The sequence below is a fragment of the Lissotriton helveticus genome, chromosome 4_1, assembly GCF_964261635.1.
Source record: "Lissotriton helveticus chromosome 4_1, aLisHel1.1, whole genome shotgun sequence".
Lineage (NCBI taxonomy): Eukaryota > Metazoa > Chordata > Amphibia > Caudata > Salamandridae > Lissotriton > Lissotriton helveticus.
In genome coordinates this window covers 339830731-340119088 of record NC_136063.1, presented here as the reverse complement: position 1 = coordinate 340119088, position 288358 = coordinate 339830731, and positions in this window count along the sequence as shown.

Genomic DNA, 288358 nt, shown 5'->3' with positions numbered 1-288358 from the left:
GTTTTAAAACAAGGCAATTCATCTGTATCACCAGAGGGGACCAAATTTTGACTGGAGGGCACAAAGACTCTGGGATAGCCCAGAATGTATCTTCTTCAGAGAGGCTGTCCTTATGCAAGCCATCTAGTGGCTCGAACTGGCAATTAAAATCCCCTCCGATGATCATCATATGACTGTATGCAATGGTAGCTAGAAATGACATAAGTTCCTCAAGTGTTTTTGACTCCTGGCCCAGGCTAACTGGTCTCGAGTACACATTTAAGAGGGCAATAGAGATTTTGGCAGATAAGTGCAGAAGGACATACAGAATATCATTTGAAGGTGATTCAATCCATTCTGCCGAGCAGCCTAGGTGAACTGCCAACCTCCTGAGTGTCTGCCTTTCCCACCTGATGATGCTGGAATGTTGAATGTGGCATAGCCCGATTTTAAAACGTCCCCTCTTGTCCATGTCTCCTGGAACATGCAGATCTCATGTTGGTCAATAAAGTGGCCGCATTCCGGGTCGTCAATCTTGCTGTTCAGACCTGCTAGGTTCCAGGATAAAATGTGTAAATTTAGGTGATCTCGAAAGTTGATTTTTTGGGAAACTAACGAAGTGAGCTGCAGGGGAGACCCGCAAAGACCAGGGTCACCTTTTTATTGTAGTAGTCACGTTAGACCATGGGGGTAACTCATTACAAATCAGGGTCATGTTTGGGCCTTCAACAGTGTTCCCTGGTGAGCCGCGCATGCTCACACAGGTTTCCCCTTCCCCTGACATCGTGCGATGCCCTACGTCATTATCACGGGACTCAGTTACCAGCAGCATTTCGCCCTGCTGCACTTCGGGGCTAATGGTTTTGGCCTTACGTTAATCAACTCCTTCTAGGCTACTAAATCTGTTTGCTGTAGGAATATTGTATATTTGTTGCCTGGGCCAATGACGATCTATGGCAACTTTATTGAGGCTATAATTTTTGTGTCTCCAATCCCACCCATGGTGCCTTGTGTCTTGATGGACCCGCTCAGGGGGATAAAAAATAACCCAGTGGGAGGGCTAGACTAGAGTCCATTTGTATCTCAGCCTCTCTGATTACTATGCAGTCACCTTCCTTGTCTTATGACCTCCACCCTAGCCATCCCACTCTGCGTGTAGTTAAAATTTCTTCTGCATCTTCGTACCTAAAATATTTGTGATTCACTAGCCAATACATACATTTATTTATGTGGCTCATGTTGACCCCTTCTCAACTCGGGTATACCAGTCAAAATGAGAACATATGGGATTGCGGCCGGTGGCAGGTTTATGACTGCGGGAGGTATTTTCCCTGGGAGCTTCCGAGCATGTTGGTAAATCTACCACTACCCTTTGGTTATTCAGCAGCCTGGCCCTGGTAGGTTGTTTAAGCAGGGGTGGGGGGGGGCTTGGTCTACTAGTGGTGGCAATAGGTGCCCTCTATATGTTGGCTCTAGTGGGAACTAGTAGTTGTCTCTCTGGATTTAATACTTGGGTGGCTGAGCCAGCATTATGTTTAGGGGTGGATTGGCCATAATAGAGTTCACAATTGCCTGATCTCGAGGACTGTTGTCCTTTCCAACAGTCCCGTCCGCTGCCCCCCTATTGCTTGTCCAGTTGTTAATGAGCAAGGTCAATTTGTCAACCCTTCCTATGAGTGATTTAAACTTGTCCTTACTATGTCCCTCACTTGCGTTGGATTTTAAAGCGCCTCCGGGCGCGCCAATTAGCTGTGAGTGATTAGCCAACTGGTGCCTCCTGCCGCAAAGGAACGTGGATCTTATGGTGCCCCTACCAGAGAGCACCGAAAGCAGGAACGGAGTATTGCAGGACCCGCGCTGTGGGAGCCCGCGTTGGATTTTAAAGCACCTCCGGGTGCACCAATTAGCTGAGAGTGATTAGACAGCTGGCGGCTCCTGCCGTGAAGGAACGTGGATCTTGTGGTGCCCCCACCACAGAGCACCAAGAGCATTTCCTGGGTGGTTCATCCCCATCTCTGCCGGCTCTGGGCAAACTGCTCTCCCCACCCAATCCCAGTGCAGCTTTTTGGACTCTAGGTTGGCAAGGTGTGTCTCCTATAACAGGGTTACATCCAGCAGTTTTGCCTTTAGATACGACAACATCTTCTTAGGTTTTATGTTGTGCGTTAGCCCTTTGACCTTCCATGAGCTGACACACAAAGGGGGCTGCGCCAACTACTGGCAAAGCCATAGTATCAGGGTGCAGGTCTTGCTGGTGGCACGGATGTCAGGTTGCAGGTCTTGCTGGTGGCACGGATGTCAAAAGTTCCGAGCGGGGGGACAAGGAGGTGGGGTATGGCTTGGGAGTGAGAGGGTACTGGGGGAGGTAGAGAGAGAGTGGTAGGGGAAAAGAGTGAGAAGGAGAAGAAGGAGGGGGAGGTGAAGAGGGGTGAGCGGAGTGCGAGAAAGTGTGAGGCAGCAGACAGGCACACAGGCCTCTTGGACATGTCCCAGGGTGGGCTGCTAAATGTGCCAAAAAAGGGAGGGGGTAGTTTGGGGCTATGACGAGGAGACATTAACTAGCTGGTGCTAAACCAAGTTCAGGGCTGGGGTCTGTAGGCCATGAGTTTAGGCCTGTGGCACATGCATAATGTGGTGGCTCTGCTGGAAGGGGCAGGGCAGAAAGAGGATAGAGATGACAAGTGTGCAGGTAGAGCGACAGTGTGGTTCCATGGGCCTGTGGTTCTGGGCATCCTCCCATGGTCCAGACAGCAGTCAAGGGTGCATTCCAGGGATGAGGAAGCCTGGAGTTCTGGATGTATCAGCCATTTCTGGGTGGGGAGATGCTTGCAGGACAGCTCTGCTGATTCTCGGGGGTAAAAGTAAGAGTTCCCAAGGGGTAAGTTAGGGGATGATGATACCAGTAGTGGTGAGCCATTAGCTCAGGGACTCACTACCACTGGCTTAGCTGCTGGCTAGCAGGCCAAACAGGCCCAACAGAGGGGAGCATAATAATACATCAAAACTGAGTCCAAATGCATCAAAGCCCACTGCTCCACAACATGGAGCAGGGATCTGCTGGTGCACATCAAGCAAGGCAACAAATAAATAATAAAACATAGTGCAGCCACACAAAACTATTGTCCTCTGGCTGTGCATTTCTCTTAGTGTAAAGGAGAAAAAGTACAGTCATGCAACATGGCACTCATCCATCTGCCAATGGAGGGTCACTGCCCCAGCTCATCAGCGCCCAAGGCATGGGGGTGCTGTGTTTGGAGGTTTGCTGAGCATCTCAGCCATCGGGGTGGAAGGGCTTCGATGGTAACTGGTATTTGTCTCGGCCATGGTCTTACGTGAAGGCCACCGCTTTCTTGGACAGATTCCTGTCGTCCCAGGAGCGAGCCACCCTCTCTGGAACTCTCCCCTTGTCACGTTTCCTGCTGTTGGGCCATCGGCTGCCTAAGGGGATGGGGGAGGCAGTGTCGTTGGGGAGCAAGGACCAGTGTGTGACTCCTGGGGGGTCGGGTTCATGGCATGAAAAGGCGCAGAGCTTTCGGGTCAAACACGTGTCTGGACCTGCCCTCTTTCCTTATCCACATTTATACTGGCTCAAATAGTCAATACTTAATGTCATCTTGGCAGAGCTGGGGCCAGAGGGCTAGAAACTCTTTCAAATGTCATTGGTCCCTTGTGAAAAATCTGCAGCTATACGGATTTCGTATGCGTGGTGAAGGAGAAGACAGTTGGGGGTTGAGGTGCCGGCCTGGTTTCCTTTTGGCCATGCAGCAACCCCAAGATACTTCTCTCACTGTCAACTGTTCTGGTTGCGAAGCTCCTCCCTGCTTTCACTGCTGGCTCCTCTGTCCTATTTCAAGGTGGCTGCTGGGCTCTTCCCCTCATTGCCCTCAGCCCCAACATGTTTACTTGTGCACAGAAATGGCAGGCCCAACCAGTCCCAGGTTGCCTTCCAGTGGTGTGCTCTGAAATGGGGCATCTCAAAATGGCAGTCCATTCCTGTTGCTTGTCTTCTTCCTGTGATGAGCACCAGTCACTGTGGCTCCTGCACGCCACGTAGGAATGAGAGGTTATGTCCAAGGCCTGGAACCGGTGTCTGAGTAAATGTGCTGCCCCTCTTCTCATCTCATTGTGGGGCTGCTCCAGGCACACTTGGGTGTAGTGCCCCTCTGCATCTCTCTTTGGTATGAGGGTGGGGGTCATTGGTGAGCCCCACCTCTCGTATCTGCAACTAAAGGTGAGGGGGATTGTCCCCCAGTTCTATGCCAGTCCTCAGTGTGGCCTTCCTGCCTATTGGCAAGATGAAGGCCTGCTCACCCTCCCCCGCTTGGCCAGCATCTGTGCCTTTGCTGAGGGGGTGCAGGTTCAATGGAAACTTGCCCTCCGATGCCTGCTGCTGGGGTTGTGATGGGTCACCCCATTGTTATATGCCAGTCTTGTTTGGACCTTTCGGGCCTGTTGTCAAAATGGCAGCCAGCACAATTTCCTTACCTCAGCGTGCCTCCTCGTGGTGATTATCAGGGGTAGGGGATGCTGCTTCCCTTCTCCACTGGGGGAGACATGGGCCCTTTAACCATGTGGGCTAGGAGGTGTCATTGGTTGGGCCCCATTGAGTGTACCCCGTGTACCTGCAGGAAACAGCATTTACAACGCTGGTAGTACCACGGGGGTTGATAACAACGCGGACCCTTACATCGTCTGCGTTATTACCACACATGGCATTACATAGTAGGTCCTTTCAACGACTTGTGCAAGATGGCATGCAACACCAGGGAATGTGTTGGATTTTAAGACTAACACATTTCCTGCTGTTTCACTAACTGGAGTAGGAATAGTAATGTATACTATTTCTAAGTCCAGCGTGCCATCTAGCGCAAGTCGTAGAAATTACTTGTGATGTAATACCATGCATTGTAACAACGTGGGCGATGTAACATCCACGTTGTAACCTACCGTCTGCTATGTGCTGGTGGTGTAACGTCATATATTCGTACCTACAGTGAGGTGAGGGTGGGGCTGTCCGTCCTGGCTAGCAACATTCCAGACGTGATGCAAGGAGAGTCATGCCAGTTCCTACTCTAGACTGATGCTTCACGCCTCTCTGTAGACCCTCCTCACCGTGAATAGCCCTGGCTGCTGCTCTTCTGTTTTCATGGGTGCTGCCGTGGTGACAGGCCCTCCAGCCTGATGCCCGTTCAGGACAGCATTACACAGAACCCTCTGGTACCCACTGTGGCATACAAATGCCACCCACCTCCTTATAAGTCCCACTGGTGCGCCAAGCTCAGACTTGAGCAGCCATCTTCTCTCGTTGCCAGACCACTCCCGCCAACCGTGTCTTAGCAAACATTCTAGAAACTATGTTATGGTATTAAAACTTATTTAGCATGCTTATTCCCGTAGTTGTCTTGGCGCTTTCAAACTCAAACATACTGCACCAAGAAAGCCAGACTCTAATAAGCCACGTCTTAAGTTGTTTTCTGAAATCGAGGAGGGTAGGTATCGTCCTGAGGTATAATGGGAGGGAGTTCCACTGCTTGATGGTATTATAGCTGAAGCTTCTACCACCCCAGCTCGTCTATTTAACTCTAGCAGTGGTCACCAAGTTGCACTTAGACGATTGAAGAGGTCTAATTTGAGAGTACCAGCTGAAAATATTCCAAATAAATTTAGGACCTTCTCTATGCAGTGCTTTGTGAGCAATGCAGAGTGCCCTAAATTTAACACACTGGCAGACAGATAGCCAATGAAGGTGCTGGATACCTGTCCTAACAGACTGATATTTAAGAATGTCCAGGATTAATTTAGCGGTTGCATTTTGTACCGTCTGCAACTGCCTAAGCAGTCTGGCTGTTGTAACAAGTTTAGAACAGGTGGTAGGGGTGTCTCCAAAGTGAAAACTGGACAGTGGTAGACTTGGGAAAGCCATGGACATTAACATTACCCCTTACTGGTTGAGGCACTTTATCTAACCACAGTACAATTCCTTCCCTTACTGGAGGGGCTGGTTTTCAAACCCTTCACATCCGCACATAGCCTAAATGTCTCCTACAGCTATGCATCATATTCATGTCATGAAACCATCTCAGATTCGGTTAGCTTCCACTGAGAACCAAAAAGGTTTGAGGTTTTCATTAATCAGTGTGTGTTACATTTCTTGTGTAAACCAGAGACGTTCCCTGACAAGTATTGTCTTGTATTGTCTTACCTTGGAGAAAATGTTGCCAATTGGTAAATTTTACTGATAGAAAGTGATGACCGCCATACCATATAATTTTGCCACTTTTTGCAGTGAAATTTGGGAATATTTTGATCGAAAACCTTATCAACTATCCCTAGACAGGGACATAATCACCCTAAGGCTGTGGCCTTAAGATTGATTAATGCATATCACTACCTTTAATAGACTAGTTGTTGAGACGGAATGTCCAGTACCAAACGAGCCATCAAAATGTATCAGGGTCTCAGGAGTGAGCTCAAAGATGTCTCAGAACAAGTCGTCAATCTCCCATGTAACTGCGGGTCTGCGAGTCTCAGATGAGGGAGAAGCACAGAATACAGCAAAACACATGCAAGTCAATGAAATCTGAAGCTTGTTAAACCCAGAAGAAAGAGATAAGAGGAGGAAATTGAAATTGTGCATGTAATATCGAGTGGGCACTTTATAAAATATTGCAGAGTTAGGAGTACATTAACTGAAAATCAAACTCTAAGTACTAATTCTTTGGTAGTGATATTTTTGTTTGGCAACGGAATGGATCTAGAAAACTATCTCTTGGTTAAGATTAGGGTTGCTTGTTCGAGTAAGGCTGTTACAGAGACCTCATTCGTTGTGGCCAATACCCTGTAAAGTTCAGTAGCTCATATAATTATTCATCTGCTGATACAGTTACTGGACGCGTTCCGTTAGGAATTCCTGAGTTATTGGACTCCGCAGCCACTGGTAATTTATTTGCTCAACATTTGGCCTCGGAATTAAAGATTCCTTGTATCAAAAAAGAGATCAATGAACCAGTGAAAGCCATAGACAGTACCACATTAATGACCGGACCAGTTTGGGGTGAAGCGTTTAAAACAAACAAGATTTAATATCATTGATGCACCACTTTTTTGTGCTGAAGGGAACTAGTGGTAGCTGACTCTTACTATGTCCTGGGCTCTGCAAGTCTTTGTTAAACACAAACATATACATTGAGGTAAATTTATAATTGGCATGACCTACCCTATAATCCCTAGTACATAATAGGGTATGACAGCCTTTGTTACACTTGCATGTGTGCACTGCTGAGAGCCTAAGGTCATTTTAAAAGCAGCTCTGTTTTGCAGCAATGCTTTTAAAAGTAAAATTCCCATAGAAAGGACTACAGTATCACCCAACGTAAATCGGGAAAATGTTGGGAGTTCTAGAAACCTAAAACATACCTGTAAACAATCTGATTATTTTTCCAGGTGGCGACTATCCACCTCAAGGAATAGTCACAACTCTTGTCAGGGTGTACCCTTAAAGTCACTAACCTAACCGTAGCTTGAACACCTGGTAGCAATTGCATGAAGCAGGTAGGCTTGTGCAAAGTATTTATGCAGTACCAAAACAGTAAGAAAGTCAAAACGTCAGGCAATAAAAATCTAAAACCTAGTGAGTGAAATGTAATGAACAAAATGGCACATAAATTACAAAAATCCATTAAGTGCAACCAGAGACAAGAATTATTTATGAGAATATTAAAAATGTAAATGGAAATAATACCACAAAGCAGAACGTACCAATGGTAGTTGTAGGACATTGGCTTACTGGTTGAAGGGGGTGAAACCCTACCCAAGGAGCAATCACAATTCTTCTCAGGGTGAAATACAAATAAACTCCAATTTAACTTGTGCTCAACCCTCTGGTAGCTTGGCACAAAGCAGTCAGGCTTGACTGAGAACCCTTGTGTAAATTATTTATGCAGCACTTCAAACTGTAATAAAGTGAAACCACAACACAAGAAACTCTGACACCAATTTAGAAAATAAAGTAAATTTTAATAGCAATAAATTATTTGACATCAAAATTACAAAAATCTATTCCACGCCTCCATATGTTAGAAAATGTGGCTGAATGGTCTGGGGCTGGAACAAATAACATTTGTTTCTTCACACAATGCGACTATCATAAGGTTGCATTCACTGAACTGAATATGCTGTCCAAAAAACTGTAGGTTCATCTGGGTGAACAAAGACATTCCGCAAATAAGTCTAAATTGTGGTTGTTGGAAGGTGGGCTATAGAGAGTGGTAGATAGGCACCTAACACTAGCCACAAGGCCACCACCATGGAACTGGGTCCTAAATAGGTTCTATGTAAATTAGTCTCTTGCTCAATCCGGGGTAGTTGACAGCAAGCAACAAGGTTTACTTTAGGAGGCCAGCATGTAAAGCATTTAAAAACACCAATACAGTGAATAAGTAAGACACAATATACAATGAAAATTCCACACCAATTTATAAACATAGGAAATATTTTTATATTTGAAATGACACCAAAACCATCAAAACCCAAAGTAGGGGAACAGAGATATGATTTTTTAAAGAATGAACACTCTCTAGTACTTAGAATCCAATAATGCCACTTCTGGACATCTGGTCACGCTTGACCAGGACAAAGTCAAAGTTTGAGGCCAACCATGATGAAGCCCTACTCAGATACTTCACGCCTGGGTCAAAATGTTACCTTCACATTTAGAAACTTTTCTGGAGCTTTTCCTGCCGGTGTTGTTGAAAAGTAGTTAATGCTGGATGTGAACAGGTCAGGTACTGCACTGACTGTTTCTTGTTTAGTTTGAATACTGCAGTTACCCATCATATTATCTTTCTTAGTTCCATTTCTTACTGACCAATATCCTTTCCCAAGTTGATGACCTCGATCCAACTGCTTTGGGACTACAAGAAGGTCTGGGGTGTCTTCCCCTATTATGTCCCTCATAAAAGGAGGGGGCAGAAAGGTTGTGAGTGGAGGCTGTTTTCCCATTTTCTTCCTGAATCATCTGGTGTTTGAGAGGAGGTAAACTCCTGATTTAATAACTACTTGGATGAGGAAGGGTAATTGGTGTAATGAAGATTACCAGTAAGTAATTAGCTCATTAGCAAAAAATCATACATCATATTCTACAAAAGCTAAGAGTTTTACTGTAGCTGTGGCACACCAGAGAGAGACTGGCACATGGAGAAAATCCCTGATAAGCCCCTACAGCCTGGGTAGCATTTGTCACTTGTCAGGTGAAGCTTAAATTGTGTCGGATCCACCAACAGCTTCCTTGCATCTGACAGAGTCTGTCGGACTCAGTACTAACCGTTTTTGAAAAAGCTTTGTCATTTGCATTGCCCTAGATCTACTGGCATTATAAAAGAGGGATTTTACTGACCTTGTCAGTAAATTGCTTCCCTCACCGCACAGCTACGCCTGGTAGCTGTTGCCGAGGCCTTGATCCCTGGTGGTCCAGTGGGGAGCATCTCTGCTGCTGCTCTCTGTTTTTCTGATTTCTGTCTTTTTGCTTCCTTGCTCTTTTTCTCCTTTCTTTTAATCTAGTTGTTGCGTTTCTAACCTATTATTGCTTATTACCATTTCTCTTATTTCTCTTCTTTTTGCACATTTTACTTTTCCGTGCCCTCCCCGACCCTTTGCCCACCTCCAGCGACGTTTTTCCGCTTCCTGCTTCCCGCCTCCCAGCTGTCCAGCCCTCCCCAACACTACTTAATGTCAGCTGCTGCATGGGTGCACCAAAGGCAAGACCGTCATCACCAATCCATGCCTGGACTGTGCCCTGCGCTATGGACCCTGGTCCTCGGACCATCCACTGTTACCACTCCAGCACCCTCCACACTCTCCACCTTGTGCTGCTGTACAACACCCAAGGCCCATTCACCTGCTTTAACTGCATCTTTGCCTGCCTCCACATACCAGAGTCACCAACCACTCAATCCTCAAGAACCAGACCCGAACACCTCAGATGGAATCTACTCAACACCGGCTCCCTCGAAAAACACGCCTTGGAGATCTTATACCCGCTTGACTTCATATCCCCTGATGTCAACTTCTTAACTGAACCCTGGAAAAACCCCATCTTGGCCCAGGACATCGCAACCACCATCCCCGACAGATACAAAATTATCCACAAGGACCGCGTCAACCTTCCAGGAGGAGGTATTACCATTGTACACAGAACCACCCACGGCCTCACAACCAGCTCTGATGACCACTCACCCCACTTTGAGCAACTCCACTTCCAGATCCAGACCAACCCTAATGCCACCCTATGCGGCACCCTCATCTACATATCTCCCAGGTCCCCACCCCACTTCAGAGAAGCCATAGCCAACTTAATAGCTGTTAGAAATGGGGGTTTCTAGTTGGCAGAAGTAGGTACCTTTGTCCAAATTTAGACCCCTGCTTCTAGTCAGGGTAAGGGGGATGCACATAATCTCTGCTCACCCCCTGGGTAGCTTGGCATGAGCAGAGAGACTTATCCCAGAGGCAATGTGTAAAGTATTTGTACTCAATCACATAGTAATACAGTGATAACACCACAGATGGACATCACACCAGTTTAGAAAATAAAGGGGCATATTTACAACAGAATGGAGAAGCGTGGTGTTAAGCAAACATTGCTAATGCAACACGTTTCCATTCGGAAAACACAGGGATGTGCCGTATTCACAAGAATGTGGCGCACCCCTGCGTTTCCCCTAGCGCTGGCTCTGAGCTCAGCTACCAAGTGCCAATGCAGAAGCAAGGGTGGCTGCATTGGAGGAAATTATTGTTTATGTGCAGGAAGATCTCCCTTCCTGCACATAAACAATCATTCATGGCGTTTTTAAACTTCTATGTCTGCTGCTTAGTGCAGCACACATAGAAGTTGCAAAACATAATTTTTTTATTGTTTATGTGCAGGATGGGTCACCTTCCTGCACATAAACAATCATAGGCAATTTGCTGTTTCCATGTGTGCTGCACAAGGCAGCACAAATGGAAACAGCAAAAAAGAGGAGAAATAAATCATTGTTCCTCGTTTCACCTGTTTCAGACCAGGTTTTTCCTGTTCTTAATTTTGGCACTGCCTCCTATTAACGCTACCCTTGTAAATAGGGGGCAGCGTCAAAATCAATGGGGTGTTGCAATGAAATGCCCACATCATCACCCTTTGCCCTCCCCTTTCACGATAAGCACTGCATGAAAGGATGCCTTATTTACCAAGCAGCGTTAAGCCACGTTACATGGCTTATGCTGCCTTTTAGATAAGGCAAATCCCCTATCGCCAACACAACATCAGTAAAAGTGATGGTGTGGTGGCGATAGGGGCTTGTAAATATGCCCCTAAGTATCTTTATCTAAACTCACCAAGACAAAAATGACAAAAATCCAACATACATGTGATAAGAATATGACTTTAAAAAGGTTTCAAGCAACTTGGTCCTTAGAAAACTATGGATGCGTGATTCTACACAAAGTACCTGTTGATGCATCAAAATTCACAAGGCCAAACAGCCTAGAGAAACAAAGAGATGCGTCAGTTCTTGAGTCCTTGGGGAGGCGATGCAACAGGCAGGAGAAGTGGTGTGTCGAATCCGGACTGTAGGGGGAAGTGATGCGTCGACTCCAAGACGGTTCTAGTCTGCGGGTGATGCATCAGGAAAACTTGCCACATAGGTGCAATGCACAGAAATCAAGGATGCGCTGGTGATCGATGCAGTGGCGGCAGGTAGTGGTACGTTGGTTTCTTCAGCCACGATCCCACGATGCATTGGGTCTTGCAACTGCATGGAGATTCTTCTTGCCCGTCAGTGCTGCATCAGGAAAAACAGCAGCAAGAAGGGTGATACGTCGATTTTCTCAACTCTTCAGGTTTCTTCCAGCTCCCCACAGCAGGAGCAACCTCCAGTGGCCCAAAACTGGAGTAGGCACCTCCTGGCAGGTCAGACCTCCCAGAAGCAGGGTTCAGGGGTGCTGGGGTGAAGTCTTTGCGTCCTGAGACTTCAGAATAGGAGGCCAGCACACACAGACCCTTGGAGATTCTTCAGCAAGCAGGTTAACAGCAAAGTTCCAGTCTTTGTCCTTTCCTTGGCAGTAACAGAAACTGCAGGCCGACCCCACACAGCACACTGAAAAAGGGCAGTACTCCTCCTCACAGCTCTTCAACTCTTCTCCTTGGCAAAGGTTCTGGGGTTTAAAGTCTACTACTTATATCCCATTTTGTCTTTGTTCTCTTTGTGCAAGGGTCTCTGAGCCCAGTCAAAACCAGTTCTGTCCTCACTGGTGCAGTATGACAACAGGGGTTAGAGACCGCATTGGGCAAGGGAGACATGCACTTTTGAGGTACAAGGAAATCTCGTTCCACTACTCTAAATGCAGCCAAGCCCCAGTCAGCTCATCTCTGAATCATACAGGGAGGGCCAGGCCACATCAGCCCCCTCAGCTGCTGTCTACAGTGAATGCTCATCTCCAGCCCCTGTCATCCCAAAACCAGACAGTCAATCCACAAACAGGCAGAGGCACAGAGAATGGTTAAACATGAAAATTCCTACTTTCTAAAAGTAAAAACAAGGAGATGTGATGGACAGAGCCCTGAAACTTTTCAGACACTCAAGCCCAGTCACAGATCTGGGTAGCATCCATAATCGTATTTTAGCTAACTTCGCCACCCAAGCCATATGCAAATCAGTCTTGACCCTATGTCTCATGGGAATAGTCCAGCCTGAACTGCCAAGCCTGGTTTCCCCTGGACCGTAAACAAGCATCCTGGGACCTTTTTCGAGGTAACACCCCTCATCAGCCAGGCTAGCTTGAATCCAGTGGCAAAGTGAGGGTTTGTCTGGGCATACCCTGCCAACTTAGGGTGAACAAAGTGCTTTGAAGATCCCAAGGTCAGCCTCTCTCGCTCAAGTAAGGTTAGAATTTGCCCTAGTAAAACAATCCCTATTGAGGCAAGGGGCCTTCGTGAAGTGCTGCCATCGACTGCTGGGTGCCCTCGGAAGAATTGCTGGCAGTATTAGTTTGGGCAGAAATAAACCAAACGAGGGAAAGGTCAGTTTGTCAAATACCTGCAGGAAGGTATACAGAATCTTAATATCCATGATCTATGAGAAGTGGGCACGAGTGGCTACACTTTTAAACAATCATTACAATGCACTAGGTCTTGCATTCACGCGAGTTTGAGCTATTGGCATCCCAGAGCTGGCTTTTGATGGAACAGTCAAACATCGCTTTAAAGTCCACAAAACACATTAAAGGCGGCGTCCTGGTATTGCATGCTATTTTCATTATCAGGCCCATGGCCTTGAAATTGGTGGTGGTTCCTTGTTTTTTAGTGAATCCTGTTTGGTTCGTTGGCATCTGTTTTGCCTTCATTGTCCACTCCTGTAGATCTTTCAAAAGTAGCGAAATATTTGAGGTACACATTGAGCAGTGATATCACGCCTTTGAAGATGGAGTGGATCACTGAGGCCCTTCAGCTTCCCGGTATACTTTTGTAAGCAAGATTTGCTTGAACACTAGGTTAAAAAAAACCTGCCCAGGTTCTGGTGCTGATCTTTGGAAGAGAAGTTGGTATTCCATTAGGGCCGGGTGTACAGCTGGAACGCAGGTTCTCAATTATTTTTGTTAAAGCCTCCATTGGAACATCTAGAGGATCCATTGAGTCATCATTACTATTAGTTGTCTGGGCCACCCGCTTATGTGGACTTGTGCTGTAATCTTTTAAATAAGAAGACACACTGGGGCCTGGGGCAGAAAGGGGGGAACATCCTTTACAACGCGGATGTTACACCGCAGTTCCCTTACGATGCAACTTTTACAACGCAAGTTGTAACAGCGAATTGCGCTGGGGGCTCTCCAGAATAGTAAATAGTTTAATTTACTATCCAACTCCTTCCCTACTATCCATGGGGACCGGAGTTGGAATAGTAATTTAAACTATTCACTATCCAGCCTCCAACAACGCAAGTCGTGGTAACGACTTGCGTTGTAAAACATGCGCCGTAAAGTACTGCGATGTAAAACATCGCGTTGTAACGACGTACATCCGCAGAAAGGTCATCTGTATTCCCTTTGTAATGTGGATATTTGAACTATTCTTCCCCGCTTATGTTAACATTAATTGCGATCTAGGACCCTTGCCAAGTTCATTGACCAGTTTCCAAAAACATCTGTGATCATTCCTCTTGGAGGAGTAGAGTAGCTTTGCCCTCAGTGCTTCGGATCTCTAAATTGTTAGAGTCTTGCGCTCCATTGTCAAGCATTTTAATTTTAACAAATCATGTGGAGAGCGCCACAGCTGGCTGAGTAACTTTTTGATCTGCTCACAATTTTAAAGCCGACTACTCCACTAAACAGGAGTGCTCACCATAGTGTAATCAAGGTAGGGGATTGTCTTACATGAGTGCCCTGTCTAGGCAGGTGACATTTTCCCTGGGAGGCATCCATTGAGTCTTACCAGACAAGCTGCTTCACAAGCCTTCAAGTGCCCTTTCCCAAGATTATTGGGGCGTCTATGTGGGGGGGAGCTTGTATACCGGCAGCACCTGTAACACCTAGTCAGCAGCCTTAGGTGTATCTTGGGAAAGATTCAGATTAAAATCTCCTGTCATTTTGAGGTTTGCCATCTGTTTATCCCCTTTCCACTCCAGGAGCAACTTGACCAATTTCTCCTTAATCTTGGATTTTTCTCTCAGGTTGATATAAATATTAACCAGAACCAGTAGAGACTGCTTGTCTCATCCCTCCAAAGGTAGAGTTAGTAACCAAGGTTCCTCTATATCCAGTGGTGTTACATTAACAGTTAGTTTGAGGTCATATCGATCTCTAGCCCCCCTTTTGCTCTTTGGTGGGTGCTGGTTTTGCGTACCAATCTGTGGAATTCAATTAAACCAATTAACAGAGTTCTGGTTTGCTCCCAGGTCTCTTGCACTGCAGTTATGCCAAACTTCTCGAGGTATTCCATCATTGTGGCACTTCCAACTTTTATGGCGAGACCTCCCAAATTCCAGGCGCAGACATTTGGCTTATTTGTTTTGTGTGATACCTCTGGTGATTAGCAATTCAGGCTTCAAAACACCCCCACTGATAGGGCCGGTAGTAGCCAGCTCCAGTTATCCAATTCACCCTGGATAACTCATCTAGACCACAAACCTTCCTATGATTGCATGTTTGCTGCTTGAACTTCCAACCCCAAGACCCTGGTGGACAGGGGCCAACCTCCTGCACCTTTCAGGACTGTGGTTACCTGTTGATTCTGACCCTTGTGTTGCCCCACAAGTGGTGACATGTGGCTTCCATAATGTTTGGCGGATGGTTTTCTGGCAGGGATGGATAACACCCCACCTGAAAATACACTATTTGTATGCCCCAGCTTTTTTGCAGCTCCTTACAGGCCATAACATTACCTTGAATCTCTGGGCAGTTGAACGTAACACACGTTAATTCAGATACTTGCATTATTCAGAGTGCCAGGAATTTAATAGAAAAAATGTCCTGGGATTTGGCCTTCACCAAGTCCGGCAGGCCCTTCATTGGTGTTAGTATGTTTGAGTGGTTTAGGATATCATGAGGTCCTCTGGATCTATAATCAAGGATCAAAGGCATACTTGCGTAGACAGCAAGGGTCAATATTCTCAAAAACATTTCTGGGTGGGCTTCTATCCTGATCTTTTATTCCTTCCCCGTGGGTGTTTAAAGTCACTTCATGAGGCATCGTCCTTGGACTGGGACAAAATCGCAGGCACAGTCCTGTTGAGAGCTGACATCCTTCCTTTCTGGACTGCAGGCATTGTTCCGTTCGTTCAAGCCTCCTGTTCTGGTAGGGGTATTACTATTCTGTGCCTGCCTGTGGAAGTAGATTCTAATTAATTTCCCTTTCCCAAAATTCCTTGCCTGACATCCATTGTAGGGTGGCCATCAATCTCATTGCCATATTCTACTGGGGCTTGCTACATGCAGGATCTTGCAGGCTGGGCTCAATGTCTGCCTTTCCTTGCTCGTTTTCTTTCCCGCTTCATCATACGTGGTGGTGCCGGGTTATTGGGAGGCAGCTCAATGGCCTCTGGCACTTGCACTTAATTTTGTTCAAGAGGGAACCTCTCAGTGAGGATCATCCTGCCCCTTGCCTGTTAATCCTGTTTTTTTTTTTTTTTCATTGCATGAGTTGATCAAGGTAATTGAAGTGGCTAACTCCGGCGTCTGCTCTGTCTCTGCTGGGCACTTCTCCGAAGCATAAAGCTCTTTACTCTCACCTCCTGTGTTGCGTGCATCATCTATTTGTGCTGCAGTCTGTTTAGTTTCACATGGCACTTTCCCTGCTTCTCCAAGTATTTCTTTCAGAAGCACTGGTAGTTGTACCAGCTCATCTTTACGCCTGGGCAGTGAACTCCGCTCTGTTTGCAGAGTCTCCAGAGTTTTCTGCACTCCGCGGAGTGCAGGAAACTCAGTAGAGCATAATGCAGTGGAGTTTATTTCGTGCTTGCCAATGGTAAGTTGGCGAGCATGAGCTGCCGCTCGGGTGGAATTTTTACTCGAGCACCAAAAAGATCAGTGCAATGGCAGTTCGAGCTGCTCTCTGGCACTTGATGAATCCATGGAGTTTTTTTGTCTCTATGCGGAGTTCACTCTGCAAACTCCAACCAGGCATACTCATCAATTACCTCCTTGCAGGTGCACAATGTATATTCATCATCCATTCTTGATTGAACTTTCGGAATCAGATTATTTAAATTCTCCAGCTTCCCATCTATACCTGACACGAAGCCAGCCAACGGGTTTAACAGGTCAACTTGTATATCCATTTTGTTAAAGTGATAATTCAATGCTTCCACTGTCACTTGCATTTTATTCAGTACAGCCTCCCCAAGAGCTGTTGGTAACCATTTTAGACTCTTGGCCCTCCTTGACTGCTCTGACCCTAGGTTTTCTACATATGAGGTAGCCAATGACTCTTTCCATTTCCGTTTATGTAATCAGAGTTTAGTGCTACCTCACTTGTGCTTTTGCGGTGCTGCTTGTGCTGGAGCACTGCCTCCCTTCCGGCAAGTAAATGCAGCTGATGTGCCTCAATGTTAGCCTTAAAGATTGGAAATGCACAAAACGTTGAAGTAAATCTACATGAAGAGCCTCCGCTAATTCAGTTTCCGAGGTGCATCTATAGCGTCCGGGGAGGTGATATTTACAGGGATAACTTCTGCTCCAGGGAGCACTGTTCCCTGCAGTCTGGAGAGATCATGTGACAATCCCTCCCCTGGAGATGTTATTATTGTTAGACTCGCCACCAGTACTTGCACTGCTGCTTCTGTTAAATTGGCCCTTTTTTCGGGATAGTAATTGCTGGAGTTGGGACTGGGGTAATAGTAGTAATTGCAGTAATAATTGTCCTCTGCCCATGTCTGCAGAGCTATCAATTAGGGATTCCTAATCCTGGTCCTGGTCTATTGATCTGGACACTCCTTACCCTTCACGGCCCTTCTTCTTCTTCTTTTATTTTGGCCTAGGGAAAAAAGTCAGAGATCAGACGCTTGCAGCTCTTATATGTTTCTGTATCACATGATCCTCTACACTCCCTGCTCATCTCAGTAATTTCACCAGCTTCATCGGTGGTTGATTTGGCCCGACTTGGGGACTACCACCTCTCCAGGGAAGGCCAAATAGAATTGAGAGGGAGGTAGGCTGCATGGCCTTCTCCCAAGGCCATTTATGGTCCTGGGGACCCCCACCTCTTGGGGCTTGGTCAATATAGGAAAGGGGGGGCCAAGCATACCCCCTTCTTATGCTGATTAGGGCCCTCGGGACCACCACCTTCATGGAGCCAATGTCAGGATTGAGCAGGTACTAGAACAACAAAGGAGGGGGCCAGCTTCCTATGTCCTGAGGAGCCCATCCTAGGGACATATTTGTTTGCTGTCACTTGGAAGGAGCTTTGAGAGCTCCCGCGAAGCAAGAGCAAACAGTAAGTCTACTCGCAGCAGGAAAACTGCTGCCACTCTGTGGGAGTGGACTTTTCATTTGTTTTCCTGCCTGATGTGTAGGAGTTAGGAAAATTGACAAAACATTTTCTCCCACATGAATGGAGAAGGTTTTTTTGCTGTTCCCTGCATGCAGTAGCAATGCTGGCTCCATATGGAGGGGGGAGCTGACAGGGACGACAGAGGCATCGGGCCTCACCCCGCAGTCCCCAACAGATCACACTGGGTGTCATTCATGTGGCCAGGGCACCCATCATCAAGTGGCCGGGCCATGGGAGGGAGGCAAAATGGCCCCCTTCCCCTAACAATTCTTAGTTGTGACCTGAGGGGTGAGGTCCTTGGGAATGAAATTGGCCTGGGGAGGGTAGGCGCTGCTCCTCCCCTTCTGTAAAGGAAACATGATCAGAACTTCTTGGACTTCGCTAAGGCAAAGTTAATATGTATTCATTGTAATTCCACAGTTAAAAAAGATCTGAAATCCTTGCTAGAAGTGAATGCATCGTTGAGTTCATGGTTACCACTTTCAATTATTACCAGTATGCAAATGCACAAAATCGCCTGGAAGCCTGACTCATTTGGCCACACCCCGTCCACCTTAGTAGTATGTGAAGTTCTTCCCTCCTTTTGGCAGGATGATAGACAGCTTATCAATAGGCCCACTGTGTGTTTTCTGCAGATTTTGGTGACCCATTCTTGATGTCAAAGAATATGATGACATTGCCACCAGACAAAGAAGCACTTGCTTTATATAGTTAAGAGGAAGTACCCTTGTTTGATGGAAATTCACCTCTTTGTAGTCTCGTCATCGTCTCTATAGGAGAATAATGTTATCTTGAAGAAGAATCTTGAGGAACAATCACAGTGCTGAAATTAAATGCACAGAAGGTCACTGGAGACATTTCCTACTGGTCCATTCCACAGCTGTATTGTAGAATATGCACTAGACACTTACCTGACGAGTTATCATGCACTAATTAACCAGTAGAATGTATTCCAGTTGGGTAGCGATTCTGTGCAAAACTGTGGACTCTTGTTGGATAAAGGGGCAGGTGAGGTTCAGTTCTGTCCTAGTCACTCACACATATTCTGACACAGTCACTCAGATACCCACTGAAACACCTATTCAGCCACTCTCCCATCTACTCATAGACCCACACAGCTACTCACACATCCATACAGTCACTCAAATACCCTTTCATACATACACAAAACCACTGACACACTTAGTCACACCCCACATAACCATTCACACACCCAATCACACACCCATACAGCTACTCATACACCCTCAAAATCACTTGTACCTGAACTCACCAACCAATATAGCCTCTCCCACACCCACTTATAGACCCATACAGCCACTCATATACCCACTCACAGACCCATACAGCTATGAAAAAAACAACTCAAAAACCCACACAGCTACTCACACACCCTCTCACAGACCCACAAAAGCACTCACACACTCAAAGCCATTCACATACCACTCATACACCCATGCAGACACTCACACATCTACTCACAGACCCATGCAGCCACTCACACTCCCAGATACTGACCCATACAGCTACCAACTCACGCACTCACAGAACCATACCGCCACTCACACACCCACTCACTGATCCCGTGTCACTCACACCCACTCACACACCCATACAGTCACTCACATAACCACAAAACCACTCACAGACCCACTCACAGACCAATGCAGCCACTCACATACCCACTCCCAGATCCATACAGCCACTGACACACCCACTCACCGACCTATATAGCCGTTCACACTCCCACTTTCAATGGGTACTGGGTACAGTTAATAAATAAAATGCACAAAACTTCAAAATTCACTAAAAACAAAAGTTACAAGGGCATTATAGGTAGGAAATTACATTAAAAACGTCGAAATTCGCTGAAAAATGCAAAGGTTACAGGATTGTTCTTCTTAAAACTTTCCCCCAAAATATAACATCCACTTTAGCTCTTTCCTTGATAGTTTCACGGTCATCTGTCAAGCAGGGTCTCAGAAAAAAAGAAGTGGGGGGTCATAAAATGAAAAAACTGCTGAACTGAATCACACCAAATTCGGCAGAAAGTTAGATCTTGGTCAGTAGATTGTGCTTTTCGTAATTTGATGTAAATCAGTTGAGTAGTTTTTGAGATATTGAGGATCAAATGTAATTGTATTTTTTAGCAGTTGGGCTCACAAGAGTACAGCGGGTGCCCTGTGAGAGCGTGATATAAAAAATGGAGCCTCTTAATTGGTCCAGAGGCCCATTTTTCCCATGAGCCTTCATGCTTTCATGGGCCTGAGAGGCTCCTACAAGTCCCATGAGAGTGCACAATGATTGGCTGGCTGTTAGAATTTTACAAATGAAATGGCCACCATTGGTGTTTACCTTGAAAAATTGCAGGTGTTGTGGAAATTAAGTAAAAAAACTATATTTCACTGAAAAGTAAGACGTTCACGGCCCTGGTGGCACCAACATCCGGGACATAGCTGTTTGCTTTGGCTTGGCTGGAGCTGACAATCTCTGCCAACCTAAAACAGCTGGTACCAGCAGGTAGGAGCTTCCAACGTGCTCCCACCCACTGGAAGCAGGTGTTTCATCTCTTATCCTGCCCTTACCCATACAGCCACTCACACACTCACTCATTCACCCATACAGCTACTCAGACACCAACTCCCACACTGATACAAAGGGTCACAGTGCCACTCAGACGTCATATTTTAGAAACAGTATCACACATTAGTACAAAAGGAATAGTAATTTAACTCATACAGCATCTTAGTATATATCTTTAACTCTCAGAAACATTTATTTATAAAGTGTTATATAGCGCAAACTAGATCCCGAAGGATATCAGAGCGCTTTACAAGTGAGGCCAAGAGTGTAATGACAACAACACATTAGCAAAAGATGGGGATCATACAACACACAAAAGAAAGCAGGCCATGAGGGGGCAATAATATGCATAGTAAAAAACGGGGATCATATAGTAAACAGAAGTAAGCGGGCCATGAGGGGGGGAGTAATATACATAGATCTGTGTCAAATGAAGGTACCATCGTAATAATAACAAAAGTCACCCGATCCCGTGAGTCTAACCCACTAGGGTACGAATGTGTTCATTAGGCATCTTTTGGTTTCCAGTTTGAACGCCGTTGTCGAGGTGAGTTAGTGTAGTTTCGGTGGTAGAGAGTTCCAAATCTTAGGGGCAGCACCTCAGAAAGCTTGGAGACAAGTTTGCTTTTTGCTAAAGATACCAGGTTTCAAGAGGAAAGTAGAGACGCTTTTTGATGCTCTCTCCCCACAGGATAGTTCAAGTTTTTGTGTCAGGTACATGGGAGTATTGAAGTGAAGGACTTTGTGTGCTAGCACTGCAATCTTCATCTGAATTCATGCTTCATAAGGTAGCCAGTTGAGACATTTAAGGACTGGTGAAATGTGCTCGTTTCGTTTGGTGCCAGTAACTAGTCTTGTCGCTGAGTTCAGTGAGGCCCTTAGTGAAGTCAAGGCGTATTTGGGAAGGCCGCAGAGAATAGCACTGCCATAGTCTAACCTTGGCAGGACAAGCGCTTGTACCACCTGCTTGAAGTCATTTTGTGACAGGAAAGGTTTGATATTTCTAGGAGTCCTTATCAAGTGGTTTGTACCTTTACAAACTTTGCTGATGTGATTATGTTATTAATATTTATTATTATTTATGCATTTTTGTAAAGCACGGAGTTTACCTGAAGGTGTCAGAGTGCTGTACAATAGAACCAGTTATGTTACATGAGAGAAATGTTACAAAAATAGAACATACAAAAATATCAAAACACAGATTTGAACACAACAGGCAAGAGGAACACACTATTAAACACAGCAAGCAAGGAATGTACAAAAATAGATAAATCTTACAAATTTACAATGACTAACGAACTTCCTGGTGGGGTCTGAGAATGAAGGAATTAGTTCTGAAAGTGTCTTTTGAATAGAAGAGATTTGAGGTCTGCTTTGAAGATCCGGATGGAGGTGGTGACACGGAGCAATGGTGGAAGCGAGTTCCAGATTCCAACCGCATTACCTGAGAACCATTAAGCTATCAATTTTTCCTTTTTGAAGGAGGGGGACTCAAGCAGAAATTATTTCAGCATTCCGAGAAGATCTCAAGCCTCCAGACAATTTTCAGTTAATTCACCAGATAGCGAAGGGAGGAAGAGTGCAAGGCTTTGTGGGTGATGCAAGCCATTTTGTAAACAGCTCTAGCCTCGATTGGAAGCCATCGGAGAGAATACAGGATAGGAGTGATGTGGTCACTTCGTTTAGACCCTGAAATGAAATGAACTGCTGAATGGAGGATGGATTTGAGGGGTGAGAGGTGAGATTTGGGAAGGCCAGTCAGAAGAGAATTACAATAATCCAGTCTAGAGAGAACTAGCGATTGGACCAAGGTTTTTAGGTCTTTCTCCAGAAAGAACCGACGAATCCCCCATGGAAGGCGCAGCTGATAACGTGTGTTCTTGGCAATGGAGTTGATGTGTGAGAATAGGTTGAGTCTTTTGTCAAGTATGCCACCTAGGGATCTAGCGCAGTCAACAGTGATGGGTTTACTGTTGAGTAGATTCTGCTGATCCAACCAGGATTAAACAGGCGGCCGGGAGAGAGAGGTTAATAGGAGGAGGAATTCAGTTTTGGAGGGATTGAGAATAAATTGGTGAACTAACATCCAGTTGTGAATAGAGTCAAGAGTAGAGTTGAGTAGTGAGAGATCTTGTGAGGAAAACACCTTGTGGTAGATTTGAGTGTCATCCGCGTAGAGATGGTAGAGTATTCCAGATTTGCTTAGGAGGTTCCCTAATGGTTCCAGGTAGAGATTAAATAGAGTATTAAATAGACGAGAGACTGTTCGCAATCTTGATCATTTGGGGTCTGTCCGAGAGGAATGAGGCAAACCATTTAAGCACTGTGCCTTCCACGTCCATTCTCTGTTGAAGAGTGTTAAGGAGGGTGTTGTGATTAACAGTGTCAAAGGCTGCAGAGAGGTCAAGAAGAATCAGCAGGCAGGATTCCCCCGAATCGAGTATATGCATTGCGTCATCGATCACTTGCAGCAGGGCTGTTTCAGTGCTGCAATTTTGAATAAAGCCAGACTGGAACATGTCAAGGAGATTATTGTCCATAATGTGTTGTGAAAGTTGTTCTGCAACACATTTTTCTGTGATCTTTGAAAGAAAAGGGAAAAGGGAGATTGATGATGGGGTGGAAATTATTGAGGTTGTTCGCATCTGCTGAGGTTTTTTTTAGAAGGGAGGTAACCTGTCCTGTTTTGAGGACAGCTGGGAGGGATCCTGGACTGAGGATGAGATTAACTAGCCTGGTCCAATAAGAGAAGGTATTGGTATAGAAATCAATGGCGATGCCACTAGGTATGGGGTCGGAAGAATGGTTGGAGGGTTTGGTTTCGAAGGATGCATTTGAGGAGGTCATCTTCCGAGATGATGGCAAAGTTCTGCCAAGTGACTAAGGATTTTCGGTCCTCAATGGGGGTGGGGTGGGTGACTTGATCCACCATTGATTTGACCTTTTCATCAAAGTATAGAGCAAATTCAGTTGCTTTCTTTGAAGCATCCTCAGGTTTGATGGTTTGGGTAGAACAGTTTGGGTTTTTGATGAGGTCGAAAAGTTTTTTGAGTCTGTTTTTAGCTGAGTCGAGGAGGGATCTGAAATGAGATGCTTTTTCTTGGAAGATGTGCTTGTGGTATTTGGATGTTGCTGAACGTAAAAGAGAGAAATTGGAGGTAGATGGAGATTGTCTCCAATGTTTTTCCAAGATTCTAAGGTTTTTCCTGTCGTCATAGAGAGCTTTATTGAACCAAGGTGTTGAGGGGGTGGGTCTTTTCCTTTTGCTTTGGAGTGGAGCGACCTTGTCTATTTCGACTGCAAGAATTGAGAGGCAACGGGGGGTGAGATCGTTGACATCTGTGTTAGGGTATAGACTAGGAAGTGTACACATAGCAGAATCACACAGAGTCTCAAGATCAATGTTTTTAGTGTTGCGGAACCAGGTAGAATCCCTTTTAGGTTGGCCGAGAGTTATAATGTGCGAGAGGTGAAAACAGAAGGGAATGAGGAAATGGTCTGGCCAGTCTACAAGAATAGGGGGAGAAATGGTAAGCTGGTCTGATTTAGAAATAACAGGGTCCAGAATTGAGCTCTTGTTCATATTCAGGTGCTTGTCCATAGTGATTCTGAGTAAGTATGGGCGGATTTTGCGAATCTGGCGTACGCGAACTTGCGTATTTACGGATTTGCGTATTTTTGTGTTTTTTTGTGTTCGCAAGGGTTTCTGCCAGTTCGCAAGGTTTGTGTACCAGTTCGCAATTGCGAACTTACTTGTCGGCTCGCAACGGCCGCGACTATGTTGTTTCTACGTCTGGTTCATCATCACAGGTTCACAGCACCCTCTGTTTCACCACTGCCACCCTCTGGTACACCCATGCCACCCTCTGGTACATCACTGCCACCCTCTGGTTGGTTTATCACTGTAGATTATGGGGGTGAAAAAAAACCAGGACACCTGCCCTGCTTCAACTGCCATGAATTAATTTGGGGTTGATTAATGTGTCACTGATTTTTAAAATTCCAGTCTGGCTGGCACCTGCTTCCTTCCTTATCTGTAATTTGCTTTCTGTTGCAGTGCAATTTTTTTTCACAGGACCATTATGGCCTACTTGTAGCTATTCTATGAGCCTGCTGTGAGGGTCAGAGCAGGGTCATAGAATAGTTGCAAATAGGCAACTGAACTCTGGAGGGGCCCCTCAGGAAGCACTAGAGTGAATGGTTACTAATGCTAAGATTGAACTTTTGCACCTGCTGAGTGCTTTAGGTTTTGCAAAAATCGTTTTCTGCAATTTTGCGCGATTTGCGGGGCGCGAATCCGTGCGAGATCGATTTCGGAAGCCGCGAATTCGTGCGAATACACGCTTTGTTTTTTTGCGGCGTGTTTGTTCGCGTGATTTTTTGCGTGTTCGCAAGCCGCTTGTAGCGCAACGTTTGCGAAGTTACCCTAGCGGTCGTACATGGGCGCGGCCATCTTGTTTGCGTGACGTAATTCCGTTTCCGGGCGCTATGTGTAATCTCGCAAAGTGTGTGGCTCGCTAGTACAATTTCGCGTGTGATCGCGAGGAAAATCTCACGCGAACTTACCCACGCGGTCGTGAACGGGCGCGGCCATCTTGTTTATCATTCATTGCTATGGTTCTGGGCATGCTCTCTGTATCCTCTGTGAATCTCTGCCATCCTTTGCTTGTTTGAAGTTTTTTTTAATCTATTTTACTTATTATCTATCCCTCTATTTTTCTAGCTCTATATTTTTGTGTTTTCTGCTACTTTTTGTTAATTTTAAACTACTTTTTTAAACGCTTTTATTTTCTTCTTCCCTGTTCTATTTCTTCTTTATTATTTTGCTTCCTTTCTGCCCAGACCATGGCAAAGGGAGCCGGGAAGAAGCCCGCGAAGGGGAAGGGGAAGGGTCCTGCACCCCGTGCCCGGCTCCCGTGCGGGCGTTTGAGGGGGGAGACAGTTATAGCTCGGGAGATTTTTAGTGCGGAGGAGGTGGCCGCACTAGTCTTTCACGTCCAGCGCCGCCTCCCCAAGACCATCATGGGAAGCGGCAAGATTGCTACCGGCTACGGGATCCGGGAGCACCGGATGCGGTGGGAGAAGGTGTGTCGGGCCATGTTTGAACACTCTGGGGTCCGGCGCACCTATAACCAGGCCACCCACCGCTGGACGGATCTCATGGACCAGGAATGCGACTTGCTGGACGTGCTCGGCGTAGAGATCCCCGGGCTTGGTGAGTAGTAGTAGCTATTTCTAGCTATTTCATCACTACTCTGTTTTCTCCCGCTCTGTGTGTTATTATATTGCAAATTTTTGTTTTTTACCAAGAGCAATAAACTTGCGCCGGAACGCCCCCTGATGGCGCAGGGCTTTACAACGTGATGCATCTCCCATATGCGTCACGTTTTTAATATACGCCGCACCAAGGCGCCTCTTTTGTTTTGCCGCTGCGTCACAAAAGTCACGCAACAATGGAGCAAAAGAGCCGCAAGGGGCTTCTAAATCAGCCCCTACAGACTCAAGTCCAGTCCTTCCTTTGTACACATGGCGATAAGAAGACATAGTGGTGGTGGATTGATAGTTTGAGTATTCACTGATCTGCAATCACGATGGACTTTGTCTGTCACTTCGCGTGCTGCGGACTGCTGCCTGCCAGGCCTAGGTGAACCTTTTTAGTAGTTTGTTTAGTGAGTTACATAAGAACTTTCCCAGTCGACGGTCCGCAAATCAAGCAATACTAATAACGTAGTAGACCACATGAGATCGGTCAATATATCCGTGGAATAGTTGTCTATTTGCTATTTCGCCAAAATATTTTGTTATTGTTCTTTTGAAATGTTTGATTTGGTTGATGAATATCATCCATGTTTTCTGGTCTTTCTTTCTTTCATGTTGTACATCAGCTCACCCCAGGGGCAAGAGGGCATTGGAGGAGGCTGCTGCTGCTGCTGTAGAAGGCCAGGATTGGCCAGGCGAGGGCAGTGGCCCCAGTAAGTTTTCATTTTAATATAGAGTACGTATTTTTTCCTAGCGTTCCTCATTCGATTTTTTATAAATTGTCTTTGATCTTCTTCTAGACTGTATCTAAATTCTTATCCTGCCTCGACTATGACTCCCTGTGGTATTACTAGATTATTCTCATTAGTCTGTCTGTGTAGCTAACTAAGATTGCACATTTGGCAATTCCATTGGACTCCCATTCTAGTCAGCAATAGCTCTATGCAATGAGCCTTCCCTGGAAAAAGGAAAATTTTTACTTTAGATTAGACAGTCACAAATTATTACATTGTTTTCTGTTTTTTTCACATTTCTTTATTCCTAGACCAAATATTATATAGTAGTGAGTGGTGTATTCTAACATTCTTAAATGTACTTTGTAGGTGGAACATCTGGTGGCGGGGCCAGTGCGGAGGTGGTGGTGGTGGATGAGTACTCGGAGGACATTTCTGGGGAGGAGGCGGTGCAAGTGCCGGACGACACCAATGTGCCTGTGAGGGTTCACACGGTGGTGGCGGGCAGAGGTAAGCTATATATTCCTTACTTATTGAGATTGAAGACTGCAGAGTGTGCTTTCTGCACGGGTGTATCAACCAGGTAGTAGCCTCCTCTAAATGTACTTCGACTTAGCTGTGAAGTTTTTGGCGAGAAGAATCCCAATCAGATCTGAGATGAACTTGATGGATGGGATGAACGAAAAGCAGTATTTTATGTGCATATGTCTGTGGTTACTGCTTTTGTCACAGAGATTCTTTTGTTAGTGTGCACATAAAGAAACGAAAAGCGAAAGAAGGGTGTAAGTAAGTGTGGAAGGACGAGAAATGTAATTCTGACTGGCAAAGAAGAATGATATGTGTTTGCTTGGTCCCCAAGGTGGCTGAGAAGAATATGGTATGGTGCATGGCTGGGTGAATGATGAAGCAAGAATGGGTGGAAGGAGAACAGCCTTGGTGGGTGAAACAGAAACTGTATGTGTGCATATACTTTGAATGGATGGATGCCTGGATCATGGTACTATCTGACTCTTAGATAGCATATGTGTATCTAGAGAGAGTAGACGGTCACTGGATGAACTAAGTCAGGGGTCTCCAAACCGGTCCTGGAGGGCCGGATACATGCCAGATTTTTAAAATAACTACATGTATCTCAATGGGGATATCCAAAAAATCTGGCATGGATCCGGCCCTCCAGGACCGGTTTGGAGACCCCTGAACTAAGTGTTACTTTGAAGAGCATGTAACACCGCACCCGCACGTCCGTTCCAGTGTAGTAAAGGCAAGGAAAAGAAGTTGTAATTTTGTCCAAATACTACCATGAATAGTAGCAGTAGTTTGTATGCAACTGCAAGCACAGCATATATCCGGTTATTACGGTGGACCCTCCCTACCTCTCTTAATATTTTAGTTTAGTAGTAGTACGTCATTCATGTGTGGGTGTATCACTGTTCACTCAAAAAAGCAAAGCACCTAAAGTCATCCCATATGTAATCAAATACATCCCATGTGAAGTGATAGATTATCAGATTATTTAGTTTCTTCTTTTTCCTTCTCTAGTACTCATTTGCACTGTAGGGTGAAAGTTAAATTAATTAAGCAGTAGCCCTTTTAACAAAGTATTCTCAGTGCCACCTGTAATGGAAAAATATGAGCTTCACCACCTGCATGTACTGTACCGGTACAGTAACGCAATTCTGTCTCACTCATCATGGTGTGCGTCTGTTTTTCTCGGGTGCAAGTTCACTGTGCTGGCATTATGCCGGCTTGCAGAAGATAACGTACCAATTTTCATAAACAAGAGAGAAGAAGAAGAATAAGACTGGTGTACTACTGTCATAAACGACTGTAATGGAAGTCCATAGTGCTCGTAGAATTTGTTCCTTAAACTCACACCAATGTTAGAGCAAGCCAAGGATGAAGAAGTGGGAGGTTAGATAGATACTGGCCTCAATAGTTATGTACTGTGCTTTCAAGTTGCTACTTGTACTGTGACACAACTTTCTGCTCAATCATTTTGTGTTAATCTTAAGAGCATTGGTTACAGACTATGGGGGTCATTAGGATGGTGGATTTCCCGCATACTCCGGGCCGGCGGAAGCCACCGCCGGCCCGGAGTATGCGGGAAATCCGCCGAGGAGGCCTGAAAGACCCACCGCCAAATCAGGATGGCTGGTGGGTCTCCCAATCCGTCCGCCGCTTTTCCGCCGCGGTCGGAAGGCGACCACGGCGGAAAAGCAATAACATGGCTGGCGGTGTCTATCAGACACCGCCAGCCATATTAGGATGCAGGGTGAGTCATGCTTTTCCGCGGCGGCTTTTCCGCCGTGGAAAAGCATACGGACAGTCACTTTGGGGGCCCGTTGCGGGCCCCCTGGGTGAAGGTTGCGTGGGGGGTGCACATGGGGGGTACCTATGGTACCCCCCTGCCCTTGCGTGCACGAAGCGGCAGGCACCGCGCGGTGCCTGCCGCTTTGTGCATGCAAATGCACACCTTTCGTTTTTTGCATTGCGGCGGATGCTGCTTCAAGCAGCATCCGCCGCAATGTAAAACATACAGGATGTGACCGCCAGGGTGGCGGTCACATCCTAATTGCTATGGAGGGACCGCCGCTGCCCATGCGGACGGTCCCTCCAACTCAGCGTCCGTCCGCCATCCTAATCGGCCCCTATGTCTTTCTTTCTTTATATAGTTGCTCCTTCCAAATCCAACAAACCATCAAGGAAGGAGCAGGCTCGAATGGCCCGGCAACGGAGGCTGGATGCCACTGTTGCAGAATATCGGCGGCTGCTGGCCATGGAGGAGGAGGACACGCAGTCTACTAGTACATCTACTGCGACAGCTGCATCCTCCTCCGGGCCCACACGGGCTGCCAGCCAGCGCAGTGCTCCAGCGGTACGGAGCCGGGCTACCAAAGCCAACCGCCACCGCCGAGCAGCAAAGACATCAGCTGCCCCCCACAGGAGTTGCAAGGCACGCCAGCGCCGCTTATCCCTCAGAGTGTCCTACCTGCAGCAGGAGGTCTTAACCTATAAGAACTTGGTGGAGGGCCTCCGCTTCGACCATGCCATCCTCCGCAAGGAGTATGATGCCCTGGCCGCTACAGTGAACAGCATCCTGCCGTAGTGTCCCTTGCCCCTTTTTTAGAGACTTTTGGGGGGTGGGATTTGGGAGTTGGGTTCTTTTTGGGACTTTTGAAAGACAATCGTTGGGGTTAGGGAGAGTCTTGAGGGAGATTATTTTGTTAGGGCTATACAAATATACTTTTTGAAACTTTATCTGAGCATACCTGTTTTTTACTGCTTTTGAGTCTGGTGGGTGGTGGTTTAACAGTAAGTTTGTTTTCCTGAAACTTAAGTCTGTGTCATTTTCTTCCTTTAAGTGTAAATGGCTAAATGTTTTCAACACTAAGTAAGTGATCCCCTCTTTCCCACCATGGATTTTCTTCAAATCACTTGCAACAAAAATTACACATTCCCACGAGTGCTCTAAAACCCCAGAACTCAGTTGCAAAAATCAAGAACACCCCGAAACACATGCAATCCTGCTGCCAGGGCTAACCCTAACGAACCCTAAGTATCAAAAAGTGCCAAAACCTTTTTCCTCATGGATGTTGTTTAACCACTTGGATGCTAAGGTACCTGATATTCCTCCATGTAATTTCCATTGAAATCAATGGAAACTCCATGACAAGCTGGGCTCGTCATGAGCGTCGAAGGGGTTAAACCAGTTTTATCCGGTATTAGACCTTCCCAGCAATGGCCCCAGAGCCGTCAACCCAGGCGAAAACAAGTAGAAGACCCCCAAACAGCCAAAAAGCAAAAGTACAAAAATGTGGACTTAGTCACTTTTCTGAAAATTTCCAAAATCACTCAGCGCGCGCTCTGCAGCTAGGCCCTAACTCCCCTCTGCCTCCATGGATTTCCTTCAAACCTCTTGCTATCTAAACTATCCATACCCAGTAGTGCTCCCAGACCCCGAAACACACCCACAAACACCAGGAAGCCCCCCAAACAGGCCCCCGAAAACGCTACATTGAGCGAAAAGTCAGAAAATGCAAAACCTTTTTCCTCATGGATGTTGTTTAAACCAGTTTTATCCGGTATTAGACCTTCCCAGCAATGGCCTCAGAGCCGTCAACCCAGGCGAAAACAAGTAGAAGACCCCCAAACAGCCAAAAAGCAAAAGTACAGGTGATTAAAGTTTTAATTATATTAACTTGTGCAAAACAAAGAAAGACAGAAACACAGGAATAAAAGTGAATAAGTACGAAAAAGAAAATTTCTGAATTCATTGGCTCATTTTCAGGGCTCGGTGTCAGGAAAGAAGAGTTCGTCCTCATACTCTGCAAATTCAGAGAGGATTAGGTCAGTGTCACCTAACACAGAAGAAATTCCCTCATCTAAGTTGCTGTCCTCCTCGTCTTCTTCCGTCGTGCAATCTGGTACTTTGAAATCTGGTGGTATGAGGTGCTCATTCATCTTGATCATTGTCAATATCTCCACATTTTTGGGCGAGAGGCGGGTCTGTTTGCAAGTTACAATGCCACCAGCCGCACTGAAAACACGTTCAGAAGACACGCTTGCGAGTGGGCAAGACAAGTAATGTATAGCCAGGCGGGTGATCTCTGGCCACAATTCTTTTTTCCCATGCCAATACGCCAATGGGTCAGCATTAACATAGACCTCTGTTGAGTCATTCAGATAGTCCTGCACCATCGACTCAAAGTTCTCCACGGTTCCTCCACTTTGCTGAATTTTTGCTCGGACCTTTTGAGAACCATAACCAATCTCAGCTAGCCAATCCTCTTCATCACCCGATATTTCTGTTGTGTCTGGTGCAGATGATGCGGTTGCCGGTGTCTTTAACGGCTGAGAGGTCACTTCTGCCACAGCCACAGGTGCAGAAGTGGAGTCTTTTGACTGAGGATGGCCTGCTGATGCTGATGTACTGCCTTTTCCTTCAATTTGCTTCCGTTCTCTTTCAAACCTGATGGCTGACAAGGCTAGCCAACGTTTGTACTTTGTAACATCTTCATCACTAAAAGGAAATAATGCACAGCCTGCCAGCGCCTTTTTGTAGCGTGGATGCAGAATAGTAGCACAAATGTAATGCTGTTCTGAGTGGATCTTTTGAAGACGTTCATCGCCAAGTAGGCGCTCTAATAATTTCTCCGCCAAAACAAAAGTTCTTGCTTTTCTTCATCTTTTTGAAACTTTGAAGACACCGCCTTCAGTTTGTGCTCCAGCATGCGCAACAATGGGATAGCTTTTCCCAAATTACAGTCCTCCCTGCTGACTGCACGCGTGAAGACCTCAAAAGGACGAAGCATGTCTGTCAGGCTTTTAACTAGCTCCCATTCCGCCGCATTTAACCTCAGGTCCTCCTTCACAGCTGTACGCAGTGTTAAGAAATATTGATCGAGTACCGTAAACTGCTCATACAGATGCTCAAGCATGTAGAAGGTTGAGTTCCAACGTGTTGGCACCTCCTGGATGAGTGCTTTCACTGGCATTCGACGTTCATGTAGCAGGCGCCTCAGATGCTTCCGGGCCTTAAAAGAATGGCTGAAATGGTTGCACATTTTTCGGCAGGTGACCACTAACTGGCACGCTGGACTGTCTTTATCCAATAATTTTTTAACAACCAGGTTTATACAGTGCGCCAAACACGGCACTGTGAAATAGTCACCCAGTTCCATGGCCTTAACTACATTGGCACCATTATCCGTGGAAACATAACCAATGCCGCGTTTTTTTGGAGACAGCCAGTGAAAGACCTTTGTGTTGAACTCATTCAAAATGTTTTGTGCTGTATGACGTTTCTCCAAGCCAAACATGGCTAGTGTTGCATGTTTCCGAGCAGCTTTAAAAACTTGGTCCAGGTCAGCACCTGCGTTTAGCTTTGCTTTAAACCCTGAAAAAGAGACCCAGTGGGCAGTGGATGCACATGTAATCAGTGCCTGCGCCACTGGTCCACATGTCTGTTGTCAGATGTATAGTGTGAACAGTACTCTTCTGCAAAGCTGCCCCAATCACCTCCAGCACATCTTCATGTAGTGCTGGAACCGCAACTCGGGCAAAATAGTACTGGCTGCGAACCTTCCATTTAGGGCAGAGCGCTGCCACTAGTTCTAGAAAACCAACCCCTTCTACAAAAGAAAAAGGGAGAAGATCCAGCGCTAGCATTTTAGCCAGCTTAGTGTTATACAGACGCACCATTGGGTGGTTGTGGTCATATGGCGCGTCTGAAAACAACATTGTTTTAATGTTGCCCTGGACCATTTTACTGGATGATGATGATGACTTCTTTGACCCAGTTACGCTCGCTGATGAACTTTTTCGCATGGTGTCTCCCTCTGTCCCACACTCTTAGTGTGGCTCACAGGGGGTATGCTGACAGGGGTACTGGGTGTAAGTGAAGTGTGTGACACTTCTTCCTCCTCGTCATCATCAGATGGAACATCAACGTTTTCTCGACTTGCAATTCGGGCTTCCTTGATCTCCTTTAGGTGCGCCAACCATTGGACAGTGTGCTGTCTCTTAAGATGACCTCTCTGGCCTCCAGTCCCATAGTTGGTACCAAGCTTACCACGACTAACTGCAAGCTTACAAATGCTACAAATGGCTATGTTTTCCCTTTTTGGGCAAACACTAAAGAAGTCCCAAACTGCGGACTTCAAATGTCTGTGGGGGCCGGAGGAGGCGATACTGGTGGTGGTCGTGCTGCTAATGCCAGATGAAGTGGAGGATGTGTATTGCTGAACTTTACTACGTTGTGCACTTTCACCACCACTAATTGAGGTCGAGGTGGATGGAGGTCCCTTCTGGCGAGTAAGAAATATGGAAGCGGTAGGTTGTGGTGTACTAGTTAACATCAATGATTGTGGTGTTCCCATTGCCTCCTCGTCGACTTCATCATCACGCTCAGCAGCTTGTCGGGCTAGGGTCAAAATGTCTGTTTGCTGCATGCCCGCTGGGGCTTCAGTGACGTTAGTGATGATGACTGCGTCGTCGTCGTGAGAGTCTTCAGCAGCAGGAGTATACGCCACTTCTTGTTGAGCGTCATCACACTCCATAACTATGAGAGTTTCGACGACCTTCCTTTTACGCTTAGCTACCTTTGTCAGATCATGGTGTGCCTCCTCAACCTCACTCTCAGACGGCAGTGGTGCTGGTTCCCAAATAAGATCCATATCATCAGAAGGAGGTGGGCTTGAAGAAGATGTAGACACCAACACCCTTGATCTTTTCCTTGCTCGGGATGTGGAAGACAATGAATGATCATCAGGAGGAGTGGCTTCCTCGACTGATACCTCGGCTTGATTGTCTATTTCCAGATGTGCCCCTACTTCTGGAGGAACAACTATTGTGGCCACTTGTTGTGCCCCTCCATGCAACTCTGCTTGCTCCTCTCCTTGCGCCGCCTCTCCTTCCACATGTACTTGGGCTTGTACTTGCACATGTGATTGTTGTTGCGGCTGTGGTTGTTCAACAATCGTCAGATGAGTTACAACAACCTGTGTTGATTGAGGGACATTGCTGCTACTTTCTTGCGATGAGCCAACATCACTGGTCGATGGTGATTGAACAACTATACTGGCTGCCTCTGCAGTACTCAAGGGCTTGGACCTAAGTTGGCGTGGTGGTGGTGGCACTGAGCCCAATGGAGCGGGGGTGCTGCTCCCAGCTTGGTCCCCAGCAGATCCTGCTGCTGCTGCAGGCGTACTTTTTTTTTATTCCCAAAAAATGTGGCAGGCGGCACACCAGTCTGCTTGGTAACTTGCTTCTTCTGCTCCTTTCTGGCATCTTTCTTGCTAGAGGAGCTACGGGGAACTTATTTTGGGGCCATCTTCTTCAGATGTCACTCTGAACAGCAGGCCGCAGTTGCACAAGTTGCAGAGTTGTCTGTGGCCACACGTGACGTGGTGCTGCACACACTGCAGCAGGACTTCTTCCTGGCACTGGTGGTTCTCTTGTGCACCTACAAGCAATGGAAGACAGAGGAACATCAGTTATACACCCCAAAAAGTCGAAAAAACACACAAAATTCTGCACAATCCCAGCCCATCCATGGCCTCAATGGTGTTTAAATTCAAGAAGACACCCCACAGAAAGACTAGGCCCATGCACCACTCACTAACCCTGGGCAAAAGGCCCCACCAGCAGCCCCAAAAAAATCGTCAAAAACCACAAAATTCAGCACAATCCCAGCCCATCCATGGCCTCAATGGTGTTTAAAATCAAGAAGACACCCCACAGAAAGACTAGGCCCATGCACCACTCACTACCCCTGGGCATAATGGATGAAAGCTAGGCAAAATGGGTGCAGGCCTCAGACACTGCCTCTCTTCAAAATGGCCCCTTGAACCCCAAGCACATGTTGCCTGTACCAGCACTCAAGATGGCCACCACCACCACCCACATGGCCAGTCCACATCAACAGTACACCCCCCCAAAAAAACCACACAAAAATCACCACAATCCAATGCCATCCAGGATGTTTACATTAAAGAGAGTGAGACCCCACAGGCAGACTCAGTCCATGCACCACTACCCCTGGGCAAAAGGCCCCACCAGCAGCCCCAAAAAAACGACAAAAACCACAAAATTCAGCGCAATCCCAGCCCATCCATGGCCTCAATGGTGTTTAAAATCAAGAAGACACCCCACAGAAAGACTAGGCCCATGCACCACTCACTACCCCTGGACAAAAGGCCCCACCAGCAGCCCCAAAAAAACGACAAAAAACACACAAAAGTCTGCACAATTCCAGCCCATCCATGGCCTCAATGGTGTTTAAATTCAAGAAGACACCCCACAGAAAGACTAGGCCCATGCACCACTCACTACCCCTGGGCATAATGGATGAAAGCTAGGCAAAATGGGTGCAGGCCCGAGACACTGCCTCTCTTCAAAATGGCCCCTTGAACCCCAAGCACATGTTGCCTGTACCAGCACTCAAGATGGCCAGCACCACCACCCACATGGCCAGTCCACATCAACAGTACACCCCAAAAAAAAAAACGAAAAACACACAAAAATCACCACAATCCAATGCCATCCAGGATGTTTACATTAAAGAGAGTGAGACCCCACAGGCAGACTCAGTCCATGCACCACTACCCCTGGGCAAAAGGCCCCACCAGCAGCCCCAAAAAAATTGACAAAAACCACAAAATTCAGCACAATCCCAGCCCATCCATGGCCTCAATGGTGTTTAAAATCAAGAAGACACCCCACAGAAAGACTAGGCCCATGCACCACTCACTACCCCTGGGCAAAAGGCCCCACCAGCAGCTCCAAAAAAACGACAAAAACACACAAATGTCTGCACAATCCCAGCCCATCCATGGCCTCAATGGTGTTTAAATTCAAGAAGACACCCCACAGAAAGACTAGGCCCATGCACCACTCATTACCCCTGGGCATAATGGATGAAAGCTAGGCAAAATGGGTGCAGGCCTCAGACACTGCCTCTCTTCAAAATGGCCCCTTGAACCCCAAGCACATGTTGCCTGTACCAGCACTCAAGATGGCCACCACCACCACCCACATGGCCAGTCCACATCAACAGTACACCCCGAAAAAAAAACGAAAAACACACAAAAATCACCACAATCCAATGCCATCCAGGATGTTTACATTAAAGAGAGTGAGACCCCACAGGCAGACTCAGTCCATGCACCACTACCCCTGGGCAAAAGGCCCCACCAGCAGCCCCAAAAAAATCGACAAAAACCACAAAATTCAGCACAATCCCAGCCCATCCATGGCCTCAATGGTGTTTAAAATCAAGAAGACACCCCACAGAAAGACTAGGCCCATGCACCACTCACTACCCCTGGGCAAAAGGCCCCACCAGCAGCCCCAAAAAAACGACAAAAAACACACAAAATTCTGCACAATCCCAGCCCATCCATGGCCTCAATGGTGTTTACATTTAAGAAGACACCCCACAGAAAGACTAGGCCCATGCACCACTCACTACCCCTGGGCATAATGGATGAAAGCTAGGCAAAATGGGTGCAGGCCTCAGACACTGCCTCTCTTCAAAATGGCCCCTTGAACCCCAAGCACATGTTGCCTGTACCAGCACTCAAGATGGCCACCACCACCACCCACATGGCCAGTCCACATCAACAGTACACCCCAAAAAAAACCCTAAAAACACACAAAAATCACCACAATCCAATGCCATCCAGGATGTTTACATTAAAGAGAGTGAGACCCCACAGGCCGACTCAGTCCATGCACCACTACCCATGGGCAAAAGGCCCCACCAGCAGCCCCAAAACAATCGACAAAAACCACAAAATTCAGCACAATCCCAGCCCATCCATGGCCTCAATGGTGTTTAACATCAAGAAGATACCCCACAGAAAGACTAGGCCCATGCACCACTCACTACCCCTGGGCAAAAGGCCCCACCAGCAGCTCCATAAAAACGACAAAAAACACACAAAATTCTGCACAATCCCAGCCCATCCATGGCCTCAATGGTGTTTAAATTCAAGAAGACACCCCACAGAAAGACTAGGCCCATGCACCACTCACTACCCCTGGGCATAATGGGTGAAAGCTAGGCTAAATGGGTGCAGGCCTCAGACACAGACTCTCTTCAAAATGGCCCCTTGAACCCCAAGCACATGTTGCCTGTACCAGCACTCAAGATGGCCACCACCACCACCCACATGGCCAGTCCACATCAACAGTACACCCCAAAAAAAACGAAAAACACACAAAAATCACCACAATCCAATGCCATCCAGGATGTTTACATTAAAGAGAGTGAGACCCCACAGGCAGACTCAGTCCATGCACCACTACCCCTGGGCAAAAGGCCCCACCAGCAGCCCCAAAAAAATCTACAAAAAACACAAATTTAAGCACAATCCCAGCCCATCCATGGCCTCAATGGTGTTTAAAATCAAAAAGACACCCCACAGAAAGACTAGGCCCATGCACCACTCACTACCCCTGGGCAAAAGGCCCCACCAGCAGCCCCAAAAAAATGACAAAAACACAAAATTCTGCACAATCCCAGCCCATCCATGGCCTCAATGGTGTTTAAATTCAAGAAGACACCCCACAGAAAGACTAGGCCCATGCACCACTCACTACCCCTGGGCAAAAGGCCCAACCAGCAGCCCAAAAAAACCGACAAAAAACACAAAAGTCTGCACAATCCCAGCCCATCCATGGCCTCAATGGTGTTTAAATTCAAGAAGACACCCCACAGAAAGACTAGGCCCATGCACCACTCACTACCCCTGGGCAAAAGGCCCCACCAGCAGCCCCAAAAAAACGACAAAAAACACTCAAACTTCTGCACAATCCCAGCCCATCCATGGCCTCAATGGTGTTTACATTCAAGAAGACACCCCACAGAAAGACTAGACCCATGCACCACTCACTACCCCTGGGCATAATGGATGAAAGCTAGGCAAAATGGGTGCAGGCCTCAGACACTGCCTCTCTTCAAAATGGCCCCTTGAACCCCAAGCACATGTTGCCTGTACCAGCACTCAAGATGGCCACCACCACCACCCACATGGCCAGTCCACATCAACAGTACACCCCAAAAAAACGAAAAACACACAAAAATCACCACAATCCAATGCCATCCAGGATGTTTACATTAAAGAGAGTGAGACCCCACAGGCAGACTCAGTCCATGCACCACTACACCTGGGCAAAAGGCCCCAACAGCAGCCCCCAAAAATCGACAAAAAACACAAAAATCAGCACAATCCCAGCCCATCCATGGCCTCAATGATGTTTAAATTCAACAAAACAGTTGTATCATGCACCCATAACCAACCCTGGTCCTACTGGATACTGTGGCTACCCACAATATATTTTATTTAATGTTCTGAAAAAGTTCCAAAATTGTAGTTGCAGCAACTGTAATGCCCCAAACAAACTTACTTGTGAAAGTTGATTTCTAATCCAAATGTTCTCCGGTGTTGTTGTTGTCGTACTCCCTGAGCCCGCCCCGCCTCCCAGCTGAGCCGCCCTCCCACTACCTATTTCAGCGCCCCCTGACCTCGTAGCGCTGTGACTCCTCGTCGCTCCTGCCCTGAGTGGTCGCTCCCTGGTCTGCCTGTCTGCTGAAACGCGGTATTGGTGATCAGCGCTGCATAGCAAGCAACTGTAGTATTGCAATTTTACTTGAAAACGTATTCCTTTCATCATCGCTAGGTTGAAACATTTGTGCCTGCATTAGCATTATTTGCGCGATATCCCCCGGCGCCCTGCTCTGCTCCCCCCTCCATTTTGTCTCCGGTGTTGTTGTTGTCGTACTCCCTGAGCCCGCCCCGCCTCCCAGCTGAGCCGCCCTCCCACTATCTATTTCAGCGCCCCCTGACCTCGTAGCGCTGTGACTCCTCGTCGCTCCTGCCCCGAGTGGTCGCTCCCTGGTCTGCCTGTCTGCTGAAACGCGGTATTGGTGATCAGCGCTGCATAGCAAGCAACTGTAGTATTGCAATTTTACTTGAAAACGTATTCGTTTCATCATCGCTAGGTTGAAACATTTGTGCCTGCATTAGCATTATTTGCGCGATATCCCCCGGCGCCCTGCTCTGCTCCCCCCTCCATTTTGTCTCCGGTGTTGTTGTTGTCGTACTCCCTGAGCCCGCCCCGCCTCCCAGCTGAGCCGCCCTCCCACTACCTATTTCAGCGCCCCCTGACCTCGTAGCGCTGTGACTCCTCGTCGCTCCTGCCCCGAGTGGTCGCTCCCTGGTCTGCCTGTCTGCTGAAACGCGGTATTGGTGATCAGCGCTGCATAGCAAGCAACTGTAGTATTGCAATTTTACTTGAAAACGTATTCGTTTCATCATCGCTAGGTTGAAACATTTGTGCCTGCATTAGCATTATTTGCGCGATATCCCCCGGCGCCCTGCTCTGCTCCCCCCTCCATTTTGTCTCCGGTGTTGTTGTTGTCGTACTCCCTGAGCCCGCCCCGCCTCCCAGCTGAGCCGCCCTCGCCCCTCCCCCCCCACTATCCATATATGACAGTAGTTCCCGCGCGCAGCATTTACGCGCAGCGTTCGCGCCCAATCCGCGCCGAAGGTGCGCCAAAGGTAAGCCCGTCTACGCCCGTCCGCGCCTGGACCGCGCCCAGCGCCAGACCCCCTGCCCCTCGCGCTCCCCAGCCCTCCCGCATTACCTACGATGCCGCCACCCTCCTAGCCCTTAACCCCGGTCGCGCCCCCAACTGCGTCCATGCCGCTCCTGGACACACCCATGGACCTTTCTCCTGCTACTCCTGCAAATTCAGCGGCACCGTCAACATCTCCGCTACGACCACACCACAGATCCCCGACCCCAATCACCTACAATGCATCCTTCTCAACACCCGATCAGTCCACAGGCACGCCATTGACCTATGGAATCTACTAGACACCATTTCTCCGGACATCGCCTTCCTTACGGAAACATGGATGAACGCTTCCTCCGCACCAGACATCACCATTGCCATCCCTGAAGACTATAAGATCACTCGCAAAGACCGTACCTGCCACACAGGAGGAGGGATCGCTATCGTCCATAAGAAATCAATCCGCATCTCAACCAGCTCTGACGCCAACCTCGCCAACTCCGAACACCTTCACTTCCAGATCCACATCGACCCCAAAACCACACTCAGAGGCACCCTCCTCTACAGACCACCAGGACCCCGCGCAAAATTCAGTGAAGACATCACGGACTTCATCACTCCACACGCGCTCCCCTCCAAAGACTACATCCTTCTGGGAGACCTCAACTTTCACCTTGAAAAGATCAACGACCGCAACACCGCCACCCTCGTGGACAACCTCGCCAACCTCGGACTTAAACAACTAGTCACTTCCCCCACCCACATCGCAGGTCACACACTCGACCCAATCTTCACCTCCAGCAACCATATCTCCTTCAGCCACACCACGGACCTCCTCTGGACCGACCACAGCTGCGTTCACTTCACCTACAACAAACCAAAACCCAACATCCACCTCCAACCTACCCTGCAAAGAAACTGGAACAAAATCACCACGGACCAAATCTCCGCATCGCTCCTCCGAAACTCCCCAGCCCTCTCTTCTAACGCCAACGAAGCCGCCGCCAACCTCACCCTATGGTTATCCAACACCGCTGACACCTTAGCACCACTGAAAAAACGTCAAAGCAAACCTGGCAGCAAGAAGGCCTCATGGTTCAACGATGATCTCAAGAAGTCCAAGAAACTCTGCCGCTCCCTTGAAAAGGCCTGGAAAAAAGACCCAACCACCAGCACCAAGGACGCCTTCAAAAACGCCACCCGCACTCACCACCAATTGATCCGAAAAGCCAAGAAAACAGCATTCAAGGATCGACTTGACAACAACGCCCACAACAGCAAGGAACTTTTCAACATCGTCAAGGAATTTTCCAATCCCTCGGCCAACTCCAACGACATCACCCCCTCTCAAATCCTCTGCGACTCCCTAGCCTCATTTTTCCACAACAAGATTGCAGACATCCACAACAGCTTCGACAACCAACCCGGAAACCAACCCACCCCACCATTTGCTGATCATCTTCCCCCCGTGAACACCCTTAACGACTGGAACCCAATCTCCACTGAGGACACCATCCGCCTAATGAATTCCATCCACTCAGGATCCCCCACAGACCCATGTTCTCACCACATCTTCAACAAAGCAGACTCCGTCATAGCACCGCACCTCCGAGACGTCATCAACTGCTCCCTCAACTCCGCCACCTTCCCGGAAGACTGGAAACACGCTGAACTCACCGCCCTTCTGAAAAAACCAACAGCAGACCCCACCGAACTCAAAAATTACCGCCCCATCTCGCTTCTTCCATTCCCGGCCAAAGTCATCGAGAAAGCTGTCAACAACCAGCTCGCCGCCTTCCTCGAAGCCAACAAATCCCTCGACCCCTCACAATCTGGCTTCCGAGCAAAACACAGCACTGAGACCGCCCTCATCGCAGCAACAGACGACATCCGAACTCTACTGGACAATGGAGACACAGTCGCCCTCATCCTCCTTGACCTCTCTGCAGCTTTCGACACAGTCTGCCACAGCACCCTTTTACAACGCCTCAATAACATCGGAATCCAAGGAAAAGCACTTGGATGGATCACCTCGTTCCTCACCGGAAGAACCCAGAGAGTCCGCCTACCTCCATTCAAGTCCGAGGCCTCTGAAGTCATCTGCGGCGTACCACAAGGATCCTCACTCAGTCCCACCCTCTTCAACGTATACATGAGCCCCCTCGCGGCCATCGCACGCCAACACAACCTCAACATCATCTCTTACGCGGACGACACTCAACTGATCCTTTCTCTCACCAATGACCCCAGCACCGCCAAAACTAACCTACACGAAGGAATGAAAGAAGTTGCCGAATGGATGAAACAAAGCCGTCTGAAACTGAACTCGGACAAAACAGAAGTCCTCATCTTAGGTACATCCCCCTCTGCATGGGACGACTCCTGGTGGCCAGAAGCCCTCGGAAAAGCACCCATCCCGACAGACCACGCACGTAACCTAGGCGTCATCCTGGATTCTTCACTCTCAATGAACAGACAAGTCAGCGCCGTATCCTCTTCCTGCTTCAACATTCTTCGCATGCTCAGAAAAACATTTCGCTGGATCCCCTCCGAAACTAGGAAAACAGTCACCCATGCTCTGGTCACGAGCCGACTGGACTACGGAAACACCCTCTATGCAGGTACTACCGCAAAACTCCAGAAGAAACTCCTATGAATCCAAAACGCCTCAGCCAGGCTCATATTAGACATCCCACGCAACGAACACATCTCTGGTCACCTTAAAGACCTCCACTGGCTACCCGTCAATAAGAGGATCACCTTCCGTCTGCTTACCCACGCACACAAATCACTCTACGACATCGGACCAGATTGCCTCAACTCACGACTGTCCTTCTACACCCCCTCCCGCCAACTACGTTCTTCCAGCCAAGCCCTCGCCACTGTACCTCGCATCAACAAGACCACCATGGGAGGCAGATCCTTTTCATACCTAGCTGCTAAAACATGGAACTCACTCCCCGCTTACCTTCGCCTTACCCAGAACCACCTAGCATTCAGAAAGCAACTTAAAACGTGGATATTTGACAAGTAATCCTCCTCCCCTTCCTAAGCGCCTTGAAACCCTCTGGGTATGTAGTGCGCTATACAAATTCTATGACTTGACTTGACTTGACTTGATCCAAAGAAAGTCTAAAAGGCCTCAAATCCAAATATCCAGCAGCACCCAGAAAAAGTAATCCTTCCAGGTCAAGGTCCAAATGAAAGTGACCAGCACATGAAGAAAGCACTGGGAGGAGCCTGCTCGACAGGAACAGGAAGCTGGAGACTTGGGGCACTTCCCCCCCCCCCCCCAAATAATGGACTCCTTGCAAAAAAAAGTGCAGGCAAATGTCAACCTGAGGAGTGATTCTGATAAAAATCATCATTTTCTGAAGGTTTATGCTGTTTGCTGGTGGATTTCTTGTGCAGAATTGCAAAATCTCTATTTCGTGAGTGCGAGATTGTTCCTGACCGCCGCACCTACATGTTCGCAATTGCGAACTCTCGCGATGCGTGCTGTGCAAGGTGGTGGCAAGCCGCGATTACGTATTCGCGGGCGCCAATCTCCCACGGGATTCCGCAGCAAGATCCAAAATGGCGCAGCACTCGCAAAATATCGAGAAAAACAACTCGGCAAACGCTGAATGACGGAAAGTGAAAGCCGCGCGCCACGCCGCGCGCCGCAATATTGTATCACCAAGCAAAAAAATCTGCCGCGTGCGGATTTGCGGATTTGTCGAAAATCCGCAAAATCCGCAAGCGGAACGGATTTTACGCCCATGCTTAATTCGGACCGATTTGGCTGAGTCTATGATAATCGGAGTGCAGTTGAAGGCAGTGAAGTGAGTCAACCATAGAACTAGCTTGGGATGTGTTTCGGAGGGGAGATGAGCAGGATTTCCGTTTTGGCGGAGTTGAGCAGGAGATGGTTCTTGGTTAACCAATTTTGAGCAGATGTTATGATAGTATTGAGCGAGATGAGATTTTCTGGGGATGAGATTTTCAGGTAGAGTTGTGTGTTGTCTGCATACATGTGGAAGAAAATGTTTGTGGAGTTTAGTGTGTTAGCTAGTGGTTCCAAGAAGAGGTTGAAGAGGATCGGAGTAAGGCGGATCCTTGGGGAACCCCCATAAATACTGGAGAAGGCTGGGAGACGGAGTGGTTTGCCTTGAATCTTTGTGATCGGTGCTGGAGGAATCATGAGAACCATTGCAGCACCATCACTCCCATGATGTCATCAGTGATCTCATTAATGATATCAGCAATAATATCATTGGTGATGTCACTGACCATGTCATGAGTGAGTGTATTCCAGGGGTGTGAGTTATAGTTAGCTCAGGTAACTATAACTGCTGAATTTCAAAGGATTTGCATGAATGAACCCTGAGCCTACCTATAATGTCCCTGTTGCTTTTGTTTTTTTCAGTGAATTTCCAAGTTTTAAAAAAATTCTATTTCCTGACTATAACGTCCCTGTAACCTTTGATATTTTCAGGAAAAAAAACAAAGGTTACAGGAATGTTATTGTTAGGAAATGGAATTTAAAAAAAACTAGAAATTCACTGAAAAACCAAATTTGGCAGAGATGTTATAATTAGGTTAAGGGTTCACTAGTACAAAATCAGTAAAATTCAGCAGTTATAGTTAGTTGAGCCACCTATAACTTACACCCACCTAATGCACTGCTTATGACCTGAAATATCACATCACTCATTACATGTTACCACTCCCGCCAAGCCATAGCAAACTCTGGTCTGCTTCATGCAAGCGAGAGCATGTAAAATGCTCTTGCTTCATTGAAATGGAGCTGTATTGCTTTTGGACAGAGGGAACTGCATGTTAGCAGCTCCCTCTGCCCAAAAGCAATGCAGGCTCCTGTAGGAGGAGGGGAGGCAGCAGGGACCACCTTTTAGTCTCCCAAGAGGTCCTTAACAAGAGGCCATGCTCAGGGGATGCGGTCCCCGGAACAATATGTGCCCGGGGAGGGGGAGGCGTGCCGTCCCCCTCCCCATTTTTTAAAAGTGCTGAAGCCAGGTTCTCGTGGGGATAGGTTCCTCCTGGGCTGAGATAACCCCTTCATTTACATAAAAAAAGGAAAGGCATGGCACTGGGAGATTGAATCCCTGGGGCAAACATTGGCCCAGAGAAGGGGTTGGCAATAATAATAATAATAATACATTTATTCTCACATGGTAGGAGTCGTGACTCCATCCTGGTGCTCAGCACGGCCCCCCAGTGAAACAGCGCAGTAGAGTCACAGATCTACCTTAAATAAATAGATTAGAATTAAAAAATTACACAGCCACTCTTACAGTTTTGAGGTTTATTATAGAGATACTAAGAGTGAAGAACATACTTATGTTCAAATTGACAGAGTAAGAAAGCATTTTAAAATTCATAAATTAAAAAATATACTTAAAAAGGTGAAATGTGTCATGGTTCATTGAATTTGGCCTTTTGTTTGTGGATTCGCAATGGGTTTCCAAATCTGGCAAAATATTTATAAAGACAAAATGTTTTCAAAAATATATACCATTCACTGTTGGGTTACAGGGTGGCTCTAAGAAGAGTTGGTGTGATCATTGTGACTTTTTTGCAGTTACATGTAAGTGCGGATGCACACCTTGAAGTTGTTGAGAAACACCTTGTTCCCTTTATCTGTAAAGTGAACCTCACCTCTTCTGTAAATGTCATGCATAAAAACGTAGATTGTTGTTATAAATAGAGCCCAAGTTATGGTCTCTGAGGTAAGCAGAAACTGTTTTATTAACATGCTTCCTGGCTTTGTCAATCTGTGGACAGAATTGCTTTGACCACTTCTGTTTCTGTCTTTGACATATATTAGTGTATACAAAGTCTTTGACATATATTAGTGTATACAAAGATAGTGTGAGGGAAAAGCAACATCGGTTGAGCAAAGGATTTCCAAAACTACCCCAGTCAGTGTGCCTAGGACATTGTCAACACCTTCCACTATTATGAGGTCAAAGGCAGCAATTGGTACCACTTTAATCCTCTCTGTGCAAATAATTTTATATTCATATTGTGCAAACCCAGGTCTTTGTCAACACCTCTGTCTTCAGCATACTTTTGCCCCAGAAAATATTGCTGTGCCCTACAATCCATACTGTAAGCATTTTGAAGGGATGTGTGCAAGATGTCTATAGCTGAATAAGTCAGTTGGTATGAGAGGTTTCTAAAATGTTGTTTACCATAAAGCAGATAAGTCATTGTCTGTTCATAAACATTGTGTACTTAAAATAGGTTGCATGTTACTTTGGAAAACAAGTATCTTTCTGATTGGTTATGGAGAAATGTTTGAAAGGTACAGTAGACTGGATAAGCTAACATTTAGCAAAAGTCAACCACACCTAAAAATTTGGATTTGGAAGCCAGTGTGCTGCATTTAAAAATATGGTGAACGTCTGGCCCACTGCTACAGTTGAATGTTTCAGAAACTGTTACTATGGAAACTGAGATGAAGTACTATGGAGGAAGGGTTTAAAGTAAACTGTGCTTTTAAAATATAAAATGGATTGTTATTTATATGTTAGATATTTGTAAATTAAGTTTTCCCAAATCAGTACTATGTTTAGAAGTGGTAAGTTCTTAAAAACGAATACTAGTATTAATGAAATCGGTTTTTGAACTCCCGTAAGGGTTGCGACCACATCGCGATGTTACACTGCAGCAACACAGTGGGATCTTGACTCCATAAGTTACAGAACCAGATTAGGATCTTTAAGAAGAGAGTAATATAGGGTTAATTTGAGTATCCATTAGAAAGTTGTTAGAGATTTTGAAAAAAAAGAAGGGATTAGTTGCTTATGTTCGTTTCTGTGGAAAAGGAAAGGGAACATTTGCCATTATTGTTTTTTCCTTATTGAGAGTGGTACATCACATGTATTGTGAAGGAAAGTAAATGATTTAAGAGTTACTGATATTTTCATATTCTACAACAGGATTTCAGAGATAAGTTACACATGTTTAAGGTATGTAGTGTATGGTGTAGAGTGCTTCAGTTATTGTAATTAAATTTTTAACTCTGAGATGCAGTATTTATAAAAGTTTAGAAGCATTGGAGAAATGTGAGGTTTAAAACATGTTACCATATGTTGGAACCTGTATTGTACTCTATATACAATTGTACAGAAATGAAGATTGCAAATATGTTATATATGCTGATATTTGAGCTTGAAACTAAAAGTGTATTTTGTAAAATTTGAATGCTTGACTGGTATCATGTCTCAGGTTTGTTTGTAGTTTTCTGTGATATTTGACACATGTCATTCAGGTACTGATCATAAGTTTACAAAAATGTTATCTATCATCCTCCTACAGAAATATTGTCAGATCTACTTTAGGATTTCGTTTCACAAGCAAAGATCAGTTAGGTAGACGGGGTTTGTGAAACCAGTTTAACACTAAGTTTCATCTCTGACTGCTCGGTATAGTAAGTAAAACAAGAGATCCATGCAGTTTCTTCTACACACACATTTGCACACCACAAGGTGTGAAGTAAAGGTAATATTCTATGTATACTATACTTTGCATGTGTTATCTCACACCTAAAAGGCATTGAGACAATTATTGGCGCGTCTAGAAACATGGTAACACTAATACGACTCCCATGGGACAGATGCTTTATTCATTCTATTAGCTAGGCAAGACATAATCAAATCAGTTGAACACACATGTTTATGCCTGAGAGACCTGTGTAATCAGCAGAAAGTGATTCATGCAGGTTCTTCTATATATATTTAGAAATAATGTGGTGTCAAACAGGGGTAGTCTAGTATATATTGGCTTGTTTGAATGTATTCCCTTGTCTCTAAAATGGCACTTGCACAGTCATTGAGGTCTGTAGAAAGATGCAGACATTCACAAGAGTGACGTGACAGGAGTCAGCCTTTCATTTTGTCTTAGGCCTAGCATTGCGACTTCTCTCTCTGTTATGAAACTGGTATACAAAAGTGACACTTAAATCATGTTTCCAGATGCTATATTCTAGTCCATATAAGTCTCGTCATAGTTAAGCTAAGAGTAGTCCATAGATAGTGAGTTCTGTGCTTTAAACTGAAAGCGTACTCTGTCAAGTTTGAATTTCTGACCAGTACCATGTCTCAGGTATGTCTACATTTGAATATTTACTCTGACATGTGTGGTATAGCTAATGAGCCTAACTTAAAAACTATGCAGTCTATCATATTCCTGGACAAATCTTGTGAGACCTACTTCAGCATTGAGTCCCAAAAGCACAGCTTGTCTTGGCTTGGCTGGCATCATGAAATTAGTTGACCACATACCTTCATACCTGGCTGCTCTCTGTAATGAGTAGAAATTGATTCATGCAGTCTTTCGTACAGATATTTAGAAAGCATGCATTGTGAAAGTGAGGTAGTGTTTCACCTATAATCTTTACATATGTAGTCTCATCTCTAAAAGGTAAACACACACTTATTAAGGTGTTTAGAAAGAAGTTGATGCAACAAGAGTGGCATGACACGAGTTGCCATGCAATTTTGGCTTAGGCGTGGTATTGCCAGCTCCCACTCTTTAAAGAATGTAGTAGAGAAAAGTAAGGTTTAAAACATGTCGGCCGATGTATTAACATGTATTGCCGTCCATATAAGTCTGTCCAAAGGTACACTTGAAGTACGTCGTACAGAGTGAGGTGAGTGATTTAAATTATTAGTGTACTCTCTCAAGTGCACTTCTATGTGTATTCTGATGTGTGTGGTGCTGCTGATCAGCCTAATTTAAGGACTATCATACCCCGGCACAAATCTTGTCATAGCTTCTTCAGCATTTAGTCCCAGAAACACATATGTCTTAGCTAAGCCGGTATCATGCAGGCAATACCGGTTGAAGTACTGAGCCTTGAACAAGAGATTTTCAAAGAAGTGGAGTCATTAAACACAAAGACAAAAAAAATTAATGAATATCACAAAGAAAGAACAACAGGCAATGAGGGAATTACAACAAAAGAAAGATCTGATTATCAAACCGGCAGATAAAGGAGGAGGCATTGTATTCCTTTCAACATCAGCTTACCATATACAATGTACAGATCTACTAGGAGAAGTAAGAGACTACAGAATCATCTCTCAGGACCCAACAGAAAGACTGAAAAGAACTATTAACATCATGACAGAAGAGGTGGAGACCAACAGGTGGATCACAAAAAATGAGGCAGATTTTCTAAGATTCACAAAGCCACGGATACCCTATTTCTATTCCCTACCAAAGACCCACAAGAACAGGAACCCACCTCCAGGGAGGCCGATAGTATCAGGGATAGGCTCCATGTTAGAACCCCTGTAAAAATTTGCAGACTACTACCTGAGACCTCTAGTACAATGACAACCCACTTACTTCAAAGACACACAGGATCTTCTGAATCTCTTGAAAGGTGATTCATACTGACAAGGCAGTTCCAGTCTAGTTGGCCTAGACATAGAGAGCTTATATACAAGCCTCCCTCAAGAAGCCACGTTACAAACTATTGAAGAAATAATATTTAGAGAAAACTGGTCACATAAGACACCAAGACATTCCATCCTGTGGTGCCACGTAGATTTAATGGAGATTTAATTTAAATGTATATTTAATGGAGAACTATTTTGAATATGAGAGAACCCTATGCCTCCAAACGCAAAGGACCTCTATGGGCAGTACATTCGCCCACAGGCTGGCAAGCCTCTCTGTGAGAGAATTTGAAGAAAAATACATTCTGGATGAAAATAATCTCTTCAAGACCAAGATCCTTTGTTTGGAAAAGGTATATGGATGGTGTTCTTATGATCTGGGGAGATAAAACAGAAACCTTACCAGAATTCCATACATAGATCAATACCAGAGACTACTTTCCCAGTTTCACTTACACCGCAGATGAAAATACACTGGATTTCCTAGACATTACCCTCTACACGGAAAACACAAAATTATTGTGAGAAAGTGGCTCTATATATACTGGACTAGAAGGAAGTACAGTGTGTATAGAGTCCACCAACCCCAGAGGTATAACAGAGGTTAAAGTCAGAACTGACCTTACTCTCGAGCAGTAAGGCAGCACCAGAGGAGAGTGTAAAGCATTTGTTGTACACACTCAGTCAGAAAAAGGTTTCACACACTCAAGAACTGAACTCCAGGCCAATGGTTGTTATATCCTCAGATATTGTTGTTTTATTTTTAGAACCACCAGTAATAAAAATATACTTTTCAAGGTACGAGTGCTCTCATGTAAATACTTTGCAGAGGAGCAATAAGTTTGTACACACAATAATTACAGGATAGATAATAAGCAACACAGGGGCATATTACCAAGCAATAGCGATAATTATCGCTATTGCTTGGTTAGAGACAAAATTTTACCGCTGAGCTGCGGCGATTTTTACCGCAGATAAACCTTGGTATTACGAAGGTTTATCGCAAATGCGATAAAAAATGTCCGCATTGCATGAATATCGCTGAAAAGTCAGCGATATTCATGCATTTCCGAGCTAATGCTCTTAGCCATGTTATCCACCTCCCATTGGATAACATGGCTAAGAACTGCTCTGGGGCAGGTGTTAGCTTTTGGAGATATTCGCGCTTAGCGCGAATATCTCCAAAAGTTGGTAATAGGAGATAGCGATGTTAGCGACTGTTTCCAGTCGCTAACATCTTGGCACGCTCACTTTGCATGTCATTAGTGATAAATATCACTGACATGCAAAGTGGGGCCCAAGATGGTCGCTATCTCCTACTAGCTGTCGCTAACTGGTGTTAGCGACAGCTAGGTAATAGGGAGATAATTTTATCTCCGCTTTCTTGGCTTTTAAAGCCAAAAAAGCGGAGGTAAACCACCTTGATAATATGCCCCACAGTTCTTAAACACACTCTAGCATTGAGCTCAATGGGTTTTTCATAGGAAGGTACAGTTGATTACTTCATGGATTACTTTGGTAGTTCCAGGACTAGATCTTAGATTCAGTCCTGGGGTCTAAGCTGAAACCAAATTAGCAAAAACGTTATAGTTACTGTGATGAATTTTCCTGAATATAAAGCTGTTTTAAAAGTTCACACTTAGAAACTTTTTAAGGTGATTCTGACAATGTTATCCAATGGGAGGAAATTCAAGTTACAGGTAAAGTACGTTCGCGCTACTTTTGTTACCCAGCACTAGTCTCCTAGGGCCAGCACTGGGGGCTTAACTCAAAACAGGTAGGTAATTGCATTTCAGTATTTCGTACGATTTTTAAAGAATATTTGCAGTTTTCAAAAGTAGACACAGAAGAAATTTCATAGAAAAGCAAACAATAGGTTCCTATGGAGAAAATACCGGTTACTAGTAAACCCGCTAGGGATTACTTTTGCGGTTCAGTACTGGGCTGAAAGGTAGAGTACTGGCTTCTCTCCTGATCACAGGCGAGTATTTTCGAATTCGGACTTTGACTGATTTTATAGGAATATTTTCAGTTTTCAAAACTTTACACTTAGAAAATTTTCGAGTCAAAATGGGTCAATGTTATCCAAAGGCAGGTAAGTGAATTACCGGTTTCCAGGTGAGTACTTGGTTGGTGAAGTTAGGGTTCTGGACTTAGACTCAGGGGTCCCCCAGGGTCAGGTGAGTACAGTTAGTTCAGTCCCAGCGGCACAGGGGCGGCCGGGTGCAGAGGTAGGTAGGCCCAATGTTATCCAATGAAGGAAAGGGGGCCCTCGGTTGGTGGCTGCTGGCTAGCAGGCCACGCGGCTCTGGGAGCTGGGCTCCTGGTCACTTACTCTGGGCGGAAGTAGGATAGGGCAAAGAGGTCGCAACCAGCGGCACTCGGGCGGCTGGGTGCAGGGTGCTTTTGAGCCGTCGGGCCCTCAATGTTATCCAATGAGGATCTTGAAAAAGGAACAAAGGCTGCAGGCTCGGGGACGGTGACTTTCCAGGGGTGACCAGCACTTCGAGAGGTAAGTTGGGATGTTGGAGCACAGGTAGGTACCCCAAAGGGAGGCACAGAGGGCCGCGGGCGCCGGGTGCAGGGGTGTCTTTCGGGGTCGGAAAAGCTTACCCTCGGCTGGTCCCGGTTGGGGTGGCTCCTGGTTCTGAGTCTGCAGGCGTCGGCTGGTTCGTCAAGGAGGGTCTTTGGGCACTGGACTTCGGGTCCCAGTTGCCAGGGAGACGTCCTTGTGGTCTTGGTTCGGGTTGGCCCGGCCTGGGCTCGTCTGGTGCAGAGTGGGATGGTCTGGAGCTTCCTGGTGGGCACCAGGAGGGTTGTTGCAGCAGAGCCTCTGCTGATGGGAGTCCCAATCATCGAGAGGGTCAAGGCAGGCAGGTCCTCTGGGTGTCCCAAGGTCGCCGGGCTTAGGCAGGAGCAGGTTCCTGGATCAAGAGGCCGGTAGGGCTGTGGCCAAGTAAGTTATTGTTGTCCTGTTGCTAGCAGCTGCACGGCAGGTCTTCTTCTTCTTGATCTTCTTTCTTCTTTTTGATATCGGGATCTGTGGATGGAAGGTTCAGGGAGCCCCTAAATCCTAAATATAGGGGCGGCACAGGTAGGGCCAGGGCAGGGACCAATGGGTCCCTGTCCTGGGGTGAGTACACCCCCTAGCCTGCTCTCTTCCTGTGGGAGGGGGGCAGGGGCCTAGCTGGGATCTGGCAGGACTCCCCATCTACAAGATGGCCGGAGCCCGGGGTCGTGCTTCACCGTGCCTCCTCCACCTGAGGGGTGGAGTTGGCACAGGTTGGCACCCCCCCCTTCCTGACGTAGTTTTTCCCGCCAAAGTGGGGGTAGGACTGGTGGGGGGCTGGTTGCTGGGTACAGCAAATGGTCTGGAGAAGCTCTCAGAGGCGGTATGCCTTTGAAGCTTCCCCCTGTCCATCCTGGGGGAGGAGACATAGCCCCTCGCCCAGCATGTGCTTTGTTGCAGACCCTGGAGAGCAGTGTGCTCTCCACCCAGGGGTCCAGCAACATGTCTGCAGTGTGGCAGCCTTTGCAGCCACTCAGCCAGAAGTGGATTGTAGGTTAGGTTTTCAGTGGGGCATCTCTAAGATGCCCTCTGGTGCATTTTACATTAAATCTCACACTGGCATCATTGTGGGTTTAATGTGCTGAGAAGTTTGGTACCAAACTTGTCAGTCTTCAGTGTAGCTATTATGGTGCTGTGGAGTTCGTAATGACAACCTCCCAGCATCATATACTCTTAATGGCATCACTGCACTTACAGTGTCCTGGAATGGCCCTGGGTACTGTAGGGGCACAGGGCTCATGCACCTGTGCCCACACCACTGGCATAGGGCACCCAGCTAGAGAGGTGACTGATATATGGAAGGGCAGTGGGTTTGCAGACATGGCACACAGGGATGTGTGCCACGTCGACTCTTTGCTTAGTTCTGTACCTATGCACTCACCCTGCAAGGGCAGTGCGTGGGTACCAAGGTACAGTGCCCCTAAGGGTGGCACAATAAGTGCTGCAGCCCTTAGGGGTCTTCTCTGGTCACCATGCCCTGGGTACCTAGGGTACTATTTACTAGGGGCTGATAGGTGGCCAGAGATGCCAATTGGGTTTTGTTTCAACACAGTTTTTAGGGAAGGAACACAAGCCCTGGGTACCTGATTGGCAGTGACCCAGGGCACTCTCAGTCAAGCACATCAGCAGTTCAGAAAAAAGTGGGGGCATACCAAGGCAAGAAAGATGGCACCTATTCACAATTATCTACTATAAATCCACTTCCAAAAACAATCTCCTCTCATTTAATAGCTTCCATCCAAGATCACCAAGCGAAAACCTACTGTACAGTCAATTCCTGAGTATAAGGCGGAACTGTAGCAATATAGAGGTATAAAAACAACAGGCAGGTGAGTTAAGCATAAAACTAAAGGATAGACAATATCCCAAGACCATCATTAACAAATGCCAGAAAAGAGCAAGAAACCAAAACTGCAAAAACCTTCTTGAGGTGTCACCCAAAACACTGGATAAAGATATCCTCAGGGGGCATGATGGCCGCTAGTAGGCCGAAAGGAGTAGTCGCACTCTCGTCTCTCCCGAAAGGAATGATGTTTGTAGCTGCCACTGTGCTGATTCCTGGTCACTTGCGAGTTAAAATATAGAGTTGAAATACGGAGTGGTTACTGTTTCGACCAGATTTTGACTGCAGAAAATGATCTGAATAAAAGGCAGGCATTGAAAATATGCCCTGGATGCTTTGGATGCCAAATTGGGCTTTTTGGATATCGAAGCGTGTCACCTCAGAAGTCCCGCTTGCCTCGGTGGTCCTGACTGGGCAGGCTCGTGTTCTGCGGATCTTGGAAGAGATTTGTGGGGCTAGTAGGCGTTCCTGGCTGAATTGGAAACGAGCCATGGCGCTGAGAATTCAGAAAGCAGTGAAGGAGCTCAAAGAGCAAAAGGATGCCAAGGAGCAGAGAGAAAAGGAGAAAGCTGCGCCTAGCGAAGTAGGAGCCCCGGCAACAAACCTAAGGGTGAAAATATATCCCCGAAGGCTGGAGGAGAGAAATGCTTTGAAAGATGTCGAACACCCGGGTAGTGACGGAAAGGCGAAGGAGAAGAAGAAGAAGAAAAAAAGGAAAAAGCTACTGCAGAAAAAAAGACGACTATGGTCTCATGGAATGGTGAACAGGCAGCACTAAGGCAGCCTACCTTGTTGGAAGCTTTTTCCCCCATCGCAGTTCAGATCTTGCCGGGCGAGCAGCTTCCCGTGTCTACCCTTGCTGGGGGATCAGCTTATGAGACACACGATCAGCAAGAAGGAAGCGGTGATGGAAGCGGTGACGGCATGGATTCCCGAGACGCTGCTGGTCATGTTGTGGCAGCACGGGCTGCAGAGAAAGACTCCGAGCAACGGATTGTAGAAGCTACACCGCCGGTCATGGAGGCCACCTGTATACAGTCGGAGCCAGCACAGCGGTTAAGGTCAGCGGGGAAATCTCCGGAGTCCGCTCTAATGTGCATACTGTCTCAGCCCCAGCCTCAGCCGATACAACCATCACAGGCTCTACAGACGGTTACATCTACGGAGGTGAGCAATATCGAAGTCTCAGCTAGGGCTGACCCAGAGACACAGAGCTTGTCTATATTACTCATTAATGCCCTAAACATAAATGATCGAGGTGCTGGGGGGGGGGACAATAGATCCCCTGAGGGAGTCTTTTAACATAGGGGTTACATCTGAAACTGCAATCGAAGCTCTTGATACTGCCTCCTTAGTTCCGGGCTCACCTAGTGAGGATTGCTTCTTTTCCCTCAATGATGGAGAGGGCGAGGAGGACGAGGAGGGAGAGGAGGAAAACGGAGAGGAGGACAAGGGCTCTCAAACAGGCTCACCTCCATCAGAGACAGATAGTAACATGGCGTCTTCTGGAACAGACTCAGGCACTTCAGAGGTAGAAGGGGATACAGTGCACAAGCCCTCCCCTCGTCGGAGGTCGAGACATACCATGAGTAGGCTCCGAAATAGATCAAGAACTGCAGCAAGCCCTTTGCATCCAGAGGTGGTAAAGAGATTGGACTGGGACTACTCGGCTACCTCTCAGTTATATCAGGAGGGTGGAGGGGCTTATCCTTCACAAGTGCATCCACAGAGTCAAGGGCAGGCCTCTGGATTTGATATACTGTTCTCAACTTTGAAACAGATGCAAGGAGAAGCCAGGACAGAGAGCCGCAGAACTAGGCAGGCAAACAAGAAGATACAGGGGTCTCTGAGGAAAATGAATAAACTATACGCAGATTTAGTGGGCAGAGTTTCAGAAGTAGAGGAAAGAACTGGAAAGCTGGAGGACGAAGCCGCAAAATGGCAGGAGTTTAAACAAGATCAAGAAAAGACAACGTCGGATGTTTTATGGAAGCTCAAGGATTTCGAGAATCGCCAGAGGAGGAACAATATAAGACTTTTGGGGGTGGCAGAGGGGAAGGAAGGGGAGGATGTCTGAGCCTATGCTATTGAATTACTCAGAGGAGCACTGCCAGAGATAATTGGGTGGGACTGGGAGACTGAAATCCAGCGTGCCCACAGATTTCCTCTGGCTCAAAGAAGGGGCACCAATACAGAGAAACCAAGGGCGATCCTGATTTATGTGGGGAATTATCTCCTGAGAGAAGAAATTATGGCTAAAGCCAAACCACAGGCTAAATTTCATAATAAAGATGTGGTGTTTTTCGCGAGGCCAGGTTTTTGCCACACCACAGTGGAAAGAAGGTGGCGGTTGAGGGGATTAATTACACCGTTTCATAACTTAGGATGTGAGGCTTACTTAATGTTACCCAGTCGCCTCAAGGTGGTGAGAAATGGGCAGTTTAAAATATTTTATTCAGAGATTAAGGCTCAAGAATATTTGGTATTGTTAAAAGAGAATAAAGGGCAGTCCGGTATGATGGCTCTGGCGACTAAGCCTTAAGCTATGGCTAACTGGTATAAGTAGTGGCAGCACTGAAATGAGGAAAGTAGAAGCATAAGGGAGAGGAAGGGGGCGCGACAAATCCGGGGTCTCAGCTGTCACATATAGGTCAGGATTGACCTATTTGCCAGTAGGGGGGGGGCACGTCAGGGCGGGCTTGCAGGGGAGGGGGAGGGGAAAGGGGGAGGGCACAGGGCACTGCACATGGGCACAATATGTAAAACACAATGTACAAAGACGAGAATACAGTAAGCAAGTACAGAACGCACACTTTTTAATTGAACAATTACCAGAAGTATTTTAATGGGTACCCAAATTTTGACTTGGAATGTATGTGGTTTGAATGAGAGACAGAAGAGACAAAAGGTTTCCATTCTATTGAAAAATACGAGGGTGGACTCCTTGCTTCTCCAGGAGACACATATTATGGCAATGGAAATGTACCTTTTGGATCAGCTAGGGTTTGTTGTACTAGCATTCTCAAGACAGGGTTCTAGAAATAGGGGAGTGGCTATACTGTCTAGGTGTAGGGATGTTGTCACAAGGAAAAAATTGGAGGACAAATGGGGTAGGTGGGCTTTAGTAGAGTGTTTAATTAATGGGGAGTGGATCACTCTTGGGTCAGTTTATGGTTCAACGGGGGACGACCAGGAAATATTTGAATTTTTAGATATTGAATTAGCTACCTGGGCCTCTCGTATTGTCCTCGCAGGGGGTTTCAATATCAATGGGGCAGATGGGTTAGGGTTAGGATTAGGATCAGGGTCCCAACCTATTTATAAAGGAAGGAAAAGGAGGGTTTGTCAAGCAATTTGCGCCCTTGCGAGAAATAATGCATTAATAGATGTGTGGAACACTCTGAAGCCACGAGAGAAGGGATTTACATACTACTCGGCGCCACATAGGGTGTGTGTATGATTAGACTATTTTCTGGCCTCTAGTGCTTTTTCTTCTATATCTGAAATCGAGAGGTTACCTCGTATACTTTCGGATCATAACCCCCTGATTTTAAGATTGTCCTTTGGAGTAGTTAATAGAGGGGCGAGAGCTTGGACCTTTGAGAGAGGGCTCTTGGAAGATAATAACTATGTACAGCATATGACGCAGTGGATTGACGTATTTCTGGAGATCAATAGGGGCAGCGCTGCAGCTGGTATTGTTTGGGACAGTTTTAAGGCGGGAGTACGGGGGGAGACCCTAAGATATAATACTAATAAAAGAAAGCAAGAACACCTGAGAAATCTGGTATTAAATAAGGCATTACTGGAGGCTGAAGAGGAGTTGGCTGAAGGGGTTTTAGCAGGCAGTGCGCAGGAGCATGCTCTTAATAAAGTAGCGAAGGCAAAATTGGATACGGAATAACATATAGCTAACAAAGCGGCTAAGATATATATGGCAAGTAGGGAAAAATGTCATGAGGCTAGTGAGACAGTGGGACGCACGTTAGCGGTACGGGCAAGACAAAAGGCGGCGATAGGAGAGGTGAGGGCTATTAAGGATAATTTAGGGAATTTAATCTCAGACTCCCAGGCGGTTAGGGAAGTATTCAGGCAATTTTATGCAGATTTATATGATGATCAGCAAGGAAAGGACCCTGAGGAAATAGCAGCATACCTACAAGATATCCCAGTGGTGACTTTAGGAGAGCAGGATCGTCAGAGATTAGAAACTCCTTTAGAACCGGAGGAGATACAAACGGCTATGATGAGTCTTCCATCCGGAAAGGCAGCAGGGCCAGATCAAATACCATTAGAATTCTTTAAGGTATTTTGGAAAACATTAGGTAAGGACATGATTAATACAATACAACAACTGCAGATAGGGGCATCTATACCGAGATCATGGGCCGGGGCAAATATTGTTGTTATTTTAAAGAAGGGGAAGCCGTCGAATGAACCTGGGTCATACAGACCAATAACTTTAATGAATGCCGATACAAAGGTGTATTCTAAGGCACGTGCAATAAGGTTAGAAAGTATAATAGATACATTAGTAAGCTGCAATCATCATGGTTTTATTCCAGGGAGGGGCACTACCCATCATACTCGAAAAATGATTACTTTATTCAACACCATGGAAGTCACAGGGGACCCGATGGCAGTAATCCTGCTAGACGCTGAGAAAGCATTTGATCGGGTCTCCTGGGGTTATTTATGGTATACTTTAATTAGGGCAGGGTTGGGAGAGGGTTTCGTTACGGCATTAAGATCACTCTACAGAGACCCAGTAGCCTGTATTAGGGTAAACGGGGCGTTAACTTTGCCATTACAAATTAAGGGAGGAACAAGGCAGGGGTGCCCGTGCTCCCCGTTATTATTTGCCATGTATTTGGACCCGTTCATTCGTAGGATGGGTACAAAGGAGGATATTGCTCCATTAATCACACATAGGGGGGAGTGTAAGATATTAGCATATGCCGATGATGTGGCGATTCTTACACCAAACCCCACAGAGGCCATAGCATCTGTGGAGTTGGAGGCACATAATTTTGGCAAAGTCTCAGGCTACTTACTAAATACCTCCAAGTCACAAATAATTATGAATCAAAATGTGGTGTGTCATGATCATCGGGTGGTGCAGCTAGGTACATATCTATGGATTACTATCAGTTCAGAACTGGATAAATTGGTTGAACTAAATATAGTCCCTATAATTAATAAAGTGAGAAATAATCTAGATAGGCTCCACAATCTGCACTTATCCATAGTAGGACGTACTAATATTGTAAAGATGCTGATATTGCCGAAGTTTTTGTATATTTTTAGGGCAGTACCGTTGTTTTTCGAAAATAGCTGGTTTAAGATTTTAGATTCTATGATCAATAGATTCATTTGGCCAAGGGTAAAACTAGAAGGGCATTACAATGGATGGCACTCCCAAGGGATAGGGGAGGCTGGGCACTACCAGAACTAAAATTATACTATTGGGCAGCAGCCCTTCATTATATGGTAGGGCTGTTAGGTGGGGCAGAGGCAGAAGGGGAGGACGATTTAGGATCAAAAGCAATATATGCTCTGCCGTTGGGGGATGAGGTGGACAATGTCCTGCTTAAACAATTTGATTCAAGCTACTTCAAGAGAACTCGTTTTAGGACGATTATAGCCACACATAATATATGGAAGGCTTTCAGCAAGAGATATGGCCTAGGGAAATATAATAGATACACTAGAATGATTAACAACTCTCCATTTCCTCAATATATTTTTGCGGATGTAGTCTTTAAAGAATGGAATAGGAAGGGGATTACAAAGATTGGTGATCTCATGGATGCCCAGGGAATGATGCAATTCTCTGAGATTCAGTTAAAATATGGAATAGACCCAAGACAGTTGTTTAAATACTTGCAAGTAAGGAGCTTTTTAGTCAATAAAACAGGTGGTCGAGCAGGATTTGATAAAAACTCAATTATGGAGGTGGTACAGGGAGGGGCAGACTGCACAGTTAAGAGATTTTATTTTGAATTAATACAAAGTAAGCAAGATGACTTGGAGAAATGGGGGGACATGTGGGCTTATAAGTTAGAGGTAGAAAAAGACTGCTTCAAAATGTCTTTGGATATGGGCCAGAAGGTTCTTTGCTCTGCAGCCCTCCAGGCACAGCATTATAAAACGTTGTTTCGGCTGTATTATACACCGGCAAGAATTGCGCAATGGGGGGGTTAACGGGTATTAATTGCCCAAGATGTGGAAGCCTGCAGGCAGACATTGTGCACGTTTTTCCAACATGTCCCTATTTGTCTGCGATACTGAAGGAGATTGAGGTATTTATACAAAGGTTATTAGCAACACAGATTATTTTAACACCTCCATTAATAATGCTGGGAGTTAACGCGGATGGCATTCAGAGGGAAGGCGGGTACTTTATTTTTGTAGCAATGGCAGTATTGAGGTTATGCATTGCTACAGCATGGCTTGATCCATAACCACCAACATTTCAACAATGGTTAGCTGGGACACTCAGTATATATAATTTGGAAAAAGCAATATATGCAAGAAAAGGAAAGAATGGAAGGAAATTGGGATTGAAAATCTGGGAACCGATAAGTAGATGGAGGGATGAGTAATAATATTGTTTTAAACATTAAATGTAAGATTCAAGATAAGTTAGTATGTATTAGAACTATAGTTGTCGAAATGTGTATGAACAATGTTGCTTTATATATCTTTTATGTTGAATTTTGGCGCATTGTGCCTTGTACTCATAAAGGGGAAAAATCATTAATAAAATATATATTTTTTTAAACAGGATAAAGATATCCTCACATGTGTAACTACGTACAACATAGCTTCAAACCAGGTAAAGAAGTTAATTAACAAAAACTGGTACATCCTCATGTCAGGAAACCTACAATGGCCCAAACCCAGATTTGCCAACAAGAGAACAAAGAACATTCAGGACATTCTTGTCCTCACAAGACCAGGACTAAATCAGAGGGAGTCTAACCTGATACTGTGGATGACTCAAGCTATAAAAGGACCACACCCTTATGACCACTGTTCAGTGTGTCACCTGACCAAAAAGACCAACCCTTTACAGTTGACTGATGATATGATTTGGTCACTCAAACAACACACAAATTGCAATACGACAGATGTGATATACATGATCACATCTCCTTGCCAAATGAGATATAGGCATGACATGTCGTAAAGTAAAACAACGAATTTTGAGCACAGCAGTAACATAAAGTGTAAAGGATCAACCACATGCATGAGCACCATTTTATGAACGTGAACCACACCATGAAGCACATGCACATTGTCATTGAAACTCTTGATAACAAAGAAGACCCAAACGCAGAAAGAATCCTCTTCGAGAAGGAACAACGTTTGGGAATACAGTTTACAGAAATATGACAAAGAATTAAATGACAATACTCCTTTGTTGGAGGTACGAAAAAGAGGGAGAAGGAGGAGTTGGAGACTAGGTCGTCCTCCAAAAAGCTTAGTGCATAAGTAGGAATCCTCTATATTGGATACCGGGACCTAGCTCACGTGTAGGTAACTGACCCTATTTGTTCAGTGTAACCATTAGAGAAAGAAACATTTCTTTCTAGTGTCCCCTCACTCACCGGGGTTGCCCCACGGTGACATGCTTTATCATTGGGGCCATCTCAGTTCTCTATGAAAAGGGGCGTGCTACGACTCATGAGCTACGTAGGAGCACTTAAAGGTGAAATACTATGTGTAGTGCAATGAAGTAGTGGAGTGGATGTGAGTGAATAAAAAATACCGTGCTTAGTGGGCCTCAACAAATTTATTTCGCTCCTAGGCAGGTATATTAAAAGTGGGGTGAATATCACTGTAAACCAACCTATAATGGGGCTTGGTTCAGTGAAAAAGGAAGGTCAACATGTTTCATGCTACCCCTAGCATTTCTTCAGGACCATGCCTGGACCAGCCCTGCATTTGCCACTCCTATATCCTTGATTAAGTGTTTTAAAAAACAAAAACTCAATAATCAAAGCATGCGTTCACACTGGAAATACATACGTTTGTATCAGTTGTTGATGCTGTAAAAAGATTGTTCCTTTTCAGTTTCCATACCGCATCATCACTGTAAATGTGCACTTCCTCCCTGACCGCAGGTGATGACTTCCAGGTCACGGTAAGAAGCTACAACAAGGATATGCAAGTAGCATTCCAGAGGAAACTGAGAAAGAAATGACACCAACAGCCCAAGGTAATGTGAGCAAAGAAATTACCACCGTCATGCCTGTTTCCATTTCTTATTGTAGAGCTCCCGCAGCACCTGATGGAGTTTAATTAAACTCCCATAAAAGTACCATTAAGTTTATTTACGTTTGCATGCTTTCCTTTTGAATTACAAAGCCCCAAATATAAAACGATATGAACTTTAAAGTTAAAGTAATACTTTTTGTACAGTATGATTTTCTTTCCTTCTCTCCCCTTCAATATATTAAGATGGGTGAGAATTTTTCAAAAACTATATCAACATGGTGATAATCTTTCTAGACAGGTTTATTGGACATGTTCAATGCAGGCTCTTGTGGTGTAGAGTATGAGTAAAATTATTGATATGCTTTATGCTAACTTAACAATGACAAAATAGTCATAGACTTTCTTTCTTACCAAAGACAAATCACTGCATTATTACGTCCTTTTGTAAGCCTTTGAATGCCAACATGGCATTCCTTCTTAATATCGATCCCTGATTGATTATTAACGCTTTACTATAATTTGTAATGAGAAACTACATGAGTACAGCAGACAAATTGTATCACATTTGCAAGTAGCATTACACATCCAAGCACCTAATTGGGCAACACTATATGAAATCTATATAAAGCAAAAATTTGCATGTTTTTCTTTTTTTCCTTTTTCTTTTCCCAAGTTATAGGTAGAACCACAACATATGCACCCGTCAATTACATGAAATAATGACGGAGATGAGTAAGTTACATTAACTTACCCAGTGTGTCAAAGTGATCTATCAAGTTATCTCTATGACTAAGGTCCTGATGAAAGTCCACCGATCTTTAGAGACATCCATGGACTGGAACATGTCGACCACTTAAATCATCATTATAAATTTGCGGTGGACCACTTACACATCCACCAGAGCACCACACACTATTTTCAATCTTAACCCATCCTGACGAATAAAATAAGAGTTCAGGATAGGAGGTATTTTTAATTTATCGCTTTTTTTCCATTCACACTATTGAAATCATGACGGTCAAAGAACCAGATGATCTCCCTCCAGGTGGAGTAGGTGGACTGCTTGCAGAACAGGAAACTCAGGTAGAAATTGACTCAATTGTAAAACCAATCACCTAACCTTATCAAGAGGAAAACCAAGATATACCGCTGCACATGTGTTAGGGTGTATGAGGGCCTTTGTCCAACACTTAAAACCCTGGTTGATTCAAGACATGTGGTTAATTCTCTTTCATTATAAACTATTAAGCATGGAAGCAGAATGAATCACTGCTTCTTCTGGTGTGGGGATTCTGGACATACACAGAACAATGCGCAGAAAAATAGAACCTCAGTGTGTAGGGGGGTAAGCCTTCCTACTACCTCAGTACCCAAAATCCCAGAACCGACTAGCTATAGTGTCTCATTCATTCTCCTACATAATCACAAAGTTACACATGATTAGACAACCAGAACACAAGACTCCTGACTCTCACAGGAATTGAGATAGGAAGACGTACCTTTTTGCCCACTCATTCATACTTGTCCACAATAGGAATAGACAGAGTTATAGTTCAAAATTTTTATTTTTATCTATTGTGCTCTATAATGCTGCATACGAGCTACTACCAGCAGCAAAACACATAAACCTAAAATAGTTAGCATTGTAGCAAGTCCATAGACTATGAAAGGGGATATCAAATTATACATTCACTGGATAAAGATCTATAAGCCCCAGCCACCCTCCACTTGGCCAGAAGAGGTTTTATTATATAAAGGAAGATCTCTGGGCTTTGTCAGCAGACCCTATACCTTAGTACCTATATTGTAGTTTTTACATCATCGGAACAGCATAACTCTTCTTCCTGGAAAGGTCCCTCCCCAAGTGTGTGTTAAGCCAACATGCAATCCCATAATATCAAATCAGGGGTTTCCAGCAGGTGCAGCTGTGTAGCATGTTTGGTCTAAGTGCTGGGGACTGACCAGAACAGAATAACAAGGGGCATTGTTTATCGACCTTACACATCGTGTTCAGACTAATCTCCAGGAACAGGCACGGAACGCAGAAAGCAGACAGTTTTCATGTGAAAGGCACAAGTAGAATCTTGCACAATAAAGCCATGTAGTGATGTGCGCAAAAGCAGCATCATGGCTGCAGAGCACATGCTAACCTAGCAATTTCGACAATGTCCCCAATGGCAATAAGACACCCTCCCCCTGGCCAGGTGGTAGCATATAGATAAAAGGACCCAAACAGAGTTCAAAGTTAAGCAAAGTCAAGAAGGGCTTAAAGAAAAACAAATTTAGAAAAGGTAAAAAAAACATTTTTTTTTTCATTATAATTATAATTTTGTCATTCATTGAGAACGGGATTAATTTAGAGTTGGAACATTTATCAAATTACATGATCCCAAGAATGCAATTCGATATATAAGGTCATCCCTTTTGTTTGTAGCAACAAGGGATGGCATCCAATCAAGCAGCTTGAGGGAACACACATGTTCCTCATAATACAATGAAACTCTGTTGCAAGAGGTGCTGTGCAGCCGCACAGGTATCCCATTCAGCCAGCACTACAAGCGCAGCTGCACGTGCCATGCGGCCATCCCATGAACAGGCCTGGTCATGGGCCACTAAGGGACCCATTAACAGATCATAATCTGGGTCAGTGCGTGACGTATTGGAAAGACATAAATGCAAAGCCCAGTAGAAAGGGCATCGCTGACAGTGAAACACAAGTTGCACGTAAGTGAAGTAGGCAAAGCGAAAAGTTAATCCATAACTTACCCTGAGCATTGCCAAGGTCAAGCATCCAAAAAGCTGCTGTATTCAGTCATGGTACAGTTGCAATTGGATGGGTCTGTGCAGCACCCCGAGATGGGCAGCCATTGCATAAGAGAAGTATAAATACCAGCACACCAGCTACCTGAGCCAGTATTAAGGGAAAGCCTCTGAAGGCACTGGAAAAAATAGAATGTATAAAGGCTGGTATTACTCCAAAAAACGTCTGAAAAAAAGTCACAAGGCCGGATCCTACAACTTTAAAAAAATGAGCAAGGCCTTCTGTATCAGACACATTAAATATACTGGGGCAGATTTATGATGGGAATGCGCCACGTTTGCGTCACGAAACTGCGGCGTAAACGTGGCACATCCCTACGACCCATTTACAACGTGACGCATCTAGGCAATTCAAAGATCTCTCGAGCCGAAGTAAGAGCCACTTCTTGTTGAAACAATAGCTCTTCAAGCCTGCTTAATTTATTGAAATCTGTATTCAAAGTAGGAATGTAAGGCAAATGGAACAATCTACCGCCTCATGCGGGAGTGGAAAAAGCACATTGCTACAACAAGTAACACAGTGGGAAACTGTTACTATATACAGAATGCCAGCCTGCAAGCCACAGCAGTCGTTGTTCAAAATAAGGTAACTGCCGTTAGAAAGTAATGTGAGGATGGGAATTATTGCTGGAACAGGCTTTCCTTTAAAAAAACAAGCCCTATTAGGTGCAGACACATTACAAGCGCTGTGCAACTTAACTTGTTTGCAAACTAGGGAGTGTCTCACTGTGGAATTGCATTCCTCCCCTGTTAGGAAAACTTCTGTATCCTCCCATTGACATCTGTAAGTAAATTGAAGGGACCATAATTCATGTAGGAAACCACTACCCAAGGGTTCAAAACAGCCAATTGGGAAATGTTTCATGCACGATTGAAATTGAAACAGCGAAAAAAGCAGAGAGATAACACCATGAATCAACCATTCTGCAGAATTGGTTTCTGCCACAGAAAATGTCAAGTACCACAATTGTTCAATGTGTAACAGTGTGTATTTAGCATCTTTCATGGACATGGCTTTCATGGACATGGATCTCTGTTTCTAAGTTAGATTAAATGGTAAAAACAAAGCAGAAGCCTTCAAATAATCCCATGATACTTTTCCCATTTTGAGTGTCTGTAACGTCCGAGCACATTGAATTACAGATTGCATTTGATTTTGACCATGATATAACACGGAAACATTATTTTGAAAAATATCAATAACAGATGAAACAATATTGTCAAAGGGAAAAATGCATGAAGACAGGGTATTTATGCTGTCATCTACTAATGCAAGAACTTTTTCCAAATTAGCTTTTTCAATTTGGCGCATGCGGGTTGCTGCTTCAATTTGAGAACGTTTCCATAATTCATTGTATGTTGCATAGATAAATCTTTTTGATCTAGGAGATTTTGGACCCAAGAGAGAATCAGAGAAGTTTATTTCACTTGACAAGAGAGACAGATGTTGTTTCACAGATGACAGAGGGAAATGGTCTAACCACTGTTGATAGAATTTTCTCACTGAATATGTGGTGACCGAGTGTGAATGTGGGTACCGAGATCAGGGTCAACATCAGAGATAGTGAAACTGTCATTTTGAAACAGAGCCTGTAGGACATCTATTGTACAATTGGTGTGATAACTCACATTATCAAATTCAGTCAATGACGGAATAGAAGAAGTATTTAAATTGTTGGCAGTAGCCAGGCTAAAACAAGTAGGTTTGTGCACTGTGCCATTTAAAAACAATATTTGAGTCAGTATCAGACATGCAAAGCCTCAATTCCTTGCACCTGCCAAATCTTAGTATGGTATTTCTCCAGTGATCATAACCCTCGAAGGCCAAGTCAGTCCTAAAATTGTTTGAATATATTAACTTTGTTTGTGTCAAAATAAATTGAGATTGAGTCGGCAATTTCAATTTAAAGAAAAAGGCGTCTGGATTAGACGTGTTATAATAAGTGAAGTAAGAGAATTTATTTTTAAGTGCTCTTGAACTACCCCGTAAAGGAGTTGGACAATATTCCCACTGCATGTAATTAAATGTAGGTCTTACTGTGTTTGTCTTGTGCAAGAAATGGTGGCCATAATGTTAATAACAGAATAAATCAGCATTATTGGCAGTATTTAACAACAAATCTTCAGCATCAAAAGCAGCATAATAATTCAAATCAGAAAACAATGAATGCACTGCCTGTACATCCAGAACATCTGAATGTATGTCCTGTGTTACCACATCTACTAAGGAGATGCAAAACACGTATGGTATCTTGAGGACCTACGTCGGGCCATGAATTTGGAATGCCACTTTATTTCAAATGATGCCATCTGCAACTGGGAAAGCCAAATGTTCACATGGGCTTGATCAAGTTTCATGATATGGGGCGATGTGTGGGGAGCCACAATATCATCTAGCAACTTTACTGCAGAGTATTCTGGCAAATAATGACTATTGATGAACCAGAACACTGTCATAAATCCAATCACCATAAAAAGAAAAACAAGGATAAGCACCAACCAGATGTAGGTCCAGGGTGGGACTAGATAAGTCTTTTTAAACCAAGAGATAAAACACTTGTCTTTGATGGTGGGGATGTCACAGAAGAAGATGAAGAAGAGTCATATGAGAAACTTGTGCGGTCCTCAAAATAACCGCTTTCACCTGCATTCAGCAACAGTGGTAGCGCAGCATCAGATTCATGTTGTAAAGGGATGTCCGATTCCTCAATATGGCACTCATCAGCAGGATAAACATACTCAATGTCAGAGTTGGAAAGCACTGTGGATGAAGGCACTGCAGGCAAAAGACTTGCTGGACTTTCCATCTCACCATCAACAACACGAGAATTAGTTGAAGATGCAGATGTCACCAGATTCAAAGGAAGAGCATTACAGGAAATACTCAGAGTCACGCTTTTCAGAATCGGCCAGATGGTTTAGCTTGAAATGTATCGATTGTCTTTGCGACCAAGCAAAGGTGGCAGTATCACTGCACGAGTACCCTTCAATCCAAGAACTGGGACAGCGGCACTATTAGAGGGACTAAATTCTTTTTTGTTCTCCAGCTTTTCTCGTACCAGGTCGCCAATCTTAGGAAGCCAGCAGGTGACAGGAATCAGCATTGCTGTGTCAGTGGAAGAAGGTATATGTTCAGTTGCTGTCACTGGTCTATTGAAGGTACTGTAACATAGTAGAATGGTTATCTATGTCTAATGTGGCAGCCGCAGCCACCACCACGTCTAGACCATCAAGGTCAGGCACAAACATTTTGATGCCACAGAGCATTTCGTATGGGGTCCGACCACCGAGAGATCTTGGTAGGAGATTATTAAGTGCACGTTAGTGGATAGTGGAGAAGTGTGGCTCACTGGTTAGAGGAGGCAGACCCTGATGCAGAGGTCAGGCCGGGACCAGGGTTCAATTCCCGACGCGGCAGGGTCTTGAGCCCAAAATGTCCACAGACTCGATAATTCTCGCCTCGGTGCCTACTCGAATCATGGGTTCACACTCTGCAGCTCTGGGCAATAGCTTGCTTAATCTCCACTACGGCCCCCCCGCGGCGGGATGCCTGGTCTTCACCTTGGGGATACCCAGTAGGGGTAATCTCGCAGGGAAAGCCAGGACGGGTTCCCAAAGCAAGCGCTAAGAGACCTGTCGGTGATTTGGCGCTATATAAATCGAAATTAACATAACATAACATAACGTTGTACCCCATACAAAGGGGCCAGCTAGTTTCTGCCAGTACCTAAGACTCTAGCTGTCAAAGATTGTTGTAAGTCACTGTTCATTCACTCCACTATAGAATTGCCTTCAGGCCTGTATGGAGACAAAAACTTCATCGCGTCCTTGTACCCCTTAGAGGCGAACTCTAGACCCTGGTCCAAATGGAAGATGCCACAGGCAAACATTCCAACAATGACACACACATCTGTAATGACATTTCGAGTGTCAGCACTGCCTTGTGGGCAAACCAAGAGGAATCTAGTGCAGGAATCATCGGCAACAAAAAAATATATATATATAGTATCCGCATTAAATGGACCACAGCGATCAAGATATATACAGCTGACTGGCTGATTTGATATATATAGCTGTGTCTGCGGTGGACGTGAAACCGTACATGGTTTGATTTGTTGACAAATGTCACAAGAAAGCAAATAACTACGAGTTTGTTTATAAAAACCACACCACCAATAACGCTGTTGTAGAATAGACACTGTCGCAGACCCCCAGCATGTACAGAAGCCATGCCTTCACGTGCTGCTGTGATCAATGGAAGTCTGCGGTCCATGTTGGGAATCAGCAGATCCCCAACCGACGGATATGACGCATAAGGAACTTGTTCGGGAGATAAATTATGAGAATATTTAGATGGGAAGCCCTGTGGGGAAGCAGTTCCATCTTTTGTGGCAGCAGTAGCTGCCAGAATCTCATTATCTATCTTAGTCATGGACCTTGTAACTCCTGCAATGGAACACGTGGCTTCTGCAGATTTGTCTGCCTCTTCAGCCAAAGAATTACCAACAGCATGTGCTCCCAGAAGCTGATGGCCAAGAATATGAATATTGTGTGTGAGTGGCGGAAGGTTATATGCTCCGCCACTTGAACCCATAGCATTTTATGCTTTTTTGTGCTACCCTTAGAGTCTCGATAATCATTTTGAGACCAAAAGTATAAGTTGTCAGACTGGGCACATTAGTAAAAATCGCACACAATAAGAATATTCACATTAGGATCAGCAAACTCGAGAGCAGGAAGAGCAAGAAGCACTGCCAATTGTGCCGTACAGTCTCCAAGTGCTTGCATATGCACAATGAAAGATTTTAATTTACAATTTACAACCAAACCAGCAATAATAGAGTAAGCCACGGAATAAGCAGGTTTGGACCCGATGGCCGTTTGAGCCGAACCGTCGGTGTAAATGATACAACTGTACTCTTCCAAAGAAGGCAAAGACAACAGAGGGGGATGAACATGTTCATAATGTAAAAACTCCTGTGTCTGGAGAGCAGGACCAAAGATAAACCTGACATCAGCCGATCTCAAAGAAGTAGTCCATTGGATCCACTGGGTATGTAAAGCTTCAGAGTTTGGAATATTTGTCACCGCTTCTAAAGCAGGGATAGGCAAAACCATTAAAATGCATTTCCCCTGCACCAACAAGCACTCTTTCAGAATCGCCATTTGGCATGCCTCAAAAAAATGTCAACATTGAAACACCACATTTCCGCTGCTGTGTACAGATGAGATTTGTGTGCAATAGGTACTGTGTCCCCTTTGTTAAACATTAGGTATGTGGTATGTGAAACCCACCCCCCTTGTACAATACGTATGACTGGGTTCGTAGAATTATCATGTGTCAACAAGAAGTTAGTCTCTAGCAGATCAGACTGCAAAGATCGTAGAATAGAGGTGTGTTCCGGAAACCAGCAGGCAGAAGTAAATGTAGGTTGTATCAATGCATAGAGCGGTTTGATACGCTCAGGAATGTATGTCCTCCTGAAATTTAAAATCCCAGCAAAGACTGATGTTTCTTCAGTGGAGAAGGAGGTTGTAATTGTGCACATTTATCCAGAAAGTGGGGGGCTAACCCCCTACCTGTATTGTTGAGTTTGTAGCCTAAGAAGAGCACCCATAAGCAAGCGATGTGTGATTTAGCAAAATTAAATTTGTATTCATAGTCGGCAACCAATAATATAATTCTGTCGACTCTGACTAGATGCAGCATCAGCTCGTCGTCTGTCAGATAAATATCATCAACGTACTAGAATGCATCAGGGTCTATGCTGTGTGATAAAGACACGACACGTGCAGCAAAAGCCCCAGGGCTGTTCTTATACTGTCGTGGCAGGCCTCAGCCAGACCCACTAGTTCAAAGGGGTTCGCCCTTCTCTGCATGAAGTCCTCAGACCAATAGAAAGAAGTTGGCACAGAAACTGGAATAGAAAACGTAATATTTATTACACCTCATGAGGTGGTGCTACGGTTCAAACAGTACCCTTCGGTATTGCAAGAAGTAGCACCACGAGCCAAGAAAGCATGGTTTATTTATACCCGCACAGGGGCTCAAAAGAAGGCGGTACAAAACACAAGAGCACAATTTATGTACATATAAGGTAATATCGAGAAGCACAATCGATCAGTGGGAGGAGCTATCAGTCTTGAACACATTCCTATCTGGAACTAATCACTACCAGATGTGAACCCTAACGGACAGCAGAAAAGTGGGGGATGCTAAATATAGCTTGTTGCTGGGCAGATTCAAGCACCATGAACAGGAAGATAGGACAAAGCACATGGTCCGCACGAGACAGCATGTAGCAGACAAAATGGCTGCCATGAATACAAAATGGAGTCCGCTAAATGTCAAAATAACGGCCAGAACGAAGATGTCTTCCGCTAATGCTCAATCTAATTGCTGTCAAATTACAACAATACCACATAGGCAAGCGTGTAAAGTTTTTCTGATTTCCGACGGCGGTAAATGCTGTCAAGTCACGGCTCTCAGGAGCCAAGTTGTGACTATAGAAACCATTGGATATATCCAGTGTTGTCTTATATGTTCACTAGCGCAGAGTTGTGGGTGTTCTGTACCGCAAATGTACGACAATGACTATTCAAATTTCGATAATCTAATACAATGCGATATGAACCGTCCAGTTTTGATACCGGAAAAAACTTTTGCGCCCTATGGTTTTATAAGCTTCACAATAATCTTTAGCAATTCGTGCTGTTTGTCTTCATCTGCAACAGCCTCCAAGCATTGCACCACTTGCAAGCTTACTGCATCACTCTTAACATTAGCAAGGATCATATCGCAAACAATATCGAACACTCCCACTAACTTCATACCCAACTCCAGGGCCACCGCGGCCCCATGTTCATCTTGAACACATTTAATCACGGAAGGGAGAACGGTCATTGAAGGGTGTGCCAAAACACATTGAATCAACGGCTCCAAACACTCTGCCCCAAGTGATACAATCAGCTAACTCGGGAACCAGACCTTTAGGTAGACTCACTGTCAGGATTCTGTGTTTCTCAACTGGTGTGGTATTTGGAAAAACAGCTTTGAGTTGTCCAAATTTTTCAGCAAGCCAATAATGAAGTTTGTCCTTATTTTGCGGTTGCTTGCGCATTACTGAATTAATCATGTCGGAACTGATGATTACGCCACCAGGTCCCAGTGCTTGTGCAGCAACAACTTGTGGTCATCCTGGAAGTTGCATGACATGAACTGAATAACAGCTCTATGTATAGATATTAATGAAGTGTGTAATACACGTAGCTCTGCGACTGGAACATTGAGGTAATATGGATGTGGGGTATACACAGCCAAAACGGTCCATGTGGCTCCCATAAATCGACATGGGGCATAAGCGGACCACAGTTACAGGGTGAGATATGGGGCCATTAAACTATATTGTATGTTGCCAAGCCATTAGTGGAACTTCAAGAGATCTATAAGGTCGCTAATTCTGCGGAAGGGTAGTGGCAGTATACTCGTGGAACAACTTATCTGTCCCATCGACTGCTGGAAAGGTGACCCAAAAATAAAATACCTCAAAGCGGTGAGATGCTTCCACTTCAACAACAAAAATAAGTGCAACACCAGCATCAGGGAGGTGCTATGGCAACCGCCATAATCAACAGTTGAAAATAACAACTTATATGTGCCAGCGCAATAATGGGTAAAAAGAAAGAGAAAGACCTTTTGAAATTCAAGCTTGAAAAACCTATAAAATATCACAATATAGGATGTTACACCCTCACAGTCGTCTCTGGAAACAAAAGTGATGTGTTTGTGGACAACACAAGCCCTACTCAGGCGTCTTGCAGATAAGTACCATACCAAACGTTGGCGGTGCGATGTTGCGGGTATCCTGCACATAAACAGAACTATGTGCTGGAAAACAGGACCTCAGTGTTTAAGGGGCTAAGCCTTCCTACCACCTCAGTACCCAAAATCCTAGAATTAACAAGCTATAGTGCCTCATTTGTTCTTTTACATAATCATGAAGTTACAAATCATTAGACAGAAAACTCCAGACTCTCTCAGGAATCGCGTTAGCAAGATGTACCCTTTTGCTCACTCACTCGTACTTGTCCACAATAAGAATAGACAGAGTCACTGTTATAGTACACAATGTTTATTTTTAACTATCATGCTTTATAATGAAGTATACAAGCCACTACCAGCAGCAAAATGCATACATATAAAATAGATAGCATTGTAGCAAGTCCATTGTCTATGAAAGGGGATATCATCTTACAGTCAGCAGATGAAGGTCTATAAGGCCTACCAACCCTCTCTTAGGCCAGAAGAAGTTTTATTATATAAAGGAGGAACTCTGGGCTTTGTCAGCAGACCCCATACCATAGTGTCAAGATGGTAGTTTTTACATCATAGGAACTGCACAGCTCTTCTCCCTGGAAAGGTCCCTCTCCAAGTGTGTGTTAAGCTATCATGCAATCCCATAATATCAAAGCACGGGTTTCCAGCAGCTGCAGCTGCATGTTTTGCCTAAGTGCTAGGGAATGACCACAACAGAATAACCAGTGGCCTTGTTTATCAACCTTGCACATCATGTTCAGACTAAACTCCAGGAACAGGCAGTGAATGCAGAAAGCAGAAAGTTCTCATGTGAAATGCACAAACACAGTCTTGCACAATAATTGTTGAAGTTTTCCATCTAATGATTTGATACACTTTTTTTTCTTTCTTAAGGCACTCCTAGATTTTTTTATTTTTGCAAATTTATTTTTCCATCCCCAATACAACTCAACATTTCCTCTGACAAATGTATTCTACTTTAATGTTCTGAAGAATTCATGTTTTACTTGCAACAACTTTGCCTTGAAATATACCAATAAAACCAAGCAAACTGGAAAATGTTCAGACATTAGTAGCTAGAAGCTAACCAAAATATTGTAAATTAATGAGAACATGGTTTAGGCATACATTTCTATATTTTCGTTGTTTGATTCGAGTTCAATTCAAGTTGTGTTTTTTGGTTTGGGTTCAGGAGCAATAGCAGAAACTGAAAGTCAGCGACACGTTAGTGACTATTTCCGTTACTGTGACAGAAACATGATTGTACACAAACTTCTTTCCCACAAGAAGCATTACATTTGGCCATTCTCTGTCTAGGCCAGTGAATACACAGACTTATTTTGTGTTATGTTTAAACACACAAGGACTAGATATTTGATGCCTTGTTTCAATGTCAAAATAAAGAGCTCAGTAAACTGGATGACTTTATACAAATACCTATGTTTTTGTAAAGTTTAGTACAGGTTGATGGACTACAAAAAGGGTGAGTTTCCTGCCTTTAAAAGACATTTAGGGGCAGATTTATGAGTTCTGGCGCTTCTCTGCAAATCGTTTAGGAAAAAGGGGACCCCTATATACTAATAATGTACTTGCTATACATAGGGAAAACTAATTCATTTGAAAACAGTCTAGAGCTAAGTGAAAAGCAAATTCCATATAAAAAGACCACCATGGGAGTGTGGAATAGTGTCATCCAATAATATGAAGACTCACCACCCAGATAGTAAGGATGGAAACAGCTTTTTTTGCTATAGACGGGCACCTGAGGAAGGCCATTTGGCCGAAACGCGCGTAGTGAACTACCCTGCCGCATTGCCTCCATCATCTGTCATGTCTAGTGCAAATTGTTTCTTAGTTTTGTGATTTTAAGAGTTTAACTATATGAATTGTTAACTACCCTTAATAGAACAAAGAAGTATACAAATGGAACAAGATAAGAAAATGTTATAATAAGATATAATACTTATACTATTTATGAATAATAAAATTGAATAATTGACTTACTATCTGGGTGGTGAGTCTTCATATTATTGGATGACACTATTCCACACTCCCATGGTGGTCTTTTTATATGGAATTTGCTTTTCACTTAACTATAGACTATTTTCAAATTAATTAGCTTCTCTGCAAATCAGCATGCCTTATTATTGTGGTAGATTGTGGTTCTTGTGGTTATTTCCGCCATTACCTGGTTTCCATTGCCTGTGCCTTAGTCTGTTATTGTTGTCCATTCTCGCCCATATGTGGTTTTCCCTGCCTGTTTTTGCCACTGTTCCCGCCCCCCCCTCCCAGCTGCACGCCCCTCCCCCTACTTAATGGCGGCTTCTGCGCAGTCGTGCCACTGGAACCCTAAGGCAAGCCCGTCTGTGCCCGTCTGCGACCCGACCCTGGCCAACGCCAGGACCCCTAGACTTTCGAGCCCCTGCCGATACGACTCCGCCGCCCTCCATGCACTCAACCCCGGAAGACACACAGACTGCCAGAGATCCACAGCCAACACCACCCATGGACAGTTCTCCTAAAGAACTGCTGATGATCCTTCACCATCAACAGTACCCCTGCGACCGCAGAGGTCTCGCTGGACGCCCGCACAAATGAAGCCCTGACTTGCATCCTCCTAAACGTGTGCTCCCCACACAGACACGCCATAGAGTTCTGGAACCTTCTTTACAGAAATCTGGACCAACGCCACCTCCAACCCCGACATCGCCACCGCCATCCCAGATGGATGTAAGATCTAGAGAAATGACCGCCCCCACCACCCAGGAGGAGGACTCACCATCGCACACAAGACCTCACTCCGACTCACCACCTCCAGCACGAGTGACCCAGTCTCCAGCTTCAAACACCTCCACTTCCAGATCCAGACCAGCCCAAGGACCACGCTGCACTGCACCCTCGCCTATAGACCCCCTGGACGGTGCACCCAGTCTGCATCCACTATTGCCGACCTCGTCACACTCTAAGCTATCACTTCTATGGACTACATCCTACTTGGGGACCTGGACTTCCAACTCGACAACTGCAGCGACCCCGACTCCATCACCTGTCTTGACAACCTCTCCAACATCGGAATGAACCAGCTTGTCACCACCCCCACTCACAGAGCAGGACACACCCTCGACCCCATCTTCACAGGAGGGACAAGTGTCCACTTCAGCCACACCACCCAGCACCTCTGGACAGACCACCACTGCATACACTACACCTTCAACACCACCACCGCACCCGAACATGCCCCACGCCTGCCTCAAAGGAACTGGAGCAAGAGCACAGAGGAACTCCCTAACAGCACCCTCCTCCTAGCCCCCCTGCACCACAACCGGTGCCAACTCCACAGGCAAAGAACACCTGCGCTGGATCTCCAGCTGCGCTGACAAGCTTGCACCCCTTCACCACACCATCAAACAACGCCCCGTGAAGGCCGCCTAGTTCACCACCAAACTCCAAGAAGCCAGACGCTCCTGCAGACGACTAGAGAAAGACTGGCAAAACCGGAAAACCACAGACGACCTGAACAGCTACAGGAGCGCCCTGAAGGAATACCACCAGCACATAAGAGACACCAAGCGGACTTTCATCAAAAACAAAATCCACACCAAAGCTACTAATGCCAAAGAAGTTTTCAGCATCGTACAACAATTAACCAAACTCCCCAGTGAAGCCACGGATGTCACACCATCTCAGGAACTCTGCAACAAGCTCAGATCCTACTTCCATTTGAAAATCAAGGCCCTCTAGGACAACTTCAGCAAACATAGACCGGACAGCATCACTCCCACCACCAACCATAAACCAACCATCATGACCTTGAATCCCACCAAAGTAAAACACACCTCTGCAACTATGAAGAACGCCCACCCAGGAGCTGCCACGGACCCCTGCCCCCCACACTTCTACCACAGGGCCACCTCCGCCATCGCACCTGTTGCGGGGATTCTGCTCATGCACAGAACTATGCACAGGAAACCAGGACCTCAGTGAATTGTGGTGTACCGAAAAACTCACCTCAGTACCCAGAACCCCTATCCGACTAGCATCGGTGTCTCATTCGTTCTCCGTACTACAGCAAAGCTACTAATTATTAGACAATCCAGAACAAGTGACTTAGGGTACTCTCAGGAAGGGTTGGAATCAATAACACTCTTTCGTTTTTATAATCATACCAGTCCACAACGTGAGTAATCAGAGACACGGACAAGTTTAAAATGTTTATTTTTAACTACATGCTCTAAGATGCAGTATTTTGGCTAACATAAGCAGGCATATGATTAGAAATAAAACAATCAGCATTGTTACAATTCCATAAAACACAAAGGGAGAAATCATGTTACAATGATAGTGGAAACAGGTTGTACAGCGCCTTGTGAACTACCCTCCCCTGGCTAGGAGCTAGGTTTTATAATATTAGAAGGTCTCTAGGCTTAAATGGGGAACCCCAAACCTCCAAGATCAGCTGAAGTGAATCACATCACAGGATCAGCAATGATTCCTGTGTGGAAAGGTTTTTTTTCTCCAAGTGCCCAAATCATGCATGCAGTGCAGTATTAAAGTCACTCGAATGTCCGTTAGCTGCAGCTGTGTGCATGTTGTGTCCAGAGCATGGGCTGATCAAACTGAATCAACAGCATACATTGTAATTATGACCTTGAAGATTTCTGCACACAGTGTACACACTAAGGTTGTGGTGTAAGTCTAGGGATATGAAAAACAGACCGTTCTCATGTGAAGAAAAGCAAGCAGTTTAAATTACGACAACAGTTACATGTAGTGTCGTGTGCAACAGCAGCAAAGTGGCAACATGGTGTTTAAACTTCTAATATGCTTATGCTAACATAGCAATGTGTGCACGCAGAACCCTGTCTTCATTAAACCCTCCCCTGATCGGACCACAAACAAAAAGGGGAGCAAAATAGAAACACGAAGTACATTGGGGACATTAATAACCTCTGTTGGGCCATGAATTTGACATTTTACTGCCTCCCATACAATCTCATCTAACACAGGCCAGGCAGTGTTGTTGACAAAAGTCTGCTCCCTCTTCATGATGTGTGATGAGGAGTGGGTGCTAAAGTTCCATCAATTAATCTAATTGCAGATTTTTCGGTAAGATGTCCATTTACTGGATGAAAAAATACAACCACAAATCCAATCGACATTAACAGAAAAATGGAGACGAGAACTACCCAGATGTAAGTCCAAGGGGGAATTAAAAAATGTCTTTTAAACCACACAGCAAAAATAGAAATTTTCGATGGGGCACTCAATGTTGTAGAGTTAGTGTCAAATGAAAAATGTGACTGGTCAACTGCACTTGTGTGCCCACCAGGCAATGACACATCTGTGGGATAGGTATACTCAGTATCTTCATGGGGACCACCAGCCAGTGGATTCAACAATGGATTAGTAACTGTATGCATCCCGATGGCAATGTCCGGCCTTTTCGTATTTGCCAAGGCCAAAAATTAATTTCTCAGCATTGCTGGACAAGAGACCGCTGGAGCCAAACTAAGAAGAATTGGCCACTCGTTGTAATTTGACATTGTCAATGGAGATGTGCCTGTTATCCTTGCGACCAGGAAGTGGAGGTAAAATGAGTGTTCTTGTACCCTGCACGCCAAGCACTGGAACAGGTACACGATAAGAGGGGCCAAACTCCTTCTTGTTCTCCACCTTCTAACGGACCATATCACCGACTTGAGTAGCCAGCGAACTACCGGAATCTGAAGTGCAGCATTAGGTATGGAGGGCAAGTGTTCCTTTGCAAGACTGTCTCGAGTCTCTTGTAGATTCTGTAATACAAAAGAATTATCATGTACTTATAAGGGTGGGGCTGACTCTGCTATGTCTAGACCCTCAAGTTCCAAGACAAACATTTTTATGCCAAAGAGTATTTCGTATGAGGTCCGCCTACCCAGAGACATTCTAAGGAGATTATTGGGGAGAGGAGTTGGCCTAATGGCTAAGGCGCTCAACCTCGGACCTGGGGATCTGGGTTCGAGTCTCGGTAACGACACCAAAACCTCCTGTGATTCTGGGCAAATCACTTAATCTCCCCGTGCCTAAAAATGAAAGTGTGTGTCCTCATGTAACAAAAAAAAACGTACCTTGTGCTATGTAAAGTGCTCTGATACCTGAATGAAAGTATGTGTCCTCATGTTAAAAAAAAAGAAAAAAAACGTAACTTGTGCTATGTAAAGCGCTCTGATACCTGATTCGGTTCGGGTCTAGTTCGCGCTATATAAAACTACAAAAACAAAAACAAAACAAAAAACTTTAAGTGCACATTGAAAGCTATACAAATGGGCAAACCAGTTTCTGCCAGTACCTAAAACCTAGCTGTCAAGGATTGCTTTAAGTCACGGTTCATCCGCTCCACAGCAGAATTGCCCTCAGACCGGTATGGAGACAAAAAGTTGACCTGCACCCCCAAAGATCTCATGACTTCTTTGTACGCCTCAGAGGCGAACGCCGGACCCTGGTCAGAATGGAGGGTGCCACACGCAAAAATTCCAACAAAGGCACGCAAATCCCTGATGACAGTTCAAGCATCAGCACTGCGTTGTGGCCAAACCCATAGAAAGTGTGTGCACAAATACACTGCAACTAAGATGAACTTATACGCAGTATCAGAGGAGAAAGGACCGCAGTGATCTAAATAAACACACCCAAGTGGTTTATTAGATATGTACAGCTGTGTTAGTGGTGGACGCGCAGCAGTCGACGGTTTAATCTGCTGGCAAATGTCACAAGTAAGAGCAAAATCACAAGTCTGTTTGTACAATCCACTCCACCAGTAGCGTTGCTGCAAGGTAGTGATAGTCGCTGACACGCCGCATGGGTCGAGGCCATGCCTTCGTGAGCAGCTGTTATCAAGGATTAGCCTGCAGTCCACATTGGGAATCAATCTGTCTCCAATGTTGTTAATTCTCACATAGGGAAATTTATCAGGACTTACATGATAAGAGTATTCAGAAGGGAAACCTCTAGGGTAATTATCTCCCTTCTCTGTTGCAGCTACAGCTGCCAAGATGTCATCATCAATGTTACTTTTGGATCTTGTAACTGCCGCTACTAAATATGTTGTCACTGCTGTCTTCGCTGCTTCATCAGCTAGACTGTTACCAACAACGTGTACTCCAATGCGCTGGTGACCAAAAGTATGAATTACATTCACAAGAGGCAGACGTTCTTTAACTTCTGCGACTCAAACCCATAGCATTTTATGTTTGATTGTGCTACCTTTGGAATCATGATATTCATTCTGAGTCCAAAAGAATAAATTGTCGTTGAAAGACTGAACACAGTAGTAAGAGCCACTTACAATAAGAGTAGTCACGCTTGGATCAGCAAACTCCAGTGCAAGCACCAGAGCATGTAGCTCTGCCAACTGGGCGGTACAGTCCCCTAATGTCTGCGTACGCACGACATCGGACTTGAATTCGCCATTCGCCATGGTAAAAACCACTATTGCGCAGGCCGCTGATTAAGCATGCTTAGATCTCGTCCCGGTTGCGCCGAATCGTCAGTGTATATGATACAATGGTAATCCTCAAGGCGCAAAGACAAAGGAGCAGGAGGAACAAATTCATAGTGTAAAAACTCCTGAGTTTGCAATGAGGAATCAAAGATAAACGTGGCATCCGGAGGCGTCAAGGAAGTGGCCCATTGAATCCAACGTGGATGCAAAGCTTTAGAATTCGGTACACTGGCTTTCCTCACTGCCTCAAGGGCAGGATACGGTGTAAAAACCAACATGCATTTCCCCTGCGAAAGCGCTCTCTCTTTCAGAATCGCCACCTGCACAGCAGTTAAAACCTTTTCGACAGAGGAAAAGCGCATTTCCGCCGAAGTGTACCAGTGTGACTTGTAAGCAGTAGGGACTGTGTCTCCTTCATTAAACGTCAAGTACGTGAAACCCACTGCGCCTGGCACAATTCTTATTACCAGGTTTGTCTGGTTGTCAGGCGTCAGTAAGTATTTAGATTCAAGAAGATCAGACTGCAAAAATTGCAGTATAGCTGCATGTTCTGGAAGCCAGCAAGATTTGGTAAAACTAGGTTGTATCAAGGCATATAGCGGCTTGATACGCTGGGCATAATCAGAAATGTAAGTACGCCTGAAATTCAAAAAGCTAAGTAAAAAATGTAGTTTTGTCAGAGTTGTTGGAGCGTGCAAATATGCGCATTTCTCCAGGAAGTGAGGTGCTAAACCTCGACCTTCGTTGTTGAGCTCATAGCCCAGAAACAACACTGTATACTCAGCAATGTTTGATTTTGCAAAGTTACATTTGTAACCGAAGTCCGCAAACATGACAATGATGCGGTCAGCGCGACACAGATCCGGCCATAATTAATTGTCTGTGAGATAAATATCATCAACATACGAGTACGCATCAGGGTCAATTCTCTCTAACAGAGAGACAACACGTGTGGCAAAGTCGCCTGGACTCTTTTCATAGCCCATGGCCTAATCTTTTGAACTGTTTTTGTTTGCCGCCAGAAGTAAAGGCTGTCCATTGACTACTAATAGAGGACAGGTTATGACTAAAAAAGCCATTGGAAATGTCAAGTGTGGTCTTAAACCTTATTTTCACAAGACTATCAACCAGGGTATTCTGTAACACATGCGTCCGACAATCTGAGTTCAAATGCTGATAATCCCAAACTAGGTGGTATGAACCATCAGGTTTGGTTGCAGTGAATAGAGGATTATTCACGGTTGACACACGTTTCAATTACACCTTGATATTCCAATTGTTCAAGGATTTCTGCAATGGGAGCTTTCGCTTCTCGCCGCATGGGATATTGGGGTTGTGGCTGTGGCATTGCCGCAATGGAATCTCATGTCAGGGCGACAGTTAATCCCATACAACCTGAGTACGGTACAAAGCTGGTGCAAGCACCTGAGCCCACTCTTCTGCAAAATTCTGCGCCTGCTCCTTTGGCACAGTGTGTGCTATACTAGGGAGGATTACCTCCTCCCCTCTCGGAGCGGCCAAAACGAAAGGTGGGTTCTAGTCCGCCTCCGACAAAAAAAAATGTCATATGTAGAGGTCAGATTTTCCCCAAAAATCCCTTTTATTTTAAGTTTTATGTGACCTTCAATTAAAAGGACTATTTCATATAGTCTGTCAGGGGATGCCACTCTAGTATCAGCAGTTTGATGAACGTGTCAGTTGCTGCCGACTTCAGATACCGACGCAGGGCTTGCTGCACTACTGTAACTTCCGCTACACTGTCTAGCGGCATTAGCTTCCATGTCAGGTTCCGAAGCTGTGTTCTCAGTCTCCGTGGCATACCTTGAGGCTAACGCAGCAACCTTGTTTTTTTTAAACTGGGGCATTGACGTGGAAAGTCGACCTGCTTTCCTTTGCCATCAGCCGGACGGTGCTACTCACATCCTTGCGGGGAACCCTGACCTCTGCCACGTTCACCGGCTTCTGAGAACGATGTTTCCTGTGAAGAACGAGGAGAACGTTGGTCAGGAACCTGAAATCTATCAGGAGACCTAATTCTCACGCGGTCACGGAATTCATATGTGCGCTCACTAGACACTGGTATTGGTGGAGCAGGACGCGACCCTTGTTTCTATTGCTGCTTCCCCTGTTTTTTATTTTTCCAATTCTCTTTAGGAAAAACAGGACAGTCGTCTTTAATAGACTTAGCCATCTGTGTTTGCGGTTGAGCTGCTGTTTTAGCAAAAGGCTTAACACCCAAACTATTGTGGGCAATGGTCTTATAAACCTCTGCAATCATTTTCGGCAACTGCCGGGGTTTATCGGCATCAGCGGTGAGGCGCAAAGCATTAGGCACCTGAAAGTTAACCACATCTCCCTTGACGTTAGCAAGGATGAGATCAGCAACTACGTCAAACACTCCGATAAGCCTCATTCCCAACTCGACTGCCGCCTACAGACCATGCTCATCCTGAACACGCATGATCACGGAGGGCAGGACAGTCATAAACGGTGTGCTGAAGCACTTCGCAGAGACTGCTGCAAATACTTTACCCCAGTTCTCACAATCGGTCGCCTCAGGCACTAAGTCTTTATGCAAACTAATTGTTAGAATCCCGTGTTTTTCCACAGGAGTCGTATTAGGAAATACTGCTTCCAGCTGGTCAAATTTCTCTGAAAGCCAATAAGGCATATTGTCCTTATTCTGGGGGTGCTTGCCCATTACCGAATTAACCATAACGGGACTAATTGTCATCCCGGCCGGTCCAACTGGTTGGGCCGCAACCCCAGGTGCCCCCACCTGGACGTTGCGGGAAATGTATTATACTAAGGCCCTTGGTACCCCAACTAAAGAGGTATACAGCTGATGCAAGTAGTCAATTGGGACATTTAGATAACGTGGATGCGGTGTGTACCCGGCCAAGACTGGCCAAGTGGACCCAGGAATAGACAAGGGACCTAACCGAACCAGAGTTACAGTGTGGGGGAGGGTGCCATTAAACCAAATATGATGCCATACCAAAATTGGAATCTCTTGTGTCCAATATGGAGTATAGTTCATAGGTAATGCAGTGGGAGTGTATGTATGGAAAGTATCATCATCCCCATTAACTGCAGGAAACGTAACCCAAGAGCAGAAAAGCTCAAAGGGGAATGCTGCATCGGCACTCACCACAAATATTACTGACAAAACATCGCCAGGCACTTCAAACTGCGTCAGATGACGCTGGAGCGATGTGCGACTATGCGGAGCTATATCAATATCACCCATAAGGACACAGAGAAGAAAAATAATCTATATGAATTGTAGCACAAAAATGGTAGTAATTAACATACTACTACTAAAGTGTCTCGAATATAATACCAACGTTAGGTGTGCCATGTTTCGGGGATTCTGCTCATGCACATAACTATGCACACGAAACCAGGACCTCTTTGAATTGTGGTGTACCTAAAAACTTACCTCAGTACCCAGAACCCCTATCCGACTAGCATCAGTGTCTCATTTGTTCTCCGTACTACAGCGAAGCTACCAATGATTAAACAACCCAGAAAAAGCGACATAGGGTACTCTTAGGAATGGTGGGAATCTAGAACACTCTTTCGTTTTTATTCTCATACCAGTCCACAACGTGAGTAATCATGGACACCTAAAAGTTTAAAATGTTTATTTTTAACTACGTGCTCTAAGATGCAGTATTTTGGCTAACATAAGCAGGCACATGATTAGAAATAAAACAATCAGCATTGTTACAATTCCATAAAACACAAAGGGAGAAATCATGTTACAATGATAGTGGAAACAGATTGTATAGCGCCTTGTGAACCACCCTCCTCTTGCTAGGAGCTAGGTTTTATAATAATAGAAGGTCTCTAGGCTTAAACGGGGAACCCCATACCTCCAAGATTAGCTGAGGTGAATCACATCACATGATCAGCAATGCTCCCTGTCTGGAAAGGTTTTTTCTCCAAGTGCCTGAATCATGCATGCAGTGCAATATTAAAGGCACTCGTATTTCAGTTATCTGCAGCTGTGTGGATGTTGTGTCTAGAGCGTGGGCCAATCAAACTGAATCAACAGCATACATTGTTATTATGACTGTGAAGATTTCTGCACCCAGTGTACAGACTAAGGTTGCGGTGTAAGTCTCGGGATGTGCAAAACAGACTGTTCTCATGTGAAGAAAAGCAAGCAGTTTAACTTAGAACAACAGTTATATGTAGTGTTGTGTGCAAAAGCAGCAAAGTGGCAAAATGGTGTTTAAACTTCTAATACGCTTATGCTAACATAGAAATGTGTGCAAGCAGAACTCTGTCTTCACTACAACCCGAACTAGGACGAACCATCAACGCCTCCTTCAAATCCAGCATCATCCCAGATGACAGGAAATGGGCGGATATCAAATCCTTCCTCAAGAAACCCACTGCCAACCCAACGCACCTGAAAAAACTACCAGCCCATCTCCCATCTCCCCTTTGCGGCCAAAGTCACAGAGAGACTCGTAAATGCTCAGCTGACCATGTGCATCAAAGAGAATTTCATCCTAGACTCCTCCCAGTCTGGATTCCACAGCAACCGCAGCACTGAGCCTGCCCTCCTCACTGCCACTGACGACATACGCATGCTACTTGACCAGGGCCACACTGCGGCCCTCATCCTACTAGTCCTCTCTCCAGCTTTCGACACCGTCTCACATCGCACGCTCGCAGCCAGATTTCACGACGCAGGCATGCAAGGAACCATCCTCAACAGGATCAACAGGATCAAATCCTAACTCTCTGTCAGAGCCCAGAGGATCAGACTCCCCCATTCCTCTCTGAACCCACACAGACCAATTGTAGTGTACCCCCCTCAAGGATTGTCGCTCAGCCCCACGCTCTTCAACATTTACATGGTCCCCCTCGCCGCCATCGTCTGACAGCATGGGCTCAGCATAGTATCATAAGCCGACGACACCCAGGTCATCTTATCCCTCACAAAGAACCCCAGTGACACTAGACTCTGCTTCCATGAAGAAATGAGGGTTGTCGCAGCCTGGATGAAAATTAGCTGCCTAAAGCTCAACTTGGAGAAGATCGAGGTCCTCGTCCTTGGACCCTCCACTTCCGCATGGGACAAGACCTGGTGGCCCTCCGCCCTCAGAAGCCCACCCTCCCCCACTGACCACACACAGAACCTCGTCATCACCCTCGGCTCATCTCTCACCATGACCCGCCAGAGCAACTCTCTCGCCTCCACCGGCTTCAACTGCCTTCGCATCCTCCGTAAGACCCCCCAAATGCGCTGAAGGCAATAACCCACGCACTCATAAACAGCCAACTACACTACAGCAATGCCCTGTATGCTGGAATCAACAGAACTCTCCTGCACAAGCTCCAAACCATCCAGAATGCCGCAGCCAGACTCGTCCTCGGGACACCGTGGCACGAACACATGACCCAACACCTACAAACTCTCCACTCGCTCCCCATCGAAAATAAAGTAACTTTCAAACTGCTCACCCATGCCTACAAATCCCTCAACAACATCCGACCCAAGTACCTCAATGAGAGAGTCTCCTTCCCAAAAGGAACCTCCGCTCCACTGACCTCGCCCTTGCAGAGATCTCCCGCATCCGCATAAGCAGAGCAGGTGGAATAGCCTCCTCCTACATCGCAGCAAAGGTCTGCAACGAGCTCCCAGTCAACATCAGATGCTCCCCTACCCCGCATGCCTTCAGGAAGAACCTCAAGACCGGGCTCTTCGAGTGACCCGGAGCTGCCCCCCCCAGCACCTTGAAACCCTCACGGGTGAGTAGCGCACTTTATAAAAACACTGATTGATTGATAACACATGCAATTAGGCAGTGTTGCATAGGCAGCACCATGGGTAGTTGGTGGACTAGTCCTTATGGATATTGGTTGCATTGCCTCCAGTGCTATATCTACTCTCCAATACAGGTTAGAGCAGATGGATGGAAGTACATTTGAGGTGTGTTTGAAACATTTGAAATGTTTAACTAAGCCTGAATTGTGAGAGACTACAGAGAATGGAAAATGACCTAGTCACTGATTGGGACTGGTGGATTCTTTTATCCTGGTGGTTCATAAATAGTATGATCATTATGCTTTTGGTTTCATGACACTGAACATTTTTGTTAAAGGTAACCTCTGTATGTTCTCCCTTTCTGATGCCACTGCTGGAAGGTCAAGGATGAGGGGGTTGTATCTATGGAGACTGAAGGGGCTAGTGCTCTGGCAGATATCTAATGCCAAGATCCTTGCATAGTTCTGGAGTACCGCCCAATCACCTTCTCCTCCTTCCACAGTGTCTTCACAGTGGAATGTTTACCCTTTTTATTCTGTGTCTTCTTGGAATTCCCTTAAATATGGTAGATTTTTTATTTGTTGATTAATTAAAATCATTACAAAGAAGAAAACAAGAAAAGAAAAAAAAAAAGAAAAAACACACACAAGCATATATACACAAAACTATTGACATCCTAGGGAAGATCCACAAATTATGTGTAGATAAATTACATTTTTTTTACAGAATATTAAAAACTTTGTAAAAACAATGAATAATGCATTAAGCTTACTAAAGTGCCTTATGCTAGCAGCAAATAACATTATAGCAGCATCTAATTAAAGTGACATGTGTTAACAGCAACTAATATGATTGCAAATATCTTGCATTTATCCATTCATAGATGACAATAAAGTGCATTATTCTTAATAAATGTACTGGAACATTAATTAAAACTTATACAAACAACTTAAAATTACACTGACAATGCCTTATTACAACGTCCACTTTTCTGGGGCAATACTATGTACCATTTAAAATAAATAATATGATCTCCTTTTTTAAAAAAAATTGCCTAGGAATTCATTTGCTTTGACCATCAGTTATATGAGAAAAAAAAATGCCAATATTGATGAACTTAACAAAGAGATGAGTAAGTTTGATGTTGTCACCACTTAAACAGGTGATAATTGCATTCCTGCATGTTCTCACTCCCAATTCATTAAAAATCGGTTTAAGGATACACTTCCGAGCATCTGCCAGAGCAGGGCACAAGGTTACAATATGCATTAACGTTTCTACACTAAGCCCACAAAGACTGCAGATACTTGATGACCATTTATTCTCCCATTTCGGTAATCCATATTTTGTCGGATATCTTCCCAACCTTAAGTGCATACATTTGTTCTTAATCAAAGGTCTTAAATGATATGACAGATAGGGTTGGGGTGACAACCTACCAAAACAGTTCTTCTATTGTCCAAAAATGTTTTTTTTTTTCTCAAGTCCTCCTTATCCGCTATAATTGTTAGTAATGCAGCCATTTGATTCAGTTCTTTCTTAAAAACCATTTTACTCCTTATTTCATCTTCTATTTTTGAACAATCATACTTACATAAGCATTCATTTAAATATAAACGCCAATTTATTGAATATTTACCTTCTGAAATTTCATACCAACAAAGCCTTGCTAATGTTCCGTCCTCTGACCGAGCTAAGGATAATAAGGACTTTAAAAAAGTAGATTGACGTGCCAGTACTTGGTTCTTCAACCCAAATTCTAATCTTATATTGGCACGACTAATATATTTAGGAATCTTAAAAACCACTTTATATGTCCTAATTTCTATGTCCTCTAGTATTTTTGCATCTTTGCCCCTAAAGATGATCGAGCAATAGTCCAAATAGGGACCCAACGTTGCTCTCATCATCCTCAATAGGTGTTCGTAATTAGGGCATGATAATTTGTCTCTCACTTTTCTAAAGGCAAAGGCAAGAGAGGAACCCCTGGCTTCAAGATTATTAAAATGCTGCTTAAATATCAATCTATCATCAAAAGTAATGCCCAGGTATTTATATGATTTAACATTTTCAATTACCAGGCCATTGATATTTCATTCTTTTAATCTCGATTAGCCTTTTCCCATAGTCATTATCTTTGGGTTTTTTGTATTAATTGTTAACCCATTTTGTGTAACATAAGAGTTAAATGAGTCAATTAACCTTTTCAACCCTATAACTGTTTGGCTCATTAAAATGGTATCATCTGCATATTGCAGATACTTAATCTCTTTACCAGAAATTGAAGGCGAATGCGAGCTAACATCTTTAAAATGAGCTGGGAGATCGTCCATAAAAAGATTAAAAAGGCAAGGAGCCAAAACACAGCCTTGTTTCAATCCGACATTTGTAGCCAAATTACGGGTCGTATGTTTACCTTCGCCAATTTTGATCTGGACCCAAGTGTCAGAATATAATAATATAATCATTTTTAATAATGTTGCTTTTAAATCTATAAAACACACATTCAGTCTTTGATTCCTAGTTTTAGCTCTTTCGCCTAATAGTGTTAATAAAATCAAGTTGGTATGTGTTGATTCTCCCTTCCTAAAACCTGTTTGGAATGTGGGAATCAGTTCCTTTTTTTATGGCCCATGCCTCTAAGTCATCCAGCAGGCAACTAGCAAAGATCTTTGCATCCACATCTGTAAGTGTGATTAAGCGATAATTGGCCGGATTGTCCTGGGGGCCACATTTATATATTGGTTGAATGGTACTTCCGTGCCATGATACAGGAATACAGCCTGATCGAAGAACCTCATTAAACAGAAGTGTTAAAAGCTCCGGCCAATTCCTTAATTTAGCTTTAAATATGGCATTCGGAACACCATTTGGTCCGGGCGCTCCAATGGATCTAATCTTATTTATCGCTTTTTTTACTTTATTGAGCGACCAGGGCTCATTATCCACATTACCTTGATGTTTAGTATTGTCCTGTCTCTCTCCATTTACTGTACTATAACTACTAGTAGGACCATTAGTATTACCCTTGTCATACAATGGAATTCGCATATCAATTTTTTGTTTAAAAAAGTTCTCCCAACTTGCTTCATCTATATTAGCACTGTTGCTTCTATTATTTCCGTTCTCAAGGTTATTAATTATGCTCCAAAATAACCGCAGATCTTTGGATTTACAAGCATAATGAATCTTAGCCCATGTTGACTCATAATGAGCTTGTTTTGCCCTCCAAATGTCCTTCTTATAACCCTGTTTTAGTTCTTTCGTTTTAAGAGATATAATACAAAACGATAGCTTATTTTTATTCCTGTACAGTGATCTGATTGCTTTATTAAGCCTTCTGTTTGAATATAATATTTGTGTGGAATACCACCCTGGTTTTTTAGGTTTCAAAGCTAAACCCCTGGGTGAATTAACTCTAGCAAATCTAGCCAGCAGTTCGTCAAGTTCGTCACATAAACGTGACCATAATTCAACCATGGTTTTCCCTTCACCATAAGCAGACTCCACTTCTTGTATTAAACAGGAAAGAGCTCCCAAAATGCTTTCCTCCGTTCGTTCATTCCATATTAACCTTTAAAGGTTAAAAGCTGAGGGAGCTGTTTTAAAGATTCTAGTTTCTGGCAGGTAGTCAAGAGCTAAGTCAAAGAGAACCACTTGAGGATTGTGGTCTCTTTCAATCCTCGGTACTATTTGATAGCTTCTTACTAAATTGTATCATTTTTCAGACATTATTGTATAATTTACTACAGAAAGACTACCTGCTTTATTAAAGGTCGGTATATTTTCTGAGTCATGCATAATTTTTAGATTGTATTTTTTTAAACTCACAGTCTGTCCATTGAGTTAAACTTTTTGAATCACTTCTCCTTTTTTTGTAGCAACAAAATGCATATTAAAATCACCTGAAATAATAAATACCGAGTCTAAATGATCAAAATATAATGTTTTTACCATTCCCCATAACTGAATAATTTGTGTGGATCGAACCTTCTTTTTACAACTTAAATAAACGTTTAAAAAAATTATAGAATGACCAGCTATTAATTTAATACACTGCAGCCATTTTACTTGGAGATCAATTTCAAAATGTTCTACCTTAAGGTTCAAAGAAACATAAACAGATAAACCCCCACAAGGGCGACCCGAATAGGCTTCACGTTTTGCAACATTACCATATTCAAAATAATCAATTAAAGGTTCACTACACGTGCTCCAGATTTCTTGAAATATTAATATATTGAAAACCTTCAAAAAATCTATTACATTTGGGTCCTCAATTAGTGATTTTAGACCATTGGTATTCCAAGAACAAAGTTGCAGAGATGTTGAAACATCATTAGACAGAGGTCGGCATCAGCCCTTTTTCCCAGGATTTGCATTTGTTAATATTCCTGGGAGCCAGCTCCAATCGTCTAAAAGTTCTGGGGCTTTCTTTAGCGCCTCACATGTTCGAGAACCAGACTGACTACTTCTAATCTTAATACCATAAGATAAATGTAATTCTGTATATGGACCTGACGCCCCTTTTAATACTCTAACCTGTACTGGCATAACTATTTTTTTATCTTCCTTTTTATGAATCAGTGTGTCAGGTGACTTATTTGGGATCAGCAACATTGGGTAGCGCGGTCCTTGAGGTCTCCAAACTTTAATACCCCACTTCTCAAATGTTATGCCGTTTGCCATTATTTTATCAACAATTTCATTATTTAGCCAAGTTGTAATTGTTGACTCCCTATCAAGGTTATCCCCTTCTTTCCTAAATTCCACAACTTCTAGATCCTCGGTTACCACATATTTAAGATCTGTAATGGCATGTAACAATTTCAAAATGTTACCGCGATTTAAAATATCATAGGAACCTCATGTTATATATTGAGGACAGAAAGCTACTCTCCTCTTATCCAACCACAAGTTAGGGGTCTCTGTATACTTGTTATATATAACACTTGTAGGGCATCTATTCTCAATACAGGGCATCAGAACAATATCTGTCAGGGAATTAGCATCTTTAACTTTCTTTATTATTTGCTCTTGCGTTCCTGAATGGGCCACCTGTTGTGCCCTACTACAACCTTGCTGATAAAGGGAGATCTGGTCTCCTTGTTCAACCGCTACATCATTAACAGATTTCAAGCTTAATTCATACCCCTGATTATTTTTACTACTACCTAAATGATTAGTACAATCTACCATTTTATGGACGAAACTTAATCGGTCATCATGAGTACCCTCCCTTTCATTTATATGGTGTTCCAAATCCATTTTCCTTAATATATTAGAAAATTCCACTATAGGTCCTGTACTCCCTTTAGATGTATTCTGCCCCACCTTATTGATGTCACAATCCCGTATTTGTATTCCCTTTACATCTAATCCCGAATTTCTATTAGGACCAAAAATCTGAAAATATGGTTTCGTCTTAATTTCAAATTCTTCAGAATTTTTTAGGTCTTCACAGACATGCTTACTTGGTGATTGAGAGTCATGCATTTTCTTATTATGTGTCTTCCTTAACCTTTTTTTTGCCCTTTTTGAAAGAATCATTGGTTTCAGAGGAATACTTATATTCTGCGTTTGATTGGGGCATGACTTTTTCCGACTACTTGACTTTTGCATTAACTTCTTCAGACTGCTGGACTTTTTAATTGTCACTGGATGTGCACTAATTACATCACCTATAACCGAGCAATCTTTATGTATATCATAATCAAGGTAATTAAAGTTTCCTCATTAGATTGCATTTTACTTTCATCATTTTCAGGTTGTGTCTGATCACCATTAACTAAACTGCATATACTGTTTCTCCTGTATACATCTTCATGTTGAAAAATTGACTTCTCTTGCATCAATACCTCTGATCTAGTGGTGCTGCCAAGGATGTTTTTATTTCCAAACTGATCAATAGCTTCTTCATTACCTTGCCCTTTTCTGCCCGACAAAAGTTTTACTTCGTGCACCATTGAGCTTATTATTGAAGGTAAGTCAGAAATTTTATCAATCAGTTGTGCACATGTACATGTTATAAACGGGCTCTCTTTATCTGTTTGCACCTTCGTTATCAGGCTGGTTAATTGCAGGAGTTTTGTGTCAATACCCACTACATGAGATTCTGGTGTGTTTAAAATATCTACCTGAATATCTAATTTGTCAGAATGAAAGTTGAGCGCATTAGTGATTGAATCCATGGTATATAAAAGACAATCCCATAAGCCCCGTTCAGGACTAGCCGCACTTGTTTCTAAATCGCCTGGGTCTTCCCCTCAAGTTTAGTTAATGAAGATATATCGGCTGGGGTAAACTGGCCATTTAAATCTAAGCTGCATTGCTCATTTGTATCAATAGTCTTCTCAGTCCAGCCAACACCTGGAACTAACAATGATCTATTAGTAGTACTACTATTCTCCATAATTATACTGGGCTGATCCAGGTTAATTAGACTTGCATTATCAAGATTAAAAAAACAGTTATTTGGGCTGGAAAGCAAGTCCTCTACAACCAATATCGGTTCAATAAATCCATCTTTGTGAGCCGGATTTCCAACTCCAACTTCAGGATCTATCTTAATCACATCCTTATCTTCATTCAGTGTCCTACAAGAAGACATATCACACACTACATCCGCCCCTTTACTACACCCAACTGATGATTTATAACATGTCTCCTGACTAGTAATCTGAAGATCATTGAACAACTGTAACTCTAACTTACCGGTAGTAAAGGCGACAGAATGAATTTGTGCTTGGGTCTGTTGCCGCTCTATAACAAACAATGGCTGGGATGAAGATACCAGCACCTTCTCCACTAAATCACCTTCATCAGTATCCCACCCATCCTGTCTGACCTGGCTGTCCTCAACAGCATTCAATCTCTCAGACAAATTTGAATCAAGAGATTCACCAGAATAATTACTCTTTTCTTCGTTTTTACACAGTGATGACGACGGTACTAGTGAGGATAATACACTGTCATTAACATTCCCACTAAGATCTTTCTTTTCAGTGATATTTCTTTCATTACTGACAGACTGTTTTTGATGGTACTTGAAGAAGTAGCTCTTTATAGAAGGTTGCGCCACATATGGAGATTTCATACAGTCTTTGTTAAAGGATGCAGATAAGCCATCTCTTCTATTGGCTGACACAAATTCCCTTCTATGTTCGCACTGCCGCTGCCATTTTCCATATTCTCTCCATTTCCCATGCGCTTCTCCAGATGAGGCTGTGCGACTGCAGATTCTTCAGTCATTTTGTGATGTATTCCTATAGGTTCTGTATAGCTCCCCCTATTCCTGACCCTATTCTGGTTAACAAATTAACTAGCAGCCATCCCATGATGCAGAAACCGTTATCTGATTAAGCCAGACCACGGCACAGGAGCGCGTTATCTGATTAGGTCATAATGCTTGCCATCTAATTAGACAAGCAATATTCCTCCAGCCCCTGAAAGGCATACGGAGTTCTCAAAACAAATCAAACCTATGACAACCTGGGAAAATCCCTGCGGCCATTGTTTTGATTTCTCAAAGAACTTCAGTAAAAGAATGTGCTAACGACCAGCTCGTATGACATCCTTATTGACGTATCTATGTCCATCCTTACGTCAATCTCGGCACCTTACAGGTATAAATATTACCGACATTGCCTTAAGCAAACACACGCGGTGGTGACGAGATCGGAGCAGCGAGACTTGCCGAAGCCCAGCAGAGAGCGAAGCCCACTGGCACTGCCCCGCCTTCCTGATGCGCTGAGAACGAGACGCTGCCTTTCTCCTGCCGAGAAATCCAGCTCCGGCGCTTCCGAGCAGCCCTTTCAGGCAGCTTGGAATATCGAGACCACAGACGAGAGATACCATCCCTCAACCATCCTAGATCTCAGGTACAGAACTGAATAACCCCTTGCAGAGAATTCTTGAGTCAGTCACTTGGCAAAACAAACTTAACTCAAAACTGCTACTTTCTACTCCAGCCCACGTATTAGGCTTAGGTCAGGTACACCGGGGTAGGCGTGGTTAGAAGCACCAGTTAAGTACGATTAGTCGAATGTATATGTGTATGTACATATTTTATCCATTTTAAATAGCATATGGCTTAGAAACCATATCAATGCTTTTACAGTATTATTTCATAATTCTGCTTTTATTGTATGCACTTTACTTAACCATAAGTATTGCAATAATATCGATTCATTTCTCTTGTACGAGAAAAGAGACTGATCAATAAATAACATCTTTTATTGAACACGCCCGTCTCTTCCTTTTCTCTACAATCTGGTGAAACTAAGAATGCACGTGCTGACTGAGTAAAATAAGTTGTCTTTTGTTTTCACACGACTCTAGAGATACACTCTTGATTAGGGGAGAGCAAAGTTGTCATGTTCTATGGTTGTCAGAAACTAAATCCCTTCTTGTCTATCCAGGGAGGTTCAACTCCTCCTTGCCTATTCGAGAAAGTTTCTAGTGAACTCTGAGCTAGCTGGCAAACCCAAAACTTTAAGTCTAATATCAACAGTAGACGACCTAGTTAACGTCTCGTCTAGGTCTATACTATTGGAGGTATTATTCCAATGCGCAGAGCCTATTGGGATAATAGGAACTACACTACATGGCGCCCAACGTTTGGAAAGGCGATAAAACTAACGCAAGACTTTAGAGTAACTCAGTCGTGCTCTTTCACTCAGACCCTTTTTTCCCATAATACTCCAAAGACGTCTGGAGTGGGTGAGAGGTAAAATCCGCCAAACCTCGCAGGAGGGAACTCCTATGTATGGTTCTTGGTTAAATCAACGTTGAAGGATACACTGTTCCAAAATATTGTGCATCTAATCTTTGTTTCCATAGAAACCTGATCTGCAAACAAACAGAATAACCTTCCTGACAGTAAAATGTCAGAAAGTGATGATGAAAGAGAGAGAGTTAGATTAGCAGCTGAACTAATAGAAGCTGATAATACTATGCAAGAAGCAGACCCGGATATAATACTCATCCCGGTCAACATAAGAAGATCTATAACGTTAAAACTTATAGAAAATGGACTGACACCAAGAGGTGGTACAGTCATATTCGTAATTGAGGCACACGAATATCGGCAGACAGAGGTATTCTATTCATGGATAAACTTTCCAGCAGCTAATGCTGTAACAAAGGACTTCCACTATTATAAAATAGAGGAACCTCCTAATGAGTACACTCCTTTCGAGGAAGTGGAAGTACCACTCAAATTCCAAGAGCACCTGCTCTTGTTTAATGGCGCCCTAAAACACAACAATCACATCACCAGGCTCGGTCCACTAGGTAGACCAGGAGCAACGTGGCCGGTCCTAGCCGGATACACACCACATCCAGACATCGAAAGAATGTCTACAGTAGATCTTTTAGTACAACTAAAACAATTAATTAAAATATATAGACAATTAGTCCAATATGTAATGCGGACTTCAACTGTCCAACCAGTAATTAAAATTCCACAGCTGACCCCTCATCAGGGGAACACAAATAAAATTACACCACAGAACATACAGTCCTGCCTAGGTAAAGTACCAGCTAAACGGGAACAAATACCATTCTGGTTAGCACAAAAAATCACCCAAATAGAGGCGGTATTTCCAGATACCACCCCGGTAGAAAAACACAGGATTCTGACTATCTGTCTTCCAATGGGAATCGCACCACACGTGGAGGACTGTGACACTTGGGGTACAGTCTTTGCTTCCATTTACACAAAAACACATGGAGTTCCATCCATGTCAGTAATACCAGATGTGCTAAAACAAATTCAAGACGAATACGGTCCAGAACCCGCTTTAACTCTCGGTATGAAATTACTAAAAGACTTCAAGCAGGTCTCGGCAATATTACTAGCCAACATAAAAGGAGAAGCAGCGAATGTGACGATCCGCCAGAGGTTAAAAGAGACAGATATAGCAGACCAACCAGCTGAAATTGCCAGAATTATAGAAAAATCCTATGAAGAACTAGGTAGAGATAGTTTGGGTGGAATACCAGTGAAGCCCCAACTAATTGAAAGTCCTGAAAAAGTATTTATTAAAAATAATCTAAACAGTCAAAAGAAGAACTGGGATGGAAACAAACAATCCAATCCAAAAGAAAAAAGATTCCAGTCCAGAGGAAGGTCTCCTCGGCGGAGAGAAAGATCTCCGGACCAAGGACCCAAGTCTCCCCAAAGGGAGCCCTCTGTGAAAAGATACAACCTTAGAAATAGGGATAACATAAAGAAACCTGATAGATATCAAGATTTTGATACACGTCCCTCTCAATCTTTTCAGACTTCCTCGCAGAAATCGGAAAGAAGAGGACGATCGGAACCCAGGGAAGGGCACGTCAAGTCCAAAGACAAGGAACCTGCTCATCCAAATAAAAAATTACAGTTTCCAAAAAAGAAGGTAGCCAGTATTAAAGTATTCAACAATGCCGAGAATACTGAGGACACAGCTGAAAAACGGAGAGTGGGCTCAGACAATGCTAGACAGCGCAGCAGAAGTGAGCATAGCGCGCAAAGTCCTTATGAATCATCTGGAGACACTGGACACGAATGAATACATTCAAGTGGAAACTGCAGACACCAGAGTTAGCAAACCTCACAAAATATATGAAATAACTTTACGTATAGAAGGGGATAAGACTAGAAAAATAAGGGGCCTTTTTTGGGATAATCTCTCCAAGGGCTATGACATCCTTCTAGCTGAAAAAGATTGGCCACCAGAGTTTGTCAGGGAGTGCCCACATGGCGAAGAAATAATTATGCCTGCCTTCTCAAATCATATTCCAATTCATAAAAAATATACACTTGCAAGAAAGTGGGCAGTAGCTCAAGCTCCTGCTTTATATAAAAATCATGTGGGATGGGATGAGGAATCTCCTCCACACAAAATCCAGTTAAAATCACAACCTACTGCACAAAGGCAGTATCCAATCAAGCAAGAAGCTAAAAAACAGGCAAAAGAAATTCTAGATCAACTAGAATACCAGGGGGTGATTGAAACTTGCACCTCACAAATGAACAACCCTTTGTTTCCTGTCTCCAAACCAGACAATTCATATCGTCTAGTTTTGGATTACAGACACCTTAACTCATGTTGCAAAACTTTTGCAGTGCAAAACTCGCATAGTGCTGCACTAATGAATAACATAGTGCGCAAAAAATATAAAACAACATTAGACATCTCTAATGGATTCTTTTGTCAAAATATAGCACCAGAGAGCAGATACTTGTCAGCGTTCTCAATAAATGGCGCTCAAAAAGAATTCTGTCGGTTACCCCAGGGGTACAAGAACAGCCCAGGATTATTCTCAGCGAGAGTAACAGAGTTACTACAAACATATGATGACGAAGCATTATCTTATGTCGATGACATATACCCAACAGATGATGACTTGGATACTCACTTGAAGAGAGTGAACACCATAATACTTGGGTTCGCAGCAGAGGGTTACAAATTCAACTTTAAAAAATCTAGAATTGCCCATCTAACAGTCCTATTCTTAGGATATGAATTATCAAGTAAAGGCAAAAGCCTGGCTGACAATTTCCTAGAGAAATGTGCCGTACTCCAAGCACCTAGAACACTAAAAAACCTACAGTCAATTCTAGGCTTCCTAAATTTCGGAAGAACATACATTGCAAATTACGCAGAAAGGGTCAAACCCCTTTATGATCTAATAAAACCAGATTTTAAAAAAACCAATTGGACTCAAATACACACAGAAATTCTGAGATCCTTACAAACAGATATGTTACTTAAAACAAAATTAGAAACACGTGATAACACACGCAACCTTGTGATTCGAGTCATCCCAGGAAGATGCGGATTCACATACCTGACCTCTAACGAGGGAGAAAAGGTACCAATTGCATTCAAATCACACTTGTACACAGAAGCTGAAAAGAAATTCAGCATTAAAGAAAACATTGTTCATGCAGTTCAAACCGCAATAGCTAGAGAAAAAGATAAAGCTGACGGTAGACAAATCACAGTCAGAACAGCAGAATCAGCCTTTGAGGCATTAACAACCCCATGTAATTTACCAACAACAGCATTGAATCCGGAATGGATACAATGGGTAAATTCCATTACAATGGACAAACTAAAATACTACTTTGATCCAGAACTAAAGGAACTAAAATATCTAGAATATGAAAGAACTTTCCCTCTGCCAATCGACATTCTGCCATTACGACAGTACGCTTGTGTAATCTATACAGACGGACATGCTCAACCCTCCGTTTGGGGAGAACAAGCATACAACCCCACATGTGAGATTACAAAAGAAGTGTGGCGCGGAGGTATACTAAGACCTCTATTAACAAAGACACACTCAGTAGAAACTAATTCAGAACAACAGACTGAAATAATAGCATTGAAAATGGCGCTAGATAATGCAGATCGCGAATTCCCGACACTTATAGTGTCCGATTCATATTACTGCGTCAAATCATATAACAGCGATTTGCAGAAATGGATTCAAAACGGTTACAAAGATGACACAGGTGCAACAATAAAGCAAAAACTGCTTTGGGAACAAATAGTTCTGTTAAAAAGAGAACTACCAAAGACTCACGTGATACACTCACTGAGTCATCAGCGTGATGGCGTTCACGTTGCAGGGAATTCATTGGCTGAGAAAGCCACAACGGTAGCAACTGAATCGGCTTCCGTAGCTAGAAAAAAGCGTGCAGTAAAATACATTGACGGTGAAACAATGCTGGCGGTAGGAACGTCATCAAAAGGCGACTGCTCAGCGTTACCGATCAGTTACCCACTCAAATATACATACATAATCGATGCAAACTCCGTTCCTTTTGCTCGAATCCCTGGAGTGGGGGATAGAGTGATTCCAAACATGGATAGGAGAGGCTTGTTAATGGCAGACGCACATATGGGCGAGGGTCTCAGACACCTCAAACTAAAGGATTCTCTGGAGGAATTACAATCAGTGTACTGGTGGCCAGGCATGGGCCTGCATCATACCATTTTTGTAAAAAACTGCCCAAACTGTAACAGAGATCGCAGTGGTGAAAGAAACGGTATATTACCTTGGCGTTTCACACCAGAAAGGATCAACAATAAAAAATAATCCCAATATGAAAAATGCGTCGTATTAACCTACAGAGACTAGTTTTCACTTATAATGTAGACACCAACTTTCGGCTGACGCCAGAACTGTTATATCAAGATTTGCAAGTCTATAATGGCATATACGCTAGAAGCATGCTACGTACTGACCAATATCTTTCCATTACCTCTCGGGTTTGTGGGGAGTGCTTGGCCAGAATGAGCATTGCATTTGCGGGAATCTTCTCACTTCCTTCCTGAGGGATACGGGATGGTGTAAAGAAAAAACCAAAGGCAGAAAGCGATCTATAACAGCAAAGGTATTAGGTTCGGGAGCTGGGTGGGTCAAACATCTAATAAGTGTCCAACGTAGTCTAAACAACCTGCCAAGAAATTCTCTGAAGGGATTCAGTCCGTACGAATTATTGTTTGGGACTAGGATGTTAGTCTTAGATCTTGACAGTCAGACTTCAGTGGTGAAAGAAAAAAGCTTTGATATCAAAGATCGTTTGGCTATTTTGCAGGACTTAAACGAAACAAGAAAAGACCTGAGCAACATAAAGTTGAAACAACAGCCAACAATCACTGAATAAACACCGCCTGTCCCAGCAAGACCTGTCTGGATTCCAAAAATCGGGGATCTAGTCAGAGAAAAGATCGCGGTAAAGAAGGAATTTGGGCCTTCTTACAGAAAAGCAGTTCCTGTCTTGTCCATCAACGGGACAAGATCAGTTGTACTACCGCCGCTTGCTGGTAAAAAGGAGAACCGAGTTGTATCCATCGACCTGGTAAAACCACAATCATGTGGCCGATAACAAACAGTAGGCCAAGTGGACTCCCGATAAGTAGTAGAACACCGAGGTTTGCTACAAGTACAGAGGTGCTAACTAAAAGGCTAATCACATTCGAAACGCCTACAGAACAACAACAAGGACTATGCAACAATGCAATGGAACTCACACCTCTGAAAACCCAAATAAAAACGTTTAGTAGAGACACACCAACCTACAATGAAGTAACAAATGAATATGCAAGAAACAGTAATCCTGAAGCAATTGGAACAATTGATAGAACAGCATCCGGCTACTTCATAAACTTCAATGATTCCTCTGAAGACCTCAGTGAATCAAAGACACAGCCATCAACAAAAACCCTTAAATACAAAGCTAAGGAACTTTTGAAATAACTGAAAGAAACCTATCTGATTTCTCCATGGATTGAATTTTGGGTGTCCTTTGGTGTATTTATCCTCATAGTTTGGCTCATCATGGTACTATGCTTGGGACGCTTCATTGAGGGAAAATATGCAAAAATGGACACAGCAAGCCAGAAAATCAACTTGATCCTCAAACCACACACGTCTTCACACGTCGAGAAAAGAGAACTTTCTTCAGTCAACTTCACAGCCAATCCTATACCGGGTGGGGTAGCATGGGACAATACTGACTATGAAATTTATGGTCCGGTTGAAATCCTCAAATATCCACACCAAATCAAGATCTCGTTGAGTGACTTTGTAAAACCAAACTCATTTGCTGATGATTGGGACTTTGAAAGTATTAATGACATGATGTCTGACCTAGTGATGTCTGCTAAATTTACCAAACATGATTATTTGCAGGGTTCGTCTAATTATGATAGTATGTACTGCTACAACCACTATGGTAACCATTTTCTGCATAAATCTGCACAACCTAGAAATGTTTTAAATTATAATCAATGGGAACATTGTGCAACCCCTCCAAAAGGAAGCTCAAGAACCTTTTATGACAAATATTCATATTTTTCAGGGTTCAATACAAGTAAAGCTGAAACATTTTATTTTAAATTGTCAAATAAGACAGGAACAAAAACCATGCTTACAAACACGAAATTGATATATTCGGACTCATTTTTTTAACAAATGAATACATTTGGTTTTGATTATTGGGACAAAAATGTGGAAGTAAAAAGTGTTTGGGGTACAAGAGAATGGCAAGTTCAGGGTGTAGAATCATTGTTTAGAGCCTGCATGATCCCAGAACAAATTATATTCTTGAATGACACTATTCAACAAACTACCTGTCTTGGATTAGCCAAAATCAAAGACTTAAATAAACCGTCTATTCCAAAACCAACAATGAACAGCAATAACTCTGCAGATGAAGAGATAGACGTAAACTATGTATTAAACCAAAACAGAACAAATCCTGATTGGAAACAATGGTTAATCTGGCCCACAGATACTAATAACTGTCAAGACAGATTCCTGAACAAACCACAGGGGTTCACATTGACCAGGCCAGACCCTAGATATTCCCAAAGACAACACCCAGGGATAATCACCACCTACAGTGTGGGCAAACTCTGCCTTCAATGGCTACAAACTTCCACACTGACAGAAATTAAGCAACACCTAACTTTACTTACTGATGGTGCTGACTTGCGTGATTTCATTATGGGACCGCGCAAACAGCGTCAAAAACGCTTCATAGCAGCCTCTATATATGCAGCTTACAACGAGGCCTGGAAGATCACTCAAATTGAGACAGCAGAAAGTATACGGGAAATTGACCGTATTAATTTGGAAAAATCGCTTTCTGTAGTGGACAATGGGTTAATGACTCTGTCCTCCAGAATTTTTTCATTGGACAGCATTGTGTCTTCAGCAATCGACATAATATCGCAAGACTTACTGTTGTTACAACACGGCCAGTCGCAATTGCGTTCTATTATACAGCTTGGATGGACGTTACAAAATCTGCGTTCAGGCTATGTGCCTTGGCGTTTATTCAACACAACGTCACTATTCAATATCTTTAACCTTACTGATAAACAAATCAGTATGGCACAAACGGGTGCTGATTATACAATCCTGAGCATTGAGAAACTCGAGAGATTACCATTGACAATGTCAGAACGACCAGTCATTGAATGGATAATACATGGGATAATTAATATTCCGATATCTACTTTCAGGTTTCAATACTGCCAAAAATATATACAGGCTGGCATGTACGAAAAATTGGGAAAAGGGTACATTAAGTCAACATGGAACTTGCCCTATTCACATGCATGTGTCAGTAATAAAGGACAGAAAGTGTTCCTTAGTGGCAATAATTGTGCAATGTCACTAAGCGGTACACTTCTGTGTAATGGAATTAGTTTGCATGGAGCCTGTGAAGGGAACTCAAATAACCTTTCATGTCACCAGCTAGGCACACCTGCAACAGAGATAGAACCATTCTTTAAAAGACTCTATAACGGGAGTTACATCCTAATTGTGGATCGCAGATGTTGTAGTCTACAGCCCGGGGTTCCTTATCTCATAAGTACGACTGCGAAGGTCATGTGCTGTGGACGCTTATTGTTCCCCAGCTCCTTTCCAGACAGGGAGGCAAGGACATGGCCTAACTTGAAAATTACTTCTATTCGAATTGATACTTTAAGCAGAATGAAAACAGTGCTTCTTCAGACGCCGACCAGGCTCACGTCATCAAAAGAAACGTATGATCTCCTAGTCGCAAGGACGACTGCAGAGATTCACTCATTGTTATCAACTAATTCCCCCATACATTTCGCAGAAATCCTGAATGAAATCTTAAATATTTCTGATACCAGTGGAGTCTCAAATGTATTTAAGACATTGTTTTCAGGGGCATTAACACCATTCAAAGCCATACTGGGTATTTTTCCAGACCTCGTCCATTCAGTTTTTTGGAGGAGTTCCCCTCATTTTGGGACTAATTGCAGGAATCCTATTCTTGGTCCTTATATTTCGTTATGGCAAACCATGTCACAGACAAAACACCTGCGACAAGGGAAGAAACAATCCGAGCCATTGGATACCGGGACCGGATATCAAAAATCCTGGGACTAACCCGGCTTAGAAACCTGAACATGACTTGGTTTCTTTCATTTCGGCCGATATGGCAAAGATGTGTTTTACCTGTATTAAGGTGCATGCTGTGCGGAGAAGAATGCGTGTTGGACACCTGTCTGATGCTACAATCGGATGCGCCAATGGATGCAGAAACATTGTTGGGTCCGGTAACGGCTCATGCATTGTGCTGCCCTCAACGGCTGCTAATCCTGATGACGGCATTCGTGGAAACTTCACCACTACGATTGAGGGGTAGTGAAGATCAAGATGAAAGCAGCATCGATCAGGTACGACCTTCTGTCAGCAATACTACTCAAAACGTCAATGGAGACAATCATGCACATGAATGCATGGTTACATCTTATTCCGAGTTGGTGGAACTCTCACAGGAAGCTGTTGACAGCTTTTTCAGCAGTCTCAATGATATGATGTTCTCACCAGAGCAGAAATAACGACTCTTGAGCAAGCTAGCACACGGCGTTCCCGACACCTTGAATTTGGCCTTCAACTTTAATAATAAAGTAGCAAGAACAATTTTTTCCTCCAGTTCACGGACAGCAATTTTTTTAGCAGCCCCAAAATATTTTTATACATTTTTCGGGACACTTATCTTCTGCTTAAAGTAAGAACTATTCTTAGAGAACTAATTTCTATTTTTAGAAACTTCATAGACATTAGCTGCCCGCTGGTATGTTCATAAATGTTTTTGAACTGTGATGAAGTGGTCTCGAACCTTTCTTCTGTATTAAGAGCCATTTCATGTGTAATTCTCATATTCAATTACTAATAATGTATACATATGCGTGATTAATTTAGCATTATTCTACTGCTTGAGTGCATATAGTACATGTGACTATTTTTTTCCCGTATATTACATAATTTCAAAATGCATTATGTGTATTTTGGGGTGGTAAGGTATACACGATACTCTACAGTATGTTTTACTATGCCTAGATTCGTAAATATGGCCATAGTTAGCGTGGAGTGGGTGTGATGTATTCCTATAGGTTCTGTATAGATCCCCCTATTCCTGACCCTATTCTGGTTAACAAATTAACTAGCAGCCATCCCATGATGCAGAAACCGTTATCTGATTAAGCCAGACCACGGCACAGGAGCGCGTTATCTGATTAGGTCATAACGCTTGCCATCTAATTAGACAAGCAATATTCCTCCAGCCCCTGATAAGGCATACGGAGTTCTCAAAACAAATCAAACCTATGACAACCTGGGAAAATCCCTGCGGCCATTGTTTTGATTTCTCAAAGAACTTCAGTAAAAGAATGTGCTAACGACCAGCTCGTATGACATCCTTATTGACGTATCTATGTCCATCCTTACGTCAATCTCGGCACCTTACAGGTATAAATATTACCGACATTGCCTTAAGCAAACACACGCGGTGGTGACGAGATCGGAGCAGCGAGACTTGCCGAAGCCCAGCAGAGAGCGAAGCCCACTGGCGCTGCCCCGCCTTCCTGACTCGCTGAGAACGAGACGCTGCCTTTCTCCTGCCGAGAAATCCAGCTCCGGCGCTTCCGAGCAGCCCTTGCAGGCAGCTTGGAATATCGAGACCACAGACGAGAGATACCATCCCTCAACCATCCTAGATCTCAGGTACAGAACTGAATAACCCCTTGCAGAGAATTCTTGAGTCAGTCACTTGGCAAAACAAACTTAACTCAAAACTGCTACTTTCTACTCCAGCCCACGTATTAGGCTTAGGTCAGGTACACCGGGGTAGGCGTGGTTAGAAGCACCAGTTGAGTACGATTAGTCGAATGTATATGTGTATGTACATATTTTATCCATTTTAAATAGCATATGGCTTAGAAACCATATCAATGCTTTTACAGTATTATTTCATAATTCTGCTTTTATTGTATGCACTTTACTTAACCATAAGTATTGCAATGATATCGATTCATTTCTCTTGTACGAGAAAAGAGACTGATCAATAAATAACATCTTTTATTGAACACGCCCGTCTCTTCCTTTTCTCTACAATCTGGTGAAACTAAGAATGCACGTACTGACTGAGTAAAATAAGTTGTCTTTTGTTTTCACACGACTCTAGAGATACACTCTTGATTAGGGGAGAGCAAAGTTGTCATGTTCTATGGTTGTCAGAAACTAAATCCCTTCTTGTCTATCCAGGGAGGTTCAACTCCTCCTTGCCTATTCGAGAAAGTTTCTAGTGAACTCTGAGCTAGCTGGCAAACCCAAAACTTTAAGTCTAATATCGACAGTAGACGACCTAGTTAACGTCTGGTCTAGGTCTATACTATTGGAGGTAATATTCCAATGCACAGAGCCTATTGGGATAATAGGAACTACACTGTTTAGGCTTTGGTAGACCCCCGCGCTGTCTACCTGACCTCATCCTTATTCTTATTCACACTAATAATTGCCTGTATTTGATCAGGCAGCCCTATCTTTTGGTATCTTTCGTTTTGCTCTCTCCATACAACAGTTGCCACAGCACAGACACAGGTACAGGCACAGTCAAATCTGCCGCCCACCTTCCTCGCCCAAAACTCTACAAAATGGCAAGCGATGGGAGGATATCAGAAGTTGCACATTCAGGAACCAATGCAACCAATGTAACTCAGGTTGTAACTCAGGACCGCCTCCTTATGCTTCTTTTGCTTCTTATTACTTATTATTATGCTTTTAATATTTTGTCTTAATATTTTATATTATATTTACCTAACTCCTTCACCACACTGCTCCGGTTTGTCCCGCTACCATTAAAGGCAATAATAACAGCAATGAAAATGGCGACGGTGATAGTAATAACGATGGCTTATCAGCTCAGCTCAGGCAGGGGCCAGTAATCACTATGGAGGCAGCAATATCGATGTCTCACTTAGCTCCACTCCATCCACAAAACATAAACACAATCAAAGGTGCAAGCTAGATCAACTGCAGCGACACAGAGGTACAGAGGTACAGAGGCACAGAGGCACGGTGGCTCGGGGAAGACACAGACTGCAGTGCCTGTATCCACCCCCGGCTCCTTGCTCACCTACCACTAGCCACTAGCCTCCTAACTAACTCTCTGCTCTCTGCTCTTTGTATCCACGGGTCTCTGCCTCTCTAAGTTCGCCCGCTCTACTCACAAACAGGAATGCCCCTGGCAACAGTTATGTCCCCTGTTCGAACACAACCTCGAACTCACCGCAGCTCTCTGCTCTCGTGTGCTCCCGCGGACTTACAGAAGCACACAGCCCTGATTGCTGCTGCGGTTGCGCCGACGATTACAGCCCGGCACCTGCCAGCCTGCCGGCTCACCTGTGGCTGTGGCTCGTAGCGCCCTCGCTGCTCTCGTTGCTTGCAGCTCCTCTCACCCGGCACCATACGTGAGCCGCAGCTCCTGCGACTCTTACGGCTCGCCGGCTCAGTGGCTCCACGCGGCTTCAGCAGTTTCAGCGTTTTCAGCGGCTCAGCAGTTCACAAGTACGTGGTGTGGCAGGTGACTCGACGCCCTTCCCTCCTACTTGTGACCAAAAATAGAGCACAGCCCAAGGTCAGACACAGAACACTGCCGCCTCCAAGAATATTATTGCTCATGGAGATCTGCCTTCTTTTCAAAGTAGCATGTAGCTGAAAGAAATCAATCTACGGGAAGATTTTTTTTTTCATAGTTGGCCTAATTTGGACCCTCAGTTTGATGGGAAAAAGCTAGGTACCATTTGATCAGCGTTCAGTTTCAGAACTTCAACTTCCTATGAATGCTACTATTAAACATCTATTAAAGAGCGCCTTCTCGAGGAATAGTGAGGCAAGTTTGTACAAAAGCTAATTTGGGCTTCCTCAGTTGTATCTGGATCTCACAAACTCTAAACTGTCTGGCAGCACAACCCTGATAGCAAACAATGTCTTGATTTCAGACCAATGGGATTTTATGGATGTGTCATGTATATTTAGAACTCTCTTTGGTCATAAAGGCAGGGTATTATAGAGTGTACATGTACCAGTTGCAGGTCAAGGATTTTCATCACTGTCCTCTTGTCTATCGGATGGGGAAGAGTAGACACATTTCCTTCTAGACGTTTCCACTAAATAACTAAAGGGAGCGTTGCATCTCCAAAGAAGGGATTTCTTCTGATCCCTTAGGTTTTATGCTTTTCAGGGAGAACCTGTATGACTTTCACAATAGGTCTTTTCAGAGACAAAAATGTTAGAAGCTGTTTAAATATGTATCCATACTAAAGAAAAGGGCAGAATGCATTGCCACATACACTCGGCAACCAACCATGCTTCTCCACCTACCACACAGGTGGTGTGAGGGCCTGTGAATAATCTAGCCATAAGATGGGTATATTTAGTTGTGCAAATCTTGTCCTGCAATGCTGCATCTGTCTGTTTGTGGTTGTAGGACTTCTCTGCAGGTTCACCCCTGACTTTTTGCCTTCACCCCTCCTATATTTCTGAATTCATTTTTATTGGCATCAGAAATCTGTGCACTTTACAACTGCTACCTCTGCGAACGTGCTTGTGCTAACTCCCTGAAATGTGGTAAAACTGGCTTACACTGGATTGGCATGTTTAATTAAATTATAGTTCCCTAGTTAAATGCTATTCTCTATACACAAGAACCGTAAATAAATGCTGCTAGTGGGCCTGTAGCACTTATTGTGCCACTCACTTAAGTAGCTCCTTAAAAATGTCCCAGGCCTGCCACTGTCTCTTGTATGCAGTTTTAAACTGTTAATTCGATTTGGCAATATAGTTACACTGTCAAGCCTAAAAATCCCTTTCTATTACATATACATCACCCCTAAGGTAGAGCCTAAGCAGCCCATAGGGTTGGGTGCTTTTTAATTAGAAAGTTGCCCATGAACTTTTAAGATGACATGTCCTGAGAGTTAAACACTCTTAAATTATTTTACTGTGAGGCCAACCTCTCTGATAGGATAACATTGGGTTTCCTTCTTACATTTAATAAGTGCTAAATTTTGAGTGGGGGCAAGTAGGAAATGTATATGTGGTGTCTAAGAAATTGTAATTTAAAACTCTCTTTAATGGTAAAGTCAGATTTTAAATTACATTTTGAAAATGCCACTTTTAGAAAGTTGACAATATTCTGTCCTAAATATTTGGTGCCTGCAGGCTCTTCGCAGGATATATTTTAGGCTGTAGTTGGCAGCTGGACTGTGTATACTCCACCTAAGCAGCCACGCAATAGAGGGATTAAGTGTGCCTGGATGAGCCATAACTGGCAGGATGGGGAAGAACAGTGAAATACTCCACTGTCAAGTCAATAGGCTGTACCCTATCATCAATCAAAGGACTTCAAACCAACCCAATGTACCTGCAACCAGGTTAGAGCGTGGACAGGGGAGGCAGAAAAGTCCATGCATTTCAAATGGAACCTCTGAATACTTCTCCTACTTCAAAGAAAGCAGTAGGTAGTGAAATAGGACCCTCAGGTCTACCCTTAGGTGCACCTGTGGAAGACTCAGAAGAAGGAATGCTGTGTTGCTCTGCTGCAAGAAGGACTGCTACCCTGCTGCCCTGCTACTCTGTTGCCCTGTCGCCTGATTGAGAAGGACTATACCTGCATCTTTAACCCAGGGCCACCAGACTGGCTCCAAGAACCACTTTCTTGGCCTCCTGATCAGAGCTTTAGCAACAGAAAAGGCTCGAACTACCTTGAACCCTCCACCTTGACTCTGCCTCCTGTGCGTCTTGCCCCCCCTAAGTGGTGCCAAGCCAGTACTGGACACTTGGAAGGGGGCCTGAATGTGCTCTGGCAACCCGGCTGTGGTCATAGCAGAACCAACTGAGTGCAATCCATCGCCTCACAGCTTGCCATCTGAGCCACTGCTGCACGATGCAGGACCTCCCATTGCAGCTCCTCGAAACCACTGCTGCCTGACTCATCCTCAATGTAGGACCTCGCATGGCAAGCCGCAGCTCCTTCGAACTGCCACTGTGCAATGTATCCTCAGTGCAGAAACACGCTTCAGATCCCTCAGCTACTCGTAGCTGCCTCTGCACAATGCATTCATTGCAGGACCTCGCCAAGCTCTGCAACCAGGATTTAAAGTACTTTGTTCAGCGAGCCTAACTTGGTTCCTATATCCACCCCATGCTCCAACATGGCAACACTGAACTTGTGACTTTGTCCTGGTTCAGCACTGTCAGATAACCACAGATGGCGCTTAGTGCTTTTAGGCACTAATTTTAACTGAATCTTTAAAATTACATATCTTCAGTTCTACTGACTGGATTTTTGCTGTTCTGGTTTCTAATAATTTATTAAATTATACTCTATGTTTCTAAATTGGTGTGAAATTTTTAGTGGGTTGTTTTTTCACTTTATTTCTATTTGCATGCTCCATAAATACATACTTCGCACATTGCCTTTAAGTGAAGCCTTACTGCTTTTGAGCCAAGCTACCACAGGGTTAAGCGCAGGTTAATTTAGTAACTTTAATGGTTTACCTTGAAAGGGATTGTGATTGTTGCTTAAGCAGGGTTTCCACCCCATTCAACCATCAACCCAATTTCTCACAGTGGTGAATGTAGGTTGGGCTGATATGGCAGGAAGCCTTTTTGTCTTTTTCCTGATACCCCCTCCTTCCTTGCGAAGCCATGTGTTTGTTTGACACTTTGTCAAGCCAGTGTATGTTAGGCAGTCATTTTATTTTTGTCACCAGTGCCTCCTCTTTCCCTGCTAACTTATGTATTCATCCATCATTTTGTGAAGCGTGTGTGTGTATGTGAGTGTGTGAGTGAGAGTGTATATGTGTGTGTGTATGTGCGCATGCACACATATACCAGTCTGCTGTGCTCCGGCTGCCACTGCCAGCTGTGAAAATGCACAGAAGAGTTTCTGCAAAGCCATAATTTGATCTCCCCTCAAAACTGGTGGGACACCATCCAAAGGTCACTGCAGCTATCCCTGAAGACATGGTTGATGAAAGCCTATACCATCCAAGCTTCTGGGTAAATGAAATATGAAATAAAACCTGCAAAGACCTCATGCACTGTTGAGTGAGCCATAGCAGTACTCAATTCTGCATCAAAAGTTGGTAGGAACCGAGTCCTGCAACTTTATGCTATGGACCTCTATTCTTCTTCTCCACAATATGGCTGTCAAGAGTTCACTAATAATTGTAAATGACTAATGCCAGCCTTTGTCAAGGTCTTTGCAAAATGGACCCAGCAACTGAACATGTCCAAGCAGAGAAGAAATGCACTGTGCATTGCTGATTCATGCACATGACCCAGAGGGCAACCAGGGAGTGTATGAATTGGTCTGGAGTTTTCTTGCTGCTGCCACTGGATGCAACTAAATGTAATAGCTATCTCACTAGATGCTATCATAGGCAATGCATGTTGCCTATGTATACAATATTAGGGTCAGAGTTGGTTGGAACATGTTCTCCTGCTATCAATATCCAGAGGACATGACCTCAATGAGTAGACATACCACACTTGCATCTATCCCTGTGGGTGGTCCCCATGATATGGCTGACACATAGCATAGAGCATTTCCTCCTTTTTTGGGTCCCATCCAACTCGTGTTGAGAATGTAAGATGTTTTTATGATGTAAATGTACTGGGTATTTCATCTGTTACAATACAGTCAACCATTTTCTAGCACCACAAATTGCTTTCCTCTAGCTTGCCTGTTCACTTTCACTCTCCTCATACATGTCCCTCATTCACTGCCCTCATATGTGTCCATTAATTCTATAATGCTCTGTTCCTTACAGTGTACCATTCCTGAAATACAGAAATGTCTGTGGTGTGTATGTGTTCTGTAAAGTACTAGGCCTTCTAGATCATATTTGTTGCTAGTGGAGCATTAAGACAGTAATGTACTTAGATGTATGTGTAATCCAGGTTAGCATTGTTATCCAGCCGACAGGCCATGTTAGGAATAAACCATAAATCATATTTTGGTATATATAACATGAGCACCTTTGGAGTTTTCGTGGCTAAAGCATTCTGTGTGGTATACGTTGGAAGTAGGATGGTGGGTGAATTAGTGATGAAATAAATAGACGACTCTCCTTCACCTCCATGGCTTTCAGGGGTGGCAGGGCCTATCTCTGCAATTATATCATAAGATACACTCCCTCAAAGAAATTAGTGCATTACAGCTACTCAGCTCCACCCCACCTATTCTCACTTCATGAGTTCCTACTAGTCCCAGACAATCCTCCAATTTGTTCATGTTTGTGCACAAAATATTTAGATTCTTTATATTCCTTCCTGACAAAGCTAATTTCGTCTAATTCTAAACTAGCTCTAGCCAGTCAAACTCCCAGGCTACAATGAAGCTCAGCCCCAAGAGCAACATAAAACCAAGCCCACCTCTTGCCGTGATCACTGGTTCTCCCCTCCTTCCCCAGGAGACATAATGCTGTGCTCTTCTCCCTGTGAGTCGGGAAATCATGGGGGCTAACCATTGGTCCCCAAGGACCACAAAACCCAATCTATCATGCTTTGTGGTGCCCCTGCTCTTTGTGCATGCAAGTTAAAGCATCCCTAGCAGCTTTGCAGGCGATTGTTCACTCCAAGAGCTCATTTTACATAGACTTTTAAGCAACTGCCAGGGATGGGGATTTCTTTTTCTCATGTTTCCTTTCTACAGTAGCAGGCTTGTCTGACCCTCCATCAGAGAAACTATCCTCCCCACCTGTGTCCTGCAGGATAGCAAAGTTAGCGGGGTCCATGCAGCAGCATTATCAGAGCCACAATACCCTGTAGTCCTCTCTGCCACCTTGCACCCTCCTCTTGTTGTCGGCTGGGGTAACCACTGAGGTTCTCTTCACCCACCACTGTTCCTCCTAAGTGCAAATAGCAGAGAAGAGCATGGTCATGTGCCTGATGAACAGAGGAGCCCTCATTTTCACAGGGCCACTCAGCTCAGTCCAGGGCACTCCCTGGCAGGACAATATGCCCTGTCACAGTTCCCCACCTACATGAGTTGTCAAATTTAAAAGTAGTTTAGTTGATCTTCTGGTCAGCTGGGGGAGCTAGAACCATGCGCTCCCTTGGGGAATTTAATCATCTCAGCTGGAATTTCTTGAAGGAGATAGGTGACCCGACTGAAAGGCGTCAAAACAAGGCATATTTGAGCGGGTAGGTTTTTCTTAGATAACTCCAGTTTCTTTGGGCAAAAGGTATTGGAATTTGCTGATTTCTGCACTAAGCGGCATATTACATTCACCAGAATCACATCATAGGTGCATGCTAACCAAGGTATTAATTAATTAATTGAATTTTTTTTAATTAAAAATTTTATACCGCGCACGTACACCGAAACGGTTTCTTGGCGCTCATAACAGACATAGCAAGCCGGGGCAAGGGTATCATACTGAAGCCGCTTTGAAAAGAAAAGTTTTCAGGGTTTTTCTAAAGGACTTATAGGTAGGGCAGTGACGAAAAGAAGAGGGGAGGGAATTCCAAAAGAAGGGGCCAAGAGAAGAAAAACGCAGGCCGCCATGTTTTTTTCGGCGGTTGGATGGGATGCAGAGAAGATTATCAGCAGACGATCTAAGATTGCGGGTGGGAAGGTATCTTTTTAGTTTGGAGGAAACAAATTCAGGGGCGCGATTGTGGAGAGATTTGAACACAGTGCATCCGAGTTTGAAGGAGCACCGTTGGGCCACTGGGAGCCAATGAAGGCTCCTCAAAAGAGGGGAAACATGCTGGTGTTTAGGTTGGTGGAACACCAGACGGGCCGCCTGATTCTGGATTAACTGGAGTTTTTGAATCTGATAAGCAGGAATCCCCACATACAAGAGATTGGCAAAGTCAACCCTGGAGATGACCAAAGCCAGTATGACTAAAATGAGTGCCTCTCTGGTGAGAAAACGACAGATCTTGCGGATCCTGCGCAGTTGGAAAAAACAGGATGATGTCACAGCCGAGATCTGGGGTTTCATAGATAAATCCTCAGAGATGACCACTCCAAGGCTTTTCACAGTGCTGACCGGACGAGGAGGGGTGCCAAGAGAGGGAGGCCAGTAGTTGTCATCCCAGGGATTGGTTGGGCCACCCACCAGGACAAGTTCCGTCTTAGACGGATTCAACTTGAGCTGGCTGTGAGCCATCCAGTCGGAGATGAACAACATTGTGGTTTGAAAATTAAATCGGGAAGAAGGTGAAGTGTCCAAGGGAAAGACCAACTGAAGGTCATCTGCATAATTATATATAGTGGCAGGGGAGTGACGAAGGGAGACCAGAAGTGGTTGCATGTATAAATTAAAAAGAAGGGGAGAAAGGGCAGAACCCTGAGGGACACCACAAGTGAGGGGGATGAAGGGAGCAGTGAAGGTAGACAGGTGGACTGCTTGCGAGCGACCTTGCAGAAAGGACCGCACCCAATCCAGGGCGATGCCCTGGATGCCGGCGTTTCTGACACGGTCGATCAGAATAGTATGATCGACCGTGTCAAATGCCGCCGAGAGGTCCAACAATACCAGGGCTTGAGAGAGATTATTGTCAGCGCCAGCTCTGAGGGTGTCCATGACAGCCGCAATCACCATCTCGGTGGAGTGGAGAGGGCGAAACCCAGCCTGCTGGGGGTCCAAAAAAAGGGAGATCTCCACAAACGTGCTCAGGCACCTGGTGACATAAGTTTCTAGGATCTTTCCCAAAAACGGAAGGAGAGAAATGGGCCTGTAGTTACTCAGCACAAGTGGATCTGTGCCGGGTTTCTTTAAAATGGGTAGTACCACGGCCTGCTTAAAGGCCTCTGGGACAACTCCTGATGTTAAAGAGGAGTTGAGGAGGGCCAAGGCTGGACCGGGACAGGCTGTGAAAATTTCCTTCAGAATGTGTGGGGGACAGCAATCCCTAGGAGATCCAGAGCAGACCTTATGAAGAAGGCTGTGGAAATCAGGAATAGAAATAAGAGGAAAAGTAGAAAATTCCTGAGGGTTTGCAGGGGGAAGGGGAAAGGATTTAGACGGAGGGGGTGGAGGAATGTTAGTTTTGATAATGGAAATTTTATCTTGAAAAAAGGCATTGAGCTCATCGCACAGACCCTGGGTAGGCACCAAGGGAAGAATGATGCGGTCAGGGAGGGAGAGCTCATTGACAATTGAAAAAATGTCTTTGGTTTTTGAGGTATTAGTTGATCTCCATTTCTTGGCCTCTTGTGCTGATGGGCTCTCATTTTCTATACAGCTTCCTCTTGTAGGGCACACTTGCAGCACCCTCTCTCTGCAGTGAGTTTATCATCCTTCCTCGAGGCATATTCTGCTCCTACTGCACGGTTAGAAAATAAGTCCATTGCACAGTTCTTTAGTACACCGTCGGGTCTGGTGGATTAGTGGATGAATACTTCTACCGTAAGGTGCTGTGTTTGACCTCATGGTCACAGGTTAAAATGCCAGAGGTTCCACTCAGCCTTACCTCCTTCTGAGGTCGATAGAAGGAGTAACATTGAGTTGGGTAACAATAAACATCTGCAATTCAGTATCAAGATACCTCTGGGTGAAGGAGCACTATCCAAATACACACGTTTTGATACAGGTGGCTGAAGGACAAGTTGGTCTGTCTTCTGAGGTGCACTGAAAAAGCAATGCCTTATTTTACAGAAGGTAGTTTGTTCTTACTCCTGGCAGTCTTCAGCTTTTGTACAGGTTGACCCCTCTGGTAAGAAAGTCAACAATCAGAGATTCAGTAATTGACTTTCACAATGCTGGATGGGTCTTGACACTGGTCAGTAGGAATGCTGGCATCCCGACTAAGGATTCTACTCAGGATTTACCCCAATGAAGTAATCAACAATGTGGATGTAAAGCAGTTCCTACCATTTTTTTATTAGCCCAGACTGCTTGGACTAAAGTCTTTTTTACTCAACATTCAGCAGCAAGAGGGGAGAGTTCAGTATTTGCAGACAGGGAAAACGAAAACAAAGGTACAAAAAGGGAGATGCCTTGCCACTCAGCTAGTACATGAACCTCTCTGCAGTAACACTTCCTTAGAAGAAGATGCCAGCATCTTTCTCCCTCCTTTCTTTTAGAAAAGCCAAGTCTCCCTTAAAGGGCCTTGGGAGTGTTCTTCTTTTTACACCCCATTCTGGCAGGCTCTTTCCATTTGGTCTATCATTCACTCACAGGTTGTCCAAAATGTATTCTTGTCCATGCACTATAAAGTACTACAGATAGACTCGAAACCTAAAACAACCCACACATGCATGTTAATTGCAAACATTGCCTCCAATACATGTTTCTTGCAGACTATAGAGAGCCCCTTCCCCTTGCAGTCCAATGGCAGCAGGACTTACATTTTCAAAAGACGTACAGCAAAGTTTGCCTCTCATAAACTAATTGAAACAGAGTTTGAAGGGTCGTACACTGTACACTGCTCAAAATACAAGGGTCGGAAAGCCAAAAATGGTGGGGCAGATTTACAAGAAAATGACGCATCTGTAGAGATGCATCAGTTTCACTGCGCCTGCCGGCGACACCCTTGTGCCACCATGGATGCGGTGTGTTTACACAAAGGCGCACCATTGCTCAAGGATTGACAGTTGTGTCAGACATTCTGATGCATCTATTGGCCCAAAAGTCTTGCATTGCTGGGGTTGTGTCACAAGCACGACACAATGTGACGCAGGGATTTACAACGTGGTGCATCTACCTAGATGCATTACATTAGATCTTTGCCACATTGTTTACGGCGCTGCTGCGTCACAAAAGTGACACAACGGTGGCGTAATGTGTCTCAAGGGGCTTGAAATCTGCCCTGAAAGTTTTCATAGATTGGAACCCATTTTCCTAACACTGTTACTTTTTTGTTTTCGGAAATTATATTTTACTTTGTTTAATTTTTTTTCAGAATCGATTATGTCTGTTTTATTCTAAAATAATAACCAAGCAGTGCATTCCTTTTTTATTAAAAAAACACTGGAACAAGAAATATTGATGGATAATAAAACGGTGCTCATAAAGACCAGCATTTTATTTCTTAGTTTCACATGAAAGGAAGTCTAGTAATACAGAGTCATGCCAATGCGTCTAATCGAGTTGCCTCTTACCTAGTTGCCACCGATTGCATTTCTATTAACTTTATTTGTGTGCATCAAGAAAAAAGTCCTTGAATAGTTGTAAAGAAATTTTGCTGTCAAGGATTGATTGTAAAGGGAGAATGAGACAATCCCTATTATTTTTAATTATTGTTTCACAAGGCCTCTAATGAATCCATCAAGATGCCTTCTTTCAAAGTATGTGAGCTGTAAATAATGGATAGCAGGTGGGTTTAGAAGCAAGAAAGAGAATCCTCTCCAGGATTAGAGTGCCTTATTAATGTGCAGCACATTACTCTTCAACTTTATACTAACTCAAAATCACTAATTAAGTCACACATTTCTATGTAAGTACTTTCTAATTCATATCCATAGATATTTATTTTGACAACAAATTAAGTATGCTTCACTGGAGCAGCAAAACACAGAAAAGAATCCTTCACGAGTCGAGGCTACTAAATTTTCGTGCAACTTGTTCCAAATTAGATGCTCTCGCTATTATTACCTTTAAGCATATTCTTTTTTGTTATTGTATAAACTGGATCAGATTGACGAGAATGTTGTTTTCGTACACCTTATCAAAGGCTGGTGCCACAATATGACAACCGCGCTCAAGATATGGCGGTTTGCCTAATTTAGCTCGATTGAGTAAATGCCCTGCAATATGCACAATACAGTCCCGCCGTCGACCCCACCAAAATAAAACTACTGGTTTAATGACAGTGTGGTTCAGATGCATGTCTGAGGTCCTCACTTTGAGAGAACAATACATTTATTTTCTGTTGTCAGTGGGTGACGATGACATGAGCAGGGACCCCTATCTTTGGAGGCATACTATTCTTCATACAACACTATTCTCTATAGACATAAAAGAGTTTATTGATTTCTCAGGTTAATGTACATATATTTTGTTGGGCTTGTATAGTTTTTGCAGGAAAGGATAGCTGAAAAGTTTGCAGTTAAAGGTCTGCAATACACAAAACAGCATTCTGAAATGCATTTAGAAGATAATATTGTATTATTGTACATTTGGTGAAGAATGCATACATGAGAAAAGTCGTTTTCTGTGAAATTTCAAGAAATTCAATACACATATCTTCTAATTACGTTTAGAAAGCGATATGTGCTTTGCAAGTATCTCATACAACTTTTTTCAGGCAACCCCTCCTCGTCCACACCCGCCCCGTTCTATACATGTCAAATTAAGCCTTATCTGTAAGGTCTCACGATGGCTTTTAGTGGCTGAATTTGGAATTGAAGTCATGTTTCTGTCCTCCTTTTTGAGAAAACAATCGAATAACTGCAAATATCGAGTGCCTCAAATGTCAAAAAAATAGTAATAGAAATCAATGAAATGCATGCTATTATCCAAGCATCTCAGATCAAAAGACTAAAAAAAAACCAAACTAAAGTAGCCTGCTCACGTTTTGCCCTGAAATAATGCCAGTCATTGGCATTTGAACTAATAATCCTACACTGGCTTCTCATGGCAAATTGAATATATTTCAAGACCACCTGACTCGATGAATTCCTAGAAGAATCCACCACCACAAATATTTAGAAAAACAGTAAATAATTGCAACTACCTTGCCCCCTCCTCTCCACAGGAAACAAACTACAAGGCCCATCTAGAACTAAAAGCAGTAGAAGTGATACCTTGTGGTGTCACCATAGCTCAACGCTCCCATTAATATTTGCAAAAGTCCATTTTTCATACCCTTCATAGGCGATCCAAGAATCAAAGTATTTTTACACTAGCAGACACTACAACACCCGGCACTGTCACACAACCTGACTTCACAGAAGCAAATCCTAGGAGTGTCTTCTCTCTGGGATTCTGGCCCACCTACACCCACTGCCCCATCAATAACACCATCCCTTATTCATTTAGCCAAAGCCTAAAGAAAGCTCACTTGCCCAGATGCAGTTTGTCGTAGGCAACGACATAAAAAACCTTTTCATGCTACATCCGTAACTGCTGTATTTTTATAACCACAAATATGCTGTCCCAATGCACTTTGTAGAAAATACTTATTCTGCTGCAAATGCAACCAGTGTATCTTTAGCCACAATAGGGCCCCTGCCAGTGAAGAAATCAAGTTAAAGTTAAAGAGAAGTATTAGGTACACAGGTCAGACTAAAAAAAGACAACTCTACGGTAGGGGAAATGAAAAAAGATTGGGGGTTAGTAGTTGCTGGGGGAAAGCATGCGGTGATCTGAGTTTCCACATGTTTTCCTTGTCACTCCGAGACTTCTCTCCTTGTAGCTGAAGACATTTGAAAATGAAACAACAGGCAGCTGTAGAGTCCCTGTGAAATTTATAATTTCGATGGGAGTAGAAAAAGGGATTTCTTATCCCACCGACATTTTCCGGCCACTCGTAATGAGGGCGACAGTCTGCTAGACAGTGACTGGTGACAGAATTTCCATGAAGCAAGTTATACTGGCATGCATTTATGTGGTGCTATTCAGTAGGATATATTTCAATTAAGACATATATCATGTCCTCACAGTAAAGGAAGAGTGATTTTTGGAGCAGCCAAAGGACAGTCTAGAGTGACTGGTATAGCTTCAGGTGAGATGATGAAGATGAATCAGTACTTTTAGTGCTCATGTTGACAAAATGTATTTTGGCATCCCTTGCGACTTTTCAGTCAAGTTAAAAAAGGATTTGTGCACAATAACCCACTGAACTGCTAAGGAAGTCTTAGATTTAGATTAAGGCTCTAGTGGCTTTCGGTCAATTTGGATCTACGAGTCCGGAACAGAAAGTGAGGTTCAGAAAAGCGAGGGAATTATTTTATTACACAGGAATCAGAGTGCTCTGGTAGTAATTGCCTTAGTCAGATCCAACCAAGGGCGCTGTAATGTGTGTTTATTCAACTACTGCCTTGAGCATAAGAAGTTTTTTTCTACAAGTATCGTGGTAAGGAGACCCATGTACTTCCTGTGCCTAATCTGGGCTGTGGGTAATGTTGGGTTATTACCTTGAGCTCACACCTGAATGGTTACTATTTGGATGGAATGGCACATCATTGATTTGGGCTTGTACTTTCTTGTGAGGCCATGTATGACCTTAAGATGGAGGCTGGTAGGCAGGAAGAGCTCAGGAAAGGGTGGCAGAGAGGCCCCTTGTGGCCAGCATCAAAGAGCCCTTCCCCTGTGGACTTTTAACCTTTTTATGTGGACTACCCAATCTAGCAAGTTCTCTCACCTCCAAGCTCCCTTCTTGCATCAAGTGTTCTGGTCAATCGCACTCCTCAATACACTGACATCACATTGGCTCTTACCATGTGAGATTGAAGCCTACTCAGGCACACTCAATATCTCATTGCCTCAGTTCCTTTAGTCAGTTTCTTCATCTAGGAGGGGTGCAGGTGTGCCAGCACTCCCCTGTTTGATATTTTGGCCACAGTGGCACTTCAGCACTCAGGATGCAGATGGATAATGCTAGAGGGGCAAAGTGCTCTCAGGTCTTCTATCCTCTTGGCTGGCCATGACAACCCACCCATGACACATAGTCTATGATGTTAAGAACCATTGTTCTCTTTTCGTAACTGTTCATTGCTCATTAATCTTGTCATGTTATTTTCTAATTTGATCCAGAAAATAGCATCCTCTTTCCTAATGTAAACCAGAAAATGTGTAGAGTCTATTTTTAGTCCTTCTTCTTCTGTGATCACCAAGGATGGGTCTTGACTGGTATTTGTCACTAGATATCCATACCCATTTTGAGACAAGTCTTAAGACTTTCCAGTTCTTGGAACCAAGTTGGAATTGTATCACACAGGTGTAGTCATTAAAGAATTGTAACCATCTTAATGGTTGCAATGGCAACTCTGGAAAATCGGGTTTTCGGTTAAGGGGGGTGTGAGCCCTTTCCAAGCAACAGCCACAATCCCCATCAGGGTGACCCACGAAAGTCACTAAATTAGCCCGTGCTTAACCCTCTGGTAATTTGACACAAAATCAGTCAGGCTTAAATTAAAGGCAAAGTGTAGGGTATTTATGCAGCACACAAACAGCAATAAAGTCAAAACACATCACAAGAAAAATCCCAGATCAATTCAGAAACATAGAGTGCATTTTAATACATCATTTGATACCAAACAACAAGAGTCCAATTAGTAGAACCGGAGATATGCAATTTGGAAGGTTTAGGTAAAAAGAATACTTGTCTGCCTATTTGCACTGCTTGTTTAGACCAGTAGCACAGTCCGCTCTGAAAAATCGCTGCGCACAGCACCACGCAGTCTGCATGGGTGTGACCATTTTGTTATAACTGCTTTCTGTTCTCTGCATGGTGCTGGACCTGATTTTTCTATCCATTTGAAATCTATTCCAATTCTCCTTAATCAGTGTGTGTTTTTGGTTTGTGTTTTTCCAGAAAATGTTGTACTTTTTTTGTTTTGCCTTTCTACTTCATTTACTTCTTACTTTTTGCTTTATTTTCTTACTTCCTACACTTTTCCACCTCAGCACCATGTCGGAGGAGCAATAGGCAGACAATTGCTGCGCCAGTGCGGCTCCTACGAGCTGCACACCTTGTGGTTGCTCACTCCACCAAGGGGTAGCCGCACTTGCTTTTTATGTGCAGCACCACCTCCGTTCCATGCTGGCAGCAGGAGGCAGGTCTGGGAGGTACGTAAGAGTGTAGGCTGCTGGCGGGGAGAGTTCACCTGTGTGTGCACCGGAGCACTGGCGTTCAGTGTACAATGCAGCAGCACCTGCTTGACCTGCTGGGTTTTGCGGTTGTGAATAATTATTTATTTTTTGTTCTCTAAAGCACTAAATAATGTTTTGTGAATTAGTGTTCTCTGAGCCTTTCTTTATGTAGCTCATACATCTATGTATTGAAAAGGAGGAATGAGTTGGACCATCAAAGGGGGTTGAGAAGCAAACATTGTTCCCTGCAATGCATTAGTAGTTCCAAATGTAGGTTAGGTTTAAGAAATTAGGAATAGGTCAACTCAATGCTATAAGTATTGAATGTGATCTGATTCACATGAATACATTGCTACTGCATTTGCCTGACAAAAAATTTTTGGAACATTACCTGTACCACTAATCTCTTTTTTACCTTCTTTACTTCTTACATCAGCACCCAAGGGCAAAAAACCATCTATGGTGGGTGAAAGAGGGGCTGCCACAACCAGTGCCGCGGTGGGAGGAGCACTATGGACTATATTTCTGCTTTCCCCAGTCCTATTATTATTTTTATTATTATTTCCCTAAATTTTAACTCTCCCAACTATTAGAATAATTTGAATTTTGGCATGTTTATTTTTTTATACTGTCTCCTTTTTTCTCTACTCCTCTATCTAATGTTTGTTAAATTCTTGTCTTCCCTGCATTATCCTTTTTTCTACATTCAATGTTTTTGTGGCTGTTGTGTCCGGCCTGTACTGGTCTGTAGCTTTCTTCTGCTTTGTTAGTCAGTTTTCCCTGTCCCATTATATAGCTTGTGGTACTGTAAGACTAAGAAAACAGAATTTTTGGTACTCTACTGTGAAGATTACAGCCCCAGGTTAGCTACCATTCACCATTCATGTTTGTTGAGAAGGCTTCCTTTTTCTTGCTCAGGCTCAAACAGTAAAAACATCGTCATGGTGGACTCCCCCAATGTTGTGTTATCATTAAGCCTGGGCGGAGTTTATGGAGCGGTGCTACATGGAACTCAGCAAAGCGGTAAAAAAAATCTGCTGTGCAACATGGAGTTCTGCTTGCATGCGGAGTTGCTTGTTCCGCCTGTTCGCATGAAATTTTTGCCGTACAGCAATGCGCATTGGGTGTTCGGGTGGAAATATCATGCAAATTGCACCACGCGGTCATGCATGGGCGCGGCCATCTTGCTTTCTACTCTCTGTTATAGTGCTGGGGCCTACTTCTCAATCCTGCTTAATCTTTTCAATCCTTCTTCCTGGAAATGTTTTTATGATCTGTTTTATTTATTATCTTACCCTGTGTCTTCCTAAGTGTATATTTTGTGTTGTTTTCTACTTTTTGTGTGTATTTTTGTGCTTTTTGGACAATTTTTCTGTATTGCTTGCTTTCTAACTATTTTCACCTCCTTTCATCTTCTCCCTTAATTTTTTACTTTCTACCCTTACCACCCTCGTGCTCCCAGCATCATGGCAGAGAGTGTGACTTCGGCAAAGAGGAGCGGACTTCCATGCGTAAGGCGGCCTTGTTTTTGGAGGTGGAGATGGCAGCATGTGTTATTTTTTTTTTTTTGTACAGCGCCACCTTCCATCCACCCTGGCAGCAGGCAGAAGGCCAGGGTCCGAATACGGGATCCGGGAGCATCACAAGCAATGGGCGAGGGTGTGCCGGGCAGTATATCGCTGCTCTGCGGTCCAGCGCACCCAGAACCAATTGACGCACTCATGGTCCGATATCCTGGACCTGCTAGGTGTTGAGGTCGCGGGCTTAGTGAGTAGCTAATTATAATTATTTGTGTGTGTTCTATGTTATTGCAAATATTTTTTTTCACAAATAGCAAGAATGCTGCTGCTCACATGCAGGTAAGTTATGTTTACAAATCTTATGTCATGTGATCATTATTCTAGACAGGTGCTCATGCTCAGCTCTACCTAATCGTACTTTTGTTTGCAACTTTGCGCTCGCTTGAGCACATTATATAACAATATAAGTTAGGTAATGCAGACTAGAGAGACTCCTTTCCTTTGTCCTGTCATTAAGATAGAGGAAGTTAGTTAGTTACTTAGTAGTATTATTTGTAATTTAGCGGCCAGCGTACTCGCACTTAATAGAACCCTTTTTATTTTTGTAGTTCGAATAGTGACTAGCAAGTAGCAGCAACCAACCAATTTGGTGTATGTTAGTAAATGAGATCGGAACTTAGAAGCAGCCATAATTATTTTTGCAATTCATTCCTAAGTCTTTGGGATACATAGGTTAGGTAGGTGTATGATTCAGGAATAAGATTGTTTGTATGAAAGGTCAATGTTATTGCAATTGCTGTTTCCTGCCAAATAATCTTTTTGGAGCGATTTCATATTATCACCAATCACTTATTTTGTCTCTTTCATTATGTTTTACATGATCATCAGCATCCATGGGCAAGAGTGAGATGCAGATAAGGTCGTCCGAGGCGAGTGGAGGAGATGGAGGTGTCTCTTCGCAGGAACGCTCCTCCTCTGATGGCTCTGCTAGCCCTAATAAGTCCTCCTGTTGTGAATATATATATACTTAGGTGAAAAATAGTGAAAATAATAGTGTAAAATAATCATTTTGAGTGATTACATGTAGGGTAGCTCTGAAAAGAGCTTTTGGGTTCTGTGGCTGTTTTAGGTACCTACAAGTGTGTCCCACACACACCCACATGCACACAACCCCACACTCACACACCCACACACTCCTCACACACACTTCACACATGCACACTTCCACCCACAGTCAAACACCCCACACCCCCACATCGACACCTTACACATCCACAGCTACACCCACATCCCACACACCCACACTCAAACACACACCTCACCCCCCTTCCACCACACACACACACACATGCACATACACACAAATATCTCACAGACACACCACACACATCCCACACACACATCTCCCCCCAACACTCACAGAGACAACTCACAGACATATCCACACATCTCATACATACATACACATCCTAAACACATACCTCCCACACCCACACACACCCCACACACACCTCACACACCCACACTCCCACCTACACTCAAACACCCCACACACCCACACACACACCTTACATACCAATATCCCCACCCACATCCATATACCCCACACACCTATACACCTCATCCCCCCTAGACACACAGGCACACACATACACACCTCACAGACACCCCCCGCACATCCCCCACACACACCTCCCCCACCCCCACACATGGGGAAAACTCAGTGAAACACTAAAATAATAATTTAAAGTGCTTAGAGGTAGGGTATCTCTGAATAGAGTTGTTGTGTTGTGTGGGTGATTTAAGTACCAACATGTAGGTACCAATGCAGTCTTAAATTCAATGTACACCGTTTCCTCTGTAGATAATTGCATGTTGTTTTAGAAGTTATTGTGGTATGTATATGGAATCTATACCATAGTCTGTCAGGGAAGCAGAAACAACATGGAGGCAGGAGATGAAAAAGAGATGTCAAATACACATTGGAGATAATATAGTGGGAGAAAGGAAGTAACTATGAGCAAAATTACTATGTAACACAAATACGTTGCACAGTATACTATAAGTCTGACTTTATATTATAATCAATTTGGTACTAGTTTATGAATTACATATAATAATGAATAATGTCGCGAACAATTTTTGATTATTAAATATACATTTATTTTTCTGATTCTTTTTCAAAATTTAATAGAACATCTGACTGTCCGAAATGTTCTCTTGTTGAGTGAACATAACTTCCAACATTTGACTGTCAGAAACGTCCTCATATTGAATTAACAAATCCACAGATTCTACACATTGTAGAAGTTCATGGTCCTGTGATTCATCCATGAATTCCAAGTCAATGGGTTCAATGATTTCCTCATTGTTCATCTCTAGGACAATTTCAAAGGAAATGTTCTGTTCTCCTTCCATTTTTGTGCTGAAATTTACATTAAAAAAAATCAGTAGAAATATGGCACTGTTGGGTTTAAGTTCAGACAGGTAGTTTTGATTTTTTAATAGTGAAGTTAACTTTGGGCAATGTATGGTAACAGGCAGGAAGTAGAAATATTAAAAAGTGCCTGTGAAGTAGCGTAAGTAAATTCATAATTATAGCAGAGAAGCCTAAGTCAATTTATAAATATAACAGAGGAGCCTATCTCTATCTATAACTATAGCAGAGGGACAGTAAATAATTATCAGAAAACGTTTTTACAAATTAACTTAAAGTGCCCCTTACAAATTATCAACTTACTTTAGAGAGAGGTGGAGAAGAAAAAATGCGAAAATCCTTTCAAGATGTACCTCAGGTAGTTGTAGTCAAAATGGTCGTGTTTCCCTCTCATTTTTCATTTATATTCATGTACATAACCAATCAAATGTCAGGAAAAAAAAATAGAAAACGAAAGTAACATTTTAATTGGTTGTCAATTCTAACACTTCAGATGTGTTTTTGTTATGTAATTTACCTCAGGATATTTAGACAGGGCTACAGGCCAAATGGCTGAATGGAATTCCACCAAATTTGGGAAAATGGTAGGGACTGGTATGTAGTATTGCCTATTCTATATTTGGTGAAAGTGTCTCCAGTGGTTTTTATGTAAATTATCTTTTATTATTTTTTTTGGAGCGCTTCCCGGTGCGCGCCCCGGTACGCGTACCGGCAGCGCTACGGGAGTCCTCCATTTTGTGTTTCGGTAGATTTGAGTCAGAAAATGGCAGACAAACAACGTTGGGAATGGGTATAAGGGGGCACGGTTGGCAGTCTCTGACCCTCTAGGTTTTCTGAGGGGGTCTTAGGAGGCCCATATAGGACAAAAAAAAATATCTTTTCAAATTTTCGCGGGGGGAGCGCCCGGTACGCGCACCGGGAAGCGTACCTGGGAGCGTACTTTGGTGAAAAATTGTGAAAAAAGTTAGAAAAAGATAATCATTTGGAGTGATCAGAGATAGGGTAGCCCTGAAAAGAGCTTTTGGGTTCTGTGGCTGATTTAGGTACCTACAAGTAGGTACCAATGCACAGTCTTAAATTCAGGAGGAATATTCTATTCCCTTCATCTGAGAAGTGCACACCATCTCCTCTGTAAATATCTTGCATGTTGTAACGCAAGTTGTTGTTGTATATTGAACGCATTCCATAGTCTCTCATGTAAGCAGAAACAGATTTATTCACATGTTTCCGTGCTTTTTTAAATTGTGGACAAAATTGGTTGGACCACTTTCATTTCTGCCTTTGGCATATATTGGAATATACCAAGGCAGTTTGTGGAAAAAGTGCCATCAATTGATCAAAGGTGTCCTTTAAAAGCATTTCCAGACCTACACCAGTCACAGTGCCCAAGTCATTTCCTCCACAGTGCAGAATTAACAGGTCAGGGTGTGGCAAATGCAAAAAGGTTTTCACCAATGGAATCAATTGGTGACATTTTAATCCTCTGTGGCCAATCCATTTTATGTTCACGTTTGATAAATCAAGGTTGTGTAAATTTCTGGTACTAGCATACCTTTGAGCCCAGTGGATATAACTATGTCCAATAATCCAGACAGAATACATGGTCAGAGGAGATTCTGGTGCAGTTAGATGAAGTGTGGAAAAGAAATGGCAGTTGGAATAATAGGAGTTTGCAAAAAAAAACTGTGGAGTTTCAGTGCTCTTGAATCACAAGCAATGATTGGTAGAATGAGATAGGTGAAAACTGAAAGTTAGGGTGCATGGTTGTGTTCTGTGTAAGAAGTAATTTGAATGGTTAAAAAAAAGTTATTTAAAGAAACCTTACACCAGATAAGCTGGTGTATTTGCAGGTCAAACATCCTTGCAGAGGTGATTTGCAACATTGTAGAATAAACTTTTAACCCTGGCAGCTCAGTGAGGAGGGAGTTGCTATGGTAACAGGTAGATAGGGCTGATGGGGGAAGGGTGTTGGTTTGAATATAGAGAGGGAAGAGTTTTAATTGGTTAACAAAAAGGGATATCTGCGTAGAATTAGAGGTTTTCTGTGCCTTTATGGTTTGCAGTGGTTGGAGAACATACCTTTTGCTCTGCTAAAGAAATATTGGTGTGTGTATCTGACACTGTTGTGAATGTCCTAAAGCATTTGTAAAGATGAGTTATGATTCATTTAATATACATAGAGACTTGTATACTCTATGGAGAAGTTTTGGAAGAAAATTGGGGTCTTTACATGTTGCTTTGTGTCATGCTTTTTGATAATGCTTGGTAAAAAGTTTTTACTGCATAGAGTAATTGTATTTTGTAAAATTGTGAATTTTTTGTCGTGACATGGAATGCTTCTACGTAGGACTTGTGCTGTGTTTTGTAAATGTGATGTAAAAAACGATTTTGGGGGGAAAAATAGTTTTTACATTTTTTAAAAGGAATAAAAAATGTGTGCATGTTTAATAGAAATACATTTGACTCTTTACAATGATGTTACCTGTGTTAACTCAGTGTAGGAAACATATTGAGTTTGTTTGCATAGAGGAATTGTAATTTGTAAAATTGTGAAGCTTCATGTGAAAGCTTTTGCCTTAGTCTTATCATTGCTGTGAGGCAGATGGTTGTACATAGGATCTGTGCTGTGTTTCCTAAATGTGATGTTAAAAACGATTTTGGGGAAATGAATGTTTTTTACATATTTGAGTATATTGTGGCACAGAGGTTTAAAAAGTGACGCATCTAATTACATGTGTCTCTTTTTAAATATGGTGCAAAAAAGTACATGTTTGGGCTTTCCTGGGGAGCGTAGGTGGTGAGGCTTGTGTCTAAGAGTGCAGTGGACTAGACTTCATGAAGCCTATCCCTGACTGCACTGTTAGACACAGGTGTGAATTTGACTCTTTACAATGATGTTACATGTGTTAACTCAGTGTAGGAAGCATATAGAGTTTGTTTGCATAGAGGAATTGTAAGTTGTAAAATTGTGAAGCTTCATGTGAAAGCTTTTGCCTTAGTCTTATCCCTGCTGTGAGGCAGATGGTTGTACATAGGATCTGTGCTGTGCTTCCTAAATGTGATTTCAAAATCGATTTTGAGGAAATGAATGTTTTTTTACATATTTCAGTATATTGTGACGCAGAGGTTTAAAACGTGACGCATCTAATTACATGTGTCTCTTTTTAAATATGGTGCAAAAAAGTACATGTTTGGGCTTTCCTGGGGAGCGTAGGTGGTGAGGCTTGTGTCTAAGAGAGCAGTGGACTAGACTTCATGAAGCCTATCCCTGACTGCACTGTTAGACACAGGTGTGAATTTGACTCTTTACAATGATGTTACATGTGTTAACTCAGTGTAGGAAACATATTGAGTTTGTTTGCATAGAGGAATTTTATTTTGTAAAATTGTGAAGCTTCATGTGAAAGCTTTTGCCTTAGTCTTATCCCTGCTGTGAGGCAGATGGTTGTACATAGGATCTGTGCTGTGTTTCCTAAATGTGATTTCAAAATCGATTTTGAGGAAATGAATGTTTTTTACATATTTCAGTATATTGTGACGCAGAGGTTTAAAACGTGACGCATCTAATTACATGTGTCTCTTTTTAAATATGGTGCAAAAAAGTACATGTTTGGGCTTTCCTGGGGAGCGTAGGTGGTGAGGCTTGTGTCTAAGAGTGCAGTGGACTAGACTTCATGAAGCCTATCCCTGACTGCACTGTTAGACACAGGTGTGAATTTGACTCTTTACAATGATGTTACATGTGTTAACTCAGTGTAGGAAGCATATAGAGTTTGTTTGCATAGAGGAATTGTAATTTGTAAAATTGTGAAGCTTCATGTGAAAGCTTTTGCCTTAGTCTTATCCCTGCTGTGAGGCAGATGGTTGTACATAGGATCTGTGCTGTGTTTCCTAAATGTGATGTCAAAAACGATTTTGGGGAAATGATTTTTTTTACATATTTGAGTATATTGTGGCGCAGAGGTTTAAGACGTGACACATCTAATTACATGTCTCACTTTTTAAAATATGGTGCAAAAAGGTACATGTTTGGGCTTTCCTGGGGAGCGTAGGTAGTGAGGCTTGTGTCTAAAAATGCAGTGGACTAGGCTTCATGAAGCATAAAAATAGTTTTTACATTTTTTAAAAGGAATAAAGAATGTGTGCATGTTTAATAGAAATACATTTGACTCTTTAGAATGATGTTAGCTGTGTTAACTCCGTGTAGGAAGCATATTGAGTTTGTTTGCATAGAGGAATTGTATTTTGTAAAATTGTGAAGCTTCATGTGCAAGATTATGCCTCAGTCTTATCCCTGCTGTGAGGCAGATGGTTGTAAATATGATCTGTGCTGTGTTTCCTAAATGTGATGTCAAAAACGATTTTGGGGAAAATAAATGGATTTTACATTTTTGAGTATAATGTGGCGCAAAGGTTTAAAAAATGACGCATACATGCGTCACTTTTTAAATATGGGGAAAAAAGGTACATGTTTGGGCTTTCCTGGGGAGCCTAGGTGGTGAGGATTGTATCTAAGTGTGCAGTGGACTAGGCTTCATGAAGCATATCCCTGTCTGCATTCTTAGACACAGGTGTCAATTTGACTCTTCACAATGATGTTAGCTGTGTTTTAAAACAGTGTAGGAAGGTTATTGAGTTTGTTTGCATAGAGGAATTGTATTTTGTAAAATTGTGAAGCTCCATGAGAAATTTTTTGCCTCACTCTTATTCCTGTTGTGAGGCAGGTACAAGATTTTGCCTCAGTCTTATCACTGCTGTGAAGCAGATGATTGTAAATAGGATCTGTGCTGTGTTTCCTAAATGTAATGTCAAAAACGATTTTGGGGAAAATAAATGGTTTTTACATTTTTGAATATAATGTGGCACAGAGGTTTAAAAAGTGACGCATCTACCTACATGTGTCATTTTTTAAATATGGGGCAAAAAAAGGTACTTGTTTGGGCTTTCCTGGGGAGCATAGGTGTTGAGGCTTGTGTCTAAGAGTGCAGTGGATTAGGCTTTATATAGCCTATCTCTGCTGCATTCTTAGACACAGGTGTTTTGAGGCAAAATCTTGCACTTGTCTCACAACAGGAATAAGAGTGAGGCAAACGCTTTCTCATGGAGCTTCACAATTTTACAAAATACAATTCCTCTATGTAAACAAACTCAATATGCTTCCTACACTGATTTAAAACACAGGTAACATCATTGTAAAGAGTCAAATTGACACCTGTCTCTAAGAATGCAGACAGGGATATGCTTCATGAAGCCTAGTCCACTGCACACTTAGATACAATCCTCACCACCTAGGCTCACCAGGAAAACCCAAACATGTACCTTTTTCCCCCATATTTAAAAAGTGACGCATGTATGCGTAATTTTTTAAACCTTTGTGCCACATTATACTCAAAAATGTAAAATACATTTATTTTCCCCAAAATTGTTTTTGATATCAAATTTAGGAAACACAGCACAGATCATATTTACAATCATTTGCCTCACAACAGGGATAAGACTGAGGCAAAATCTTGCACCTGCCTCACAACAGGAATAAGACTGAGGCAAACGCTTTCACATGGAGCTTCACAATTTTACAAAATACAATTCCTCTATGCAAACAAACTCAATATGATTCCTACACTGATTTAAAACACAGGTAACATCACTGAAAAGAGTCAAATTGACACCTGCGTCTAAGAATGCAGACAGGTATATGCTTCATGAAGCCTAGTCCACTGCACTCTTAGACACAAGCTTCACCAACTACGCTCCCCAGGAAAACCCAAACAAGTACCTTTTTGCTGTATATTTAAAAATTGATGCATGTAGGTAGATGCGTCACTTTTTAAACCTCTGCGCCACATTATAATCAAAAATGTAAAAAACAATCATTTTCTCCAAAATCGTTTTTGACATCACATTTAGGAAACACAGCACAGATCCTATTTACAATCATCTGCATCACAGCAGGGATAAGACTGAGGCAAAATCTTGCACCTGCCTCACAACAGGAATAAGACTGAGGCAAACGCTTTCTCATGGAGCTTCACAATTGTATAAAATACAATTTTATATAACTATATAACTCAATATTTTCTTGGGAAGCATAGGTGGTGAAGCCTGTGTATAAGAGTGCAGTGGAGTTAGACATAGGTCTGATCTTCTTTGTAGTTGTGGACAGAGCTGTCTTCCACTATATTTTTCAATACACTCCTCACCTTTTGTGCACCACTGGAGAATCCTCACCTGATCTGAAACCCTGTATTGATCGTTTGCTTTTTGTCATTGCTTTGTTGTTTGGTAATAGTGGTCTATAATGTGGTACTGTTTTTCTTTAACACAGATTGAAATCGTTATTTGAAGAAAAAGCAAAGATGCCCACAAAGGAAAGGACAAAGAAAGAACGCAACCGGGAAAAATCAAAAATAGCAACGGAATTACAGCATTCTTCCACAACAGATACTTCAAAAAACAGGAACAAAGCTCCTGGTAAGACAACTAAGTCTTTTTTACGCAACATATGCACATCCAGAAAAAATAATGGACACCATGTACAAAAAGAAAATGAGAGAGTAAAATTGAAAAGGAAGGAGAGAAATTCAAAGAATCCTAAAACTGGAGCAGGAGAGAATAATATGTATAGGAATAGAAGGCAGAATCAGTTTAGAGACATTCGTAGACGAATGTTTCGCAATAGGGTGGTTTTAAATTTGTTAAAAAACATTAGGAAAGGTAAACAGAGAGCTGCTTTTTATAAGAAAAAGAAAAGTGTAGAGAAGATTGTTGATCATGCTTTTGAAGTTAAGAAAAAAATATTTATTTTAATAATCAATAGAATTAGGACACTTAACAAGACAATTGATGTTTTCAAATCAAACAGTAGATGGACAAGAGTAATTAATCGGACTAATTTTTGTAAAGTTTTTTCTGGAGAATGGATGCACAGTTCAAGTTGTGAGCCATTTTTTAATGAGGAGAGTTACTTCCAGGAGAATGATTTAGTGCATGCAGTTGACACCAGTGGTCGAGCGTATGAAGTGAAAGACGGTTGTCCGATTGAAAAAGAGAAACTTGTGCCTAGAGAACTAGAAGAGGTGTTATCTGATGGAGTTTTAGGGAGACGTACTAGGGGTCCTGTGTACACTTGGAAGTGTAGTAGTATTTGTAGTGTGCGACAGGAATCAATTGATTTGTTTTGTAATTTCTTACGTACATATAGTAAGAAAAGTCTAAAGCTGAAAATGAAGTTGTTGCAAGACTTAGATCCTTGCAGAGTGAGAGGAATCACAGGTTTGCAAGGCCATTCACTGGCTTGTCTTTCTAGAAAAGTCTGTCAGAGTGTTTTTCATCATTTTAGGATGTTAGCAGTGCATCATACCAAAATGAGGAAATTAGTGAGAATGTTGTATTATGCAAAAACTCCAGCACTTAAGCTTAAACAATTAAACAGTGCTCTTTTGCATGGAACAGAATTAGATGTGAAGAAGATTTGTGAAGAAATTGAGATTTGTTATTTTCGTGAGCAAGAGGACAGTGTAGAAATTGAGACAGCAATTCAAGGTAATGTGGAAGACAATCTACAGATTTTAAATACAGAAAAGTTTGAGAAGGAAATTACCAGGTTGAAGGTGAAATCAAGTGAAAGGCCGAATTTTACTTGTGTGTGTTGTCGACGGACTCATAAGATTCAGACTAGGTTAGTTGATTTATATGCAAAAAGTGAAAAGATGGAAAATTATGAGTGGGAAGATTTAGCAACTTATTTGTGGGTGGAGAATTCTTTTGATTTGAGTTCTGATCAGCGTATTTGTAAATATTGTTATGACAAATTAAATCAAAACAGAATGCCTGCTAGAGCTGTTCATAATAATCTGGAGTTGATAGACATTCCCCGTGAATTGATGGATTTAAATACATATGAGTCTATTTTGATTCAATGTATCCATCCTTTTCAGGCAATTGTTCGCATGGAGCCTAAGATAGGGAAATTGCCTCCTACAGATTTGCAGAGAGGATTAAAGGGAAGAGTTGTTTATTTGCCCCTAGATTTGAAAAAAAATATTGATACAATTGGTATAGAAAAAGTAGAAGAGGAACCTTTAGTTATTCTAGTTAATGGGGTTCCAACAAAGAGTAAAAAAATCTGGCAAGATTTAGTGGATGTTAGGAAAGTCAAAAAGGCAACGTTGTATTTAGTCAAAAACAATGAGTACTACAAAGATGTATGTGTTGCAGCAGAGGAAACAGCTAAAGATGAAGACAGTGATTGTTCAGGCGGCCAAATTGAAAAAGTTGATGTGTCTAGAAGTGAAGAAATATATGAACATTATACTGTTCATCCTTTACATTCCAAAGAAGTAATGGGGAATGCAATTGACTTGTTTCAAATGAAAACAGCAAAAGGAAGTCCCATTAGTGTATGGGAAGAAAGTTTGGAAGCTCGTTGTTTTCCACAGCTATTTTCAACAGGTCGAGGTGGACGATATGACGATCGACCACTTCAAATTCCTGCATCTGAATATCGAACTATAAGATTATATGCTTAAGATGCAAGGTTTCGTCAATGCATTCCCTATTTGTTTCATCTACTGTATGAAAGTGACTTGTCTGGGCTTTCTTATGCAGTAAACCATATTCTGAAAAGTGGAGCACATCTACAAAATGTTTCGGCGAGGGACTTTATGGAGAAAGTGTATCTTCAATATAATATTTTAGAATCTCATCTAATCAATCTCATGGCATGTCAGCGTGGTACAAATGAGTATTGGTACCGCCGCCATGGGGAATTGAAATGTATGCTAAGAAACTTAGGAACTCCTACATGGTTCCTCACTCTTAGCTGTGCCGAGTATGCATGGGAGGACTTACTTCAATTTCTACGAGAGGCCAATGCTAATATACAAAATATAGAATTCAAAACACCTGGAGAACTGTGCTCTTTGGATCCAGTGAATGTATGCAGATATTTTAATAATAGATTTGAAGCTATGATGTCTTTTATTACCAACAAAAAAAATCCTCCCCTTGGAGAGGTTTTGGATTTCTTTTGGAGAAAGGGGTATCAAGCGAGAGGTGCTCCTCACATACATATGTTGTGGTGGATTAAAGATGCACCCAAATTTGGAACAGATTCGGATGACACAGTGATGAGTTTCATTGAAGAGTATTCAACATGTGCTGTTCCGAAAACTACAGAAGAAAACAGTTTAAGGCAACAAGTTTTACGCGTTCAATCCCATCGTTGTGGAAAGTACTGTCGTCGAAAATTCAGAAACAAGGACAAGTTCTACACAAAATGTCGTTTCAGCTTTCCACGACCAGTCATTTCTAAAGGAAGAGTAAATAATTTGATGTCTTCTCTGCGACATACTGTGACGAGGAAATCACCAAAAAATACATACAATTTAAAAAGAGACAAAGAGTCTAAGTACATCAACGACTACAACCCAGTGATTTTGTCCATGTGGAATGCTAACATGGATATTCAATTCGTTGCTGACAACTCTATTGCTGTGGCTCGATATGTGACGTCTTACATCACAAAAAAAGAAAAGACAGAACTAAAGGAAATGTGGGTGGACATTTCACATGAAAAGAGTCTAAGTAAGAAATTATACAGTTACAGTCTGAAGATGTTGTCGCATCGAGAAATTGGAGCGTATGAATGTTCTGATCGATTGTCGTCAGCAAGTCTCTATGCCAAATCTAGAACCATCATTTGGGTGAGTCTAGGTCTTGCTGCAACACGAAATCGAGTTTTGAAATCTGTACAAGAGATAGAGTATTTGGCGGAGAAAGAACCAGAAAGTACAGATATTTTGAAGACAAACATGTTGGATACATACTATCCAAATAGAAGCCATCACCTTGAGAACGCTTGTCTCTATGAAATTCTGCAGAGATATATTTATAAGAGGAACATCAGAGAAGATATCAATAATGGAATATATGGAGTCATTGGATGTGAAGGATGTCTAGTGAAACAGAAAAAAGGTCATTTGATTAATCATCGCAAATTGAGTTGTGATAATCCAGATAAAAGAGAATTTTATTATTTGGCTCTTTTGCAACTGTTTAAACCATGGCGTGAAGAAGAGGAACTTTTTGGAGATTTTCTCTGTTATGAAGACTCCTTTAATGCAACGAAGGATACCATAGAATGTCCTGTTTTTCCAAATTATCTGCAAATGTTGAATGAAGAAATAGAGCAAGAAGCCACAATTGCTGCAGAGGTTGCGAGAGACAGTTCTCAAGGCAGTCAGAGTTCTGCTTCATTGAGTCAGGATCCACTAGGAGGACCAATTATCCAAAATGAAGCTGCTACTGCCATGGATGAGGTGGAAAGAGCTATGGAACAAGGTCAAGATGATGAAGTTAACTTAGAAGATTTGGTGAAACAACTAAACCTTGAGCAGAAACAGATATTTGACGAAGTCACAGAACAGATTGAACATGGATTCAGTCATGAGAAAAAAGAATGCTCATGTACATCATTTAAGCCTGTCCAACTGTACGTGAGTGTAGAAGCGAGAACTGGAAAAAGTTTTCTGATTAAAGCCATTGCAACTTATCTGCAGAAAAGCACTGAATCACCGCTGTCTTGTGTTGTTACCGCTCCAACTGGGCTGGCAGCACATAACATTAAAGGGATTACTTTACATCGTTTACTGATGCTGCCAGTGGAGAATGATAACAAATTGGAGTATCACAAGCTATCAGGAGATGCGTGTTCCGAAGTTTCGAGAGTACTGAAGAAAATGAAACTTCTTATCATTGATGAAGTAAGCATGGTGTCAAATATCATGCTTGCTTTTGTGCATTTGAGAATGCAAGAAATTCTTAGAACAGACTATGATGTCTTATTTGGTGGAAAACATATTATTGTTTTTGGAGATCTTCTGCAGTTGACTCCAGTGAAAGGACAACCTGTGTTCAAAATGCTCACACATGAAGATACCAGGAAGTGCTTAGGGAGCATCGGAAACGTTAATATATGGTTAAACTTTAAATATGCAGAACTGCTTCAAAATATGCGGCAGGCAAATGATGAAGATTATAAAAATATTCTACAAGATGTAAGGATCGGAAAAAGTAAGTCAGCAAGGGAAAGAAGCTTTACATGCACGATTAATTTCAAATTTGTACCCAAATGAAAACATTCTTCCAGAGAACATATTTAAGAATATTAATGAGAAGAAATCTGGCATATGTTTGTTGCCAACTCTGAAAGAATGTTCCATGTTCAACAACAAAATGTACCAGGTAGAAAATGAAGAGATAGTGAAACTGGAAGCTATTGATAAAATAGAGCATATGGGAGCAACAATTAATTTGTCTGAAAATTTGAAATCAAAATTGGATTCATTAGAGAAGACTATATCTAAAACTGCTGGTTTTGAAAAGACTCTGAATGTGTGTTTGAATTGTCGTGTCATTTTAAGAAGGAATTTAAATGTTGAAAGAGGTCTAGTAAATGGAGCAATGGGTTATGTTGTTGGTTTTCTGAATTACAAAAATAGAGATGGAATTGAAATTTTAAAAATTAAATTTGATGACATTGATGAAATAGAACAAATTTGTCGTTGTTCAGCTAGATTTTTGCTTGTGAAAGACTTATATGTTCGCCGAAAACAGTTTCCTATTTGTTTGGCATATGCGGTGACAATTCATAAGTCTCAAGGTTTAAGTGTAGATAGCACTTTGGTGAACATTGGAAGTTCTGTGTTTAAAGAGGGTATGGCATATGTGGCATTATCACGAGTCAGAACTTTATCAGGATTGTACTTGATTGAGTGTGATGAAACAAAGATTTGTGCAGATTTAGGTTGTGTAAAAGAATACAATAGGTTAAGAAGAGAGTATGCTCCACATTTGCCTCAATATCCTCTGATTGAAAAACGTGTGGTAGGCCGAAAAAGAAGAAATGAGAGTAATTGCAGTGAGGTATCAGCAAAAAGGCATAAAGTAGATAAAAGTGTAATTGTAAAGAGAAACAAAAAGGATTCTGTTGAAGATGTTGTTGGATTTCAGTTTGAAAACAGTTCTGGTGTCAACTGCTATGCTAATGTAGTAGTTAATGTTGTTTTTTTTCTTCAAAATTTACAAAGACAGATTGTTGAAAATCGGGAACAAACATTGTGCTGTTTATTGAATTCTGTGTTAGAGAAATGTAGTAGTGATAGAAATAAAATAGGAAGTGTTTCAGAAATTAGAAATCTTCTAGATATATGTTCAGGTCAAAATCAATTTTCACAGAATATTCAGCAGGATTGTCAGGAATTTTTAATGTATATGTTTGATGTATTACAAGATGAAGGAGTAGATATAAAAAATCTATTTGGCCTTTCTTATCAATGGCAACATGACTGTGATAACTGTGCTTCATCAAGTACTACTAGAATAGACTCTGAAAGATTTATATATTTAACTTTACCAGACTGCAAATCAGTGTCTTTCAATAATCTAGTTAAAGCAGCGGATCACAATATGGTGTGTATCCAATGTAAGCCTGCAATGCTGTCCACATTATTTCTACAAAATGATGGTCACTATGTTATTTTAATGTTCCAACGATGTAGACCTGATGGAACTAAATTGACAACTTATATTAAAAATTTCGTGGCTTCTCAGTTATCGATATCAGGAAGAACCTTTGCAACTGTAGCTATTATTTTTCATGACGGTCCTTCTACAACATCAGGGCATTACACATGCTATTTAAAAACTTCTAAAGGTTGGACCCAATGTAACGACAATAATTTGACTTTCAAACAACGTTTGCCTTTTGGCTTTATAAATTCATACCTAGTGTTTTTACAGCCAAAATTTAGGTAAAGGTAATTGGCCTATGAAGACGGGAGGAGTACTCATATATCCTCCTACATCTGACACTATTTGGCCAAATGGAAAGGTGCAAGAATGAGTAAAGTGTCATGACTGAAAAAAAGGAGTATATTACATTTTTGAAAATATTTCAGATGTTCTTGGAGCTTTTCTTGTAGAAAGTCGATGAAATGGATTTCTAAGTGAACAGCAAAATACTATGTAACAAGAAAAGGACCTCCATGATATACTATTTGGCCTCAAGGAAAAGTAAGTCAATCAAAGATTAGCGTACATTTGTCGTTTGTCAGTATGTAAGGGTTTTTTTTAAAACACAATCTTTTAGATTGTGGTTTTTTTTCCTGCTGTCATATGATGAGTAATTTGAACTCACTGCTTTAAGTGAAATTCAATATATTCTGAGAACAGCAAAAATAAACTATGTAACATGTTGTAGAAATTATTCTATAGTTTGAATTGTGTAAATGAAATTGTATTCCCATTCTCTGACATCCACTCTCCCTCGCTTATCTTTGTTTGCTTCTTACTTTTGACCTCTTCTCTCTATTTTTCGTTCACTACTTCTCTGTACTCAGTGGCTTACTCTACTTGTATTATTTTCACTTGTGTTTATCTACCTTCTATCACTTCTTTTACAACAACTTCACTGCTCCTCTCTCGTCGTTCTTCATCCCATTTCTTTTACTCTGGTTCCGTTATTATCCATCATTTCCTTTTTTTCATTGTCCTTCTCTTTACTTTCATCACCAAATTATTTTTTCTCAGTAGCACTGTTTTAGTCGTGTTCTCCTCTCTTTCCTTTTTTTTGCTCACTTACTTTTTTTCTTTTCTCACTCATTGTACTCCACCTCACTCTGTTTTTCTCTTAGTGTGTCTACCTTATAACTTCCTTAGTCCATTTCCTTCAATTGTTGTATATTATTCTGTCTCCCTTCATCCTTTGACTCTATGACTGTTCTTCACTTACTCTCAGTTATCTTCTATTCCTCATCTAAATGCATCATTAATTAGACTGTTTTCTGTCTCAGTCATTATCTTTTTACTTACTTGTGTTTCCTGATTTAGTTTTGCTAACTCACATTGTTTTAGTATTTTTCTTACCTTCAGTTCATTTCTCTGTACTTCTCTCTCTTTTTCTTAGTGAATCTATATGCCTTACTCATTGTAATTTGCTCTCCTTCTATTTCTTTTTCCCTTTTTTTGTCCTTCTAACTTAGTTTATTTCCCTTTCTGTGTTCTTCACTCTCACTATATTTCTAAATAGAGTGTTATGATGTTTTTAGCTCTTCATTTGTATATTTTAATTTAAAATACATATTTTACTAATTATAACTTATATTTTTTTTCTCTCTTTCACAGATACCAACTGTAGTAAAAAAAATTAAAGTTACATTTATTATATGGTAAGTATGACTAAAAAAATGTATTTTGTTATCACCCTTTGCTTTAAGGTCACTAACATGTTCTCAATCTACCTCACTCCTGTGTTTTTACTCTGCTTCTCTCACTTATTTTTATTCTCCATGTTTACTCCCCTTCCATTATTTACCCTCTCATATTCAACTTCTTTTGATCCCTATTCTTTACTTCACTTACCCTCTGTTCCCTTCCTTTGCTTATTTACTCATTCTCTTTTTCTTAATTATTTACCTTACTCCTACATATATACCTCATTCCCTTCCCAACACATACACACACCTGTAACATACACCCCACACACACACCACACCTACACATCATACACACACAAAAAAACTCCCACACACACTCCTCAAAAACACACACACATTCCATACACACACATACATTGAACACATATACACCCCACACTCATACACTTCTCACACATATTTCACACACCCTCATCTCTACCCACACCAAAACACTCCACACAACCACACGCACAGACACACCTTACACACCCACACTTTGACCTACACCCACTAACTCCCTGTAAGTCACACACACTGCATTACTTATCTTTTTTTGCTGTTGTACTCAAGGCCATTCAGGTACTGTTCCCTTTACTCTCTTTGTCCTCTATCTTTGTCACTCACCATGTGTTATCCTAATTCAATATTTCTCCCTCTATCACCCCTCTTTACTTTTAGTATGGGTAGCGCACCGGGGAGCGTAACAAGGGGAAAACCAAGAGAAACAGTAAAATAATATTTTAGAGTGCTTTGAGGTAGGGTAGCTGTTGTGTTGTGTGGGTGATTTATTTACTGCACTCCTTCCACTCCTTTTCTCAGTCCCTCTGTTCTCACAGTTCCTCATTCCCGTTCACTGAGTCCGTCTATCTTACTGTAATTGTCTCTGTCTCTTCACTCTTTCACTACTTGTTCATTATGCTTTCTCCTTGAAGTTCAAGCACACTACGTTATTTACATTTCTTTGCTGCTTCAATTATTCCCTTTCTGTTACTTCTTCTTTTCTTCTTTTAGTTTTTTCTCTCTGTCAATCCACATGTTTCAACTTTATTCAATGTTATCCATCTTATTTCATCCCTCTTTAGTTAAGCACACTACTTTTTTCTCTCTCTCCCTTACCAGTGTTATTTAAATCTGGTTCTGTTATTACCTTTTATTTGTACATCATTTTTCTCTTTCCTTTTACTCTTTACAGACACTCACATTCTTCATGTGCCTCTGCTTTAGTATTCTTCTTCTCTCTTTCTTTGTTTCACAGCCTTATATTTTTTACATTTTCTCTCGCACTTTATTATATCTTTTACACTGTTTTACTATGTATTACACAGTACATCTGTGTTGCTCTCTCTTGCTGTCTGTCTCTTAACATTACTCTCTCTTTCTCTTTCTCTTATGCTCTCCTTCTCTTGTTTTTTTTTTCTTTTTTTTTGTGTTGCGCTAACGGGGCGCTCACTGGTGCGCGTACCGGGAAGCACACCCATGAGAAAAATGAAGTGAAGAGTGCTAAAAATGTTAGTAATTTTTTTAAAATGGGAGGTAGTTCTGAAAAGAACTTTTTTTTAATGTTTTTTTTTTGAACATTTTTTGTTGTTGTATTTTTTGAACAATTTTATGTTTTTTTTGGTTTTTTTGGGGGGGAACAATGAAAAACAGGCATTAGAAAGGGCTCAACAGGAGCAAAAAAAAAAATTTTTTGGGGGGGCGTTTTGAGCACTTGTGGTTTTCAAATGCTCTGTTTATCAAATTGATACTCATATTTGCACATGAAAGTAGGTCACCACAATAAAGGCACACTATCTTCATGTGCACAAAATTCTGTTGAATGTTTGGGACCATTTCCCTCGCCTCTGGTCCCGACAGAGTTACCTGTGCCGATGTACTGGCCACAGGAGTTGGTGGGTTGTCTTGGAGGTGACGCATCTCTGGAACGCTGTAATTCAGTGGATGCCGCCTCTGCATATGACGGTGCATAGTATAGTTACCATAACTATACTTTTTGTCTGTACCTCTAGATAAAACATCTTTACAAATGAGGCATGTCGCATGTCGGGCATTCACTTTTTTTTGGCCTCGAGGAAAAGAATAAAATTGCCAAATAAAACTGTCTTTGTGGTGGGATTTCCGGGGCTCTTCACGTAAGAACTGCCTCCGCTCTACTTCCTCTTCCTCTTCTTGTTCCTCTTCCTCCTCTGGGTTGGGAAGGAACTGTGGAGGTGGTCCTTCCTTCCTAGGTGGTTGTGGTGGTGGTGGGGGTCCACCAGCTGCAGCTACTACAGATGCCATTATTTTAATAAGCAAAAACAGGTCTTCCTCTCACAAAGATGAAAGTCAGAGTGAGGAAAAAAGGAGGGGTTTTCATCATTTGGGAAAAAAAGTTCTAAACCAATGAAAAGTGTTATTTACAGGTCACATGACCTGTTACGCTTACGTTACGCGTCCTGCTCCGCGCCCGGAGCACTTCCGGTAAGCTGCGCTTCACGCCTCGTTCGCGCCCCGGAGCACTTCCGAGTGCGCGAACGTGGCGCGTCATAAGACGCATTACGCGGCAACGCGATACGTCGTGCTTACGCGACGCGTCACGATGTTGTTCTCGAACGCGGCAGTTGTGCAAACGGTACGTTTCCCGGTACGCGGACCGGGTCGCGGCATAAAAATGAGCTAACGGGAAGCTACCCGGTGCGCCGACCGGTAGCGAAACTAAAAAAATATATATATATACATAAAAAAAATATATTAAATACATATAAAATATATTTTTCCTTTAAAAGAAGAATACATTTAACAGCTTTTGATATTTGCTATTAAAAAAACATTGAAATTCACTGAAAAAACCATAAGTTATAGACCATATATAGTTAGGAATTAGCATTTACAAAACCTTGAAAATTCACTGAAAAAACCATAGGTTATAGACCATATATAGTTAGGAATTAGCATTTACAAAACCTTGAAAATTCACTGAAAAAACCATAGGTTATAGACCATATATAGTTAGGAATTAGCATTTACAAAACCTTGAAAATTCACTGAAAAAACCATAGGTTATAGACCATATATAGTTAGGAATTAGCATTTTTAAAACCTTATTTTACTCACACAAAACCATTGAAATTCGCATATATAGTTAGTTGTACTAACTATATATTTCGCGCACCCGCAATCCACTGCTGATGATGTCACATATTACATCATTCATGACATGGTCAGTGACATCATTGATGACATCACTGATGACATCTCAAATGACATCACTGATGACATCACTGATGACATCTCATTTGATATGACTGATCACATCACTGATGACATCATTCATGTGATAATACGATGAACTTCTTCAGACTCTAATATAACCTTATATACACTCAGTGTAAACAGACACTCACAGAGTGTCACTCATCCATGGAGTTACTCACACACCTAGTCAGTCATGCAAAGAATCAATCACACCTCTATTTCCTCAACTATACAGTTATACACACCTTACTTATTCAAACAGATACTAACACATATGTACTCTCTTATACAATCCCTGATACAATTTCAGAATGATCCATACAGCCACTCACACATTCACTGGCTCTTATGCACAGTTATTTATATATGTCAACTCTCACATATACTGTATTTTACATATGTTCTTACTTTGACATGTAGCACTGAGATATCCATTCACTCACCAATACACTCATGCACACAGTCAACCGCCCATACAGCTGTTCCCACATGCACTTTTGAACCCATACATCTAGTAAATCAACTGCTCACACATCTATGCACAGAGTCATACACCTCCCAACCACCCACACACACACTCAGTCTCCCATACAAATACTTGGGCAACCAATCAATAACCCATATAGTTACTCATATAGCTACTGATCAATACATGCAGCAGTTTACAGAACAACAGACATAATGATGCACAAATTAAGACAGTTTAGTCACTAACCCATGCACTCAGTGAGACACATTTAATCACTCACTCATACAGTCAGTCATGCACCTACTAAATCCTTCATCCAGACACTTATACATCCACTCATTCTTCAATATGTAAAACATATTTAAAGTTTACAGAAACATACAGACACTGGATGTTGTTATCAGTGATGTCATCAGTGATGTCATTTGAGATGTCATCAGTGATGTCACTGACCATGTCATGAATGATGTAATATGTGACATCATCAGCAGTGGATTGCGGGTGCGCGAAATATATAGTTAGTACAACTAACTATATATGCGAATTTCAATGGTTTTGTGTGAGTAAAATAAGGTTTTAAAAATGCTAATTCCTAACTATATATGGTCTATAACCTATGGTTTTTTCAGTGAATTTTCAAGGTTTTGTAAATGCTAATTCCTAACTATATATGGTCTATAACCTATGGTTTTTTCAGTGAATATATTTATATATATATATTTCCCTAAGCTTTACCCCTCTTTATTTTGAAATAGTATTTCAATATCCTAATTTTATTTTTTCCAAAAATCTCCTTGATCGATCTACTGTTTCTAATGTCTTGTTATCCCTGCATTATCATATTTACTAACTTAGTTATTTTATATTTGAAGTGTATATATTTTAATTTTTACCTTAAACTGCCTGGTGGTGATACTGTAAGATAGCCCATTGCTCCTCCTACCACTAATACTACTACTCTGTTGTGCATATTGCATGCCCAAGTAAGGTAGTGTATGCACTCTTGTTGAGATGAGATTGCGTATGAGGGGGCTTTTTTTAACGTATTCATGCTCAATTAGTAAAACAACAAGAGTGGCCATGGTCACGATGGACACCCCAAAGTTGTGTCTTCTTCTTATCTAGACCTAGTATTATATATAATAGCAGATGCTGATGGTGAACTGATTACATGTTCCATGACCAGAAGGGATTTTTTGGGATTGAGGACGGCACCATTGCATTTTCCAACCAGGTCTGATTGTCTGCTCATCGCCCACTCTTGTTTCTTTTCAAAAACTCAGATTCACCAATAGCTCTAGCCACTCAGTCTAGTCATTTACAGGTTGTCTTCTTGAGAAGCATTTAAAAAATAGCTACCAACAAAATGCCCAACCGGATTTTATTATTTTTGATAGGACATAATGCACTCTGGAGTCTGTACCAGAATTGTAGTGATGTGTGTGGTGAATGTATCTTCAATCTTGCTATGTAAAAAAAAACCAGGGGGAGGCGTATATATGCCATGCCATTTAAAAATGTTTTTTCTAGGCGTACCAACCACCAGTGCCAGGGCCAGTGGGGACAGTGACGCCAGCCTTCTGGGACCTGATGCAGCTGCAGGGGGTGAGCTAGCAGCAGTGGTGGGTGATGGTAAGTTATATAGCTTGCTTATTGACAATTTGAATTTATATACACTCGCTGCAAGGGTGTTTACTGTACACTGTACTGTAAGACTAATTTGTGAACATTTGAAGACACCCTTTACTTAGTATTATCATACACAGTGGGAGTTGAGTTACTAATGGCCTCTTATATCTTTAACTCAGCAGAGAAAGTTTTATGAAGAAGACTCAGACCTTGATGGGTTGAGGGAAAATGTAAAGAAGGATGGAAGGAGGAAGGATGGGTGGAATGTAATATGAAAGGCAGAGAAGGATGCGTGGGTGAAGGCTGAAGGGAATGATATAGGTGGATGATATGCATGGGTGGTGGGAGGATGGGTAAAATGTAAAAACAGGGATGGCTGTTTTGTGGGTGAAAGTGTATGGGTGAAAGGAATACTCCGGGAGGTTTGATGGGTTAACCTAAAGCAAGGGGTAAGGACACATGCCAAAGGGTGGTCAAATGACAAATGTATGTTGATGAAAGGTTTGGTGAGAACGATAGCCATGTTTGGAATGGATGGATGGTGTTCATTCTTAGGTGAAGATTGTATGCAGAGAATGTTAAACTTAAACCGTGCCTGAGTAGCAAAGCCAAGGGTAAAAGAATAATGCTAGAAGAACAAAATAATGATGAATGGAAAAAGCCCTGGGAAGAATAAACAAGGAATTTTTTTTAGCAAGGTTTTTGATTCAAATGTTGGAGGAGGTTGTATTTAGGATTACTCCCTGGACTTACAGTAGTTTTAAAGCACAACATGATATTATGTACCCTACCCACCCATCATCAAATGCCTCACTCCAAGGTCCACTCCTTACCCATGGCATTTTCTGACTTTGTCAGCCATTGGTGGCCTATCTGCTGCATGGGTTCAAAGTAGTACCTCGCGTGACATCTTGACATTCATCATCATTCATATTAGTAACTATTCATCTGAATTGTTGTAAAGTAAAATTGAGTATTTGCCATTTAACAGAGCATGGCCATTATAGAGATAATTGTGTGGTACAGCTGTCCCACCTGCAGACAGTAGTAAAGTAATGCAAGTCTGCGATAGGAGCATGTCTGTCTAGGGCACAACTTGCACAACCTGAGCTGGCACGCCTACAAGATTAATTTAGCTAAACAAGAGAGAGAGAAGAAGAATACTTGTCTACTCCATATCCATACTTCAGTACCTAATGCCTGACACTCTAATCTCATCCAAATCTTAGGGGCAGAGAAATCGAGGTGGATGCCACAAATGTTATGTACGGCTAGTTCTACCCTGCCACTATACACCAATTTTATGTGTTACTGTTTTGCTAAGAGTAATTGTTACAATTTGTCTTTTTTCTTTTATGAAATAGCTATTCTTCCCAATCCACAAACTGACAGGCAAGAGAGAGCAGCCAGGATCAGGCAAAGAAAGATAGGCCATAAGGGATGAATATCGGCAGCTGGTGGTCTAGGAGGCAGCAGCAGCTGCAGCCTCCAATGCCCTGGGCCCCAGCCAGGCCCCAATAGTGCCTCCAATGGTATGACGTCATGGTCTGGCAGCTGCCTGCTGCCACTCTTAATCTGCAGCTGGACCCCCTTGTAGGTAACAGTTAGAACATTTCACCTCTGCATGCACCTTAGGATGGCGTGCTTAGAAAGCCGATGGAGGAGCGTTTTTGCTGCCTAGAGAGCCCCTTTTTTAATCATTTGTTTAATGGGTGGGAGTGGAACCTGTTGGGGAGAGGATGGGATGTGGGAGTTGGGGAAATCGGATTGGGGTTTTACTTACAGACATTTTGATTTTGGACTCTCGTTGGACATTGGTTGGGGTTAGTGAGGGGGTGAGTCAGGTGTTGTGGGCATTCCTAGTTTTATATGTGTTAGGGGAATACATTTTTAGTTTTACAATATGATGCAAATCTTTTTTCAGGGAGAGGTTTACTCTCTGCTTCCATGATTTCCTTTGCAGCAGGGCCACAGTCATTTTGTGAAATCTGTTGATATAGTGCAACACAGAAACAGATAGATGTGGTACTCTTACTTTTCCTACTACTACCCTAGTAGACAGTAGCAGTTGCAAAAAAGGAAAAAATAAGACAGTCACCTGAGGGAGACTAGAGAACAACTAGTAGAAGTACCGTACAGAAGAAGACTGCCAAACAAGAAACCATGATAAGCAATGCTAAATTAAAACAAAACAGAATGGTGGGCTAGCCTAGTACAAGTCACAAACTGAAGTCGACTCGAGCTATGAAGAGGACAAGCGTAACCTTGAGTGCCGGAATGATGATGATGCTAGCATTTAATTATGATCGATTATATTCCTCTGGAAAAAATTTGAATATCGAATACTATGCATGGGTGGGCAATCTAATATATTTTTTGCCAGTATAGGCTATATATTAATACTAAGAGTAGAAGAAGATCCTCTCCCTGCCTTGAGTTGGTGCTGCATTTACCACCTCCTCCCCAGCAAGTATGTGATCAATTAATGGTGTACATTTCATTTGGTCACACCTCAATAAATCATACAGCGCGGGGTAAGAGGGTTAGGGGTTCAATGACTGGATGGGAAGGAGATTTGAAGGAAAGTTTTGACAAAGACAAACACTACACAAGGGCAACACATTCATCTTGGCAGCCGACCATCAGAAATCTGTTATGGGAGGAAAAGGAAATGCATACACGATAATGAGTGGTGTTAGACTAGAACAGCACAGTATAATAATTAGGAAATTGTCTGTCTGTCCCCAGAGAGACCCAAGTTACATAAATTATGGTATGTTGTACCAGGCTTTGATAGATAAGATAGCAAATACAATTAGAATATCTGTAGGAGTCAAATAAGCAAAGTAAACAACACACACAATTGTAATGATTGAAGAGAAGAAAATGATTCTGTTTGTCAAATTGGGAGTTGCATCTCTTCATTCATCTTGAACTGTTCGTCTGTAAATCTTGTTTGCGTGGCAGATGCCGTTTGTGAAGGTAAGTTGGAGTTGTTTTTGCAGTATGGTGCAGAGTGGAGGGCCTGTAGATAGAAAAACAGAAAGGATATTGAAAATCAAGAAGAAAAATTCAACTGACTAAGGATGGGTGTAACAAGAAGACTTTCAGAGGCAGCATGGCTACATCATGTCTATTTCAGGCAGTTACCTCCAACAACAGCCACCCGCCCAACCTCCACTTAGCTGCAAATTTGAGCCAGACAGCACTGATCACACACACACCCACATGCACACACACAGCAACATAGCATTTTCCAAATGAAGATAAAACCAATGCACTCCTATCAGCGACACAACACTCACCACCACCATTACACAGACATGTAGGTCTGGGGTTGTTTAACTTTAGGCCACTTCAAAGTCATCATCATCAAAATCAGTCGGTTTCAGTGAATTTGAAAACTTCCATCTTCCTCTGGTGGCATTTCTTGAAGTAGTCATTCTCATGCCCAGAGTTATTCAATCATCTCTGATCCTCCTGACTTGGACCCTTCGAATTCCATACCAACAATGTCCCTAGTGAGTCCAGACTCGTCCCAACTCAAAATACAATGGATCGGCTTGTAGTAGTACAATTTTAATCTAGAACAACAAGAAGGGAAAGATTGACTTGAGTCACTTTGTTTGAGTTTAGAATAGTAGACATCATACACAACAAACAACAATCACTCAGCGTGCAATCCATGCCCTTATTTACCTGTTCTTCTGGGGCAGTCCCTCTAGGCTAGGAAAGGAAAGATAGTTAGTTAGGGCCCAGAGTTGGAAGCAGGCACACTTTGTTTGTATTCTCCATCCAATGTCTGGCTTGAGGGAAATGGCTTTAGGGCGAGTCGGGGCTTACTTCTTTACCGACTGCACACAATTGCAACTCCAATCCAGCAATCAAACAGTAAGATGGTGGGGATGGATTTGTGAACCTGAAAGACACACACAAATAATAAAGTAAATAAGGTTCCTTAGCTATATCTTTTTTTTTTTTGTGCACATCAAAGAAAGACCACAGTAACTAGAAACTAGGCCTGGGTTGTGAATTGTGCTCCGTTTGTGGAGTTTACGGAGTTTTCTGCACTCCGGGGAGCTTGCAGAGTGCAAAAGCTCCGCTCCGTGTAGTGCAGCAGATTTCTTTCCCTACTCGTGCTCATGAATGGTAAATTTGGCGAGCGCCAGCTGCTGCTCGGGTAGAATTTATGTTCTAACATCTGTGCAAATGGCAGTTCACACTTTACAGTTTTTTGTCACTTCGCAGGGCTCTGCATAGCGAAACTCTGTGGACTGCAATCAGGCCTGCTACAAACTAAAGCCTAGTTGTCAGGGAAGTAGAGCTCATCCTCAAACTCTGGTGGTTTGCCTAGAAGTAGGTCACCTAACAAACTGCTTCCATGACCTGAGTCGCTGTCACCTTCTTCCTGTTTTGGTACTTCAGGTATGGTGTAATCCGGTGGTATAACATGCTGATTCATTTCTATCATAGTTAACCTCTTCAAGTTTTTTGGGTGAGAGACTGGTCCTTCTCACTGTCAGAACGGCAACGGCAGCACTGAAAACACACTCAGCAGAGAAACTTGCTACGGGTCAAGCCAGATAGTTTATCACCAGCCTGCTAAGCACTGGTCACTGCCACCTTTTCCCATACCAGTACACCAATGGATTTTGATCAAAGTAGACCTCTGTTCGATCATCTAGATAGTCCTGGACCATACGCTCAATGTACATGGGTGCTCTGCTTTGCTCAGCCTTTTTTGCCTTTGCCTGAGCACTGGATTTAAGCCTTGCCAGTAGAAACCATTCCGATATTGCGGCTGATGCTCCTGTTCTTGTTGTTGTGTTTGATGTTGTTGTTCTTGCTGCTGTTGGTGTTTTTGGATGCTGTGAGCTAACCGCATTGCCCTCAGACTCTGAAGTTGAACTTCAAGGCTGCCCTGCAATACTTGTTGTGCCCTGGCAGAGCGGGATTATAATACCCTCCCATTCTTTTTCTAGCTGACTGGCTTGCACAGCTATCCAAGTTTTGAAGTTGGTAACATCCCCATCTTAAAAAGGAATGAAAGTGTACAGTATGGTTTGTATTGGTTTGCACCTTGGATCAAGAAATGTGGCACAAATGTAGTAGTTGCATGGTACAATGCCTCTTTGCAACCTTGTATTTTCAGATAAGCGAACAATTAAGCTCTCCACCAACTCATATACTTCTTCTCTGTCCTCCACACCTGTGTACATTGCAGACACCTCCTTTAGCTGTTCCTGTAGCATGTGCACAAATAGGATAGCTTGGCCCATGGTATAGTCCTCCTTGCTGACGTTTCATGTGAAAAACCCGAAAGGAGGCCCCATTGGTCCATCTCAATGATCATGCCTTTCACAGTTGCATGATATATTTAGGTACTGGTCTGTACTGCTCATACAGACGTTCAAGCAAGTAATAAGTTGAGTTCCAATGTATTGGCACCTCCTTGATGAGTGCTTTAACTGGCATTCTGTTATCATGTTGAATGATTCTCAGCTGCTTCTGGTCTTTAAAAGAATGGCTGAAATGTGTGCAGATTCTTCTGCAGGTTGTCAGTAAGGTGCTGACTAGTCTTTTTTTCAGTAATACTTCATTAATGATGTTAATGCAGTGCACCAAACACAATACCCTGAAATAGCCACCATCCTCCATGGCCTTAACTATATTTCTGGCATTGTCCTTAGCAACAAAACCAATGTTAATCCCTCTTAGTCACAGACATTCAAAGACCTTAGTGTTAAAGTCTTACAAAATCTTTGCTGCCGTATGGAATTTCTCCATGGCGAACATGGGTTACTGTAGCATGCTTCCGAGCGCCAATAAAAATGCCAGCTGTGTCAACGCCTGCAGAAATCTTTTCTCTAAACCCCACAAAAGAGATACAGTTTGCAGTGATGCACATGTAATCAGTAGCTTGGCAACTGGTCCACATGTCTGTAGTCAGGTTGATACTCTGAACAACACACTGCTGCAAAGCTTGCCCAAGCAATTCTAGCACGTCGTGATGTAGTGCTGGAACAGCAACTCTGGCGAAATAGGACCAGCTGGGAATCTTCCATTTCAGACAGATGGCTGCCACAAATTCAGGAAAACCAACCCCTACCACAAAAGAAAAAGTGAAGACGTACAGAGCTAACATTTTAGCCAGCTCCGCGTTGTTCAAACGTGCCATTGGGTGGTTGCGTTTCTTCTGCCCCTCGGGCCTAAATATGCTAAGAATGATAACCTGGATTTTTTTCTTTTCTGGTTCCACTGATGCAGGTGACTTCTTGATATTAGATATTCTTAGGCTCAATCCATGTTTTTTCGTTGGGTACTCTCTTGCCTTGGACCTCTTGGTGTCTTGACCTGACTCTTGTTCCATTGCAATGTTGCTGATTGTGTACCACTGCACTGCTGGGGACAGGGCTGCTTTGTGTACCAGAGAAAATGACTGCCTCTTTTTCACTTTACACCGTGATCGGCCCTTCCTCCCCTCCACCAACAACTAAGGTCACTAAGGTGCGCCTCCCACTGAATCACGTGGTATTTTGTCAGATGGATTGTTTGGCCTCCAGTACCATAGTTTGTACCGAGCTTATGCCTTCTAACACCTACTCCACAAATGGAGCATATATGAATGTTCACCTCCATCTGGCTAACGGAAAAGATGTCCCAAACAAGGGGGGTCAACAATGTGAGTTGTAAGGAGTTTGGAGCGACTTAAAAGGGTCCATATATACATTGACATCATCTTAGTAGTTACATGACGGTAAGTATCCCTGTTTAGCTTGGATTTACGATTTAAAATATTCTCAATCCATAGAGTGCGTAAGTTTATTTTTTTCATTTCTTGTCAATAGAAATGTATTGATTGAACTAGATTGGAAAATGTTTTCTCTAAGGAAGTACAGCACCGACTCTGTTCGATAATGAAGAGTATGTATGGCTTCACTAGAATGGGTCTTTCATTTATTGGGGATTTTTACTTGATATCCGGTAGCAATAACTGTAGAGATGAGACTTTAAAGGCCCTTTCTTTACTTTGTGCTCTTTTGGAATTTTCAGTTTGAGCCAGGTGTTATTCGAAACTCTTGCCCTAAAGCTCCCAGTTTTGGTGGGTTCTGTAAAAGGTTGGTCAGTAGTTTTTGGCATGCCGATTAAACTTAGTGGCACACCTTTGCTTAGTACAGCATCTAATGTCATGCCTGTATGAGGACCTATAGGTTTGGTCCTTCAGACGCATGTGAATTATGAATCCAGAACATGGGTTTTATTTTCTTTTATTCTATGGAGACTTTTGGATTCTTTTTTTTTACTTTGCACAATTATGTTTATTATTATTGTTTATATACAGTATTTTTCAAAACATACACAGTTATTTTTTTCGTTGTTTCCTTCACGCATGCAAGGTGGCACTTTAATCAAATTTCCTCATTACTGACTGCTCCTTCTAGAGCGGATTCAATTTTATATATGTGTATATTATGTAACATACTCCTTTCTCTGTGTATACACCATCTGTATATGTTGTTGTGTGTATATGTATTTATATAGATAAGATTGTGTATTATGAATTTATAGGTTTCCTTGTCTGCCCCAGTCCTAATGAGGCCACAGAAACGTGGGCTGAAACGTGTCAACTCCACACATTGGATAAGGCATACATCCGGGGGGTATGCATCTCGAAAAATGCCAGCGTCTTACGATCCATACAGAGGGATCTGAAATAAATCGAGCAGAAACTAAAAGATATGGAAATTAAAACACAAAAAAACTCATCGCCAGAATCTTTACACGATCATCCAGCACTACTGACCAAATTCATGGAAGCTGCTACCCGTGAAGTCTAATATCTCGGCAAGTATGCCATGGCCCGGATGTATGGGGAGGGTGAAAGGCCCAGCAGGACACTTGCACACCTCCTTAGACCCCAGTATCAATCTGCTTTCATTGCACACCTAGACACTGAAACTGATGCCACACTGACCAGGGGACTGACGAAGCTGCAGCTTTTCTTTCATACTATACACATTTGTACAAAACGTGCAACCCCCCGATGGGACAAGCACTGACGTACTATTTTCAGGCCGGCTTTTTCCCGGGTAGATCCACAGCGTTAAGCCTGCGCGCTATTTTTTCTGTGATTAACCAAATGGAGCCCACATTTCTGGCAGCGATCGTTCTTCTCGATGCTGAAAAAGCTTTTGACTCATTGGAATGTCCTTTTCTATATATACTGTGCTGCAGAAATTGGGTGTCCCTGTTGGGTTTTTAAAACTAGTCCACCTGCTGTACCAGGTAGCAAGGCTAAAGCTTAATGGCAAAATAATGACTCAATTCCCTACCTCGCGTGGCACCAGGCAGGGGTGCCCCCTTTCACCCCTATTGTTTATTGTGGCTATGGATCACCTTGCGCGCCATATTCAGAAAAGACATCTCCACCGTGGTTTACCGTTGTATACAGAACCTCTTGTTGCTTTGTTCTATGCCGATGACGTGATGATATTTGGACGAAAGCCAGCAGAAAACCTGTCCCCCCTTCTTAGAGAGGTGGTTCGATTTGGAGTGTACTCGGGATTAGTAATAAATTGGACTAAGTCGGAAATTTTTCCATTGACCCCGGCAACTAACCAAGCAGACTTTGAGTTCCCTTTGAAATGGTGCACAGACCCTCCCACCCCCAAATATCACGGAATTTACTTGCACTGTAGCGCCCCTGAGGTAATTTGACTAAATTATGGTCCAGCGGTGGACCATCTCAATGGATTAAACTCCCCCTCTCCATAGCCAGCAGGATTCCCATATTAAAAATGGTGGTTCTCCCACGCTTTTTATATCTTTTCCTGAACATTCCAATGCACTTTAACCAGAAAAATCTTTGACACACTGAGATCTCTACTTATCCGTTTAGTTTGGGCAGGTAAACAGCCTCGTATAAGCTGGAACATTCTGACTATGCATACGAGCGTGGGGTTTTCGGAGCCCTGGATTTTTATTAGTATTATCTTGTAGCCCAAACCCACTTTACATATCATTGGTATCACCCGAATGCAGAATCCAATATCTTAAGCCTGAACGCTCTCAAATATACCCCAACTCGCTCTCTGTTGTATTACCACAGGGCTTACCACGTTGCCCGCTGGAGAGCCAAACACCTCCCACGTCGTGCTGGGCATGGACCAAATTACAGCAGTAATTGCAGAAAGACTTACTATACTCTGCACATATACCGTTAGCAGATAATCCGTGGTTACCCCCACCACTGAAGCTCTTACTAAACTTACATTAGCCAAACATAGACTCCAAAAGTTTGTAGATCTAGTTAAAGACTCAAGACCATGCAAGATAACAGAACTTACCACTCATGGGGACATACATGGAGAGGTTCCTTCAGCACAGGGTCCGAGGGTCCCTAATTGAGGCTATACCAGACACATGAGCAGAGCCTGAGGACTTTCCCCCTCTCTCACTCGTAATAACTTCACCGGACAGCACACGCTTAGTTACACGCCTATACCATCTATCACTATCCATTCGCCCGGTAGCAGGGATCAAAGCAGAAGCAGCTTGGGAACAGGACCTAGACATGCCAATAACTGACGACATATGGCACTACCGTTATGCCCAAACACAATACATATCAAACAATTACAGACGTAAATTATTACATTTTAAATATCTACATAGAGTCCATGTAACCCCAAAACTGTTAACAAAGATGGATTCCAATACACCACATACCTGCGCTTGAAGTACCACGCCTGAGGCCGATTTCCTCCACCTAGCATGGTTGTGGGCGCCAGTGCAAAAATACTAAGGAGAAATCCCTCAGCCCATATCTATCATGGTAGGGCAAACAATACAACCTACGCCATTTTGGGCGTTATTGGGATATATCCAACCACTAAAAAATTGTATCAGAAGGTTCACCACGATTGCTATGCTTATTGCAAAACTTCAAATCTCTTTACACTGGGGCAGAGCACAAATGCCAATGGTGAAAGCCTGGCTCCGAGACATGATCCACTGTGACACCATGTGTGACTTATATGCCACACTACTACCTCCTACCTCACGCCCCCACAACATTTGGCAGACACTGAAGGACTATTTACTTGCACACCCTTTTAGTGAAAATTGAAAGGTACACGCAGCAGCCACTGCATGATAGACCATGATGGAACACGGGAATCCATAGTGACTTGGTAGCCTGAGGGCAATCAAGGTTAAAGTGAGGTGACACTTGATTCATTGTAGATATTGTCATGCTGATTACATCTGAAGTGGCACCCTGTGATTATAACCATTTATTTTTCTTTCTTCTGAACATTGCTCCCTTATAACTTGTTTTACTGTTGTGATATGAATGCTTTTCTTTAATGTTGCTACTGCATTGCATTGCACCGAAAAACTGTACATTAGAATGCTCCCATTGTGCGCCTCAGGCATATGGAAGGCTAAAAGTACTGATCAAAAAGAATCAGACATAAACAACCACTTGAATACAGTGGCCTAAAAAAGACAGTGTCTGCGCTTGAAAGATTTATCAAAAAAGGGACAACCCAATAAACCCTTGTGGGCTTGGGTAAATGAATATCAAGTAATGGTGCCTACAAGGTATATATTTTGAGATCTATTTCATTGGATTCTATCTTTTGTATCGGATGTGACCATGCCATCAAGAAAACAGTTATGACCATTAACCAGGTGCACCTCTTATTCATTATATATCAAGACGAATGTTTATTTCATTTGGGAGTCAAAACCAGAAAGTACTTCATTATATAAGATAACAGAATTCAAAATCCTTCTTAGTTAGATTTCACTGGTCATGAACTGGGGTGGCCATGCGAGCTAAAGAACGATGTTGGATTCAACCAAGATCTGTGACTGGGGGTGAGTGTCTGAAAAGTTTCACCGCTCCGTCCATCATCCCTTTGTGTTTGCTTTGTTCATCCAAAGTTGCCAAACATTAGTCCCTTGCTCACGTTGCCACCGGATTCAACCTAGCCTGGCTAATGAAGGATGGTACACCGAAACCCGGTCCAGGATGCTTTTTTCCGGGTCAGGGATGACATGGCTTGGCAGTTTTGGCTGGACTGTTCCCATGAGGAACAGCGTCAAGATTGATTTGCATATGGCTAGGTCTGAACTGGGGTGACAAAGGGAGCTAAAAAACAATGATGGTTTCCACCCAGATCTGTGACTGGTGGTGTCTGAAATGTTTCAGCGCTTCGTCCATCATTTATTTGTGTGTGCTTTATCACTGTAACATAACCCATTCCATGGGTTAAGACATCGATATTTGGGTCTCTAATATGGTACATCTATGAGTCCATCTTCAGGACAAAGTAATTCATATGAAGTACCAAGACCCCTCTGTAAAGCACAATTCAAATAAGAAAATATCATCCTCTAAATCATGAGTTTTCTCTAGTTAGAATATAAACCCAGAACGTAGTGGTTTATACATATATTGTAAAAGGTAGTGTGAATAGACCCTTTTTACCAATATCTCAAAACAAAACAAAAAAATGAATTTGAAGTTGGGCAAGATTCAAAGGAAGAGACATAAAATAAGGCAACACTTAAAAAGAGTGTATATATAATAAATGTTAAAATCTGACTGATCAATGAGTCAAAAGCTCATGAAAATAAATTCTCACACGCAGTTGCGGAATCTAAAAAATTAATAACTGAAAGATTACTTTTATAATAGATCCTCATGTTTTTAGCTGCCTGAAAAGAACATGTAGCATCACTTACTTATGGTAATTTTAGTGTAAGGATAACTAAATAAGTCCTCTAAGGAATCCAATTAAAGAATTAAGGAAAAGAGAAAGTGTATCTGTGGCCGCATATTATGAGCAGAGCCTAAAGCCATCCGTATGTTACAAGGCTCATAGATTCAGAATCAGTGTCTAAACACCATCTGAAATTTTTAAAGCTAAATAGCTATACATGGAGAAAATAATATTGTCAGCCTTCAGATAACAGTTCGCTGTAAAATCAAGTTTATTGATATATACATCATTAATAAATAACACAGGCATCTGAAGAGACTAAATTAAAACAAGGAACAAAGGAAGAGCTAAAGCGTTGAAACCCTTGGAGAATGCTTTAACATGGATATAAGGACACTAGATCTCAGGAGAGAGTTATGAATAATGAATAATGCCCCTATTTTAGTTAAACCTTCTAAAAGTGGCATTTTAATAAATGTAATTAAAAACCCGAATTTATCGTTTAATAGGGATTTTCATTACATTTCCAAGAATACCAAATATTAAATGGCTACCTGCTCCAAATTCAAAATTACAGGCTAATAAGGAATCACCAATGTAATTCAATGGGAGGGGTAGGCCTCACAGTAGTAAAACATGAACTACCAGGACATGTAAAATTAAAAAGCACATGTCCAACCTTTCAAATACAAAAGCACTCTGCCCCATGGGCTGCCCAGGGCCTATCATGGGGGTGACTTATAGGCAATACAAGACACATTTAAGGCTTGGCAAGGGGGTTTATTGCTAAGTCAAAATGGCAGTTTAAAACTGCATTCAGGCTGTAGTAGCAGGCCTGGGACAGACTGTAAGATGCTACTTAAATAGGTGTCAAATGCAAAAAGAACAATTGATGGACAGAATGCAGAAGAATATCATACATTCACCCCAGTGCGGAGATCTGGGCCTAAATCCATCGTTTTTTTGCTCGCCATTCCAGTTTGAACCAAGTCATATGCAAATTAGTCTTGACACTGTGCCCCATGGGAACAGTCCAACCGAACTGCCTGGCCAGGTCCTCCCTGGACTGGAAACAAGCATCCTAGGACCGGGTTCGGGGGTTCACCCCTCATCAGCCAGGATAGCGGCACTCCAGTGGCATGGAGAGCACAGGACCCACATATGGGCATACCCGTCCCACTTGGTGTGACAAATGCAAAAAGAACAATTGATTGACAGAATGCAGAACAATATCATACATTCACCCCAGTACAGAGATCTGGGCCTATATCCATAGTTTTTTTGCTTACCATGCCATTCCAGTTGGAAGCCAGCCATATGCAAATCAGTCTTGACCATGTGCCCCATGGGAACAGTCCAACCGAACTGCCTGGCCAGGTCCTCCCTGGAATGGAAACAAGCATCCTGGGACCGGGTTCGGGGGTTCACCCCTCATCAGCCAAGATAGCTGCACTCCAGTGGCATGGAGAGCACAGGACCCACATATGGGCATACCCGTCCCACTTGGGTTGACAAATGCAAAAAGAACAATTGATGGACAGAATGCAGAACAATATCATACATTCACCCCACTACAGAGATCTGAGCTAAATCCATTGTTTGAACCTTAAATGGGTGGCATAATAAGTGCGGCAGGCGTACTAGTAGCATTTAAATTACAGGCCTTGGATTAATGGTGTTCCACTCTAAAAGCGACTGATACATATATTAAATATGCCATTTGTGTATAAGTCAACCTAACCATGTTTTAGGAAAGTGAGCACAAGAAGTTTAGCACTGGTTAACAGTGGTAAAGTGCACAGAATCCTAGAGACAGCAAAAACCAATTCAGCATAAAATATGCATTGGAAAAGACAAAATATTTGGGGATGACCCTGCAGAGAGGGTAAATTCCAATACTGTTTATTTGGGTTTCATAAACATTTATAGCACAGATAATTCTCTATTGTCTCTAGATAAAGGCAGAAAAATAGCATTGATTCTTTTAGACCACATAACATTCTACTGATTAGTAACATGAACTGGTATCAGAGGCAACACCTTCACAATATTCAAATGCTACTTGGAAGCCAAGGGCCAAGCAGTGAGAATGCCCCCTTTCAATTCTGCACTAAAGGTCATGAAGTAACATAGATCATCATCGAGATCCACCTATTTTAATATCCATGTTGGTTACTTGTTCTTTTTAACTTTCCAAGAGCCCTTGTATTACCTGCAGAGCCTTGAGTCAACTGGAGCAGTCTATTTACGGTAAATTTTAGTTATTCAAATTTTTTACACAGTCTTTGCTACTCCGCTGCGTTTTTGTTTTTGATGCCCCATTTAAAATGGTGTAGATTAGAAGGCCACTTCTTAGGATCTGAGGCCAATGATATTATTTTTAGATCTGGCCTTATAGACTGCGTTTAGTCATTTGTCTTCATTCATTGGTCTGTTCATGTCTCAGTCATGGTTTTCTTCCTTCCAACACAGCATACAGCATTGGGCAATGGATCAACCCACTTAAGGCATTGGCTTCCCTTTCTGTAAGTGGCATCACTTTGCCTCTTCACATTTGCAGCCGCTGGGAGATCAGATGAAGGAAATAGTGTGTCCCATCCAACTTCTCTTAGGGATCTGTTGTATCATTCCCTACATATGTTTGTCCCTGTTAGCTTCCCATAGAGCTATGATGGAATTAGAACTAAACTAAAAACTAAAGAAACAAACAGAAACCTAGAAATAAGCCTTGAGAGTGAAGTACCAGGCCTAGAAGATAGAGGTTGGCCATTTGTCCTATTTTTTGTGCTTTCAACCAACTTTCAGTTTGTGGTGCAAACCAGTGTAAACCCATGGGTGATCCAGGAAGCTATATATTTCTGGAAATTAGACAAAATTCCAAGTTCCGCAGGTGGTCATATGTGTAGCTCTCTCTCAAGGTTTTCCCAAATAAACAGTTGAAATAAATAAATATTGAAAACGATTAGGAAAAAGCAACCATTTGTGACAATGTGTTCACCTGTACCTTTTTGTTACAATGGCCGATTTACAAAATTAATGCACCATTACGTTTGCTCCACCTTTTTTGGTTCTGAAGATATATAGGGTTTGTACGTTGTCAAATAATCTGATGCCCCAAGAACCAACACCTGAGCGGCACCATACAATGGCTTTTCATTGTGTACTGAGTATAGACAAATATATATGGTCAAATGTGTAGAGTGAAAAATAGGCACCAAGGAAACCTATGTATTTATGAAATAGGCACAATATATGGAGTATAGGAGCAGTGATTACGTGTACATCTCTGAATTTGTGAGTATGTTTTATGTCTTACACACTTGCTTACATTTGGAAGGCACAAATGCATCGAAATACAATTGATGATAATAAATATTCTAATTTTTCCATCCTTTGACATGTCTTCTGATGAAAATGGTACCTCACTTGTGGGGGTAGGCCTAGTGCGTGCAGCAGGAAATGGCCCAAAACACAACTTGGACACATGAAATGTTTCCATTCAAACTGACCTGTTGTTTGCAAAGTGGGTAACTGAGTTTTGTCACTGAACTCGGTGACAACGAGGAGCGACGTGCGGGTTGGAATTATCACCACATTTAAAGGAGATCGAATTTGGAGCATTGTCCTTGAGAAAGTCGCGGGAACAAGACCCCCCCCAAAAATCGACGAAACACGTGTTGGCTGTGGCTCTACAAAAACTATACCATAACATATTTGCTCCCTCAAAGTAAAGCCAAAGATGGGAATGGGAGAGAATGCTTTGGCCCGGGCTGACATCTTAAAATAGTTATTACAAAAGGTTGTTGCACACCTTAGACTAATCAAAGATTGCTTAACAATATGGATTTGCCTGGAAGCAAGATTCAAACATTTGTAATAGAACAAAAAAACACAGTTATACTTTATGATGTGCATTCTTACAGAGTTACCCTCTGCTGGCCTAATGTTTGAAGACCTGAACATTTGCAGGAATTTAAATCACATATATTATCATTTAACACTAAAAAATAATAGACTTCCCAGATAAAATGCTTTCTCTTCTGAAATACTGCTACGTTTAATAGATTTTGGCATAATATGTATTTACAGAGAAACAAAAATAACATACCACGGTGAAGCAGATGGGGGAGGTCAGGGTGAAAGAAAAGCTGGATAAGATGAGGAGGGTCATAAGAAAGCAGAGGAAAAGAAGCAAACCCTCTCCAAAAAAGGAAAACAAAAACAATTAGATTTGGTTCCGATACAGCCCTGTGGCGGCCGGCGTGGCTCGTGGGTGGTGGAGTGGGAGGTGTAGGTGGTGTAGGTGGGGTGTGTGGGTGGGGATCACTTGGTGGGGTCATGTGGGGGCAGTTTGAGCCAGTGCAGGGTGTCAGCCACTCTCCTGTACTGACCCTAGAGCATCATAGAGACTGCTGCCAGCTGCTGTCGTAATTTGCCTTTTTATTCTCACTTACCCAGCCGCGGCCTATACAGGTAAGATCGGAGGGGCGGTTGGGCCAGGTGTGGGGATTTTGACAGACGACTAGGGAAAATGTATTATTTATTTAATATTCCTTCGTGGTCTGTCAAAATCCCCCCCCACTGGGACCAATCTGCCCCACCGCTTTTAACTGCTTGGGCCGTGGCAACCCTTACCCCAGGTCTCACTACAAGGTGTACCCGTGATATTGAAACAGGGGACAGCACACCTGTGAAGAGCAAAATTTACAGATTGTCTGATAAGGTGAGTGCAACCTCTAAGTAGGAGATCTTCAAAATGTTGGAGTTAGGGGTTATTGACTGTCAAACATTCCTTGGTCCAGCCCAGTGGTGTTGGTCCCCAAGGCTTCCCTCCAGGTGTTACTCCAAAACTTAAGTTCTGTGTAGATTTTCAATGTACACTCAGATTGGAGCCCTGTCTGCCTAGTCGCTTGGAGTGCTGCAGAGGGACTGCCATCAGCAAGCATAACAATACATTATGTTAATTTCCAAACCAATGTAAGCGCACCCACCAGGGAATTTTCCAGAGAGAGCCAGCTGGACCATTAATTACAAAGGAGTAAGTTTTGATTCTGGAGCCGGACACACACTATCTACCAACCAAGGTTATTCTGCCCATGCCCGCCACTAGACGAGTGGGAGATGGCCTACACATAGAATGAAAGGTATCCGCTAATAAGAACAGTGCATTCATTGGAAGGGCCGGACAGGCTACCGGGTTTTCCTTGATAAACAATGCAAAACAAATGTTTTAAAAAGTATGCTTTAAAGCAATTTGGTTTGCATTGGTAATTTAGATGTGCCGGGCGCTCACTTCAACAAAAACGGACCCTCAGATGTGCACTCGGCCCCCACCCTGCCACCCCAGCAAAAAACAGCTGGTAGCCAGTCTGGCCCTGTTCATTAGTCTAACAAAAATCAACTTCGGAAGAAACATTACTTAGAGAAGGCCGTTTCTCAGAAGTGGCAAAGGATTGGTTTCGATTATAATACAAAATGGCGCCTGTACATTGAATGCTAACTTACGTAACACAATGCAAAAGCATGATTTTTATTCCAACACCCAGAGTAAGTGAGCTCATAGATCAGCTAGGAGCAGGCAATTCCCGCAGCACATTTGATTTGACATATGGGTACTGGCAGAATGCCTTGATTGAGGGGCCAGAAGGGAATTTTCAATTTTCACCTCCAGGTAATGCCCTTCAGGTTGAAGAATGCCCACCCCCACCTTCCAGATGTCAGTCAACTAGGTACTGGCTGGGTTGGGGAACTTCAGTGTCACCTAAATAGACAAAATTGCAGTCCTCAGTTCTAGCTGGGAAGACCTACTGCACCACCTCAGAGAAGAGCTTCAGGTTCTGCAGAGGACAGAACTGACTATCTAGGTCAGTAAGTGCCAGAAAGGGAAGAGTTCTGTCTTGAACTTGAGTCACCAAGTGTGATGAAGCAAGGGGCAGCCTCTCCAGGATAAGATTGAAAGAATTCTCTTCTGGAAACCTCTCAAGAGTCAGGCAAAGTTGAGATCCTTCTTAGGTCTCACTCGCTACTTCAAGAGATTTGTCAAAGAGTATGGCACCACGATTATTGCCCCCTTGTCAGATATGACTTCCAAGAAGCAGCTATGTCAAATGATCTGTACAGAGGCATGCCAGAACGCTTTTGACACCCTGAAGGAGGTCATGTGGACAGCACCTATGCTCAAGGCCCTTAACTTCCCCCAAGAATTTATTGTGAAGATAGGTACCTTAGAACATGACATAGGGACCATGCTCCCACAGCTAACTGAAGTGGACCTCTATCAACCTGTAGCCTTTATAAGCAGGATGTTACTTTGATGGGAATACAGATGGATGGCATTAAAAAGGGAAGCCTTTGCAGTGGTCTGAGCGCTGAAGAATCTGAGACCATACCTGTTTGGTGCTCATTTCTGGGTTCAAACAGATGACAGACCACAGATGGTCAATGCAAATGAGGGGTTAGAATCCCAAACAGTTGAGGTGGTCCGTCTCCCTACAGGGAATGGCATTTATAGTGGAACCATCCTGGAACAGAAACACACCAATACTGATGGTGTCTCCAGGCTCTTTTGCCTTAGTAAAGCGTATTCCCAAGGGGTTGGTTAGTCCTCCCCGCTTTCAGTTGGCGGAGAGATGTGTTAGACCTGGCATCCTTTATTTAGTTTCCCTCTAATTTGTTTTGCCTTCAGACCTCCTGTTTTTGCTCACTTCATTTTTGCTGGCCTTAGTTCTCTGAGCACTTTACCACTGCTAAAGGTGCCTAGGTGCTTCTGCTCTCTGCTGAAAACGTGGTAACATTGGCTTATCCTACATTTACACATTTAACTTAATTATAAGTTTCTAATAAAGTGGCACTACATGTACTCAGAGCCTGTAAATTAAATTCTACTAGTGGTCCTTCTGCACTGATTGTGCCACCCACTCAAGTAACCCTTTAAAAATGTGCCAAGGCTGCCACTACAGAGCCTGTGTGTGAAGTTTAAACTGCATTTTGACGTGGCAAAATACATCTTTTTGCCAGGCCCAAATGTTCCTTTTTAATACATATAAGTCACTCCTAGGTTATGCCTTGGAGAGCCCCAAGAGCAGGATACAATGTATTTAAAAAGCAGTACATGTACTTTTAAATTTTACACGATCTGGAAAAGAAAAACTCTTAAATACTTTTTTTACTACTGCAAGGACTATCTGTCTCATAGAAGAACATAGGAGTTGCCTTATTACATTTTATAAGTGTAATTTCCAAATGGAAAAAAGAAAGGACCACTTAATTTTTCGTGTCTATGAAATCACAATTTTAAATTCTAACTTACGGTGAAGTCAGATTTTGAATTGTAATTCTGGAAATGTCACTTTTAGAAAGTTCAATGATATGAATACAGCTGGAATGCACTCTATTAGACTCAATCAAACATAATGAACATTTCATCAAAAGTTCATGAAATTAAGTGTGCACATAGTAAGGGATTCTGCCAGCCACCTGATTCAAATTGAAAGCGAAAAAACCCTGAGATATATCCAAGACTTCTGAGTGCACTACTACAAGTCACTCACAAGTGTACATAAATTCGATACAACAACTAAGCTGATTATTGAAAATGAACACAGTTCTTAATCCAATGAATCTTCAATGACTCAATGTGTCCACACTTCGAAACAAGTGATGAAACTTGAAGAGACTGATGGAGCAAGGATTCGCACATGAAGCGACTTGCTCGTATTCATGAAACTCGAATAACGTTAATAAAAGTAACCAACATGTTTGTTTTACTAATTTTGCATATTTACCTTTACACAGGGTGTCCGAGTGAAGCTTGCTTATGTGTGTACTAATCCTAATACGCTTGCATCTAAAATCAATCAATCAATCAATCAAGGACATTAATAGAGCGCACTACTCACCCAGAGGGTCTCAAGGCTCAAATGGCTATTGCTACGCAAGGGTTTCTATTGCGCATGCGTCTGTCATACTCACGTGATATGACGTATTTTGTTATTTGGAGGGAAGCTGCCGCTTCTGCGCACTAGAGCTAATATGGCTGCTCTATGTTCTCACATGCGAAAAGCTTGCACTGCTGCTTTCGCCAAGTTGTTCCTTCTGCTTAATCCTAATGCTATAGTTAAAATTAAGATAATGTTTATAGAGTAGAAATACATGGTATACAGTGTATTCATTTATTCTGTGTTCTAAATCTGTATCTTTCTATTCTTTCATGAAACGATAAATTCCGACCGGGGGGACGTTGATACTCCATTTTGAAAGTCTTTCTGCGCATGACAAGGTACAGAGAAAAGTTTAAGTCATTTGTCATTGAAACCCAGCCAAAGACAGTCACAGCCAAGATGTGCCTGGGAAGATAACCTCTCACCTTGCTAGAAGAAACTAGACTGTACCCGTTGTAATACAATGTATTTGTCAATAGAACATCCATTGTTAGGTGAAATAAATCATGTGAACCTGAATTTGATGGGCGGGAACGTAAATTTGAATAAGAGATGGCAAAATTCTAAAATTTGGTATGGTGTGACGACCTCTCCTCCTCCTTTGGCCAATCAAAATTGGAGATCCTCACACTTGCAACATTGGGGGCTGGTATACTGACCTGGAAAATAGTATAACTAGCGTAGGTTTAGCTAGAGAAATTGTCCGACTTGTCCGAATAGCTGACCTGTCACTGACCCAACGCACTCAATAGGTGATTAAGAGCAGAGGGCTGCGGAGCACTCTGTCAGAAGATTTGCTGACCCCATCGGGGTTCTGGGAAAGCTAAGGTGCTGGCGAAGCACTTTGCTGGTATATGCTGTAACCCAATCGGGGTTTTTGGCTGAATCCTTGCAGAGAGGGAGTAGCGCAGGCGTTGCAACTGAACTGCGGGTGCTGCTCTTAACCTTTGGTTGTCCGGTCCTGATTCAAATCTGGTTTATCCTGTTCTGATTCTGATCTGCACCTGCTTTGCCTACTGGCGACTGCAACTTTCGGGGTTTCTGTCCTTAACTGACCCGTCGCCAGGATTGGGCCTCGCACCATTCTAGGTAAATATAAATCTGTGTGGCTTCGTCATTATATTTTGTGTGCCTTTCTTTACCCTCCCAAAATTTGCTAAAGCTTTGATGTTTCCTTTTTCTTACCCTCCCTTAGTAAATGATAAATTTGTGTTTTTGCTGTTTAATTAGCATGTTCCTCTTTCTGCCCTCCTTTAGATTACCCTGAAATGTTCACATGATTGCATAGGATATGTTTGCTTGATCCTTTTTCAACCCTCCCTCTCTAGAATACTTAAGTTTGGTTATTTGATTTAATAGTGTGTTCCATTTTCTTACCTTCCCTATAGTTATATGCTCAAATTATTTTTTCTTGATTGCATATTATGTTTCCTCTTTTTACCCATCCTTTAATAAGTGCTTAAAGTGGTGTTATGTTCCATTTCTTTACCTACCCTTAGATAAATTGTGCAAGACTATCTAAATTGAATAGTGTGTTCCCTGTCCATTACCTTCCCTTTACATTGCTAAATGATTGGCATAATATATCTTTTGCATAGCTATACACTATTTCTGATTTTCGTTATTCAGAGTCTTTTTTTATTTTTTTATTTGAGAATTTAAGACATAGTGTAAAAAAAACATTGACTTCATTATACAGAGAATAATAAATACATTTCATCCAGTGGTATACAGAAATAGAGAGAGGCATTAAAATCTGATTAATTAAAATGAGACTTTAAAACAAAGAAGCCATCAGAATAGGTCTCGATATTATACATTTCAGGGATGAGTATAAAAGACAACCATTATATACATTATAGAACAATCTAACACAGTTTAGCCCCACATTCCTTCCTCCTACATCCTAGTGGCCCTCCAAGCACCCACGGGAGCCCAAACCTTTAGACCAATAGCTTGTGTTTTTTTGCCCTTGAGCTCATACAGGGCCGCCTCTACATTATGCATACCTAGGAGTCTAGTCATCCACATTTGGAATGTTGGAGCCCCAGTATCTTTCCAAGCAGCTGAAATAAGAATATGGAGCACTGCCACTGAGATAAATACCAGAGCCTCCATCTCAGCATTGAGAACGAGCTTGCTTTTGCATCCTAAAATCATCAATGTTGGGGATGGATTTATTTTAACATCTAGCAGCCCCTCCCAGAATGCCTCGATCTCTTTTTTGATCATTTTAAGTTTTTCACACTGATGAAACATGTGTATCAGATCAGCTGGACCCTTTAAACATCTGGGACATCTGTTATCCTCCCTTTTGCCCCAATCGAATAACTTAGAGGGGGTGTACTGTAAATTAAACAGCGTTTTGAAATGTTGCGCTTTCAAATTAGAGGAGCGTAAGAATCTTTTATCCATCAGTAGTGCTCTATCCAGGTCAACATCAGGATCTTCCAATTTAGAGGTCCATGCAGCCTCGGTTTTTTCCATATCATCCTGAGTTTCCTCCATAAATGTTCTATATATTCCTTTAATTCTGCGCCCTCCTCCTCTCAAGTAATCCAATATACTACACCTTTTGCCTAGGGTAATACGGGGCCTCTTTGATTTAATTGTATGAACAACTTGGGCATACCTAAAGTCTTGGTTGCCGAGGAGGGAATACCTCTGTTTAAGGTCTTCTAGGGGTCAAATCTCATCCCTGGCCATAATATCCCCCAGTGTCAGAATACCCTGTTGCTCCCATTGTTTTCACCTACCATCGCTACACAGGTTAGGGAATAGGCCAAAGTTCCAGAGGGGAGTATGAGGATTAAATCTGGGAATTCCCAGGTATTTCTTCACTGCCACCCAAACCCCCCCATATACTTTCCATTGTCTTATATCTCGCTTTTTTATAGTACCGTCTCTCCGTCCTCCTTAATAATACACCGGTTGCCTCCCTATCTAGTAACAATTCAAATATTGAGGGACAGTCATCCTGCCCATTGGAGGTATTTGATTCATTTCTCAAAGGATCGATTAGAATTGCCATATGCGTCAGTAGACAGGACTAGTGATAGTACCTGAGATTGGGCATCCCCAAGCCTCCTCTTTCCTGTAGCAAGGACATACATTTTAAGGATCTTCTAACCTTTCCGTATTGCCACAGAAAGTTCATGAATACAGCTTCTATTGCTTTGATAAGTTTTTCCTCTATCAGAAAGGGGATAGCCCGAAATTGATATAAAATCTTTGGGAACATAGTCATTTTAATGACGTTGGCGTGCCCTACTATTGAAAGATGTATTGTGTCCATCCTTTTTAGATCTGCCTCCATCGATTTCATTAAAGGGGCAAAATTATCTCTGATGATGTACTCTGGCTGAGCGTTAATCGTTACCCCTAAATACACCACCGAGTCGACAAACCTAGAATCTGATTTGACTATATTCTTAGAGCAGAGCACCTAGGTCTTTCCCTTGTTTAAGCAATATCCTGAATGTCTCCCAAATGACTTGGTGATGTTAACCACTTCCCGCAGAGCTACATCGGGTTCTGCAGAGATAACCGCCAAATCATCGGCTTATGCCAAAATGTTGGTTTCAAAGCCCTTAGTGACTACCGGTTTAATTACCGGGTTATCCATTATCTGATGTATTAAGGGATCTATATAGAGCGCAAACAGGATGGGTGAACACGGACACCCCTGCCTCGTCCCTCGTGTAATATAGATCTTCTTAGAGCTTTCACCCATCATTTGGATCTTGGCAACAGAACCCGAATACATTGCCTGGATAGCCTTCCGGAATCTTGGTCCAAACCCCCTTTCCTCCAGCACTCCCCAAAGAAAGTCCCACCAAACACAGTCAAACGCTTTCTCCGCATCGAGGAGGATCATTGCCATCCCCCCTCCCCAGCAGCATGGATGTCGAACAACGTGATTGCCTGTCTTATATGATCTGTGGTGCCCCGGCCCGGAATGAAGCCATGCTGCCAGGGAGAGACCAGACTACCAATGATCCTCCCCAACTGGATTGCCAATATTTTGGCATACATTTTATTATCCGTGTTTATAAGGGATATGGGTCTATATGAGCCCGGATTTTCTTTAGGCTTCCCCTTTTTATGAAACACCACTATATTGGTGCTCCTCCACGATTCCGGAATTTTGACCGTGTTTATTATCCCATTAAATAAATCGAGGAGCAGTGGGGTTGTTTTCTCTGATACCTTTTTGCATACCTCCAAGGGTATGCCATCGGGGCCCGCAGCCTTCCCTGCTGCTAGATCTTGTAAGGCCACCGATAGCTCATCCAAAGTGATATCCTTTTCAAGGGTTTCTCTATCTCCCTCAACCAATTTGATTCCTGACTCCCACCGCTCTGCCTTTGGAATCTCTACAGTTAGTTCCTCCTGATATAGTGCTTGATAATATCTTTTAAAAACATTTAAAATTTCCATCGGTTTCTGATAACTCCAGCCCTGCTCTACAATACAAGTTACAGCATTTTTGGAGGCAACCTGTGTAATGCGGAGTGCATGTGCCCTACCTGCTTGTTCCCCTGTTTCATAGAGCCTATCTCTCTGCACTTGGTATTCAGAGGCTGCTTTTTTGCCAATTGATTCTGTATCTCTGCTTTGATAGAGCTTACTCTTCCTAGGCTCTCTGCCCCCCCACCCTGCAAGATATCTTTCCCATGCTGTTCCTCCGCCTCCATCAATTTATTCATTAATTGTTCCCTCTCTTTACTGGTCGTTTTCCAGATTTGGGCTGTATAGCTGATAGTTTCTCCCCTTAATGCTGCTTTATAACTATCCCAAACAATGTTCCGTGATGCGCTGTATCTATTTGCATCTAAAAAAGCCTGTGACCAATTCTTAATATGCTCCACATAGGTATTATCTGTTAATAGCTTTCTATCAAAGGTCCAGGACCTGTGTTTTTTAACCAGCCTATTGGTATCCATCGTTAGAATCAGAGGATTGTGATCCGATATTATCATTGGCAATTTACAAATTTTAACTCTACTAAGCTCTGTAGCGGAGATCATAAAGTAATCCAATTTGTAATACTTCTGAAATGGATGTGAGAAATAAGTAAACCCAGGGTTCCTCGGTTCGCTGTTCCCCCAGACATCACTTAATCCATGCGATTGCATCATTGAACAGACTGCGATTTTGTTATTGAGAGTCTTATCGTGTTGAATCTGTGGATCATGACCATTGATGATGTTAGATTTTAAAACTTTCCCGAGTTTGTGGTTATTATATGAGTGCATATGTTATTTGCTACCATATTTAATCTAACTCCCTGATCCAATAGGTTACAGGTACCAGTGACAAGGATTGGTAAGTCAATGGTATAGGAGCTAGTAGGTAAAATATGTGGTAGTCAGAGCGTAGGTTACCTGATTTAAGGAATGTGTAATTGATTATGAGCCCAGGTGAGTCTGGTAAATTTGTAGTCGGGTGACCTGCGCGCTCTATCAAGACCTTCAATTGCTTTTATTTCCATAAGTTGCAGATGAAATCAAATATAAATGAAGAAAATGTGATTGCGCCCAATGCATTTCGGGCTTTTCACTAGCCCTTCGACAAGGGAACCTAAAACATTAACACAATTACATAGCTATTAATACTGACAAAATTTTGCAAATACAAAATGTGTATATAAGAGAAGCTCAAAGCGAGGGGAGGGCAAGTGTACATTAAAATGACGAGCGGGGTAACCCTGGACAGTGGCCACCCTTAGTGACAATTAGTGACCATTCACACACAGTGTAGTGCTATAATCATCATGACTCATGTGACTACTGCATAGGGGTAGGCAGTGTGTGCGGTTTCATGGTCATGATCTAGAGTGATTTAAAACTGCAAATTGACATGAAGATGATATCAAGTAATGTGCTCCCAAGCGTGCAACCAAAGTGTAACAACAACCTACACATGCTATAGTGTTAAAAAAGAGCGTACCTTTAATAAACACACCCGACTAAAGTACGGTGTCAGAGCCACAAGCTGAAAATGAAGAAAACGCCAGGACAAGAGGTGTAAATCGAATGGGTCAAGAAAACAAAACTAAATCAAATTAATAACCTTCACGAGATCAGTGGCTTACTGAATTGTGTATCAACGTGAGACAGACTCAGAATCTCCTGCTAGCCCAAATGTGAAGGACGCCATGGACCAAGTGAGTAGGACTGCATTACATGTATATGCATTGAGCTGTGCGCGATCAGTGCATTTGAAAATAAAGTTCGATGAAGTGAAAACAAAAATAAAATAAAATGAAAATGAACACCACAAGACGTGAAAAATATATGGTTTTAAAAAATATAATGTGATCATGCTGAAAGTAAAACAGTAAAAAAACTCAAGCTCAGTGAAGTAGTTTGACCACAATAGTGCTCCTAAAAAACAATTGGCAATATCACAACAATGTGGCCCTTACAGAAAATATAATCCCAGTGTTCATGTAATATCAAACTATGAGAGAGGAACAAGAGAAGACCCAACTTGATAGAACGATGAAATCAAACTGCAAATTTGCGAAGCTAAAGCAAACCTATGCTAATAGCATGAAATCCTATCTGAAAGGTAACATGGTGTAACCCAACGATCTGCAGAGGCATGTATGGTCATAAACACAGTAGTACAATGATAAGCATCTGGATCAACACAGCCCGAAAAACAGGCAAGTTCAAATTTATCATTGAGTCCTTTCGAAGAAAGGGTGTTCATAAACCATATCCAATGTGTCTCACGTTGAGATAATAATCTAGACATATTTCTATCTGGTGGAATGTTAACCAATTCTAGCACACTGAATCTTAATTGAGCAATAGTGTGATGGTGTGACGGCCATTGTTTGGATAATGGAGAACTCAAGGTTTTAATCCTAATTCTGCTTTTGTGTTCTGTGATCCGTGTTCTCAAGGACCTCTCCGTTTTGCCAATGTTGTGTAAACCAAATGGACACCTGATGACATATATAACATTATGGCTATTACAATTGGCCGTGAAGTTCAATGTGATGTTTTTACCAGATTGCAGATGTGTAATACTCTTTCCTGTGATCACGTTGTTGCAGTGTGAACAATTTAAACATTTAGTAATTCCTTTGTGTGGGGCGGAAACAGGTACAACTGGTCTGTTCAGGATCGCCTTAAGATTACTTGATCGTTCAGAGGCGAATAAAGGGGGATTTGAGAACATTCCCTCAGAATCCGATTATGATTGAAGTAGAATACGTTGAGACAAACACCTCTCAAGAAGTAATTTGCTTTCTTTGAGTGTTTTTTAAAAGATCCTTCCTATCTAGAGCCTGTGCACAAATTTCAGCTTGATTAACTACCTCTCTGGAGTGACCCCTATCCAAGAATTTTTGTTTGAACTTCTGGAGTGCGTTGTGGCATAAATCAGAGTCTGAGGTAATGCGCCTGATCTTAGTGAATTGTGAAAATGGAAGATGACGCTTTAATGACCAAGGATTGAAACTGTCATACAAGAAGGAATTATTACAGTCTGTAGGTGTACTGAACACACTGGTGGTAATATAAGTCCCCGAATGTTTGATGCATACATCCAAATATGCAATGTTTTGAAAGTCAATGGCGGGCGTGAACTGGATTCTGGTCATTCAGTTGCTTAATCCGACTTTCCAAATTGTGACGTGAACCATGCCAAATATTCAAGATATCATCAACAAAACGAAGATATACTATCAGGTGATCCATAAAATTGATATCAGAAAGTATGTGTTCCATCTCAAATTTCATCATGAAGATGTTGGCGTAGCTGGGGGCACGCGAAAACCCCATCGAAGTCCCATTTGTTTGAAAATAGCTGAGGAATAAGCAGAAATGTAAAAGTTCAAGGAGAAAGACCATATTGGCTTGTAAATCCTCTTGCCTTACAAGTACCCACTCAATGGATTCAATGCCTTCAAGATGAGGGATGGAGATGTACAATGCCACCACATCCACCGTATATAGCCAAACCTCTCCAGTCTCAGGGATATGAACTTCATCCAGAAATTGAAGCAGATGAGACTCAGCTCCTACACCCCCACCCGCCAGCTCTGTTCCGCCAGCCTCGCCCTCGCCGCTGTCCCCCGCATCCAACGAATGACCTCCGGTGGCAGATCTTTGTCCTACCTTGCCGCCAAGACCTGGAACACCCTCCCTATCCACCTACGGCAGACCCAAGACTCCTCAAGACCTGGCTCTTCAAGCAGTAGCAGCACCCCCCTCCCCTCAGTGCCTTAAGACCCTCATAGATAAGTAGCGCGCTTTACAAGTACTCTGATTGGTTGATTGATTGATGAGTATTGTCTTGCAGATACGAAGGGCCTGATTGAACAATAAGTTGCAAAAATGTATCAAGACACTGACCCAGGGGCTCATGAATAGAGCTACAACTGGATACAATAGGTCTGAAGGGTGGATTGAGCGGATCTTTATGTATCTTGGGAAGCATGTATAGCCCCCGTCTCTGTGGATAACTAATCAACAAGAATTCTTTAGTTTTTTCAGTAATCCATTTCACCTCGACAGCCTGACTGAGTATAGATGTTAGAAGGACTTGAAAATATGCTGTGGGGCCTTCACATAAATGTAAATAGGTGGATTCATCATATAGGATGCCCTCGATTTTGTCTTCATGAAAAATTTCCGATCCATTATCACCAGTGCGCCACCCTTATCCGCCTTCATGAAATATAAGGATTGATTCATACTCAATGACTTTAGATCAGCACTTTCACTTTTAGACAAATTTGACTGAATCGAAGGTTTAATAGACAGTTTTGACAAATCCTGTCTAACAAAAGTCCCAAATGTATCGATAATCTTGTGAGAAATGGGAGAAATGGGAGAAGTGAAACTAATCTTAGGCTTGAATTCATGGTATTGACATTCCTGTACCACTTTGGGTTCAGTATTAATAGTAGAGAAAAAGTATTGAAGACGTAGTTTCCTGGTGAATTTGTATTGCGCAATCTCTAAAGATTTAGAGTGAAATGTAGGTACAAACAAACTTCCCTTATTCAATATTGAAAGTTGATTGTCAGACAACTTCTGAGATGAAATAATAATCATTAGTGGTTTCTTTGGCGTCAAGATGTTACAGGTTTTACCAAATCTGTGCCCAAATCTGTGCCCTCTACGGGTTTGGATATTTCTGCGGTCGGTTGATGAGGAGTGTTGTTTGCAGCAGGGCTGGTCTCTAAAAAAGAATCCTTCGGGGCATGATCATAGCAGTACACTGTGTGTGAATTTTTCTAATTCTCACTAAGTGTGGCCACTGTCCAGGGTTACCACGCTCGTCATCTTAATGTACACTTGCCCTGCCCTCGCTTTGAGCCTCTCTCATACACACATTTTGTGTTTGCAAAACTTTGTCAGTTGTCAAAGCTATGTAATTGTGTTAATGTTTTAGGTTCCCCTGACGAAGGGCAAGTGAAAAGCCCGAAATGCATTGGGAGCAATCACATTTTTAACCTTCTTGCTGACATTTAGGGGGTCATTATGAAAGTCCGCCTGTCACCATAGTGGGGAATGGGACCACCACCATAAAGGCGGCGGTGCCGGGGGTGAGATTAGGATGTGCCCGCCACAGTGGCGGGCACATCCTGTATTTACAGCATTGTGGTGGGCGGTGCTCTCTGCACCGTCCGCCACAATGCTGAAAATGCTTTTCACCATTTGCATAATGAAAGCGGCAGGCACCGCGCGGTGCCTGCCGCTTTCATTATGCAAATGCAGGGGGGTACCACAGGTACCCCCCCGTGTGCACCCCCCTACTGTCCTTCACTCTGGGGGCCTGCAGGGGGCCCCCAGAGTGAAGACCACCTGCCTTTCCGTGGCAGCATTGCCGCCACGGAAAGGCTTGCCTCACAGCCCATTGTAATATGGCGGGCGGTGTCTTACAGACACCGCCACCATGTTACAGGTTTTCCGCCCCGGCCGCAAGGCGACCGGGGCGGAAAACAGGCGGGCGGTGTTTTTCACCGCCGCCTTCCCCTCCGCCATCCTAATCTGGCGGAGGGGATTTGGGCTTGCGATGTCAGGCGGTTTGCCTCTGCCAGGCCGGCGGTGGCCACCGCCAGCCTGGTGGAGGCAAACCGCCCGACATCGTAATGGACCCCTTAGCGTTCTGAGTTTTCTTCATTTACATTTTACTTCATCTGCAACTTATGGAAATAAAAGCAATTGAACGTATCTTCAGGTTTGATCACTTGTTTAGAAGTGTGGACACATTGAGTCATTGAAGAATCGTTGGATTAAGAACTGTGTTAATTTTTGATAATCAGCTTAGTTGTTGTTTCGAATTTATGTACACTTGTGAGTGAATTGTAGTAGGGCACTCAGTAGTCTTAGATATATATCCGGGCTTGTTTACATTTAAAAAGTTGGCATTTTCTTGCCTTGGCCATTTGTGTTATGAGTGGCAAGAACTTGTCAATGCTTTCTGGATTTTCCTTTGTTTAACGTGATTAATATTGTATGAAAGATTTCTAAAGAAACACAAGAGCACAATATAGTAATTGCCTTGGCACTGTCAGAAGTTTGTAAGATGACTGAGCATGCGTTGTCTATGGCATGAACAAGCAAGGAAATACTCTGGGCCTCATTTATGAAAAGTGACGCATCGCTGCGTGAAAACAGCGATGCGTCACTTTTCACTGCGCCCTCCTTGCGAGACCAATGAAGCGTCATATTTACAGTATGACGCATCATGGCGCAAGGAGTTACAGATACGTCAGTATTTCTGACGTATCTTTATGGCCCAAAAGGGACGCATTGCTGGAGTGTGTCACAAAAGTGACGCAACTCCAGCAATGTGTCCTTTCACATGGGGCAAGCCCATGTGAAAGGGCCTGCGTCAGTCTTATGCCTGCTGTGAGGCAGGCGTAAGAAATTGACGCATTTGCATCCTAGAAGTTGTGCGGTGAAATCTTATAGATTTCACTGCGTCACTTCTATGACCCTTTCTTGCGTCAGAACGCCCCCCTGCATACATTATACCTGGCGCAGGTATAATGTGGCGCTGGGGTTTACAAAGTGACGCATCTACCTAGATGCTTCACTTTGTAAATATGGTGCAACAAGGCACATTTTTTACGCTGCTGGTGCGTCACAAAAAGTGACGCACCGGCGGCTTAAGAGTGACGCACGGCCTCAAAAAATGAGGCCCTCTGAGTTTAAACTAACAAAGAACTTGCCTTTGATTCAGAGGGTGCACACATGCAGGAAGAAATCAAACTGCTTAACCAAACGAGGGTCAACTGATAGACACGTGCTTTAGAAAACAAGCATAGCACAAGAGTATTTAAACCACACCCGCTAACCAAGAAATGCTCTGCCTCATTGGAGTTTCTGACACTTACCTTTCTCCAGCCTGTCCTTGCTCCACTGCGAGTTCCGGTCTTCCTCTTCATAGTCAAGCTCTGATCTGGTTCCTGGTGCCCTATGGATTCCTCCCCCCGGACGCATCTTCTGGTTCCCTGTAGTCTGCAAATAGAAAAAGACAAAACTTGAGAATTATTCTTGCAACTCCTGAAAAAACATACAGTAACATGTTTTATATCGTAAGGACATTGCAGTAAGTTTTTATTATCGGTTCTCAGTATTTCTCAAACAAATAGTTTATTTAAAAAAAGATACAACAACTCGAAGGAATGAAGACTAATCAACAGGTGCTCCTAGGTCAAGAGCACATCTGGAAACAAGGAACTTTTGCTTGAACTTGAATACTTTATTTATTATCTATAATACTGCGTAAGGAAGGAAAAAAGGACTGTGAATACACATAATTATAGAACGGATGATATTTAACTATAGTGAACATAGGGGCACATGCATCATTGTAGGATTTTGCACTTCCTAAATTGCGAAAATTAAGGAATCGCAATTTAGGAATTGCAAAATCCTATGCATCAAGAAATCCTAAAAGTTTTTAGGATTTCTTCATTTTCGGAAATTGCGATTCCTTAATTGCAAATCGCAACTAAGGAATGGCATTACATTGATTCCTATGGGCCTAGAGGCCCATAGGAATCAATGCCTTTTTGCGAATTTTTTTTTTGCGAATGAAATTTTGATGATGCATTGCAAGGGTGCTGAGGGGGGTTCAAAGGACCCCCCTGCACCCTTGAAATGTTTGTTTTAGTGCAAGTTTCACACACACATGTCCAAAGGACATGTGTGTGTGTAAAATGACACTTTCCAAAATACATTTTTGTGCTTTTTTTCGGAATTTCGCAAATTAACACGAGGGTCAACCTCGTGTTAATTTGCACTTCCTATTTCAAAATTTGCATTTTTTTAAAAATTCATGCATTGCATTTAAGGAATCGCACAAATGCGATTCCTTAAATGCAATCGCATTTTTAGGAATTGCAAAAAAATGCGGATTTTCAAAAATTGTTTCATGCATCCAAAAACTTATTTAGGAAGCGCAAACGGCCGAATTTACCGATTCGTACCGTTTGCACTTCCTAAATAGGCTGATGCATGTGCCCCTTAGTGTTGATAATAATTGAAAAAGGCTGTATATTTCTTTTGTTTTTGTTTGTGTTGAAGTTTGGGCATCCTTATGCTTCCAATGAATGCAAGTACCAGGTATGTCATTATTTAATGGTTAAGAATATACCTTTGTTGCAAAAAGTTTAGATCACAGTGCTAATATCATTATATTGTTTTATAGATATTTTCAACTGATGAAACATATACAGCCACATGCATCATCGTGATTGTATGCGATTCCTTATTAGCGATTTAATAAGGATTTGCATAATCGGATGCATCATGAAATTCGCATATTTTATGCGATTCGGTAAAATTCGCATAATTAACCGATTCGCATAAAATATGCGATTTCTTAAGTGCGAATTCGCATATTGCGACATCGCAAATTGCGAAATCGCACACATGATGCATCTCAATGAAGGTGCTGCCTGTGAGCCAGGAAAACAGTCAAGTACACCTGATGCACCATTTCAAATGCTTCAGAGTGTACTGGCAGTTGGAGCTGTGGCTGTTGGAGGTGGAGGAGCCTGTTTTTCAGTTTTACTGCAATGGATCCTGTGAATGCTTCAGAGGAAATTAACAGTAGGAAAAGAAAGGTCAAATTCAGTGACCTCGAGTTGGAGATCCTAATAGAGGAGGTCACAGCTAGGCAAGATCAACTTTTTGGCAAAATGTCCCTAAAAGTGCCAGAAGGAGTGAAAAGGAAGCTGTGGCTGGCAATTCAAGCCAAAGTCAACGCAGTAGGAGTGGCACATAGGGACATAACAAATCTGCAGAAAAGGTGGTATGATGTGCGCAGTCGCGCAAAAGAAAAAATAGCAATGCGAATGAAGAGCGCCAAAAAGACTGGTGGGGGACCTCCAAAAGACAAGCCAAACACACCCCTGGATGATCTTGTGGAAGGGACACTTACTACAGAGGCAGTTATTGGCTTATTGGATCTTGACACTTCAGACCTACCAGGAACCTCTCAAGGTAAGAATGACTCATGTCATTTTAATGTACATCTTTGCCCATTAATGACAAAAGTAAATAATTTACAATTTTCACTCCCCTAAAATCTTCCTAACTCAATTAAATCCTGGTGTTTTTTGATAGAAACAGCAATGCATTGTGGTACTTGTAGTTTTATTGATTTGTTTTTAAAAATAAATCTCTTGTCCAACATTCTTAAAGCACCTAGTCAAACAGTTTTAAAAGACACTATGTTAAAAAGTATGAGACTTGTCTTCCTTTTTCAGGAGTTTTTTTATTTAAGTAAGTTAATAAATTGTTTGTCATACACAAAGTAAAGTAAAATCTCAAAATATTTGTTTTGTTAATAGATGCTGATTTGGATACCCAATTTATAGACTTTGCAGAGTCATTCACAGATGATTTACTAAATTCTATTGATATAAATAACTCAGAGCCATCATCACCAATAGAGCAGAGAGGTAATGCACGTCAAAGAATACGCCAGCTGCCAGATTCAGACAGTGAAGTTACTCAAAATGAAAATGTAGTAGGCCAAGAGGCACCCCAAAACCCAACTCCAGTTCAAACACAAGGTCACAGACACCATAGACTGCAGCAGTTTTTTAGGCGCAGGAGACGTCAGGGTCAGCGTAGATCCAGTAATGATGAGGACATCAGTGCCAGTGCTGTTGAACTCAAACTCCTCAAAATTCACCGCCTACAAGGAAAGGATATTCCCGTTATCAAAAGGAAAATAAATAGCCTGACTGATGATGTGAGTGGCATTAACAGAAGTTTAAAGGAGATATCTGCACACATGGATAATGCAAATGAAATGACTGTTCAGAAGTTAGACAAAATTGCAGCATCCTTGGACAGAATGAGTGCAAAAATGCATGCTCAATCTTTACTGCACATAAAAAGGACAAATCAGACAGTTTTGTCCATTCATACTTGTAGTAGGGTGATGAATAAAATGTGCATGCAAACTGCACAGCTGATTAGAAATGTTGTCACTATGCAGAAGGGCCTTATACAATGTTGTACTGAAATTTCAAAAGGTATGTCTTCACTCATGTCTTCAAGAGAAAAATTGCATAATGTGTCAATCTTGGACATGTCTGTGAAGGAGGACTGTACTCCAAGTAATGATGATGTCCCAATGGAAGGGAGTTCTGGTAAAAATGTAGAACGCCGTAGTATGAGGAAAAATGTAAAAGGCACAATAATGATCAAGGCTAAAGAAAATGTATCAAATGAAGCCTTAAGGGTCAGAGGGAGAAAGAAGTAGGTTGCCTTAGAAATTGAGCATTGTCCTTTCAATTGAACATGTATTTGAGTTTCTGCTTGTTATTTAAGTTACAATAAAAAATATGTTGATACCACCATGACTTATAATGGTGTTGACAAAGATGTTAAATTCCCTTCATTTGAAAACATTAATAAAATCATTTGCAAAATTATCACTTTGTCTTTGGCATACCTGTATCAAAAGTAATGTTGTGTGATCTCAGCCCGCCTTCTCCTTCCCTCTGCAGCGTCTGGACCATGTACTCTTGCTTGGGGTTGTGGGGGTTGATTGTCATTGTTGGGCATTCCTTCTTCAAAATCCGATTCAAGGCCTCTCTTAGTTGCAACGTTGTGCAGCATGGCACAAGCAGCAACAATTTTACAGCACACTTCTGGGCGATATTGTAAGGAGCCTCCTGTTTTGTGAAGTATGCGAAATCTTGATTTCATCACTCCAAAGGTTCTTTCAATTACATTACGAGTAGATATATGGGCTTGGTTAAACAGTTGCTCTTTACGAGTAGTTGGAGTCAGATAGGGAGTAAGTATGAATGATCTTATTCCATAAGCACTGTCACCTATTGGTCATGATGAGACAGAATCAAAATTAGTACTGTGAATGTAAGAATATTCCTCAACCATTAAAATGTATCCAAAAATGTATTTCTTACCTAGCAAATAACCATCATCAAAATCTCCTGCCAACAGCCTTCCATGAATGCCACTTTGCTTGAAAATGTAGGAATCATGAGCACTACCAGGAAAGCTGGCTACCAGGTCAGTAATTATAGTTTTGGCATTACATATGGCTTGTATATTCAGGGAATAGTAACATTTTCTATTACGAAAAATGTACTCATTGTGTGCTGGGGGACAAATAGGAATATGTGTGCCATCTATGCAGCCAATCACATGTGGAAAATGTGCCAAATTATAATAATCCAACTTGGTTTGGAGTAAATCTTGTGCAGTACTTGGAAATGTAATGTAATGCCTTATCCTATGAAGCATGGCATCTAGAAAATTATAAAAAAATCTAGACAATGAACTCTGGGACACACCACCAGCAATGGCTATGACACCTTGGAATGAACCTATGTCAAGAAGGTGAAGTGAGCAAAGCACCTGAACATGTGTGGGAATGGCTTGGGTCCTACGAGTATGCTTTTGTAAATATGGGTCCAGATTAGCTACCAATTCCATGATGGAATCACAATTGAGCCTATACTTGTCATATATCTCTGGATCACTCTGCCCCAATAAAGTGATGCGCAACCTAAATATCCTATCACTGATCATTCTCCTCCTAGCTGCAGCTCTCAATCTCCGCCGACGTCCAAATATGATGACTGCAGCCATGGCAAATGCTTCTGACATCCATTGGTGTTCTTCTTATATGCCTTTGGAATCACTGTCAGCTGTTGTCCTTTTGTGAAAAAAATACCACCACCTCAGACCACTTCTTATTTTAAGAAATGCAAATTCCGATTTTGACAAAAAATGCAAAATGCGATTTTTGATGAATGCACATTTTTCGTAAAGAAATGCGATTTCTACTTTATGCGAATTATTTTAAGAATTCGCTCATGACATAGCGATTCCTAAATTTGCGAATATTGAAAAAAGTTTGATGCATCCCAAAACACATTTTTGCATTCGCAAACGGCCGAATTCTGAGATTCGCACCGTTTGCGAATGCAAAAAGCAATGATGCATGTGCCCGTGAGTTAAGTGTTGTAATAGAAGATTGTTAATCAAAAGGAGAAGGTCTATTGTTTGTGAACCTGGTAGGATATAATTCTTATAGTAGAACAATATTGAGAGTCTAGAGTAGGTGAATGTAATAAATAATAAGATAAATTTCTTTTTTAGAAAGCACAAATATCAAGACCCTACAGAACAGGTTCACAACATTCTCTACCCTTCTTCTAGAGAGAAAAGATCCCTGACTTCAAAACAAGTGAGAACCGCATCCTGTATTCATCTCTCTTGTCTCTCTATCTCCAGTCGCCCTTCCCCCAGAATGTTGTAGGATCGGCAAGTGTAGAATCTTCTTGCCGTTCTTGTAGCGTTCAGAGGGATTGAGGAACAGTCACTATCAGCAGAGGTTCAGACTGGAGTACAGGTGAGTGGCTGATATAACAATTTAGTGCATGCAGCCTGTCTCTGAGCCACATGACTGAGTGTGGGTGTCACATGGGCTTTGTGTATTCCTCCCAGACTGCCACAGGCAGTGGGAGCTTAATTTGGTGGGATAGGGCATCACTGGCAAGATGGGAGAGAGAAGTTGGGTACAGCCTCACTTACACTTGAATAGGTTGTGTCCTGCCTCCACACAAAGGGCTGCATACCCACTGCAGGGCATCTGTGCACTTCAAATGCATGCCTCTAGAAGCTTCTCCCCACTTCAAAGTTACAACTGTTTATAAATGAAAGACCTCAGACACCAACTACTCAGTACACTTCTGGACCTGTGAATACTCTGCCAGGAAAAAAGACTACTGTGCTGCTACAAGGACTGCCACTCTGCTGAATGGTTCCTCCAAAGGAACTGCTGCTGTGACCTGCCACCGGCTGCCCTCTTTCATGAGAAGAAGAACTTGACCTGCAACTTCATCTTGAACCCAGGACCCCTCAAGGACCTAAAAGGTTAAGACATCTAGGTTCCAAACCCATCTGCAGCAAATTCCTCACCCCCAAGTGGTGCACCTCATGTCCTTGACCATTGGTGTGGTTCAGCTAGCTCTTAAATCAAGTGTTTTGGCTCTTCATAACTGTGAACAGTTCCATTTGCACCAAAACTCCCCTGAACGGACTGAAATGCACCATGAGCTGGCGCCAGCCCTTCTCTTTGCTTAGCAACATTAACAGTACACCAGGGACCGCCGTTGTGAAGCTCCAGCCTGCCTTTCCAGGACACCTGGCCTGCTGATAACAACATGCTGACTAGTGCTCACACCGCTCTCATTGCTCCTAATGACCATCTCCAACATGTACAGAACTCTTGGCACAAAACTTGAGAATGGAAAACTTCAACAGGTCTTATCTGACATTGTATCCAACACAAGCTCCATTGTGGTCAGCCTGAACTTTGGACGTTGACCTGTCCAGCGTGAGAAGATGGCAGTGGTTGGGCCGTATGTTTTTAGGCACTATATTACAGTTTATTCTGAAAAAATTCATAATGATTCTACTCATTGGATCTTTGTCATTTAGCTCTTGTTTTATTTAATACATCAGCTCTATTTCTCTAACCTGGTGTGAGATTTTTTGTCTGATGTTTTCTCTGTTTTACTGTTTGAAGTGTTACACAAATACTTTACACATTTCCTCTAATTTAAACCTGACTACTCTTTGCCAAGTTACAAGGAGGTTGAGCATAGGGTGATATGCAGTTCCTACAAATTAACTAGGACTGTGTATCTGGACAATATATCCATCAGAATATGGGGAAGAAGCCCACACACATTATCTGAATATGTTGCCCCAATTCCTACCTAGCTCACAGTGCCCCAATGAGCCCCTAACCTAATCTAGGTACCGCATGGTATCCACAACCCCAGAACATGACCACTCTAATTCCCCAAAGAAATCGTGGAAAGAGATCTACTATTTTGTTGTTTTCCACATGTGCCCAAGAGAGACACAGAAATTGAAGACTTCAAACATTATAGAAACAATCATATTCCTATATAAAAAGTGTGCACTTCAATCATTAGTTGGATGAAACATAGCACTGTAACCAGCATTACAAGAATGGCGAAGAAGATCAATAGTTTATCCATCATTACATCATTCTGTGATTATATGATTATATAGTTGTATTTCTACTCCAATCTAATACTACCTACACTAGTGAGAGCATGGTGGGAGTACCATCTGACAGATCTTTTGGGACGACCTAACACTCCATACACAAGTATGATGTATCAGGTAGCCAATTTGGTGTAGAGCAGGCTATTATCCTTTGGAGTATGAAGGTTAGAGTCAGCAGGGCTGCATCTCAGTCACATCCTAGTCAAGGGGCACAGCATTCCATGATAATTCCAGCAGAAGTGCGGCTCTACTGAAATGTGTCAAAGATGACGTTTTTATAATAAAAGCACTGTTCAAATCGCACTGCGTCAAAGCTGAGGTGATTGTTTGTCTTTAGACTTAGAGCTGTCTCCAACTGGACAACCAAATGCAAGGGCATCATGTTCAATCTTCCTACCCTTGAACAGAGTGTATAGGCAATCCTGAAAATATGTGTATAGGAAATGTACTGCATTCATAATAATTTTAAAGTATTTTATTGTGTATTTGCAAATCATGTAAAAAGTCACCATTAGAAAAGAAAATTTATATTAAACGTATAGTTTAAAAGGGAGACATCGGCCCTGTTGAACCTTACAACACCTACTCCTTGGCTGGAGGGAGACTCATGCTCAACCTAAAAGGATAAAAGCTAGCCTAAAATGTCAGTTTAAAATATAAACATTATAAAATAGACTTTAATAACGAAAGCCACTGAAGGCCATAATGCAATAAAAGTGCCAATTATAAGCACACAAGTAATACAAATGAATAAAAGGATATTTTGAAATATAAAACAAGAGCCTGAATTAAAAATCTAGTGGGCTCCCAAAATGTTTTTCATGTTCAGAGAGTCAATAGGTTCCAGAAAGGAACCCGCTTCCAAAGGCGATGTTTCCACAGTGGAGTGGTCTGCAAATTCCAAAGAACCAACATGGTCATATCCAGTCCAATCACCAGATGCTTTTGGTGTGCCAGTCAGCAGTGTAACCTCAGTGGAGGAGCCATAATCCAGAAGGTGAAGCACCCAGGATTAGCTCCTTGTAAGCATCTTGTAACAATAGTAGTCTCAAGGACAGCACTGAAGATGAACCCTCAGATGACGCACCTGCAGAATGATTTTCGCAGATGAACCATTTGCACTGCAATATATAGATCCAGTGCACAATTAAAAGTACACAGCAGACAGTGGAACACAGGCTGCATGCAATGTAACTCAATGGGTCTAAAAGGCAAAGACTAGTTGTCATTCAGTTCCAGAAGTAAAGGCACTCCAAAGTAATGTATCATGCGTACACGCCACAGCCGGATGTGTGGTATATTCAACAACATTTGGCCTTGAGATGCAACATCAATTGCAGAGAAACAAAAATAAGAAAAATCTGAACCATCAGGAATAGCACTAATGATATGCCTCTAAATACACTGGAAATAAAAAAGTGTATAGAGGATATTTGAAGCATTAAATATGTGGAGGCACAAGTTCACTAAATTGCTGTGGCAGGTTTGTGTGCAGTAGCGATTGTACTTAAGAGGAAGACCTCGCAACTTGCAGATCAAACGTTTCTCTAGCAGATGTTAAGGGACCATCCTTTCGAAACAATAAGGCTTTCAGTTGCCTAAACTTATCAAATGTAATGTTAAAAATTGAAATTGAAGGCCATACGGTAACTTCCCTGATGGTGCGTGAAGGTGGGAACAACACAATGTTACAACAGGACATGACCATAATTCAGTCGGAATGTAATTGTAATACTGGCCAAATTAAGGCAGCTGGGGTACCCTCAGATAACAAGCCAAATTGGCCTTAGATGCATTCCACGCTCCATGAAGTGTCACCTCTTTACAGACTAGTATATGGCCAAATTAATTTTCACATTTGTTTACTGTAGGAAAGACTTCAATTTTTCCACTCATACACTTGTAATCGAAGGGTAAAAGCCAGGTCTTGTGGACACATTTTTCCTCTAATGTTTCCTATCTGCCTACTTGGAAATGTTTCAGACAAGATGCAAAATAAAGCATTAAGGGCCAGATGTAGCAAGCGAAATAGCGATCGCAAATGCTGAAATTCGCAGAATATCAGCGTTTGCGATCGCAAATTAGCTCTGTGCTATGTAGGTAGGCAAATACCTATTTGCAAAATAAGGAATCGCAAAAATTGCGATTCTCTAAATGCTGTGCTAATAGGCATCGCAAATTGCAATAATAACTTAAGGAATCGCAAATTACCACCAACTTCAAGGGCATTTATGTGCGCCACATGTGCAACCTGCACAATTCAGGGGTGTAAGAGGGTGTCCTTTTAGAACCCTTGCACCCTTGAAATTGCACGCTCAATTCCCATTCAATTCCCATTCATTCCTATGGGCCAAGAGGCCCATAGGAATGAATGGGAAGCCAATAAGGAATGTATAAGAATCACAAAAAGGACTGCGATTCCTACCTACATAGCATTTTGCGAGTCCTTAATAGCGATTCCCTAAAAATCGCTATTAAGGACTCGCTACCCTGCTTTTACCTACATCTGGCCCTATATTTGGTAATGAAATAAATCCATGTATTAGCCATACAACTGATCTTGTCTCTGCTATTGTAAAGGAAGAGATTTCTAAATATTCTATGGTAAACATTGTGTAAGTCACACCTTTTTTTGACATTATTCCTTCTGTGCATGTTACATTATAAGGCAAAAACAAATCAGTCTTATTAAGCTATTTCCATGGCACATGACATGATGTTAATATCTGTAATGTCCAACTCAATTGCATAATCGATACAAAGCTAACTTTGTCCATGCTGGAAGAGTGACATGTCATTCTGCATTAAATGGGATGCAAATTATACAATGTTATTTAAAAAATAAATGCGAGTTGACAATGTGGTCATGTCATTATCCAAATTAATCCTGTCAATTTCTCATAACATTTCAGATGCATCCTGTTGAGAAACGTTCCAAATTTTATTGCATATGGTGTATAGCAAGCATTTAAAACATGGTGATGTAGGACACAACAGGAAATCTTGTAAATCAATGCCATCCGGAAGGAGAAATAAATGTTCCTTAACTGCAGAAGAAGTGCAATGTTGTAACCATTGCTGGAATATCTTTCCTACACTATAGGTGGTAGCAATTCCTGAATGTTTTGTATGCATGTACTAGTGGTTTGGTCTGCTTGCTTTTAAAATGGTGGAGGTTTTTATAAAATGTGCATGACACCCCTTAGTATCAGGCCACCCTAACCACCTGAAACTGAAAATGAAGAATTATATGTACCATTCTGTATCATAATATTGAACTGTTCTTCAGTGAAAGTTCCAAAGTGTTGCCAATTGCAAAACGTGCAATTGAGGGAATATTAGGTATGTTCATTTCTTAGGTTTTCAAAAAACCCAGGCAGGTAGGTTGCTTCACTGTCTTGTTCAGAAAAATAATGTGTCTAGTTATTAGACAAGCTCTACACACAACATCCTTGCTGTTGGACCTGGCCCTTTCTGCAGGGTCATCCTCAAAAGTTTTACCTCCCCCCTCCCTTTTTTGGTGAATTTGTTTTTGTTGGCTTTAGGGCTCCAGGCAATTTACCACTGCTAACCAGTGCTACAGTGCACATGCTCTCTACTTAAAACATGGTAACACTGGCTTATCCACAATTTGCATATTTATTTATTAGTCCCTAGTGAAGTGCACTACATGTGCCCAGGACCTCTACATTAAATGCTACTAGTGGGTCTGTAGCACTGATTGTGCCATCCACTTATGTAGTTCTTTAAGCATATCACAGAAATGCCACTGAAGAGCCTGTGTGTATAGTTTTAAACTGTCATGTCGACATGGCAGGTTAACCCTTTTACCAGGGCCAAACCTTCCTTTTCAAAACATATAAGGTACCCCTGAGGAAGGCTATGGACAGCCCCAAGAGCAGAGTACAGTGCATTAAAAAAGTTGACTATGTATGTTTAACTTTTGCATGTGCTGGTAGTGAAAAGACTGTTAAATTCATTTTTTACTAATGCAAAGTCAATCTCACATATAGGTTAACATTGGGATTACCGTATTATATTTTTTAAGTGTAAATCTCAATTGGTAAAAGAAAGACTTTTCAACCTTGATGTCTCTGGACAAATCACAACTTATGGTAAAGTTGGATTTGAAGTTGTCGCTTGAAAATGCCACTTTTAGAAAGTTGATATTTTCTTACTTAAACCATTCTGTACCTTCTGTCTGTCTCTGATTATATGCCTGGTGTATGTGACAGCTGGGCGTTATGCATTCCCCGCAGACAGCCACACACATATGGATCTTAGACGTTACTGATGGGCCATCTATATCCTGATGGGCCATCCTGGGCAGGATGGGAGAGAGGAGCTGACACATACACCTGAATAGGCTGTGCTTGTCCCACGAAGGGCTGCATGCCCCCTGTACTGAATCTGGAGCCAGGGCAAGAATGGCAGTCTCAAAGGCACACATGGGTAGAAGTACTGGACCCCTGATACCACCAACTCAGTTCACGTCTGGATCTATAAATACTTTGCCAGGAAGAAGGACTGCTGTGCTTCTGAAAGGACTGTCATTCTGCAGGACTCTGCTGGACTTTGTTAGACTCCAGCACTGCCGTGACTGTCCTGGTACCTGCTGCCCTCCTTGTCTGAACCCCAGAATGAAAGTGATTCCAAGGGCTTGCTGGTTTGCCCCCTTTTCTCAGGGATATCAAAGACTTCAATAAACTCTCCACCTGGAGTCTGCCATCTGAGATTCATGCCCTGCCAAGTGGTCCAAATCCTTTCCTTTGCCCTTGAAAGTGGGTTAAAGTACTGCAACTGTGAAAATCCATGCATTACCATTGTTATGCTGGTTGGAACCGACGCATCTATTGACGCCGTTGAAGTGCTGCTTCAAGAACATAGCATAACCAGATGCTCAGCTCGATGACAGCACATCTCCTACATCTGAAGGGTTCGGTGACAACATATTGCCTCCTCTGTTCCATGCCATTAGAAGTAATTGGGTAACCCAGTAATCCTCAGAACCTGGGTGAGGGAATTAAACAACAAAAATGGTTCTGTGGGGGATCACAATTAAATTTAGAGATGTATTGAATACATAGAAGGAACAATACATCTGGTGAAGGAATATCTGAAAGCAAACACTGACCACAATTGAAAAAAAGGAAAATCTTTAGTGTTTTGCCTTTTAGTGGATTAATTCAAAATGCATTTGACAAGCTGTCCAAAACAAACAATACAAGGACTAAGAATACATTGAGTGAGTGAGTCGTGACTGGTGACTGAGTGTTCCAAATGATTAAACAAGTACCAAACAAGTCATACATATAGACAAAACAATACATCAAACATATCCACTTTCAGATATATCACAGACCAATCTCCTGTTTGCGAGCACGAAAAAGGGTCACACATCTGGCCCTATATTTCAAGATATTCATAATTCCTGTTCTACTTATTGTCGTTTTGGGAAACATCCTTTACAACGCAACTTTTACCACGCAGTGCCTTTACGACGCAACTTTTACAACGCAAACCATTACAACGCATTGTGCTGGGGGGCGCTCTAGGATAGGGAATAGGTTTAATTTACTATCCAACACCTTCCCTACTATCCTGGAGACTGGAGTTGGAATAGTAAATTAAACTATTCACTATCCAGCGCCCCAAAGCACTATGCGTTGTAAAGGCATGTGTTGTAAAAACAGCGTTGTAAAGGCATGCGTGGTAAAAGCATGCGTTGTAATGTCATACATCCTGTTGTTTTGGTCTTGTTTTGTTCATTAAATTAAGCTCTTTTTTCTAAGCAACTGTGGTGTTTTTTTGTGAAGTGTTGTCACCGTTTTACTTTATTAAATGTTGCACAAATACCTTACAACTTTCCCCTTAAGTAAAGCCTGACTGCTCTGTGCCCACTACCAGAGGTTGAGCACAGGTTAATTTAGAGTGTGTATCTGACAGTGACTTAGTGTAGACTACCATCTGCATTTAAAGACAATTACAAGCTTTTCCTTCATTTTTCTCTCAATCGGTCATTTTTCAAAATTATACTCCTGTTTCATCTTCATCAACTTGGACTCTTCTGTTGCTGTTATACCTGTGAGGCGTTATCCCTGTGAAAATAGATCTCAACCGCCTGTCATCTTAAACTATGAGGGAGTTGGGGCAATTATGCAATGAAAGGGGGCTGCCTGTGAAGAAAGAGTCCACCAGTCTTGACCTGCTACAGCTTACCCTACATTTATTTGAGTTAAAACGCTGGCATGGCACACCAACAGAAGACTCTGGGGAGGAGTCAGAGGAAGATGCCCCCTTTTGTAGCTCTAGGATTTGAGAATGCATGCCCCTGTTACTACCTGGAGGATACCAAGTCAGAACCCCAAGAGGGCAGTGGCCTTGAAAAGGAGAGAGAGGATAATTAAAATGACTGGGCAAAGGCTCCAGAGAAGAGTGGGTATCACAGGCTGCTGATGAAAGAAAAGGTGAATCTGACTAAGTCCTGGCAGAGGAGAGGAGGGATGAGACTGGCAGAGCCTTAGCCAGGAAAGAATCTTGCCATGGAAGCAGCTGAGAGAGCCTTAGAAGAGAAATGGATCTTACTGGCTCATGAACTGAGTCTTAGGGAGCTGGACTTGAAAGCCAAACAGCTAGTAGAGCCTGGCAGGATTGGTGGAAGTTAAAGTACCATGTCCAGTGCTGAAGGAAGGGTTCACCCACCCAAAAACTTGGTGCCTGACTTCAAGGAGGGGGATAAGATAGACAGGTGGTTTGAGGCATATGAGGTCACTCTGGAAACACACAGGATCCCTGGGGCTACTGTCCCCCACTTAAAGAAATGACAGAGGTATGGTGTACGTAGCGATGGTAACAAAACATGTCCCCATAATAAGCAGAATTTAAATAGAAATCTTCAGTTTCTAATACTGTATAAGATACTAGCTCAGAAAGCATGCTTTTAGGCAGTAACTACTGTCCTACGGTAAGCATGAGTGGATTTTGCGTATTGGCAATCCGCGGATTTGCGGATTTGCGGATTTCGAAAATACGCAAAATCCGCGGATCCTAGCGTATTTTTTTTGTTTTTGTGTTCGCACGGGTTTCTGCAAGTTCGCGGGGGTTTTATTGTACAAAACGCTCGCGAACGTGCAGAAACCCGTGCGAACACAATGTGCCTGGGTATTGCGCTCGTGAAAGTCAAGGATGCAAAGTCTATCCAGCATCACAGCTGATTTTCGACGGTAGATTTGGGAAGAAGGCACATCTGCCCAGCCTTGACAACGCTTACGATTGTTTTTGGGCTGATGAATGAGTCACTGAATTTAAGCTTCAACTAGGGCACATGCTTTATTGATATCTGTAAGTGCTTCCTGTTGAGGTTTAATTTTTGTGCCAGGACCATCGTGCCAGAATGAACCCTGCCCTTCATATTTATTCAAGAAGACGCCACCGTTTTGTGCCATACCTCTACTCAACTGGAGTACTTTCTACTGGATAATCAGTAAGTGCTACCTCGTTGGGTAAATGCATAGTGCTTTTACTATACTGCAGCTTCCTAAAGTGCCAGAGAGTTGTCTACAGCGACCATGTGTGTGTTACTATGCAATCGCCCCGAAGGGCGCAGGGGTCCCTTGAGTGAGCTGCTGTTGTAATTTACAATGGCGCCAGCAAGCTGCCAGCGCCGTTGTAAAATAGTTACAAAGTTAGCTTGCACAGGAAGCACTTAGATAAAATAAAGCAGCACCTGCTTCGTTTTATCTAGTGGTTCCTGTGCAAGCTAACTTTGTAACTATTTTACAACGGCGCTGGCAGCTTGGTGGCGCCATTGTAAATTAGTTACATGAGTGGGGGTTCAACTTTTGAACCCGTTACTGTAGTGTAGTTCCTATCATCCCAATAGGCTCTGCGCATTGGAATAATACCTACAGCAGTAAAGGCCTAGGCCAGACGTTAACTAGGTCTACTACTGTCGATACTAGACTTAAAGTTTTGGGTTTGCCAGCTTAGCTCAGAGTTCACTAGAAACGTTCTCGAATGTTCAAGGAGGACTTAACTTCCCTGATTAGACAAGAAGGGATTTAGTTTCTGACAACCATAGAACATGACAACTTTGCTCTCCCCTAATCAAGAGTAAATCTCAAGAGTCGTGTGAACAAAAGGCAATTTATTTTACTCAGTCAGTACGTGCATTCTTAGTCTCATCAGAATGTAGAGAAAAGGAAGAGACGGGCGTGTTCAATAAAAAGGTGTTATTTATTGATCAGTCTCTTTTCTCATACAAGAGAAATGGATCGATATTATTGCAATACTTATAGCTAAGTAAAGTGCATACATTAAAAGCAATAGTATAAAATAATACTGTAAAAACATTGATATGGTTTCTAAGCCATAAGATGTTTTAAAATGAATAAAATATATTACATACACATATACATTTGACTAAACGTACTCAACTGGTGTTTCTAGATACGCCTACCCCGTGTACCTGACCTAAGTCTAATGCGTGGGCGGGAATAGATAGTTACAGTTTAAGTTAAGTTTGTTTTTGCCAAGTGAATAACTAAAGAATTCTCTGTGAGGGGTTATTCAGTTCTGTACCTGGAAGTTAGGATGAATGAGGAATGGTATCTCTCTCTCTGGTCTCGATATTCCAGGCTGCCTGCGAGGGCTACCCAGAAACGCCGGTGCTGGATTCTCGGCAGGAGAAAGCAGCGCGTCTCTCAGCGCGTCAGGAAGGCGGGGCTGCTGCCAGCGGGGTCTGCTCTGCTCTTGGCTAGTATGGCTGCTCCGTCTCGTCACCACGCGTGTGTTTGCATAGGGCAAGATCGGTAATATTTATACCTTTAAGGTGCCGAGATTGACGTAAGGATGGACATAGATACGTCAATAAAGATGTCATACGACTTGCTCGTTAGCACATTCTTTTACTGAAGTTCTCGGTGAAATCAAAACAATGGCCGCAGGGTTTTGCCCAGGTTGTCATAGGTTCGATTTGTTATGAGAACTCCGTATGCCTTATCAGGGGCTGGAGGAATATCGCTTGTCTAATTAGATCGCAAGCGTTATGACTTAATCAGATAACACGTTCCTGTGCCGTAGTGTGACTGCGTCAGATAACGGTATCTGCATCATGGGGGTTTTCTGCCTCATGGGCTGACTGCTAGTTAACTTGTTGGTTTGTTTAACTAGAATAGGGTCAGGAATAGGGGGATCGATTCAGAACCTATAGGAATACATGACACCCACTCCACGCTAACTATGGACATATATACTAATCTAGGCATAGTATAACATAGTACAACATACTATAGAGTAGTGTGTATACCTTACCACCCCAAAATACATAAATGCATTTTGAAATTCTTCAAATATACGGAAAATTGGCAGACATATATATTGTATGCACTCAAGCTATGGAATAATGCTAAAGTAATCACGCATTTGTATACATTATTGCTTATTTGGTATATGAGAATTACACATGAAATGGTTTCTTAAATACAGAAAAAAGTTTCGAGACCATTCCATCACAGAATAAAATATTTGTGAACATACCAGCGGGCAGCTAAAGTCTATAAAGTATCTAAAAATAGAAATATTAGTTCTTTAGGAATAGTTTCTTACTTTAAGCAGAAGATAAGTGTCCCGAAAAACCGAAAAAATCAATTGGGGCTTCTGAAAGAGTTGCTGTCCGTGAACTGGAGTGAAAAATAGTTCATGTGACTTTATTATTTAAAGTTGAAGGCCGAATTCAGGGAACGCCGTGTGCGAGCTTGCTCAAAAGTCGCTATTTCTGTTCGGGTAAGAACATCATATCATTTAGGCTTTCGAAAAAACTGTCAACAGCTTCCTGGGAAAGTTCCACTAACTCGGAAATAGGTGTAATCATGCATTCTTGTGCATGATTGTCTCTATTGACATTCTGATTCGCATTGCTGACAGAAGGTCGTACCTGTTCGATGCTGCTTTCATCTTGAACTTCACTACCCATCAATCGTAGTGGTGAAGCTTCCACGAATGCCGTCATCAGGATTGGTAGCCTTTGAGGGCAGCACAAAGCATGAACCTTGATCGGGCTCAACAATGTTTCTGCATCCATCGGCGCATCCGATTGTAGCGTCAGACAGGTGTCTAACACGCATTCTTCTCCGCATAGCAGACACCTTAATACAGGTAAAACACATCTTTGCCCCATTGGTCGAAATGATAGAAACCAAGTCATGTTCAGGTCTCTAAGCCGGGAGAGTCCCAGGATTTTTGATATCCGGTCCCGGTATCCAATGGCTAGGATTGTTTCTTCCCTTGTCGCAAGAGTTTTGTCTGTGACATGGGTTGCCATAACGAAAAATAAGGACTAAGAATAGGATTCCTGCCATTAGTCCCAAGATCAGGGGAAGTCCGCCAAAAATCGAATGGACGAAATCTGGAAAAATACCCAGTATGGCTTTGAATGGTGTTAATGCCATCGAAAATACTGTCTTAAATACCTTTGAGACCCCATTGGTATCAGAAATATTTAAGATTTCATTCAGGATTTCCGCGAAATGTACGGGGGAATTAGTTGATAATAATGTATGTATCTCTGCAGTCGTCCTTGCGACTTGTAGATCATACGTTTCTTTTGATGACGAGAGCCTGGTAGGCGTCTGAAGAAGCACTGTTTTCATTCTGCTTAAAGTATCTATTCGAATAGAAGTAATTTTCAAATCGGGCCATGCCCTTGCCTCCCTGTCTGGGAAGGAGCTGGGAAACAATGAGCGTCCACAGCACTTGACCTTCGCAGTCGTAGTTACTAGATAAGGAGTCCCGGGCATAAGACTACAGCATCTGCGGTCTACAATAAGAATGTAACTCCCATTATAGAGTCTTTGAAAGAATGGTTCTATTTCTGTTGCAGGTGCGCCTTGCTGGTGACATGAAAGGTTGTATGAATTCCCTTCACAGGCTCCATGCAAACTAATTCCGTTACACAGAAGTGTGCCACTTAGTGACATCGCACAATTGTTGCCACTAAGAAACACTTTCTGTCCTTTATTACTGACACATGCATGTGAATAGGGCAGGTTCCATGTTGTTTTAAGGTACCCCTTTCCCAATTTCTCGTACATGCCAGCCTGTATATATTTTTGGCAGTATTGAAACCTGAAGGTTGAGATTGGAATATTTATTATCCCATGTATTATCCATTCACTGACAGGTCGTTCTGACATTGTCACTGGTAATCTTTCGAGTTTTTCAATGCTCAAGATTGTATAATCAGCACCCTTTTGTGCCATACTGATTTGTCTATCAGTAAGGTTAAAGATTTGGAATAGTGACGTTGTGTTGATTAAATGCCAAGGCACATAGCCTGAACGCAGATTTTGTAACGTCCAGCCAAGCTGTACAATAGAGCGCAATTGTGACTGACCGTGTTGTAATAACAGTAAGTCTTGCGACAATATATCGATTGCTGAAGACACAATGCTGTCCAAAGAAAAAATTCTGGAGGACAGAGTCATTAACCCATTGTCCACTACAGAAAGTGATTTTTCCAAATTAATACGGTCAATTTCCCGTATTCTCTCTGCTGTTTCAATTTGAGTAACCTTCCAGGCCTCATTGTATGCTGCATATACAGAGGCTGCTATGAAACGCTTTTGACGCTGTTTGCGTGGTCCCATAGTGAAATCACGCAAGTCAGCACCATCAGTAAGTAAAGTTAGGTGTTGCTTAATTTCTGCCAGTGTGGAAGTTTGCAGCCATTGAAGGCATAATTTGCCCACACTGTAGGTGGTTATTATCCCTGGGTGATGTCTTTGGGGATATCTAGGGTCTGGCCTGGTCATTTTGAACCCCTGTGTTTTGTTCAGGAATCTGTCTTGACAGTTATTAGTATCTGTGGGCCAGATCAACCACTGTTTCCAATCAGGATGTGTTCTGTTTTGGTTTAATATATGGTTTACGTCTATCTCTTCATCTGTAGAAGTGTTGCTAAACATTGTTGGCTTTGGAATAGACGGTTTATTTAAATCTTTGATTTTGGCTAAGCCAAGACAGGTGGTCTGTTGAACAGTGTCATTTAAAAATATCATTTGTTCTGGGATCATGCAGGCTCTAAACAAAGCTTCTATACCCTGTACTTGCCATTCTTTTGTACCCCAAACACTTTTCAATTCAACATTTTTGTCCCAATAATCAAATCCAAAGGTATTCATTTTTTCAAAGAATGAGTCTGAATATAACAATTTTGTGTTGGTTATCATGGTCTTGGTCCCTGTCTTATTTGACAATTTAAAATAAAATGCTTCAGCATTACTTGTGTTAAAACCTGAAAAATATGAATATTTGTCGTAAATGGTTCTTGAGCTCCCTTTTGGAGGTGTTGCACAATGTTCCCATTGATTATAATTTAAAACATTTGTAGGTTGTGCAGATCTATGTAAAAAATGGTTACCATAGTGGTTATAACAGTACATACTATCATAATTGGTAGAACCCTGCAAATAATCATGTTTGGTAAATTTAGCAGACATTACTAAATCAGACATCATATTATTAATGCTTTCGAAGTCCCAATCATCAGCAAATGAGCTTGGTTTTACAAAGTCACTCAAGGAGATCTTAATTTGGTGTGGATATTTCAGGATCTCGACCGGACCATAAATTTCATAGTCAGTGTTGTCCCAGGCTACCCCACCAGGTATCGGATTGGCTGTGAAGTTGGCTGAGGAAAGTTCTCTTTTCTCGACGTGTGAAGATGTGTGTGGTTTGAGGATCAAGTTGATTTTCTGACTTGCTGTGTCCATTTTTGCATATTTTCCCTCAATGAAGCGTCCCAAAGTTAGTATCATGATGAGCCAAAGTATGAGGATAAATGCACCAAAACCCACCCAAAATTCAATCCATGGAGAAATCAGATATGTTTCTTTCAGTTGTTTCAAAAGTTCTTTAGCTTTATCTTTAAAGGTTTTTGATGATGGCTGTGTCTTTGATTCAGTGAAGCCTTCAGAGGAATCATCGAAGTTTATGAAGTAGCCGGAAGCAGTTCTGTCAATTGTTCCAATCGGTTCATTGGTTGCATTTTCACTTGGTACTTCATTATAGATTGGTGTGTCTCTGCTAAATGTTTTTATTTGGGTTTTCAGAGGTCTGAGTTCTATTGCATTGCTGCATAGTCCTTGTTGTTCTTCTGTAGGCGTTTCGAATGTGATGAGCCTCTTCGTAAGAACCTCTGTACTGGTAGCAAACCTTGGTGTTCTGCTACTTATTGGGAGTCCACTTGGCCTACTGTTTGTTATCGGCCACATGTTGTGGTTTTACCAGGTCGATGGATACAACTCGGTTCTCCTTTTTACCAGCAAGTGGCGGTAGTACAACTGATCTTGTCCCGTTGACAGACAAGACAGGAACTGCTTTTCTGTAAGAAGGCCCAAATTCCTTCTTTACCGCGATCTTTTCCCTGACTAGATCCCCGACTTTAGGAATCCAGACAGGTCTTGCTGGGACAGGTGGTGGTTCTTCAGTGGTTGTTGGCTGTTGTTTTAACTTTATGTTGCTCAGGTCTTTTCTTGTTTTGTTTAAGTCCTGCAAAATAGACAAACGGTCTTTGATATCAAAGCTTTTTTCTTTCACCACTGAACTCTGACTGTCAAGGTCAGAGATAATCATCCTAGTTCCGAATAATAATTCGTACGGACTGAATCCCTTCAGAGAATTTCTTGGCAAGTTATTGAGACTACGTTGGACACTTATTAGATGTTTGACCCACTCAGCTCCCGTACCTAATATCCTTTCCGTTATAGATTGCTTTATGCCTTGGTTTTTTCTTTACACCATCCCGTATCCCTCAGGAAGGAAGTGAGAAGATTCCCGCTGGGCTATGCTCATTTGGCCATGTTTCCCCCCAGGCTTGAGGGCTAGAGTGGAGACAATGGTCAAACATAGCATGCTCTTAGCGTATATGCCATTTAGACTCGCAAATCTTTGTATAACAGTCCGGACGTCAGCCGAGTGCTGATGATCTACATTATAAGTGGAACTAGCCTGTATAAGTTAATCGCAACCCTTTCTTTTTACTCCTGATTTCTCCTGGAGTAAACCGACGAGGTATTACACTGTTTCTCTCCCCACTGCGATCTCTGTTGCAGTTTGGGCAGTTTTTTACAAACATGGTGTGACGCAGACTCATGCCTGGCCACCAGTACCGTGATTGTAATTCTTCCAGAGAATCTTTTAGTTTGAGGTGTCTGAGACCCTCGCCCATATGTGCGTCTGCGATTAACAAGTTTCTCCTGTCCATGTTTGGAATCACTCTATCCCCCACTCCAGGGATTCGAGCAAAAGGGACGGAGTTTGCATCGATTATGTATGTATAATTGAGTGGATAGTTGATCGGTAACGCTGAGCAGTCGCCTTTTGATGACGTTTTCACTGCCAGCACTGTTTCACCGTCAATGTATTTTAATGTACGCTTTTTTCGATCTACGGGAGCCGAATTAGTGGCTGCCGCTGTGGCTGTCTCAGCCAATGAATTCCCTGCAACGTGAACGCCATCACGCTGATGACTCAGTGAGTGTGTCACGTGAGTCTTTGGTAGTTCTTTTTGTAAAAGAGCTATTTGTTCCCAGAGCAGTTTCTGCTTTATTGGTGCATCTGTGTCATCTTTGTAACCATTTTGAATCCATGTCTGCAAATCCTTGTTATATGATTTGACGCAGTAATATGAATCTGACACTATAAGTGTCGGGAATTCGCGATCCGCATTATCTAGCGCCATTTTCAATGCTATTATTTCAGTTTGTTTTTCTGAATTAGTTTCTACTGAGTGTGATTTTGTTATTAGAGGTTTTAGTTTACCTCCGCGCCACACTTCTTTTGTAATCTCACATGTGGGGTTGTATGCCTGTTCTCCCCAAACGGGGGGTTGAGCATGTCCGTCTGTATAGATTACACAGGCGTAATGTCGTAAAGGCAGAATGTCGATTGGCAGAGGGTATGTTTTTTCATATTCTAAATTTTCCATTTCTTCTAGTTCTTAGAAAATTGTCAGCCAGGCTATACTTGATAATTCATATCCTACGTACAAGACTGTTAGATGGGCAATTCTGGATTTTTTAAAGTTGAATTTGTAACCCTCTGCTGCGAACCCAAGTATTATGGTGTTCACTCTCTTCAAGTGAGTCCCCAAGTTATCATCTGTTAAGTAAATGTCATCGACATAAGATAATGCTTCATCATCATATAGTTGTAGTAATTCTGTTACTCTCGCTGAGAATACCCCCGGGCTGTTCTTGTACCCCTGGGCTAACCGACAGAATTGTTTTTGAGTGCCATTTATTGAGAATGCAGTTAAATATCTGCTCTCTGGTGCTATGTTTTGACAAAAGAATCCATTAGAGATGTCCAAGGTTGTTTTGTATTTTTTGCGCACTATGTTATTCATTAGTGCAGCACTGTGTGAGTTTTGCACTGCAAAAGTTTTGCAACATGTGTTAAGGTGTCGGTAATCCAAAACTAGACGATATGAATTGTCTGGTTTGGAGACCGGAAACAAAGGGTTGTTCATTTGTGAGGTGCAAGTTTCAATCACCCCCTGGTATTCTAGCTGATCTAGTATTTCATTTACCTGTTTTTTAGCTTCTTGCTTAATTGGGTACTGCCTTTGTGCAGTTGGTTGTGATTTTAACTGGATTTTGTGAGGAGGAGAGTCCTCATCCCATCCTACATGATTTTTATATAAGGCAGGAGCTAAAGCCACTGCCCATTTTCTGGCAAGTGTGTATTTTTTATGAATCGGGATATGATTCGAGAAGGCAGGCATAATTATTTCTTCGCCATGAGGGCACTTCCTAACAAACTCTGGTGGCCAGTCTTTTTCAGCTAGAAGGATATCATAGCCCTTGGAGAGATTATCCCAAAATAGTCCCCTTATTTTCCTAGTCTTATCTCCCTCTATACGTAATGTTATCTCGTATATCTTGTGAGGTTTGCTAACTCTGGTGTCCGCAGTTTCCACTTGAAGATATTCATTCGTGTCCACTGTCTCCAGATGATTCATAAGGACTTTGCGAGCTATGCTCACTTCTGCTGCACTGTCTAGCATTGTCTGAGCCCACTCTCCGTTTTTCAGTTGTGTCCTCAGTATTCTCGGCATTGTTAACTACCTTGATACTGGCTACCTTCTTTTTTGGAAATTGTAATTTCTTTTTTAGCTGAGCAGGTTCCTTGTCTTTGGACTTGGTGTGCTCTTCTCTTTGTTCTGATCGTCCTCTTCTTTCCGATTTCTGCGAGGAAGTCTGAAAAGATTGAGAGGGACGTATATCAATGTCTTGATATCTATCAGGCTTTTTTATATTATCCCTATTTCTAAGGTTATATCTTTTCCCAGAGGGGTCACTCTGGGGTGACCTGTGTCTTTGGTTCGGAGATTTCTCTCTTCGCCTAGGAGATCTTCCTCTGGACTGGAATTTCTTTTCTTTAGGATTGGATTGTTTGTTTCCATCCCAGTTCTTTTTTGGTGAATTATTATTAAAAAATATTTTTTCTGGACTTTCAGTCAGTTGTGGTTTTACTGGTATTCCACCTAAACTATCTCTACCTAGTTCCTCATAGGATTTTTCTATGATTCTGGCAATTTCAGCTGGTTGGTCTGCTATATCTGTCTCTTTTAACCTCTGGCAGATCGCCACGTTTGCTGCTTCTCCCTTTATGTTGGCTAATAATATAGCCGAGACCTGCTTGAAGTCTTTTAGTAATTTCATACCAAGAGTTAAAGCGGGTTCAGGACCATATTCATCTTGAATTTGTTTTAGCACATCTGGTATTACCGAAATGGATGGAACACCGTGCGTTTTTGTGTAGATGGAAGCAAAGACTGTACCCCAAGTGTCACAGTCCTCAATGTGTGGTGCGATTCCCATTGGAAGACAGATAGTCAGAATCCTGTGCTTTTCTAGCGGGGTGGTGTCAGGAAACACCGCCTCTATTTGGGTGATTTTGTGCGCTAGCCAGAATGGTATTTGTTCCCGTTTAGCCGGTACTTTACCTAGGCAGGACTGGATGTTCTGTGGTGTAATTTTATTTGTGTTCCCCTGGTGAGGGGTCAGCTGTGGGAGTTTAATCGCTGGCTGAATTGTTGATGTCCGCATCACATACTGAACTAATTGTCTATGAATTTTTATTAATTGTTTTAGCTGTGTTAACAGCTCTGCTACAGACATCCCATTGATGTCTGGATGTGGTGTGTATCCGGCTAGGACCGGCCACGTTGCTCCTGGTCTACCTAAAGGACCGAGCCTGGTGATGTGATTGTTATGTTTTAGGGCGCCATCAAATAAGAGCAAATGCTCTTGAAATTTGAGTGGTACTTCCACCTCCTCGAAAGGAGTGTACTCATTAGGAGGTTCCTCTATTTTGTAATAGTGGAAGTACTTTGTTACAGCATTTGCTGCTGGAAAATGTATCCATGAATAGTATACCTCTGTCTGCCGATATTCGTGTGCCTCAATTACGAATATGACTGTGCCACCTCTAGGTGTCAGTCCATTTTCTATAAGTTTCAGGGTTATAGATCTCCTTTTGATGACCGGGATGAGTATTATATCCCCGTCCGCATCTAGTGCTGCAGCATCAGCCGCTGCGAGTTCAGCTGCTAATCTAACTGCCTCTCTTTCTTCTTCATTGTCTGACATTTTACTGTCCTGAAGTTTATTTCTTTTGTTTGCAGATCAGGTTTCTTATGGAAACAAAGATTAGATGCACAATATTTTGGAACAGTGTATCCTTCAACGTTGACTATACCAAGAACCATACATAGGAGTTCCCTCCTGCGAGGTCTGGCGGATATAACCTTTCACCCACTCCAGACGTCTTTGGTGTATTTGGGAAAAGGGGTCTGAGTGAGAAAGCACGACTGAGTTACTCTAAATGTCTTACGTTAGTTTTATCGCCCTTTCCAAACGCGTTGGGCGCCATGTAGTGTAGTTCCTATCATCCCAATAGGCTCTGCGCATTGGAATAATACCTACAGCAGTAAAGGCCTAGGCCAGACGTTAACTAGGTCTACTACTGTCGATACTAGACTTAAAGTTTTGGGTTTGCCAGCTTAGCTCAGAGTTCACTAGAAACTTTCTCGAATGTTCAAGGAGGACTTAACTTCCCTGATTAGACAAGAAGGGATTTAGTTTCTGACAACCATAGAACATGACAACTTTGCTCTCCCCTAATCAAGAGTAAATCTCGAGAGTCGTGTGAACAAAAGGCAATTGATTTTACTCAGTCAGTACGTGCATTCTTAGTCTCATCAGAATGTAGAGAAAAGGAAGAGATGGGCGTGTTCAATAAGAAGGTGTTATTTATTGATCAGTCTCTTTTCTCATACAAGAGAAATGGATCGATATTATTGCAATACTTATAGCTAAGTAAAGTGCATACATTAAAAGCAATAGTATAAAATAATACTGTAAAAACATTGATATGGTTTCTAAGCCATAAGATGTTTTAAAATGAATAAAATATATTACATACACATATACATTTGACTAAACGTACTCAACTGGTGTTTCTAGATACGCCTACCCCGTGTACCTGACCTAAGTCTAATGCGTGGGCGGGAATAGATAGTTACAGTTTAAGTTAAGTTTGTTTTTGCCAAGTGAATAACTAAAGAATTCTCTGTGAGGGGTTATTCAGTTCTGTACCTGGAAGTTAGGATGAATGAGGAATGGTATCTCTCTCTCTGGTCTCGATATTCCAGGCTGCCTGCGAGGGCTACCCAGAAACGCCGGTGCTGGATTCTCGGCAGGAGAAAGCAGCGCGTCTCTCAGCGCGTCAGGAAGGCGGGGCTGCTCTTGGCTTCGGCAAGTATGACTGCTCCGTCTCGTCACCACGCGTGTGTTTGCATAGGGCAAGATCGGTAATATTTATACCTTTAAGGTGCCGAGATTGACGTAAGGATGGACATAGATACGTCAATAAAGATGTCATGCGACTTGCTCGTTAGCACATTCTTTTACTGAAGTTCTCGGTGAAATCAAAACAATGGCCGCAGGGTTTTGCCCAGGTTGTCATAGGTTTGATTTGTTATGAGAACTCCGTATGCCTTATCAGGGGCTGGAGGAATATCGCTTGTCTAATTAGATCGCAAGCGTTATGACTTAATCAGATAACACGTTCCTGTGCCGTAGTGTGACTGCGTCAGATAACGGTATCTGCATCATGGGGGTTTTCTGCCTCATGGGCTGACTGCTAGTTAACTTGTTGGTTTGTTTAACTAGAATAGGGTCAGGAATAGGGGGATCGATTCAGAACCTATAGGAATACATGACATTACGTCCGCGCGGATTTATTTTTCCGGATTTTGTGGGAAATCCGTAAAATACGCGGATTGCGGATTTCCCAAAAATCCGAAAAATCCGTGGGCGTAACGGATTTACCGCTCACGCTTATCCTACGGTTCATACAAATTCAGTGAGACAGTGTGTTTGGGGAAAATAAACAACAGAACTGTGTGGAACTGAGTCTATGCACACCATCAGGATATGTTGACCACAGTCCTGACTAGCTCACACTGCACTGTCTGAACCTGTAAGCCTTACGAGGTACCAGATGGTATGTGCAAACCTAGAACATGACAACCCTAACTACGAAGGAAATCATACTCTTTCGTTCATGACTTATGCATGCACAAAGGGAAATACAAGAAATACTCAAATTTGCATTTCAAACATTTATTGAAGCACTAAGATTCTTGTGTAAAATTAGTGTGCTGCAACGATTAACAGAAAATAACAAAACAGAGTAATGAGCATATGAGCATCATGAGAATGGTAAAGAACATAAACAGTTCAACCATGGTGCTGCTACATTGATTATATGAATACATATAATTGTACGTATACAAATACCTAGTGCTTCCAATCCTAATATGCATAAGATGTGTAGATCTGCCAGAATGCCCCAGAGGGATCCAACTTTCCGTTAACTGAGGGTATGTGTCATCTAGGAGCCTGTCTCTGGCATGGAGCAGGCTACCATCCCTCTCAAGATGATAATAGGATTCAGCTGGGCTACAATTCCGGCATGGGGTGACCTCACCAGTGCCCGTGAAATGTTCCCCTACCTCAACATAGAGTATGGAGAGTTTTCATATTTAGCTTCAACCACACTCTCTATGCAGGAGTTCTAGTCTGGCTGTTAATCTTTATCCTTCTCTATCAGAGCTGTTGCTGGACAGACAACATACTATGACATAAGGGGAAACCTTGCTGAAACTGACCCTGCCTGGAGGCATCCTTACCTTGCTCGTTGGTGCTGTTGGTGAAGCCCACAGCTTGCCGGACCCGCTGCGCGGGTCCCGCTGCGTGTGCACCCTCCGTGGGGCTTTGGGAGGCGGCCAGCTCATCCTCATATCCTCAGTGTACCGGCAGGGCTGCGAGCGTTCCAGCAGGGACTCCATTGCCCAGGAGTCCCTGCGTGTTCCACCTGTGGACGCTCTCCCTGCCGGCCACGCCCCCTGACCCTGGACTTGGCTAAAGCTGCACTCTCCGCGCTCTCCTGCGGGAAACCTTGCTGAAACGGACCCTGCCTGGAGGCATCCTTACCTTGCTCGTTGGTGCTATTGGTGAAGCCCGCAGCTTGCCGGACCCGCTGCGCGGGTCCCGCTGCGTGTGCACCCTCCGTGGGGCTTTGGGAGGCGGCCAGCTCATCCTCATATCCTCAGTGTACCGGCAGGGCTGCGAGCGTTCTAGCAGGGACTCCATTGCCCAGGAGTCCCTGCGTGTTCCACCTGTGGACGCTCTCCCTGCCGGCCACGCCCCCTGACCCTGGACTTGGCTAAAGCTGCACTCTCCGCGCTCTCCTGCGGGAAACCTTGCTGAAACGGACCCTGCCTGGAGGCATCCTTACCTTGCTCGTTGGTGCTGTTGGTGAAGCCCACAGCTTGCCGGACCCGCTGCGCGGGTCCCGCTGCGTGTGCACCCTCCGTGGGGCTTTGGGAGGCGGCCAGCTCATCCTCATATCCTCAGTGTACCGGCAGGGCTGCGAGCGTTCCAGCAGGGACTCCATTGCCCAGAAGTCCCTGCGTGTTCCACCTGTGGACGCTCTCCCTGCCGGCCACGCCCCCTTGACACTTCCTGCTTATTTAAGAAGGTAGAGCTACCGCTGCGCGGTAGCGCGCGGTAGCGACCGGGGCGAAGACCGGGCAAAGAGCGGGCCGTTTGAGGCCGTTCGAGGTCCAAGAGGTCTGGTCTGGGCCCCTTCTCTTTCGCCCAAGCCCTGCCTATATCCAAACCTGTAGTGTCCTATCCCACTGTTTGCGCTGGTTGTCTACATCTTTACATATGTGTACACGAGCTAGCCGCAACAGGGCTGCTAAGGGGGGGTTGGTTCACAATGGTCCCATGGATGACATTATTACACGCACAAATATTGCCATAGACCAAGAGATTACTAAACTTCAAACTCGAGTTTCCCTTGACTTGGCGGCTGCTAGGAAATTGTCGTTAGAGTTTGCTAACTCCAAGAAATCCTCTTTGGGGCACATAGCATCAGCCATTACTCCGAAGCGTCTGAACAATCAACACTGTGTAACAACGCTGGCGGATGTTCATGACGCTCCGGTTTTGCCACCCCTGTGTCCCCTACTTTTGTCCGTAAGCCTGTCCCCACCTGTGGTCAGCCCTCACCATCAACTTACCCCTATTCTTCATTCTCCAGATATTTCCGACGTCTCCACCTGCTATGGCTCATTCGATAGTATTAAGGACAATCTGCACAAAAGGAAGCGTACCCCAAGGTCGGCTTTCTCACGCAAGAAGGCCAAAATTGTTGGGGCACACCTATCCAATGTTGCTAACATCCCGGTTAATGGCGGTATAGGAGGGCATGCCACCCCGTTACAGGCTTTTCAGTGTGCTGACACAGATGGCACAGCACCTGTAGCCCCTAAAGGTAACACACCCAAAGAGAAAGCAGATCTCTACTTGAAGGACAAGGAGGGAAGGGAAGGAGAATTTATAGGAGTAGTTTGGGAGACCCTAAAAAGACTCCTCTCTCCCTTGGATTTAAGACTCTCTCGTATTGAGAACCATCTATTAGAGATGGATAAAAGTATTATAGCCTTGGCTACTCTTGGCTTACAAGGTCTTGAAAACCAAGGTCTGATTGAGAATAATACAGCTCCACAGATTCTGATCCCTTCCCCTACAGCCCGCAGAGTTCAACTTCTCACCCCACTGTGCCAAGCCTTATACAGCCCATCCCTAAACCTCGTACCAAGGGAGTTGTTATCAAAAACCCTGCTCCCCTGTCTGGGGCTAATAACCCAAAGGCATCCACCTCTCAAACCCACACTCGTACCAATATGGCTGTTCCTAGGAGGCAGAATACTACCAGTTCCTTCCATCGTCCTACTCAGGGCTCACAGAACAATACTACCCCCCGTCCCACATTGGCCTCACATAACAAGAGCAATTTTCGAGGGGGGTATATTGATCTCCCTCCAGAAGCCAATGACTACGTAGTGGTATTGACGGGTGTGCCGGAGGCAGCGAATGGCCACCATGAAAATCATTAAGCCTTAAAGAACAAGGTCATGCATTGGCTCAATATGCACAGACCGATTTCTAATGGCCGGACAAGTAGAGTCAAAATGGTACGTAGAGTTTCCTGGGTGGGTTCCTCACGGAAATCTATACCCGGCGATTGCATAGTCGTGACGTTTGAAGACTCACATACGGCTAACTATATCTGTTCATGGGTTGCTGAGGATGAGGGTTTATCCATTACCCTGAGGCCATTGTCTTTCTTCTACCCACCTCGAGTTGTACACTCTTATGGGGGTGATTGGCCTATGGTTCACCATCAGCCCAGAAGGGGTTATTATACTAAAGAGCACAATCCAACTAGAACCTGGTTCGGGATATCAACCTCGAACAGGTATAACTGTCTCGAGGATGTGGATTGACTGCCCAAGCCCCCTGATCTGGCATTACCTTCTACGACTTCCGCACCCCAGGTGGAAGTTGGCTTTCCTCCCTTGTTGGCTACCCTTGTTGGGACTAGCCCTGCCCCCTCTATCCAACTTAGGGCACAGGCCCTGTCAGTACAGGGTGCGCTGAATTCGCTTAATACCTATAGTGCCAATGCAATTGTGTGTGAGACAGTCGCTGTTCCGACGCCCCATACAATTCCTCTCCAGCTCTCCCTGTCTGTCGGACCTAACAGCGATCCCCCTGCCCTTGCCCCTTCGACCTGCTAGAGTCCCATAGATAATTCCCTGCTGAAGATCTTAAGTTGGAATGTGGCTGGGCTCGCACGTAATATCAATAAGCCAGATTGGAACTCCTTTGTTGACCCTTATGGGATCTGTCTCCTTCAAGAAACTTGGTGCTTGGAGCCCCTCCACAGGGTAGGTTTCACGACCTACTCTGTGCCAGATTCCAAACCACAGGGCAGCAAAGGCCGCCCATCGGGTGGCCTTCTTATTTGGGTCAGTATTGCACTAGGATTATCTATAAGGCACATATACACCCAATCTCCTGACCTTTTGAGACTCGCCATACAGTGTCCTGGGGGTAGGAAGTTAGAATTGCTTAATCTGTATTTAAGGGGGGCCAGGGGGGGGGAATTCATTGCTATCTTCAACTGGGTTAGAAGAGGAGCTCAGAGCCTGCAATATTGACTCCCTTGTTGTTCTGGCTGGAGACCTTAACTGTTGTGTTGAACCGTTAGCCAGCGAGGACATCCTGGACACCTGGGAAGATGACACTAAGAGAGGTATTCCTTTGCTTGCTCTGGATCCGATAAAAAAATTGACTCAGAATGTCATTGATCTCAACTCACTCTGTCTAGAATACGATCTCAGAGCCACTAATGGTCGATCGAAATCAGATTCTAGGGGAGCGCACACCTATAACAGGGTGGGTCACACCTCTAGAATTGATTATATATTGTTAAAACATAAACTATGGCAGCACTTCCGTGACATGGAAGTCCTACAAACATCCGATAGCGACCATAATCCCTTGGTCCTGACCCTTACCCTCCCGTGGGAAGATGGGAATCCTACTTCGTTTCGATCCATCTGGAAATCTTCCCATGAAGTTGTCCCATCTAATTGCGGTAGGCGATTAAAATGGGCTAAAGTTGTTGCGGATGAGGGGAGAATGGCTCAAGCTGAGACCATAATGACAAACGTAAAGCACCTCTTAGGTGCATCGGTTCTCATTAACGATGTCCGTACGGTATTCACAGAGACTGTCTCAGCCCTGAGTAATTTGTTTATAATCCCTCATGGTAGGGTTAAGGCTTTTGGGAGAACGTCAACCAAGGGTAGAGACAAATGGTACTCCTCTGCCTGCCGTGCTGCTAAAAGTGAACTTATCCGGGCGGTTGATATTAAAGACTCAGACCAAATCAGACTTGCTAGGAAAAGTTACAAAAAAATTCAAGCTGTGGCAAGGGAAGCACATGAAACTAATTTTTGGAGAGACCTAATGGACGCTAGCTCCAAAAAGGATACAAAGGGCTTTTGGGATCTGCTGAGAGGTAGGGATAGGCCTGTCGATTCACAACTGACTTGTAACATCACAGGGGAGGCCTGGTTTGCACATTTTTCCAAGCTTTACTCCATTCCATCAGGGGTACTAGGACAGAACAGGGGCCCCTGGCACACAGTGTCGGCCGGGAACACAAACAATGACCACACCTTTGCAGCCAAGGAAGTCGAAGGAGCAATTAGGTGCCTTGTTGCCAACAAGGCCGCAGGTCCAGACGGTGTCCCGGGTGATTTGCTACGGGTCAACTCAGAGGTGTGGAGCACACTCATTGCCCTACTTCTGAATGAGGCCATGTCTGGTGGATGCTTCCCGGACTCCTGGATGGGTGCGGAAGTCGTCCCGATTTTTAAGAAGGGCTGTTGGGACGACCCTGCAAACTATCGACCTATTAGCCTGCTCGATTGCACCCAGAAGGTAGCAGGCAAAGTAGTCTTGGGTAGGATTTTGCAGTGGGCCGAAGAAAATCAGGTTCTGTCTGACTTCCAGGCCGGTTTTAGATCAGGAACTGGCACTATTGAACAGACATTCCGATTTTTAATGCTCTATTGGAAAGTGGTCGTACTGGGCAAAGGCAGTCTGTATCTCGCATTCATAGACCTGCGGACTGCCTTTGACCTAGTCCCACGTGACCAATTGTGGGTTGTCTTAGAGGGTTTGGGTATCCCCCCGTATTTGCTGGCTTTGCTTCCATGAAAGCAACTTTGCACAAATCAGATGGGGCGAACAGGGCCAAAAAACACCACGTATCACTGTAGATAGGGGTGTCCGCCAGGGGTGCGTGCTAGCCCCCACTCTGTTTTCACTCTACCTAAACGGAGTGGTGGAGCATCTTCTTAAACAACCATCAGACGCACCCTCCCTGGCGGGCAGGAAGATACCAACTCTCCTATTTGCAGATGATACCCTGCTGATTTCGAAAACTCCGGTAGGCCTCCAAACGTTGCTTACTAGGTTCCAGGATTTTTGTGACTCCAGGGGTTTAGTCATTAACATAAGCAAAACCAAATTCCTGGTCTTGAACCCCCCTGGGAAGTCAGTCCATCCTCCAACCTTAGACTCAGTCCCTCTTGAAAGGGTAAGGGAATTCGACTACCTAGGCATTCGACTCTGTGACTCTATGAGTTGGAAGGCTCACCACCAAAAAATCATCCTGACTCATAAGAGGGTTACAGGGGCATTGCTAAAAGAACATCGCGCCTCACCCCTCAAACCCATTGGGGTGATATTAGATATTTATGGGGCTAAGGCGGTGAGCGCGGCGCTGTATGGGGCAGAACTGTGGGGTACGCAGAAAACTGATACCTTGACTCACCTTGAGAATAAATTTCATAAAGACCTAATGAGGCTACCCCACAGCACTCCCACTCTCCCACTTTTATTCGACGCAGGTACACGTCCCATATCCGAGCAAGCAAAGCTATGTCCTCTCTTATTGTGGGCTCGAATATGGAATGTGCCAGAACTCTCAAGCTACGCAGAAGCCCTGCGTGAACTCCTCTCTAACCCGGGCTGGCACAAGGTCGGTTGGCTCACGGAAGTAAAGCGGCTCCTTTGCGAACTGGGCCTGGGAGACGCTTGGGCCAACAGAACATCTCCACCCAAACAGTTGTTAAAGAAAATATTTTGGGCTTGGGTGGCAAATGAGAGAGTGAGCAATCCCAAACTATGCAGATCTGCCGTTGAGTTCTTGCTAATTAAAGATCTCCCCGCTAGAGAACCTTATCTGGACTTGATATCCAACCCGATGGATAGGTCATTGTATTTTAAATTTAGGGTGGGAGTTCTGACTTTAGGGCAGTGGACAGCAAGCTGGAAACCACCTTGGCAAACCATACCGTCCTGTCCTTTTTGTGTTGACAGGGTCGAGTCTATTGCCCATCTTATGTTTGAGTGCCCAGCGTATGTAGCACCTCGCCGGAGATGGCTGAAACCCCTTTGCATGAGCCTGGGCACTCGGTCACATTTGGAGGCCCTACAGATCCTAAGATCGGATGCCCGTCCTTTGTTTGCTTGCTGCCTGGCAAAATTCTTGGGCTGGGTATGGAGGATAAGATCTGTGAGGAAATCGCTCCTCCAGTAAGGTTATCCCCGCAGACTCATCTTGTTTTAACCACCTGATGCTTTGTTCCCCCTCCATTATCATTCTACCAACGATTGTATATTATTGTTCTTTGTATAAAGTGTTAGGGGGTTGAATTGCTAAACTTTTATATTTTTATCTGTTTTTGTATTGTAATGCTTTTATGAAATGACAAATATTTCGAAATAAAGCTATTCAACAACAACAACAACGACATAATGTGCAGTGAGCTTAGACCCTGTATGGAATGTTCAAGAACCCGATTTTATGTCAATGAAGAAGTGTAAGTGTAAGCAAACTATTTTCTGAGAACATTATCTCATACAGGTACATAACCAAATGTGTGTTAAAAGTCATTGTTCAAAAAGATGTCAACTTTAAGCATGAACATATAAAATGGTGGTGTTCTGTGACCAGGACCTATGTAACCACACGACATATAAGGGCATATTATCAAGAACGGCATTAAAATTATCGCCGCTTTAGCGGCGGGAAACTGCCACTAAAGTGGCGATAATGGGCTTGATAATATTCTGATGTGAACCTGGGCTTCTATGGGAATTCACAAGGGTATATTATCGAGCCCATTATCGCCGCTTTAGCTGCAATTTCCTGCCACTAAAGCGGCGATAATTTTAACACTGTTCTTGATTATATGGCCCAAACTCCTTGTTTATAAGGGGACTGAAAATCTTCATAAAACATGTCTTACATAATTCACTAAAGCTTCTTCACAGAACAGTGCTCTTCAGTAGTAAAATCAGAATGAAAGCCAAAATGCATTTTAAAAGATGACTTAAAAAAGTGCATAAAAAGTAATTTATAAAAGTAATTTTCCAGTTAAAAACGTGTGTATAGTTTTTAAAAAGTTGCCTAAAGTAAAAATATCTTCTCTGCTTGATTGTATAAATGTTACAATAAGGAGACAAAACAACGCTGATGTTCCCAGCTGCGGCAGCTGATGTTTCCTTTGGCATTCCTCTCACAAGTTCTAATGGACAAACATTGTGAAATCCAATCCATTCGGCAGCTGCTGAAGGTGTGACAGCAATAGGTGCCCCTACTGAGGAAGAGCCAGAATCTGGAAATCTAGGCATCAAGGCATCCAGGGAGGGCTCGTAATATGCATTTTGCAGCTACGGCAATCTCACAAGACAACTTTGCATGTTAATTCTCAACTGACCCTCCAGCAATTTTATGTCCATCGATTGAACCAGTTGCATTCCAATGCATACATCCAGGGCACACTTGAAAGTGCACAGCAAACAGCAGAACACAGGTGGCATGCAATGTAACCAGATAGACTGAAAGGACAATAACTAGTTAGCATTATGTTCCTGAAGGAAGGGTGTGCCAAACTACTGTATCATGCACAATACCCGTAAGATTTAAGGTGGTAAAAATGCGATCTTGGGTCTGCCGTATGTGGGTAGGGAGGGTGTTCCAGGTCTTGGCGGCGAGGTAGGAAAAGGATCTGCCGCTGGGGGTCGTTCGTTGGATGCGGGGGACAGCTGTGAGGGCGAGGCTGGCAGAGCTGACGGGTGGGGGTGTAGAAGCTGAGTCCGCTGTTAAGGTAGGCTGATCCGGCATTGTGGAGTGCTTTGTGTGTGTAGGTGAGAAGCTTGAAGGTGATCCTCTTGTTGATGGGGAGCCAGTATAGGTCTCTTATGTGGGGGGTGATGTAGCTGCGGCAGGGGACATTGACGATCAGTTGGGCGTAGGCGTTTTGGATGCGTTGTAGACGTCGTAGGTGTTTGGCTGGGATTCCTGCATAGAGTGCGTTGCCGTAGTCCAGTCTGCTGCTGACGAGGGCCTGTGTCACCGTTCTTCTTGTTTCGGTCGGGATCCACTTGTAGATCCTGCGGAGCAGGAGGAGGGTATTGTAGCAGGAGGAGGAGACGGCATTGACCTGCTTAGCCATGGAGAGGGAGGAGTCGAGGATTGAATCCTAGGTTGCGTGCATGGCCGGTGGGTATTGTTGCTGTTCCCAGTGTGGTAGGCCAACAGGAGTTGTCCCAGGCTGAGGGTGTGGGTCCGAGGATGAGTACCTCCATCTTGTCCGAGTTCAGCTTCAGACGGTTGCTCCTCATCCAGTCAGCGATGGCCTTCATTCCCTCATGGAGGTTGGTTTTGGCGGTGTGTGGGTCCTTGGTGAGGGAGAGGATGAGCTGGGTGTCGTCGGCGTAGGAGATGATGCTGAGGTCGTAATGGCGGCCCACTTGTGCGAGGAGGTCCATGTAGACTTTGAACAGCGTCGCGCTGAGGGATAAGCCTTGGGGTACACCGCATATGATGTCGGTGGCTACGGATCAGAAGGGTGGAAGGCAGACGCTCTGGGTTCTGCCGGAGAGGAAGGACGTGGTCCAGTCAAGGGCCTTCTCTTGGATTCCGGCTTCTAGGAGGCGTGTCTTTGGAGTGCGATGGCAGACCGTGTCGAAGGCGGGTGACAGGTCCAGGAGGATGAGAGATGATGTTACGCCGTTGTCTAGTTGGCGCCTGATGTAATCTGTGGTGGCGATGAGGGCTGTCTCGGTGCTGTGGTTTCGTCTGAATCTGGACTGGGACGAGTCCAAGATTTTGTTGTCTTCCAGGTGGCGGGCCAATTGCCTGTTGATGATTTTCTCGATGACCTTTGCCGGGAATGGGAGCAGGGAGATGGGCCGGAAGTTCTTGAGGTCCTTGGAGTCTGCCTTGAGCTTTCTGAGGAGGGCGTTGATTTCAGCGTGTTTCCAGCTTTCCGGGAATGTTGCTGTTTCGTAGGAGATGTTGATGACCTTCCGTAGTTGGGGTGCGATGGCTGCGTCTGCTTTGTTGAATACGTGGTGTGGGCACAGGTCTGACAGAGATCCTGAGTGGATGGAGTTCATGACCTTGCGTGTCTCGTCATTGTTGACGTTGGACCAGGAGGTCAGTCGGATGGCACTGGTGGTGTTCACAGGGGAGGTGGAGTCTGGCGTGGCCAGGGCGGTTGTGGTGTTGAAGCTGTCGTCGATGTCAGCGATCTTGCGGTGGAAGAAGGTAGCTAGTGAGTCGCACAGTTCTTGTGAGGGTGGGATGTCGCTGGCGTTGGCGCTGGGGTTGGAGAGTTCCTTTACGATGCTGAAGAGCTCTTTGCTGTTGTGTGCGTTGTTGTCCAAGCGGTCTTTGAAGTAGGATCTCATGGCTAATCGGATGAGGTGGTGATGTCTGCGGGTGGCGTCCTTGTGGGCTGTGCGGTTGTCCGGTGTGTGTTCGTGGAGCCATATTTTCTCCAGTTTCCGGCATGTTGTGGGAGGTTGGTGCATAGTAACAACTGGATTACAGAAGAAGACCTTGTAACTTGAATAACAAACATTTGATGATATACCCAGACTTGCAGTCGGCTCAAACTATTAGGTTCAAATTTGAAAGGCCAAATTAACACTTCCCAAACTGCACAGTCAGGAGGAAAAAGCACATTTGTACCATAGGTCATGAACCGAGAAACCTTTGCCACTTATGGTACTCCTGGTTTCATCTATCTTAAGTGTCTGTGACACTTAACCTCAGCGCACTGTGGCTGTGCGCGGTTGTCTATGCGACACTCCGCTTAATATTATTAACACATGAAAGAGCTTGAAATGCATTGGGCGCTAAAGAAAAGTCATCTACGCAAAAGAATTGTGAATGTTTAAATTTGTGAATTTTGAAAAATCATGTATTGAATGAATAATACTGTTTCAGAGCAATTCTGTATAATGTTTTGAATGATTTTTTTGTTTACCATTTGATAAAACTTGAATCATGAAAATCCTAAGTTGAGCATTACATGTGTTAATAATATTAAGCGGAGTGTCGCATAGACAACCGCGCACAGCCACAGTGCGCTGAGGTTAAGTGTCACAGACACTTAAGATAGGTTCTTCAGTTCAGGCACGGACAGGACAAACGTGCCACCCCGGCAGCACGCTTGAAGGAAAAAGAATAATAATCTGAAAAATAAGTTTAAATATACAATTTTTGAAAATTTTGAGTGCTCCTCCTATCTATCATTCACTCCTGGTTTCATGTCACAAAAGCCTTGGTCGTTTAACATCAAATAACTCCTAATCAAAAGTAATCTCAATGCTGGATGAATTACAGCAGCTGGGGAATCCTTCAGATAAAAGGACAAGTTTGCCTTGGATGCGTTACACGCTCCATGAAGTATGAATTCTCTGCAAATTAGAGAATGGCCTAAAGCGTTCCTGCAGTCTGTACCGCTAAGAAAAACCTGAGCATCTTCCTTTTTCATCTGTAAGTAAAAAGTAGGACCCATGATTTATGTACAACTCTCACCCCTAGTGCTTCATATCTGCCTACTTGAGAGTGTTGTAAACAGTTCTTAAAGCCGAACGTTGAAGTTGGCGGAGAAATAATCCTATGTGTTATCCAATCTGCGTATGGTGTCTCTGCGACAGTGAATGTTAATTTCTCTAATATTTGTATCTTTAACATAGTGTATGTTGCATCTTTTTGTACCATTGTTTTCTGTGGTAAAAATAGATTTAGTGTTTCAATGCTTCCATGGGAAGCGACCATTTCACAATGTCTGCAAAGTCCAGCTCAAAAGCCTGATAGATCTAAGCTGTGTTTGTCTATGTTGAAAAAGGGTCATATCACTTAGTAAGATATCATATGCAGATGACACAATATTAATGAGAATACATCCTAGTGAATAATGTAGCCGTAGCGTTGTCAACTACTGATAGAGCCTTTTCCTAATTTGCTCTATTAATTTCAGATATCTGTTCAGTAGCTTCCTGCTGTGAAACCTTCAATGTTCCATTGTATACTGCATACAAAAAGCTCCTTTTGATGTGGCTTTCTACAACCTAGTAAGAAATCCTGTACTTTCAACACATCAGAAAGGAGACAAGTGTTTTTCACCTCATCTAACATTGAATGTTTTAGCCAGTCTATGCATTCCATTCCAATGCTATATGTTGTGACCACTCCTGAGTGTTTTGTCTGCAAGCAACGTGAGCCTGGCCTGATTATCCTAAAACTCTCTTTGTTTAGTGTGGCTATTAGATGTAAGTATCTAATAGCCACACTAGCCAACCCTCCAGACTACAAAGTGAAGAATTGTATGTACTATTCTTAAGCAAGTTTTTGAATGCTTCCTCCATGTAACTTTAGAATTGCTGGCAATTCTCAAAACGTGCAAGAGTGGAACTATTTAGTGTGTTCATATACTTTATTTTAGCTAGTCCAAGACAGGAGGTTTGCTACACAGTCTTGTTCAAGAAAATCATTTGTCTTGGTATACAGTTTGCTCTATACAGAGCCTCATTGCCTTGATGTTGCCAGTCTTTAGTTCCTCAAACAGATTTTAAATCAACATTGTCCTTCTAAAATTTAAAACCTCGTATTGACAACTGTGACATAATGGAATGTAAATAAACTAGCATTGTGTTAGTTTGCATATTTTTTTGTTGCTGGGGTAGGGAGAAGTTTATAACAATGAGGCTCTGGATCTACTGGGCTGTTACTAGAATTATAAGTAAACATTTGTGCAAATGTCTTGGAGCTACCCACTCAGGTGTAGGGTAGTGTTTCCTTTGTGTGTAATTAAATACTGCACGTGGAGTACATGTTTTGTGTAGCAAATGGCGTGCATAATGGTGAAAACAGAACATTTCATCATAACTAGATGTACCACTATACATAGCATCATGCTCAAATACAGTTTGATTGTCTAGATCATGAATCATTCGTTTCACTGTACGAATATCCCAATCATTAGAGATGTTATCCGGAGTGATAACATCATTAAGAGAAATGGAATCTGTAAGGTCTCTGTTGGCTAAATATATCATAGGATACCTTGTCCCAAACAATTTTGTCAATCAAGGGAAACGCTGAAGTAATCACAAGGGACAGATCTCATCACACTTTATGTGATGAAGTAGGAGGCTTTGATACCTTGATTAGCAGTTCAACACCAGAGTGTGAGATAGTGTCCATTTAAAATCAAGAAAGAGACTGTCAGATAACCAATCCAAATGAAAAGGAAAAGCAAATGTAGATCAAAAGGGGGAAGAAAGTATGTCCTTTTGAGACAAATTTTGAATGCACGAGTTCCACACCGAGAAGGTGGGTCTGACAAATCTGAAGAAAAGTCATCAATGTTGATAAAATAGCCTGATATAGATTGTGCAACTGTGGGGAGCTTGTTAAGCTGTAGAACTGGTATCTAACCACAAGGGTGGTGTATAATGAACAACTTCATTATTTGCTTGTGTTGTGGAAATCTGTGAATTTGCACACAGTGATCGTGTTGTATTGGTAGTGGTGACTGCAAGTAGCAAAACGTCATTGTCAGATGTCCCCAGCCAAGGAGAAGAAACTTCAGTGTGAGTTTGTAACATGATTTCCTATAAGGTAGTTAGAGGAGGCAACTAACTACCCATGAGCCCTTTTGGCCTACTATGTGTAACCAGCCACGTGATGTGGTTTGATGAGATCTACAGACAAAAATCTCTCCTGTTTTCTACCAGAAGAGGGGTAAAAGTACAGTTGTGGTACCTTCAACAGCCAGAACCAGTAGAGCCCCTCTGTAGGATGGCCCGAATTCCATTTTGATCACAATCTTCTCCCGCACCAAATACAAATCTGTGGAATCCAGGCAGGAGTGGTTGGTACTGCCTTCACTTCACTAGTGGCAGAACATTTCTGTAGCTCGTTGCTTTGCTTGTCTCTGAAGTCATTCAGCTCCTGTAAGACAGCCAAACATTCGCTGATATCAAAAGGCATTCCTGCCACAACTGTACTAGGACTACTGTCAAGGTCTGTAATCCACATCTTAGCTCCAACCAGAATTTCATAGGGGGTTCAACCGCTCAAGGATCTTCTTGGCAGATTACCTAAGGCTCTCTGTCCATCATTCAGGTGGTGGGCCCAACTGTGACCTGAACGTAGTACTTAAGCTATTAAATACTTTTTAAAAGTCCACAAGAGCTGTGTTCTAAAAAAACATTAGCCCACCATTGGAAATGTATAGGGTCCAAGCAAGATCAGCCTCTCTTTATGGGGCAGAACTGTGGGGGCATAAGCTCCACAAGGACCTTACAGTTACCGAAAACAATTTCCTTAGGCAGCTTCTGACTCTGCCTAAAACACTCCGCTTGTTCCATTAAGGCTGGACTTAAATATCATTTCTGTCGCGAATATTATCTCCAACCGACCACTCTTATACTGGCGGCGATTGTGGAGCACCCCTGAATTGGCTAGTTATAAAGATGAGCTCAAAACTGTGTTGTCCACTCTGGGGGTGGGCAACCTACCCTGGTTTTCATATGTAAAACATTCCTTTATGGTTATTGGTATGGAAAACTTATGGACTAACCCCGAAGCATCCTGCCCTGCAATATCTCAGAAATCCTTGGTGAAGGTATTGAAAGAATACAAACTGACACAGATATTCCAGCTAGCAAACCCCTCAAGCTTAACCTATAGATTCCTCGATTTTAAGAGCAATTATGAATTTGAAATGGCTTTGGACGCTATCGAACCGACCTTAGCCAAGAAACTGTTTTTGCAGTTCAGATATGTAACCCTCCCGCTTTTCGCGATAACCAACAAGTGGGATGGAGGTTGTTCTTCTCTTTTCCCTGGGTGTCAGACTAAGGAAGAATCCTTAATCCTTGTGACGCGATTTTGTGAAGCCTATAAACATCCAAGGCGTAAATGGATTATCCAACTCTGCAGGAATCTGGGTGTTAGAAACTAACTTGATTTCTTCAGGATTCTAAGGACTGATACCGACCCACTCTATGTGGTCGCAGTATCAAAATTCTTGTTCTCTATGTGGCTGACTCGCAGACATTTGTTAAAATCTGAACCGTCTAAAGCCAACGATTAGTGTCTTAAGGATTTAAACATAGAGTACCTTGATCCATATTTTCAGTGTATACATTCATATATTTATTAGCTAAGGAGGGAGACTTGTTGGGTTATACCTAGGAATCTGAGTGATAGGGACGGCCAGTTGTGAAATTTTTAATAGTTCTTACAATTTTAATTGTATGATGTAAATTATATTTTTAGACTGTATTCTATAACTATGAATTTTTATTAAGACTGTATTTAATGGAATTAATTTTTTTTATCTTGCCCTATTATTATGTTTTTAATTGAATGGCGCACTGTGACCTTGGATTGATAATATGATTTGTATTGTTGTAAATGTGCTTTTATGGCTATAACTAGTCGCAATAAAGTTCAAATTGAATTGTATTTAAGACTTCTTGAAGTCATGGCTTTTCATCTGCAATACTGTGTTTCACTTGGGATGGTATGGCGAGGAATAGTGCACAGTCCCACCCAATTTCCATGGTGTCTTGGTGAGTCCTAGAGACAGATGCTGGACGCTGGTTTGAATTGAATGCGGCTACTGCATATGTTGCAAATCTTTTATAACAGTTCAAGCATCATCCTATCGCTGTGGCCATACCCATTGGAATTGAGAGCAGGAATCCACTGGTAACATGATGTATTTAAAAGAGCCATCAGAGTGTAGAGGCCCACAGTGGTCCAAATAAACACAAGCCAGAGGATTGCTTGAGATCAAGAGAGATGTCTGTGGGGGGTTGCTATGGTGGAAACCTTTATGTGTTGACAAATGTTTCATTTAAGATAGACCTGTTCACCAGTGAAACTGTAGCAGCCACTCCTGCATGAGCAGATGCTAGACCCTCATGTGTTGCTAGAATGAATTCTGACCTGCAGTCTGAATTTGGAATTACTTTATTCCCCACTCCAGGCAGCTGAGCAAATGGAATAGTTTGCTGGAAAATCTTTCAGTAAGGGGATGCCACAGTGTAAAGCTGCAACGGTCTTCATAATGTCTATATCTATCCTTGTGTTAAAATGAGTCACTGCAGCTATAGCAGCAGTTTTCACTTTTACCATGGCGCCTTCATCAGCCAGCGAATTCCCTGCATTTTGTATTCGTAACTGTTGGTGGCTCAGTATGTGAATAACATGAGCCCTTGGCAAACTTACTTTATGGTTATCCCCCTATCCCCAGAGCATTTTATACTTTTCCCCTTTAGAATCTCAGTATCCATTCTAGCTCCATGGACTGGACACAGTAATACAACTAACACATTATAAGGGCCAGATATACTAAGGTTCCCATTTGCATTTCTTAAATAGCATCTCTGTAGAAATCGCTATTTAAGAAATGCAAAAGGATATGTACAACATTTCTGATTCCCTAATAGAAATTCCTACAAATTAGGAATCACTATTAGGGAATCACATTGCATTCCTCAAATGGGCTCAATAGGAAATGGTTTTCATTTTCTAAATTGTAATTTCCTAATAGAAAATCACAATTTATGGAATGCAAAGCCAAGGGTGCCTCTGGCCTTACTGCCCCCCAGAGGCACCCCGAATTTCCTAGTGCAAATGTAAGTGCACATATGCCCTTGGGCATATGTGTAATTCATGTCACAATAAATAAAAAGCATTTTGAATGCATTTTTTTATTTTGCACATGGTTACCATCAAGTCAATGGTATTTACATTTCCTAAATGCCAAATTCGCATTTAGAAAATGAACATTTGCTTTAGGATTCGCTAATAGGTAATCCCTATTTGGGATTTCTAAACGGCAGTCACAAGTGACCTGTTTTTGTCCTTTGTTTTTCTAAAAAGGCCACTTTTCATTTCTAGAGATTCTGCATGTTAAGAAAAGCTCCATGGCTTAATACATCTGTGCCCATGTGTGAGGAAGTCAGGATCAGTATTCTCAAGTGCCTGAATTAGACATTTTGGTTCAGCCAGCTGTGCAATCACCTAGTGACTGCATGAATGTTATAAATTATTAGAATTCTTCATTTCTCATTTTACGCATTACCGCTGCACAAGCAGCAGAGTATTAGTATTTATTTCTGACAGTAGGCTGGGCAGAACCATCAGTATACATTTTGAGGTCATACTGATCTAGAGGCATTATTTCATTGGCCATAGGATATTCTTCTGTATCTATTCTTGTTTTTATAGTCTAGACTCAAAAATATAATCTACATCTGATGCTGTAAGTGAGTTTGCCCACTCTGTCTGTCTAGGAAGTAATGCTTTTGCGTTGGGAATGCTGGCCTTTGTGACAGCCTCTAAGGCTGGAATTGGGGTTTCCACATACATTTTCCCTGAGTCCGTGATCATTCCTTCGCTACAGCTTTCTGCACTGCATTTAATATTTTTTTCTGGTGCTGCAAAATGCATTCCCAATTTAGTTTCCATACAATTGATATTCAATTGATATGGTGTTATCATTGTTGAAGGTGACTTATGTGTAGTTTGTGGTCCCCACAAGTGCACAGATTACTAAGTTTGCAGCTACCATGTCAGCTTGTACTAAACGCAAGAACTGTGTGTATTCTGGCATCAAATGTGTGTTAGAAGTCTGGACTAATCAGTTCATAAAATGGTTTAGACAATTGTGCATAATCTGGTATGTGTGTTCTGCCAAAATTAAGAACACCTAAAAGCGATTGTAACCTTTTCATTGTGGTTGATAGTTGTAAAAGCACACACTGCTCTAGGAAATGTGCTGCTACTTGTTTTCTTTCCTTTGACAACTTGTTCCCAAGAACAGGACACTGAGATAGGCAATTTTTTATTTTTTTAAAATAAAATGTGTAGCCTACTCTTACCAAGTGTGATCCTAAACCATTATCTGTTAAGTATAAGTCATCAATGAAGGGCCATGCTTCATCATCAACAGTTCTTTTACATGGGCGGAGAACAACCCAAGACTATTTTTATATGCTGTGGCAATCAACAACATTGTTTTTGATATATTTTCTGCACACGATGTGGCTCATAGTGCAGCACCAAGAGCATTTTGAACTACAAACATGCCTATAGCACTGTTCAATTGTATATAGTCTAAGACTAAGTGATATGAATAATTTGGTTTCATCATTTGAAACAAAGGATTGCTCATTGGTGATGTGCAACTTTCTATTACACCCTGATATTCAATTTTAATCAGTCTTTCCCTAACCTGTTGTTTGGTTCCACATTTAATGGGGTATGATGGTTGCACCTGTTGGACCTTATGGGTATTATGTTGGGGTGGGTGGTAAACTCTGCTCCACATGTGGAGTTCACAGAGTTGTGCTACTCTGTTCTCTTCTTGGAATGTGGAGCTCACCAAAATCACTGTCTACGGCAACGTGGCGGAAAATAGCAGTGTCCACCCTTTGTATAGTGCTTTCACAAAAAAAATACAATAACTTCCTATTTTCATGAAGACACCTGGTGTTGTTAATTGTCATCTCCTAGGTACTTCTAAACAGCTGGGGAACTTACTGGGATTCAAACCCATAACCAGCTCCAAGAAGAGTGTTGTGTACAATATTCAGCACTGCTCCTGCCAGCTGGGCTTACTACAATTCCTGGGAGCCACTGCTGTTGTCACGGCACAGGAGCAGGCAGAGGCTTCACCATGGGTCCTTTTGCTCTACTAACAACTCCGAGTGAGTTGTACTTGTCAGGGCATAAATGGATGAGGTGGTGGATGTGGAAGAGCAAGTGTGCTACCCTGTCTGCACTCAGGAACTATGTTGGGGATGGACACCTAGCAAAGGAAGAGTCAGGTGAGGGTAATTAAGTGCACTGCCCTCTCCCTCTCTGCCATTGCTAGCAGTTTGTTCAGGCACTGGCCTCTTCTAAAACTGCTATGTCTGGCCGAGGTAACTTATCTTTATATGGTTTGCTAACGAGGTAACCTGAAAGTATGTACGTAATATTTTCTCACTTCAAAGACTGTAACTAAAGATGTCAATATGTGAAACACATGTCCAAAATGCCTTTTATGCGATCCATCTAGAATAAGTTCAGTGAAAAAGAGCTTTACGGTATTACATGAATCACTAAGAGCATTTGAAGCAGTGGTGTAACAAAAGTAGAGGGGTCCCCCTGCAAGGCACACAGAGGGGCCCGCTCAGGATTTAATCTGGAGCTCCCGTGCCTGAGTACTGTGCTGAAGGGGGCCCCTGCATTTGGGGACCCAAATGCCATGAGGGCTGCGGAGGCCTGTGTTACGCCCCTGATTTGAAGAGCAAGTTCTGCCCACTTAACCCACGAAGTCAAGTATATTGATCGAGTTGGTCAGGCAAGGCGATTGGAGGTTGCCATGACTGATTCATCATAGCTGATATCGGAATAGAAATTCCAGAATCTCTGCCTTGTCCGTTTATGAAAATCAAATCAACAAGGTGAATATAAGGTGAATATAAAAGAGAAACGTGAAAACGTGTCTCTCTTATATTCAGTATTAGACATTACAGCATTGCGTGGAAGAAGGAAAGCTTGGGGCCCCTTTGCCCATGTTCCCATCTCATCACAGCGATGATATATGTGCAGCTTCTCTGCACAGGAATTATTTCCCTCAAAGTCAGACGTGTAATGTCGGGCCTGGTTTTTTTCTTGCTTCTGTATATATTATTGTGTACCTTGGAGCAGGGCAGCCTTGCATATAATTTGAAGAATGCTATGACTCTGTAAGTATATCTACATCAGTTTGCACATTATACCCTCAGCAGCTCACCCTATGTTTGAGGTTTAAGTCCTATGGGCCTCTGGGAAGCACTGGATTGCAGGATTCAGGTCCTAACTTTTTAATGGCTGATGTGCTGAAAAAACAACATGAAAAAACTAGGGGTAGGTGGAACTCCATGGAGTCACCTAGATGTTTAATATGTCTTCGCAGTTCCACCCACCCATAGTATTATGTGGCAAGGTGAATCTTCATCCCAACCCACGTGATTTCAGTATAGTGCTTGTTCACAGGTCCCCTCTTTGGCGTATATATGTTTAACTGATTCTGGACGAGGTCGGAAAAAGCTGGTAATATTACACTTTCTCCCTGTGGGACTTGTCTGACAAATTCAGGTGGCCAATCTTTTTCAGCCAAGAAAATGTCATAATCAACTGATAAGTTCTCCCAAACGGGAAAATTAATAGTGTGAGGTATATCAACCTCCATTGAGAGTTGCAAGGTCACCATGGCGGAAAAGATGGTCTTCCGTCCGCCGAGGTACTCCCGCCATACTAATATGGCGGGGGGAAAAACGAGAGTGGATGGTGGCGGGGGCAATCCGCCCGCTATCATAATGGGCCCCTTAGTCTCTGGTTCTGCATTTCCACCTGAACATTGTCACTCATTGCTACTGCCGCAAGACACTCTATAAGATTCTGGTGAACTATTGTGAGTTCTACTGCCCTGTCCAGCGGAGTCAGAACCCACAATCCATTCAGAAGAAGAGTCCACAATGTGTGTGGCATGTTTAACTTTGACCCCAGCTACCTTCTTCTTGTTAAATTGAGGCTTTGGTTGTTGAAGTGTTTCTTCCTGTTTTTATAGACTCTGAAGAGCATTGTGAATCCTTGTTCGGTTCACGTTCTCCTCCGATGTGCTCTCTGATCATTCTCCTCTCTCTGAACGTTTTGTGCATGATTCATGAAAAGAAAAATATGGACGTGTATCAGTATCCTGATACCCATCAGGCTGTTTATGTCAGGTTTTAGAGAGCGCGCCTGCCTAAGACTACAATTCCCAGCATCCTCTAGCGCAGAACTACTTTTCCCAGACTACCTCGGGAGTAGCAGGATGTCACCGGGTGGAGTCCGACGATCGGCGCTAGTGATTCCTGGTCTATCGTAGGATTCAGTCGCTTGCCTGCACCTTTGGGCTTCGTTGGTTTAACTTCCATTTGGAACCAGCGGGGAAGTTGAAGCCGACATTTGGTAACGTTTGGAACGCGCTGGCTAGCGCGTTCATCCGGATGTACTTTGTTGATTGTTTGTTTTGCGCAAAGGAAACAAGCGTTGTGTGTTTCCTTTTGCCTCGCGGCTGCGAGGGTTCTGTGCCATCAAAAAGGATTGTCTGTATATTTGCTTTTCCACACGTCGTGGACGTGTAACTTTATTGTTCTGGCATTAGTGGCGGAGTGCAGGGGGCGGGGTTTTCGTTTTCCTCCGCACTACCGTCACGAAGGCTTGGTGTGGATTGGATACCTACACGAGTGGTATGGACTTAAAGCACCAAAGCGGAGGGTAGTGGTGGTGAATAGAACCACGCTCTGCCGTGTTTGGTTTCAATCTCATTGCTTACCAAGGAAATTGCTCACCAAAGCGGAGGGCAGTAGTGACAGGAACTACGCTCTGCCGTATTTGGTTATATACATGTGTGTACTGGAACTAAGTTAACTTGGTGCTACTTTCTCAAAGGAGCGGATTCCATTGCATCATTCTAGCACGGTTGTGCTCTAACTATTGTTTATCTACCAATTATCAGAAACCAACTATAAGCTCCTTGTTCGTATTTTGGGGTATGTGGATGTTAGCAAGGCTGGTTCTCAGTATTAAGATGAGGAGTGCCCGGCTTCATGCTAATCCCTTGTTTGTTTTGTGCAGGATGGAAGGAAGACGGGGGATCCAGCAATAGGGTGTTTAGTGCCTATATACTACAGGTGATTACAGGGGTTATTGTTTAGTAAGAATTTATGAGAGTAGGGTTGTATATTGTATTAACCTATGCACTTTTGTCTTTCAGTTTCTTTTTCCCTGCTGCCCCTTCCTTTCTCCCCTTTTTATTCTTTGTTGGGTTTTTTCCCTTTATGGGGTTTTTCCCTCGCCGTATCGTCTGAACACCCTGTGTTTACTATTCAGGGTGTTTGGAGGGTCCGGAGGTGGAGCATTGTTGCTGCATGCGGATCCTGCGGAGTGTCGACCTGACAGTTTAATTGTTTCACAAATACATACATTGTATCGCTTCTCTGAGGATTTCTGTTGAGGAGATCCACCCTGTGGTTAAGTCTTTTCTTTATTTTTCTTATTATCCCAGCAATTTTTTAGAAGACTATACTTCCTGTTTCAAGCAATCCGTATCAGAATTACCCTTAAGTTGTGGTTTATCAGGTCTGGCAGCTAAATTATCTTATCCTTTTGATGTATAAGTTTTGCCAATAATTTTAGGTAGCTAGCGCTCCCGGTCTACCAAGGCAACCTGTGCGAGACGTTGGCATACTGCCAATGCTGCTGCTTCCCCTTTTATATTACTTAATATCAATGAGGATACTGCAACAAAAGTGCCAATTAATTTCATCCCCCAATCCAGAGCGAGGCCTGCCATTTTTTCATTTTGAATCTTTTTAAGCACCTTTGGCAAAACAGCCAATGATGGTGTGCCATGCGTTATGTATAGATAACAACAAATACTGTGCCCCATGATGTACAGTCCTCTACCAGGGGAACCATCCCCAATGGAAGTTCCATTCTGAGAACTCTCTAGTTTTTGGGGTCCCATATGGGGAAGCACTGCTTCAAACTGGTTCGATTTTTATGTAATCCAGAACAGAATCTCGTCCCAACTGACAGGACCTTAACCAAAATTGCATCAATAGTTACCAGGCTTGTTCCGGACATCGCCAATTGTGGTTGTGCAGCTTGAACAGCCCTTGCTGAGATTGCTATTATGGCTTGCATAATGAATTGTATTAGTCGCCTGTATAGTGTAACTATATGTGTGTATAGTATACCAAGTTCTGCTGTTCTGAGAACTCCTTATTAAAGATATTGTGTCAAGCCTGATAGGACTGGCCATGTTGCTCCTTCATTACTGAGGGGACCCAGTCTGAATTTTCCTAATGTATGTGCTAGGGTGCATAGGAACCATTTCATGTGTACCTGATATGTTAATGCAATTTCTAAATCCTCATATGTTCTATAGTTGCTTGGTACCGCTGCTTCAGTGTATGTGTGAAAATATCCTGTGTTGGTATGTACTGTCGGGAATGTAAACCATGAATAGAATATTTCCATTCTATATACTTCATGGTACTCTACCATGAAGGTAATATCTCCTTCCGCCTGTGGGAGCCCATGATGTATTAACAATTTTGATAGCGCATGTCTGCAGTTTAGTAGTAATAACACCTGTTCTGGATCACCCATTTGAATATGTGGGGTTCGTAGAAGGTAGCTATTATGGGGAAATCGTTTTTTTAAAGAATCAAGTTGGAACAGCCTACAGCCATAAAAAGGGGTTCCCTACTTTGCTGAGGAGGATTCATCCCTAACACCATGGACATCTCAGGTTAACTGATGAGTAGGGTTTGGGCACACCAAAGAAAAACTAGGCAGGAGACACTTTAGCAAGCTAGGACGTTGGTTGTGCCATGTTAATGTGCGTTCGGACAACATAAATGACAAAACTCTGCATGACTGTATCTATGCACACCATCAAGACATGTTGACCTTAGTCCTGCATAGCTCACAGTGCACCATTTGGACCTCTAAGCCTTATGAGGTACTAGATGGTATGTGCACACTTTGAACTTGGCAACACTGACTCCCAAGGAAATCCTGGAAATAGATTCTACTCTTGCATTCATGAGTTAGGCATGGCCAAAGGGAAACACAAGAAGTACTCAAATTGGTATTTAGAACATTTATTGAAGCAATAAGATTTTTGTCTAAAATACGTGTGCGGGGCGTGGCCAAGATGGCGACCTGATCGGACGCAGGTCTCTGTGGCTCCCTGCCCCGGCCCTCGCTTAAAGCATCCGAAGTAGCCAAATCGTCCCCAAACACCGCAGTGCCGACCCTCAACTGACCGCAGCGGTGGACTGCATCTCCGGTGCTGCTGCCAAGCCTGCTTGACCGGGTGGAGGACCCGACGGAGGGGGAGACCCGCGACCGCGGAAATGGCGGCCACCTCGGTGTGACCGCCGGCCCTGCGCCGACCAGTGGTCGCTGCCTGGGTGTAGCGAGGGTCGATTCGCTCCCTGCGGGGTGTACGGCGAGGTCTAGCAGCCAGCAACCCCTGATCAGGGGAGTGAAACAGAGGCCCCAGCTTCCCTTGCTGCTGGTGAGGTGTGGGAGAACCAGCCGGGGTTGCGAAACTTGAGGCCCCGGCTTCCCGGCCTACCGGGGCGTGGGCCCTGCGGACCTCCGCCGAGGACGCCCCGACCTGGGTGGACGCCTGCGCTGTGCAACCCGGCGCCCCACCGGCCAAGAAGCAAGTGTCCCGAGGGCCAGAGGAGTGAGCAGCGGCCCGGATTACCGCTGGGACGAACCCGGTGGCGGCGCGGAGTCGGTGGAGCCGTACCTGGTGATTGGGCGGGAGTCGGAGAGAGATGCGGCCAGGCGAGAACCAGCGGCACCCGCATTGAGGCCTGGAGCTGTTGTGGCCGGAGGGCCAGAGGTGAGGAGCTAATCGGAGGGGCGTGTGTGGGAGTCTCGGGGGGCACACTCGAGCCCCCGGCGTATGGCTTAGCTGACCCAAGAGTGGCCCGACACGAGGGGGGAGGCAGAAAGACCCCGTAAAACACAGCCGGGCCTTGGCCAAGAGACCCCAGGCCCCAGCGGCAGCCCCAACCCCCACGTGCCTGCCGGAGCCGTGCTGCCCGCGCCAACTCCTGAACAGCCACCACTCCACTAGAGCCACGCGGGACCGGTCCGTATACCCAGAGGCGCCTGGACTGGCGCTGCCGGCGGCGACCATCTAGATGCCCGAGGAGTGAGCTGACACGGGGCCCTACCTCTGACGGCCTGCCGCCGCTACCCACAGACGGGGGGGCCGTGTGCCCGGAGCCCCCGCCCGCTCCCTAAAACTGTAGCCTTGGACACGGCTGGGCCCCGGGACATTGCGGGAGCGTGAGGCCCGCCTTAAACCACGCTGTAGGCGCAGCCCTCAACTGTCGGGAGCAGGTGCAAGTGACTGCCGGCCATTGCCGACGCCTCTCGGTGCTCCCCCTTCGCGACGGCCGTCCTGCCCCGTGGGGCGGGTCGCGGAGCTGCGCCACCAGGGCCCACCGACGGCCTGGGAGTGAGGGACACTTCCGGGGACAGAGGAGCCGACAGCGTGGAACTGCGCCTCAGCCATGTCCTCCTCCAACCGCAGAACAGGGCGCACTATCGCGGACATGCTGGTAAGGGGAGCGGCCAAAGGCGAGAAAAGTCCCGACAAGCAGACGCCGACGACCCAACCCAGAGATGGAGACCGAGCCGACGGAGAGGCGCCGGCCTCAAAGTCCTTTATGGAAGCGCTGTTCACCTCCCTCAAAGAGGATATTCAGACCCTTAAACAGGAGATGGCTGGAGGATACAAAGAGCTAAGACGAGATATGGACGAGATTGGGGAAAGGGTGGCGGAGGTGGGGACTGCAGACATTGCTAGAGGTGAGGAAGTGCACGCGCTTCAACAAGAAATACTCAGACTTCAGGAGCAACAGATGGATCTGCAGGCGCACTCGGAGGACCTGGATACCCGTTCGAGACGCAATAACATCCACGTCCGGAATGTACCCTCTAAGACTGAAGGAGGAGACGTGACGGATTACTTGCAGGGCCTGTTCCGAGACATACTGGGGGAGCCTGATGACTTCGAGATTAGGATTGACAGAGCACACAGAGTGGGCCTCCCGCGCCGCACAGCCACCCCCCCACCTGACATTCTCGCCTTCCTCCCTGACTTTCCCCTCAAGCAACGCATCTTGAAAATGGCCCGGCAAAAACAACCCCTCGTCTATCGAGGCCAAACGGTGGAACTCTTTCAAGATCTGTCCGCAATCACCCTACAGAAACGACGGGCGTTCAAGAAGGTCACTGCTTTCCTCAGAGAGAAGGGGGTCCCATACTCCTGGGGGCACCCATTCCGCATCATTTTCAAGTGGAACGGGACCCTACAACAGCTCAGGTCCCTAAGTGACACCTGTGACCTACTGGGCATCCCACATGAGGAGGAGGATGCGGGAGACGATCCTGGCGCTCCCCCCTCTCAATCGGCGCTCCCGTCGGGCGCTAGAGACGGCTGGCAAAAGGTGTGGCACAAGCGCCCTAAGAAAAAGGTCAGCAAACCAGACCCGGAGACAGTGGCACAGGAACACGCAGCCGCTATCCAAGAAGTGACAAAAGACACAGCTAGCGCGCCATGAGACATTGATACTGGGACCACTGATGTGCACTGCCGACGGCTCGCCGTTGCCACTACTTCCCCGTCAACGTTACACTTTACCACAGATCCAGCTGGACTGATGGCTGGACCTGGGACAATGTTTGCTAATGAGTCACTCACAGTTGGGGTAGGGGTAGAGGAGGGGGGAATGGGAGTGAACGGTGGGAGTTGGGGAGATGTTGGAGTTGGGGGGGTGAGGGAGGGGAGGGGGGGTTCTCCTTGTCCTCGAAATTTTGAGTCCATCCTTGGGTTTCCTAGGCCATCCCACGCAGAACGTGGAATGACTCTGCCACAGACGTTTGCAGGCCCGGCGCCGCATGTAGCTAGCCCAGCAGACCGCTTAGAATGACACACCCCTTGACAGTTCTCTCGCTTAACGTGAGAGGGCTCAATAACCCTATCAAGCGCAAAGCAGTTCTATCCTTCCTGGAACACTTGAAGGCGGACATCTGCCTCCTGCAGGAAACACATCTGGTGCCTAAAGATCAACATAGACTCAAGTCCCGATCCTTCCCCTGGCAATTTTTCTCGTCCGCTCACAAAAAGTGGCCGGGGTAGCGATATTAGTGGCCAAATCCTTTGGGGGGAGGGTCCTGCAGAAAGAGGCTGAGATCAGGGGTAGGCTGCTAGTTCATCGCTTCCAAGTGGCAGGGCAGACGTTATTAGTGGGCACCGTATATGCACCCAACGAAGGTCAGGAGAAATTTCTGCACACTGCTCTGGAGGCGGCCACAGCCACCACGCACCCACACTTATTACTCGGGGGTGACCTTAATATTGTGTTTCACAACACCGCGGACCGCTCTGGCCAGCGGTCCGGTCAGGTTGGGGCACTGTCAGCGACGGGGCACACTCACATCTTTGACCTGGATCTCGTTGATCTGTGGAGACATGCTCACCCTCATGCAACGGCATACACTTACTACTCCGCGGCCCACAAAACGTATGCGCGACTGGACTACTTTTTGTGCTCTTCCCAGCTGGTCCCTCAGGCACAGTACGTGGAGATCCTGCCGGCCTCTTTGTCCGATCACTCGCCGGTGGTGGCGTCCTTTCTTGTCTCGGCCGCGCCCGGTCCCCAGAGGCACTGGCGGCTGCGAGACGGCCTCTTACAGACTCCGACCACGTTGGAGCGGATTAAGACGGCGCTCTCTCAGTTTCTCACACACAATGCCAACGAGGATACCTCTAAAGCCACACAATGGGCGGCTCTTAAAGCGGTCCTCTGCGGTGAATTTATCTCTATAGCTACGGCTAACAATAGGGAATGCGCGCAGAAAAGAGCCGAACTCACTCAGCGAGTGGAGGAACTGGAACAGATGCATCAGCGCACTGGGGCAGCACGGGCGTGGCGTCAACTATGCACGGAAAGGAAATTGCTGGCGGCCCTAGACCAGGATGTGGCGGAATATGCCACCATGCGCCTCAGACACGCGTATTATACCGGAGGAGACCGCTGCGGGAAATTGCTGGCGAGCAGAATGCGGGAGCAGCACCAGAGACAACATATACGAACCCTCCAGCCTAGCCACGGTGCCCCCATCACAGAAGACGCGGCTATCGCCGCAGCCTTTGGCGACTATTATGCTGCCCTTTATACAGTGGATCACCTCGATCTGCAAGACGGCCATGATTACCTGCAGGGTGCAGCTCTCCCATCCCTGAATGAGGCGCAGACAGCATTTCCCGACCGGCCCATAGGCCTCGAGGAGGTCAAATCGGCGATTTCTCTCCTTAAATTGGGGAAATCCCCAGGCCCAGATGGCTACACAGCGGCCTTCTATAAGACCTTTTGCCCACAAGCGGCCCCGTTGCTGAGAGACTTTTTCAACACATTTGATCAGCCTGGTGCCATCCCCCCGGACCTCCTGGAGGCGGCCATCTTAGTAATTCCCAAGCCTGGGCGGGACCCCGCCCGATGCAGCTCGTATCGGCCGATCTCCCTGTTGAATATCGATCTGAAGCTCTACACCGGCATCCTTGCAGATCGACTAGCACCTTATATGCAGCAGCTAGTTGAGCCCGATCAAGCGGGCTTCATCCCACAACGGCAAACGAGTGACAACACCAGGCGAGTCCTTCACCTCATCGAGGTAGGGTCACGGACGAGACCGGACTGTATGCTCCTCACGATCGATGCGGAGAAGGCATTCGATAGGGTGCATTGGCCCTGTCTGGACCTGGTGCTACAGCGGTTCGGGGTAGGAGAGACCCTTCGCAACCGTATATTTAATTGTTACCGCCGACCTAACGCTGCAGTCCGGGTTAACGGCCACACCTCCCCACGGTTTGCAATTGGCAGAGGGACCAGACAGGGGTGCCCACTCTCTCCCCTCCTGTTCGCGCTCTATATGGAGCCGCCGGCGCAGCGAGTGAGGCAACACAACCTCATTACGGGCATCCCATTTGGCGGGGACACTCACAAGATCAGTTTATACGCTGATGACATCTTACTATCCCTGACCAATCCAATGCAATCCCTTCGAGCACTCTTTATAGAGCTTCACACCTTTGCGCTGGCGTCGGGTTTTAAGATTAACGTGGCGAAATCGGAGGCCCTGAATGTATCACTGTCACCGGAGGTCTTTGAGGACGCCAAGGCTGAGTTTGACCTACAGTGGTCAAGGTCCACCATCCCTTACTTAGGGGTCTTGTTGACCCCGACGGTGCAGGCCACCGCGGATGCCAACTACGCTAGACTCAGCGCTAGACTTCGATATAACCTCAGAAGATGGAAACACCTCACCCTATCCTGGTTGGGTCGTATCACTGCCACCAAGATGACCCTGCTGCCCCAGATTCATTATGTATTCCAGACCCTCCCTTTATGCCCACCGCCAGGTTGGCTTCAGAGGGCACAATCGGATCTGGCGCGCTTTGTTTGTAACGGTCGCCGTCCGCGGTTTAAACATGCGATTGCCACACTCCCCCCCGAACATGGCGGTGTAGGTGTGCCCGACCTCACTCTATACTTTCAGGCGACTCAGCTGCGCACATTGGTGGAATGGCACCAACTAGAATCGGGCAAACACTGGCTCTTTCAGGACCAGGCGGTGGCAGGTCGTCCACTCCAGGGCATCCCGTTCCTGCCGCGCTGCCATAGACCTCCCAATCTCTACGCTTCACTGATCACTAGCACGGTCCTGGATGTATGGGACAAGGTGGCAATTACGCGAGAGCTCACCTCCTTCCCCTCACCAATGACACCGATCTTCGACAACCCTGACTTCTCTCCCGGCCTTGACCCTCGGGCCCACGCGACCTGGAGGACGACACCTTGTAGGAACGTGGGACATATGTTCGATCTTAAGGGCATTCTCCCATTACAGAAAGTGAAGGAGGACTATGGCATATCCAAAACAGATCGCCTGCCCTATCTGCAGGTCCGACACTGGGTTCTACAGCCGTCGGTCCAACCCGGGGCACAGCGCCTACTCACCCCATATGAGAAGTGGCTGTTGACACGCACATCCGACAAAAAACTGATCTCAGATCTCTACCGGCACTTGCTCCTCACCAACATACACACCTACAACGCGGGGAGGGTCAGGTGGGAGAGGGACTTGGGGAGACAACTCACACGGAAGGAATGGGAGGGGGTTTACTACAGAGCCAGGCATTCTGCCTACCATACAGGCCTCACCGAAACTATGACCAAAGTTGCCACCTACTGGTACCATACCCCCGAACGGCTACATCAATGGGACCCCCGGGTTAGTGACCGTTGTTGGAGGGGGTGCGGGGAACTTGGAACATTGGAGCACCTGCTTTGGAGCTGTGACCGCCTCCAGCCTTATTGGAACTCAATCCTAGATTTGATAGACTCCCACCTAGACACTCAACTACCCAGGTTCCCAGCTTATGTCCTGCTGGGCCTTCCTAACGCTTTGATGTACCCCTTAAGATCCTGGAGAGGGAGGCTTATTGCGTTAGCACTAGGGGCAGCCATACAGAATGTTGTAGCACATTGGAGAGCTGTCCAACCCCCACTGCAACTGGGCTGGCTACATAGGCTTTGGGCCATCCTGGGAATGGAGAAATTGTCATTGGCCAAGGCAGGGAATTGGGCAGAATTTGCAGCCCTCTGGCGGCCATTCCTGACCCTACTGACAGGAGAATTCCGAGAGCTGAGCTGCCCCTGCTACTTGCGACTGCTGCGTCTCGCGGACAACCCGCTTCCAGACCCTAAGGCACGGCCGCGCAAGCGCAAAATCCCGGCAAGCTCTACACTTGATGGCGCCCACTAGGGAGGTGGACAAGGAGAGGGGTGGATGTGGGAGGAGGGTGGGAGGGGGGGCTTGTTTTTTCTTCCTTTTGTTTTCTCTGTTTACTCATGTTTCATTATTAGCACCATCTACACCTGCATTGCAGCCTTTATGCCGCGGCCGGCCCGGATGGGTTGTAGGCGGCTTGCTGTGTTAACACTCGCAGTAGGAGCACCTAATAGCCGTGTGCAAGCTATTGAACTGTTCTTGACCGCCTTGTGCTCGGGCAGGTGCGGATGGCTGTATGGATCGCGATGTTCTCCTTTGATGCTCAATAAAAAAGATTTAATACTAAAATACGTGTGCTGCAATGATTAACAGAAGAGAATAAAACAGAGTAAGCAGCATCACAAGAATGGTAAAGGAAATAAACAGTTCATTGATTATATGAATATATATAATTTTCCCTATAGCCTTACCTAGTGCTTCCTACCTCAATATGCATAGGGTGTACGGATCTGCCAGAATGACCCAGAGTGATCTAACTGCCTGTTACCTTAGGGTGAGTGTCATTTGGGAGCCTGTCTCTGGCACAGAGCAGGGTACTGTTCCTCCAGGGATGGTAACAGTATTCAGCTGAACTGGAAATTCCAGCATGGGCGACCTTGACTGTGCTAGCAAAATGTTCCAGACCCTAAACAAAGGCCTGGAAGAGTTTTTATAATAAGCTTCTCCGAAACTCTTCATGCTGGGATTCTAGTCTGGCAGTTGTTGTTTATCACCAAACAGACAACAACAAACATTGACTTTTTGCGCTGTGAACTTAGTCCATGTGCAGAATGTTCATGGACTTGATAATATGCCTATGAAGAACTATAAGTGTAAGCAGAGCTTTTTCTGAAAACAATATCCCATATGGGTGCACAAGCAAATGTCTGTTAAAGTCATTGTCCAAAAGGATGTCTACTTTAAGCATGGACATGTAAAATAGTGGTGTTCTGTGCCCATGGCATATATAACCACATGACAACATGCGAATCAGTGATTTTCTGTTTGCTGGGGAAGGGGTTAGTTTATGATAATAAGAAACTGGGTCTAAAGGGTTGTTACCAGAAAAATATGCAAACATTTGGAAGTTATCTTTGAACAATACAACCCAATGGTGGTGTTGGGCAATGTTCTCATTGTGTGTAATTGATAACTGCACATGGAGTTCTTGCTCTCTGTAAATATGGTATACATCCTGATGGTAACAAAACATTTCACCGTAATATGCAAAATTTAAATATAAATCTTCGTTTACAACTACAGTATAAGATTCTAGATCGGAAAGCATACTTTTGACAGTTGACACATCCCAGTCATCCGAAATACTACCAGGAGTGACAATGTCATCCATTGACCCTTTCAATACATAAGGAATCTGCAATGTTTCTATAGGACAAAAATATCAAATTGCATCTTAGCCCAAACTATTTAATGAGGGGCAGGAAATGCAGTAAGGTTCACTAGGGACAGGTCTCTTCATACTTTATTTGAAAAAGAATGATGCTTCAGTACCTTAGCTATCAGTTCAACAACATAGCGTTCTGGGAGAAAATGTCAATTTACAAATAAACAAAAAAACTATAACAAATGAATAGTGAAAGCAGTGAGATGTAGGACCATGGTTGAATAATAGAAGTCTGTTTCTGACAGAAATTAAAAATGCACATATCCGATGCAATAATGTATGGGAAGAATCTGCAGAAATGTCATCAATATCCGCAAAATATCAATAGGCAGTCTATTAAAAAACAGAGACCCAATGGGGTAGAGCAGAACTGATAGACACCTCCAAAGGTGGCTGGTAATAAATAACATTGTTAGGAGTAGCAGTTGAAGACTGTGAATTCACATTTGATGTGCTTTGTGTGTTAACAGTATTAACAGGAAGTAGTGAAACGTAATTATCTGATGTTCCCTGCCAGGTAGTTGCAATGTTGGCAATATTTCATGCTTTTTAAGGTATTTCCTGTATAGTAGTGAGAGAAGACAGGTAATGACCCAGCAGTCCTCATGGTCTAATGGGTAGGACTGTCCATATGGTGTGGTATGACAAGATCTTTAGGGACAAACCATTTGTTTCTACAACCAGCAAATGGTGACAACACTACAGTTCTGGTACCCTGAATGCCAAGGACAGGTACTGGTACTCTGTATGATAGCCCAAAATCTTTCTTGTCAGTAATATTCTCTCAAGCTAGATCCCCTACCTTAGTTTCCCCTCCCTTCATCAGTGGCAGAACGTTTAGTAGTTTTATTTTAGCGCTTTTCTCTGAAGTCTTGTAGTTCCCATAAGGCAGCAAAACATTCAATGATGTTAAAGGCGTATCCACCGCCACTTTGTCAGGGTAATTAAGGTCTGGAATGTACCTCTGGACTCCGAGCAGGACCTTGCAGTGGGTCTGGCTGCCCAAGGATCTTCTAGGCAGATTATTTAAAGCTCTTCAGACTCCATGCAAGTGATGGACTCAACTACGACCTGAACCTAATACTTTACCTGCTGAAGACTGCTTTAAGACACAGTTTTCCCTTTCCACTATTGAATCTCTCAGGATGATAGGGGTGAAATAATGCACAGCAATACCCAGGGTTCCAATAGTATCCCAGTAAGTCCTAGAGACAGACGCGGGCCCTGGTCCGAGTGTAATGCTGCTAAAACATATTGGCCAATAAATGCTTGCAACTCTTTTATAACAATTTAATTATCGGCCAATCGCTGTGGCCACACCCATGGAAATCTAGAACATAAATCTACTGCAAATTGTTAAACCATCCGAATTTAGAGGTCAGCAGTGGTCCAGATAGACCCATGTTAATGGTTTGTTTGAAACTAGGGGGCATATTATCAAGAACAGGCGATAAAATGATCACCGCTTTATCGGCAGGAAACTGCCGCTAAAGCGGCAATAATGGGCTTGATAATATGCCCTTGTGAATTCCCATAGCAGCCCAGGCTAACACCAGAACCTGGGCGGCTATGGGAATTCACAAGGACATATTATCAAGCCCATTATCGCCGCTTTAGCGGCAGTTTCCTGCCGATAAAGCGACGATAATTATCGCCTGTTCTTGATAATATGCCCCTAAGTGAGGTGTTGTAGGAAGCTGGCTCTGTATATACTATACCAAAGAGAGGTATAGAGTGCTCAGAGTCCAGTGGAACCCAAAAGGTAGGCAGAAGTAAAGTAGATAGCACCTCACTCTCTATTTGTGGTAGTGTGATCGAGCAGTAAGACTTTATAAGAAGACAGTGTTAAGAAGTTGTTGTAGACACTCAGTCAGCAAATGAATTCACACACTCAAAGACTGAACCAATTGTTCAAATCTGGACCAATAGTTTTTGTATAAAAATATTATTTTAGATATTTTATTTCCTATAACCAAGCAAGCCTGGCACGGGTAAGTGAGAAATACTTTGCTGTAAATTAACAGTTTGGAAATGCAGTTGTAAATTTACTTTGGACTGGTTACAGTTTGAATTATTGGTAATGCAACACTGGAATACTGTACATATACTTTGTATTGAGTTTTAAGTAGAATATCATGTAAGTTACTTTTCAGATTACTTTTCTTACACAGTGCAGTATAATTGAATTCTGCACTGGGACATTTCCTGTAAACCGGTAAGTAAAAGCGTTCTGGTTATTAGTAAGGATTTTTTAGATTTTCCAACTCCACACTTAGAAAACTTTCATAGAAAAACAGTCAATGTAATCCTATGGAGGAAAATAGTGTTATTGTTTCAAAGGTAAGTACTTATTTGTGAGAGTTGGAATTCTGGGGTTTGACTCAGAGGTCTTCCAGGTTCAAGGATGCACTCTTCTTACACCCTCAGCGGCACTAGGTGCCGTGTGCAGAGTGCAGAGTGCTGAGGCCCAATGATATCCAATAGGGGATAGGGGGCCTCCGGTTGGGTGCTGCTGGCGAGCAGGCCACTGAGTTGTGGTAGCAAAGTTCCTTGACTTAAGCTCAGGGCAAATGGGGGTTTAGGCCAGCACAAAAGATGCACCCTCAGCAGCACTGGGGCGGCTGGGTGCAGAGGGCTGTTTTGGCATCGGGTGCCCTGTAGCTTTCAAAGGGGGGGAGTGTCCTGTTTGCAAATACACTGCAGGCTCGGGGACGAAGGTCTTCTGGGTGCGATCACCACTTGGAGGGGTAAGTTGGGATGTTGACGGTTGGTTAGGCACCATCGGTTGGGCCAACCAAGGCTGTCGTGCATTGGGTGCAGCAGTGCCTTTTCAGGTCAGATCTTCTTACCAGCTCCTGGTTGCGGTTGGGGGGACTTTCCAGTTTGAGGCTGCAGGCGTAAGTTGGAGGCTTGAGGCAGGTCTGGGATCACCCGATCTCAGGTCAAGCTCACCGGGAAGACCGCCTCTTTGTGTTGGGCCACTCGAACTCGGGCCGTCGGCATCGGGTGCAGAGTGGTGCAGACCCGTGGATCTTTGAGGAGCTGGTGTTTGTTGATGAACAAATTTGGTGGTCACGGGGGACAGAGTCTCTGGGATGGAAGGCAGGCAGGTTCTCTGGGTTTCTGGATGTTGCCGGCTGCAGGACACACTGGGATTTGGCTGGAGCTGGTTTGAGGCGGGTACAGGCCGGTAGGGCTCGGTACAAGTCAGTGGGTGTCCTCCTCTTGTTCGCTTCGGCACAGCTGTTCAGTTCTACTTCTTTATTCTTGTCTTCTTCTGGTTTATTGTCTGAGTCTTGGTTCAGGGATGCTCCCTAAATACAGTATTTAGGGGGCGTCTTAGGGGTCTTGAGATCTACTGACCTCAGGGTGACTAAACCCTTAGTGAGCTCACCCCACGTGGGGTAGTGAGCACAATCCCCAATCCTGATTGGGTAGTGCCGGCCATCTGAAAATGGCATGCTATGGACAGTGCTGATTACACTACAAAATGTCACTCAAGAGACTATACAGGCAAGATTGAATAGACTAGAAGTAAGACTAATTGAGAAATACCACACAGCAACTAGAGGCCTTAATGATAGGGACGAAATTTGGACTCTTGTTCAACAATAACTAGTACATGATAAACCTAGAGCTTATTCTGTAGACAAGCACTTGTTAGATATAACATCAAGTAGCACTCAATCTTTTTACTTTGTCTGGACAGACAATATAAATATAGATCGTTCAAGATTAGGCGTATTTAAGATTTGCTACACATTACCGTTGGTCTGGACCGATCATTTTTTAATCAAATTTTATGTTAACGTCAATACTGGCCGTACTCGTCCGGTGCGTCCCACTACTGATGTTTTGTGCAGGGACTGGAAGGCCCTTGCACGACTGCGAGGATCAGATCCAGTGTTTATGGTCAATGATTGCTTTTCCCTGGACAAGCAGGTCGATGAAAACTTTGCCGCGTTGTGCCTTAGGATTACCACAGCGCTAGATAGCCACGCCCCGCTAAAAAAACTCAGATGCAAAAGTAGAGCCTCGGCCCCTTGGTTTAATGATACCTTGAAATCCACCAAATTAGCTTGTAAACAGGCAGAGAGGAAATGGCGGCGGGGGTATAATGACTCAGACAGGCTGTTTTGGAAGCTTGAATTGGCTGAGTATAAAACCCTGATCCATAATACTAAAGCAGAGTATTTTTGCTCTTTGATCTGCAACGCTTCAAACAGCTCTAGGAGCATTTTTAATATTCTTAACAGCCTCACTAGCCCTGACTGCTCCAGGAACTCGATACCCCCTTCACAGGAACTCTGTGAGAACCTGGCCAAATTCTTCAGGGACAAAATCGAGGTCATTATCAATGATCTCAAAGCCCCCCCTGTGTCCAGCTGCTCCCAGGTATTGATGGACCGGACCACGCCCGGCAGGGACATTGGCCCTTGTTGACAGCCTGTGGAGCAACTATCAGGGTTTTCTCCCTTAGGGGAGGAAGACTTTAGGAGGCTGGCGTGGGACATCTCTTCCGGTTCACCTATGGACCCGGTCCCGCATAAGATTTGGAAGGAGTACGAGGTGGAATTATTCCCTGCTCTTCGCCTGATCTGTAACCAGTCTCTGGCTAGAGGCATTGTGCCCGCTTGCTGGAAACAAGCTTTGATATCACCGCTGCTGAAAAAACCTTCGCTGGACCCAGAGTGTTCGAAGAATTATAGACCAATCTCGTTGCTTCCTTTCCCTGCAAAGATTGTTGAACGTAGGGTCAGTTTATTATTGTCTAAACATTTGGAGCAACACCAGCTGCTGGAAGATTTGCAATTTGGCTTTCGCCCTGCCCACGGGACGGAGACGGCCTTGATCACGGCCTTGGATGAGCTTCAAATGCGTGCAGACAGGGGTCAGGCTACGGCTTTGATTTTGCTGGACCTGTCTGTCGCATTTGATACGGTAAACCATGAGATTCTCCTGCATAGATTGCAGGAAGCCGGGGTGAGGGGCTGTGCCTTGCGGTGGTTCCGCTCCTTTCTTGAAGAGAGACAGCAGGCTGTGGCCCTCCCCGCTTTTCAATCCGCGTTTTTTCCAGTATCACATGGGGTTCCTCAGGGCTCGTCTATCAGCCCTATTTTGTTTAACCTTTCTTTAAAACCATTGGTCTCCCTGATTATGTCCTATAAGATCAATACGATTAATTATGCGGATGACACTCAACTGATCCTCTCCTTTGAGGGTGAGGATTCAACATCTGTTGAGGTTTTCCATGAGTGTTTGAGGGACGTTGCTGGCTGGCTACAGATCAACTCCCTGCAATTCAATGCAGGAAACCGAATTGCTCTTCTATTCAGGGAGTAAGATTCCGTACTCTCTCCCTGACAATCTTTGGCCCCCAGAATTTGCCACTAGGGTTTCTCCTGTTAAAACAGTGCGCAACCTAGGTGTTAGGCTGGACAACAAGCATGGAGGCCCAGGTTGCAAAAACGGTATCCTCCTGCTTTCCACTGATTAGGTCCCTTCGTAAGATCATGCCGCTTCTACCTCCCTCTGCTCGGGCCTTGTGGCCAGATGTACAATTCTGAGCAGACTCGACTATTGTAATGCACTTCTGCTCGAGTCTCCCAGTTTCTTGCTTGATAGGCTCCAAAGAATTCAATCAGCGGCGGCCAGAATGGCCTTGGGGTGGCCTAGAAGAACATCAGCATCCGCGGCCCTGGCCGAACTTCATTGGCTCCCCCTCAGGCAGAGAATACGATTTAAGTCTCTCTGCCTTGTTTTTAAGGCCCTCCATGGCCTTGGACCCAGAATGCTGCAAGCTAAATTTGCATGGTATACCCCTGCCAGGGCTTTGCGCTCCTCGTCAGCACGTCTGGTGAGAGTCCCTAGATTTAAAAGAGTCAGGGCAGGGGGAAGATCTTTTGGGGTGGCTGCGGCCAAACTTTGGAACAGTCTACCTTGGGAGATTAGGCAACTGGATAAACTTCTCCCGTTCAGAAAATCCGTGAAGACTTGGCTGTTCCCTATGGTTTGAGTTGGCTGATTTATTTCTGTTCCCTCCGTTCATTCTCTGGAGCACCAGCGCCAGGATGCCTGCAAGGCGACAGTGCGCTTTATAAGTTTTATAAATTAAATAAATTGCAGTGAGGTTAGATATGGATAGTTATTCATGTGGTTAGATGCATGTTGTGCAAATTATAGATGTATCTTGGTTTGCCTTCTCTAATGTGAAATTTTGGACTATTTTGGTGCTTTTATATCAACTACTCACAATGATTGTGAGGAACAACATAGAGCAACACCTCACTGGGTGCAGGATTTATTAGTGCTTATTTATATTTATGTTTATTTTTATTTACAATACTAATTTGTTTCAAAGCACGTTAAACCCTTTATTATAATTTTTCAGAATTTTCTTATTACACCCCAGAATAGTTCTTGAAAGATATTAAGGGTTCTAGTCTGATTTTAGTATGTAGAACCGAAAATCACTACCTCCGAGACAGTCAGCCTTAGTCTGTCCTTAGTGTTCATGACTGCAGCAGGTTCATTACGCGGTCACGTCCCCGTCCGTGCTAGGCGCTGTTTGGCGCTCTATCCGTTTGGACAGAAAGGACCCGCTAGTCTAGAATTTAGTTCCCCGGTAAGTCTTTCCCCTTTAGGTGCATATCCAGTGCACGCACACACGCGTTGGTGGAATTGCTTAGACTTTTAATTTTGGTGCCTGCTCCTTCTTTGCAGAATCCTCTCGAGGTGAAAATAAGATGCCGGATGAACTGCAGAGAGCACTTACTTTCCCAAACCGGCTCATGAGCACCTATTGTAATATTGCCCATCTGCAAGTATGTATACTGGTGGTCACTCTTGGGTACTGTATTTTAGAGTCCCCCCTTACTTGATTAATAGTCCTACTTCAAATGCACTCTGTTGAGTATTTTTGAATTTTTTTCCGATCTGCTTCCAACAGAGTAATCCTGTATTTTCTGTGCCATTGTTTGTGTCTTGATAGAAGTAGCATTGTCGGCGAGACATGGTGATTGGAATTTATTTTCTAATTTCCTTTTCAATTAAATTTTTTATTTTCAATTTCTTTAAGATACTTGTGTTTCCTATGCACTCTTTAGATCATTTTCATTTTTGACACGTGTGGTGGTATACAATTGAGTCTTGGACTATGTTTGCCCATTTTGCATAGAGTCTAGATCACTTCTGATCTATTCAGTTGCTATTTTGTGTATTTGAAACATTGTTTCCTTCCTGCATTTCACTTATGGGTGAAACTGACACAGTGGAAAGATATGAAGAAATGGTTGCTGTACTTTTCTATGCTCTCTTCTATGCCCCTTTGTTGCTCACAGAAACAATTGCGTTGTAGTATGTTTTGAGGAGACTTTCTCGGTGGTGTGGTAAATCTCCTATGAGTAATATTTCAAATATATTTGTATTTATGTGTATATATATTTGTACTTTATTTTAGGTTTCATTTGTGCACTTAGTCCTGATGAGGCACAGACTAAACCGTCTGAAACACGTTGACCTGATAGATGAAAGAAGCCCCGACAATTTTTACTCTGATAAAGGAGAAATCTACAATACCATGTGAAATAGAAAGGGGTTAAGACGCATTACTCCCCAGATTGGTGTTGATATAATTGCTATCTTGATGATATGGGTTGCGAACCATAGTTCTTTGTAAGAATTGTTTATCGCAGCCCCTTAAGAAATTTGGGCAACAAGGATTCTGTTTCTAAGACAGAAGACATTATATGATTGTTGATGTATGTTGAATGTATATGTACGTATTCTTTGTATTTTCTTTTTTTGTATCACTTCTTTGTATGTAAATGTAGATATTTGATGTGTTTTTTGACAAATATATCAATAGCGATAAAGCATCTAGATCTCAGTCCGGTGAGTGTTTTTTCAATAAGATAAATGGTTTAAAGGGAATAGTTCTCCCCCGAGGGACTAATTCAGGTTTCTTTCAGGTTCATAAATTGTTTTTTTTGTTAGATTAATTCCGCCACATCATTCTTTGTTTTATGCTGACCATCTGCAAGATGACGGACACTGAAGAGTGGGCTTCACCTCGCCTCCCCCACATGAGGGGTGGGGTTGGCAGAGGTGGGCGCTTCTTTTGGGATGGCTAATTCTTCCCACCTGTCTTTCCACCGAAAAGGAGGGGAGACAGGAAGGGGACCTGCTCCTGATAGCAGGAGAGGCTGGGGGTCGCATTAGAAAGGCTGCCAGGCATTTGAAGATCCCCCACCACCAATGGCTCTTCCTGGCCCAGGAGAGGTGTGAACACCTCCGCCCAGGAAAGGCTTTGTTTCTAGGCTCCGGGAGCTAAGGCTCCCACCCTAGGAGTCCAGAAACATGTTTCATGGTGGCAGGCTGGTGTGTACCAGTAAGGACACCCACCAGAGGCTGTTTTTTTATTAGAGGGCATCTCTAAGATGCCCTCTGAGTATATATTTCATTAAATCCCACACTGGCATCAATGTGAGTTTAGTGTTCTGAGACGTTTGATAACAAACTTCTTAGTTTTCAGTGTAGCCATTATGGTGCTGTGGAGTTCGTAATGACAAACTCCCAGCACCAAGTGTTCTTAATGGCCGCACTGCACTTACAATGTCTAAGAATGGACTCAGGCACTGTAGAGGTACAGGGCTCATGTACCTGTACCCTCACCACTGGTATAGGGCACCCAGCTAGAGGGGTGACTGATCTATTCCAGGGCAGTGGGTTGTAGGCATGTCACGCAGGGATGTCAACTCTTCACTTTGTTCTGCCTGCAAAGACAGTGTGTGAGTGTAAAGGTACAGGACCTCTAAGGGTGGCACAATAAGTGTTGCAGCCCTTAGAGGACTTTCCTGGTCACAGTTTTGGGGAAAGAATACAGGCCCTGGGAACCTGATTGGCAGGGACCCAGGGCACATCAAGTCAAAGTGCATCAGTAGTCTGGCAAAAAAGTGTGGGGGGTAACTGCAACAAAAACCCAGCTTCTCACAGGTGTCCGCACTGGGCGAGCTGTGGTGGAACTTTTAATTTGCTGACAAATGTCACAGCTGAGGACATATTGCTCAGTCTGTTTGCAAAACCATGTCACCAATAGAGTTTCTGTAGTAGGAAAACTGTAACTCAAACTTGCATGGGCAGACACTAAACCCCATGAGCAGCTATGATTAGTTCCAGCCTGCCGTCCTTGTTTGGTATCACTCGATCCTCCACTCTGGGAATGCAAGCAAAAGGCATGCTTTGGGCAATTAGTACCTTGGAGTATTTTGCTGGAAATGGTTTAGGTAATGGTCTGCCACTGTGTGAAGCATTGACAGCTACCAAAATGTCACCATCCACGCTTGTGTATGAACAACTAGTAATAGGTACTACAGCAGTCTGAAGCGCTGCCTTTGCAGTTTCATCAGCCAGTAACCCTGCAACGTGTATTTCAACACTTTGGTGACTCAATGTATTAATTACATGAGCCTGTGGCAAACATTCTTTAAGAAGTGCCACCTTTCCCCAAAGCAATGTGTACTTCATAGTGTTTCCTTTAGAATCTCTGAATCCATTGAAGTGCCAATAATGTAAATGCTCATTAAAAGACTGGACACAATATAATGTAAATCACATACTATAAGTGTGGGGAATTCTGCATCAATAGTCTCTAGTGCCAGAATTAAGGCTTTGAGTCAGCCAGCTGAGCGATACAATCTCCTAGAAATTGTGTTTATGTTTTGGAGGACGGAATTCTCTATTTCTCCTGACACTGCGTACTGCTGCACATGCAGCAAAATCTTGTTTAGAGCCAACTGTGGGCTGAACTGAACCGTCAGTGTCTACGATATAGTCATAGTAATCAACAGGCAAAATGTCACTGGGCACAGGGTTTTCTTGTTCATATTGAAGGCATTCTTGTGTTTGCAAAGTGGAATCAAAGACATTAGTAGCTTTTAAGGAGCTGGCCTACGCTATTTATCTTGGATGTAAGGTATTCACCTAGGAATGCTTGCTTTGGTTACGGCCGCTAAGGCTGAAATGGAAGTAATCACAATTATGTGTTTCCCTTGAGCAAACAGCCTTTCATTTATAATAGCAGTCAGTAATTATTTGCAGGTGCAAAATACATTTCAGCATTTGAATATAAATGTGATTCATAAACAATTGGTTCAGTAACTCCTTCATTAAAGGTAACATGTTTTGCCAGTGGATCCCTCAATTATGTGGATCAGCAAGATAGTTGTGTTGACACAAGTGTCTTAGGGCCAGATGTACGACAATGACAATTTGCGAGTCGCACATTGTGCTTGATTGTGAATAGCAATTTGTGAGTTGCAAATTGTCAGGTACAACAGTGTCATTCCCAATGGGGTCGCAAATTGCATGCCTCCTCAATATACATGAGGCACTCGCAATTTGCGAATCCATTGGGAATGGCTGGCCTTCCCAGGGATGGTGGCCTGTGGGGCTCAGCAGACCTTCATGTCCGGGATGAATTTAAAAAAGAAAAAATGAAACATTTTAGTTGCATTTTTTAAGGGGAAGTAGTGGTCCCTGTGAACACTGCCTACCCCTAAAAAATATTTTCCCCTGAATTGGCAAAGGGGAAGGGGTTCTCTAGGGACCCCTTCCTTTTTGTGATTGCATTACCATCCTCTTGAAAAGGGCGGTAAATTGAGAGTCTTTTGCAACCGCAATTGCAGTCACAAAACCTTCATACATGGGGAAGCGAGTTGCAACTATGAAGGGATGCCCTTGGTATGTCCCATCCTAATTCCTATTTAGGAATTGTACATGGCACTATTAATTTTTTTTGCATGTGCAACAGGGTCGCTAACCTCGGTTGCACTTGCAATTTAGGGTCATATATCTGGCCCTAAGTGTCTTGGTGCAACCAAGTCTGGTTGCAATGTTCTTAGAATCTGTGTATGTTCTGAAGTCCAATGTGCACTTGAAAAGTCTGAGTTAATAAATTCCTAAAATGGTTTTACTGGTTGGGCATATTCTGGTATATAGGTTCAACCAGAGTTAAGAAAGACTAAAAGTGATTGTAGCTTATTTATTGCATTTGGTGGTTGTAGTAGTGCACATTTCTCCAAGAAATGTAGTGCAAGACTTTTGCCTTCATTTGAAAACTGGTAGCCCAACAATAGGGCAATGAGACAGGCAAATATTGTTTTTAAAAAGGTAAATGTGTAGGCATATTCAGCAAGTCCCAAAACTCTGTAAGCTATTCAGGCAAGATGTGTGTTTAAGTCATTATACATGAGATATATGTCATCGACATAGGACAATGCTTCAGAGTCAATTTCACGTAAAATTAACTCACGCAGAGATCAGTCCAGGGCTGTTCTTATATCCCTGAGAAAGTCGGCAGATTTTATTCTGGGCCCCTAAAGCAGATAGTGCCATTAAGTCTCTGCTTTCAAGCACTTTGTTTTGGCATAAAAAGCAATTGGAAATTTCTAAAATGGTTTTGTATTTTTTGCGCATGTGAATTTCGAATTGTAAAAGAGCATGTATGACTGCTTGAATGTCTGTGGTCTAAAAGTAAAGGATGGGAATGATCTGGTTTCGCTCCTGGAAACAAAGGATTATTCATTGATGAAATGCAAGGCTTAACTATGCCTCAATACTCTGATTGTTTTAGAATTCCCCTAACTGAGCATTTAGCTTCATGCTTAATTGGAAAATATGGTTGCATTAGAGAGCTGTCCCTCATAGGTATAATGTGAGAGGTGAGTTTATATCCCAGCCTACATGATTGTAGTATAGGTTTATGCAGGAGCCCACCCTGCATCATAAACTTGCTTGATATCTTCAGGACCAAGGATGGAGAAGAATGGTATCATTTTATCTTCCCCTTGTGGAATTTTTCCAACAAATTTAGGAGGCCAATCCACTTCCGCCAAGGGAATGTCATAAATGTTTGTTAAATTTTCCCTGAAAATTACTTTAATAAAATGCAGTATGTAACCTTCTTTTTGGATATTCAAATTGTGGGGCCTGCCTGGAGGGCTAACCCACTGATCTGGTGTTTCAACTTGAATAAATAAATTCATTAGTTGCTCTTGAGACAAAAATCTGTTGTGATCTCTGCTGCGCTGTCTAGCAGTGTCAGTGCACCCTTCTTGTTCTGAAGTAGTGTCCTCAATTTGTGTGGCATATTTGGTGGAAATACCTGCCACTTTCTTCTTTTTGAACTGGTGTTTTTGTTGTGGAAGTTTCTCTTCCTTTTTTATGATGATGCCAGATGCGCGTTGTGAGTCTTTTCTCGGTTTCACATTCTCTTCTTCCCTGAGCTTTGGTCGTCCCCCTCTGTACGAGCATTTGTCGGGTGAGTCCTAAAAGGAACAAAAAGAATGAGTATCAGTATACTGATACCTATCAGGCTGTTTAAGGTTATCACAGTTATGCAAATTATGTCGTTTTTCAGTGGACTTCAGTTGTGGAGAACCACTGTGTGTTTTTTTATTTTTCTTTATTTTTCAATTTGGACCAGCATTTTTTAGGAGACTCACATACCCGTATTCAGTTATCTTTTTCAGAATTACACTAAAGAAGTGCCTTATTCGGTCTGGCTCCCAAAATATATTGACATATAGATGTATAGATTTCAGCAATTACTTCTGATAATTTGCGCTCTTTGTAATGGGAACCTGCATGAGGCCCTGACATACTGTCAATGCTGCTACCTCCCCTTTTATGTTACTTAAAATATTTGAAGGGACTGTTGTATAGTTGCCAATAAATGTCCTCCCCAAATACAGGACAGGGGATGCCTCATATTCATTTTGAATCTGTTTTTGGGAACACCTCTCTGTAAAGTGTACTTGAGCTGGAGTACAATACGTAGAGATTGTGAGGAATACCCAATAGAAAGATAGAGGTAAAAGTAGATAATACTAACTCTCTTCTTGTAGTAGTGAGGGCAAGCAATTACGCATATTGGAGGGTAATTTTAAGCATTTGTTGTACTCACAGATGCAATAAATGAGACACACACTGAAGAATAAATTCAAGACCCATTTGTAAAAATAATGTTGATTTTTGTATACTTTTTAAGACTGTGAACATATTCTAAGGTAAGTACTTTCAGAGATATGGCTTTTCTGAGTTTGATAAATATATCACTGCTATGCATAATTACTCATCATAGGAAACAATGGTAAAAATGCTAAAAAATGCATAGAAATTCAGGCAATGGTTTCACAAAGTTCATCTTCTCATTTTAGGTCAATGCCAGGACCGTGTCCAAAGTTCCGGCAAATTTCAAGAGTTTCCCGGATCGGACGAGATCAAAGGTGCTGGGGGCTTGGAATCTGGTGTGCAAAGCTAAAGGGGTAACTTGAAAAAGCAATGCACAGAGGAACCTACAGGTAAGTCCAGTGAGTCCCATTGGAGGGAGAAGTTTGCAAGGGCCTGGAGACCACAGGAGCAGGGCTGGTTGGCCAGTGCTAGGGCCGGTGCAGTCAGGTAAGGGATTGTGCGTCTTGAGGTCTTCGTGCTTCTGGTGCTTCGGGAGAACGGAGTGGACTCTTCTTCGTGGTGTTTGTCATTGGGGATCTGGTACCTCGGGCACTGGTATGCTGCGGCCAGATCCTGGTATCTCAAAACTTGGTGGGGAGACAAATATGACCCTCTGGAGCTGTTGTACATGTTCTCATTTTGGTGCTGTGTCAAGGTGTCAGGGAGTAGCACGTTCATAAACTGGACTTCACAGAATCGGTGCCTGTGGTGTGCAGGGGAGTGATATGGCTGCACAGCAAGAACAGCTAGATCAATGACCTGGTCAGTGTGACTGCTCTCCCCCACACAGTTCCACCACTAAGTGGTGCCCTAAGAGACCTGTGCTCTCTGCTCTGAGGTAGGTTCGAGGCCCTCCTCCACCCGCAGGCTCCTGCGTGCGCCACATCCCTGGTGGTCAAGTGGGAGAGCACTCTGCTCTTCTGCTTTTTTCTGAGCCCTCTTTTCTCTTTTTTGCTCCTTCTTTTGTCTTTTTGCACTCCCTTTTCTCTTGTTGCCCCCTCTTTCTCTTTTTGCTCCTTTTTTCCCTTTTTGCTCTCTCTTTGCCACGTGCTCCCTGATGCTGCCGCCCCCTTGCCCCGTCCCTCCTCCAGAGTATCCTCCCCACTCCTGCCTCCCAGCTGACCGTCCGCCCCGACCCCTACATAATGGCAGTCCCTGCACGGCTGTGCCGCTGGCACACGTTGAAGGCAAGCCTGTTTGTGCTCGTCCATGACCCGACCGCGACTAGCTACAGCTACGACTCCAGCACCCTCCATGCTCTCAACCCTGGATGCAGAAACAACTGCAAGTTTTTGATGCCAAGCAACACCCAATGCCCAAACTCTTACCAACACTGATGCTGCACCTTCACCCACCTCAGGACCCCAGCAGCAGCCTAGATGTATCACACCCAAACCACTGAACTGCATCTCCTCAATGTACACTCCCTACACAAGCATTCCATAGAAATCTGGGACCTCCTCAACACCCACACGCCTGACGTCAACTTCCTCACTGAAACCTGGACCAAAGCCAGATCAGCACACGATATCGCCAACGCTATTCCCGACAGATACAAGATCCTGAGAAAAGACAGCCCCACCAGCCCAGGAGGAATTTTAGACCTGGTATCGTTGGCATAAGTCTCCCTTTCATGTTTTTTACTGATTGCCTCCTCTGTTTTTGATATGTTTTTGCTGGTTAGATGCTTTGGGCACTGTGCCACTGCTATTCAGTGCCACAGTGCAAATGCTCCCTATGTTAAATTGGTGTATTGATTAGTGACTCCATGATTGGGTTATTTGTTTTACTTGTCAGACCCTATTACAGTGCACTATGTGTGCCTAGGGCTTGTAAATCAAATGCTGCTGGTGGGCTTGCAGCACTGGTTGTGCAACTGACAGAAGCAGCTTGTAAAGTGTGTCTCAGGCCTGCCACTGCAGAGCCTGTGGACAGTCTAGTACTGCCATGTCGACTTGGTAAGTGCACCCACTTGCCAGTCCCTAAGCCTTCCCTTTTCTTCATATCAGACACCCCTAAGGTAGGCCCAAGGGCAGGGTGCATTGTAAGTATAAGGTAGGGCATGTCCTGGCATGGGTGGCATGTCCTAATAGTGAATTACAGCATTTTCGTTTTTCACTATTGCAAGGATACCTATGCCCCATAAGCCAGAGTGGCCAGTTTGATTATATTATCTTGTAATCCTAACTGACCCAGGGAACATGGAAGAAATTAGAATTTAGTATGCATTAACTGGGGGACCTGCCTGAGCTGACCCGTTGGCAGCATGAAGGAGGCCCCTCCAGGGAAGAATTTTGTGCAGAGCAGAGGAAGTGCCCTTCTCTTGAGAGTTTGCAGCGACAGGCCACAAACCAGGCAGCAGGTGATCAGTCTGGATCACTTTGTATCTACTGAGAGAATGACTTCCTGTATAGTGAGCCTAGGGTTGCTGAGCCTGGGTCAGCCCATGTTCTTGTAGTACCCCTGCGCTTCAGAGCCTTCCTACTGGGGTTGGCTTAAGATGTGCCGTTAGCTGGACATCTGGGGCTAGTCACCCACTTTTATTGGCCTCATATGCGGACGAGTTCAGACACTCATTGTAGGACATGTCAAACTTGCCAGGCAAGTGGGAAAAGTAGAAGGAAGCAAAAGGCTCCTCTCCAACCTTTCCCTGTGGTCAGTACCCCCTTTGAACGTATGGGCATTGACATTGTGGGGCCACTGTACCCCAAGACAGCCATGGGCAACAAGTTTATCCTGGTCTTGGTGGACCATGCTACCCCGTACCCGTAATCCATCCCGCTCAGGACAGTGACGGCCCCTGTGGTAAGTTGTGCACTGATGGGGATTTTCTCCCTTGTGGGGTTCCCCAGAGAGGTGGTGTCAGACCATGGTACCAACTTCATATCTAATTATGTGAAGTCCCTGTGGCAGGAGTGCGGAGTTACATACAGGTTCACCACTCCTTACCCCCCCAAGATAATGGGCTGGTTGAGAGATTCAACTAGACCCTTAAAGGCAAGATTATGGGTCTTGAGGAAGCTATGAGGCGTAAGTGCGACGTCCTCTTGCCATGCCTTCTTTTTGCTTACCGTGAGGTGCCAAATAAGTCCCTAGGGTTCAGTCCCGTTGAACTGCTGTATGGACACCCGGTAAAAGGACCTTTGAGTCTGGTTAAGGAAAGCTGGGAGCCATCTCCCAGGAAACCTCCCCAGGATGTATACAGTTACATGCTGGCCTTCTGGAACCAGACTCTGCGATTCAGACAATTCGCCCTGGCAAATCTGGAAGCCAGCCAGGAGGAAATTAAGCAGTGGTACGATCAGAATGCCACTCTCATTGAGCTTCAACCTGGACAGAAAGTTTGGGTCATGGCCCCTGTACAGCCTTGTGCGTTTCAGGACAGGTGGACCGGACTACTTGAGGTGGTGTAGCGCAATAGTGATGTCACCTATTTGATGAACTTGCGGTCTCCTAGCAACCCTTTGTGGGTCCTGCATGTTAATCGCCTTAAGTCCCACTTAGAAAGGTCTGAAGTGGGCATGCTCCTAGCAACAGATGATGGAATGGAGAAGAAGACCAATCCTCTTCCTGACTTCAACAGAGCAAGATGGGTCAGTGGATGATGTCAGCTTCTCTGCTACACTGATCCCTGAACAGCAGCAAGATTGTCACCAGCTGTTGGGACTATTCTCTGATTTGTTTTCCCTGGTTCCTGGTGTTACTGAGTGGTGCGTCCATTATGTGGACACTGGGGACAGTCCTCCTGTGATGCACATGGCTTACAGAGTGACTGACTGGGTCAGAGCTTACATCAAGGAGGAGGTCTCCAAGATATTTGCCTTAGGGGTGATTGAGTCCTCCAACAGTCCTTGGGCCAGCCCAGTTGTCTTGGTCTGAAAGGCTGCCATGCCTGGTGCCACACCGAGTCTCCTGACTGAAGTCTCAGGGATACCAGACCAGACGGAACCCTCACTACAGGCTGCCTGGCCCCATGCTCCTTTTACCGACACCATCACTGACCTCATCGCACCACACGCCCTCACCTCCACAGACTACATACTACTTGGAGACCTAAACTTCCACCTGGACAACCACCACGACCCCAAAACCACCACTCTCCTAGAGAAACTCGCCAACATAGGACTGAAGCAACTCATTACCACCCCCAGACACACAGTGGGGGACACACGTGACCCCCATCTTTGCAGAAGGATCTCCTACAACCATACCACAGAACTCCTCTGGATAGACCACCACTACATCAACTTCTCCTTCAGAAAACCAACCATACACAAGCACGCCCACCGCTGCCCCATAGAGGCTGGAACCAAGTCACCGAAGACCAGCTCACCTCTGCTCTCACCAGCACCCCACCACCAATGACGCCTGATGCCAACACAGCAGCACACAACCTCCACCACTGGATCACAAACTGTGCCAATACCCTCATCCACCTCCAAAAGACCACAGGCCAATACATCAAGAAAGCAAACTGGCACTACAAGAATCCAAGCGCTCCAACTGACGTCTCAAAAAGAGATGGAGGAACAAAAATACCCTAGAAACATGCACCGCCTACAGAGCAGCCACCACAGCACATCACCACCTCATCAATGCCACAAAAAAAGAATTTCCTCCAATACAGAATACTCACCAATGCCCACAACTAAATAGAACGCTTCACCATCATCAAGGAAATTGACAAACTTGGCAGCAAAACAACACATGCACCACCCTGCCAAGACCTCTGCAACCGACTCAGCACATTTTTTTCACCTCCACATTAAGACGATCAATGACAACTTTGAAAACCAAGACCTCTATACCACCCCAGCTCCTACCCCCAATGGCTCCACCCAACACACCCCACCTCTTTTGGACCACACTCACAAGAGAAGGCACCTCAAAGAATATAAAGAGCATCCACTCTGGAGAACCCACAGACCCATGCCCACTCACATCTTCCACAAAGGCGCAACGACCATCGCACCCGAGCTAAGCTGGATTATCAACCGCTCCCTCAAAACCTCCACATTCCCAGATGACTGGAAACATGCCAAAATTACCCCCCCCCGTGAAGAAACCCTCTGAAGACCCGACATATCTCAAGAACTTCAGGTCCATTTCCCATCCCCCATTAGCAGTCAAAGTCATCGAAAAAGTTGTCAACACCCAGCTAGCAAACTTCACCGAAGCAAACAATGCCCTCGACTTCTCCATATCCGGATTGCAAAGCAACCACAGCACATATACCGCCCTACTCACCACAACCAACAAAATCCACTCCCTCCTCAACGAGGACCAAATGGCAGCCCTCATCCTCCTGGACCTCTCAGCTGCTTTCAACACTATCTCCCACCACTTACTAGCCACGAGACTAAACGTCGACGGCATCCACAGAAAGACCCATGACTGCATATATTCCTTTCTCACAAGAAGAATTCAGCGAGTTAGAATCTCGCCTTTCCTCTCAGAAGCAATAGAGACCAGAGGTGGAGTACCCCGGGTATCGTCACTCATCCCCACCCACTTCAGCATCTACATGGCCCCCTCACAACCATCATCAGAAACTACAGGCTCAATATAGTCTCCTATGCCCACAACATCCCACTCATCCTCTATCTCACCAAAGAACCCAACAGCACCAGGCACAACTTCCAAGAAGGGATGAAAGCCGTTGCCACCTGGATGAAGAGGAGCTGCCTGAAACTCAACTCTGAGAAAACCAATTCCCCATCCTGGGCCCCACCCCATCCACCTGGGATGGCTCCTGGGGTCCCCCTGCCCTCAGAATCCCCTCAAACCAACGAACCATGCATCAAACATCGGCATCATACTTGACTCAGCACTCACGATGAATCTCCAGATCAATGCTGTATCCTCGTCATGCTTCAACACCCTCAGAATACTACAAAAAAGTTTCAGATGAATCCATCCCGAATCACCAAAAATGGTCACGCACATCCTCATCAGCAGCTAACTGGACTAGGGCAACACTCTCTATGCCGTAATCAACACAAAACTACTTCATGAGCTCCAGACCATCCAGAATACTGCAGCCAGATTAGTCCTAGACATACCCAGCCACCACCACACAGCCAACACCTCTGCAATCGCCACTAGCTCCCCATCGAAAGAAGAATAGGCTTCAAGCACCTCACCCACACTTACAAGCCCCTCCACAATATCGGCCCAGCATATCTAAACAACCACCTCTCCTTTTACTAACCCAAGAGACATCTACCATCAGTAGGCCTCTCTCTGGCTGCCGTCCCATGCATCCACAAGACCAGAACGAGAGGGAACTCCTTCTCTTACCTTGTAGCCAAGGCCTGGAACTACCTCTTCCACCCCCTCTGGCAAAACCCCACACTGCTCCAGTTTAGGAAAGACCTCAAGACCTGGCTCTTTGGATGACCCCAGCATGTTACCGAGCCCCCCCCCCTTTTAGTGCCTTGAGACGCTCACGAGAGAGCAGTTAAGCTTTCCAAAACCCTGATTGATTGATTGAGTGATACCTTCATTCCAAGGGAGCTTCACAATGATTTCTTAAACATTGGAGGTGCTCCCGGGGTTCTTAGACTCTTTTCATGTTTCAGGATGGTACAGTAGCAGTGATTGTCGAGTCCTGGCAGCAACAGGTAGGGTTTGGTGCCTTATACTTCTGCAGCAAGTTTTTATTTCTCAAGTAGTGGGTCTTCTTTGCCCTGGTCTTCGCTTGTCTAACGAATCTGATGTTGAGGTCTTGGGGTGACATAAAAATACTGAATTTAGGGGTTTTACAAAGGGAAACAGGTAGTATCCAATGGGCTACTTACCCTTAGGGTATCTACACCCTCTATTGACCACTTGCTGTGGGAATGGGTACTAGCCTAGCCCTGATAGGAGTTTTTTTCAGCATCCCAAGTTGGTGGAATTTCAGTAGAGGTGTTCACCCCACCTGCCCTGCCCTAATGGAGGTGTAGGCTAAGTAGGGACCCTCTTCTAGTCTAACTAATTTTCCCGCATTTCCTACTGCCAAAGAGGTAGCAGGAAAGGGGGCCTGCCTTCACCACTATATGGAGGTTTCTGGGTTGTATTTTAAAGGCAGCATTGCCTTTCAAGCTTCTTGCCAAGGAAGGGCATCCTGTCCTGGAGGAGGTATGAATCCCCTCTGCCCAGAGCACGCGTAGTCTCTTTCCTCTAAGCATGCTGGCTCTCACCTCATAAGGTCAGTAACATGTCTGGTAGTGGCACGCTGGCAAAAACAAGTCAGGAGCCACACCAGAGTGTGGTAGGTTTTCAGTAGGCCTGGGTGGTAAATTCCGTTCCGCTCGCGGAATTTGCAGATTTTGGGTAATTTCGCGTTCCACGGACAACGCGAAATAGCCCAAAATTATACGTTCCGCAGCTTTGCGGAATTTTTTCTTGTTCACATTCTCAAAATGTGTGTTTGCAAGATATTTCCCCACGAGCACGCCGACAGCGATCGCGAACAAAAAAAAAGCATGGCGAACAAGCAATTCCGTGTGTTCGCAGAATTTCTGCGTGTTCGCGTTGATTTCTTACCATTTCGCATAATTTTGCATAGCGCGACTACGCAAATTCCTCCCACCCCTAGTTTTCAGGGGACCTTCTAAAAGGGGCTTCTGTGTGATTTTAATTTTTAAATCCAACACTGACATTAATGATGATTTATTAAGACAAGATGTTTGGTACCAAACACCATAGAAATCAGTGAAGCCATCATACCAAACTTGTGTTGAAACTTATCCAGCCCATGTATCTTTACGGCTTCTCCGTCAACTTACAACATCTCAGAACAACTAGATGCTATAGGAGCATGTCTGCTTCTGCTGATATGCCCATACATAGGATAAAGTGCAACTTGCCTTAGGGCTAAAGGCCAGCAGTACGGGTGACTTATATCTTATGCAGTGTATGGGAGGCATCGAACACAGAGCTGTGTGCCATGTCAACTTTTCGGATTTCTCTGCAATAAGATAAGAAGCTTGAAATGGCAGAGCTCATAGTCTTGGCGAGGGGTCCCTGGGATGGCAATACCAGTGCTGTAGCCCCAGAAGACCCTCTTCAGTGCCCATGCCCTAGGTATCAGGGTTATCATTTATTAGGGACTTACAGGGGTAACTGAAGTGGAGCCAATCGTGGTACAGTCTTTGGACACTTGAAAATTGGTTGGCAGGGACACAGTGCACTTACTGTTCAAAGTTTCATCAGACATCAGGCAAAAAGTGGAGGCTAACCATGTCAAAAGAGACACTTTTCTACATTACTCATCCAAATGAAAGAGGATGAGACTAACCTTCTCCTACTCAGTCTTCATCGCTAAGTGGAATTACTTGGAAAGTCCATGTGCATTGTTATGGATAGTCCCAGGTCTGTGTTTGAGTTCAAAGTTCATTCCCTGTAGGCATATGGACCACATCAGCAGTTTGGGATTCTCACCTTTCATCTGCATAAACCAACTTAGAGGCTTGTGGTCGGTTAGAACAATGCAGTGAGGGCTTCTTCAGGGACCAGACTACAGCACAGCTCAATGGCACTCCAACACTGTTCCCTGGAGAGTACCATTCTCCTGAGAAAAGCCGGCCTTGACCGTGCCCATTTATTTGGATAGGACCGCTCCTAACCCATTCAGGTTCAGAGGCATCAGTCTGCACAATGGATTGCTTAGCATAATCTGGAGCTTTCAGAACAGTTGCAGAGCACATTGCTTCCTTTAGAGTGTCAAAGGTCCATTTCACCTTTTTTGTATTCTGTTGGAGGTCTGTTTTGTGAGGAGTGTCACAATGGTACCATAATCCTTCAGAACCCTCCTGTAGCACCCATGTAAGCCACGGAAGGACCTAACTTGAGTCTGGGTTGCGGGAGCTACCCAGTCCAGAATGGTCTGGATCTTGGGTTACAGTGGTTGAACCTGATCCCCACAACCCAAGTATACAACCTTCCTGTGCCCGATCTGGTACTTTCTTGCCATGATAGTGAGGCCTGTACTTCTCGGAGCCTCTAATACTTTCCCACTGTGGATCAGGTGACGCTGGAGCTAAACAAATCAATATCATGTAGATAAGCTGCATTATAGGATTCCAAGCCAGCAAAGACTATGTTCACCAACCTTTGAAAAGAAGCAGGCGCATGTTTCACTCCGAAAGGCATCACAGTAAATTGATTATGCCTATCAGGGGTTGAAAATGCAGACCTCTCTTTTGCTCCTGGAGTCAAACCTATCTGTCAGTACCAAGATGTGAGATCAAAGGTACTCAGATATTTGCCTGTTCCCAACCAGTCCATTAATTCATCTGCCCTTGAAATTCGGAGTGCATCAGTTTTGGTCACTGCATTGAGGCCCCTATAGTCCACACAGAAGCTCATCTCTTTTTTACAACTCTGGGTATGCGGTTTGGGGACTAACACCATTGGGATGGCCAAGGACTCTCAGACACCTCTATTAGTCCCAATTCCAGCCTCTTGCTTACTTCAGCTTTTATGATCTCTTCACATGATCAGACTGCCTGTAGATTTTGTTTTTGACAAGTATACATTCACCAGTATCCGCATCATGTGTACACCAGCATGTCTGCTCAGTGGTCAAAGAGAATAGATCAGCAAACCAATTTAGAACTTCTCTGCAATCTGTCTGCTGCTGGGTAGTGAGAGCGTCTGAAAAGACCACTCCTTCCACTGACCCATCTTTTGGGTTGTTAGACAGGAGGCAAGGGAAAGGTTCACTTTCTGCTTTCTGACCCTCGTCTGTAACTATGAGCATGATCACATCTGCCCAGTCAGTAGAGGGTTTAAGGTGGATCAAAGGGATGGCCCGCTTGGGTTACTTGAAAGAGCCAAGGTCCACCAGGTAGGTGGCTTCCCCTTTCATTCTAGAATAGGGCAGGGCTCACTACACTTATCTTGGAGTGCACTATGAGCCCCAGGGTCCAAATCACTCACCTTCTGCCGAGTTGGAACTCCACCATAACAGTCTTTTGGTCATACCATTGCTTTTGGAACACTTGGTTGCCCTCAATGTTTTGTCTTGCTTTCTCAATGCATTCAGCCATCATGGAGCAGAGACCAAGTACATAGTACACTACAGCCTCTTTAGTTTTAACAAGAGGTTTCTCCCATTCCTCCTTCACAAGGCACAATGGTCCCCTAATAGGACGACTACTCAAAAATTCAAATGGGGAGAACCCCATTCCCTTATGTGGCACTTCCCTGGAGGTGAAAAGCAGACATGTCTGTAGAACATCCCATCTCCTCTTCAACGTTTCATGGAGTCTACCACTCATACCATTCATAGTTGTGTTGAATATTTCAACAAGGCTATTACACTGGGGATGGTGGTGAACCTGTAGGTCACTCCGCACTCCTTTCACATGTGTTTTAGATAACCAGACATGAAGTTTGCATCTATATCTGATACCATCTCTTTAGGGAAGCCCACTCTGTTAAAGCTACTAATGAGGGCCCTAGTCACTGTAGGATCAGTAGTAACCCTAAGGGGAATAGCTTCATGACTAAGCCTGGGCAGAGTTTGCAGGGTTCCGCTACACAGAACTCCATGAAGTGACACAAAATCTCTGCTGCACTACGATGAGCTAAAATGGCAGCCACATCTCTCTGCTCAGGTTGTGGACAGCCAATCATGGCTTTCGTGTTGGCAGACACCTTTGTGATTGATCGTAAAATCATCACAAATAAGCAGCGATCGCAGATATACAAATTGAATTTCCTTAAATTACTAAAAAACTGCTGAACAGATTACACCAAATAACTGACACAAACCAAGAGCTATCTTTCTGACAATTTTGGTGTAATTCTACCCAGTGGTTTAGGCAGAAGTTGTGTTCAAAACTCCTAAGGGAATAAACATAGGACAACACTTTTTTGACAACCCTTTTTCTCGGGTCCCGCTGGACAGATCACCCCAAAACTTTACATGCAGAAAAATATTTATTGAGACACTTATTTTAAGATTCATCAAACAGCGCCAAAGGTACAGGCAAGTCAAAAAATGCTTTTCCTATGGAAACTTGATTCTAATATAGGTATTACCTACCGATGGTTGCCGGTAGGTAGTTATATTTGGGACCTAGTTTCCATAGGAAAAGCGTTTTTTGTTTTGCTAATACATATGGAGTTGTTTGATTAATCTTTATGAAATGTTTAAAACTAGTTTGTTAATCACTTCAGCTGCTGTCTGGAAAGTTGCAGGGTGATTCATCAAGTGGGGACAAATAAAAAGGGTTCCCAAAGCGCATTTTCCGCATCCAATTTCCCATAGGAAATTTAGACACAACTGCAGCCTGAACCGCTAAATGGAATCAAACCAAATTTGGCAGAAATGTATATCTTGGTCCAGAAAGAATCCGTTATGTGATTTGACATAAATCTGTTCAGTGGTTTTGGAGCTATTAAAGAACAAAGAAAGTACTCAGCCCGAGTCCCCAAAAAACCTGGAAAAAACAGAAGAGGGGAGGGTAGGAATACTATGAACTCCTAAGCCTGGTGGTGAGGTCCCACAGGGAACCTGCATGGGGCCAAAAATGATTGCACCTCTCCTTTAATCATTTGCCAGGCCCCTGTGACTGGGGTCCATGTGGCCAATATTGGCCTGGGGAGGGGGGCTATATGCCGCTCTACCCTATTAAAAAGATAATGGCCCAGTGAGTTGGGGTCCCTTGTGCATAAATCAGCCCAGGGAGGGGGATTCACTAAGTGACCGAGCCACAGGGATGGGATCCCTGGGGCCAAAATCAGCCGAAGGGAGGGGCCTGCATGCCCCCTTCCCATTTACTATATGGACTGACCCTGGGAAATGGGGTCAAAATCAGCCTGGGGAGTGGGCATATGTGTCTGAGAGAGGGGGGCATGTACCCATCTCCCATAAGAAAAATACGCAAGGCCCCAGGGCAAAAAGTGGCCCAAGGAGGGGGACATGTGTTCCTCTCCCCCACAAAATATGCTGGACCATGGGGGATGAGGCTGGACTGGTTGGCTACAAGCATGGGGTGAGTTTTAGGGCCTGGCTGCAGGTCAAACACTGTGGTCAACCCCTGCCACGCAATGCTGAAGGCTGTGTGTGGTGTGAGGTTGGCCGCAGGGCCTGACTGCACACCTCTGGGCCTGGTCTTACAAATTAACTGGGAGAGAGGTCATGTGCCCATGCATGGCAGCAGTTAGATTAAGATATGGTAAATTAATATGTTAAAAAAAAAGTTACAGTGATGCTATAGTCAGGAATGGTAATAAGATATTATACATACGTTCAGAAAAGACAAAGATTCACTGACTACAACACGGTTAAGCAGAGGAAGCCAATTTTTCCAAATTAAGGGGTTGGAATCAGGAACGCCAATCGGATGATCATGTAGATGCTTAGACACCCGCACACCTAACTCTGGGTCGTTTTCTCTAATTCCTATTTTTTTTAAAAGTTTTATTTTCACATCACGATCCTGAAGAAGCACATCGGGATCCATTAAGGACCAAGCCTTAGCGCGAAACATGTCGATCTGAATCTCACCTTCACTCACACTCACGGATAAGAGAGCAGCAGGATAATACACACTATTTTTCTATATTTGTTTCAAAGAGGTTCTTATCCTTTGCTTTTAATCTTACCACCTGGACCCCTGAATAAAATTCTGTTTCTGGGTACCGCAGGGGTAATTTTAATTCACTCACACAATTTTTAGACCAACACACCCACAAGCATAACTGCGGCTTCTCCTCTAAAAGATCTCTAAAAAGAGCCCTCTCGCTCGTCCCGTGGGCGACAGAAGCGCCACCCCTACAAGGAGCGTACACCGGACGATGAAGCATGACACCTGCATGGGTTGTGAGGGCACTTGTTCTAGTAGGAGAAATTCCCCACCCTCATCGATATCCAACCTTAACCACAAATGAGACTACACTCTTAAATCTTTACCACAGCAACCAGAGTAGGCTGCTCTCTCTCTCCATTAGGAACAGTAACCACCTAGTGATTACTACGTGATTCTTTGCGAGCTCCGGCACTGAACCTTCCTTTTCCAATTAGCTACCTCTCCCCTCTTTACATTGTGTTGGGATAGATTCAGTGAAAACAACATGGGTTAAACTGAGAGTGGAGTTAGATGTTGAAATGAGATAACGAACTAGAGCATAAAAGCATAAAGAACACCAATGTTCACCAGTAATAATTTAGAGAATTAAATATAATGTTACCCCACTCATGCACAGCGTTTGACCCCACATATTAAATTACAAGTAAAATGTTAAATAACATCATTGATGGCACCACTAATAAACTCACTGATGACACCTTCCATTGATTGTGACAGAGTGCTTAAGGCTTTGTGGCGTCAAAGACATTCATGAAGGTATACATGTGTCCAATTTTCTATCACAGATTAAGTGATAATAATCAAACCCATTGGCAGCTCAGGCCACATAGCCCTCATTTTGTGGAAGCCCTTCTCTTTTTACTGGCATTTACCCCCCCTAGCAAACAAAATATCCCAATAGTTTTTAATGGGCCACACATGTTTTAGACCTTGGGCACCATTCATAAAAGTGTTTGTTCTCTATTCAGCTTAACAAGATCATTCTTTTAAACAATTCACATGACCCTAAAGTTTGAGTCATGAGGTTGACAGCTACTTATTAACCACTGGCAAGGTATCTCCTTACAGACACTATGAACAACCCTCCACAGTTTGGTAAAATACACTAAACACATTTTTTTAGATGAGCAGAAAAAGGTACAACGTCAGAGGTATGGTCACAATCACACTGTGATCCAAACCATTTCAAAGTGGGTCACTCCAATACTGTAAATATTTAAATTATTTGTAAATAATGCCTCAAAATCATCAGGCAAATTGTGCACGTAAACATCTACATCTTATAAACCTCTATGTTGCATAGAAGCAGTCTATAGCAGTCAGTTACAACTATTTATTTACCTTGGACTACGGCCCAGACATCCACAGGTGAATAATTGTGAATAGAATCTTTGGCTTCCTCACAGCTTTTTACATCTATCTTTACCTGAGTTAACATGGAATAGAGATTGTACCCAAAATGTTACTCATACATAAATCGTGCACCATATAACCTTCTCCATATGTAACTAGTCTTGGTTCCAGAGCCTACTCTATTTCAATTCTATGCACTCACACATTTACACACAGTAATTCTGTGCAATATATGAGTTTAGGTCCTTTTTTACCGATATTCTTTTCAATATTGTGTTAGAGCTTATGGAGTAATGTGAATATCTGTTTTAAAGATAATGTAATTTGAGAAGTAATTTAATATGTCATCAGTAATGTTCTCAATGATATCATTTAACATGTCATGAGTGATATAATTTCGTGAGATCATAAGCAGTGCATGGTAGGGGTGCAATTATAGTTAAATCACTGAACTATTACTAGCAAATATCAATTTTCTTAGTTTATTTATGCTTCCCTTTTTATTTATTTGAACACCTAACTGTGCTATTACTTTAAACTTTGTTTCTTTCATTACATTTATAGGGTTTTTTAATGTAAACTAAGGTCTTATTACCATGCATAACTATAACGTTAAATGAAACTTTTTTCGGTGACCTTCTGGGGATTTTTCATGTTAATGAAGCTCATATTACCATTTCTGACTTAAATGTATTTTTAACATTTGTACGTTTTCAGTCTGCTCTGTGCTGTCAGCTTGCTGCCCATGCCCCTGCTCTTCTCCTGCTTGCTTTCTGTTCTCTATCTGTATGCCTCTGCCCTCCATAGTCAGCTTGCTGCTCCTGCCTACCTACTGCCTGTTCTCTATACTCTGTCCATATGCCACTGGCCACTTCCACCTGCCCTCCATGGTCATTGTTCTGCCCCTACCCCATCCTCTTGTTTTCCACTCTCTATGTGAGGGTCTCCGGCCCTATTGCCTGCCATCCATGTGGTCTGTGTTGTTGTCCTTTCCCATGCCACCCTCCCCTCCATGGTCAATGTGTTTTATCATGCTCCCCCAAACACAGCCCTGAATTCTTCATAAGCATGCCCTTGCCTCTCCCTCCTGCCCTCCAAGGTCAATTGTGCTGACCCTTCTCATGAGTGCCTGCTTGCCATGATCAGACCCTACCCCCTTCTGTTGGCCCTCCATTCACCGTCTATGTTCTGCCCCATCCTGACAGCCCTCTGTGGACAGCTTGCTACCCTTGTCTTGCATGCCTATTCTCCATGGTCAGCTTTCTGCCCCCGACCCCTTCCCCCACCCATCATTGTCCGAATCTGAGCCTTGTCCCCTCCCTCCTGCCCTGCATCTACCTTTGTTACCTTCTCTGCTTTGCTTGCCCCTCCTTCCCACCTCACCTCCTCCCTGTCCTCTCATGCCCAAGTCCATGTTCCCGCTCTCACTGCTACCCTGCATGGTCTAATGTGCTCCCACGACCTTTCCCACTTGCCTACCATGTTAGCTTGCTGTCCCTGTGTTGGTCACCCTGTTGGCAATATGTTGCTAAATCTAGCATGTTTTCATCATCTTTCATCTTGCTGTTGAAGCAGTACTTCAACTGGCCCAGTTTCAACTCTTTCTTTTTTCTTTGTATCTCTCTCCTGAGAGAGCCTTATTGGGGTGTATTGCATTAAGGTGCTTTCACATGCCACTTGTGCTCATTAGAGTATTGCTCAGTTTGGTTCCTGTGTAGCATCTCATTGTATAAAATGCAAGATAGATTTCAGACATAGTTTTTTTATTTGCCCAGCTGGACAAGTAAATCAGTTCCAGGCCACATATTCCCTTTCAGGTCTAGTGAAAAATGCTGGTGCAGATGGTGATGGCAGCACTATAACTTTATTTTCCTGTGATTCTGCAGCCGGGTTGAAGACTGTAGTGTCTTGCGAGTTTTATGACATACTCCTTTTGGCTCCTAATGGACTCTGTAGATCTGTGACATAGGTGTCAGAGTGGAATGTAATGAAACATGTTATAGAATGTTGAGTTTGCAGTTACATGCAGATGAATAAATACATGTAATATTAAGCTCTGTGTGTGGCATAGTCATTGGCAGAGACCCAGGTTGGGGAGAATTCTTTAACTGGCGACAAGATAGGAGATAAGTAATCTGAAGAATGACATGCTCTCCCAGAGAGTTTGCCATGGTTCAAGTAAACTGCTTGTGAGTGTCATGTTTGCTGCTGTCAAAATATGAAATCGATGTTTTTTGCATGAAGAGTCAAAGTACAACTCCAGCCACAGTAAAGCATGTGAAGACAACAAACACGTTGCAAAGAATCTACATGTTGATGGCTGAGAACCTGCTGGTCAGGCCATACATAAAGGTACTCAGCTGCTTTGCAAGAAAAGTTGTGCATTATTCGGAGTATTAACGCTGAAGGTGGATTTAACCTGGTTTATGAAGTGCACCTGCTAATAAGCTTAACTTGCAAAATAGCACTACCAACAGAAGAGCTGAAACATAGATCAACCAGGTGTCAGAAAATTCAAATTGGAATTTAGAAAAGAAGAAATGAATGACTTACTGAATATGCTAAAGAGAGTCATCATACTGCAGAACTTGTGAAGTTGGCTCAATAAGAAGTGCTCAGGTTTGTGCTCACCGAGATGCCTAAACCCAAAGCAGTACATTCACAAAGCTGACAAGTAGGGCTCAGAACAACTTCACAAGTCTTCAAAGTGACTCTTAGAATAGTGACAGTTTTCAGATGGCATAGAAGAAAGTTATGTTTCCAGCTATCATTGAAGATGACTCAGAGAACAGCATCTCGTAAAGGTCTCACAGATGAGTTCCCTAAACCAAGTCACAGTGATCCACCAGCAGTGTCATCACGTATCATAATGGTCTACAATGCTGCTGCATTCCTGAAACCACCTCCACCTTTTGATACAGCCAAAAAGCTAAATATTATCTATAGATGGACTGCTGGGATAGAGAAATGTGATGATGTCATTGATGCACTTGAAGAGAATGATAACAAAAAGATTAACAAGTATCTTAAAAATCTTGCTGGTGATGCTGCGGAAGAAGTCATAAAGGAAATGCTATGAACTGATGAAGAAATTGCATACCATCAGACTAAGGAAAAACTGAATCTCAAGTTCGATCCAATACCAAACATTGATTACAAAAGATACATTTTCAGTCAAGAACACCAAAAAGTTGGGGAAACCATTGATGAATTTGTGGAGAGACTCGATGCAAACACTGTATTTTTTATGAATTCAACGATGAAAATGCTATGAGTCTTAGAATTATTGATGAATGCGTGTCAGATTCATTCAGACGACAAATACTGAGAGAAACTCTTAGTCTTGTGCGAATGTTGATGGCTACATGAGCTGAGGAGCGTGCTGAAAGATAAGCTGCTGACATGAAGGCCGTAGGTGCACAGAATGAATCAGTCATGAGCATTAAAGTGAAGTCAAAGCAAAATACTGAAGGACACACTTAAAAAGAAGTTATGTTTTAGAGGTGGATTTTCCTTTCCACATGAAGGTAAGTGTCCCACCATGGGACAGATATGTAAAGACTGTTAGAAAAAAAAACTTTTGTGACGGTTTGTAAAGCAAAGAAAAAAGCAAGTGCATCATGGCACAAAAACAAAATGGCCTCCAGAACTTTCCAGAAGTAACGTTCAATACACACCCATAAGGCCAAGTGTCAACATCAATTGAGGCAAATTGACACAGAATAAATTTGATCATCATCCAAATCATCGTCAAATAATTCTTCTGCCTCAATATCAAGTGAAAGTGATGAAGATAGTTGTGCCATGTCGATGTTTAGCTTAGAGAAACATGTGCATGTCGAAATGGCTGCGTGGAAAAATGTTAGTCAAAGAAAAGTAGACATGCCAAAGCATCAAAGTCATACTAACATTGCCCGAAGATTACATTGAAAATAAATGGTTGCCTAATACATTTCATTATCGACAGTCGTGCATCAATAAGCATAATGCCTGAAGAGAAATATAATTAATTATCTACACTACTACAACTTACGCCATTGAAAATCAAAGTGTACACATGAGCTGTATCGACGGCTATAAAAAGTGAAGGTTCATTTGTAGCAACAATAAAACAAAAGTGCAAACACTAATCCTTGTGCTTCAAGGTACAGTTGCCTTGTCCACTCGGTTTCAGTACAGCTGCTGATATGGGAATGATTTCTGTGAATTACAAAATGAATGCTCACCACAAAATAGTCACTCAAATTGCCTTCATTGTTTCATGGTTTAGAAAAGACTATGAAAGTAAAGTTGCATACTAATGAAAATGTCTGCCCTGTTGCTCAGAGACATAGAGAAATTGCTTTTCATTTACAAGAATCTGTTGAAGAAGAACTTGAATTGTTAATCATAACATTAGGACGCACCCATGGAGCCTTCACCTGCCACGCCTGCAAGTTCGACTGCATCAAGACCCACACCAAACCCACAAATTCCAAACTGGGCCCCGACACTAACCACCTAAAGTGCATCTTGCTCAACACCCGCTCGGTCCACAGACACTCCATTGAACTCTGGAACCTACTCGACACTACATCACCGGACGTCGCCTTCCTTACAGAAACATGGATGAACGCCTCATCAGCGCCCGACATCGCCATAGCAATCCCGGACAACTACAAGATCATCCGAAAGGACCGCATCAACCATACAGGAGGAGGAATCGCCATCGTTCATAAAAGCACCATCCGCATTACGACCAGCTCCGATGACAACCTCACATCCGCCGAGCACCTTCACTTCCAGATTCACACCGATCCGAACACTACACTCAGAGGCACCCTCATCTATAGACCACCCGGACCCCGCACAAAATTCAGCGAAGACATCACTGACTTCATCAGCCCTCACGCCCTCCCCTCCGAGGACTACATCCTACTGGGAGACCTCAACTTCCACCTGGAAAAGAACAACGACAGCAACTCCATCACCCTTTTGGACAATCTCGCCAATCTCGGACTCAAACAACTTGTTGACACCCCCACCCACATCGCCGGACACACGCTCTACCCTATCTTCACCTCCAGCAAGCACATCTCCTTTAATCACACCACAGCTCTCCACTGGACGGACCACAGCTGCGTTCACTTCAACTACAAAAAGACCACGACCCACAACCACCTACAACCAATTCCCCGGAGAAACTGGAATAAAATTACCACCGACCAGCTCTTTACATCGCTTCTCCAAAATCCCCCTGCAAAATCATCGGACCCAAACCAAGCAGCAACTAACCTTACACATTGGATCACCCACAGCGCTGACGAATTAGCACCCTTGAAAAACCATCAAATGAAGCAAGGTAGCAAAAAAGCCCCCTGGTTTAATGATGATCTTAAGAAATCCAAGAAGATTTGTCGCACCCTCGAGAAAGCCTGGCGAAAAAACCCAACCACTGACAACCTGACCTCTTTCAAGAACGCCACCCGCAAACACCACCAATTGATCCGATCCACCAAGAAATCAGCATTCAAGGACCGACTCGACAACAACGCCCACAACAGCAAGGAACTATTCAACATAGTCAAAGATTTTACCAACCCCACCGCCGGCTCCAACGACATTACTCCATCCCAAGACCTCTGCGACTCTCTGGCCTTGTTCTTCCACAACAAAATCGCTGACATACATAACAGCTTTGGAGACCAGCCCTCCCAATCTACCTCCGTACTAACACCCCTCCAACAACCTTTACGACTGGAACAGGATCACCACTGATGACACCATCCGCCTGATGAACACCATCCACTCAGGATCACCAACCGACCCATGCCCCCACCACAATTTCAACAAAGCAGACTCCATCATCGCACCCCATCTTCGAGACATCATCAACTGCTCCCTCAACTCCGCCACCTTCCCGGAAAGCTGGAAACACGCCAAACTCAGCGCCCTCTTGAAGAAACCTACAGCAGACCCCTCTGAACTTAAGAACTACCACCCCATCTCGCTCCTCCCATTCCCTGCCAAAGTCATTGAGAAAGCCGTCAACAATCAACTCGCCGCCTTCCTCGAATCCAACAAATCCCTCGACCCTTCACAGTCCGGCTTCCGAGCAAAACACAGCACCGAGACCGCTCTCATCGCTGCAACAGACGACATTCGAACTCTACTGGACAGCGGAGAAACTGCTGCCCTCATCCTACTCGACCTCTCCGCAGCCTTCGACACAGTCTGTCATAACACCCTTATACAACGCCCCAGCAACATCAGAATACAAGGAAAAGCATTGGACTGGATCATCTCGTTCCTCGCCGGAAGGACCCAAAGAGTCTGCCTCCCCCTTTTACATCAGAGGCCAACGAAGTCATCTGCGGCGTACCCCAAGGATCTTCACTCAGTCCTACCCTCTTCAATGTATACATGAGTCCCCTCGCATCCATTGTGCGCCAACACAACCTCAACATTATCTCCTACGCAGACGACACCCAGCTGATCCTATCCCTCACCAAAGACCCAAACACTACCAAAACCAACCTACACGAAGGGATGAAAGAAGTAGCCGAGTGGATGAAGAACAGCCGCCTAAAACTTAACTCGGACAAAATGGAAGTCCTTATCTTAGGATCATCCTCCTCCGCCTGGGACGACTCATGGTGGCCACCGTCACTGGGCAGCGCACCCATACCCACGAACCACTCGTAACCTGGGCTTCATCCTGGACTCCTCCCTCTCGATGACCAGACAAGTCAACGCCGTCTCATCATCTTGCTTCAACATTCTATGTATGCTCAACAAAATTTTCCGTTGGATCCCCACCGAAACTAGAAAGACGGTCACCCACGCACTGGTCACAAGCCGACTAGACTACGGAAACACCCTTTACGCCGGAACCACATCCAAACTCCTGAAAAAACTCCAACGCATCCAAAACGCATCAGCCAGACTCATCCTAGACATCCCCCGACAAGCTCACATCTCCGGTCACCTGAAAGACCTCCACTGGCTCCCCGTCAACAAAAGAATAACGTTCCGCCTCCTCCCCCACGCACACAAAGCCCTCTACGACCTAGGACCCGAATACCTCAATACACGCCTGTCCTTCTACTCCCCCACCCGCCATCTTCGTTCGTCCAATCAAGCCCTTGCCGCAATTCCACGCATCTAAAGATCCACCATGGGAGGAAGATCCTTCTCCTACTTAGCGGCCAAGACTTGGAACTCCCTCCCCACCCACCTCCGCCTCACACAGAACCACCTCTCCTTCAGAAAACAACTAAAAACTTGGTTATTTGATAAGTAAACTCCCTTCCTCCCTCAAGCGCCTTGAGACCCTCTGGGTGAGTAGTGCGCTATACAAATTTAAACTTGACTTGACTTTAAATTTGTCTGACGCCATGGGATTCTCCCACAGTGGTATTGGCATAAAAGGACAATGAAGGAGCTGTACTCATATGAGTTGACATGCGTCAAGCAAGCAAGGCAATTGATCAAAAAACGACATCCAGGTCCACATATCGCTAGTATGATAATGCAAATATTGGTGCAAAGTTTATCTCTCGCCTTGATTTAAATAAAGTTATCAGTTGGAACTCAGAGAAGATTACAGGTTCATTACAACCATTTATACACATGTTGGTCTGGTTCAATCCAAGAGACTCAGTTTTGGTGTACCACTGGCTGCAAAACGTTTCCAAGATGTCATTCAACGTGTCATACAGCCCGTTGTGAAAGCATTCAGTTATAGCAATGACATACTGATTTTTTGAGCACACAAAAGGAGCACACAAGTATGTCATTTACTTATTGGTGCAGGTTTGAATTTGAATGCAGGCAAGTGTGAGTTCCACAAGACAAAGTTAAATTTCTTTGCCCATATATTTTCAGCTGGCGGTATGATGCCTGGTCCTGCAAAAGTACAAGCCCTAACAACTGATGATCCCGATAAGATGTTTCCATAATATGTTCATTTCTTGGCATGGCCAGTTATTGTTTAAGATACATATGAGACTTCCCTAATATGTGCTCCCTCACGAAAGTTAATGAAATGTTCTTTTTAATTCAAGTGGTCAGAAGAATGTGAGAGAAGTTTCAATAAAATCAAATAAGCCATTGAAACTGCTGCTGAAATGGCCTATTTCAATCCAAAACTTAATTCAGAGGTTGTTGTTGATGCTAGCCCTGTTGGGTTAGGTGCTATCCTTTCAGAGCGCAGTGGACACCCAAATGTTCAAAGGCATATTGTAGTATATGCCATTGGAAGTTTGTCCCAGACAGAACGTGCTTACTCACAACATGAGAAAGAAAGTTTAGCTGTGGTATAGGCTTGTGAACATTTCCATGTATTCCTGAATGGAAAGCCTTTTACGCTGGTAACTAATCATCAAGCTTTACAGATTATATTTGGCAATCCAAATGCCAAGATTCCTTCTCGAATTGAACGGTGGGGGTTACATTTACAAGAGTTCAATTATACCATTTTGCATCTGCAATGATAGTTGTAAATGTCATCCAATGGTCCCAAAGTTGTGCCCTTAGTGAGCTTTGTCATTGACACTGAAAGTTTTTTTTATCATTTCAACATTAGCCCAAAATTTAGCTGCCTAGTTTATATATTAATCTTCAATGAAAAATAAACTACCCCACCATCTTGGTATATTTAACAGCAATTGCCGTTCAGCCCCTAAACACGCTTCTGACATTGCCGACCTCATCCTTAGCATGAATATGGACATAATTATCCTCACGGAAACATGGCTCAAGGAATCATCCTCTCCATGCCTTGACCTCCTGTTCCCCCCAGACTTTAACATCATTAGACTAGACAGACTTCACAAAATAGATGGAGGCTTAGCCTGCATACATCGTTCTGACCTCACCATCTCAAAATTTCACTTGGAACCCCTGGACTTCTGTGAATACTTGGGATCTCTGAACTCACCTAGCAACCACCCCCTCAAATTACATATAATCTACCATCCTCCTGGTCAAAACATAACTTTCACAGAACAACTTATGGAAATCATCACGGCAAACTCATTTGAATGACATTTTCTAGGTGATTTCAATCTCCACTGGGAGAACAAACTAGAGAAGCAGGTGAACGCCCTTAAAACCTTCCTTGCTGACCACTCCCTGATCCAAGCTATCTCAGAGCCCACTCACTCAAAAGGTGCCATGCTAGACTGACTCATTTCCAAACTAAATACTATTGAATTGATCTTGATTACCCCTTGTGACTGGTCTGACCATCACATTATCACCTTCCAAATCCCCTCTTGTAACAAGAAAATCTTCTCACAACAAATAAAACCTAAACAATGGATAAGAGACACTAAGAACATCAACAGGATCAAGCTAGCCTCCCAATGTGAGAAGGCTATTATCTCCCCAACAACATAGGAGACGTCACTGCCCTCACTGATCACTATAACTCCACTATGACCAAAATATTCGACTAAGCCGCACCGCCAAAACTCAAAAGAATACCTGACAAGGATAAAAACCCATGGTTCAATGCAGCCCTAAATGAGGAGAGACGCAAACTCAGATCAACTGAACGTAAATGGAGGCTTCACCCCTCCCGCTCCCAGCTGAAACTAATCCGAAAAGCAAGAAAATCAAACAATAAAAGTATTCTAAGATCAAAAATAGACTTCTTCAAATCAGAACTAGAGAATGCTAAAAATAGACCTAAAAAAACTTTTCGAAATTCTGAATCAACAATCGACCAAACTGGCAAAATCTTCACTCTTAACATCAACCTCACAGCTAAGTAGTGACAAATTTTCCTCTCTCTTCACTGCAAAAACGAATTCCCTCCAACTTGAACTCAATATGGCTGCGACCAACTTAACCACCCCAAATATCAGTCAAGCTACTAACTTGGTACTAAGTAAGCAATCTCTTCCCAAAAACAATTCTCACTGGTCCAACTTCAAATGTTATGGTATCAATGATAACACCAAAATTCTAACAACTACTAAACTCAACAACCACTTCAATAACCCTATCCCTGCTAAGTGCCTACCCCACATATATCATATCATAGCCCCTCTCTGGACCAAGATCATAAATGCCTCGCTCTCACAAGGTCACATCCCGGACTGTCTAAAATCAGGTCAAGTTACGCCTATCCTAAAAAAAACGACAGCTAGCAACTCCTACCCCAACAACTTCTGACCAATAACCAACAACCCTATGCTAGCAAAGGTCTTGGAAAAATGTGTTCAACAACAACTGAACTTACACATCACAAATTTCAATTTATTGAACATACATGAATCGGGTTTTAGACCTGGCCATAGCACTAAAACAGCCATCCTGAATATAGTAGACGACGCCCTCTTAGCTCCTGACCACAATGAAACATGCCTACTAGTCCTGCTTGACCTCTCATCAGCCTTCGATACGGTCAACCACGACAAACTTCTAAGAAGACAGGATGGGCTTTTCTGACACAGTCCTTCTATGGTTCAAATCCTTTCTGCAAAATAGAACACAATCATTCATTACCAACACGAATCTCTCTCTATCCTCAGCCAACCTACTAGGAGTACCTCAAGGCTCTACCTTGTCTCCCACTCTATTAAATGTATATGTTGAACAACTCACTGATCTACTACAGCAGGCTAGCATCTCCTAACACATGTAAGCGGACGACACCCAACTTTACATCAAAATCACCTGAATTGAAGAGATAAAGTTAATGAATCTAGCTCTAGAAAAAAATGTACAATGGCTAACGACCAACTTCCTCATGTTAAATTCACAAAAAACTGAATTTCTCTTAACCCCCCCCCCCCAATAACTCTCAAGAAATAAAGGAATGGACCAAAATGATCACTGCCCTGAATTGCGCCCCAATGCTGGTGGACTCCACAATATCACTTAGGGTCACACTGGATAAGAATCTCAACATGCAAGCTCACATTACCTTAATGGCTAAAAATGCCTACTTTTACCTCAACTATCTAAGAAAAATGAAGCCATTTATCGAGACCCCTGACCTCAAAACTGCATTTCAGGCCTTAGTCATCTCAAGGCTGGAGTACAGTTGCTCCACCCTCTCTGGGCTTCCCAAAACCTCTACCGCACCTCTAAAAGTCTGTCTCAACGCCGCAGCTAGACTCATTACAGGATCAAAGAAATTCAACCACATATTGCCACACCTGAAGGCACTCAACTGGCTACCCTATGAAGCCCTTATTCCCTTAAAGATTGCTTGTATTACTCATAAGGCGTTACACCACAATGCCCCGCAGTTCCTAGCCCAAAAACGTACTCTATATGGAGGAAACAGACATTCCAGGAGCACAGATAACCCACTCCTGAAACCCGCAAGGTTCAACAAGACTAAAACCTCCAACAGAGCATTCTCTAGAGCGGCGCCAAGAAACTGGAACTCGCTTCCGCCATTATCAGAAAAATCGCATCAACGCTCCTCTTCCATAAGGAAGCAAAATCATTCCTGATGTGCAAACTCCTACCTTAGAATCCGCACAAGTTCTAAGCCAGCTTCAACCGCTATCTTGAAGATAAGATTTTTTCAAGCCCGATTTGACTCTTTCGCAGAGCTGTTTTCTACTCTGCCTGTATCCCCCGAACTTTACTATGTCCTTGTTGTTACTTATTTGCTTTGTTGTTTATCTGTGTTGTTGGTAACAAATGTGCTTTCATTTCCCTGCTCATTTTGTAAAGTGCTCTGTTACCCTACCTTGGGTCTGGTTTGCGCTATAAAAAACTCTCAAAATAAAAAAAATAATCATGGTATGGTATACTTCATGTACAAATATATCTGTTTTTGCCATCACAGTCTCTGAAAAGTACTGTGTGCTAAAAAAGGTGCATATAAAAATTATCTAGCAGCATGTGTTATGTACAATGTAATTATCAATGCTCAATTCGGTTCATCTCATGATACAAAAAAGTACCCAGTTACAATTAGATTGCAGAGCCATTGCGCTTTTCGAACTATTTGTTCCTTGGGGATATTAATATCCATCTTGATCTTATAGAGGCGGCTGATTCAGCTGCTTTTCTGGACTTTCTCCAGCTGGCCAAGCTCTCACAATGGGTCAGGGATCTGACCCATCAAGGTGGACATAGTCTTGACACCGTCTGTACAAATTTCCCCATATCAGTGGCGAAGCCACTACCTGTAACTTGGTCGGTCCATTTTCCCATATTCTTCTCATGGGCTGTTAAGCGTCCGCCTCGACTAGCTAGTTCTTATCGGCCTCCCACCTCCAGGAAATTGGATGCCAAGCAGCTTAGCTGCCATTTGGCAGCATCGTGTCCTCCCCTTTTAGGTAACCTGAAGGATAATGTGTCCAGGTTTGCGGACTGGATTACTCATTCGGTCAGTGCTCTTTCTGCCCCAGGTTATTTTAAATTGAGGAGGGAGTCTTCTTCTAAGCTGTGGTTTACCTCTGAGCTGAAGATTTTGAAACATGCCTGTAAGGTATTGGAGAGAGCATGGCGCGCCAGTTGTTATTGTTCCATTGCTAAACTGGCCCTCAGAGCCAAACAGAAATTCTATTATGCAGCAATCGGTATGTCCAAAGGCAGATATTTCTCTGCTCGCATTGACCGGGCTAATAATAATTCCAAAGAAATCTTTGCTATTGTGCAGAGTTTCGTGGCTCCCAGCGCCCAGGTTGTGGTGGCACCTACCTCGGACACCTGGTGCAACACCTTGGCAAAATTCTTTAGGGACAAAATTGTCAGTATACAGGATACTTTTTCGAACATATCCAGGAAGTCTCTTGCCGCTCCACTGGGGAAGCAGGGGAAAGAAATGGGTTGCATCTTTTCTGCTTTTAGCTCAGTGGATCCGCCTACTACGCTTAGAATTCTTAAGGCACTTAAATCTGATTCACCTAATGACCCATGTGCGGCTGGGCTTCTATCTGAAGTGGCAGACACTATTAATGCTGAAGTAAATCTAATGGTCAATCAGTCGCTTCGCGAGGCATGTGTTCCTCTGTCATGGAAGCAGGCATTGATTCTGCCCATCCTTAAGAAGCCGTCTCTTGATCCTCTACTTCCTGAGAATTACCGTCCCATGCTGCTCTTGCCAAGTTTGGCTAAAGTTTGTGAGAAGGTTGTTACGTCTCGGCTCATCAACTTTGTAGAGGTGTCTGGTTTGCTTCAACCAGCGCAATCTGGTTTCCGTGCTTCTTACAGCACTGAGTCAGCACTGTTGGAGGTGACAGAGGCGATTCGGGATTGTCTGGATGCCGGCAGGAGTGCAGTCTTGGTTATGCTTCATCTCTCGTCAGCATTCGACACGGTTCCTAATTCTTTACTACTTGATCGCCTAGTGAAAATTGGTATTTCGGGATCGGCATTGAGATGGATCATGTCCTTCTTGGTAGATCGCAGAGGGTCTGGCTTCCTCCTTGTGCCTCTGCGCCGATGCAGTTGACATCTGGCGTTCCACAGGGGTCATTGCTTAGTCCTCTCCTTTTTAACATCTATGTGACTCCGCTGGTTTACCTTGCGGAGTCAGTGGGGGCTATAGTGAGGGCCTATGCGGATGATACGCAACTCCTGTTTTCCTGGAAGAGGGGCGACGACTCTGTTGGGGCGGCAGCATTGTTTGTTCTCTGTGTTTCATTGGCTGGCGGATGCACAGTTTAAGTGCACTGAAGGAAAATGTGAAGTGCTCCTGTATGGCTTGTTCCCTATGGACTTCAGAGAAAGACTGTGGCCTTCTGATTTCCCCCGCCCTTCCATGGGAAAGGGCACTGCTAAAAACCTTGGGGTCTTGTTATATCTAAGGTTTCTGCCTTACATCTTCCCTGTTTCTTTGCCTCTAGTTCAGCTAGTGAGTGTAGATCATCTGTAACCTATCCAAGTCTTCTGGAACTCATTACCAGGATATAACAGGTCTGGTTCAACGAAAACTTGAACTTTCCGACACAAGTGAAGAAGCTGATGGGGTCCTGCTTTGGCACTCTGAAAATGTTGAGGAAATTTCTCCCTCTGCTGTCGGTTAGTGCCAAAGAGACTGTGGTCCGGGCCCTGATCTTGTCCCGATTAGACTACACAAAGGCGCTGTTGGTTGGCAGTCCAGACTACTTGGTTAGGAAACTGCAAGTAGTCCAAAATTCAGCAGCCAGATTGTTACTGGTACTTTCATCCAGACAGAGTGTTCGTAACCATTTCCGTGACTTGTACTGGCTTCCAGTCGAATCTCGGCTAACATTCAAAATGCTGTCTATTGCTCATCGGGCCCTTTATGGGCTTGGCCCTATCTATCTTCAGAAGAGATTTGTCTTCTTTAAACCCACTAGACAACTTTGTTCGTCCATCCAGCTACTAATACAGACCCCTCGGTCTAATCGCCAAAGGCTGGGTGGGAGCTCTTTTGTTCGTAAAGCTGGCTTGGCTTGTAACATGTTACCGTTGGCTCTCCAGGGCATACAAGACGCACTGCTTTCTAAGAAAAAAACTAAAAACGCTGCTTTTTTAGCTTCTGATCTGGGTGCTGATTAACTTTCTGGAGCAAGCGCAGGGACACTTCGAGTATCCGTGCGCTGTATAAATTAAATATAACATAACATAACTTATAACATAAAAATGTTACCCATGAGTGCAAGGAATTATGTAGGTCTTCACTGATGTTTAAACAGTTGGGGGACTTGGTAGCCAAATCTAATATGTATCGAGTCTGAGCAATATTTCTTGATTTCCTCCTCTTCTCAAGTTTGGTACCTATGACAAAATATTTCAAACAATGGAGATTATTAGTATGACGCTGTTTGAAATAACGAGCAACAGGATAAGAGGAATCCGAGTTTACTATGGCTCTCAAATGCTGAAGAATTCTTATGTGAACCTGTAGTTTAGTAGTTTAGTACGTTAGTACTTTGATCCCAGACGGAAATTTGAGAAAAATGTGAGTGGTTTTCAGCTAAATTTGAGGTTTGAAGGGGATTCTGCATAGAAAAACATTGGGGGATCCATGCAAGGCACACCTCCTTGCACTCCCCCAGGACTCTAGTGTTCACAAATGTGTGAGTTTGGTAGGAATCTCAAGATGGCCGCAGAGGCTGGGACCAAAAACACAGGTTGCCCCTTGCAAAATCAGGTTGTTGTATGAAATATATTATTACGTGTCCACAATATGTTTTGGGCCCTTGCCTGTCATGGGTACTTGGCGCACCCACAAAAGTGAGGTACCATTTCTATTAGGAAACCTGGGGGAATGCTGGGTGCTAGGAAATTTGTTTCAGCCCGGTGATTCAACAACTTCACACACAGAAATGTGCGCAAAATTTGAGTTGTTCAGATAAATGAGAGGTTTGCAGGGAATTCTGGGTAGGAAACATTGGGAGATCCACACAAGCAACACCTCCCTCCACTCCCCTGGGTGACTCCCTTGCAAAACAAGGTCTTTTGCAATTCATAATTTTGATGTCTCCACAGTACGCTTTAGGCCATTTCGTGTCATGGACACTAGGCCCACCCAAAAAAGTGAGGTACCACTATTATCGGGAGACTTGGGAAATGCTGACTGGGTGGAAGTTTGTGGCTCCATGCAGATTCTGAATTTTCCATCAGAAAGTGAGGAAAATGTGTTTTTGTATTTACAAAGTTTGGTATTTGCAAGGGGATATGGCTAACAGAACCAGGTAAGAGCCACACAAGTCCCTCCATACTGGATTTCCCCTGATGTATCGTTTAAAAAAATGTATAGGTATGCTAGGTTTCTTAAGGTGCCGGCAGAGCTAGGGTCCACAATCCACAGATAGGTACATTGCTAAGAAATGGTCAGTTTTACCTGAAAAAATGTGATGTGTCCATGCTGTGTTTTGGGATATTTCCTGTTGCAGTTACTAGGCCTACACACACACATGAGGTACCATTGTTATCATAGGACTTGGGGAAATACTGGGAGGGTGGAAGTTTGTGGCTCCACAAAGATTCAAGAACTTTCCATCATAGAAATGTGAGGAAAATATGTTTTATTTTACAATGTTTGAGGTTTGCAAGGGATTTTGGATATATGAACCAGGTGAGAGCCACACAAGTCACCCCTCATGGATGCCCCTGGGTAACTAGTTTTGAAAAAACATAGGTTTGCTAGGTTTCCCTAGTTGCCAGCTGAGCTAGGGTCCAAAATCCACAGCTAGGCACATTGCAAAAAAGGGTCAGTTTTCACTGAAAAAATGCGATGTGTCCACGTTTGTTTTGGATGTGTGGTTTTAGTGGTGTCAAAAAGTGTAAGCACTTTTGATAGGATCTACTGTCCCACGGCCAAGAATAAACCCATGCTGTCTAAGGGATACTAATTTAGCTATTATATTACCTAAACGATTTGCCAACATTTGAGAGTACAGCTTAGTGTCTCAATCAATGAATTTTATCAGCCGATAAAAACTTGGTTTAAGGTTTTTTTTTTATACAGCTATATGTGTTTCCCCCCCATGAAAATGGTCTCTCCCCTAATTTTGCTTTTTCAGACACCGCCAGCATATCCTCAATCAGTTCTTTTAAAAATACTTCATATGGGTCCAGGAGAATGTTATCTGGCCCATAGCCTTCCTGATAGCTTATGATACTATTGCCGATGCCACTTCTTCTGCAGAGATAGGTTGCTCTAAGATAGCCTGATCCACCGAACACCGCGTCAATTCAATGTAATATCTCAGAATACTTCCCAGCCACGGACTCCACATCCTCTGTGTATAATTTCTCATAAAAATCTTTAAAAACCTTCACCATTTCAGAGAGTATTAAGTGTTTCAGACCTTCTTCATCCTCAATTGCAATTGCCTCAATCCCTAAAGCCACCTCCCTATGCCTGGTTCGGATAGCCAAGAGGCGTCCCACATTCTCCCCGTATTCATAGCACTCAATTTTTTTTGTATGGAATTTGGCAGTGACTTCCTGGCTGAAAACTGTAGTATCTTAACCCTAGCAATTGTGATTTTCTGCTTGATTTCGGGGTTGCTTATATTCTGGGATATCGCGCACATCTGAGGCTCTTCAAGGGAAGATAGCTCTTTAAGGGTGTCTTGGATTCCTCCTTTCCTGATATAGTGTATAGCTCAGGGTTTCTCCCTGAATCCCAGCTTTTAGTGTATCCCAAACCACTATTTCTTTACCTGAGCCCCTATTTAAGTCCAAAAATTGAGCCATCCAATAACGCATATGTTCCTAGATACTCCTCATCACATAGAGGCTTCCTATCAAAGGTTCATTCATCTCATGGCTTCCAAATCCATTCTTCGGGACCTTTGTAATCAAAGGGTTATTATGAGGCAGCACCCTAGGATGGCTCTTAATTGTGATTTGATTACTAAGCATGTTGGACATAAAAATGGTCCAGTCTAACTAGTTTACAATGCGGGCATGAGAAGAAAGTATATCCGGGATTGACTTATTATGTCCTGATGTTAGGATATCTTCTTCTTGACAAATAGTTGAGACAGTGGTATAAGTTATTCTATTAATATTTAAGAGACCACTTTGAAATTAGAAATTTCATTTGATTTGTAGCTTTCATGCCATCTCGTCCATATCTCTGTATCATTAAGTTGACATATTTTCTAGTTGAAAGTATTTCTCCTCTACAGTTTGGACATGTGTTGTATTGCACAGCTTATTAAATATGGTAAAAAAAAGTAAGACTGATTTACAATCTGGTATATTAAAATTCACAAATTGCTCTGAAGAAATGTCTATTCACACATTTCTTCAGAACAATTTGTGAATTTTAATATACCAGATTAGAAATTCCTGTGCATCCTCCTGTGATTGTAAAGTAAGCTGAACTTTCCCAGTAAAAAACAAATTAGCATCCTGAATGAAAGTTGCTGACTCAGATGCAGTTTTGTTTTTCTATACTTTATTCAGATTATTAATAATAAATCATTTTGTATTACATTACAGCAACACATATCTCCAGATAAATTACTGAATCGGGAGCCTAGCATATCTTTTTCCATATCTAAGTTTCCATTTTCCATTGCACAGACTGTTTTCTCCCTCTGCTACTTGTGTGCCTTTTTATATTTACACTAGGGTACCTGACAGCGAATGCCTGGGGTGGAGAGGCAAGGTGTTCCATGTCTTTGCTGGGACGTAGGAGAAGGATCTTCCTCCAGCTGTGCTCTTGTGGATATGTGGAATGGTAGACAGGGCCAATTGAGTGGAGCAGAGGTCTCTGGTGGGTTCGTGAAATGCAAGCCAGTTGCTGAGGTATGTAGGTCTTCCGTCGTGTAGGGCTTTGTAGGCATGTGTGAGGAGCTTGAAAGTGATTCTTTTGCTGACTGGGAGCCAATGGAGGTCTCTTAGGTGGCTGGCGATATGGTTGTGGTGAGGGATGTTGAGTATGATTCTGGCGTAGGCGTTCTGGATGTTCTGCAGTTTCTTGATGAGTTTCTGGGTGATGCAAGCGTACAGTACGTTGCCGTAGTCAATTCTGCTGCTGATGAGTGCATTGGTGACCACATTAATAGATGATGCAAAATTAAACTTTTTATATTGGGAGCAACCACAACAGTTGGTGCTGTTTCCATACATGAAAAGTTGCTATCTGTCTTTTTGTGAACATAAACAATGTAAGCTTTTCCCAATGTTTGCCTGCCAACTAATGTAGAGAACTGTAGGCTTGAATGTGCTGCAGGTGCATTCAGATTTTTTTCATGTAAAATTCCATGATGAATTGATGCTGTAATATTCCAGAAACTTACAATGCTCTTCATTACGTTGTGCTTTAAGACTATTTAAATCAACTGAGTTACTCTTGACCTGATTTACAGCATTTTCTACTTTGTTCATAGCTATGACTACCCCAATTTCAACAATGAATTAACCGAGGGGATTCTGACTCCTTCTGCCTGTACTTTGACTTCCTTGACAACTTCTTTTGGGAGTTGAGCCTGGGTCAGCCCATGTTCTTGTAGTACCCCAGTGCTTCAGAGCCTTCCTACTGGGGTTGGCTTAAGATGTGCCGTTAGCTGGACATCTGGGGCTTGTCACCCACTTTTATTGGCCCCATATGCGGACGAGTTTAGACACTCATTGTAGGACATGTCAAACTTGCCAGGCAAGTGGGAAAAGTAGAAGGAAGCAAAAGGCTCCTCTCCAACCTTTCCCTGTGGTCAGTACCCCCTTTGAACGTATGGGCATTGACATTGTGGGGCCACTGTACCCCAAGACAGCCATGGGCAACAAGTTTATCCTGGTCTTGGTGGACCATGCTACCCCGTACCCGTAATCCATCCCGCTCAGGACAGTGACGGCCCCTGTGGTAAGTTGTGCACTGATGGGGATTTTCTCCCTTGTGGGGTTCCCCAGAGAGGTGGTGTCAGACCATGGTACCAACTTCATATCTAATTATGTGAAGTCCCTGTGGCAGGAGTGACTGTTACATACAGGTTCACCACTCCTTACCCCCCCAAGATAATGGGCTGGTTGAGAGATTCAACTGGACCCTTAAAGGCAAGATTATGGGTCTTGAGGAAGCTATGAGGCGTAAGTGCGACGTCCTCTTGCCATGCCTTCTTTTTGCTTACCGTGAGGTGCCAAATAAGTCCCTAGGGTTCAGTCCCGTTGAACTGCTGTATGGACACCCGGTAAAAGGACCTTTGAGTCTGGTTAAGAAAAGCTGGGAGCCATCTCCCAGGAAACCTCCCCAGGATGTATACAGTTACATGCTGGCCTTCTGGAACCAGACTCTGCGATTCAGACAATTCGCCCTGGCAAATCTGGAAGCCAGCCAGGAGGAAATTAAGCAGTGGTACGATCAGAATGCCACTCTCATTGAGCTTCAACCTGGACAGAAAGTTTGTGTCATGGCCCCTGTACAGCCTTGTGCGTTTCAGGACAGGTGGACCGGACTACTTGAGGTGGTGTAGCGCAATAGTGATGTCACCTATTTGATGAACTTGCGGTCTCCTAGCAACCCTTTGTGGGTCCTGCATGTTAATCGCCTTAAGTCCCACTTAGAAAGGTCTGAAGTGGGCATGCTCCTAGCAACAGATGATGGAATGGAGAAGAAGACCAATCCTCTTCCTGACTTCAACAGAGCAAGATGGGTCAGTGGATGATGTCAGCTTCTCTGCTACACTGATCCCTGAACAGCAGCAAGATTGTCACCAGCTGTTGGGACTATTCTCTGATTTGTTTTCCCTGGTTCCTGGTGTTACTGAGTGGTGCGTCCATTATGTGGACACTGGGGACAGTCCTCCTGTGATGCACATGGCTTACAGAGTGACTGACTGGGTCAGAGCTTACATCAAGGAGGAGGTCTCCAAGATATTTGCCTTAGGGGTGATTGAGTCCTCCAACAGTCCTTGGGCCAGCCCAGTTGTCTTGGTCTGAAAGGCTGCCATGCCTGGTGCCACACCGAGTCTCCTGACTGAAGTCTCAGGGATACCAGACCAGACGGAACCCTCATCTACAGGCTGCCTGGCCCCATGCTCCTTTTACCGACACCATCACTGACCTCATCGCACCACACGCCCTCACCTCCACAGACTACATACTACTTGGAGACCTAAACTTCCACCTGGACAACCACCACGACCCCAAAACCACCACTCTCCTAGAGAAACTCGCCAACATAGGACTGAAGCAACTCATTACCACCCCCAGACACACAGTGGGGGACACACGTGACCCCCATCTTTGCAGAAGGATCTCCTACAACCATACCACAGAACTCCTCTGGATAGACCACCACTACATCAACTTCTCCTTCAGAAAACCAACCATACACAAGCACGCCCACCGCTGCCCCATAGAGGCTGGAACCAAGTCACCGAAGACCAGCTCACCTCTGCTCTCACCAGCACCCCACCACCAATGACGCCTGATGCCAACACAGCAGCACACAACCTCCACCACTGGATCACAAACTGTGCCAATACCCTCATCCACCTCCAAAAGACCACAGGCCAATACATCAAGAAAGCAAACTGGCACTACAAGAATCCAAGCGCTCCAACTGACGTCTCAAAAAGAGATGGAGGAACAAAAATACCCTAGAAACATGCACCGCCTACAGAGCAGCCACCACAGCACATCACCACCTCATCAATGCCACAAAAAAAGAATTTCCTCCAATACAGAATACTCACCAATGCCCACAACTAAATAGAACGCTTCACCATCATCAAGGAAATTGACAAACTTGGCAGCAAAACAACACATGCACCACCCTGCCAAGACCTCTGCAACCAACTCAGCACATTTTTTTCACCTCCACATTAAGACGATCAATGACAACTTTGAAAACCAAGACCTCTATACCACCCCAGCTCCTACCCCCAATGGCTCCACCCAACACACCCCACCTCTTTTGGACCACACTCACAAGAGAAGGCACCTCAAAGAATATAAAGAGCATCCACTCTGGAGAACCCACAGACCCATGCCCACTCACCTCTTCCACAAAGGCGCAACGACCATCGCACCCGAGCTAAGCTGGATTATCAACCGCTCCCTCGAAACCTCCACATTCCCAGATGACTGGAAACATGCCAAAATTACCCCCCCCCCCGTGAAGAAACCTTCTGAAGACCCGACATATCTCAAGAACTTCAGGTCCATTTCCCATCCCCCATTAGCAGTCAAAGTCATCGAAAAAGTTGTCAACACCCAGCTAGCAAACTTCACCGAAGCAAACAATGCCCTCGACTTCTCCATATCCGGATTGCAAAGCAACCACAGCACATATACCGCCCTACTCACCACAACTAACAAAATCCACTCCCTCCTCAACGAGGACCAAATGGCAGCCCTCATCCTCCTGGACCTCTCAGCTGCTTTCAACACTATCTCCCACCACTTACTAGCCACGAGACTAAACGTCGACGGCATCCACAGAAAGACCCATGACTGCATATATTCCTTTCTCACAAGAAGAATTCAGCGAGTTAGAATCTCGCCTTTCCTCTCAGAAGCAATAGAGACCAGAGGTGGAGTACCCCGGGTATCGTCACTCATCCCCACCCACTTCAGCATCTACATGGCCCCCTCACAACCATCATCAGAAACTACAGGCTCAATATAGTCTCCTATGCCCACAACATCCCACTCATCCTCTATCTCACCAAAGAACCCAACAGCACCAGGCACAACTTCCAAGAAGGGATGAAAGCTGTTGCCACCTGGATGAAGAGGAGCTGCCTGAAACTCAACTCTGAGAAAACCAATTCCCCATCCTGGGCCCCACCCCATCCACCTGGGATGGCTCCTGGGGTCCCCCTGCCCTCAGAATCCCCTCAAACCAACGAACCATGCATCAAACATCGGCATCATACTTGACTCAGCACTCACGATGAATCTCCAGATCAATGCTGTATCCTCGTCATGCTTCAACACCCTCAGAATACTACAAAAAAGTTTCAGATGAATCCATCCCGAATCACCAAAAATGGTCACGCACATCCTCATCAGCAGCTAACTGGACTAGGGCAACACTCTCTATGCCGTAATCAACACAAAACTACTTCATGAGCTCCAGACCATCCAGAATACTGCAGCCAGATTAGTCCTAGACATACCCAGCCACCACCACACAGCCAACACCTCTGCAATCGCCACTAGCTCCCCATCGAAAGAAGAATAGGCTTCAAGCACCTCACCCACACTTACAAGCCCCTCCACAATATCGGCCCAGCATATCTAAACAACCACCTCTCCTTCTACTAACCCAAGAGACATCTACCATCAGTAGGCCTCTCTCTGGCTGCCGTCCCATGCATCCACAAGACCAGAACGAGAGGGAACTCCTTCTCTTACCTTGTAGCCAAGGCCTGGAACTACCTCTTCCACCCCCTCTGGCAAAACCCCACACTGCTCCAGTTCAGGAAAGACCTCAAGACCTGGCTCTTTGGATGACCCCAGCATGTTACCGAGCCCCCCCCCCCCCTTTTAGTGCCTTGAGACGCTCACGAGTGAGTAGTTAAGCTTTCCAAAACCCTGATTGATTGATTTAGTGATACCTTCATTCCAAGGGAGCTTCACAATGATTTCTTAAACATTGGAGGTGCTCCCGGGGTTCTTAGACTCTTTTCATGTTTCAGGATGGTACAGTAGCAGTGATTGTCGAGTCCTGGCAGCAACAGGTAGGGTTTGGTGCCTTATACTTCTGCAGCAAGTTTTTATTTCTCAAGTAGTGGGTCTTCTTTGCCCTGGTCTTCGCTTGTCTAACGAATCTGATGTTGAGGTCTTGGGGTGACATAAAAATACTGAATTTAGGGGTTTTACAAAGGGAAACAGGTAGTATCCAATGGGCTACTTACCCTTAGGGTATCTACCCCCTCTATTGACCACTTGCTGTGGGAATGGGTACTAGCCTAGCCCTGATAGGAGTTTTTTCAGCATCCCAAGTTGGTGGAATTTCAGTAGAGGTGTTCACCTCACCTGCCCCGCCCTAATGGAGGTGTAGGCTAAGTAGGGACCCTCTTCTAGTCTAACTAATTTTCCCGCATTTCCTACTGCCAAAGAGGTAGCAGGAAAGGGGGCCTGCCTTCACCACTATATGGAGGTTTCTGGGTTGTATTTCAAAGGCAGCATTGCCTTTCAAGCTTCTTGCCAAGGAAGGGCATCCTGTCCTGGAGGAGGTATGAATCCCCTCTGCCCAGAGCACGCGTAGTCTCTTTCCTCTAAGCATGCTGGCTCTCACCTCATAAGGTCAGTAACATGTCTGGTAGTGGCACGCTGGCAAAAACAAGTCAGGAGCCACACCAGAGTGTGGTAGGTTTTCAGTAGGCCTGGGTGGTAAATTCCGTTCCGCTCGCGGAATTTGCAGATTTTGGGTAATTTCGCGTTCCACGGACAACGCGAAATAGCCCAAAATTATACGTTCCGCAGCTTTGCGGAATTTTTTCTTGTTCACATTCTCAAAATGTGTGTTTGCAAGATATTTCCCCACGAGCACGCCGACAGCGATCGCGAACAAAAAAAAAGCATGGCGAACAAGCAATTCCGTGTGTTCGCAGAATTTCTGCGTGTTCGCGTTGATTTCTTACCATTTCGCATAATTTTGCATAGCGCGACTACGCAAATTCCTCCCACCCCTAGTTTTCAGGGGACCTTCTAAAAGGGGCTTCTGTGTGATTTTAATTTTTAAATCCAACACTGACATTAATGATGATTTATTAAGACAAGATGTTTGGTACCAAACACCATAGAAATCAGTGAAGCCATCATACCAAACTTGTGTTGAAACTTATCCAGCCCATGTATCTTTACGGCTTCTCCGTCAACTTACAACATCTCAGAACAACTAGATGCTATAGGAGCATGTCTGCTTCTGCTGATATGCCCATACATAGGATAAAGTGCACCTTGCCTTAGGGCTAAAGGCCAGCAGTACGGGTGACTTATATCTTATGCAGTGTATGGGAGGCATCGAACACAGAGCTGTGTGCCATGTCAACTTTTTGGATTTCTCTGCAATAAGATAAGAAGCTTGAAATGGCAGAGCTCATAGTCTTGGCGAGGGGTCCCTGGGATGGCAATACCAGTGCTGTAGCCCCAGAAGACCCTCTTCAGTGCCCATGCCCTAGGTATCAGGGTTATCATTTATTAGGGACTTACAGGGGTAACTGAAGTGGAGCCAATCGTGGTACAGTCTTTGGACACTTGAAAATTGGTTGGCAGGGACACAGTGCACTTACTGTTCAAAGTTTCATCAGACATCAGGCAAAAAGTGGAGGCTAACCATGTCAAAAGAGACACTTTTCTACATTACTCATCCAAATGAAAGAGGATGAGACTAACCTTCTCCTACTCAGTCTTCATCGCTAAGTGGAATTACTTGGAAAGTCCATGTGCATTGTTATGGATAGTCCCAGGTCTGTGTTTGAGTTCAAAGTTCATTCCCTGTAGGCATATGGACCACATCAGCAGTTTGGGATTCTCACCTTTCATCTGCATAAACCAACTTAGAGGCTTGTGGTCGGTTAGAACAATGCAGTGAGGGCTTCTTCAGGGACCAGACTACAGCACAGCTCAATGGCACTCCAACACTGTTCCCTGGAGAGTATCATTCTCCTGAGAAAAGCCGGCCTTGACCTTGCCCATTTATTTGGATAGGACCACTCCTAACCCATTCAGGGTCAGAGGCATCAGGCTGCACAATGGATTGCTTAGCATAATCTGGAGCTTTCAGAACAGTTGCAGAGCACATTGCTTCCTTTAAAGTGTCAAAGGTCCATTTCACCTTTTTTGTATTCTGTTGGAGGTCTGTTTTGTGAGGAGTGTCACAATGGTTCCATAATCCTTCAGAACCCTCCTGTAGCACCCATGTAAGCCACGGAAGGACCTAACTTGAGTCTGGGTTGCGGGAGCTACCCAGTCCAGAATGGTCTGGATCTTGGGTTACAGTGGTTGAACCTGATCCCCACAACCCAAGTATACAACCTTCCTGTGCCCGATCTGGTACTTTCTTGCCATGATAGTGAGGCCTGTACTTCTCGGAGCCTCTAATACTTTCCCACTGTGGATCAGGTGACGCTGGAGCTAAACAAATCAATATCATGTAGATAAGCTGCATTATAGGATTCCAAGCCAGCAAAGACTATGTTCACCAACCTTTGAAAAGAAGCAGGCGCATGTTTCACTCCGAAAGGCATCACAGTAAATTGATTATGCCTATCAGGGGTTGAAAATGCAGACCTCTCTTTTGCTCCTGGAGTCAAACCTATCTGTCAGTACCAAGATGTGAGATCAAAGGTACTCAGATATTTGCCTGTTCCCGACCAGTCCATTAATTCATCTGCCCTTGAAATTCGGAGTGCATCAGTTTTGGTCACTGCATTGAGGCCCCTATAGTCCACACAGAAGCTCATCTCTTTTTTACAACTCTGGGTATGCGGTTTGGGGACTAACACCATTGGGATGGCCAAGGACTCTCAGACACCTCTATTAGTCCCAATTCCAGCCTCTTGCTTACTTCAGCTTTTATGATCTCTTCACATGATCAGACTGCCTGTAGATTTTGTTTTTGACAAGTATACATTCACCAGTATCCGCATCATGTGTACACCAGCATGTCTGCCCAGTGGTCAAAGAGAATAGATCAGCAAACCAATTTAGAACTTCTCTGCAATCTGTCTGCTGCTGGGTAGTGAGAGCGTCTGAAAAGACCACTCCTTCCACTGACCCATCTTTTGGGTTGTTAGACAGGAGGCAAGGGAAAGGTTCACTTTCTGCTTTCTGACCCTCGTCTGTAACTATGAGCATGATCACATCTGCCCAGTCAGTAGAGGGTTTAAGGTGGATCAAAGGGATGGCCCGCTTGGGTTACTTGAAAGAGCCAAGGTCCACCAGGTAGGTGGCTTCCCCTTTCATTCTAGAATAGGGCAGGGCTCACTACACTTATCTTGGAGTGCACTATGAGCCCCAGGGTCCAAATCACTCACCTTCTGCCGAGTTGGAACTCCACCATAACAGTCTTTTGGTCATACCATTGCTTTTGGAACACTTGGTTGCCCTCAATGTTTTGTCTTGCTTTCTCAATGCATTTAGCCATCATGGAGCAGAGACCAAGTACATAGTACACTACAGCCTCTTTAGTTTTAACAAGAGGTTTCTCCCATTCCTCCTTCACAAGGCACAATGGTCCCCTAATAGGACGACTACTCAAAAATTCAAATGGGGAGAACCCCATTCCCTTATGTGGCACTTCCCTGGAGGTGAAAAGCAGACATGTCTGTAGAACATCCCATCTCCTCTTCAACGTTTCATGGAGTCTACCACTCATACCATTCATAGTTGTGTTGAATATTTCAACAAGGCTATTACACTGGGGATGGTGGTGAACCTGTAGGTCACTCCACACTCCTTTCACATGTGTTTTAGATAACCAGACATGAAGTTTGCATCTATATCTGATACCATCTCTTTAGGGAAGCCCACTCTGTTAAAGCTACTAATGAGGGCCCTAGTCACTGTAGGATCAGTAGTAACCCTAAGGGGAATAGCTTCATGACTAAGCCTGGGCAGAGTTTCCGCTACACAGAACTCCATGAAGTGACAAAAAATCTCTGCTGCACTACGATGAGCTAAAATGGCAGCCACATCTCTCTGCTCAGGTTGTGGACAGCCAATCATGGCTTTCGTGTTGGCAGACACCTTTGTGATTGATCGTAAAATCATCACAAATAAGCAGCGATCGCAGATATACAAATTGAATTTCCTTAAATTACTAAAAAACTGCTGAACAGATTACACCAAATAACTGACACAAACCAAGAGCTATCTTTCTGACAATTTTGGTGTAAGTCTACCCAGTGGTTTAGGCAGAAGTTGTGTTCAAAACTCCTAAGGGAATAAACATAGGAAACTCACTTTTTTGACAACCCTTTTTCTCGGGTCCCGCTGGACAGATCACCCCAAAACTTTACATGCAGAAAAATATTTATTGAGACACTTATTTTAAGATTCATCAAACAGCGCCAAAGGTACAGGCAAGTCAAAAAATGCTTTTCCTATGGAAACTTGATTCTAATATAGGTATTACCTACCGATGGTTGCCGGTAGGTAGTTATATTTGGGACCTAGTTTCCATAGGAAAAGCGTTTTTTGTTTTGATAATACATATGGAGTTGTTTGATTAATCTTTATGAAATGTTTAAAACTAGTTTGTTAATCACTTCAGCTGCTGTCTGGAAAGTTGCAGGGTGATTCATCAAGTGGGGACAAATAAAAAGGGTTCCCAAAGCGCATTTTCCGCATCCAATTTCCCATAGGAAATTTAGACACAACTGCAGCCTGAACCGCTAAATGGAATCAAACCAAATTTGGCAGAAATGTATATCTTGGTCCAGAAAGAATCCGTTATGTGATTTGACATAAATCTGTTCAGTGGTTTTGGAGCTATTAAAGAACAAAGAAAGTACTCAGCCCGAGTCCCCAAAAAACCTGGAAAAAACAGAAGAGGGGAGGGTAGGAATACTATGAACTCCTAAGCCTGGTGGTGAGGTCCCACAGGGAACCTGCATGGGGCCAAAAATGATTGCACCTCTCCTTTAATCATTTGCCAGGCCCCTGTGACTGGGGTCCATGTGGCCAATATTGGCCTGGGGAGGGGGGCTATATGCCGCTCTACCCTATTAAAAAGATAATGGCCCAGTGAGTTGGGGTCCCTTGTGCATAAATCAGCCCAGGGAGGGGGATTCACTAAGTGACCGAGCCACAGGGATGGGATCCCTGGGGCCAAAATCAGCCGAA